The sequence below is a fragment of the Notamacropus eugenii genome, chromosome 1, assembly GCF_028372415.1.
Source record: "Notamacropus eugenii isolate mMacEug1 chromosome 1, mMacEug1.pri_v2, whole genome shotgun sequence".
In the NCBI taxonomy this organism is placed as follows: domain Eukaryota; kingdom Metazoa; phylum Chordata; class Mammalia; order Diprotodontia; family Macropodidae; genus Notamacropus; species Notamacropus eugenii.
In genome coordinates this window covers 182418584-182648626 of record NC_092872.1, presented here as the reverse complement: position 1 = coordinate 182648626, position 230043 = coordinate 182418584, and the positions used below count along the sequence as shown (strand labels likewise).

General features: G+C 36.7%; 1 protein-coding gene and 1 long non-coding RNA gene across 9 annotated transcripts; one reads left to right on the top strand and one right to left on the bottom strand.

The window, feature by feature from the left end:
• Positions 1-5704: 5704 nt before the first annotated feature.
• Positions 5705-215489, bottom strand: LOC140512388 (uncharacterized). 5 transcript variants are annotated; one of them, XR_011969759.1, is made up of 5 exons: positions 215216-215489; positions 214586-214682; positions 167013-167178; positions 29298-29351; positions 5705-6508 (listed from the first exon to the last, which is right to left on the bottom strand). It is a non-coding gene; the product is annotated as an uncharacterized lncRNA (long non-coding RNA). The 5 variants fall into 5 exon arrangements; XR_011969760.1 differs by lacking the exon at positions 5705-6508 and adding an exon at positions 10706-11033; XR_011969758.1 differs by lacking the exon at positions 5705-6508 and adding an exon at positions 23462-23629.
• LOC140512357 (cilia- and flagella-associated protein 43-like) lies at positions 7126-200324 on the top strand. 4 transcript variants are annotated; one of them, XM_072621506.1, is made up of 39 exons: positions 7129-8065; positions 9165-9418; positions 12202-12298; positions 16202-16369; positions 32922-33069; positions 46516-46660; positions 51692-51751; positions 53974-54044; positions 55704-55835; positions 65554-65670; positions 77237-77317; positions 79088-79236; positions 89683-89786; positions 90456-90596; positions 91634-91806; positions 101241-101387; positions 109358-109488; positions 109785-109911; positions 111024-111116; positions 114185-114262; positions 114926-115051; positions 128894-128998; positions 145338-145454; positions 146785-147015; positions 148152-148358; positions 151759-151848; positions 152200-152280; positions 154686-154811; positions 166338-166457; positions 169696-169803; positions 170859-170945; positions 171675-171763; positions 177021-177225; positions 178951-179063; positions 188302-188461; positions 194908-195072; positions 197041-197121; positions 199473-199626; positions 199846-200324. In XM_072621506.1, the coding sequence occupies exons 1-39, from the start codon at positions 8007-8009 to the stop codon at positions 200010-200012; spliced, it is 5007 nt and encodes a 1668-aa protein (XP_072477607.1). In that variant the 5' UTR covers positions 7129-8006; the 3' UTR covers positions 200013-200324. The 4 variants fall into 4 exon arrangements, with proteins under 4 accessions (XP_072477613.1, XP_072477607.1, XP_072477617.1 ...); XM_072621516.1 differs by having other exon boundaries at positions 7130-8065; positions 32922-33124; XM_072621508.1 differs by lacking the exon at positions 9165-9418 and having other exon boundaries at positions 7130-8065.
• Positions 215490-230043: the final 14554 nt, after the last annotated feature.

Here is a 230043-nt window from a genome sequence, read left to right as displayed (position 1 = left end):
AGCAAAATGGGATACTGTACGAAAATGGATGTTTCATTTTGAACCCACAGAAAGCTTCTTCACAATGGTAAGAAGTAGAAAAGTAGTTTGTAGGGGCACAAGGGCTGAATTTGGAGTTTGGGGATCTGGCTACAATTCTGGTTCTACTATGCATTCTCTGGTGAGCTTAAGTCACTTAGCTTTGCTGTTTCTCAGTTTCCTCATCCATATAAGTAACCCTTATATGAAAGGGCTGGACTATAGGAGGAATGCTTAGCTAGAGATCCACATACCCCTATGCCCACTCCTCATAGGTTTATGGATAGATTTCTGGGAGTTTGTGAATTTGCGTGGGGAAAAATTACATCAATATTTTTACCATGCACCAACTGAAATTTAACATTTATTAAATCACTTTAATACATGGTTCTGAGAAATAGTATTAAAGTTTTATCAGATTGTGACCAAATGAGGTTCAGGACACAAAAGGAAAAAACAACCCTTGGACAAATGATTGAGGCTATGAAGTACCATTACCCCCATTTCACAAGAATCACAGTGACCTAGGTCAGTGGACTTTGACCATACCTTTCTCTTTGTTTTCCGACATGAGGTTCAGTGTTCTTTACATTCTACCATACAGCTGCTCTTAAAAAAGAAGGAGCTGAGGTGACAAGTGACCCAGTCCAGGGCCCAAATGGTATCACATGGCCACAGGAACTGGCCATGACAATATATTATGTGGCCATAGGAACTGAAGGTGTTTAGCTTAGCTGTCTTCAAAGAATTGAAAGACTGAACTATTATCTTGTGGAAAGGCAATTTGATACTTTGTGTGGTTCCAGAGGTCAGAACTAGGACCAAGTAGCTGAAGTTACATGGACACAGATTTTTGACTCAACATAAGGAAGACAATTAAATTCCATCAGCATTAATAACGGCCAGCTCTAGACTCTGAACTAGAGAAGGAGGGCTATGTTGGGGCCCATCATCCCTACTTTCCTTCATCAGACTCAGAAACACAGGTGCTCTGCCCCTCTCCTCATGCGAAAGTGATCAGACCAAGGTTATTTCTAGTGGCTTCTGACACAAAGGCCTTATTAAATGCCTACTATGTACTAGGCACTGTGTGATTAGATCTGGGGATACAACATCAATATGAAAACGCTCCCTGTCCCCAAGGGACTTAAAATTTACTGGAGGAAACAATGCGGCCACAGAAATAAATGTAAGGTAATTTGGAGGAGTAAATGTAGCAATGAGAGGAATCAGGAAAGGTTTCACAAAGAAGGTGGTGCCTGAGATGAACCTTGAAGGAAGTTAAGGTTTGAATCAATGAACATGAGAAAGGAGTGGGTGCTAGGATTTGGGGATAACCTGGACAAAGGCATGGAGGTGAGATGGAAGCCTCTGGCACTAGCGGCTCTCCATGCATTAAAATTAAGAAGGTTTTGCCAGTGACCTTGGTCTAAAATAACTATCTCCCATGAACCTATGACTTAATCCATCACCCTTGAATAAAAGACTTGATTTAGGGAATGATCTTAATTTCCAGTTTGTTGAGGACAAAATCTAGAGAGATAGTCCTTTTATCTATAGTTGACCTGTCCAAAAAAGAAAATGTTTTTAATTTGGAGGAAACAGATCTTCTCCAATTTTGTGTCAACATTAGCACTCTGTGTGTCCTTTGGTAATTCAAAGCCTAATACTGAAAGCCATTTATTTTTATTTTTGCTGCGTAATTCCTTCATTGTTTATGATGGTGACAAAATGTGAGTATATGTAGTTTATGGGTAAGAGTAGGCTTCTGATTAGAAAGGAGTCAGAATCTCTGGTAATGGCTTTCAGTTAAATAAAATGTCTGACAGGTTTTAGCTAAACTCAAAGTGCATAATTTTTCCTTCCAATATGAAAGATAGAATAGCCAGTTTGGAGAACAGTAGGTAGGAAAATTTGGAATAGAGTAAATGATGGGTTATCAATAACTTAAAAAGTTTGGAAACAGGGGCTGAAGTCAGGCTGAATGGTCACAAAGGGCAAGTTACAGAATTTGTACTTTATCCTACTGGCCAAAGGAGTCACTGATGATTCTTGAATGTAGAATTGACACAGTCAGACCTATGTTTCAGGAAAATTCTTTTGGCATCTGTATAGAGGATGGATTAGAGAGATGAGAGACTGGAGAGAAGAAAGCAATTCGATAATTATGTTAGCATTCCAGACAAAACAATGTCAACAGGGAAACCTTGGGGAAAAGAGGGTTAGGAAGGTAATAGATCTGTTTTAGACATGTTTTAATCAGATTCACTGCCTCAAAAGACAGGTGCAGAAGTCAAATGACCACCAAGCATTTCTTTTATTTAAGAAGTATTTGTTGAAATCTGGGGCAACTAGGTGGTGCAGTGGAGAGAGTACCAGTGCAGGCGTCAGGAGGACCTGAGTTCAAATCTCACCTCAGACACTTGGCACTCACTAGCTATGTGACCTTGGACAAGTCACTTCACCCCAATTGTCTCATCTTGGGTCATCTCCAGTCATCCTGATGAATATCTGGTCACTGGATTCCGATGGCTCTGGAGGAGAGACGTGAGGCTGGTGACCTGCACAGCACAGCCTCCCTCACTCAAAACAAAGTCAAGTGCAAGTCATGTCATTATTTCTCTGATGGCATGGTTTTCTTCAGCAACAAAGAATGAACACACACATTTGTTGAAATAATTTAGCAGTGATATAAGTTCCCTGTCTTGGTTAAGAAACTAGATGCAGTCAACTTTAAATTCCTTTTGACTCTTATTCTCCTTATATTGGGTTATTCTTGAAGAAAAAAATTTCTGCCACCTCAAATGCAATTGAATCTATTGTATAAAATGGTATATTCTTAGATGCTTAAAAATTGCTTAAGTTTTCTAGTGATTGTGGTAGTTGTAGTCTGCTGTAAGAGTTGTAGTCTGGAAAAATCTCTATAAAAATCCTCCACAGATTTTATATCCTAGAAAGAGTTTCCTTCTACCTAGCGTTTCTTCTCTCCTACATTATCCCTTTTCTGTAAGATTCTCTGTATCTGTAATTTTTAAGTTCTCCAACTTAGAAATGTTCAGTTTCCTAACTAATTAGGGCCTCTCTATGACCTCAGGAATGAGAAAGAAATCAGACCCTCTCAGCAGGCATCTTTGTAAAATACCTGATCCTCTTCATACTTCCTGAGCTTTCCTGATGCTTGGAGTAAAGATGGACTCAGGAGACGTAGCCATAAAACTGGTGAATGTCATGTCATGGATCCTGAAAACAGTCTCTCAAAAATTGTTGTGGGCTCCCTGTCCCTGCCATGGCCTGAAGACCATCATGACAGAGGTTGTCGTGCCATCCCTGGTCATCTCTCCCCTGTCCCACTTTGGAAGTGTCAGTCTTGGCCCTGATGTAGGGCATCATTGGGCTGCTGTAGTTTTTACTACCTACAGGCCCTCCTGTTAAGCATCCGTATTTGTTGCAGTAGTTGTGGGGTGTCAGATTGTTACCTAATTATTTTGGAGGAGGTGGGTGCTGCTCTAGTATCTTCCATTGCTGCCTCCTCCCTCACTGCTCCATGTTCTTCTTGGTGTCTTGTTAATCCAAATCGTTTCCCATAAACCCACCAAGAAAAACAGTTCATTGCTTCCAACACTGATGGCTGATGCCCATGCAAAATCTTAGCAGTAGACTTCAATGGTAGGTTTTATTTCTCTATTTAATTTAACACCAGGGCACCCGTTCTGAGGTGAGCAAAGAGATGAGGTGAGAATTTTTACCTTTTCTTTGAAACAGCATTCTTTAGGAGACAGAACCAAAATAGTTTATGTTGAATGGTGCTTTAGGGTTACAAAAAACTATATGTGAGTGTTACTTTGTAAAAAGCTCTGTAAATTAGTAGACCAGTTATCTTTACTTTATAAATGAAGAAACTGAGGCTCACTGGGGTTGAGTGGTTTGCCCAGTGTCATCCAGCTAGTGCATGGCAGAGTCAGAACCAAACTTAGATCTTCATCTTAGCGTAGTGATGAGTTTTAAGGTTTAGAGTTTAAATAGGCATTACTCAATTTATGTCATGTTGTATTTATCTTTCTCCCTGTATTGTGATTTCAAAAGGGGTTCGGATTCGTCCAATTATGTATGATTGAGGAAATTTATGGTTCAGATTCGCACCAACAATAAGACACATTTGAGAAGAAGAAGCTGGATATTTTATTGATTTACAGAAAAGGCAAATGCATGAAAAGTTTAGAGCTACAGCAGAAATAATTAATATAGCCTAATACTAATATAATTATAGCAATATTAATATAGATATAAGAGGAAATAGAAAAACATCACCAATTCGGGGAGCACCAAAGCCTGAATTTCATCAGCTGGGGAATCCCGGGATACAGCATTCAGGGTCCGAATTGGGAGCAAAGAGGTCCCAGGCAGAGCGTCCTCTCCATGGGTGAGATTCCGAGGACTTGCACTAAGCAAGGGGAGTTTATAGGGACCTAGACAAAGAAGGCTTTTTGCCAATGGCTCCACACACTGTTCCAAGCTGGTCAGGCACATGGCCATGGGAATGCAGGTGTTTGTTCGTCAAGGACATATCATACGGGGCCACAAGATATAAGCTAATTAATTCATATACTGGGAGGACTAGCCAGATCCTCCAAGTATTATCTATGTGTTCCGGGAGTGGCTAGTTCCCAAAACATTAAGGCATGGCCAACTCGCGCATGTTATGTTCCTTGAGAGGTCACCAAAAGGACAGAGTGAACTTACTTTATTCAAGGGATATGAAATATTCCTTCACTCCCCTTTACCAGAGGCTACAATTGAGGACAAGTTCTTACATGGTCCCAGATCAGCTTTTGTCTTTTTTTTAAGATTCTGGAAGGAGTACTATTATTATGGGACCCAGGTTTTAATACCTAGCAAGAAGACAGGTATATCTCACTTCCTACAAAATGTGTTGCTGAAAAATGATGAATAAAATTTATGTAAATTAAATTTTTTGATGTACTAATAAGAATTCACTAGTGGAAATACTTTTATAAAATAATTTGTTCTAAAAAGCAACAACAAAAAACCCAACCCAAACCTATATTTGCATATATTGTATCTGGTTGATCCTCTAAAACGTAATGCTTGCCAAAACTAGAGTCCTTTTGTGCTTTTGGTTTAATTTTGTATCTTTTTATACATTTATCATTTCATATTTTATGTTGTAGTTATTATGTATATTTCCTAATAGACTGTAAATTTCTTGAATGGTTAATAACCATTGTAACCCTCCTAGACCCTATCACTGTGGATCGTGAGAATGAACTGTATTCTTGATTTCAAGAAGAATGACAAACAGGAATTCACATTCCCCCCCTTACCACCTGCATGTTCACTGAAAATGTATTCTTTTTAACCCCTCCCTGTGCTTACAGTTTTCCTTGGAATGAAAAAGAATAAAAAATTGATCAAAAAATGTTTGAGAGTCCATAAACTATATAACCCATGACCCCAAAATGATCTGGCTCACACAAACTGGGTTTAATCTTAGGACTTAATTCTGATAGCTAGTATTTTTTTTTTTTTTGGCTTGTTATGCTCACACTCAGTTTTCTCTGGAAAATCTCAAAATATAGTTATATCTAGGTTTCCTAGTGGATAACTAACTGGGTCCCCAGATCCCATATAAGCATTTAAAATTAAAACCATTTTTTAATAGGGTAGAGAAGGACCTTTATTTTGCCCTACAGAAAATGCAGAATGCCAAAAGGACTCACAGGAGCCCATTATAGTTATAGTAAACATATAAAACCTTCATTTTCCTTCACCATAAGATCTCCTCTTGCAAGGGAACTGAACTTGGAACTTCCTTGAGGTTGACACACCAACACTGGTAATGGCACTCTAGTTTGGACTCTGCCCAAAAGGCAGACACCCTTTGCTGAAGAGGTAATCCCCTTTCTGCTGTAAAGGCACTGACTGAATTACTCAGGCTAATAGAGAAGGTCAAAGCACAGGTCGTCTTCTACTCCATTTTATGGTTCTGGTCCTTTATTACTCTCAGGTGTCAGGGGACCACTGGGATAATCCTCTTTATCCAAGATGCACAGGCACATCTTTTTTTTGTGACACGGACCCTTTTGGCAGTGTGATGAAGCCTTAAGGACCCCCCCATCTCAGAATGTTAAGTGCATAACAAAAAATATGTGGCATTACAAAAAATATATAATTATATTGGCAGGCAGTTAGATGGCACAGTAGCCAGACTGCTTTTGGAGTCAAAGCCTGAGTTCAAATCCTACCTTATTAAAAATCTGTGTGATCTCTGGGACCACGGGGAGGTGCACGTGTTAACTGTCCTGTGATTCCCCAAGATATTCCACCACTGCCTCAGCTGCTTCCATCTCTTGAGCCAAGAAGCTTCTGTCACTAGGGCTGAGGCAGAGACGGGGTCGAGGAGTTCTCTTGAGCCACATGAACGAGAGTAAATTCAGCTCTTCACATTTCATCCCAAAGGCACTATTAGTTGCTGGAAGAAGGGGAGAGAGGGATGAGAATTTTGCAAGAGAAAAGACAAAAAAAGGAGAGGGGGTTAAAAGAAGAGCCTCGTCTGATCGCGTTTAAGCAAAGTGGGTGGTGGCTCCTTTTCACAGAGTCCATCCATCCATCTTAAACAATCAAATTCTTGGGGACCCCCTCAATTAACTACTCTTGTCTCTGTAGAATGAATTAGAAAGCGAGGGTGGAGTGAAGACGAATCCACAAAGTCAAAGAGCAAGACTAGGGCACCAGGAATTTCTGGGAGCAAAGGACAGGGAGTGATGAGGAGAGAAGAATCTCGGAGCTCTGAACCTGGTTCCAGGGAAAAATATGCATACACTAGTGCGGAGAGCCGGGGTAGGGGCGAAGGGAGCTGCTGCGAGATATCTGAGGGCTTGGGCTGGCCTTTTGAGGATAGCAGTGACCCTTTGGAGAAAGAATTCTACCTAGGAAAAGCTAATTTTCCTTATCACCTCTTTCCTGGTCCCCCTTCCGTACTCCTCTGGGACAATTCATGGCCAGAGTGACCACTATTTGTGTGTACTATCAGTGGGATAACTTGAGTGCTGAGAAGCTTTTCCATTTTTCCTGCCCCTGAAAGGGCTTCTTAACAAGCCCAGGTGTCGCCGCGAGCTCAGCAAGCTTGAAGATTGTTTTCTTCTCCGCATTAAGGCAGTGCTTTGAATGACTGCCCTTCTGACTTTTCAGCACGTTGCTCCTTTCTGGATACTCCCCCTCCCTTCGCTACTAGTTTGCGCAATGGACCCAACCGGTTGACGGCGAGGTACTGTTGTAACTGTCTTGCCTTGACTCCCATCTCTCCTCCTTTAACACATCCGCTAAGATCCAGCCAAATTGGGCTACCTATAGCTTTTCCCCGTTCATAACTTGAATGCGTAATGCCTGGAGCTCACACCTCACACCGCTCCATCCCCTTCCCGCCCCATCTCCCCTGTCAATGGAGATGTCCAGGTATTCCCCCAATTAGCTTGGGTTTTCCAAAGCCCCTTCATGTTCGTTGTAGTAACTGGAAACAGTTTGTGCCCATTAAGCAAAGAATGGCTAAACAAATTTGGGTCCTTGACTGTAAAAACATACTGCTAGACGTAAGAACTATCTGAAGAATTGAGGGAGAGAGGTGCTTTTTCTCAAATACTTATCCTTTACTCTCTTAGCCGTTATTTCCTGACTCAGACTTCTCTCTGACCCCCATTATTCCTTGTGATCCTGCCTTCTCCTTGATCATCCATTATTGCCCTCCCGTTTGACCCCTGAAGTTCGATTTTCCATTCGTCCCTCTACTGTGACGATCACCCCAGTGACTGGACGAATATAGGCACCAGGGTTACTGTTTCTTGGATACTAATGCAAACAGTCGGCACCGCGTCTGCTGGTAGCGAAGGCAGAAGCGGTTGATGGCTGCATTTTTGTAGAAGGAGATTCACGATTCCTTGGAGTTTCTTTCTTTCTGAACACTTCCAGCTACGATGAGCGGCAAAGACAAAGAGGCATCAGACAAGACGCTGAGCGCAACCCTGTCTGTGAGGTGCTCTGACTTGCCTCCCGCCTTCTCCCAGCTCCATTCTTTATACCTTATGAGGCTTTCTCTCCAACAAAAGTGACTACTCTGTCCTTTGACCTCTGCTGCTCCCTATGACTCTGCCTTTCCACTGCATTATTACCCTTTCATCACTGAGTTTTCGTCCAAATGAGATGCTCATTCCAGTTTCTACTTTCTTTTGCTGATTCCCACTTCTGATCAACTGTCACCAGGGAAGCATGGCTCTGCTCTGTTCCCAGTGACTCCCACCCTCCAATCTTTGACCGCACCACTTAAGATTGTGCATGTAAATAGGCTCAGTGCAAGACAGCTTTTACAATTGTCTCCATTTAACTCTATTGCATGTATTTTTGGTGTATCTAACTCTAGTTCATACATATCTGATTTTTTTTCTACCCAAGCTTTCATTTGTTCCTTTCTTGCTCAATCAAGACAACCCATAACTTAAACATTTAAATGGTTCCCCTACTGCACCGTTTCTGTAAGATATGTTGTATGTGTGCAGCCTAGCACCAGTTCATTCTTATATGAAACTCCTCATTCCTTTCCTTCTGTGAATTCTTGTTTCACTTGTATCATGTTTAACTTTTCATTCTACTTAAGGCAGCAAAGAACGATTCTTTTATCTGCTAACATACATATCTTCCACATTATTAGTATTTTTTTAAAAAAGATACCTGTTTTTGAAAGTACGCTATAAAAGAGGGTGAATAACTGCATATACTTTATAATCAGAACCAAACTTTCTTCTCTCATACTTTCCTCTTTCTTTTCATCTCTAAATACAAATGTTCCTGTCAGTTTTTAGTTTCTCCCAGTGGTGACCAGAGAGGAATTACTTAAGTAATATAAATTCACTTATTATCCAGGCCCATCTTTGAAGACTTGTGTTTAAAATTTTGTAATTCAGGATACAATCTGGATGGGCAGAAAACTTTGGGAAACCTTTTTAAAAAAAAATCAGAAATGTATCATTAGGTGAAGGGAATGGCATAACTGTTTAAAAATATTTTGATGATCCTTTCTTTTTTTTTAAATGATTCAATCTGTATAATTATTGATAGTAATGTATCCTTTCCCAAAGATGGGTGCAGGGATTCCCTGTGAAGAATATTGCATTTATCAACAACACCACAATTTGCTATGCTTGTGGGAATTTTTTAATTTTTATGAATATTGAAAAAGAGAGAAAGACTGTTCTCCAGTGTATGAAAGGAAAAGTGGGTGCTGTGGCAACTAATATTCGTTATGAAGTGGTGGCTTTTTCAGATCGGAAGCTTAAACCCTCCATCTACATATACAACTTCCCTGCACTGACCAAAAGGGCAAAATTAAAAGGTATTATATGAGAATTATTCATTCTGGAATTGAAAAGAAGTGTCATAAAAACTTAACAATCTAAGCTACTCTTTTTGAAGAAATGAAAACTTTCAAAAACATATCCTTAGAGATGCAATCCAGACATTAAGAATTGCTTTAATTACTGAACTGGAGAAGTGTTCAGAATGCCTTTTTCAAAGAGGTGATATTTTATTATGATTTATTGAAAATGTAGTTGAATTGACATTTATGCAGCTATCCAAAATTATGGATAAAAAGAATTAGGTGAAGTTATACAGCATAAAAATGACATATGTATATGCATATATAATATATATACATATATAATATATATACAGAGAGAAAGAGAGAGAGAGAGAAAGAGAGACAAATAGCCCTTCTTCCATCTTCTTTCTCTTTGAAAAAAATGCTTAAGTCTAAAAGGGGTTCAGGAACTTAAAGCCTTAGAGTTACTATTAGTACAATATAGTTAAGATATAATATATCTAATATCTATCTCTTCATCTATCTATCATAGTTCAGGTACAAGGAGGCCTTGGCTTAGGAACCTAACCATAACTTATGACATTGTTCTTTATGGGGAAAAAAATTCATTCCTTACAAATGGCTTATAAAGAAATTTGGAACACAACATATTAAGTTATGACATACCTTATACTGTATTCATCTTTAAAAGAACCAACTAAATAATTTGGCAATAATGCAAGATACTTTTTCAAGCATTTAAGAGCTTATAAATCTTTTTCAACCACTAATCAGGATTGGGATTTGTCTTTAAAATAGTGAAAAATCCATTTTACACAAATAATGTTGTGAACTAGTAGTAAAATTTGTATCATTTTGTTTGAAAAAAGCAGATAATTGTTTATTCACCTGAAGCCAAAACCTATGATCCTCAGGTTCAAAGACTTGTTTCAGCATACTTCCACAAAACAACTCTATTATTTTTTTTCAGATTGAGTAAAACCGAAGTTATCATATTTATCCATGGCAAATGTCTTCTCATCCATTTATATTTAGAAATTTCTAGGCCTTTAAAATGCAAGAAGAAGTGGTTCTATAGGCAATTTGTATTATCAATATGTCGGTCTTCTATTTCATTTATAAGACATTTTAATTGGAAAAATCATCTAAAATATGCTTTAAATTTATTGTAAAATAAATTTATAAACATAAATGCAGCAGCTTTATCCTTCTAGATCAGTATAAGAATGTGAGAACCTTGGTTTAGGAGAACTTGTTTTGAGGCCTCAAAATATCCACCAAATACGAAAGTTTCAGGAGTAAGTTGGTATTATAAAATTTAATTAATCATCTTTGAGGTAAGTGTGGCACAGTGGAGGAAAAAAGGCCCTGGATCAGAGGACCTGGGTCCAAATCTGACCTTTGGTTATTCCAACTTGTGTTGGAATCCTCTAGGCATCTGTTTCTTCTTCTGCAATATTAAGGACTTGGAAGAGAAGATTTCTGAGATCTCTTTCAGTTTTAGATCTGTGACCCTATAGGACAGGTTATCAACAATTACAGAAGGAGGAAAAACTCAAAGCGATAATGGGGAGCATTTCTTCTTATTGATGACTGATGGTCCCTGGTCCTCTGACACAGACACATCCTAAAAGAGTAGAAATAGGGACAAAGGTGCCATCAAGTATATGTCATTAACCTTGTAACATTGACCCATCATAGTCCAATCTCTTTGGCATTTCCTGTGTCCAAGACAAGGGCAGCTTGACAACATGCAGAGCACAAGAGACTCCCTCCTGCCCTTACTCACGAATACAGTAGGAGGGAACAACATTCAAAGATCTGAAAGAAAAGACACCCTATAATACTTGACCCAACTGGCTTTATTTCTGTGCGATAGAGGAAGAGTCCTGTGTTCTCTCTAAGCTTTAGAAGGTTTTTTACAGTAGTATGATGATTACTTACCAAATGGCAGCAGTAGGGCCAAAATGTTTCCTGCTTTATATTTGCAATGTGCAGGAAAAAGAGAGAGAAAGAGAGAGGGGGGGGGGGGGAGAGAGAGAGAGAGAGAGAGAGAGAGAGAGAGAGAGAGAGAGAGAGAGAAGAGGAGAGGGAGAGACAGACAGAGACAGAGAGACAGAGACAGAGAGACAGAGACAGAGAGACAGAGACAGAGAGACAGAGAGAGAGACAGAAAGACAGAACCAGAGCCAGAGACAGGGCCAAGGACAGAGACAGGTAGACAGAGAAACAGACAGACACAGAGAGACAGACAGAGAATGCTTTTCTCCTTTTGCTGAAATGACTGCCTTTCTGGTCCCATAGTTCAATCGTGTCACATTCTTTGCTCTGCTAAATGGTTACTAACTTAAGAAAAAGTTGGTTTAGAAAGCAAAATTTATATTGATATTTTATATGTTGATAAATGATTCAATAGATGAATTTAAAATATATATAATATGTGAGTGTATATAGACATATAATAAATACACACACCAAAACATGTGTATCAAATTGGTAAAAAGAAATATTTTGTCATTTGAAATGATCTTAGTAAATATATTTTATAAGGATTAGTTCTTCACAGACATTTAGAAGAGATAACAATATTTATTTTTTTTGATCATGTGTCTATTTTTTAAAAAATAACTTTTAACATTTTTACTCCTACAGTCATTTCTGAGAAAAGGGGAAAATGTAGGTCAAACATATGATATGAGAGTATTTGATATGGCACAAGAAAATGAGAATTAAAACTTAGAAAAAGGGAAATGATTTGAAGACATACCTAACATGGATCTGATTTTCTGCATTAGGAAATGCTCAGTTGGATTACACTTTACTTGAATTTAGTTACTGTGGAATATACCTGGCTAGTTACTCTGAAATTCCAGAACATGAAGTGACACTTTGGTAAGTTTCAATATCTAGCACATTTTTTTTTTCACTTGGAGAAAACAGTCTTAATGTTTTCCATTGGTGGTTTAAGAAATAGATTTTCTAAGTTAGTAAAAGAGATATAACAAAACTTAATTATTCATAAGAATCTAAAACAATTTTCAGAGAATATTATAAATATTATAATTTAGGTTTTAAAAAGTCAAATACATGGACCTCTTAAAGAACAAAGTTTTCAGAAAGAGTTTTGACTGTTTAATTTAACATGTTGCCATTGAAAGGAACATGGGAGACAGCAGAAGCATCACAAAGCATGAGGAGAATAACAAATTTTAAATTTAGGACTAATAACATTATTATTTTAAAAAATTAGCCCTATTAAGTACAATTTATTGTGTTAAACTCTGGATATAGTAAATCTGAGTAAGACATATCTGATTCCAAAGAACTTAAAGTCTAGAGGAGAGATACAAGATACAGATATATATAGACATATAGATATATATGTGTGTGTGTGTGTGTGTGTGTGTGTGTGTGCGCGCACGCACATCTATGGGTATATGTATGTCCATATATTGTGTATATGTATGTATATGTACATATACATACATACATATAAACATACACACAAACATGCATATATGTAAAAAGATATAGATCTTTAAAATCCAAAGTTCTTTCTATAAGAGTAATGGTCCAGCAACATTATTCAGTTAGTCAATAAGCTTTAAGCAATTACCATGTACCAGGTGCTTTGCCTAGTCTTGGAGATTCAAACAAAAGAAAAAGTCCTTGTCCTCAAGGAACATTTATTCTAGCAGAAGAGAAATGTAAACTAGTTGCATACAAGCTATATCCAAGGTAAATGGAAATCTTCTGCAAGGAAGGCAGTTGATGCCTTTCCATCATCAGCAAGGCAGTAGTGCTCTCCTTTGTAACAGGGAAGCTTGGAAGAGGGGGCAGGTAATTGAATATATGAGTTGTATCTTGTTCATATTAAGTTAAAGATGCCTATAGCACATCCAGTTCAAGATGTCAAAAGGTAGCTGATGATATGAGACTGGTGCAGGAGACAATGAATTTGGATGTACAAATCTAGGAATCAACTGCGTAAAGAGGATAACTGAACCACCCGCCTCTCCACCTCTAGGTTTCCCTGGCTTCCTTTAAGCCTCAGCAAAAATCCCAGTCTTCTACAAGAAACCTTTTCCAATCTTCCTTAATGATAATTCTTTCCCTCTGAAATTATCTCCAAATTATTTGTACTTACCTGTTTGCATGTTGCCTTTCCACACCCATTTAACTATAAGCTCCTGGAAAGAAGGGACTTTTTTTACTTTTCCTTTTATCTTCAGTGTTTAGCCACATAATACACACTTAATAAATGTTTGTTGACTTGAATCTAAGGGAGGTAATGAGGGCACCAAATGAAATAAATAGTAAGGGGAAAGAAGAGAACTCAGGACAGAGCTTTGAGGAATACCTGTATTTGTGATCATCACATTGATGAAGCAGAGGTGGCTAAGCAGACAGGCAGGAGAACCAGGAAAGAAAAGTGTTCCCCAAACCCAGAGATGAGACAGTATCTGGGAAAAGAAATAAGGTCAAATGTTGCAGAGAGGCCAAGAAGTATGAGAAAAGACCATTTGACTTGTCAAATAAGAGATCACTAGCAACTGTGGAGAGGGAAGCTTTAGTTGCCTGTTTAGAAAAGTATGAGAGGAGAGGAAGGGGACATACTGAATGAAGATGACTATCAAACAGTTTAGCCACCAAAGGGAGTTAAGGCAAAAGGAGACAGCTAGTGAGAAGGGAAGGGTCAAGTGAGGTATGTGTTCTGTTTTCTTTAAACATAGAGGAAACATCAGGTGGCTTTTAGATAAGGGGAGCCAGCAGACAGGAAGAGCTTGAAAATAAGACAGGGTGACAGTAAATGCAATAAACTTGAGAAATTGGGAGGGGGTGGAATTGAGGGTATATATAGAAGGAAATAGACTGGAGCGAGGGAGAGAGTGGGGAAGATTCTGAGTGATGTGAGATAAAGAAGAAAAGAAAAGGCGAAACTATTAGTGAATGGCCTCAATTTTTTCTTTGAAATATGAGGTGAAGTTCTAAGCCTACAGGTAGAAGGAATGTGTGCCTTGAGAAACTAGAGGAAAGATGAGATCATTTTAACTACTTCCAGTTAAGATTCAATGACATGAATTTATAATATTAAGTGTTTCAGCCTTCTCCCATACTGAGCAAATTCATGGTTCCCAAGGTCTCTACCTCAGCTGACTTTTGGGTGGTCATAACTAGACCCAGCTGGATATTGTGGTCTTCCTTCTGGCTTGGTGGAATACTGCAAAGCTCCCCACATGTACAATGTATCCTGTACCACTCATTTTATTGTTCAGTTTGCTGGCCTGGCACCAACAGTTCAAAGCCTGCTTTCTCTGACACTGGTAGTTCAGAGCCATTCCAGAGATCTGCAGCATTGATGCTTTCAGGTTGCAGCCCCCAGCAGGCTTTTACTAAGGAGGGGCTTGGACTAAGCTGATTGCTGAGGCAGGAGGAAATTTCCTCAGTCTAAAGCTGGGATCTCTGCTACAAAGAAAGAGGAAGAGTGGGGACCAAGGTATATGAGTGGTTTTGATGTAAGCCTGTGTCTTGTTGTTAGGTGTGCTAGTGCCATATCACTACTAGTAGTGTGGGAGCTAGGGGGAAGGGTGCTGAGTCCACTCAGGGTCTACTCAGAGTATCAATTCCTGCATTTCAAGTTTGTTTGTTTAACTTTGTTTTGGGTCCCTGATGTCCTAGACCATGGAAACAACTGAAGTTGTTTATCTTTGATTCAAAATTTCTCTTTTGGAGTGGTTTGAAAAGTCAAGGGGATTAGAGAAAATATAGAGTCCACCATGTTGCCACTCCTGTGACCCTGAAGTCCATTCAATAGTATGTGAGCAGGAGCAAAGAAAGCAGTTAACATAACTTATTAGGAACAAACATTACTAGACTAAGTTCCGATACAGCAGAAAGATTGGTTTATACATCTTTGTGTCGCTGATAGACACTTGCACTTTGTAAGTATTCAATAAATAATTATTGACCAAATAATGAATAAATCCATCATAAAAATTCTGGAGAATGAAAGGTCATTAGGCATTACTAATACCTTGTTTTAATGGAGAGTCAGTCATATGCCCTTTTTAAAAAAATCTAGACCTATGTGAAAATTATGTACACTGATGCAGCTCCCAGGTATTCATGACACCAAGGCTGACCTATTAACAGTACCATGCTGCTTCTCTTTTCATATATGTGTATATATATTATATGTATACTATATATATATATATACACTACTTAGACATCTAAAAACATAAGCATGATTATATCAATAATTAATCTCTTTACTATGACATTTTGGTCTTGGTGTCTGTTCGGCTGAATTACCTGTTTGGATTACAAGTATTATTCAGATTCTAATAATGAAAACTAATGGGTATGGATTACTCTGGCATTACTTAAGGCACTAAAAATATATTATTTTGGTTTACACACAAAGTAAAATTGTGTATCATATTAAAACATTTATAAGCTTATTAATGTAATGTAATCAATACTAATATACATAGCTAAACAATACTTTTATGATATTTGAGTATAATTTATGTTTTTCTAGGTGGTATACTATTAGAGAACCAGACGTGGGGGGAGAAAGATCTGAATTCAAATCCAGCCTCAGAGACTTAAAAGCTATAAGACCCTGGGCAAGTCACAACTTCAGGAAATAATAATAGTAGCTCCCTCTCAGGATTGTTGAAGGATCAAATGATGTAATAATTGTAAAGTGCCTGGCATATAGGAAGTGCTATATAAATATTAGCTATAATATTATTGTTATTTCATAAAATGATTTTTTATTCTTTTAAGGAATTGGGAAACAAATGTTATTTTATGTAGAAGATCACAACCAGGTATGGAAGTAAGCCAGATGACTTTTAATCCCAAGAACTGGCATCAACTGTGTTTATCCAATAAAACTTTTGTAACTATATGGAATATTGAAAAATGCAACAAGGATCATTATTTTAAACCAAAGTAAGTAACATAAAAATAAAACAAAGGCATTCCTTTGCATCAATTTACAATGAGCACCAATATTGTCAGTGGTTTAAAATTTTATTTAATGATACCCTCCCTTAAAAAGTACCATGCCTATTGAAACTTTTTAAAGAATAAATTTATTGTTTATTTACTTTTAACATTCTTTTTTAATAGTAACTAATTGTGCTCCTTTCTTTTTTAATTAATTAATTCATTTTTAGTTTTCAACATTCATTTCCACAAGATTTTGAGTTCCAAATTTTCTCTCCATCTCTCACTCCCCACCCCAAAACATCATGAATTCTGATTGCCCCTTCCCCCGATCTGCCCTCTCTTCTATCACACCACTCCCTTCCCTTTATCTCCATCTTCTTTATTTTCTTGTAGGGCAAAATAGATTTCTATACCCCTATTACCTGTATTTCTTATTTCCCAGTTGCATGCAGAAACTATTCTCAACATTCGTTCCTAAAACTTTGAGTTCCAACTTCTCTCCCTTCCTCCCTCCCCACCTATCCCCACTAAGAAGGTAAGCAATTCAATATAGGCTATATATTTGTAGTTTTGCTAAAGACTCCAATAATATACTTCCCTCCATCCCATCCTTCCCCCTATTTATTCTATTCTTTCTTTAGACCTTATCTCTCCCCTAAAGTGTTTATTTCTCTTTACTCCCTCCTCCCATTTGCCTTCCCTTCAATAATTCCCCTAGACCCCATTTATCCCCTTTCTCCCCTACTTTCCTGTAGTGTAAGATAGATTTTCATACCAAACTGATTGTGCATGTTATTCCCTCCTTAAGCCAAATGTGATGAGAATAAGCTTCACTTTTTCCCTTTTACCTCCCCCCTTTTTCCCTCCATTGAAAAAGATTTTTTTGCCTCTTTTATGAGAGATAATTTGCCTCATTCCATTTCTCCCTTTCTCCTCCCAATATATTCCTCTCTCACCCCTTAATTTTATTTTTGTAGATATCATCCCTTCCTATTCAACTCACCTTGTGGCCTGTATGTGTGTCTGTATGTGTGTGTTTGTGTATCTGTGTGTGTGTGTGTGCATAATCTCTCCAACTACCCAAATACTGAGAAAAGTTTCAAGAGTTACAAATATTATCTTTCCATGGAGGAATGTAAACAGATCAAATTTAGTAAGTCCTTTCTGATTTCTCTTTCCTGTTTACCTTTTCATGCTTCTCTTGATTCTTGTGTTTGAAAGTCAAACTTTCTATTAAGCTCTGATCTTTTCATCAAAAATGCTTCAAAGTCCTCTATTTCATTGAATGACCATTTTTTCCCTGAAGCATTATACTCTGTTTTGCTGGGTAGGTGATTCTTGGTTTTAATCTTAGTTCTTCTAGACTTCTAGAATATCATATTCCAAGCCCTTCGTTCCCTTAATATAGAAGCCACTAGATCTTGTGTTATCCTGATTGTATTTCCACAAAAATTGATTTGTTTCTTTCTAGCTGCTTGCAATATTTTCTCCTTGACCTGAGAATTCTGGAATTTGGCTACAATATTCCTAAGAGATTTTCTTTTGGTATCTCTTTCAGGAGGTGATCAGTGAATTCTTTCAATATTTATTTTGCCCCCTGGTTCTAGAATATCAGGGCAGTTTTCCTTGATAATTTCATGAAAGATGATATCTAGGCTCTTTTTTTGATCATGGCTTTCAGGTAGTCCCACAATTTTTTATATTGTCTCTCCTGGATCTATTTTTCAGGTCAGTTGTTTTTCCAATGAGATATTTCACATTGTCTTGTATTTTTTCATTCTTTTGGTTTTGTTTTAGAATTTCTTGGTTTCTTATAAAGTCATTAGCTTTCATCTGCTCCATTCTAATTTTTAAAGAACTATTTTCTTCAGTGAGTTTTTGAACCTCCTTTTCCATTTGGCTGCTTTTTAAAGCATTCTTCTCCTCTTTGACGTTTTGGGGCTCTTTTGCCAATTAAGTTAGCCTATTTCTAAAGGTGTTATTTTCTTCGCATTTTTTGGGGTCTCCTTTAGCTTTTCATGATTTTCTTGCTTCACTGTCTTTTCCCAATTTTTCCTCCACCTCTTTTACTTGATTTTCAAAATCCTTTTTGAGTTCTTCCTTGGCCTGAGACCACTGCATATTTATTTTGGAGGCTTTGAATGCAGAAGTCTTAACTATTATGTCTTCCTCTGATAATATGCCTTGTTCTTTCTCATCCAAAAGGATGGAAGAAAATATTTGTTCACCAAGAAAGTAACCTTCTATAGTCTTATTTTTTCCCTTTTTTGGGACATTTTTCCCAGCCAAATACTTGACTTTTGAATTCCTTGTCAAGAGGAGGGTATACTCTGGAGACCTGTAAGTTCCCAGTTCCTCCATGGTGGCACAATCAAGAAAGAGGAGTTGCTCCTCTCCTGAGCTGCTCTCTAGTCTGGCATCAACCACAAGCTTTTCTGCCCAGGATCCTCTCCAAAGATTACACCAGCTCCACCAGCCAGTACTCCTCCTCACCTCAGGACCACCACTCATGGCTGAGATCCAGATCAACCACTCAATTCCCCCAGTGTCTTTTGCCTGAGGGCTCCAAAAATGGATGCTGCCACCTCCTGGGGCCAGGACTAGGGGAGGATCCTGCTCCCACCTCACCCAGGTGAAAGAGCTATCTCACTGACCTTTGAAGCTGTCTTTGGTGTTTGTGGATTGAGGAATGTGGGAATTGCAGCTGCTACTGGTGGTGCCCTGAAGCCTGCTCTGGTCCTGTCTGAGCAATGCCATATGGCCAAGGCTGAGCTGCACTCTGTGGGCTGTGCTACACTTCAAATTCAATAAGATAGACCTTTCCTGTTGGCCTTCCAGGTTGCCTTGGGCTGGAAATCTCTTTCACTCTGTCATTTTGTGTCTTCTCCTGCTCTAGAATTTGTTTAGAGTCATTTTTTACAGCTATTTTATGAGCTATATGGGGAGAGCTTCTATAGGTCCATCCTTCTATTCCACCATTTTGGCTCTGCCCCCTCTTTTAACATTTTTTTAAAAAAAAATGTTGAGGGAGGAGCCAAGATGGCAAAGTAGAAAGACACACATAAGCTAGCTCCAAAACCCACAGCCCATAAAATACCTATGAAGAAGAACTCCCAACAAATTCAGGAGCAGTAGAAGCCACAGAACAATGGAGTGGAAGAGATTTCTGTTCCAGAGAGCCCTGAAAACAGACACCAAAGGTCTGTTGTGCACTGGACCCAGAGCAGAGCCCAGCCCTGCCTTGGCCCCCCAGCACCGAGAGGAGCAGATCCGAGCAGGCTTCGGGGACAGAATCTACAGCAGCCGAGCAGGTACCTCCACCCACAGGTGCCAAAGGTTGGTGAGAGGGTCTCTTTGGCTGGTCAAGAGGGGAGTGGGGTGTCCCCATAATTCAGGCCCCCTCGGGAGGCAGCAGCAGAGGCAGTAGCAGACAGGGGCTCCCAAAGCAGGCAGGAGCTTGGATCCATTGTTGAAGGTCTCTGCATAAACCCCCTGAGGGAACTGAGCCCCGTGAGGTGCCCCTGCCCCCACCTGAGCACCTGAACTTAATCTCACACTGAATAGCAGCCCTGCCCCTGCCCAAAGCCCTGAGGCTGGGAAACAGCATTTGAATCTCAGACCCAAAGCACTAGCTGGGCAGATCTGGAGGCATGGTGGGTGTCGAGAGGACACTCAGAAGTCAAGTAACTGGCTGGGAAAATGCCCAGAAAAGGGGAAAAAAAAGATCATAGAAGGCTACTTTCTTGGTGAACAGGTATCTCCTCCCTTCCTTTCTGAAGAGGAAGAACAAGGCTTACCATCAGGGAAAGACACAGAAGTCAAGGCTTCTGTATCCCAAACATCCAGAATAAATATTCCATGGGCTCAGGCCATGGAAGAGCTCAAACAGGATTTTGAAAATCAAGTTAGAGAGGTGAAGGAAAAACTGGGAAGAGAAATGAGAGAGATGGAAGAAAAGCATAAAAAGCAGGTCAACACCTTGCTAAAGGAGACCCAAAAAAATGCTGAAGAAAATAACACCTTGAAAAATAGGCTAACTCAATTGGCAATAGAGGTTCAAAAAGCCAATGAGGAGAAGAATGCTTTCAAAAGCAGAATTAGCCAAATGGAAAAGGAGGTTCAAAAGCTCACTGAAGAAAATAGTTCTTTCAAAATTAGAATGGAACAGATGGAGGCTAATGACTTTATGAGAAACCAAGAAATCACAAAACAAAACCAAAAGAATGAAAAAAATGGAAGATAATGTGAACTATCTCATTGGAAAAACAACTGACCTGGAAAATAGATCCAGGAGAGACAATTTAAAAATTATGGGACTACCTGAAAGCCATGATCAAAAAAAGAGCCTAGACATCATCTTTCATGAAATTATCAAGGAAAACTGCCCTGAGATTCTAGAACCAGAGGGCAAAATAAGTATTCAAGGAACCCACCAATAACCTCCTGAAAGAGATCCAAAAAGAGAAACTCCTAGGAACACTGTGGCCAAATTCCAGAGTTCCCAGGTCAAGGAGAAAATATTGCAAGCAGCTAGAAAGAAACAATTCAAGTATTCTGGAACTACAATCAGATAACACAAGATCTAGCAGCTTATACATTAAGGGATCGAAAGGAGTGGAATATGATATTCCAGAAGTCAAAGGAACTAGGACTAAAACCAAGAATCACCTACCCAGCAAAACTGAGTATAATACTTCAAGGGAAAAAATGGTCTTTCAATGAAATCAAGGACTTTCAAGCATTCTTGATGAAAAGACCAGAGCTGAAAAGAAAATTTGACTTTCAAACACAAGAATGAAGAGAAGCATGAAAAGGTAAACAGCAAAGAGAAGTCATAAGGGACTTTACTAAAGTTGAACTGTTTACATTCCTAAATGGAAAGACAATATTTGTAACTCTTGAAACTTTTCAGTATCTGGGTGGTTGGTGGGATTACATACACACACACACACACACACATGTGTGTGCATGCACACACAGAGACAGAGAGCACAGAGTGAATGGAATAGGATGGGATCATATCTTTAAAAAAATGAAATTAAGCAGTGAGAGAGAAATATATTGGGAGGAGAAAGGGAGAAATGGAATGGGGCAAATTATCTCTTATAAAAGAGGCAGGCAAAAGACTTTTTAGTGGAGGGAAAAAGAGGGGAGCTGAGAGAAAAACATGAAGTTTACTCTCATCACATTCGAGTAAAGAAAGAAATAAAATGCACACTCGTTTTGGTATGAAAACCTATCTTACAATACAGGTAAGTGGGGGAGAATGGGATAAGCAGAGTGAGAGGGATGATGGAACAGAGGGCAATGGGAGGAGGTAGCAATTTGAAGTCAACACTCTTGGGGAAGGACAGGATCAAAACAGAGAATAGAAGTAATGGGGGGCAGGATAGGATGGAGCGAAATATAGTTAGTCTTATACAACACGACTATTATGGAAGTCATTTGCAAAACTACACAGATATGGTCTATATTGAATTGCTTGCCTTCCCAAAGAGAATGGGTGAGGAGGGAGGGATGAAGAGAAGTTGGAACTCAAAGTTATAGGAACAACTGTGAAGTACTGTTCTTGCTACTAGGAAATAAGAAATACAGGTAATGGGGTACAGAAAGTTATCTGGCCCTACGGGACAAAAGAGAAGATGGGGACAAGGGAAGGGAGGGATGATAGAAGAGAGGGCAGATTGGTGATAGGGGCAATTAGAATGCTCAGTGTTTTGGGGTGGGGGGAGGGGACAAATGGGGAGAAAATTTGGAACTCAAAATTTTGTGAAAATGAATGTTATAAGTTAAATAAATAAATTTTTTTTAAAAAAAGAAAAATAAATGTTGAGTTCTAAATTCTCTTCCTTCTTTCCCCCATTGAGATAGCAAGCAATGATACTAATTACACATGTGAAATCATGCAAAGCGTATTACAATACCAGTCTTGATGCTAAAAAAAAAAAAAAGGAAGAAGTGAAAAAAATTATACTTTAATTTGCACTCAGAGCTCATAAGTTTTCTCTCTGAAGATAGATAGCTTTTTCATGATGAGTCCTTTAGAACGATCTTAGATCATTGTATTGATCAGAGTAGCTAAGTCTTTCTTAATAGAGTATTGTTATAGTATTGCTGATACTGCGTAAAATGTTTCCCTGGATCTGCTCACTCCACTTTGTGGGAGTTCATATAAGTCTTCCCAGGTTTTTTTAAAAATCATCCTAATCATTCTGCTTGTCATTTTTTATAGCGCAATAGTATTCCACCTCAATAATCTTTTACAATTTGGTCAGCCATTCTTCAATTGATGGGCATTCCCTCAAATTCCAATTCTTTGCCACCACAAAAAGCTGCTGCAAATATCATTGTGCATATAGGTCCTTTCCCTCTTCCTTTGTTTTCTGGGGATACGGACCTAGTAGTGGTATTGCTGGATCAAAGGGCATGCACATAATAAATTGTTCTCCATAATGGATGGACCAGTTCACAAGTCCACCAACAGTGCATCAGTGTCCCAATTATTCCACATCCCATTTAACATTTGCCATTCTCCTTTTATATCATGTGAATCAATATGTTAAGTGTGAGGTGGTACCTCAGAGTTGTTTTAATTTGCATTTCTTTAATCAGTAGTGATTTAGAACATTTCTTCATAGGAGTATGTTGGGGTCCCCTAGACCATTACGGGGATCCCTAAACCCGACCCAAGGCTGTTGTCCGGCAAGAGGCCTTGATCTAGTGAGTAATGAATGATGCGGGAGACAAGGTGGTGAGGACTCCGTTTACTCCAGCTAGCTCACATGCATATATAGTCTTAATTACGTGAACATTTCTAAGTCTATACATTGAACCTATCACCTAACACCTTTCCTTATATGGGTGTCTTCTCCACTGGACATCCGGAACTGGACAAAGAACTGCCATGTTGCAAACAAAGACGAGACCCTTCCTCCTGAAATCCATCTAGTTCCACTCCCACTGACAAGCCCCCAGGTTATCTAGGCAGGCTCTCAGTTTGGCGTCCTGCAATGGACAGGGGTCGGCTCTAACTTGTCCCATTACAGGAGTATAAATAGCTTTTGATTTCTTCTTCTGAAAATTGCCTGTTCGTAGCCTTTGACCATTTGTCAACTGGGCAAAAGCTCTTTTTTTTTTTTTTAATAAATTTGACTCAGTTCACTATTTGAGAAATGAGGATTTTATCAGAGCAACTTATTGTAAATTCTCCTCCTTCAGTTTCCTGCTTTCCTTCTAATCTTGGTTTCCCTGGTTTTGTTTCTGCAAAAAAATTGTAATTTCATGTAACAGAAATTGTACATTTTACCTTCCATGATCTTCTCTATCTCCTGTTTGGTCATACATTCTTCCTTTATCCATAGATCTTACAGGTAAAAGTTTCTGTGCTCATGATAATTTACACATGATATTATCCTTTGTGTCTAAATCATACATCCATTTTGACCTTATCTTGGTATATGGTGTAAGATGTTGGTCTATGTTTAGTTTCTGCCAAATTGCTTTCCAGTTTTCCCAGCAATTTTGATCAAATAGTTCTCGTCCCAAAACTTTGATCTTTGGGTTTATCGAACTCTAGATTACTAGGGACATTTGCTATTGTGTGTTATGTATCTAACCTATTGCATTGATACTCCTTTCTATTTAAGTTGCTACCTAAAATCAAGATATCCCTGTCTATAATAGGGATAAATTTGGATCCTCTCCAACAAGATTAGGGGTGAAGCAAGGCTGTCTATTGTTATTCAGTGTTATTCTAGAAATGTTAGTTATAGCAATAAGACAATGCCAGTACCAGATTGTTTTGATTACCATTTTGTAATACAGTATAAAATCTGGTACCTTCTTTCACAATTTTCTCCATGAATTCTTATGATATTCTTGACTTTCTCTTCTTTTTGTCTAATTCCGTAAAATAATTCTTGGGTAGTTTTATTGATATGACACTAAGAAAATTAATTCTAGTAGAGTTGTCATTTTTATTACATTGGCTCAGCCTACCCATAAACAATTACAATTTCTCTAGTTGTTTAGATCTGTCTTTATTTGTGTGAAAAATGTTTTGTATTTGCTTTCATATGGTCCCTGGGTTTCTCTTGAAAGGTAGACTACCAACTGTTGCATATTGTCTACAGTTATTTTAAATGGAATTTCTTTTTCCAACGTTTTCAATTTGGTTTTGCTGCAAATATTTTAGAAAGGCTGATGATTTATGTGAGTTTATTTTTTTATCCTGCAACTTTGATGAAGTTGTTCATTTTTAAACAAATCTTTTAGCTGATTCTTTAGGATTCTCTAAATATACCAACTTAGAGTCTGCAAATGATAGTTCTGTTTCTTCATTGTCTATTTTTATTTCTTTAATTCATTGTCTTGTTGCAATAGCTAGCATTTCTAGTACAATATTCAATAGTAATGGGCAACCTTCATCCCTGATCTTGTTAATGAGGCTTCAAGTTTATCTATATTACAGATAATGGTTACGCTTGATTTTAGACAGATACTAATCCTTTTAAGAAAAGCTCCATTTATTCCTAGGGTTTCTAGTGTTTCTAATAGGAATGAGTGCTGTATTTTGTCAAAAGCTTTTTTTTTTTTTGCATCTACTGAGGTAATTATACCATTGTTGCTTTTGTCATCAATATGGTCAATTATGCTTCTAGTATTCCTAATAGTGAACCAGCCCTGTATTCTTGTTTCATAGTGTATGATCTTTGTGATATATTGCCATAATCTCCTTCCTAGTATTTTATTTAAAAATTTTGCATCATTATTCATTTGTGGCCTATAGTTTTCTTTCTGGCTTTCCTCTTCCTTGTTTAGGTATCAAAGCCATACATGTTTGTGTCATAGAAGGAATCTGGTAGGACTCCTTCTTTACCCATTTTTCCAAATAATTTACATATTATTGAGAATTAATTGTTCTTTAAATGTTTGACACAATTCACTTGTAAATCTATCTGGTGCTGAGAATTTTTTCTTGGGGAGATCCTTTAAAGTTTGTTCAATTTGTTTTTCTTTGCTAGGTCTACATAAATATTCTATTTTCTGTTCTATTAGTTTGTGGAATTTATATCATTGTATATATACATCCATTTCAGTTAGATTGTCAGATTTATTGACATAGAATTGGGCATTATAGCTCCAATAATTGCTTTAATTTTATTTTCATTCACCCTTTTAGTTTTTGATACTGGTAATTTGGTTTTATTTATTTTTATTACTTTTTAATGTTTAACAATCACTGCCATACAATTGAGATTTTATCCCCCCCACACATACCCCCCACTACCCCCCTCCCTCCCCACGACTGCATACAATTCTGTATAGGTTCTACATATACTTTCCTATTGAGTACATTTTCACTATAGTCATGCTATGTAGTCGGACTAAAATAAATGGAAGAAATCATATAACAAATCAAAACATGAAAAACAAAAACATACACATACACAAACATGATCTGCTACATTTTGCGAATGACTTCCATATTTCTTTCTCTGAGTGTGGAAGGCATTTTGCCTTAGAGAACCACCATTGGGATTTTTTTTTTAGATTAATCAATGGTTAATCTATTTTTTTCATAAACCAGTTGCTATTTTTATTAGATCAATAGTTTTTAATTTTCAATTTTATTAATTTCAAGATTTCCATTTTGGTCTTTAATTGCTGGTTTTTAATTTTTCTTTTTTCTATTTTTTAAAAATTGAATACCCAATTCATCACTCAGGTATTTCATAAGTTTATGTAATTATTGTAGCCCATTTAATAAAACAAATTTTTATAATAAATGTTAAACACAAAATAAAAATTACACCATGTAAACACATTCATGTATCTATAAAATCCTTAATATTCTCACATTAATGATGTAATCAAATGTTTTAGTGTGATTCTATGGTATCTTTTTGGTGTAAAATTTCTCACTGATATAGTTGATGACTGTGCTATTCATAAAATTTTTTCAACTGGTGATTGGGATCAATAGTTTTTTTCCTCAGTTAGAGAAGAAAATTCTTTTTCACAAAAATAAGATGTTGCAATTGCATTTTTAATAAACCAGAGATTGTAGCTAAAATAGAATAAAATTTTCAAATTCAAATTTTAGTTTAGCATCATATAAGTCTATTAAGTATTCTAGAACAGATGGAGTAAGAAGAAATGTATCATTAATTTATCCATGGTAAATGAGTGTTTTTCCCATCGATATTTTGAAATATTTAAATCTTTAAAATGAAAAGTGGTCATTCAGGTAACTAATAAACAGGTCTACTTTTCATTTGCAGGAAAAGTATTTTAAAATTAGAGAACATATAAAATATAATTTTGTTAACTTATTATCAGTAACTTTTTAAATTTAATCTTGCAGGATCAGAATGATGATGACTTTGCATTCTTTTATTGGTTACTCATTTTTTTTTCAGAAATGTCTATGAAATATGAAAATGTCAGAGACACATTTTTATTATAAAATGATTCTGATTGATTTGAATTTGGAATCAGGGAAACCTAAGTTTGAATGGCACCTGAAATTTACTGTGTGAACCTGAATAATCACTTAATCTCTGTCAGGCTCATTTCCTTATCTGTAAAATGAGGGTAATGTTGATTCAGTGACACTACCCAACTAGCTGTTCCCCCAAAAAGACACTCCCTCTCTTCACTCCAAGTATTTTCTCTGGTTGTCCCACATTCCGGCAATACTCTCCCTCATCTCTATCTACTCACTTCCTTCAAATCATACCTTCTAGAGGAAGTCTTTCCCAACCCATCTTAATGACTTCCTTTGTTTATTTTCTGTTTATCTTGTATGTAGCTTGTTTCATACCTATTTGTCTGTTTGTCATCTTCCCCATTCTATTGTGAGTTCCTTGAGGTCAGGGGCTGCCCTTTGCCTTTTTTTGCATCCTTTGTGCTTAACACCATGTCTAGCACACAGCAGGCACTTAATACATACCTACTAAGTAAATGACTGACTAGCACCTACCTTAGATCTTTGTGAAAATTAAATTAAATTATACAGAACACTTTGCAAACCTTGAAGTACTATATAAATGTTAGCTCTTCCTAAAATGAGGGTGTGAAGTATGTGGAAAATATGAAGGGGAGGTGACCCAGCAATTTTTCCTTTTATCTCAAACATTCTTGAAGAACCAAGCCATGAAAAAAAAATCGTTTTCCAAAATAAAATACAAGTGTTCTATGTTTTGCCCCCACAAAGTCATGAGATTTTACAAAGAGCCATGCTTTTAATGGAATGTTTATCTTCTTTTTACTGATGCTTTGCTTTAACAGCACATTATTTTCCAAATATGCTCTTCCACCTCCTCTTAACTATAAGCCATCCCCTTTAACAAAGATTAAAACATAAAGAAATTTATTTAGCAAAACCAACACATCAACGGAGTTTGTTGGTATATGTAATATTCCAGTTTCTTTATAGATACTCCCCCTATGCAGCAAAATGAATGTTAGGCTGTGAAGTACATTTTCTCAACTCTTCTCTGAGACCAAGATTGGTCATTACAGCTTTCTAGCATTCAGTTCATATAAGTTTTCTCATGTTTTTCTGAATTTTTCATATTAATTTCTTTCTTATTGTGTAGCAATTTCCTCCTGAATTCATATACCATGGGTATTTTAGCCATTGCACAATCAATGGGCTCAAATTTACTTTGTTTCTTTACACAAAGAAATTTCCCCCAAAAAATTCTCCTATGAATATTTTGGCATAAAAGTTTCTGTCTTTGCCATCCTTGGGATATAAACCTGTGGTGGTGGGATCTCTGGGTCATTTAAATCATTTTTGACTATGTCATTATGGACATTTTAGACACTATGGACATTTTAGTTACTTTTAAATCAAAATTCCAAATTGCTTTTCATAATGTTTGGCTAGTTCATAATTCTAATTAAATTGTACTAATGTGTCTCTCTTTCCACTGCTTCCTTCAACCTTGATTATTTACATATTTTGTCATTTTCCAACTTGGGGTATCTGAGATTGAACCTTAAGCTTTTTAATGTTTGTTCAGTTTTTCAGTCATGTCTGACTCCTCCTGACCTCATTTGGGGTTTTCTTGGTAAAGATACTGGAGTGATTTGCCATTTCTTTTTCCAGGTCATTTTTATAGATGATAAACTGATGCAAACAGAGTTAGAGACTTGCCTGGGATCACAGTTAAGAAGAGTCTGAGGTCAGATTTGAATTCAGGAAAATAAGTCTCTCTAGCTGTAGACATGGCACTATCCACTGCACCACCTAGATGCCCCTATTTTATGTATATTTCTTTTGTTATTAGTGATTTGAGACATTCTTTCATATGACAGTTAACAGTTTGGAAATTTTTTTTTGAGAACTGCTTATTCATTTCCTTTGACTACTTATGGAGGAAAATCTTTTTGCATCTATCTGTCTAGATATAAATAAATAGTAGATGCTTATAAGTTTTGGATATCAGACCTTTATCAGAAATATTTGATACAAATATTTTTTCCAATTGACCACATAACTTTTCTAGTAGTATTCTAGTAGTATTAGTATTATTCTTGCAAAACTTTAAAGTTTAATGCAATAAAGTTTGTCCATTTTTGCGATTGTCTCTAACCTTTATTAGAAAGTTAAGAATTTGTCTACACATTGCTGTTAAAGGTGCTCAGTCTGGTTCTTTTCTAATTCTTTTGAGATATGATTGACACTATTCAGGCCGTATTGCCATTTTGAGTTTGTTGTAGGACATGGTGGAAGATGTTCTAAACCTAATTTCTGGAAGTCAGATTGCTTTCCATTTCTTTACCATCAACCATCATCTTGGGGTTTATTGCATAATGGTCACTGAGTTCAGTGATATCAAATTCTTTCCTGCATGGTCTGTTTCATTTAAAATTCTGCCATTTGGGTTCTTTTAGTTCAAATAATTATTTGACTTACCCTGAAAAACTTCTTTAAGCTCCCTTTGACTTACAGGATGACATTCTGTGGTCTCTGAAAATGAAAGGGCCAAATGGAGAAAATTGAAAGGAGATAGTGCCATTTTTCACTTCCTTTTTTTGTTCTGCATTCCTGTCTTCCCTAAAATATCATTAATGCTGACTTCAAAAAGTATTCCTAAATCCACGTATTTTGTAAGAAATAATTTCACATTGATGATTTGAGAACTGAACATCATCAATGTGAAATTATTTCTTAGCAGACAATTTGATTCAATTCAACAAGCTTTTATGTGCCGGGCTACTATGGCCACTGTTTGCCAGGCACTGAGCACATTGCCGGGGATCAAAGATAAAAAAAACAGTACTTGTCCTTAAGAAGCTTGAGTCTTATTGAGGGGAGAGGAGAAGTTAATCATCATTTCTTTGGATATAACATAATTTGCTGTGTGTGCAGTCAGATCTAAGAACAAAAGTAAAAATCAAGATAAATCTAGAAGTAAGGTTGAAGTTAAGAAGACATTGCAAATAATATGAGTAGCTTTAGCATGAGCAATTCAAATAAACCGTTAATACAGGAAAATGAGAAATGAATGACAACAATGTCGATATTATCACTTTTTTTCCTGCAAAAACTTAGTCAATAAAAGTAATCATCATGAGAAGCCTGAAAGAACCCAGAAACTACCATAGTCAAACACCTGATCTTTTTGCCAGATGTAGAAAGATGGTAGCAACAACTGCACCAATTTATAAAATAATTTCATTGAAAAAGCATGGTGGTAGACAACAAAAGGTTGCTTGTAAAGTTGATTTTTTTTTTAAAAGGAAAAATAGTGGAAGTGAAAGTAAGTCTACAGAAAGCTTGGCACAAGACCCAATTAAGCTATATCACCTTAAGAGCGTTGATAGGCAAAACTAGATGGAAAAGAATAAATATGTGGGAAATGGAAGAAATTTTTCATTTTTTATACAATGATTCATTTTTATTATTCTTGAAAGAGGAACAATTATATTTAGACCCTAACATTTTAGTTAGTGATATCTATATAAGGAAGTTGAAAAGACAGTGAAGAAAATGAAATTAAGAATCAAACAAGTACATTCTTAGAAAATTCATCTTGGATGCAATGGAATTTTGGAAGCACCGACAGTTCAGTTTATATGGTTATGTGATATTTCAAGGAGGGAAAAATATCAAAAGACTATTTTAAAAAGATGGTAATATTAACCAAAAAGGGAACTGAGAAAATATCAACTGGCCATGCTCTACTTCCTTATCTTTGTGTTCTACCCACATACCAAGGATAATATCTGATGAATATATGAAGAGAAAATAGGGATGTTTTCATGAAAGTTTATCTACAGCAGACTATATTTTTCCATACATGTATATGGATTAAAAAGTCCTGAAAATTAAAGGTTATTAATGTACATTGTTAATAAACAATTTTTAAACATTTGCCTCAGAAGTCTCTTTTCTTTAATAAGGAGTCTCCTGTATTTATTTTATAATCATGTAAGAATACTTGGTAGAGATCTGTGTTCCATACCCTTGTGATTATTAATTCTATGGAAACCACAAAATAGGAAAATGTGTGTTCACCAAAGTTATTTGCCAGTGTTATAGGGGATGTGATGAGTCAATAAGCCTAACAGCTTTTCAGCAGGAGACATGTTTTTCCATCTGTAGAAATTTATCTGCCTGCCTCCCTCTCCCCTTGCTTCTCCTTCCTGTACCAAAGGAAGGTAATTTGGATGGCCAAAAGATGCCCAGTTGACTTGGGTTTTACTGCCTAGTTCCCTTCCCTTCCCTTCCCTTCCTTTCCCTTCCCTTCCCTTCCCTTCCCTTCCTTCCCTTTCCTTCCCCGTCTTGTCTTTTCCTTTCCCAAAACCATAAACCTACTGCACTCTGAAGCTAGGAAGCCAATGGACCCCTACCTAAGGGTTCTTTTGGACCCTCCTGGCTTTAGAGTGATTATCAGTAATAACTGTGACTGTTTCCTTCCCAGCCTGATGTCTTTCTTTTTCTTGGCCTCATTAAAGGGACCATGCCCTGGCTAATTCTTAAACAAACCTATTGAATGAATGAGCATTACCTCACCCTAAGTGAGTACCTGCAAAGACCTTGGCCTAAAGGGGTCAAGGTCTCCCAGTGCATCCTGGGTCATCTCCAGTCATCCTGATGAATATCTGGTCACTGAATTCAGATGGCTTTGGAAAAGTAAGACTGGTGACCTTGCACAGCCCTCCCTCCCTCAAAACAAAGTCAAGTTCAAGTCATGTTATCATTTCTCTGATGGTGTGGTCTTCTTCAGCAATGAAGGATGAACACAAGGGGATGTGATAAGTCAATAAGGCTAACACCTTTTCAGCAAGAGACATGTTTCTCCATCTGTAGAAATGCATGATATATAATGTGAAAATAAGTAAAAGTGAATTTTATGATTTCATTTCAGCAGAAAGTTTTCATTATTAACCCATTTTTCTCTTTACATGGTTTTGCTTAATACTATCAAAACTTAATTTTAATTTCTTAATCATATCTAAATGTTTCTGTGTTTTTATGAGTATAAGGAGTAACAAAAAAGTTAGTTTAGAGTGTAGGAAGGGGAATAAAGTAGAAATCTGCAAATGTAAGTTGTGGTCAAGTAGAAGAGCTCTACATGCCAAATAGAATAGTCTGTGTCTGACTGAGATAATAGGGACCACAGGAGTTTACTGAGTAGGTGAAGACCTGTACTTTGGGAAGTGTAGAGAAGATGGATTAGAGGAGGGGAAAGATTAGAAGGAGATCAAGTAGGAGGCTATTGTGAGAATTCAGGTAAGAGATGATGAGGACCTGAGCTTGGGTGATTTTTATTTGAGAGAATGAAGAGAATATATAGTAGAGAAGCTGCAGAAATAACAAGACTAGATTTACCAACTGCTTTTATAATGTGGGGTGAGTAAAGGTGGGGAATACTACAGGAGGTTATAATCCTGGATGATTGGGTGGTGGAAATTGAACACTGGGGGAAAGATACTTTAACAAGTTTCTTAAATGCCAATAAAAATCCATCCATGCCTTTGCCAGTTGAAGGGGTCCCTTGATCACTGGGTGATTGCTACAGGGTTCGCCCTCTGAAGGGTGCCTGGTAAGTGATATGTTGATCTGGGAAGTAGCTATGGGTATACTGTGTGAATGTGGGCAGGTTTTCCCAGTGGCACCTGTAGAGCTACTGTTACAGGGGTCTTCGTTGAGGTGGGATTTCTTTGAAGGTTTTGTCCTAGAAAGAGAAGTGGAAAGTTGGGTAATTTGTACAGATCTGGGACTGAGGATGAGGGGGTGTTTGGGGTTAATGAGGCCATGACAGCATTCCCTTGAGGTTATTCCACAGTCTCTCAGAGGATTCAAACCCTTATTTTACAAACTTCTGATTTAGGTAATGTATGTTATGATTTTGAAAATTCTTCTATGCATAATTTACAATCATAATGTATAGTTTTACAACTCATTTAGAAAGAAACAGGATTTTTAAAAAATCCTGTTTTTATGAGAAATATTTCAATATTAGGTTACATGAATGATTATTTCCTATTAATGATATTCCTGATTATTTTCTGTTTCTTTCTGTTTCTTTAGGTCAGTAAATCTTCCTACTGAGGATGGGACTTTTATAAAAGAATTCGCAGGGTTGTTCTCCGAAGGGCTCAAAGATCCTTTCTATGGACCCATATTACCACTTGCTGCAGTTGCTGGGCTAGTTGGCATAGAAGCAGAAAACTTCAGGGTAACTGCCAGCACACTCTTTTCTCAATAATCCAATCCATACTATTCTATTAAAGGTAACTGTGCACTGAACCTAGGAAGCTGGGTTCTAACACAACAGTTATGTGGATCATTAGTAAAACACATGAAATAACTGTTCAAATATGACATTCAAATAACTGTCATTAACTCTTTAGATGCAATTCAATCTATCTCAGCACGTATTTGTGAAGTCCCTCTTGTGTGTGTAGAGCACTGGGCAAGGAATAGGAGAGAAATAAGCTATGATCTCATGGAGAAGAGTTGTCTAATCTGTTTATTCTTTCTCTTAGATCATTCTATACAATGGAAATAAAAATAGTCATCTAACTTATAGGTCTGTTCTGAGGCTCAAATCGTACAGTGGATAACAAAGGTCTTTGAAAACTATAAATCACAATGTAAATGCCAGTCAATATTTGTTATTTACTAATATGCGGTATAGGAACAGATCTTTAACTTTCTCTAGCTGCTGAGGTTTCATTGAGAGCACAGTTTATTAGGCATGAAGTTTTATCAAAGAAACTTCATGCATATTATAATATTGGACTTATTTTTAATAACTAGTTGAACACATTTTAAATATTTATCTTTTGGGAATGTAGGCTTAACTGCTATGCAAATACCACTTTAAAGTATGTCTCTTAGGTCTACAAAAATAACCATCTTTTTTGCCTTCATATGGTCTACTGAGGTTTTTTTTCTGGGTTTTTAGTTCATGCTTCTTAATTGTGTATGTGGTGCAATCTAACACCTCACATCCACTTTCTCATTCTTGAGAAGACTTCTATGATCCTGATTTATGCCCCTAGATGTGCAATTTCTGTCCTTCTGGCACCTCATGTTTTTGCTTACAGTTCCCAACATCTCTATCTTTATCACCTCCTCTTAGAGCCATTCCTCACAATAATATATGACAAAAAATGAATAGAGAAAATAATGGGGTCACAAATCTAACCAACATATCAGAAAAGTGTGATATACACAGTATTCTAAGCCCACTCTTCCTTACTTCTTCAAAGGAAATTTTTTTTATATCTCTTCTTTGGGACCAAGTTTCTTCTTTACAATTTTGCAATGTTCAGTTTTGATTGTTTTGGGTTTTTTTTATTATTTAAATTTATCTATTTAAGTTTTCAACATCCATTTCCTCAAAATTTTGGGTTCCAAATTTTCTCCCCATTTCTCCCCTCCCAACGCCAAGCATTCTAATTGCCCCTATCATCAATCTGTCCTCCCTTCTAACATCCCTCCCATCCCTTATCCCCATCTTCTCTTTTGTCCTGTAGGGCAAGATAATTTTCTATACCCTATTACCTGTATTTCTTATTTCCTAGTTGCAAGAACAATACTCAACAGTTGTTCCTAAAACTTTGAGTTCCAACTTCTCTTCATCCCTCCCTCCCCACCCATTCTCTTTGGGAAAGCAAGCAATTCAATATAAACCATATCTGTGTAGTTTTGCAAATGACTTTCATAATAGTCGTGTTGTGTAAGACTAACTATATTTCCCTCCATCCTATCCTGCTCCCCATTTCTTCTGTTCTCTCTTTTGATCCTGTCCCTCCCCAAGAGTGTTGACTTCTAATTGTTCCCTCCTCCCACTGCCCTCCCTTCCATCATCCCTCTCACTCTGCTTATCCCCTTCTCCCCCACTTTCCTGTATTGTAAGATAGGTTTTCATACCAAAGAGTGTGCATTTTATTCCTTTAGTCAAATGTGATGAGAGTAAGCTTCATGTTTTTTCTCTCACCTCCCCTCTTTTTCCCTCCACTGAAAAGTCTTTGACTTGCCTCTTTTATGAGAGATAATTTGCCCCATTCCATTTCTCCCTTTCTCCTCCCAATATATTTCTCTCTCACCACTTAATTTCATTTTTTAAAGATATGATCCCATCCTATTCAATTCACCCTGTGCTCTGTCTCTCTGTCTCTCTGTCTCTCTGTCTCTCTCTCTCTCTCTCTCTGTGTGTGTGTGTGTGTGTGTGTGTGTGTGTAATCCCACCAACTACCCAGATACTGAAAAAAGTTTCAAGAGTTACAAATATTGTCTTTCCATGTAGGAATGTAAACAGTTCAACTTTAGTAAGTCTCTTATCATTTCTCTTTTCTGTTTACCTTTTCATGTTTCTCTTGATTCTTGTGTTTGAAGGTCAAATTTTCTTTTCAGCTCTGGTCTTTTCATCAACCATGCTTGAAAGTCCTCAATTTCATTGAATCACCAATTTTTCCCCTGAAGTATTATACTCAGTTTTGCTGGGTAGGTGATTCTTGGTTTTAGTCCTAGTTCCTTTGACTTCTGGAATATCCTATTCCACGCCCTTCAATCCCTTAATGTAGAAGCTGCTGTGCCCCCCTGATTGTTTTGTTGTTGTTGACTTTTCATGTACGTTGTTGTAGTACATTATATGTATATTATTTTCTTTCTAAGTTTGCTCACTTCATTTTGCATCAGTTCACTTAAGTCTTTTGAAGCTTCTCTGTATTCATCATGTTAATTTTTTATAGCATGGTAATATTCCATCACAAAATGTACCACAATTTGTTTAACTATTCCTCAGTTAGTGGGCATCTATCTACTTTGCTCTCAGTTTTCTATTACCACAAAAATGTGGCTATAAATATTTTGAGCTATATATTCTTTTTTTATTGATTCCCTTTAGATATTTCATGAGCAGTGGAATCTCATGGGTCCAAAAGCATGAACATTTTAACTACTTCTTTGCATAATTCCAAATTGCTTTCCAGAATAGCTATACTAATTTAAACTTCCACCAACAATGCATTAGTGTACCAATTCTTCCACAGATTTGTATCTCTCTTATAATGAGTGACAGAGAATTCTTTTATATGACTGCTAATAATTTGCAATTTTACTTTTTAGAGCTGTTTATTTATATGCTTTGACCATGAATCTTTTAGGGTATGGCTTTTTGTCATACATACATATGTATGTATATATATACTTAGGTAATTTATTTTTAACATTTAAAGAATTTTCAAGTTCCACATTCTCTTCCACTCCCTCAACCCTTCCGCCACCCATTGAGAAGGCAAGCAATATGATATCAATTATACATGTGAAATCATGCAAAATATATTAGTCATGTTGCCAAAAAAAGTGAAAAAAATATACTTCAATTTGCACTCAGAGTTCATCATTTCTCTCTCTGGAACTGCATAACATTTTCATTGAGTCATTTGGAATTGTCTTGGAAATCCTTTATTTCATTGAATGTCCATTTCCTTGCTGAAATATTATGTTCAATTTTGCTGGGTCATTGATCCTTGGTTTGTAGTCCCAACTCCTTTGCATTATGGTGCCAGAAGGACAGAACTTGCACATCAAGGAGCATAAATCAGGATCATAGAAGTCTCCTCAAGAATGAGAAAGGCGAATGTGAGGTGTTAGATTGCACCATATACACAATTAAGAAGCATGACCTAAAACCCCAGTATGCTATATGAAAGCAAATCTATCATAGTTGATCACTGGTACAATATTGCTTAGGGTTCATCTCCAATTGTCTTGATCTATATCTTGCCACTGGACCAAGATGGTTCTGGAGGAGAAAGTGAGGCTGGTAACTTTGCACAACTTTCCCTCATTTAAATCCAATTCACTTGCAAGTCATGACATCATCTTCCTGATGTCATGATTCTCTTCAAGAATGAAGGACAGATGACAGCAGCAACAATATTGTGCAATGACTTCCTGGTCCTGCTCACTTCACTCTCTATGAATTTTTACAGGTATGCTAAGGTTTTTATTTTATCAAGTTCAGAGAGGGGGTGGTTGAAGTTCCCCACTAGTATAGTTTTGCTGTCTATTTCCTCCTGTAACTCCCTTAACTTCTCCTCTAAAAATTTGGATGCTATACCACTTGGAGCATATATGTTTAGTAATGATATTGCTTCATTGTCTATGGTGCCTTTTAGTAGAATATAGTTTCCTTTCTTACCTCTTTTGATTAGATCTATTTCTGCTTTTGCTTTGTCTGAGATTAGGATTTCTACCTCTTCTTTTTTTTACATCAGCTGAAGCACAATATATTCTGCTCCAACCTTTTACTTTTACCCTGTGTGTATCCCCCTGTTTCAAATGTGTTTCTTGTAAACAACATATTGTTGGATTATGGTTTTTAATTCATTCTGCTATCCATCTGCATTTTATGGGAGAGGTTATCCCATTCACATTCATGGTTATAATTACTATCTGTGTCATTCCCTCCATCCTCTTTCCCCACATTTATGCTTTCATTCTCCCTTCCCCTCCACAATAGAGTTTTAATTTTTGACCACCTCCTCCCTCAGTCTTCCCTCCCTTGTTTCAGCCCCCCTCCCTTTTACTCACCTTTTCCCTTACCACTTTTTCCCTTTCTTTTATTCTCTCCTCCTTTTTCTTTTCCCTTTCCCCTCCTACTGACTATAGAACTAGTTGTATTTCTATACGTAACTGAGTTTGTTGTTCCCTCCTGGAACCGAATCAGGTGAAAGTAAATCTCAAACAATGCTCATCTTCCTTCCCTCTTTCCCTCTACTGTAATATATTTTTGTGCCTCTTCCTATGATGTAATTTACCTTTTTCTGCCTCCTCCTTTTCACATCTCCTGTTACAATCCCTTTGCACCCTTAAATTACATTTTTGTCATCACATCATTTAATCTATACCCACTCCCTCTACCTATGTGTATCCCTTTTTATATATCATAATATACAATTCTCAAGATTAACAAATATAATCTTCCCTTATAGGGATGTAAACAGTTTGCTCATATTGGATAACAAGGTTTTACCCCTGTTTACCTTTTTATGCCTCACTTGAGACTTGTGTTTGAAGATTGAATTTTCTATTGAGCTTTGGCCTTTTCATCAGAAAGGTCTAGAAATCCTTTATTTCATTGAATGTCTATCTCCTTGCTGAAATATTATGCTCAATTTTGCAGGGTAATTGATCCTTGGTTGTAGTCCCAACTCCTTTGCATTATGGACTATCATATTCCAATCCCTTTGACCTTTTAATGTAGAAGCTGCAAGGTTCTGTGTGATCCTGAACTGTAGCTCCTCGATATTTGAATTGTTTCTTTCTGGCTGCCTACAGTATTTTCTCATTCACTTGATAGTTCTGGAATTTGGAAACGATATTCCTTGGTGATTTTAATTTGGGATCCCTTTTGGGAGGTGAACAGTGGATTCTTTCAATAACTATTTTGCCCTCTGGATCTAGTACTCCTGGGCAATTTTCCTTGATGATTTCTTGGAAGATATTATCCAGGCTCTTTTTTCATTATGGCTTTTGGGTAGGCCAATGATTTCTTTCCTGGATCTATTTTCCAAGTCAGTTGTTTTTCCAATTAGATATTTTACATTTTCTTCTACTTTTTCATTCTTTAGACTCTGTTTCACTGATTCTTGATGTCTCATAGAGTCATTAGTTTCTACTTGCCCAACTCCAATTTTTATGAAATTGTTTTCTTCAGTTAACTTTTGCATCTCCTTTTCCATCTGACCAATTGTTCCTTTTAAGGAGTTATTTTCTCCAGTTAGTTTTGGTACTTCTTTTTCCATTTGTCCAATTTTTCTAGTTAGGTTTTGGGCTTCTTTTTCCATTAGTCTACTTTTCCTTTTAAATTCTTCAGTAATTTCTTTTTCCATATTTTTAAAATCATTGGCCAGTGTTTCCTCTATTTCCCTAATTTGGATTTTCAAATCCATTTTGAGCTCTTCCAAGAATGGCCTTTGGGCTTGAGACCAATTCATATTGCCTTCTGAAGTCTCAGATGGGAGTACAGTCTCAATGCTGCCCTTTTTGGTATTTGTGTTTTGGTCCTTGTCTCCATAGAAAGATTCTATGGTCTTATCTTTTCTGATTTGCTTGATTGCCCTTTTCCTAGCTTTTACAGTGGATCTCTGCTTCTGGGGTACAGGGGACTCTGTCCCACCATTCTTGTGTTTAGAACTTGAGACTTTGTGTATTTTCTAGTTCTTTCAGCTAGAGGCTAGAATGCTGCAGCTTACCTGGTGCTGAGCTGGTTGATGTGCCAAAGCAGAGGACAGATGAAGTCAGAGTTTCCTCAGTGTTACCCTGGAGCTAACTGCGTTAAGTGTTGGGGAGGGGGGACCTAACCACAGTAGATCTCCTCTCCTGAGCACAGGCAGGTTCAATGTTTGGTGAGTTAGTGTTTGTACTACTGTCTTCCCTATTCCCCTGGCTGTGCTGAGACACACCTGGGGTCATGGTGTTGATGATTGCGGGCTCCATCTTCCTGGGGATCAGGATCTCCTCCTAGTTTGCTGACATGGGGTTCTCTGAGACAGCTCCAGTCCTGCACTGGTCCCCTTCAGCCACAGCAAGAGGGACCCCTTTTGCAATTTTCCTAGCCTTAAGGGGTAAGAGACCGTTTGCCCCTTCTGCTGATTCCACTGTTCCAGGATTTTTCCAGGGGAAATATTTTCTGGATTTTTCAAGGTCAACAAGGGTAGAGCATTTACCAGTGACTCCACCATCTTGACTCCCAGAAATTCAAATTGGTGCCTTACAGACATTTAATCTGTAGATTGATAGTCTCAGGAGCAGCTGCTGCAGTTACCTGGGGCTCCCACTCTCTCTCACTCAGTTCCACTGGACTCCTATCCTGGACTGATATGCCCAAGATTCCAGTGTGGCCATTGCCTCAGACTGCCTGGAGCTTCCCACTCAGCTCTGTCATGGCAGCTACCATGTTGGTACAGCCTGTGCACTATGCATTCCAGCCCCATGCAACAGATCTTTCCCTTGAACCTTCCAGTCTGTCCTGGGCTGGAAATCAGCCACAGTCTGTTTCCTGTTGGATTCTGCCACTCCAAAATCTGTTCAGATTCTCTTTTTAGAGGTATCTGAAGGAGTTTGTCTTAGAGCTTAGGTGAGTAGTTGCTCTCACTCTGCCATCTTCTGCCAAGGTTTTTCTAAAACCATTTCCCTCACCATTTCTTATAGCACAGTAGTATTCCTCATAATCATAGACCACAACTTGATTAGTCATCCCCTAGTTGATAGGTATCCCATCAATTTTCAATTCTTTGCTACCACCAAAAGAGCTGCTATAAATACCCTTTTTCATATGTGTGTGTTTGTGTTGTGTGTGTGTGTGTGTGTGTCTGCTTTTCCCTCTTTTGTTGATTTCCTTGGGAACAGATCTAGTAGTAGTTTTGGCATAGTTTCAAATTGTTTTCCAGAGTGGCTAGACCAGTTGAGAAGTCCACTAACAGCACATCAGTGTTCCTACTATTCCATTCATCTAGCATTTATCATTCTCCTTTTCTGTCATATTAACCTATATGATGTTCATTTCTCTAATTGGTATTGAGGGGCATCTAGGTGGTGCAGTGGATAGAGTACTTGGCCTAGAGTCAGGAAAATCTGAGTTCAAATCTATCCTCAGGTACTTGCTAGTTGTGTGACTCTGAGAAAGTCTCTTAATCCTTATTTGTCTCAGTTTCTCATTTATAAAATGGGGATACACTGGAGAAAGAAATGACAAAAAATTCCAATATCTTTGCCAAGAAAATGCCTTACTCAAAAATCCATGAGGTCGTGTAGTGTACAATATGAGTGAATGACTGAGTAATAATAGCAATAATCAGTATTGATTTAGAGCATTTTTTCATTTGCCTACAGGTAGCTTTGATTTCTTCTAAAAATTGCCTGATCACTGCTTTCAACCATTCATCAGTTGGGCAAGGGCTCTTATTTTCATAAATTTGAAACAGTTTACCATGTATTTGAGAAACAAAGATTCTGTCAGAGAAACTTGCTATAAATTCTCCTTCCCCAATTTTCTGCTTTCCTTCTAATCTTGGTAGCTGTTTTTGTTTCTGTAAAACTTTTTAAAAATTTAATGTAATTAATTAATCCAATTAATCACCCATGATCCTCCCTATCTCTTGTTTGGTCATAAATTCTTCCTTTATTCATACATCTGACAGGTAAAAATTTTCATGAACCTCTAACTTGCTTATGATATCATCCTTTATGTCTAAATCATGCATCCATTTTGACCTTCTCTTGGTATATAGTGTGATTTGTTGGTCTATACTTAGTTTCTGCCCACCTGCTTTCCAATTTTCCCAGCAATTTTTGTCAAATAGTCAGTTCTTGTCCAATATCTTGGATCTTTGGATTTATCAAACTCTAGATTCCTATATTTACTACTATGTATTGCTACTATGTATTTAGTACCTAGTCTTTTGCACTGATATGCCATTCTATTTGTTAGCCAATACCAGATTGTTTTGATGATTACCATTTTGTAATATAGTTTGAAATTTGGTACCTACCTTCACATTTTCCCCACCAATTCCTTTGATGTTCTTGACCTCTTATTCTTCTTTTTTCTAGCTCCATAAAATAATTCTTGGATAGTTTGATTGATATGACACTAATTAATTCTAGTAGAACTGTCATTTTTATTATATTGTCCCCACCTACTTACAAACAATTAACATTTCTTTTATTGTTTACATTTGTTTTTATTTGCGTGAAAAATGCTTTTTATTTGCTTTCATATAGTCCCTGGGTTTATCTTGATAGACAGACTCCCAATTACTGTATATTGTCTGCAATTATTTTAAGTGGAATTTCTTTTTCTAACTCTTTCAGCTTGGTTTTTTTGCTAATATTTAGAAAGGGTGATGATATATGTAGGTTCATTTTCTATTCTGCAAAGTTGCTAAAGTTCATTTTTCCAACAAGTCTTTTAGTTGAGTCTCGAAGTATACCATCCTATAGTCTGCAAATAATGATAGTTTTGTTTTCTCCCGCTTATTTTTATTCCTTCAATTTATTGTCTTATTGATATAATTAGCATTTCTGGTTCAATATTGAATAGTAATAGATATCTTTGATTCACCCCTGTTCTTACTGAAGAAGCTAGTTGATCCCTATTACTCTTGGTTTTAGATAGATAGTACTCATCATTTTAAGAGAATTCCCATTTATTCCTATGGTTTCTAGTGTTCCTAATAGGAATGAGTATTTTATTTTGTTAAAAGCTTTTTATTCATGAATTATTATATGATTGTTGTTGGTTTTGTTATTGATATGGTCAATTATACTTCAAGTTTTCTTACTATTGAACCAGCCCTGATTCTAGATATAATCCTACATGGTCATAGTCTATGATCCTTGTGATAATTGCTGTAATCTCCTTCCTAGTATTTTACTTTAAAATTTTGCAACAATGTTCATTAGGGAAATTGGCTATAGTTTTCTTGCTCTTTTTGCTCTTCCTGGTTTAGGTATCAAAACCATGTTTGTATCATAGAAGGAATTCGGTAGGACTCCTTTAACTATTTTCCCAAACAGTTTATATAGTATTGGAATTGATTTGCTTTAAATGTTTGGTACAACTCATTTCTAAATCCATCTGTTCCTGGGTTTTTTTTCTTGAGGAATTCCTTTTTCTAAGGTAGGGTTATTTAGGTATTCTCTTTCCTCCTCTGTTAATCTGGGCAATTTATATTTTTCTAAATATTCATTCATTTCACCTAGATTGTCAGATTTATTGGCAGAGAATTGGGCATTATATCTCCTAATAATTGCTTTGATTTCATCTTCATTCATCCTTTTCATTTTTTATTGGTCTCTTGATTTGCTTCTTTCTTGTAAAAAAAATAAAATTAACCAATGGTTCATCTATTTTACTGCATTTTTTTATTAAAAATTCCTAGTTTTATTCATTAGTTCAATGGGTTTAAAAAAAAAAATTTTCAGTTTTCAAAATTTCTCTTGGTTTCCTGGATTTCTATTTGGCATTTGCTGCGTATTTTAAATATATTACTTTTCTTTCTTTCTTCTTGATCTTTTCTTTCTCTTTTTTATTTATATGAGCCATTTAGAGATTTAAAAAATTTCCCTTACTGCTGTTTTGGCTGCATCCCACAAATTTGGATATGTTTTCTCACCGTTGTCACTGTTCTCACTGTTGATTGTTTCTGTGGTTTGTTCCCTGACCCACTTATTTTTTGGACCGGATTATTTAGTTTCTCATTGATTTTTAATAAAACCTTTTCAAGGTCATTTAGTGAATGTAATTTTTATTGCATTATGGCCTTAAAAGAATGCACTTAATATGCCTGCTCTTCTGCATTTTTTGAGGTTTTTATTCCTCAATACATTGTCAATGTTCTGGAGGTGTCATGTATAACTGAGAAAAAATATATACTCTTTACTATTTCCAATCAATTTTCGCCAGTGGGTGATCATATCTAACATTTGTAAAATTTGATTTGTCTCCGTAACATCTTTCTTATTTATTAATTTCTCATTATATTCACCTATTTCTGGTTCCTGTATTAGTGTAATTATATTGTGTTTCCTCCTATAACTCATTTAACTTTTCTTTTAAGAATTTGGATGCCATTTGATACATATATGTTTAGTATTGATATTACTTTATTGTGCATGGTACCTTTAGCAAAATGCAGTTTCTCTGCTTATTTCTTTTAATTAAATCTATTTCTGGTTTTACTTTGTCTAAGATTGTTACATCTGCCTTTGTTTAACCTCACCTGAAGCAAAAAGATTCTCCTCCAGCTCCTTATTTTAACTCTATGTGTGTCATTCTATTTCAGATCTGTTTCTTGTAAACAACATATTGTTGGATATTCATTTCTAATCCATTCTGCTATCCACTTCTGTTTTATTGGAATTCATTCATTCTCATTCACAGTTATGATTTTACCAGTTATTTCATTACATATTCTTTTCTTGATGATTGCATTATTTAACTTTATTTTCATTTCCACATCCCAGTGATTATGAACCTCTATTAAAACTACACAAATTCCATTCCCCATCCTCTAGGGCCAGTTCCATTCTCTTTAACCCTAACCACTCCAATGCCCCTTCTTTGGTGCTCTCTGAAATGCTTGATCCATTATGAAACTTGCTTTCATTTAAATCTTTTCCTTTCTTACTTGCTCTATCTTCTGGAACTCACTTAAACCTGATTCCTCCCTGATGACACAGAACCCCTAGTCATCCTCTTCTGTACCAACTTTACTTTCATGAATACCTCCCAAGTCGCTGGTCATGGTAGGAATATTGGAATGTTCTTTGCTCTTCAACTGCTACTTCAAAATTCTCCCTCTTCCACCATTATTTAATAACCTCTCCTCCTCTGAGGTCCATTCAATCCACATTTCAATCAAGATTCTGGCAATTGCTATCTACCGATTAGCAAGTCACTATACTCAATGAGTTCAGTGCCTAGCTCAAGCTCTTTCCTCACCAACTTCTGCTATCATGCTAGGGACCTTCAACACACACACACACACACACGCGCACACACACACACACACACACACACACACACACACACATATTCTCCCTCAAATACTCTAACTTCCCAGTTCTTCGATTTCTTATTTCTCATTACCTACTTTTCCACTCCATTCCAGCTACATATAGAGATGGTTATACCCTTGACATTTTGCCAACAAGAATTCCACTTCCAAATTCATGAGTGCTGAAATTTCCTTATTGGACTTTTATTGTTCCATCCTTCCCTCAGTCTTATGATTCCTAACTCTGTTTCTAGTCCTCATTCTGACCTCAATCTCTCTACCTCTCAGTTCTTTCCCAGGCTATCACTCCTGTACTTTTCTACACTCTCCTCCTTTCCCCATCTTGATGCCCTAGTGCATCAGTTCTACATTATTTTCTACTTTTGAATCCCTTGCTCCTTTACCTTACCTCTAACAATTTTTTGCCAAGCCCCAACCTTGGATTACTCTCATCATTCATTGAATTCATTCTTATTTATGTACTGCTCAATAAACCTGAAGAAAACATCAGACCATGCTGACTAGGTTTGCTACAAATTTGTTATGTAATCTCTACAATACCCTCATGGCATCAAGGCAATCCTTTTACATCTCCCTAATTGATTCATTTTCCCACTCACTGCAGCAGCTTTTCCAAACATTTTTATTCCTCTGCAAGCTTCCAATAGTTCCCCCTCCCATTTTTTAAGCTGAGAACTTTGCCTTATGACATTTTTTGTCCTGTGGTTACAGATGTAATTATTTTACATTTGGTGCATAATTCATCTTGTTAGTCACAGAACCCCCTCAGTGAAATTCTTAATAAGGATGGAGCATCACATGAAAGCTCAAGTAAATTCTCAGTTTTACATCTAAGACAGAGTTACCCAATTAGTTTTGCAGAATGTTAGAGTCAGAGAGGACCTTAAAGTTTTCAACCTAATGTTGTAAATTCAGAGGTTGAGACTTAGAAAAGGGAAATGATTTATGCAAAGATCTAACTAGTACAGAGGCAGAACTGGAATTTGTATTTCCAAATTTAGAGGATATTAATGTTTTCCATTATATTATATTACCTATAATATTCCTGTAACAGAGAAGAGGATAATGGCTCTCTCCTGTGTCTGAATGCTGCAATACTATAGACAATGTATGGATATTATCATTGTTTCTATGCAATAATGATAACAGTTCAGATACCTGAGCTTCTTCTGAACCCCCAAGGGCATAATCACAGATAGTAATTATTACATGACCCTTTGACAATTTTTCATGAAATAAAAATAATTCAGGATACATTGATGAATTTACAGAAACCAAAGGCCACTAGCATCAACTAACTAATTCTCTGATAGAATTTGGAATTCATATAACTTCAGTATGAAGTCTAGAAGGATTCTTTCTCCACAACAACACATAGGTCATGTGTTTATGCAACATGCAACCAGAGAGACAGGATAAAACTGGATGTTTAACAATGGTGATCTCAGGCTAAGAATTTTTTTAGATTTGAAGGTAAACTTGAACCAAAAAGAGTCAGAAGACAAGGGGTTGTGAGTATATCTGTAAGTAGATACTTGTGTTTTTTATTAGGAGGAAATTTAAGGCAGGAGAGGTAGAGATGGGTAGATCTCTCTAAAAGATAGATCTAGTGAGGGGAAAGTGTGTGGAGGAAGTTTTTGAAGTGAATTTGAAAACAGAACCATAACTAGGGTAGGGTAATCAGAGTTTCAAGGTGCTGAAATTGCGAGGATATGGACATGCTTCCTCCCTCACTCCAAGCAGCATATGCCAAGGGCCAGAGTTGCAGCCCTTGGAGGTAGGAAATATACCCTCTTTTGCCTGGCCTCAGGCTTGGTGATAGTATTTCTACGACAGGGTATATTTTCTACCCCCAAGGACTTTATATCTGGCCCCTAGTATATGTTGCCCCCATCTTCTCCAGAAGTAGCAATCTGGTGCACACTTATTTTCTCAGGAAATTGCTACTGAGATTGAGTTCTCTCCTCCATTTCTTAACTTCTTCCTCTTTTCCAAGGTGCAAAAATTCTAGAAGCAGTTATGTTTATAAGCCTATAATATATTTAGCAATCTTTACAAAGAGGGTTTTTAATGTTTTATTGAAGCCTAAAGGTCATTTTCGTCCCTTGCTTCATCCTACTGCACACTGTTGGAACTCAACAAATGAGCTCTATGTTTGCTGCGAAGAGGGTCATATTCTATTGATTAATGGAGAAAGTCTGCTTGTCACTATTCTGTCACCAACAGAAGGTAAGAAATGGCTTTGCTAAACCTTTTTAGACATACATATTTGAAAACCAGTTCTTAATACACCCAAAGCTTAGCACACTCCTTGACATATATTAGGTGGTTAATATGCTTGTTGACTTGACTTGTAGACTTTAAAGTTCAAATTTTTGTTCCTTGTATACTTGTGTCATATTCTTCCACTAAAGCAATAATAACAACACCAACAACACACTGTCTCATGTTAAATCTTGTCTTTAAATCTCTCTCTCAGACTCCGTGCAGGCATTTATCTCCTATGATCAGACACTTTTGATGAAGATAACCCCCTGCTGATGAGGAAGGGGGAGCACAGAGAAGTTCCCTGCCTTGACTCCATGAATGTGCCCTGTCCCCTCTCTAAGAGGGGACTGTCTAAGAGAAACAATGAAAAAGATGAAGAGAGAACTCAGGATCTGGGTTCTTTCTCCATAACTGGTTTTTTTCTCCACTTTTTTAACCCTTGCCCTTTTACAAAAGACACTCAGTCTCTCTCCTGTTTACTCCACAAAAGAATAGATGGAGAAAAGGCACTAACGGAATCCATACCAAATGGTAAAGATACTGTCTCTACTAGTCTTCATCAGATTTTCCTGACCTCTTCATATACAAATAGGGCATTTGAGGTCCAACTACCTATAGTTTCATCAAGTGTGAAGGGACTCAATTAATGAGCAGTCCTTTGTGTTACACAAATATTCTTTGATGTTACTATGTGTGTATGATGATTCTTAGAATATCATTCTCTGAAGAATATTTTAAGTGATTCAAAAGATAATGGTGGATATAAATATGCTACAGGAAATTACCAATGATGACTTGTGTGCAATAAATAGTGTAAAAAGAAATGTTCACACTGGGAGCTAGAGGTAGCAGATGGATAGCTGAAGTCCTGCACAGATGCATATCCAAAGGAAAGCCTTCAGCATACTGAATGGATTTATGGAAGAACAAAGACAAGAATCATGATGAGGACCTACAGATGAGTTGTGATATGAACCTTATGAAACAGAGAGAAACTCCTGTTCATCAATAGACATTTATTTAGGATACACCAAAAGCAAAGCATAGGAGAAACAAAGATAGGAATGCAAGGTCTTTCATGGACCTTGCTTTCTATTGTAGGGTGAACATCCACATAAATACATACAAACAAGATAACTTGAGGAAGGAAACAGGACAACAACTAGGGGTTGGAATGGAGAGTAGGGAAATCTGGATTATGAACCTGGAAGTTTATATTTTGTTCTACAGACCATGGAAGATTTTTGAGTAAGGAAGTGATGTGATCAGATTTATGTCATAGGAATATTATTTGTCAGTTTTGTGAAGGATAGATTGGAGAGAGGAAAGACTGGAATCAGAAACATTAACTAGGAGGCCATTGCAAGAGTTTAGGCAAGGTTATAAGGGTCTGAACTTGGACAGTGGCATGATGAATGGAAAGATTGTGCAGGTAGACTTGAAAAGATTTGGTAACTGACTTGATATCATGGTGAGAGAGAAGAAAGAGTCAAGAGTGAGTTTGAGGATGTAAACCTGAGTAAATGGAAGGATAGTGTTGATCTCAACAGAAACAAATAAGTTTAGAGGAAGAAGAAGAAGAAGAAGACAATAAACTCTGTTTTAGACATTTTGCAAGATGCCTATGGAACATCCAGATAGAGATGTCCAAATGTCAGTTGTTGATGCTAGGATGGAGTTTAGGTGAAATACTATAAAGATTTGGGAGTAAACTGGATAAAAATAATAACTGAGCCACAATCACTGATGAGATCACCAAGAGGGAGAATACACTGAGAAAAATAAAGTTAGCCTAGGATAGAACCTTGGTGGACACCTTCATTTAAGAACTAGGAAATAGATGGTTAATCAGCAAAGGAATCTGAGAAATAGCAGGCATGTAGATAGACAGAAAAGTAGGGGTGAACATGAAGGGTGATTGACAGCATCAAAGCTGCACTGAGATCATAGAGGGTAAGGACTGAAAAAAGTCTATGAGGCTTAGCAATTAAAAGACTCGTGACCCAAAGGGCAATGGTAAGATACATGTAGATCTTACTATTTTGTACCCAGTTATTTTTATGGTATCTCTCCCATTAGACTGTGACCTCCTTGAGAGCAAGGACTTTCATGTGCCTTTCTCTGTATCCTTAGCCCTTACCACAATTCCACATATTAGACACTTAACAAATGCTTACTGACTATTTAAATGACTGACTAGCCATGACATCTTTAAGAAGATGAAATGGACTGATTATGTATCAAGAGTAAAGGATAACATAAATAATTCAAGTGCCATTATGGAATCCATGAAATATAAAAGGAACCAGAAGAAGGTTATCTGATTTGAGCAAATTCTCAGTGGAAGACTAATGGAAAGACACAGACAATAATTACTCAAGATCAAAAGGCATGGGTAGATTGTGATATAACCTGGTTGAGGTTTAAACATAGGTTGCAACAGTATTACACAAGAGAATACTTCGTGAGGTCAAGTGCATTTTAAATAGAATCAACAAACTAGATGGAGAGCATCTGTAGCCTGAATCATTGTAGAGTTTCTGAAAAGGGTTCATATGGCATTTTAGAAAGTGTATGCGTGTGTGTGTGTGTGTGTGTGTGTGTGTGTGTGTGTGTGTATGATAGGAGAGGGAAACCTCCTACCCATGTACCTTTACAACATATAATCACTGTTTCCAAGACAAAGCAAGCTGTGGCAGCAGCAACTACATGGATCTCTTCCTATTGGTCCTTGCATTCAGTTTAGTTAGCTTCTCAGAACTCCCTCTTTACCATTTCCCTCAGTCTAACTTTACAACTGCTTCTGTTTGTCCTCCCAACCCATTGCTCCAGTCCACCTGCACTCAGATTATATCAATGTTTATTTTAAGAAGAAGTTTCAGGGTTGCTTATCTGTAGCATGAGCATCCCGAAAAACTGTCTTGGCAGTTGGACTAACCAGGTTAGGGAAAACCAGGGGATGTCAAACCAATCAGTGAGTTAGGGGATATCTACCCAATGCATGTGAAGATTTCTCCCAGCAGAATGGGTGGGTTAGAACAATTTGTTCTAATGACCATGATGGTGGCTAAAGTATGCACTGTGGAGAGCTGAGGTCTTGGTCACACATCAACACCACCACAGTCATCCACTGCATTCCAGGTCATTCCTAATCATCTCGCCTTTTTGTCATGCCGCTGGACTTTGATGACTGGAAGAGACAGTGAAGCTGATGACTTTTTATAACTCTGCCTCACTTAAATCCAATTCATGGACAAGTCAAGACATCGCTCATGTCACTATTTCTTTTTGAAAATGAAGGATGAACTTCTCTAACAACTGGGTACCTGAACTATGCTTTTGCATCTTCATAACCTCTAGACAAAAATGCTTCTGTTCACCCAGATGTGCAGTCCCTGAGTTCCAAGGCATAACTATCTTTCTGGCTGCTCCATTCTCAGTCAGCACCAGGATAATCTGAAGGATAAAACCATCTGAGAAACTGAGCTTTTGTCAGTTCACTAAGTTTTTCAGATTTCTGGCTCAAACCAGATTGTTTATGAAGCTATACCACCCAAAGTTTAAGACGATCCAAGTCATAGCACTTTTACAGAATCATTGATTGTCAGGATGCACTACTTACTGGGTGGCAATGTATTCTTGATGAACTCTTTGGAAGATTTAATTTGTAAACTCTGGGCAGGTTTTAGATGATCTTTTGCCAGTGCAAACTGATAGCCACTACTTCTATTATCCTTATCAAGGATGGCATTAGGGGCAGATATTGTAGCATAAGCAGTGTCTACCTGTCACCCAAATATCATCTGTGGCTCCAAGAAGCTACAGCTAGCACAGTGGCCACACCCTAGTAAACCATCTCAGCAGAAGGACTAAACCAGGTTGAGGGTAACTGACAAACATCAAACCCTTCAGTGAATTAAGCAGATGTTTACCACCAGCATGTGAAGACTTCTCCCAGCAGAATGGGTGGATGAGAACAACTTGTTCTAATAACCATTCTAATGACAGCAGATGCTACGAAGTGCTTAGAGCTTGGTCAAACATCAACAACACAAAGGTCATCCACTGTGTCCCAGGCCACTGCCAGATGTCCTGACTTTTGTCTTGTATTGGACTTTGATGACTTTGAAAGAGAGAGTGAAACTGACAACTTTATTCAACTCTGACTCACTTAAATCCAATTCACAGGCTACTCAGGATATCACTCATGTTGCCATAGCTTCTCTTCTAAAATGAAGGGCTCTGTCAAGTCAAAACTCCTGGATGCAGGGAAGTTCCCTCAAAGTAGTGATGGAGCTCACAGCCCAGCTGTAGCATGTTAAACAAGAAGGGAGAAAGGATGGATGCATGACTATCCTTATCCTCAGTACAAATTATCTGTATTGCTGAGCATCCTATGCCTTATCTTTTCACCCAGTTTAGTTGACTTTTCAAAAAATCTACATCATCTTCTTTTTGATAGATTTGTCCCTGACTGCTTTCCTATTGCTTCTGTTTATTTTCCCAGAGCATCCCACCAGAGCTTATTTTAACTATCAGCCTCATCTCTTATACCAACTAGGCAAACCAACTTGCTCTACATAGCCTAAAAGTTGCAATATGTTAGCATTAATTTATACTGAACATAGTAAACCTTTCCATGCCCTTCAGATTCAAATGTTCCCCTCTTGCTAAAATGTTGTATTTCCCTGAGGAGACAATTGAATTCTATTCCATAACCATTTATTAAATACTTCTTTTGTGCAAGAAAAGGGCAACTTGGCATGGAGGTCAGAGCTGGTTTCCTAGTAAAGAAGATCTACATTCAAGTCCTGCCTCTCTCATATACTGATTGTCTGACTTTGGGAAAATGATCTTCCCTCTCGATGTTTCAGACAACTTAAGACTTAAGTGGGTGTGGATTAGCAATAGGAGAGAGAAACAGTTCTTTTTAAGTATAAAGTACTATGCTGTGCATTATAATTGAGATTTTAAAATTTTTTCCCCATAAAGTATTTGAAGAGGTTTTACCTCCATGCAGGATGGTTTGTGAAGAGACCTTAGGAGAAGAAGGTAAGCATTTTAAAAAATAAAGCAAATTAATAGTATAGGATAAGTCTTTACTTACAATGACTTTTAATGTAAAGTATCTGATAAGCCTCCTTTAAGAGAAGTGTCTTTTCTGCAATGTGGAACCATCTTTGCGTGACTCAAGACCTTCTTCTCTAAAGGAAAAGTCTTGTTTCCAATAATAGATCTTTTAGGAATTTTTATTCCACTTAGCTCTGTGGTTTCTTGATAACCTATGGAAATGCTGTCAATAAGGATAGTCAGACAACTGGGCTGTTACTGAAGAAAGTTGAATAACTTTTTGAAAACATAACTCGGGCTCAGATTTTTGGGGAAAGGAAGTAAATCTTCCATGATTTATTTTGCCTAATTCCTCCTGATTAGTTTCCCTTTAGGACTTGTATATTTATAGTATGTAAATTTAAGATCAAAATCCATGTTCATAATTTTATATCACTTTGGAGATAGCTAAACCAACTGAGGTGCTGTTTATTTGAGTGAGGACATTCTTCATGGTCATAGCCACTATCTTAACCAAAACATTTCATAGTCATAAAATAATAGAATTTGATAGGTGGAAGGGATCTCCCTCATCAACCATCTAACCCAATGCATTACACCTGAAGCATCAATCATGCAGCCCATAACACTCCCCAGTGTGACTTGAACCAGATTAAAATGTAATTGGGAAATATCTAACAAATTAAATAAAAACACAATAAAACATAGATAATGCTAACACTTGATTTTCTAAGTCAGTATGCAACCTGTAGGCATCAGTTAGTTGTCCCCTTTCTATCTGAGCTTGACATTGAATTATACCTCTTACAAATGGCTGTGTGACCATGGGGAAATAATTTAAGCTCTCTGTTTCCTCGTCTGTAAAACGAGAATAATGATAATGCTTAAGAGTACTTACCTCACAGGATTGTTGTGATAATCAAATAATGTATGTAAAGAGCTTGGCAAAGTTTAAAGGACTACATAATTGTTGGTAATGATTATCAGCATTACTGTCATTCTCAGACTGAGCCAACCACAAAGTCAGAAATGCCTGGGATCAAGTCTGTTCTCTGATGTATTTACTGGCTGTGTTACACTCAGAAAGTCACTACCTTTCAGGGCCCTAGGCAACTCTCAAATATCACAGGTTGAGGATTTGCATGAGTAGAAGGAGTTTCCTCACTGGAATCTCCCTATACCGTGGATATCACAGGTCCCCGCAAATAAGCCTTCTTGTACAGATGTAGGCTAGGTTGTGAGGTTTAGGATCCAAAGCCCTCCTTGGCAAGCATTATGAATTTCCTGAGGGAAAAGCAGAAAAATGCCTTTGTGTCTGGCATATTGTACTATTTCTTCCTTGGCCAATTTCCTCCAAAGCCATCAGAATCCCAGTGCTGTTTTTTGGGGGGAATCTGTTTTTGTCCCCAAAAGACATCCTACTATGAATTACTTACCTACTTGCCCCAATCCTCTCAAATTATTTTAATCCTTGGGCAATGTAATAGCATTAGAATTTATTAATTAATTTTTCTGTAGCTCTGAAAATGTGCTCTTCACTTGCTTCATATGCACATTCCAGATCTTCTGCCTCTAAGTGCTTAGAACACAGAAGTCCACGTAGTCCATGTCTTTTGAATCATTTTTACAGTGATTGTTGATCAGCTCACTGAATGACTGACAGAGCTAGTACCTGAAAACTGTCCATGCTGAATGGTTTAAATTCAGGCCTGTCTCAAAGGTCTCTTAAGTTTCTTTCCTCCACCTTAAAGAAGCTATGGTTCTGTCATTTTTGTTACATTAAAAAATTAGGTAGAAAAGTTGGTGTTCATTGGTGGCTAATTTTAATTGCTGGCCAAAATAGAATCATAACTCACTTCACATGGCAAAGTGAATCGGTACTCTACTAGTTAGTGCAAGTATTATTTTATAGGTGAGGAAACTGAATCTCCGAAAGGTTAAATGATTTTTCAACTATACCATAACTAGTCAAGGGTTTTAGAACAAATTTTAACATAGGAGTGTCTGGAAAATAGGGCTATTTATGCATATTTAGAAAGTACTTTAGAAATGAAAAGACCTAACATGTGCTTCATAAATTTCATAACCCTGGATGAAAGTTTTTAGAGAAAAAGAAAAATGATGTAGCACTGATATAAAATTGGTCAATTCTACTTTAACATTTCTATGAACTAATACTTTGTTTTGTTTTCTCAAAAATGAAGAAAGCCTTTCTAAAACCAACAGAATCAGCACCATGGCAATTCATAAAGAAGGACTGTTTGTTTCTGGAAATGTAAGCTTTTTCTTCTCTAATATTTTCCACTTCTGTCATTTGTCTTTTAAGAGTGAAAGTTAATTTTTAAAAATCCAGTCTTCTTGGGGGCTAAGGTGAGAAAGGTGAAGGGAAATACAGAAAAGAAACCTCAGATGATCGCATTTTAAATGCAGCCCTAGAGAAATTTTCTTATGGATTTCTGCCAAAGCAACATAATTGCACATCTGTCATCCTTTAACGTTCTCAGGGCGTTGGATGTGGAAATTTCAGTAATTCTGCTATAGAGTTAGAGTGGGAAGGGGATCTGAGAGATCATCTAGTTCATTTGATAGGAAACAGGAATAAGATGGGGTATGACTTACCCAAAGTCACCTAGGTAGGTAGTAAATGCCAGAAACAGAATGTAAACCCAGTCATCTCTTGAGCTTGGTCTATTTCTGCATTTATTCCCAACTGCTGTGATAGGACTTTCCAATTTATAGCTGTAGAAATTGTTGCAAAAATGAAAAAGAACCAAACCATTTAGTACCAGAATTAGTGCCAGGCTTAATCTCTGACTGATCAGCAACCTGGGTTAGAATAGATTTACAGGGTCACATATTTTGTCTCTACTTGGGCCAGAACTCTTCTCTATTCCTTAGCCACAGATTATAACTATAACCCAGCAAGAGTCAACCCTTTGGCACACATACACACGCACACACACATGCACACGCACACGCACACATGCACACACACACATAAATATGAAGGAATAAATCAAAAGAAAAGTAGGCATCGCCTCCATTTGGTGCTTTAAAAAACAAAAACACAACTTTTGAAGACTTAGCCTATACATTCTTTTGCCAAAAAAAAAAAAAAGTAGCTTGGAGAAGCTCTGCTTCTCCCCTTTGCAGGCTGTTTTAATAATGTAGTTCCTCCTTCAAAGCTGCCATTTCAACCTCCTTATAAAATAAAGAGTGACAGCTAAGGGGAAAGTTGTCATACAGTGATTTGTTTTAGGCCCATGTCTTCTGAGACAGCCTTAAATTCAAAAACCTTAAATTAGTATGATGTTAACCTCAAGAGGGTCTAATTAAGGCAATATAGATTAATTGTCCAACTCCAGTTTAACTATTGGAAAAACAGCTTCAAAATCTTCTGTAGGTCAATCAGCAGCATTATCTTTATATGCCAAAAGTCAATTAAATTCATCTAAATCTGTCCATAGTATTTATTTATGATTTACTATATGCTCAGCTCTGTGAAGAAATATTGGGCCCTTAAGGAACATGGGGAGACAAAACTAGAACTTCCCAAATATTAGTACAAAACAATAGAGGTAATGTGAGTACAAATAAGACATCTCTATAAGACAGGGAAGAAAATAAAATTCAATTATTTTAAAGCAAATATATTATATATAATTAGAAGTCTTGTACAGACAAAAAATAAAATAGGAATTCAGAGAACAGAAAGATCAATATAGACTGGGAGATTTGAGGAAAGCTTTCTGGAGGGGATGAGAAGTAAGCTGAATTAATCCTTCAGAAATGGATAGAATTTGGTTAAGGTGGGAAGGAAGGTTGCACCTCCTGAAACGGATTGTGATTACAGCCAAGCCCTTGGCTTGACTAAGTTAGTAGGGAAAGTTCATTATGCAAGGATGCCCTTATTTTCTTATTTTTTTATACCTAGGAAGGCATTTTGCGTTCTATTGCTATCAAGGAAACCAGCTACACTGTAAAGGACCACATCAATTTACAAGCCTCTGTGAAGAATATTCTATTTTCTCCTGATTACACACGAATACTACTCCAAACAGAAAATGTACGTCAAATGATGAATTCCTGTCATAAAATGCTAACATCATGTATCATGGAACATGTTCTTTTGAAGTACTTATTATAATCATATGTGAATATGTGAAGGATCTATTAATTTATTCATTTAGATAATTCCCAGGTTAGGAAATCCCTCCACTAAGGCAGATTATAACCCATCTATGACTAGATTAGTTCTCTGGGTTTGTCCAAAGAACTGAGAGTTTCGGCCATTTACCAGTTTCACATAGTTCATAGATGTCAGTAAGAGGATTTGAACTTAGGTCTTCTTGACTCCAAAGTCAGCACTCTATGCCTCATGTCATATGAATGGAGGCTGGAGAGCCAGGGACCTTCTCTTCCTTCTCCCTTCCCCTTTTAGCTTTCTTTTGTGTATAATTTTCCTTAATTAGGTTGTTAGCTCCTTACAACTTTTTTTGCATCTCCAGGGCTTACGGCAGTACCTAGCACATAACTGGCACTTAAATGTTTGTTGACTGACTGACGTCACGCTGCCTGTCTCTCATTATACTTTACCAATATCACGTGTTCGTTCTCCCAGGCTGATATCAATGTTCTTGGGTCACTTTTGTATGCAAGCTTGATTCCATAGTCATTTCCACGCTTGTTCCTTTTATCTTCCATTGTTTTTACTTTACTAATCAAAGCCCTGGCTCACCCTCAACATTTACCTTCTTTTTTCAAGCTGCTGAGTGCAGCCACAGGAAGTCACAAAACCACGCGTATAGGAACAACCATGTTTTCTTATCTCCACTGGGTCTACTCTAATGCACAAAAATCCTTTCATTCATCTTTAAGGGACTCCTTTTTTACATTCCCCATGGCTGTTCAAAATCTTCTTTCTCTTCAAACCCCAAGTCCATCGTTTTTTACTCCTAGCAGTTGAATTGACCTTCTGCCCTATGGAGAAAACCGAGGCTGTTCATCTGAATTCCATGCTTCTTTTTCTCCTCATCCATCTTTTGTTCCTGTCTTTGAGAGGATAAGGTAGCTTTCCTCCTTGCCAGGATAATCTCTCCACTTTGCCTTGATCTCTTCTCTTCAAGGATCTTGTTTTGCTAATCAATTTTTTGTTGGAATCACCTACAGCCATGCTGAGACCTCCACTATCTGAATATCAATTTGACAACTATATGGAGGATGGATTGGAAAGGGACAGACTTGGAGCAGAGACGCCAATTAGGAAACTACTGTAATAGTTTAGGTGAGAAATTATGAAGGCCTGAAGTAGGATGATGGCTGAGAAAGATGAAAGAATAGGACAGGTGCGAGATATATTGTGGAGGTAAAACTGACAATAGTTAATGGAGGTGAAGGAGAGGAAAGAGTTGAGGATGATCTGAGGATGTATAAACCTGAGTGACTAGAAGGATGGTGGTATCCTTCACAGAAATAGGAAAATTTTGAAGAGGAGAGGATTTGGGGAAATAGATAAGTTCTCTTTTGAACATATTCAGTTTTAGATGCCTACAGGTCATCCAATTAAAGACATCTAAAAGGTAGTTGGTAATGTGGGACTGTAGTTCAATAGAGATTCAGGCTGAATACGAAGATTGGACCATTAGATCACAATTAAATCGGTGGAAGTCAACGGGATCACCAAGAAGGATGTTTAAGAGAAGACCCAGGACAGAGCCCTAACCTTAACTTCTGATCTAACTTTATATTGAATCATAGATATAGACTTAGAAACGGAATGCCAAAGCCATCAGTTGTAGCCTGAGTCTGGCTCAAAACATGTCCTGGTAGTTTAGTTTCCATACTGGAACAATGTGAGATATGCATGCATTATTTAACAGTGAACAAAAAAAAAGCTTTACGCAGCCAAAACAGTAACAAGGATTATGCAACAAGGATAGGCACTGAAGATACCTCAAACTGATTTAGCTGAGCAAAAGCTCCCTTGTCAAGTATCAGAGTATCCCTGGAATTTTGTGGCAGCTCCATACTCAAGCACTGAGAAACAACAGTCTGAGTCTTTAGTTTCCTGAGTCACACAAGCCTCAAAGTAAATCTAAGTACCTTTTAAGGAAGAATTAGACCTGTAGGGAGAGGGGTTAGGATATTGCTCCTTCCCTACCATCCATTCCATTCAGCTGAATTCCAAGGTGATGAAGTGACTTGCTCAGATACCACAAAGGTGGCTATTGTTTTCTCTCTACGACTCATAACTCTGATATCTTTCTTTTTGAACACAAACTTCCATCCTTCAGTATTTCCTCTGCCTTACTCCTACAGGTATTCTTCATTTTCACTTAGACTTTCAAGAGTTCTTATCCTTTCTCTCTCAGTCTATCACTTCTGTTTGGGCCTCATTTTCCTCCTTTTACAATCTTGACCCCATAGTTAACTGGTTAAGTTATATACTACCTTGCTCTTGAGTGCCATGTGCTCCTGTCTTATTATCATTTGTGTCTTGTCAAACCCCAACCCTCACTTACACCCTCTATCATTTCACCTTCTCTGCACCTACTCATGTGCTGCCGAGCACGTCTGGAGGAATGTCATAACCATGCTGGTAGGATCCACTACAAACATGTTATTTAATCTCATCAAGACCCTCATGGTTGTACAACAATTCTTTTATTTATTCCTAATCACCTCTTGCCTGCACTGACAATGGATATATAATGCATAAGTTGTAGTAGTAGATCCTATGATCAATTTCTCTGTTCTAGGATGAACATACAGCTGACATTTGTGCAGTCTTTTGGCTCCCATCTATTATTAACATTGTTCTTACTTTAAATGTTCTGGAAAAATTCTTTAAATGAACCCAGAGTCAGACTCAAGTCCAAATCATCCATAGACACTTCCTACATATGTGACTTTTGGCAAGTCAATTAACTTTTGCCTCAGTTTCTTCAACTGTGAAATCATATTGCCTGCCTCAGGGTTGTTGAGGGACTCAAACGAGATAATTGTGTAAAGCTGTTATTAGTATGGTGCCTGTCACTGTTAGATCCTTATTCCCTGCCCTTGACTACACTGGTTGTTCCAAATCTTTTACAGCCTCTTCCACCTTGTCTCTCAGCAGAGGGTCTCACCTTTTACTTGCAAACAGAAGCCATCTGTTATGGACTGTCTCTTTCTCTTATTCTATACCTCAAAGCTGCTCAATCTTATCTCCCATTCTTTCGTCCTTTGCTCTAGTTTCTAATGAAGAGGCATCCCCTCTCCTTGCTCAGGCCAACACTCTATTTGTGTTCTTGATCTCAGACTCTTTGGACTTCTCCATGAATTTGTTCCTGCAATCAGTGCCCCTCTTTCTCTCTTCTTAAACCTCTGCCTATCTATGGTCTCCTTCCCTGATGCCTATAAATACATCCCAGGTCTTCCCCATACTTAAAAACCTTCATTGGACTCTCCAGCTGTTATTATAGCCAGCTTTCATAGCCAGCCTCCTGGAGAAAGCCATCAACTCCCTTATGCTTCTTGTCTGCATTTCCTTTCCTCCCGTTCACTTATTTTTTTGTGAGTAAACATTTTAGTAATAGCTTTAATAATAAAAGCAGTCACAAAACAGATGGCATTCTCCTTGGTGGCACCAAATACCAAACATTACTATTTATAAATGTTTAATTCCAAAACCAGAAGAAAAAAGAAAAAATACATCTAGGAATGAAATCTCAAATAGTATAACATTTATTATAACTAATACATAAACTTCTCCTTAAAACTAGTCACTATTAAGCCTAATTCGGATTTCATTCAAGTAATAAAACAAGTAATAATGATCATAAAATTACAACAACAAATGTGATGTTAAAAAATTAAGATGAGAAATAAACCTTGGTAACATTATTATTATGAGTTCTCGAAGAGTATTAGGGGAAAAAAAGATCCCAGGATGAAATTCCCACAATGGAACTTGATTAAAATCTCTAAGGCAGATTTATGCCTGATTTCATAATGATTCTGCACTTAGAATGGTGGTTATGAAATAGCTCCTGCTTAAGCCCCTAGTTATAGAGAGCAAAGCTCTCTAAGGATGAACTGGGGATTTACCTCTCTGTCCTGTACTAGGCGGTAGCTAGGTGGCGCCATAGAACACAGAGCACCAGGCCTGAAGTCAGGAAGACTCAAATCTGACTTCAGACACTAAGGGTGAGAGCTCCGACAAGTCATTTAAACTTGTTTGCCTCAGTTTCCTCCTCTGTAAAATGAGTTGAAGAAGGAAATGGTAAACCACTCCAGTATCTTTGCCAAGAAAATTCCAAGTGGGGTCACAAAGAGTCGGATACGACTGAAAAGTGACTGAACAATCACCTGTTGTACTAGGAAGGTTCTCTCTCTCTCACTCTCTTCTGTGTGGTTCTTATTGGGCCCTGATGTGACAAACAGAACCAGAAATATAAGGACAGGGTTGACCACAGGTGCTGAAGAAAAGTTATGAATAAAATATACTTATGAAAAATGTTTATGAAAAACATTGATGAAAAAGATAAAATCTGGCAAATGTTTTGTTAACAAAGCAAATTTAAGGAAGGAACAAATGGAAATAAGGCTGTGGTAGGGCAAAGCCCCAAGCTGTTTCTCTCTCTCCGAGGGATTGTTTCTCTTCACTCCTGTAACTGGGCAAGCAAGCATCAAAAATGGAAAACACACAGTGACAATCACCTCCCAACTTGTTCGTTCAGATGGAGGTCATCTCTCATGGTCTTATAGAAGGGAACTGCAGGTGTGGCAGGCTCTAGTTGCTGCTTTGATCTCATGCAGCTGCCATGGGATGAGTTCTTCAATCACTTCTAAATCCCTTTTTCATTCAGCTTCCATCCTTACCATTCAAATGAATCTGCAGTGATCTTTTCTCAGAACACATCCTTCTCAGTTTCTCTGAAGAATCTGATACCCCCTTTCCTCTCAGAAATCTTTTCTCAGTTTTTGTGCTACTGATTTCTCCTGGTTCCTCTACCTACATGAACATTCCTTCTCATTCTCCTTTGCAATCATCTGCCCTCTAGGAGTGGGTGTTCTACAAAGCCAAGTCCTTAGCTGTGTTTTCTTCTCTCTCCATACTTTTTCTCTTAATGATCTCATCAACTCCTATTAGCTCAATTGTCACCTCTATACAGTTGAGCCCCAGAGCTGTATATTTTGCTCTAATTTTGTTCCTGAATTTCAATCTCACATTGCCAACTGTGAGGCATTTCAGTTTGTATGTCCTGTATGCGTCTCAAGCTAAACATGTCCACAATGTGAAAGATTAGCCTCCTACTTAAACTTGTCCCCTCTTCTAAACTTCCCTATTTCTTTTGCCAGCACCATGTTCTTGCAGTAACTGAAGTTTGCCACCTGAGTCATCCTTGACTTCTGCTTCTCCCTCACCACTCACATGGGATCAACTCTTATTGATTTTACCTCCAGGACACCTCTTTCATCTGTCCCCTTCTCTCCACTTGCATGGCTACTGCCCTATTTCAGGACTTGATTACTTGTTGCCTGGATTCAACCACACTAGATTCCCAGTTGAATTCCAGTTTCTCTCTTTCTCCACATAGATGAAAAAAAAACTTTCCCGAAGCACAAGCCTGACCCTGCCACTTCTCTGTTCAAAAACCTTCAGTGACTCCCTCCATTTCCTCTAAGATAAAAAGAGGAGCCTTCTATTTGGCATTTATGGCCCTCTCAATCTTGCTCCACAGTCAATCATTCTTATCATGATGGTGTGGCATAAATCCTTTGTTCTACGTTCCAGCTAGATCAGCCTACTTGCTATTCTGAAAACAGCATTTCATCTTTCCCTTCTGTGCTTTTGCAAAGGTTGCCCCTATTCTTGGAACATACTCCCTCCTGTCTTCTATCTTGTAGAATCCACAGCTTGCTTGGGGTCTCAGCTCATGTCTGTCTCCTATGGGAGACCTACTCTGATTCTTCCAATGGCTACTGCTCTCTCCTTCCTCAAATTATTGTGTAAACCCTTGTTTACATGTGTTCTTGTGCAAATACATGTTTAAATGTGTAGTGGCTACTTTCCCATTCTGTTACAGGTTGTTTCCTAGGATAACTACCCTCAGGTTTAAGGCATTCTCTCTGACTGCACTACTAAAACTAGAGCTCAAGAGACCCAGATGTTGCATTTACCTTTTACAGTGAGCCAGTTGATACAATGGTATCAAAGCAAAGGCATTTACTGAAATATTGTGGCATGAAAATAATAATAAACACTTCCTATGAACTTGAGGTATACTCTCCCACATCTACCCACAGCATCAGTGGGAAGAATGGACCCAGAAAGGGTGGGCACAGATTTAGGGTACACTAGCCAAGAGGCACAAACAAGGAACATATGTGTCCAAGGCACTTCACCTCTTAGATGCTCCAGGACCCCACTATCCTTTCTCTTCTCTTTTCTCTGATTGGCAGGCTCTGTTGGGCACTCAAGCCTTGCTTCTTTCTGAAGCTTCATCTTTTGGGTTATCTTTTTACAGGGCAAGTAGTTTTGCATCTCCCAGCTGCCTGCTAGACATCTCTACCTGAATGTCCCATTAGTACCTCTAACTCAACAAATCTAAATTGTACTCATCATCTGTTCAGTTAAATTTCCCTTTTCCCCTATTTCTTTCAATGGTACTATCACCTTTGCAGTCCCTCACACTTCAGGATCATCTTTAAATCTTTCTTCTCCCTTCTATCTCACACATCCATTTGCCAAAATCCTTCAGCTTTATTACATGTCCTCCTTGCATTTTGTGCTCCCGTCAGAGTAGACTCTCCTGATTCTGACCTCCTGGCTCACAGCTCTTGTCTCTTCTCATGGCCTATTCCTCACACCTGGAATGTACCCCCTCATCATTCCCAACTGCTGAAATCCTCTTTATTCAAGAACTAGAATAGGTGCCATCTCCTCCAAGAAGCCTTCCCTAATTGTTCCTGACATTTCTAATTGTGTGCTACTGACATCTCTCTCCTTTGTTGTTTTTGCATTGTCATATATATAATATACTTATTTTCAGTCATGTCACATTCACACAGTAAATTTCAGAAGCTCCTGGAAGAAACGTTACTGTTTTTCATCTTTCTGTTGTTAGTACTGAGCTCAAAGGCTAGAATGCTGTACACATTTCATAAGTGTTTTAACTAAATGAAATTAATAGATTGATCCAAGAATGGGAAAATATAGCGACAAGTTGAAAAGACCTGAGGGATTTGAATGAGTACAAGCTCAGTATGAATTAGTAGTTGCTAACGAGGCTAATGAAAACTTTCTTAAGTTACATTAATAGAAGTATTAGATTCTAACCCTAACCCTAAATGCAATCACTGTTTAGACCACATCTGAATTATTATATTCCGTTTCACATGCCATACTTAAAGAATGGTACTGACAACCAGAGATTTTTTAAAGTTGTCATAAGAAGGATTATAGGAGCTTCATGTATTTAGCTTTGAGAAGAAACTAAAGGAGATATTACAGTTGTTTTGAAGGTCTATCATATAGAAGAGGAGTCAGGCTTGTTCTGTATTGCATCAGAGGACAGAAACATAATGACTTGGAGGTGAATTTTAATCATGTAAGAAATTTTAATAACTTCTGTGTTCTAGCAATGGATTAATTATAAACAATACTTGTTAAGCAATTTAAAGTTTGCAAATAATTTTGCATATATTATGTCCTTTGGGCCTCACAACTGTGTGAGGCATTATGGATATTATCATTTGGATATGTTTTATTCTTATGGTATTAACTATCTTGTAGCTGGGGAAATGGAGGCCTATAGAAGTCATGAGTTGCTTATTGTCACATAACTAAGTAAATGCCAGAGATCAGATAGGAGTCCAATACACTGTCCAATGTAGCATACCACCATCTTGGAAAGAACTTATAATTTGGTTTACTCAAGCAGAAACTGAAGTTATCATATGTTAGGGATGCAGTCGATGAGATCTCAACATTGGGTAGAGGATTGGAGAAGATGACCTCCAAGTTCCCTTTAAACTATTCCGTGAGCTACTCCCTACTGAATGATTTTTCTCTCTTCCTTTCTCCCACAAAATGCAGAAAACTTTTAAGGATGATAATCTGCAACAAAACTTTGCATTAACCCTGATTTTTTTCCTGTGAGTGCGAGTTACTGACCTCATTTGGAAGATCTGATATTATAGTTAAATGAACAGAATTGATTTCTGAACTCCACTACTGACTTGTCTGACCCTGGCCAAGCTACCTTACACATCCATATGCTCTGAGGTGCCTACTTGTTGAACCAGTTACCTAGATTAGAACACTATTCATTGGGTAGATAGCACTTTAGGGACAGATAGCATCACTGAACGTAGCCAGATTACAGACAAATAAACACCACAAGATCTTATCAAATTACCAACAATAACAGCCAAGCACAAGGGGCTCAAAAATACCAGTGAGTTTTAATGCATACTAAACTGAATCTTAGCAACTCAGGGAAGACTCTTCAGTATGAACCACCAGCTTTAACTCCACAGGGACTCTAGGGTTACTTGAACGTTTATTCGTTACTAGTAACACATCCACCAGTAACATCCAATGTGGGGGATATGTTATGACTATTCAAGATCCAGAGCAAGAACCTCAGGTGAAAGGTGTTGAAATATAGCCTGCCTTGGAATGGAAAAAACTCTATTTGGAATTATTCAGATATCCTTTGGTAATTGCCATGAATTGCCTTTTCCTGTGTCCCATTTCTTCTAAATAGAATAGGGAGAGCCAACTAGTTGCCAAGAACCTTTTCTTCCCTCACCCTTCATTCAACACCTCCTCTATCTCAAATGAGGTAGAATAACCCTGTGACATGAGATCTTGATATTATTGTACTTTAGATCTTGAATGAATTTTCTTGCCATGGGTTCACTTCAATTTCATTAGTCACAAAGCCATGGTTTTTTTAGTTTTGAAGCCTACCTAAAAAGGTTTTTTTTTCCCTTTTGGTCCAGAAGAGTCTTCACCTTAGTTTTCTATTTCCTAAAATAAATATCATTTTCTAAAAGAAGTATTATCATGAATATATATTTGAAAGACCAGCAACTCAAATGGTATAGATAATTCTTCCACTGATACAGATCATAGCCTCTTTGTGTACTATGAATTGATATAGCTGAAAAATAAATAGTATGGTGTAAAACCCTTTAGTGATGAGCTTAAGTAGGCTGGTGCTCAGGTAACCATTTCTGTGTTTAAATTTAGAGGCTTTCGGGCTCGGTAGAATGCATAAGAGTTTACATTTCACTTTCATAGCTTCATGAACCTTCACATTATAAAACACATCAGAGTAGAATTGTTATAAAGATCAAATGAGATAATGTATAGAGATGTGCAAAACTTAAAATGTTATGTAAATGTTAATCACTGCTGCTCATTTTATCAGCATTTTATTTTTAAATTTTATTTTTTATTTTAATTTTATTTTTTATTTTATTTTATTTTTAAAAAGAGGAAATTAAATTAAATTCATGGTTAAATTTGGTCAGCTGGTCCATCAGAACACCAGAAGTCTCCAGACTTGGCTCTGTGATTGTAACTGCTTTTGTGCATGTTTTACACATAGCTCTTTCAGAGGTGAATTAATTCTTTTAGCAGTTGAATTTGGAATCTGTAAAATAATTCATGAATTCTTCTTCAAAGGGTTATTTCAAGGTTCTAAAAAGAAAAGCCAAGAAGTTATATTTTCTCAGGAACTTGCAGCAAACAGATTGTTTTCAAATGATTTTTAAATTGTGTTTGACAGGGATCTGTTTTTTGCTATACTCTTGAGGATAAAGCAAAAATTGAAACAATCTTGGATGCATCTGGTGGCACCATACAGGCAATTGACTTTGTCACACTTGGAAACCAGTATTGCATGGTGAGAGTTTTCTCTGTTCTATTTAGAGATGTATTGGCATTGACATTTCTGAACTGTGAATACCTAGCTCTATACAATTTAAATATGTACCAATACTGGTAAAAGCATTAATTTAATTTCATTACATTTTTTGGTACAAAATTGTACCAAATTCACTTCACTTCCTCCTGCTACTCCAAGAAGAAAACCCAAGAAAAACAAAACCTGTTACAAACATATACAGTCAAGCAAAACAAATTGCTGCATTGGCCATGTAAAAGAAATGGAAAAAAGCCTATAATACTCAGACGGTACTCAAAGAGTCGATCAACCCTCCATCTGGAAGTGGGTAGCATGTTTCATCATGAGTTCTTTGGAATTGTCTTTGTTCATTGTGTTAATCAGAGTTCCCAAGCTTTTCAAAGTTGATTGTCTTCACGTGTTATTACTGCATAAATTGTTCTAGTTCTGCTTAGTTCACTTTGTAGCCATTCATACAGTGCTCAGATTTTTCTTGAAAGCATCCCTTTCTTCATCCTCTACCCAATCGACAGACAACCTTTTGTTTTTCAGTTCTTTAACACAATATAAAGAGATGCTATAAATATTTTTGTACATACGTGTTGGTCCTTTTTTCCTAGTTCTTTGGTCTCTTTGGGATATAGATGGAGTAGTGAAATCTGTAGGTTAAAGGGTGTGCTTAGTCTAACACCTTCTTTGGCATAATTTCAAAGTGTTTTCCAAGTGGCTAAACACATTCGCAGTTCTGTGAACAGTGCATTAACATACTTGTCTTCCTATAGTGCCTGCAATATTGTCCTTTTCCCTTTTTGTCATCTTTGCCAGTCTAATGGATGTGAGGTAGTGCCTCAGAGTTGTTTTAATTTGCACTTTATCTAATTGTTAGTGATTTAAAGCATTTTTCCTTGTTGCTGTGAATAGCTTTGATTTTCTTTCTTTCTCCTCAAAACTGGCTGTTCATCCCTTGACTATTTATTATTTAGGGGCAGCTAGGTAGTGCAGGGGATAGAGCACCAATGCAGGAGTCAGGAGGACCTGAGTTCAAATTTCACCTCAGACACTTGACACTCACTAGCTGTGTGACCTTGGACAAGTCACTTAACCCCAACAGCCTCATTCTGGGTCCTCTCCAGTCATCCTGATGAATACCTGGTCACTGGATTCAGATGACTCTGGAGGAAAAGTGAGGCTGGTGACCTGCACAGCCCTCCCTCCCTCAAAACAAAGTCAAGTACTAGTTACCATTTCTCTGATGACATGGTCTTCTTCAGCAATGAAGGACGAACACACACATTTACCAATTAAGGAATGACTTATATTCTTATAAATTTAAATAGTTTTAATGTATTTTAGAACTGAGGTCTTGGTAGTTCCAAGGATCATCAGATTGTATGATCATTAGAGAAATTGGCTGAAAAGATTTCCTGCCTCCCATTTCCTCTTCTAGTTTGAACTTCCTTTGCTCTTTTGCTTGTGCACAAACTTTTAAATTTTATGTAATCAAAATTTTCTACTTTACCTCCTGTGAACTTCTCTGTCTCTTGTTTGGTCTTTAGCTCTTCCACTCTCCATAGATGTGATAGATAATTTCTTCCATGTGTCTCTAATTTGCTCATGATGTTGCCCTTGATGTCTGAATAAGGTACCTATATGAAGCTTGTCTTAGAAAATGTTGTGACATGTTGGTTTACACCTAGCCTCTGCCAGACTATTTTCCAGGTTTCCCAGCAGTTTTTGTCAAGTACTGAGTTCTTGATTCAATAACTGGGATCTTTGGATTTATCAAACACTAAGTTACTGTGCTTGTTTCTTTCTGCATATTGAACTAATCTGTTCCACTGATCCCTATTTATTTCCCAGTATTAAATTGTTTTGATGATTACAGTTTTGTAGTATAGTTTAATATTTTCTTTTGACTTTCCACCCCCACCCCCAATTAATTCCCTTGATATCCTTGACATATTGTTCCTCCAGATGAATTTTGTTGTTATTTTTCCTAGCCCTATAAAGTAATCTTTTGGTAGTTTGATTGTTATAGAACAGGATAAATAAATTAATTTAGATATTATTGCCATTTTATTATATTGACTCAGTCTACTTATGAACAGCTAATATTTTGTCAATTATTTGTATCTATCTTTATTTGTGTTTTGTATTTAAAGATGTATTTCAGTTTGGTAACTGTTTATACAGTTCTTATGCGTGTCTTGGCAGGTAGATTTCCAAGTATTCTGTGCTGTCTATAGTTATTTTAAATGTAATTTCTCTATCTCTTCCTGCTGTATTGTTTTGATGATATATAGAAATGGTGATTTGTGTAATTTTATTTTATATCCTACAAGTTTGCTACAGTCATTAATTGTTTCAATAGCATATTATGAGACTCTCTTGAGCCCTCTAAATAAACCATCATATGTAAAAAGTGTTCATTTTGTTTCTTCTTTGTTATGCTTATTCCCTCAATATCTTTTTCTCTTATTGTCTTTACATTTCTAGTACTATACTGAGTAGCAATAGTGAGATCCTTGGGCATCCTTGCCATGTTCTTAATCATATTGGAAAGATTCTTGTTTATACCCATTACAGATAATTTTTCTCTTGGTTTACTCATCATATCAAGAAAAATTCTGTTTATTCTTAAGCTTTCGAGAGCTGCTGTCATTTTTGAAAAAAAGAATGGATGTTGTATCCAGTCAAAAGTTTTTAGACATCTGTTGATATAGGCATATGATTTTGTTGTTTTTGTTAAAATGTTTAATTGAATTCATAGTTTTCTAAATATTGAACCAGTCTGCTTTCCTGGTATAAATACAGCCTAGTCATAGTATATTATCTTTGTGACATGTTGCTGAGTCTTTTTCCTAATATTTATCAAAATATTTTTTATTAATATTCATGAGGGAAATTGGTCTATAGCTTTCTTTGTTGGTGTTGATACCTCTGTATTAATTATTTTAATACCTCTGTATTAGGTATTGAGATCATATTTGCGTAATAGAAGAATTTCATAGGACCCTTTCTTTTCCTGTTTTTTCAGTTTATGTAGTATTGGGGTTAACTTTTTCAAATGTTTTGGAGAATTTTCTTTATTTCCAATTTATTTATTTATTTTTATTTTTCAATATTCATTTCCACAAAATTTTGAGTTCCAAATTTTCTCCCCATCTCTCTCTTTCCCCCACTCCATAACACCTTACATTCTGATTACCCCTTCCTTCAATATGCCCTCCCTTCTATCACTCCTCTCCCTTCCTTATCCCCATCTTCTCTCTTTTCTTGTAGGACAAGATAGATTTCTATACCCCATTACTTGTATTTCTTATTTCTCAGTTTTATGCAAAAACAATTCTCAATATTTGTTCCTAAAACTTTGAATTCCAACTTCTCTCCCTTTCTCCCTCTTCACCCATCCCCACTGAGAAGGCAAACAATTCAATATAGGCTATATATGTGTAGCTTTGCAAAAGACTTCTATAATAGGCATGTTGTATAAGACTGACTATATTTCCCTCCATCCTATCCTGCCCCCCATTTATTCTATTCTCTCTTTTGACCTTGTGCCTCCCCAAAAGTGTTTATTTCTAATTACTCCCTCCTCCAATTTGCCCTCCCTTCTCTCATACCCCCACGCCACTTGTCCTCTTCTCCCCTAGTTTCTTGTAGTGTAAGATAGATTTTCATACCAAATTGAGTCAGCATGTTATTCCCTCTTTAAGTCATACGTGAAAAGCTTCACTTTTCCCCTCTCACCTCCTCCCTTTTCTCTTCTATTGAAAAAGCTTTTTCTTGCCTCTTTTATGAGATAATTTGCCCCATTCCATTTCTCCCTTTCTCCTCCCAATATATTCCTCTCTCACCATTTACTTTTATTTTTAGATATCATCCCTTCCTATTCAACTCACCCTGCACTCTCTGTCTATCTGTCTATCTGTCTATCTATCTATCTATCTATCTATCTATCTATCTATCTATCTATCTATTTATCTATCTATAATATGTATGTGTGTGTATAATCCCTCCAACTACCCAAATACTGAGAAAAGTCTCAAGAGTTACAAATATTATCTTTCCATGTAGGAAAGTAAACAGTTCAACTTTAGAAAGTCCCTTATGATTTTTCTTTCCTGTTTGCCTTTTCATGCTTCTCTTGATCCTTGCATTTGAAAGTCAGATTTTCTATTCAGTTCTGATCTTTTCATCAAGAATGCTTGAAAGTCCTGTATTTCACTGAATGACATTTTTTCCCCTGAAGTATTACACTCAGTTTTGATTCTTGGTTTTAATCCTAGTTCCTTTACTTCTAGAATATCATATTCCAAGCCCTTCAATCCCTTAATGTAGAAGCTTCTAGATCTTGTGATAATCCTGATTGTACTTCCACAATACTCAAATTGTTTCTTTCTAGTTGTTTGCAGTATTTCCTCCTTGACCTGGAAACTCTGGAATTTGGCTACGATATTGCTAGGAGTTTATCTTTCTGGATCTCTTTTAGGAGGTGATTGGTGGACTTTTTCAATATTTATTTTGCCCTCTGGTTCTAGAATATCAGAGCAGTTTTCCTTGATAATTTCATGAAAGATGATGTCTAGGTTCTTCTTTTGATCATGGCTTTCAGGTAGTTCAATAATTTTTAAATTGTCTCTCCTGGATCTATTTTCCAGCTCAGTTGTTTTTCCAGTGAGATATTTCACATTATCTTCCATTTTTTCATTCTTTTGGTTTTGTTTTGTGATTTCTTGGTTTCTCATAAAATCATTAGCTTCCATCTGCTCCATTCTAATTTTTAAAGAACTATTTTCTTCAGTGAGCTTTAGAACCTCCTTTTCCATTTGGTTAATTCTGCTTTTTAAACCATTCTTCTCCTCACTGGCTTTTTCGACCTCTTTTGCCAATTGGGTTAGCTTATTTTCAAAGGTGTTATTTTCTCCAGCATTTTTTGGGTCTCCTTTAGCATGCTGTTGATTTGCTTTTGATTATTTTCTTGCTTTGTTCTCGTTTCTCTTCCCAATTTTTCCTCCATTTCTCTTACTTGATTTCCAAAATCCTTTTTGAGCTCTTCCATGGCCTGAGACCATTGCATATTTATTTCTGAGGTTTTGGATGCAGAAGCTTTGACTTCCTCTGATCTTAAGCATATTTTTTCCTCATCCAAAAGGATAGAAGGAAATACCTGTTCACTGAGAAAGTAACCTATAGTCTTATTTTTTTCCCTTTTTTGTACTTTTTCCCAGCCAGTTACTTGACTTTTGAGTCCTTTGTCAAGAGGAGGGTATACTCTGGGGACCTGTAAGTTCTCAGTTACTCCAAGGTGGCACAATCAAGGGAGAAGAGTTTACTCCTCTCCTGGCCTGTGTACTGGTCTGGGAGCAACAAGAAACTTTTCTGCCCAGAATCTAGGAGTAGAATTCCCTCTCCACAACTACCTTGTCTCTCAGGCCTGAGTTTACTTACCCCAGGAGCTTTAGGCAGGGGCAGGGCTTCCACTCAGGGTTGAGATTCAGATCAGTGGCTCAATTCTCCCAGGGGATCCAGGAGGAGGACTCCAAAAATGGATACTGCTGCTTCAGTGGCAGCAGCCCTGGGTCCAGACCATGCTCCCTTCTGGGTGAAGGAGTTTTGTCACTGACCTTTGAAGCTGTCTGTGGTGTCTGTGGGCTAAGCAATCTGGGAATTGCTATTGCTGTGGCTCCCTGAAGCCTGTTCTGAGTCCTGTCTCTGCTGCACTGCGTGGCCCACACTGGGCTGTGCTCTACTCCATGCCTGGTGTGATAGACCTTTCCTATCAGCCCTCTAGGCTGTCTTGGGCTGGAAATCTCTTTCACTCTGTCATTCTGTGACTTCTGCTGCTCTAGGATTTGTTTAGAGTAATTTTTTACAGGTATTTTATGGGTTATGTGGGGGAGCTTCTACAGGTCCATCTTTCTACTCTGCCATCTTGGCCCTGCCCCCAAGAATTTTCTTATAAACCCACATGGTCCCAGGATTTTTTCTTTGCACATTCATTTATGACTTGTTTATTTTTTTCTAATAGAGGGTAATTTTAAAACTCCATTTCCTGTTCTATTGATCTAGGCAATTTACACTTTTTGCAAATGTTCATCCATTTCATGATGTCTCATTGTTTTCATTTTCTTTTATCATTTAATCATAAAATTATCATTTTTTTGATTTATACTTTGACCCCTTCAACCTTTAGGGTTTAGTTATTTAGGTTCCATTTTTAAATCTTTACTTTAATGGCAATTTTAAAAGTTTGATCTCATTGCAATGATAAATGTGCTTAATGTGCACAAGTGTAAGCAGAAGGAAAGTAGTAAGAGCCTGAAGATTTTGGTGGTCAAGCTAACTTCAAATAGTTTCATAACCTATAGCAATGATACTCCAAAGGGAGCAATATCATTACAATGTAAAGACTGTAATGTTATTTCAGCCCCCTGAAAAGGAAAAAAAAATCTTACTGGTTTTTTCCTCATAGAACACCCCTATACTATCTTCCCAAATAGTCATTTAAATGCATTATTTGTGAGAGTTAAACATTCAGCAAACAAGTCAATTTTATTGATCCCTGAGACACATATCAGATTTTTAAAAATAGAAAGCAAAATTATTAAAGCATATCACATGAAAAAGTGAAAAAACATGCTCTGACATTTGTTTCATTCTATTCAAACATGTAGGCTCTGGATGGATTTTGTTGTTGTTAAGTCATTTTTCAGTTGTGTTTGACTGTCTGTGACTCTATTTGGGGTTTTCTTGGCAGAGATACTATAGTGGTTTGTCATTTTTTTTCTCCAGCTTAATTTCATGGATTGGAAACTGAGCCAAACAGGTGTAAGTGACTTGCACAGGGTTACACAGCTAGTAAGTGTCTGAGACCAGATTTGAACTCACAAAATGAGTCTTCCTAACTCTTGGCCTAGGATTTTATTCACTCTACCACCTAGTTACCCCAGATGTATTTTAGGCAATGGATTATTCCCTTCATTGGCTCTGATATTAAAGTGGTGGTCAACTCAACAAACTTACTTTGTTATTCCAATGCTCTACCTACAAGTTCATAAAGAAATTGTGATATAGGTGGTATGAAGCCAAGATTGGAGATTAGAGGAGACAATCCAGCTGAACTCTCTTAACATTCCCCTCCAAACAACTTTAAAATAATGCATCAAATTTTGGAGTAGCAGAACCAACAAGAGTTGAAGATGAGACATGTTTTTCTGGCCTAAGGAAACTTAAGAGGTCTGAAGGAGAAGTCTGTGACACAAGGGTAAAAGCCTAGTATGTACACAAGTGCAGCAAACAAGAGGCAGCAACCATGGCTATAGCACCAGTAGAAGCTTTGACAACTCTCACCCCAGAGAAGGTCAGGGTGTAGGACAACTGGACAGAAAGAGATTACAGAGGACCCATTGCTGGCACTGGGTTCAGCTAGTGCTGACTGACAACTCTACTTCTTATATGCAGTTCTGGATCACAGTCCCAGGGTGAAAAGGAGCACAAGGGAGAAAGGGCCTTGGTCACAGTTCCAGGGCCAAGAAATGGCAGGGGAACAGGATACCTACTCATAGTTCCAGGGTCAAAAGCAGTGCTAGTGCTTATAGCTGCGGGGAATCAAGGGGCCCTTACTGGGTAAAGAAAAAAATCAGGACAGCATTCACCACACTATCACACTGCCTTGGAAACACCAAAAACTTGCAGACTCTTAGAACTAGCTCTGAAAACAATAGTATAAAAAGCCTGAAGCTTGGGACAGTGCCATCTCACTCCCCAGGTGAGCAGTGTCCAATTTTAACTAGTGTTTAAAGTCAAGAAATAGGCTGATAAAAATCAACAAACAACAGCAACAACAAAAACTTCACCATAAAAAGCTACTGTGGTAGCAGGAAAATAAGAGGACATATACTCAGAAGACAACATGGAAACAGTTACAATCAAAGCCTCAAAGAAAAATGATAATTGAACTGGAACTCAACATAAATTCCTGGAAAAGTTCAAGAAAGAAATGAGTAGTAGAGGAAAACTGGGGAAAGAAATGAGAGTGATACAACAAAATTATGAAAAGTGAATTAGCAACTTGGTAAAAGAGGCACCAAAAATTGAAAAAAGTAACCATAAAAAATTGAATTGGCCCAAAAGAGGCAAAAAAATTCACCCAAGAAAAAACTCCTTAAAAGCAGAATAGACCAAATAGAAAAAGAAATACAAAAGTTCCCTAAGAAAACAATTCTTTAATAATTAGTATTAGGCAACTGAAAGTTAATTATTCCATGAGACATCAAGAAACATTTTTTAAAAAGTCGAAAGGATGAAAAAAAATGAGGAAAATGTGAAACACCTCATTGAAAAAACAACTGACATGGAGAACAGATTGAGGAGAGATAATTTAAGAATTATTGGACTAGCAGAAAGTCTTGATAAAAAAAAAGTTGAGATACTATATTTCAAGATATTGAGAAGGAAAACTACCTGAACAAGCAGGTAAAACAGAAATGGAAAGAATCCACCAATCACCTACTGAAAGAGATCTCAAAATGAAAATGCCTATGAATATTATAGTCAAATTTCAGAGCTCCCAGGTCAAGGAGAAAATATTACAAGCATCTAGAAAAAAAATAATTCCAATATCATGGAACCACAGTCAGTACAACACAAGATTTAGCAGCTTCCATGTTAACGGAGTGGTGGAAGGCTTGGAATATGATATTTTGGAAGGCAAAGGAGCTAGGATAAAGGCCAAGAATGAGTTACCCAGAAAAACTGAGTATAATCCTTCAGGGCAGAAAATGGATATTTAATGAAATAGAGAACTTTCAAGCATTCCTGATGATAAGAACAGAGCTGAATAGAAAATCTGACATTTAAGCAGATACTCAAGAGAAGCATAAAAATATGAACATGAAAGAAAAATAATAAAGGACTCAAAAATGCTTAACCGCTTACATTCCTGTATGGGAAGATGAGTCATGTAACTCCTAAGAACTTTATCACTATTAGAGCAGCTAAAAGGAGTTTATATAGACAGAGGGTATGGATGTAAATCAATTTTGTTGGAATGATTTCTAAAAAAAAATGAAAAGGTGAGAAAGAGGGATGCAACTGTAAGAAGAGGGAAGGTAGAAGTAGGAAGGGGAATTTTTTCTCACATAAAAGAGGTATATAAGGAAGAGCTTTTACAATGCAAGGGAAAATGTGAGGTGAGGTGGAGAGCAATGCTTGACTCTCACTCTCATCAGAAATTGTTGAAAAAGGGAAGAAAAAATATATATACTCAGTTATGTATAGAAATTTATTTTACTCAAAAAGGAAACTAAGAGGAGAAGGGGATAAGAGAAAGGGAGAAAGAATAAAAAAAGGTAGGGCAAATTAAGGGAGACAGTGGTTAGAAGTAAAATAGACCTTTGAGCCAGCATCAAGATAGAGGGGAAGAAATAAAAGAAGTGGAATGGAGGGAAGTACACAGTGATCATAATTGTGAATCAGAATGAAATGAACTTACCCATAAAAACAGAAGTAGATAGCAGAGTGGATCAGATATCAGAATCCACCAGTATGTTGTGTATAAGAGACACAGTTGAAACAAAAAGACACAGTTAAAATAAAGGGCTGGAGAAGAATCTAATATGCTTCAGCTGAAGTAAAAAAAAGGAAGTGGTAGAAATCATGATCTCAGACAAAGCAAAAGCAAAAATAGACCTAATTAAAAGAGATAATCAGTGAAACTACATTTTGCTTAAAAGGTACCAAAGACAGTGAAATCATATCAAAAATTTTATAGCAAGTTTCTCTGATAAGGTCCTCATTTCTCAAATAAGTAGAAAACTGAGCCAAATCTTTAAAAATAAGGACCACTCCCCAACTGACAAAGGATATAACAGGCATTTTTCATAAGAAGAAATCAAAGTTATTTATGATTTGTATGCTCTATATAACTATTGATTAGAGAAATGCAAATTAAAACAACTCTGAGGTACCAACTCACACCTATCAGAAATGACAGATGCTGGAAGGGATGGGGCAAATAGGTACATTAATAAACTGCTGGAATACAGTAGTTAACTGGTCTACCCATTCTGAGGAACAATTTGGAATGAGGTCCAAAGAACTCTGAAACTATACTCTTTGACACAGCAATACCACTACTAGATCTGTACCCAAAAGACAGAAGAGAAAAAAGAAAAAGGATGTATATGCACAAAAACATTTATAGTAGTTGTTGTTATGGTGGCAAAGAATTGGAAATTGAGGGAATGTTCATTAATTGGGGAGTGGCTGAACAAGCTGGGGCGTATGATTGTGATGCAATGCTATCATGCCATATAACAAATCACTAGGGAAGTGGTTTCAGAAAAACCTGGGAAGACCTACATGAACTGATACAAAGTGAAGTGAGAAGAATTGGGAGATCATTGTGCACAGTAACAGCAATGTTATAATATTGATCAACTGTGAAAGACTGGGCTATTTGACTATACTGCTCCAATGATCCAAGATAAGCCCAAAGGACTCATAATGAAAAATTGTTTTCTTCCTCCAGAGAGAGAACTGATGAACCGTGAGTACAAATTGAAGTATAATTTTCTCACTTCATTTTTTTTTTTTTTTTGCAATTTGACTAATGTGGAAATATGTTTTCCATGATTTCATATATACAATTAATATCAGATTGCTTGCCTTTTTAGGGGTGGAGGTGAAGAAGAGAATTTGAAATTCAACATTTAAAAAGAAAATAATGCTTAAAAAAATAAATAACAAATTAGGGGAAAAAAACATTTTTGGTGCAGTAGAACAAGCATTGACCTGAAATCCAATCTACGTTCAACTACTTGCTGCCTGTATGACTTATAGCAAATAACTTTGTTTTTCTTTGCCCAGGTTTTCTCATCTCTGTAAATGAGATGATGGAAGACAGGGGTTTACTAGAGTAATTCTAAGGTCCCTTCCAGCTCTAAATCCTATAAAACAATAGAGTTTTGAATTTCAAATTAATTTCATTTCAGAAAGAAAACCCTAGTCCATTCTCAAGAATTCCCAAGCCAATAAAATTCTATTCAAAGTCTTAATGACAAGGTGATACATAATTAATCCTCCTTTTCAGCACATTAGCCAAACACTCATTTCTCAGCTTCTCCATTCCCAGCCAGAACACAAATCTCATGAAATTCAATGTGTTTTAAGCACTAATTCTATGACAGGACACAAATATAAGGACAACTATGGTGAATTTTCTAGAATCCCATGCAAATACATCAGGTAGAATTACTTCTAGTCAATTTTATTAGTTAATGTTCATATTAAAAACAACACAGATCATCTTTATTTAGTATTTAGTTTATCATTAAAAATAATACTCAAGTAATATTCAGTGCATCTTTAAATTACAAATGTTGAAATTGACATTTTTGTCCTGACCCAAGTCATTCCTTTGTATGAATGTCACTTATATCACATCTCAAGTTAAACCAGTAGAGGCTGACCTGCCTTCATAAAATATGGACAAATATCATTTTCATAGAAAGCATTTCTATATTGATAACTGTACTTTTTTATTATTGCATGTTTCTTACAGTCAATAACCATTTTAGGAGAATTTTATATTTGGTCGATAGAAGATGGAAGTCCTGTCAGTAGATTATGCCTTAAGACAGAGGTATGTGTATGTACATACATATGTAAAAAGCAGGTATTTTTCATGTTAAATGCTATGGCAACCTACCTTTTCATTTCCACATGAGCTAACCCTTAGTTCTAGTGCTAACTTTGCTGCTATATTAACTTGGTCAAGTGAATTATTTTTTCTGGTCCTAAGTTTCCTCATATATGAACTGAGGGGATTGGACTAAATGAACTCTAAAATTCCTTATTCAAGACAATAGTAATCACAAGGTATTGTCAAAAAGTAATTAAAATGATTCTACAAACCTTGCTTAAGTCACTTTCTTTACTGCAGTGAGGCTATTTATTATGTGTGATTTCATTGGTCTATAATAATTATGCTAAATCTTCCTCTGATCCAAGTAAATTCATACTTCCCTTGCAACTGTCAAAATTCAGTATGTGAATGACTTATCTACAGAGTTAAACCCTATAATATTTTCTAAAATACATCTAGGAGGGAAATAATCCAGGTAGGAAAGGGTAAGTTATCGCAACTGAACCACAACTTTTTCCCACTACGCATAATTTCTTAGGTGGTTATCTGATCTCCTCAGTCACCTTGGCCTAGGTGAAGACAAGTCTTGTTTTTCCTTAGCTCAACTGAGATAAGGGTAGTTTTTTAAAAAATGACAAAAATTATATAACTGGGGGCATGTAAATAAAAACAATTACAAAGGGCAATAAACAGATGAGTTTATAGAGCATACAATCCTTATCCTTAACAAGCTATGGTATAGCTTTTAGGGTTCTGTTATTAATCCTTATTTCATGTCTGCCTTCACTGCTCTAACGCAGAAAGGGATCAGCAACCATTTAAAGAGAACAAAGGATATCAAATTGTCCCCTAGCAGCTAGATGTCATACTGTTTGTCACAAGTGTGTGGTACTGTCTATTCCCTAGAAGAATTAAGCAGAGAACTAGGGCTGTTAGGAACATGAAAATTTGTGTTAAGCAATGCTTCAGTTGTGATTGCAGATTCTTTCCCTCAGTGATAATCTCTCACAACTAAGAATTCTGAATAGGTCAAAATGAATAATTGATTTTAAGTACTTCATTTTACATAATTATTATTCATAGTATGATTAATCTAACTTTAATAATGATTTTATAGCTAAAAGTAAGTCATGTAATTTATAATTTATACCTCATAAACTCGTAATATATTAACGGATACATTTTCTCGACAAGGTTACGTTCTGTTAAAGATTAAATGTTTCTAGTTTCTGTTAAAGATTAAATGTTCCTATGTATCCTAAGGGATTCAATTAGCTTCATCTATTGGTAATAATAATAGTAATGGCAATAATGGCTGATATTGATATCATGCATAAGATTATCAAGTGCTTTAATATTTTAGGTGATCTTCCTATTTTCCATATGAGAGGCAGTGTGTTGTAGTGTATGCAGAGCCAAAAAGGCCTGAGTTCAAGCCTGCCTCTGGCACATCTTGGCTATATGACCTTGGACAAGTTATTTAACCTCTCAATGCTCCAAGAAACTCTTGAGATAGTGAAGGTGCATTGGTAGAGGGAATCTCCTCATCTGAGTTTATATATTATACCAACAAAATCAAAGGTCCAATCCCAGTCCCTATCCTGGTATTACATATATATTTATAATTTATTTTAGAACCTGGTGCTGTTTTATTTGTTCACCTATTTAGCCTTCGAAAATCCTGGGGGAGGGGAAGGGGTTGTGGGGAAGAGTTCTAATGTGAGTCTTTTATGCCAAAGCTAAAATTTGGGCATTTATTTTGACTAGGTAAGTGATATGGCTTGCTGCCCCTCCTCCCTTTCAGTGGCTGTGGGGACCACTGCAGGATATATGCTGTTCCTTGACATTTCTGATGTCAAATCCCCTCGACTTATTCACAAAATCCTCCTGACTACATCTTCTATACAGCATATACAGTAAGTAAAACCTGGAATAGATGCTATTTGTGATACCTTGTATGATATGTTAGCTGGGAATACCATCAATCAATATTTCTGAGGTCCTAGCTAGCATAAAGACAGTAGGCTTTTTTCTTTTTTAACTATTGGTTGAATTATTAGATAATTATTTTATCCCCTTTTAATGTGGAAATGAATAACTGTTTTTGTTTATTGACATTTCACTTCTTTGCTTTTATTATTTTAAATTTTTAGAGATTTCAAAATATTTTAAAATCTTTTATTTTATGATTTTATCAGGGATTGGGTGTAGGGCACCATGATTTAATAATATAGCTTCATTTGGAAATTGTTGATATAAATCTTATATGATGGATTTTTATTTCAAATTAACTGTGTTGACATAGTGTACTTCATTCATGTCATTTTCTGTAACTGAAACATTAACTATAGGTTAACGTTTCATCATGGGATTGAAATAACAGAATTAGGGAGTAGGAAATGACCTAGTTCAATCCATCCTCAAAATGGATCCCCACTAGAACAGACTTGACAAATGGTTGACAAATACACATGTAGCCTCCTCTTGAAAACTTTCAAAGGGGGAATCCACCATCTTTTGAAGTAGCCCATTTCCTCTATGGTTGGGCAGCTAGGTGATGCAGTGGATAGAGCACTAGTGCAGGAGTCAGGAGGACCTGAGTTCAAATCTCACTTCAGACACTTGACACTCACTAGCTGTATGACCTTGGGCAAGTCACTTAACCCCAATTGCCTCATCCTGGGTCATCTCCAGTCATCCTTATGAATATCTGGTCACTGGATTCAGATGGTTCTAGAGGAGAAGTGAGGTTGGTGACCTGCACAGCCCTCCCTCACTCAAAAAAACAAAGTCAAGTGCAAGCCATGTCGTTATTTCTCTGATGGCATGGTCTTCTTCAGCAATGAAGGACAAGCACACACACATTCTCCCTTTGGTTAGCCCTAATTGTTAGGAAATATTTTCCCAGCATCAAGCTTAAATCTTCGTCTTTGTAATTTCTTCCCATCGCTCCTAGTTCTCTTTTCTAGGTCCACACAGAAGAAATACAATCTCTCCTCCACTTGATAGCCCTTCAAATACTTGAAGAAGCACCTCCTGAAGTAATCTCCTATGTAGAATTTGAGTCCTTGGGATTATCCACATCCTTTCTCTGAACCCTATTAAATCTTCTTTCCCAGAATCTAGGGTGCATGACAATACCTTGACTGGGCAAAATATCTGTTTTAAGGGACTGATACATTTATTATACTCTTGGACATAATTTGTAAGTTGTCCATGACATTCATATGTTTTAATTTTTGACCGCTACCTTCCTCAGTCTTCCCTCCCTTTTTTCAACCCCCTTCCCTTTTACTCCCTTTTTCCCTTACTACTTCTTCCTTCCCTTTTAGCCTCTCTTCCTTTTCCTTTCCCATTTCCCCTCCTACTGCCTAAAGAGCTAGTTAGATTTCTATACATAACTAAGTTTGTTGTTCCTCCTTGAACCAAATCAGATAAGAGTGAATCTCAAACAAAGTTCATCTCCCTTCCCTCTTCCCCTCTACTATGTTTTTGTGCCTCTTCTGTGATGTAATTTACCTTTTTCTGCCTCCCCCTTTTCACATCTCCTATTATAACCCTTAAATCATATTTTCATCATTGCATCATTTAATTTATACCACTCCCTCTATCTATGTATAACCCTTTTACGTATCATAATAGATATACAATTCTCAAGATTAACAGGTATCATCTTCCCTTATAAGGATGTAAACAGTTTGCCCATATTGAATAACAATTTTTTCCCCTGTTTACCTTTTTATGCCTCTCTTGAGACCTGTGTTTGAGCTCTGGCCTTTTCATCAGGAAGGTCTGGAAATCCCTTATTTTATTGAATGATTGAATATCCATCTCTTTGCCTGATATATTATATTCAATTTTGCTGGGTAATGAATCCTTGGTTGTAGTCCCAGCTCCTTTGCCTTATGAAATATCATATTGCAATCCCTCCAATCTTTTAATGTAGAAGTTGCAAGGTCCTGTGTAATCCTGATTGTAGTGCTTCAATATTTGAATTGTTTCTTTCTGACTACCTGCCATATTTCCTCCTTAACTTGATAGTTCTGGAATTTGGCAATGATATTTCTTGGTGTTTTCAGTTTAGGATCCCTTTCAGGAGGTGAATGGTAGATTCTTTTGATGACTATTTTGCCCTCTGCATCTAGGACCTCTGGGAAGTTTTCCTTGATGATTTCTTGGAAGATATTTTTCAAACTCTTTTTTCATCATGGCTTTTTGGTAGACTAATAATTCTTAAATTTTCTCTCCTGGATCTATTTTCCAAGTCAGTTGTTTTTCCAATGAGATATTTTACATTTTCTTCTATCTTTTCATTCTTTAGATTCTGTTTGACTGATTCTTGATGTCTCATACAGTCATTAACTTCTACTTGCCCAATTCTAATTTTTAACAAATTGTTTTCTTCAGTTAACTATTGCATCTCCTTTTTCCTCTGTTCACTTGTTCCTTTTGAGAAGTTATTTTGTCCAGTTAGTTTTTGCACTTCCTTTTCCATTTGTCCAATTTTCCCAGTTAGATTTTTTTGGCTCCTTTGAAAAAGGTTTTGTGCTTCCTTTTCCATTTGTCCAATTTTAAATTCTTCCATTATTTATTTATTCATATTTTTAAAATCATTGGCCAGTTTTTCTTCTACTTCCCTAATTTGACTTTTAAAATCCTTCTTGAGATCTTCCAAAAATGCTCTTTGGGCTTGAAATCAGTTCATATTGCCTTCTGAAGTTTCAGATGGGAGTACAGTCTCAATGCTGACCTCTTTGGTATTCATGTTTTGGTCCTTGTCCCCATAGAAAGATTCTATGGTCTTATCTTTTCTGATTTGCTTCTTGCTCCTGGTGATCACCTGGTTTTGAAAGTGGGTCTCTGCTTCTGGGGCACAGTGGGCTCTGTCCTATAGTTCTTGTGCTTATAACTTTAGGCTTTGTGTGTTGTGGCCTCTGGTTCTTTCAGCTAGAAGCTAGAATACTGTAGCTTACCTGGTGCTGAGCTGGTTGGTGTGCCAAAGCAAAGGCCAGGTGAAGCCTTTCCAAGTTTTCCCAGAATTACCCTGGAGTTACCTGTATTAAGTGTGGGATAGGGGTTGTCTGGCCACAGGAGGTCTCCTCACCTGAGTACATGCAAGCTCAGTGGTTGGTGAACCCTATTTGCTCCAATGTCTTCCCTATTTCCCTGACTCTACTGAGGCAGGTCTGGGGTCCTGTGTTGATGATTACAGACTCCACCTCCTGGGGCTCAGGAACTCCTCTCAGTTTGCTGAGGTTGGGCTGTCTGGGGCAGCTCCAGTCCTGCACTGGTGGCCTTCAGCCACAGCAAGAGGGACCCCCTTTGTGATTTTTCTAGCCTCACAGTTAAGAGACTGTTTACTCCTTCAACTGATCTTACTGTTCCCAGATTTTTCCTGGGAAAATATTTTCTGGGTTTTTCAAGGTGAGCAAGGGGAGGGGAGGGTAGAGCATTTACTGATCACTCTGCCATCTTGGCTCCCGGAAGTTCAAGTAGATGACTTACAGACATATAATCTGCAGGCTGATATTCTCAGGAACAGCTGTTGCAGTTACCTGGGGTTCTGTGGTTCTCTTTTGCTGAGTTCCACTGGACTTTCATCCTGGCCTGATATGTTTAAGATTCTGCAATGCTACTGCTGCTTCAGATGGCCTGGGGATTCTTATTCAGCTTTGCTATGGTGTGGTCTACACTGGTACAACCTGTGTGTTGTGTGCTCCTCCAGCCCCATGCAACAGATCCTTCCTGTCAATCTTCCAGTCTATCCTGGGTTGGAAATCTACCACTCTCTGTCTCCTGTTGGACTCTGCCACTCTAAAATTTGTTCTCTTTTTAGAGGTATCTGAAGGAGTTTGTCTTAGAGTTTAGGTGAGTAGTTGCTCTCACTCTGCTATCTTGGCTCCGCCCCCATGACATTTATATGTCATGTCTTGGTCATTATAAAGGAAGCAGCCATTAGCTTGAAGCAAGGCTCCTCCTTTGTAGTGTGAAATCTCTGACCTGACCTCTGACTGCAGTGATCTTTTATTTCTGAAGTCAAGAGTAGGGATATGGAATCCCCTTTCTGAAAAGTTGCCATCAAGGATGTCTATTGTTCCCAGTATCATAACTCATTCTTCTATTACATCCTGGTCACTCTGGGATTAAGCAGTTATTTATTTACAAAGGGAAAGAGAATTATAAATTCAGACATGATAAACTGAATAAAGTAGTGCCTAGTTAAGAAGTCATCATTATTCTCTAGGACTCTGAAACAAAATCTTCTGACCCAATCTTAGAATTCCTTCATCTTTTTCAAACTTGATTTATAAAATATTACCCAGGTGAATTGACTCCTCCCTTTTCTAAGAAACTAACAGCCTCATCTTTTCTTTCACCATTCCCAATACCCCTTTGACTTTAAAACATAACAAAAATTGTGTCTGGTGTAGAGGAAAGGACATGAGTTTTGGAGTGAGGGAACTAAATCTAAGCCTACCGCAATGACCAGATGTGTGACCAGGGAAAATCACTTGACTTCTCTGAACTTAATTGTCATGCAGCATGACAGAAGATTAGATTTGAAGTACAAGAAATATGGGTCTTATTGGTCTCAGATGCTTACTTGGTGTAAGACCAATGAAAAATCACAGAGCTTCATAGTGCTTCCTCATCTGTAACTGTCTTTGTATAACCGACTTCAAATGGTTGTTGTGAAGAATATATTTTTGAAAACCCTAAGAGGCTATACAGATTTCAATTCTTATTATTAAGGTATACATGGAAATTATTATAGTCACTACTGCCATCATTATGATGTTTATTTCCACAGGGAAATCTGAATTAATAGGGCATTTCAAGAAAGGTCAGTTCACAGAATTTTCTCTGACTCTTTCAAAGGTTAGGCAGAACAAGTACCTGAAATCTGTTTCTTGAAAGTACTTGTTAATTACATTTTGTCCTCTCAGACAAGCTAATATGGTTGTCAAAGAAATAGAAAGATTATGATAGTTTTCCCATCACCTCAAAAACATTATGAAATAGCACCTTGAAGGTTCACAAATATAAATCCCTCCATAACAGTTACATATTTTATTTAAGGAAATGCTTAAAATTGCCATCTAAAAGAGAGGCTGATGATGAAAATGTATTATCCTCTTAGACTTACTGTATTTTTTCAGAATTATTTGTAAAAGTCCATTTTGATTTCTACTCATATGGAAGATGGATTAGATGTATTCTATGTGGCCTCAGAGGGCATGGAACTATCACCAATGAATAGAAGATATAGAAAGATTTCAGGAGACTCCACAAAGCCCTATTCCAACGCCTGTTTATGGCAAGAAAGTAATCCCGGCCTCTTGAAGGCTATGCCAATAAAGCACACACTTTGGCAAATTCCTGATGGTTGTTAGTGATGGCCCCAGAAAAAGACTAGTCTATTTTCTGAGGATGAACCTATCTGATTACAAAATTAGGTTGTCTGGCCATCCGCAATTTAATTCTTTGGCCATGGTAATCTATGCAATGAATAAAAATGCAAAAATTGCCCTCAGGCCTGTAGAGACTCCTTGCTTTTCTACAATGACAGTTGGAAGTGCAGCAAAAAGGGATCACAGTCTACATTTTTTTTTAAGATAACCTGTGAATTTAGGTAGCTTAACTCTTTACTAATTACTGGAATAACCAAATTATATCATTCTCGACACTCTCATGGTAAACAAATTGGAACAAAGAAGAAGAAACAATATTCAAATGGTAGGTTGACTCACAAGTTCTCATTGGAGAGAGACAAATGAAGGAGTTGGTGGAATTGGTTTTACAGCATAAACAAAATCAACAAGAAACATCATTTCATAGATTATTAGTTTGTCTTACGTTGCAGGATTCGTGCTAAGTATTTACAGAAAAGACTCCTATGAAAATCACTTTTGCTTATGCATCGATATTTGCTCTAGAGAATGAAGAGGTAAAGAAGTCCCACAAACTTGATAAGACTCTCCAAATGAAATGAATATATACTTTGCTTCTCAATGACTTCAATGAAAAGATGGGAAGAAATGAGGATGGCATATCACATGCTGGAAAACATAGAGTAGGAATAAGGAATAAGAGAGGCCAAATGATTGTAGTCTCCATGAAAGTTTCATACTTATACGTGATGAATAACCTCTTGGTTTTTTAACCTACTCAATTCCTGTGATCTACTCCTCTGTGACATCTCAGTCACATACAAAGATCATTGTACACTTGATCTTGCCAATGCCTACAAATGCACCACTTCTATGCAAGAAGCCTGAAATCACCTTATCTGACTTTCCACCACTCCCTCTGCCTTTCCTTGTCTTCCCTTTTTGCGCATACCATGAGGAGTCCCTCGACCCCTCAGTTCTTCCCCAATCATTCTCCCCTGCACTTGCCACTCTCTCTTGTTTTCCTTGTCTTGATCTCTTGGTGAATCAGTTCAACTCTACCTATCCTCTTCTCATTTTTCCCCTTTGCATGTTTTTTTTTTTAGTTTTTCAACATTCACTTTTATAAGAATTTGAGTTTCAAATTTTTTCTCCCTCCCTCCCTCCTAACTACCCTCTCCAAGAAGGCATGCAATCTGATATAAGCTATACATGTACAATCATATTAAACATATTTCCACATTAGTCATATTGTGAAAGAAGAATCAGAACAAAAGGGGAAAACCGCAAGGAAGAGGAAGAAAAAAAAAGTAAAAACAGTGTGCTTTGATATGCATTTAGTCTCCATAGTTCTTTCTCTGGATGTGAGCATTTTCCATCATGAAACTTTTGGGATTTTTGGATTGTCTTAGATCGCTGTATTGCTGAGAAGCTAAGTCTCTCAATGTTGGTCATTTCACAATGTTGCTGTTACTATGTACAATGTTCTCTTGGTTCTGCTCACTTCACTAAGTATCAGGTCACATAAGTCTTTCCAGGTTTTTCTAAATTCTGCCTGCTCATCATTTCTTGTAGCACATAGTATTTATTACATTCATATACCCAACTTGTTCAGTCATTCCCCAACTGATGGGTATCCCCTCAATTGCCAATTCTTTGCCACCACAAAAAGAGCTGTTAAAATTATTATTGTACATGTGGGTCCTTTTCCCTTTTTTATGATTTTGTTGATATACAGACCTAGTAGTGATATTACTGGATCAAAGGGTATGCCCAATTTGGTTGCCCTTTGGGCATAGTTCCAAATTGTTCTCCAGAATGGTTGGATCAGTTCACAACTCCACCAACAGTGCATTATTGTTCCAATTTTTCTACATCTTCTCCAACATTTACCATATTCCTGTTTTTTCATATTAGCCAGTCTGATAGGTATGAGGTGGTACCTCAGAGTTGTTTTAATTTGCATTTCTCTAATCAACAGTGATTTAGAGCTCTTGTTTATATGACTATAGATAGCTTTAATTTCTTCACCTGGAAATTGCCTATTCATATCCTTTGACCATTTATCAATTGGGGAATAACTTGTATTCTTATAAATTTGACATAGTTCTCTATATATTTTAGAAAACTGTCCTCTTAAGTTCCTTGCCCCCTTATCATTTCACCAATGGATCCTGGCAAGCCTCTGCCTTGAATCACTTCCACCATCCTCCACCTTCTCTCCTACCCATATGGAAACAAAACTGGAGAAAACCACACAATCATTCTGATTGAGACCACTACACATTTATGTTATACAACCCCAACTGGGCCCTGATTGTTTTCTGCTAGGCAATCCTTTTGTGCCTCCCTTATCAACTCACTATTGCAGTGATTCAAACCTTTTCATTCCTCCTCAAAGCTCTGATGGCTTCCCCTGCCCCCACCCTCTCAACTGTGAAGCTTGCCTCATATTTTACATGACCATTTGCATTGATTTTCTTCTTCTCTTCCTCATCTCATATCATTCATATGCCTTCTGCCACTATCTTCTCTTTTGGTCCATCTCACATGAAGAGGTGATCTTACTCATTACCAAGGCTAATCTCCCTACCTGCACAACTGATCCCATTCTATCTCATTTCCTCTAATATGTTGCCTCTCTGTCATCCCCACTCTTTCACATATTTTCAGTCTCTATTGGTTCCTTTCTTACTTTCCACAAACATGCTCATGTCTCCCCCATCCTCAAAAAACCCTCACATGACCTATCCATCCTGCTAACTATGATAGCATATCTCTTCTACTCTTTGTAGCTAAATTCCTTGAAAAAACCATCTACTGTATTTGCCTCCACTTTCTCTGTGTCTTAACCTCTTACAACATGACTTCCAGCCTCATCATTCCACCAAAACTGCTCTCTCCAAAGTTTTCAATGATTGCCAAATCCAATTGCCTTTGATAGTCTTCATTCTCATTGATCTCTGACATTGCCTTTGACATTGCAGAGTACCCTATTTTCTTCAATACTCTTTTCTTTTGGTTTTTGGCACACCATTCTCCCTTTGTTCTCCTTATTTGACCTTTCCTTTTCATCTTCCTTTTCTTGATCCTCATCTAGATCACACTCTTTAACCATATGTGTCCCCCAGGGATCTAAACTGGGCCCTCTTCTTTTCTTCTTCTGTACTATCTCTGTTGGTGATCTCATCAGCTCTCATGGATTTAATTACCATCCCTATGCTGATGAATCTCAGATCTTCCTATCCTGCCTAACCTCCCTGCTGGCTTTCACTCTCACCTCTCCACCTGACTTTCAGACATTTCCAACTGTATGTACAATAAATGTCTTAAATTCAACTTGTCCAAAATGAAACTTATTATCTTTCCCCCAAAACCTCCTCACCTCCTAACTTTCCTATCACTGTCAAGCACAAAGCCATCCTCCTAGTTCCTCAGGATTGTAGACTAGGCATCATCCTCTCCTCCTCACTATCTCTTAACCCACCCCACCCCCACCATTCATTCTGTTACCAACGTCTGTCAGTTTCACCTCTGCAACATCTCTCAAATACACTTCCTTCTCTCTTCTGATACTGTTGCCATGCTGGAGCAGGCCCTTATCACCTCCCACCTTGACTATTGAATTAGCCTGCTCTTGGGTCAGCCTGCTTCATGTCTCTCCTCACTCTAATCCATCCTCCATTCAGCCACTAGTGAGTTTCCTAAAGTGCAAGTCTAATCATGTCACCTCCTCCTGCACTTTAGGAAGCCTATTTGAGAGATGTTGCAAACATGAAATTGACAGACCTTGGCAACGGAAATAATATTAAATAAGAGGCATTATGATCTGTTTTTACACTGCACCCTAAGGATCATAGGACCTTTCCATGTGACTTACAGCTGAAAACTTCCATATGTGTTCCCTCCCCCACTAGAAAGTGGGCCCCTTGAGGGCAAGGACTAGTTTAGCTTTTTATGTATATCACTAGAACTTAATTCAGTGCGTAGCTTAGCACATAGGGAGCTCTTAGTAAATACCTCATCAATCTATACATAAAGAATCTATATATGTGTACAAACATATATACATATCTACGTGCATACATACATACACAGATAGATTCTATAAAATGAGCAATTGGTCCCAGAATTAAGCAAGGAAAGAAAAGTGGGTAGTTTTAACTCTGAAAAAAATTTAAACTCCTTTAATCACTCCCAAACTTCTCACTGAAACAAAGGTCCATCTTTTTAATACTAATTTTCCTACAGTGATATTTTTTTAATACTGATTTTCTTCCAGTATTTCTTCAAGTTGTGAAACACTGCAATCTCTGAAGCAATGAAGAGTTATGTGATCAGTCAGTCAATACACAAATACTTATTATGCACTTACTAGGTGCCAGACTCTGGGCTAAGCACAGGAAAGTGAACTGCGTAGAAGAAATGGAGTAAATGACATCACCAGAGGAAGGGATGACTGAAAAAGAAATTAGTCTGCCCATGTGATGAGAGGAAACAATAACTGATGGACAATCAGTGAGCTCCACCAATGTTGTATTGATATCAAAAGAAAATGCAAATGTCTCCCAAAATGTTGGGCGATTTCCTCGAGGTAGAGTTATGGAAAGACAGGGACAAAGAACTGGACAATCTAGTTGAGCTTGAATGCATTGTCATGTGTATGACTGTAGCAACATCTACGTTAATAAGATGACATATCCATTTGAGAATAAGGAAGGACTTCTTAACAGTCTGAACTCTAAGAAATGCAATGTGCCGGAGAGTCAAGGATGTGAATTAGGAGTCAGAAGACTTTAGTTTAGATTCCAGATAACCTCTGTCACTTTGAGCAAATCATTTAATCTCTCTGGGCCTTAGGCTCCTCATCTGTAAAATGGGAAAGGGTTAACTGGATAACCTCTTAAGTCCTTTTCACATATTCTCTTATGATAAAAAACTACAATATAATTCTATTTACGTTTTTTCTAGTTATGACCAGCATGGTACATTTTTGATAATTGGAACATCTGATGGACTTATTTTCTTGTTAAGTTCCAAACCCTCAGAAATATTCAGGATTATTGGATTTACAGGTACAGATTTACGCACAGAGATAGTATTTATTAATTTATATATTTTTAGTGTCTTTCCTCCAAAGGGTCAAAGTTTGGAGAATGAATGAACTATGAGTGTAACAACTATGATGGTGAAGTTTACAAAACTTATCACAATATATTTAGAAATAAGAGTTTTGCAAACACAGAATGTCTTCTTGGTTTCAAATGATGAGCTATGTTCATTCATTCTTGAATACTATAATATAAATATCCGACTTTTAATGAAGATCTCTACTTCATGTTTTCACTGCACATACATTCTTTATTTGTTCCCTACACAAATCATTGAAATCATATTAAGCTTCATGTATGATGAAAGTAGAAATAATTTTCATTCATATATATGAAAACTTCTTTTATACCCTTAATGCCACTGTCTTCAAAATGTGAAATGCAAAAAATACTATAAATCTAGAGTCTTAGAGGCTTGCTAAAAGAATATGCTGTTTTATGAGTAAAATGTCTACTTTGGATTGTAGAGTTCACTCTATAAATAAAATCCCATTGGTCCCACCCAGAAAGTTCAGATACAGAAATTTAATCATGGAGTAGCTTATAATTAGATGTTTTAATATGAATAAGCAAATTTCTTAAAATGATCATCAGTGACAATTTCTATGTATGTCTGCTAATGTCTATTTTCAGAGGTACATGGTAACATTTTACAAATTTCTACAGTTTGTGTTTGGGGAACTAACACAATTCTAGTAACGGTCCTTGAAGCATCTTCAGAAAATGAAAGAAGCAAGCTAGAAATGTTCACTCTGACTGATGAAATCTTAGCAGGTAATAAATGAGGACAATAATAAGAGCTACTATTATTAAATGTAATAATTATTAAAGTACTAAGAATTACCAAATTATCATGTATTACTAATTCATGGTAAGTATACTATTACTAATTTCCTCCTGAGTCTTTTTCTTTTCAGAGCATTGGAAAAGTTTGCAGAACTTAAACCACTGCTAAATTGTTTGATTATTTTATGTTATTTTTTTGCTTCATATCTTCAAATATACTTTAAGTTCAGTTAGATTGTTGGCTAGTTATTTTAATAACAAGCAGCTTCCCCAACAAAAAGAGGTGTATAAAAATAAATTCTACAAATCAATTTAATGTAGATGTAAGAGAAGTCAATAGCTATAAACAGAACATGTCTTTCTGTAGGTGGTGTATTGTAAGACAGCCAAAACTACCAGAATGCTTTTGTATTTATTTTATGTCTCTTTGTACACCCATGAATTACTTTATTCTACGTATCTATTGAACTATTGAGTTTTCTAAGTCCTAAGAATATAAACCATCTATCCAATGGCATACAACTTGTTAACACTGGAGTTTACAAAGGATCAACCTGCATCAGTTGGTACAACACATTTTGTTTCATCCACAAGGCAAAGAAAATAGGGATAGTAGGATGGAATTTTTATTTCAAAGGAAAGTGATAATATCTGCTTGTAATTATTTGTATTTAAGGTACATTTACATAGACAGGAAAAAGGACTTATCAAATATATTTCCTTGTCAACTGATGCACCTGGTCCTTCTAGAGTTAATATTGGAGAAGTAAAAAATATATAAATAATTCCAAAAGACTCAGATTTATTTCACCAATTAGTGTTGCTTAACGGATCAGAATTTAAGAACACCTCAAAGGATGGAACAATTTTTCATGCCATCTGATGTGCCTGGTCCTTCTAGTGTTAAATGATCTTTTCAAATATTTTTGTTTTTCATAAATAGCACATTACTTATCTTTATTGGTTTTAAAATTTAAATTCTGAATATATCTAAAGAGATTTATTTTCTTCCCCATTTCTTGTAGATGCTGCCCAATATGCTGATGAAAGAGGGAGACTGAAAAATGAATTATTTGCAAGGACTTTGTATGAAATAGATCTTCCCTTATCGTCTGCTATCCTGGATTACGAGTGTGAAAAAATATATGGCTTTTGTAGCCATGTGCCATATATCTGTACCTATGGTATTCCTAAACAGGTATTCCTCTATTGCCATTAATATAGTAAAATGTAAATATATCATTTTCCTTAGTAATTAAGTCAAATAGAATATATGGATTAGATTGCATTTTCTTGGCTCATCCAGAAGATTTTAATCAACACGTTGTTTGCTGATGTTAGATTCATACTAGCCTCCCTTGGAGCCTATCATAAAATGTTCCATGAACACAACAGTTAATAAGCATTTCGATTTCATGAACACTTGTGGAGATAGCAAGATCAGTATGATAACCATTCTATGTGTAACTGAGGTAGGGCAGTGGTCATGGGAAATGAGTAGATTAAAGTTAGGGAAGTTAGGATATTTGAGGGAGTATCAGTATATTTGTAAAAGTCTCCTAGTATAAGGGCAGAAGTTGGGGTGACCTATGAAAGAGGTACTGAACTCATTGAGGAAGAGATATCCTGGAATCGATAGATAACAGCTGCCATAATCTTGACTGGGTGATCAATTTTTTGTCTCTTTTATTTAGTATTTTTCCCCAGTTACTTGGAAAAACAATTTTTAACATTCATTTTTAAAACAATGAATTCCAAATTCTCCTCCTTCTTCTCTCCTTACCCCCACCCCCACTGAGAAGGAAAGCAATTCAATATAGATTATGTATGTGTAGTCATGCAAAACATGTCCATAACATTCATGTTGTAAAAGAAAAGATAGACAAAAAACTCAAGAAAAATAAAGTAAAAATAAAAGTATTCTTCAATCTGTATTCATACACCATCAGTTCTGTCTGGGGATGTATAGCATTTTTTATCATAAGTCCTTGAGAGAGGGGGCGGAGCCAAGATGGCGGAGTAGAAAGATAGATGTGCTCTAGCTCTCCTCCTTGTAGCCCATAAATTACCTGTAAAAAATGACTCTAAACAAATTCTAGAGCAGTAGAAGTCACAAAATGACAGAATGAAAAAGATTTCTAACCCAAGACAGCCTGGAAGGCTAACAGGAAACGTCTATCAAGCCGAGTTCAGAGTGGAATGCAGCCCAGCCTTGGCACTGCCATGCGACAGGGACAGGACTGGAGCAGGCTGGGGTGTGGAATCCTGGACAGCAGCTGTAGTTCCCAGATTCCTCAACCCACCAATGCCAAGGGCAGTTTCAAAGGTCAGTGAGAAAGCTCTTTCACCTGGGTGAGAGGGGAACGCGGTCTGGCCCCAGCCCCAGAGTGGAGACAGTCACTGTGGTAGCAGTGTCCATTTTAGGAGCCCTTGGCCTAAAGACCCTGATGGAATCGATGGGCTGATCTGGGTCTCAACCCTGAGTGGCAGTCCTGTGGTGAGGAAGAGCTCTGGCTGGAATGGTTTAGCTGGTGGAGACTCTGGAGAGGGAATTCTACTCACAGATCCTGGGCAGAAAAGCTTGTAATTGCTCCCAGACTAGAGCGCAGGCTGGGAGAGAAGTAAACTCCTCTCCCTTGATTGTGCCACCTTGGAGGGACTGAGAACTTACAGGTCTGTAGAGTACACCCTCCACTCGACAAAGGACTAAAAAGTCAAGTAACTGGCTAGGAAAATGCCTTAAAAAGGGGAAAAAATAAGACTACAGAAGTAGTCTTTCTTGGTGAACAGGTATTATTTTCCATCCTTTCAGATGAGGAAGAACAAAGCATACCATTGGAGGAAGACATAAAAGTCAAGGCTTCTGCATCCAAACCTCCCAAAAAAACATGCAATGGTCTCAGGCCATGGAAAAGTTCAAAAAAGGATTTTGAAAATCAAGTAAGAGAGGTGAAGGAAAAATTGGGAAGAGAAAAGAGAGCAATGCAAGAAAATCATGAAAAGTGAGTCAACAGTTAGATAAAGAAGACCCCAAAATATGCTGAAGAAAATAACACGTTTAAAAATAAGCTAACCCAAATGGCAAAAGAGGTCTAAAAAGTCAATGAGGAGAAGAATGCTTTAAAAAACAGAATTTGCCAAATGGAAAAAGAGGTTCAAAAGCTCACTGAAGAAAAGAGTTCTTTAAAAATTAGAATGGAAGAGATGGAAGCTAATGACTTTATGAGAAACCAAGAGATTACAAAACAAAACCAAAAGAATGAAAAAATAGAAGACAATGTGAAATATCTTATTGGAAAAACAACGGACCTGGAGGAGAGACAATTTAAAAATTATGGGACTATCTGAAAGCCATGATCCAGAAAAAGAACCTAGACATCATCTTTCATGAAATTATCAAGGAAAACTGCCCTGATATTCTGGAACCAGAGGTAAAATAAATATTGAAAGAATCCACCTCCTGAAAGTATCCAAAAAGAAAAACTCCTAAGAATATTGTAGCCAAATTTCAGAGTTCCCAGGTCAAGGAGAAAATATTGCAAGCATTCAGAAAGAAACAATTTGAGTATTGTGGAAAGACATAAGTCCTTGAGAATTGTCTTGGATCATTGTGTTGCTGAGAGCTAAGTCATTCACAGCTGATCATCTTACAATATTACTGTTACTTTGTATACGGTACATTTCACTTCACATCAGCCCATGCAAGTCTTTCCAGTTTTTTTCTGAAAGCATCCTGCTCATCATTTCTTATAGTACAATAGTATTTCATCATAATCACATATCACACCTTGCTCAGCCATTTCCAATTGATGGGCATGGATGCTTAATTTGTGATAAGAAGAGTCTGGAAACAGCAATGGGGAGCAAGGAGTATTCTGAGTCTCCCACTACAACGAATGAGTTGAGGTGTATGAATTAAAGTGTAACTGCAAGGGATGCAATATCATTAAGAAGGAGCCATATTTCAATGAGAACCAGAGGCTGGAATGAGAAAGGAAAATGTTTAAGATAAAAATACGTTTGTTAATTATGGAACAGACTTTCCAGAGAGTGAAGTGGAATGGGTAGGTAGATCTAAAGTGGACCTTCAAGAGGCTCCAATAAAGGATGTGGGAATGAGAGAACAGGCAGTAGTAGATTATTGAAGTTTGTTTGACAACAGCCAGGGATTCATACTCATTGGGATGAAGGAGACAATACATCCTAACATGATATCATTGGAGTCAGTAGTGAATAAGCCAAGTTTCTTATATTAAACATAAGAAAAATAAGAGTGTAGGTTAGCACGTATGAGTAAATTACTTTTCTTTTTTCTTCCTTTTCTTGTTTCCTATACCTACATAAACAATAGAAATGTTTTATATGTTTTACAATGGTGGTCAAAGTGTTAACAAATGAGAAAAAATCACTGGGGTATTTTAGTGGACTGAAAGCTCAAGATAGTTCAATAATATGATGTGGCAGTCCCCCAAAGCCAGTGCTATCCTATGCAGCATGAAAAGAGGCATAATGTTCACAACAAAGATGATGGTTTTAGTGTACTTTGCCCTGGAATACTGCATTCAGTTCTTCGTGGCATATTTTAGGAAGTGCATGAAAAATAGGAGTGAATTTAGAGGGTAATCAGGATGGTGAGGAGACTGGAAACCGTGAAATGTGATGTTCATTTGAAGAGTACTTAGGGAGATATGATTGTCACTAAGAATTTCAGGGCTTTCATTAATAAAATAGAGAACTGAGTTAAATTTATAAGAATACAAGTCATTCCCCATTTGATAAATGGTCAAAGGATATCCAAATGAAGAAATTAAAACTATCTATAGTCATATGAAAAAATGTTCTAGATCACTGTTGATTAGAGAAATGCAAATCAAAACAACTCTGAGGTACTACCTCAAATGTATCAGATTGGCTGATATGACAAAACAGGATCATGGAAAATGTTGGAAAAGCTGTAGGAAAATTGGAATGCTAATGTACACTTTTGGTAGAGTTGTGAACTGATCCAACCATTCTAGAGAACAATTTGGAATTATGCCCAAAGGGCAACCAAATTGTGCCTACCCTTTGATCCAGCAATAGCACTACCACATTTGTATCTCAACAAAATCATAAAAAATGGAAAAGAACTCACATGTACAAAAATATTTATAACAGCTCTTTTTGTGGTGTCAAAGAATTGGAAATTGAAGGAATGCCCATCAAGTGGGGAATAACTGAACAAGTTATGGTATATGAATATAATGGAATACTATTGTTCCATAAGAATAATGAGCAGGTGGACTTCAGAAAAACCCTGGAAAGATTTATATGACCAAATGCCGAGTGAGGGGGGAAGAACAAAGAGAATGTTGTACACAGTAACAGTAATACATATGTATAATGACCAACTTTGATAGACTTAGCTGTTCTCAGCAATACAATGATCTAGGACAATTCCAAAAGACTCATGATGGAAAATGCTATCCACATCCAGGGAAAGAACTGTGGAGTCAGAATGCAGATCAAAGCATAATATTTTCACTTTTTTTGGTTTTTCTTTCTCATGGTCTTTCCCTTTTGTTCTGATTCTTCCTTCACAATATGACTAATGTGGAAATATGTTTAATATGATTGTACATATATAGCCTGTATCAGATTGTATGCTGCCTTAGGAAGGGAGTAGCAGGGAAATGTAGAACTTGAAATCTTATAAAAGTGAATGATAAAAACTAAAAGTTATTTAATTAAAAATTATTTAAGGACTTGTCTATGGAAGAAATGCTAAACTTGAAGAAATACTAGACTTGTCTCATTTGGTCTCAGAGAGAACTAGTAACAGTGCATTGCAGCAGAAAGAGTTCTAGATTTGGAGTTAGAGGATATGTTTAAATTCTATCTCTATCACACTTGCCATTGTGTGGTGTTTTCATTGAGTCATTTTCAGTCAAGTCTGACTGACTCTTTCTGATCCCTTTTGGGTTTTCTTGGCAAAGATACTGGAGTGGTTTTGGCATTTTCTTCTTCAGCTCTTTTTACTGATGAGAAAACTAAGGGGAAAAAGGTTAAATGACTTTCCCAGGGTCACACAGCTAGTAGCTGAGGTCAGATTTGAATTCGGAAATATGACCTGACTTCAGCCCCAGTGCTCTATCCACTCTGCCACCTAACTGCCCTTTGCTATCTATGTAACCTTGAGAAAATCACTCAGACTCTCTAGACCTGTTTCTTCATTTGTAAAATGAGAGGGTTAAACCAAATGATCTATAGGGTCTCTGAAAGTGGTCGATTTAAGCTTGATTCAAGAAAAAACTTCCTAACAATTGGAGCTGTTCAAAAGTGAGATAAACTGTTCAAGAAATAGTGGGTTCTCCCTCTTCAAGAAGAGATATAATATATGACCATTCATCAGTACCCTTGGGCTTTTTGTTCAGGTAAGGGTTGGATTAGATGGCCTCTTAGGTGCCCTCCAGCTTTGTAATTCTATAATGTTGTGATTATTGTTCTAAAGGTTCATACTTTTTCCTTGCCTTGGGAATGTCAATCAGCACCTTAAGGATGCATTGTCTTAATTAACAGTTCAGTGATCTTTTTTCCTCTAATCCTAAATGTGTACTCTAAAAGGAAATCATTCATCTTTCTTTTTAAAAATTCTTATTGTATAAATTATTCTTCTGATTCTGTTAATTTCACTCTGCATCAGTTCCACACAAGTATTTCTAAGTTTCTGTAAACCCATCCCTTTCAACATTTCTTACTACCAAGAGAGAAAAAAGAAGAAAGAAACTGTTCAAGAATGGTAAGGGATTTTCACTTTAGAAGGAAAGAGGGAGAGTGACAGGCAGGTTTGTAATTTATTCCTTTTTATTATTTTATTTCACCTTCCTCCTAATTCCTTAGTATACCTTTTTAATCCCCAGCTGTCTTGGATGAATTACAGAAAAGATGATTTGCTTACTTTTGATTCCCTCTGGGGTTTGCTGAAAACTGGATGGAAGAGAAGGGGAAAAGAAACCCCTTAGAAGGGACTTTAAGATTCTCCCGTGGATTCCAAGATATGTGTGTGGTGGAAAGAAAGGAATGAGGAATTATTTCACAAGGCTATATAAACATGAGAAAGGTATCATGATGTAGTGATGAGAGCTTTGGACTTGGAATCAAGAAAATTTAGGTTCAAATTCTATCTCAGACATCTACTAGCTCTGTCACAATTTTCTGGGCTTCAGTTTCATCCTTTCTAAAATGAAGGAGTAGACTTTGATGTCCTTCATGGTCCCTTCTGACTCTATAGCTATGATCCTAGGATCCCACTACTAGAAGTGTGTATGTCCATCCTTTGTTGCCAAAGAAGACCATGCCATTAGAGAAATAATGACATGACTTGCACTTGAATTTGTTCTTTTTTTTTTGAGTGAGGGAAGGCTGTGCAGGTCACCAGCCTTACTTCTCCTCCAGAGCCATCTGAATCCAGTGACCAGATATTCATCAAGATGACTGGAGAGGACCCAGAATGAGGCAATTGGGGTTAAGTGACTTGCCCAAGGTCACACAACTAGTGAGTGTCAAGTGTCTGAGGTGAGGTTTGAACTCAGGTCCTCCTGACTTCTGCACTGGTTCTCTATCCACTGCACCACCTATCTACCCCCTAGGATCTCACAACTATCCCTACTATCAAATGAACCAACAACCTTTTAAGAAGTAACTGTGCTAGGCAATGGGCTAGGTGCTACAGATAAAAGTCAAACTATCCTTGTCTTGAAGGAGTTGACATTCTATTGAAGAGATGCTATATGGACAAAATGGGGACAAATGGGATGGGTAAGCTCAGTAGCAGCTTAGGGAAGGTATACTTAGAGATGGAGAGGATGAGGGAGTGCATTTCAGATGAGGGAGTGGGAGATTAGTGCAAAGGTAACAGGGATTGGGATGGCCAAAAGTTAAGAGAGAGGATCATAGTGGATAACTTTTACTGGCAAATTGCACTTGGAACATAAAATTGCAAACCAAGTAAAGTTTGTCTTTGCTGTCCTTTTACCTTGATCTCCCATTTTCCTCCCCCTTTCTACTCTCCCAATTCTTGTCCAGCTTCCCAAAGTCTTTAACTAATGGGACCAACCTAGTTGGAACCTCAGAAATGCCTCTAACCCTGTATCTTTCTCTCCACTCCTCCCTTCCAAAATAAAAACCCACACCACCTTATATTCCAGTAAGAGTGGATCTCAAGAGAGAATATGATTAATATAAAGTTCTACCTTTTTAGGGTTGAGAAGGGGGAAAAGAGGAGAGGTGGCTCAAAGTGGCATTTGGAAGAAAATGTATGTACCTTTATAATTTACAGTTGAAAATTAAACATTTAGGCTAAAAAACAGAAGGGTAGACAAGTGGAAAATGCTAGATACTCAAGACGCAGTAGGCAAGGAATATGGCAACCTTCTGTTTGATAAACCCAAGGACCCCAGCTTCTGGGATAAGAACTCAGTGTTCTACAAAAATTGCTGGGAAAACTGAATAACAGTGTGGTGGAAACTAGGCACAGACCCATACCTGACACGGTACACAAGAATAAAGTCCAAATGGGTACACGATCTAGGCATAAAGATTGATACCATGGAAAATCTGGAGGAGCAAGGAATAGTGTATTTATTAGATTTATGGAGAAGGGAAGAATTTTTTACTAAAGTAAGAGATAGAAAGCATTATGAAGTGCAAGATGAATAATTTTGATTACATTAAACTGAAAAGTTTTTGCATAACCAAACCATTAATAATGCGACCAAAATTCGGAGGGATGTAGTAAATTGGGAGAGAATTTTTATAGCTAATCTTGGGGATAAAGGTCTAATTTCTAGAATATACAGAGAACTGAGTCAAATATACAACAATACAAGTCATTCCCCAATTGATAAATGATCAAAGGATATGAACAGGTAATTTTCAGAGGAAGAAATTAAAGATATCTATAATCATATGAAAAAATGCTCTAAATCACTTTTGATTAGAGAGATGCAAATCAAAACAACTCTGAAGTACCACATCACACCTATTAGATTGGCAAACATGACAGAACAGGAAAATGATAAATGTTGGAGAGGATGTGGGAGAGTTGGAACACTAATTCATTGTTGGTGGAGCTGTGAGCTCATCCAACCATTCTGGAGAGCAATTTGGAACTATGCCCAAAGGGCTACAAAAATGTGCACATCCTTTGACCCAGCAATGTTGCTTCTAGGACTGTATTCCCAAGAGATCATAAAAATGGGAAAGGGTCCCACATGTACAAAAATATTTATAGCAGCACTCTTTGTAGTTGCCAAAAACTGGAAATCAAGGGGATGCCCATCAATTGGGGAATGACTGAAAAAATTATAGTATATGAATGTAATGGAGTACTATTGTACCATAAGAAATGATGAACAAGAAGACTTCAGAGAGGCCTGAAAAGACTTATATGATTTCCACCCCTGAGCGAAAGGAACAGAACCAGGAGAACTTTGTGCACAGCAACGACCATAGTATGCAAGAGTTTTTTCTGGTAGACTTGGATCTTCATAGCAATGCAAAGACATAAAAAAAAATTCCCAATGGTCTTCTAAGGCAAAATGCCTTCCACATACAGAGAAAGAACTATGGAATTCAATCTCAGAATATAGCAGATCATTTTTGTGTGTGTGTATGTGTATTATGTCTTGATTTGTTATATAATTTCTCCCATTTATTTTAGTTCATCTACACAGCATGGCTATAGTGAAAATGTATTCAGTAGGAATGTATATGTAGATCCTATGTAGAATTGTATGCCATCTTGGGGAAGGAGGGGGTGGGGAGCGATAAGCGGGGGGGAGGGGGAAATCTAAGTTTTATGGTAGTGATTGTAGAACATTAAAGATAAAAAATTAAAAATATTCATTTAAGTAAAAAAAATAAAGCAAAATAAAATAAAAAAAGAAAATTAAACATGTATGACATAAAAGAGACATTAATACAAATAGATTTGTAGTGACTGAAATGTTTAGAGAGATTTTTCTTTTTCTTTTTAGCCAGGTGCCCACATCCAGAAGAACAGCCTTCTCTCCCCTATACTGGGGAGCCTGCTGAGACTTTGTTAATCCTTACTTTAGAGAGTGAAAGCTGAAATCTCGTTTTCACCATATATTGATGATATAACTGGGCTTACAGTAATAGAGTCTGAAAAAGTTCTGCTTGTAAAAACTCATCAGATGAACCACTTTGTGAACAATGTGGATGTGGGGGGTGGTTCTATCAGCAGATGCTTAAATTCATCAAGAGCTATTTGAATGTCTTCATTTTCTGCCTTTTATCAGTCCTTGATAAAGTAGGGGATAAATCTGATAGATTCTGACAGAATATGCCACAGACAGGCAATAAAACTGCTTCCGTTGGGAAAATTCTCCTCAAAAGGAAGACTCAAATACTTAAGAAACGAGAAAAAAATAAAGTTGAAAAAAGGAGCAATAAATAAAACCCATTAGGTGACACAAACACATGTACTTGCTTATTTTCAATCTATAATATGTATTTTTTTTTACGATATCAATAATCAAGTTGCCAACACGCTGTGGTTTGTTATTATTAGCAATAAGAATTATTTTCATAACTTTGAATACAGTTTCATATTTTCTTCTTGGTTTACAGGGTAGTGAAGACATAGTTCTTAAACTACAGAACAAAATGCCAAGCAAACATTATGGAACTGGAATGCTGTATCTGTCATATCATGGCCAGTGGCTGGCATCAACAGGCAAAGATGGAATACTGAGCATCCGTGATAGAAACAGTTTGGTAAATATTAATATCAGTATGAAGCCTTCAGTGTCACATTGGGAAATAGGAATGGATTTAGACTAAGAAGCAGATACTCTTAAGAATTTTGGCAAAGAAAATATTGGCTTTTATAACTTCCTGATCTTTGACTTATACTGTATTGTGGATTTTCAAATTTATTGATGCCTTATATTCCAAAACAATACATTGAATCTTTTTAAAATAATTTTTCTTGATATTTTCTGTTTCTTATATCACCATAGTATCCGATGTGTCTTTCTCCCTTCCCCTCCCAGAGAGCCATCTCATATGACAAATCATATTTTTAGAGAAGAAAAAGAGGGGGGAAAAGTCAGCACAGCTGATTGATACATTAAAAAAGTCCAGAAATGTGCTGGGAGCATTTTCTCATACTTCTTCATTTGAATCCAACTTTATCTTTACAATTTTGTCACATTTACTTTTGATTTTTTGAGATGCAGTTGTTCTTTGCATTTACACTGTTGTAGTTGTGCGTACAGTTTTCTTGGCTCTGTTTACTTCACTCTGTATCACTTCATGTAGATATTTCATGCTTCTCTGTATTCATCACACACATTTCTCATAGCATAGTAATATTCCATTCTATCTATAGACCACAACTTGTTTAGCCATTCCGAAATTGATGAGCATGTCTTACTTTATTCAGTTTCAATTTTAGCTATCACAAAAAGAGCTAGCATAAATGATTTGGAGTATAGGAGGACTTTTTTCTTATCAATGTCTTTCTTTGGTTATAAGCACAGTAAGAGAGTCTCTGGTTCAAAGGGTATGGACATTTTAGTAACTTTATTTGTATAATTCCAAGTTGCTTTCCAAAACGGCTCAGTTCTTCTTTTGAGAACTGTTCATACCCTTTGACCTATTATCTGTTGGGGAATGGCTATTAATTATATGCACATGTATATGTAGAAATTTATATAACTTGGATACCAAGTCCTTAATGGAGAAATTTGATACAACGATTTTTTTTTCTGATTTGACTATTTCTTGTCTGTGCAGAAGTTTTTCAGTTTGAAGGTACCTCTTTTGTTGTAAACACAATATTATGTTCCGTCAGGAACTTCTTAAAAGTAACTGAATCTTTTTAAAAATCTTTTTTAAGGTGGCCCTTTATCCACTGACTTTTTTCCTTCACCCCAAATCCCTCATCTTCCTTGATATTCTCTCTTCCTCTTCTCTCCTTCCATTAATCCTGTTCTTTAGTTTTAATTTTTCTTTTCTTTTCTTTTTTTGCATCCATTTCCAAAAAGGATTTCTTTTTCTCTCTTCATTATTTATTTTCTCCATCTGTTTACTCTAGTTCCTCATTCTCAGGTTCATGTCTTCTAGAATTATCTGGTCTCCCTCTTTTCTCTGTATTCTTCATGCTATTGAAGCTTACAACACCTATCCTAGGTCCCCTTTCAAGGTACTTTCTGCCATTGTCTTGTAGGATTCTCCCCAATAGATTCCTCTTTTCCATGGTTCTTCATTTTCAGAACAATATCAATTATTACTGTTGTTGTTATAAATAATAACAGCAGATAATATTTATATAGATTTTACTATGTGTCAGGCATTGTGTTAAAGTTCTTTACAATTATTATCTCCTTTTATCCTCACAACTCTGAAGGGTAAGTGTTATTATTACCCTCATTTTAGAGATTAAAAAACAATGGAGACAAACGAGTAGAGGTTAAGTGACTTGCTCAAAGACACACAGCTAGTGTTTGAGTTCAGATTTGAATTTAAGTCTTTCTGACTCCAGGCCTGGCACTCTACTATGCCCCCTAATATTGCCCCATAGTAGGGCCCCTCCTTCCTTATGTCCATGATTACACAGTCCACCATTGACCTATATCCTCTCTTTCCAACCCTTTTTCCCCTATATTTGCCTAGAAATATCCCTGTGTTCATGCTTTTCCGCTCCTCTAGGTTCCAGTTGCCCCCCAGAGCTTCTAACTCTCTCCATTCCCCTGGAGAAATAGAATGTTCAAGTACCAAATCTCACAGATCTTATCTCCCTTCACTGCTCATCTCTTTTCACTTACAGGTATATTCAGCAGTAGAACCCTCTCTCACCTTAAAGTAAGACTTCCTTCCTTGCCTCCTCTTTTTCAATCTTTCCCCTCTCCTATACCCCTGAGGGTTCTTCTCTTTCTAAGACCACAGATGTTACCTTCCTCTCATTGCTAGCCCTTGATTTGACCCCAGTGCATCTTTCACTCCTCTCTATCCCTCTACTTTCCTACCCCCGTTCATATGCCCTCTGTTCACACTTCACTGTCACCTCTACCAGATTTCTGCCTTCATCTGTCTCCTTGTGAACAAGTAAGAAGGGTCTTACAGATCTCTCTATTGCCCCTTTGTTGCTATTGCTGTCCTTGTCTGATGTATTTACTCTATAAATTGTGTATATAAATTCCCTCCCCCCAATTTTTTCTTTCCTTCTAATCTTCGCTACATTTATTTTATTTGTACAAAATTGTTTAATATAATCAAAATTATCTATTTTATAATCTCAATGTTCTCTGTGATTTGTTTATTCATATGTTCTCCAATTCATAAGCCTGGTAGGTAACATGATTCTTTCTACTGATTTACTTATTCTATCTCCCTTTATATGTAGGTCATGTATCCATTTTGATCTTGTTTTGGTAACTGATGTATGATATTGCTTTAAACCCTAGTTTCTACCAGACTGTTTTCCAGTTTCCCCAACAATTTTTGTTTACCAAATAGTGAACTTTTATCCCAAAGCCTAAATCTTTACATTTGTCAAACACAAGGTTACTATATTTACTGGTGTGTATTATATGTCTACTCTCTTCCACTAATTCATCTTTCAGTTTCTTAGCTAGTATCAAATAGTTTTGATAATTACTGTCTTACAAAATACAGTTTAAGATCTGATATCTTAAACCTCCTTCCTTTAAATTTCTTTTCATTAATTCTTGACTTTTTATTCTTCAAAATGTATTTTGTTATTTTTTTTTATAGTTTAAAATAATTTTTTGATAATTTATTTGGGATGGAATTGAAAAGACTGACCTAGGTAGAATTGTCATTTGTAATATTGTCTCTACTCACGGACAAACAATTAATATTTCTCCAGCTATTTAAATCTGACTTTGCATATTAAAAGAGTGTTTTATAATTATGTTCATGTAGTTCCTGGGTTTATCTTGGCAAGTATATTCTCAAGTATTTTTATTATAAATGGGGCATCTCTTACTATCTCTTATTTCAGGGTTTTTTTAGTGATGTACAGAAATGCTGATGATTTATATGGCTTTATTTTATATAATGCTACTTTGCTAAAATTATTCATTGTTTCAACTAGTTTTTAGTTGAATCTCTAGGATTCCAAGTATATCATAATGTCGTCAAAAAGAGATAGTTTTATTTCCTCATTGCCCATTCTGATTCCTTCAATTTCTTTTTCTTCTCTCACTGTTATTGCTAGCATTTCTAAACCAATATTGAATGATATTGGTAATAATGAGCATCCTTGTTTCACTCCCAATCTTAACGGGAAGGCTTCTAGCTTATCCCCATTACAAATAATGCTTGCTGATGGTTTTAGGTAAATGTTTCTTATCATGTTAAGGAAAAATCCATTCAAACCTATACTTTCTAGGGTTTTTAATAGAAATGCATGTTATATTTTGTCAAAAGATTTTTCTGTATCTATTGATTTAATAGTACTATTTTTGTTACTTTTCTTATTGATATAATCAGTTACATTAATAGTTTTCCTTATATCAAACCTGTATTCCTGGTACAAATTCCACTTAGTTACAATGTACAATCTTTGTGATATATTGTTATAGTCTCCTAGGTAGTATTTGATTTGGGATATTTGTATTCCGTGTTCATTAGTTAAAATTGGCCTCTAATTTTCTTTCTCTGATTTTGCTTTTCATGATTTAGATGTTAGTATTACTTATTCTATAAGAAGGAATCTGGTAGGACTCCTTTGCCACTTATCTCAAATAATATATTTATTAGTGGAATTAGTTGATCTTTAAATGTTTGATAGAATTCACTTGTAAATCCATCTGGTCTTGATGCTTTTTTTTTAAGAAGCTCATTTATGGCCTATTCAATTTCTTTTGCTAAAATAGGTTTATTTATTCTATTTCCTCTTTCTTTTAATCTAGGCATTTTATTTTTTGGACATATTTTTCCATTTCATTTAAGCTGTTGAGTTTATTGACATATTGACATATAAAATAACTTCTAATAATTATTTTAATTTCATCTTCATTAGTGGGTATTTACCTTTTTCATTTTTGATACTATTAATTTGGTTTTTTTCTCTTTTTAAAAAAAGTCATATTAATCAATGGTTTGTCTGTTTCGTTATATTTTTTATAAAACCAACTCCTCATTTTACTTATTAATTCAATAGTTTTCTTACATTAAGTTTTACTAATCTCACCTTTCATTTCTAGGATTTCTTCTTCTGCAAGGCTACTGAGGTTAGGTGACTTGCCCAGGGTCACACAGTTAGTAAATGTCAAGCGTTTGAACTCAGGTCTTCCCAACTCAAGAGTCAGTGCTCTATCCAATATGCCACCGAGGTGCCCCAATTTTTGGGATTTCTAATGTGGTGTTTAATTCAGGATTTTTAATTTGTTCTTTTTCTAGTGTTTAAATTGCCTATCTGACTTATTGATTTGTTTTTTCTTTTATTGAAGTAAGTATTCAGAGATATAAATTTTCCTATAATTATTGCTTTTGCTACATCCCATAGGTTTGGGTATGTTGTCTCATTATCAATTCTCTTTAAAATTATTTATTGTTTCTATGACTTGTTCTTTAACCCACTCACTTTTTAAGATAAGATTATTTAGTTTGCAATTACTTTTTAGTTTGTATTTTCATGGTTCCTTATTAAATATAATTTTTATGGCATTATGATCTGAAAAGGATGCATTTAATACTCCTACTTTTCTGAATTTAACTATACAGTTTTTGTGCTATAACATATGGTTAGGTTTTTAAAAGTACTGCGTATTTTCTTTTAATGTTCTTGTTTTTTGCTTCTTTTCCCCTTGTCCTTCAGTTCTATTGTTTCTTTGATTAGGCTTCCCGCTGCAGATTCAAGATTTTCTATTCTGTTCATTATTTTTTGTTGTGCAGGATATAAATTCTACTCTTGTGATTCTCTTTTAAATCACTTAGGAACAGTATGTTATTCCATGTTCTCTTCAAATTCAAAAGTTTTCTATATCAAGTGTTGGATAATTTCCTTTGTTTTTTAGTATTTATTCATGTATACCTCAATTCGTTTACTGGATCTGAAGGACATATTTCCTTCTCATTACTGTTATGTTCAAGATCTTTGAGATTTCTTATTCCTGAGATTTTTGGCACTTGCAGTCTTTTTTTTCCTCCCTTCTTTTCTTGTCATGCATTTCCTGACTCTCTCTCCTATTATTGTGATTTCCTTGGGGACTAGACCTCAAAGTATCTCATCATCTTCCCATACTAGGCATTTCATGATTCACTAGTCTACACTCTGTGTAGTGAGAAGTAGCCCCAGCTAGATGCAGTGCTCTTCCTTCAGGTGTGATAGAGTACTGCACATTCCATCCCATGCAGTATCATGGCCTAGTGATTTCTCCCACTCCCTCTGTTTCTCAGTTTTGTTCTCTGGCCCAGCACAAGTTGTTCAGACCCTGTTTCCCCTAACACAGGCACAGCCTGCTTTCCCCAGTGTCAGTGCTTCTGGGTGGTAGCTCCTCAGCAGGCATGCGTTTCTGAAGGGCTGTTGCAAAGTTGGTTTTCCAGGCCCAAGTAAACTTCCTCAGCCTAGAACTAATGTCTCTGGAAAAATGTCCAGGGGAGCAAGATCCAGAAGAGGGTTTTGATACAAGCCTGTGTCATGTCCTTGGGTCTGCTCATGGAGCTTTGCTGCTACTAGCATGGGAAAAGGAGGAGGAGTGCCAAGTGAGCTCAGGGTCAGTTAGTGCCAATTCAAGTCTTTGGAGGATTTCTTTTTAACCTTCTTTTAGATTCTGAGTGTCTTAGAAATAGCTGAAGATGCTTTATTTTTGCTGCACAAAAAAGTCATGAGGATTGGGAAAAATGTTTAGTGTGCCATCTTGTTGCTCACATGACCTGGAAGTCTCTGAGTCTTGTATTATTTTCCCAAAACCAGACACTTCAACTACTACCAATCTACTAAACTCCCTAGAAGGAGAAAAGCACAGTCTCTGCTAGGATTCCATTCCCTACTTATGGACTTTACTTTTAGCAAACTTTTTTTTCATACTCTCAGAAAATTCAGTACTAAAACGTAATCTGTCCCTATTTTCAAGATAGAAAATAAAAAATAAGTCCTTATTTTAAAAGGTTAGGGATCTCTATTCTAAGCTGTTTAAACTTTTAGAGTAAAATTATTATAGTTCATGTTTCTGTAGTACATTGTGGCTTACAAAGTACTTTTCTCATATCAACCTAAGAGGTAGAGCAAGTATTATTATACCTATTTTACAGATGAGAAATCAGGTTGGGATACTCTACACGATGTGCCCAAGTCTCATTTCAACAGATGAGCACTTTTAAGCACTTCCAATATGTAAGGTGGCATGCTAGCTGCGGACAATGTAAGGGTAGGCATGACATAATCCTGCCCTCAAGGAACTTACAGGTACACAAATAATTATGCTATAAAGATGAATTAAAAGGAAATATCCAGATAAACTATGAATATAAACTATGAGAAGAATAAGTTTGTTTTCATCTGGCATCAAGATGATCAAAAGAGATTTCATGGAAGAATTAACATATGAGTTGGACCTTGAAAGTAGAGGAACTTCAACAGATAGAAGGGTCTGTGTGAACAATAAATAAAAATATGGAAATGAGAGAAAGAGGGGTAAGATCAAGAGACAGTCAGTTTGTCTTGAACATGGAATACATGAAGGGGAAGAGTAAGAGAAAGGATGAATTGTGGCAGGTTTTCAATGGTTTACATTTTATTCTGCAAACAATAAGGATCCCCTAAGAAATTTCAAGCAGAGAAGTGGCATGATCCTATTGGTGCCTTGGGTCAATTACCTGAGCAATGGTGGTGAGGACTCAGATTTGAGGCAGCAAGGTTGGTTAAGAATGTATTACAATACATTAGTCAAAAGGAAATGAGGACCTGCATTAGGGTAATTGCAGTGGCAGTAGAAAGGTAAAGAGTATCTATGAGAGATATTTTAGAGCAGAATGGTTTGGACGATTGAGTGGAGAGAGAGAGAAGAGTCAAAGATGGTCTCAAGGTTATAAGCTGAGATGATGTCTGATGATGGTGATGTCTTTGATATAAATGGAAAAGCTACACAGAGATGCAAAAGACTTGAGGGGAGACAGATTATGTTTGGAGATGTTGAATTTGAAGTCTTGATGTAGTATCTATCAAGTAGTCAGAAATGTGGAACTGGTACTCTGGGGAGTGGATAGGAATGGAGGCGTAGACTTTTTCTATATAGTGGTTGTAACTAAAGCCAAAGAGTAGATGGGATCATTGAAGAAGACAGCGATCTATAAAGAGGAGAGAGAAGAGAGCCAAGGAAAATGAATTAGTGGCAGAAGAAAACATAAACTTGATTCTTATGATTCCAAGACCACTATAATTTCCAATATGTTAAATTGCTTTTCTAATTTCAATATAGCTTAACAGAGCACTGAGTTGGGAAACAAAGATCCTGAGTTTAAGTCCTCTTTTGTTCACTGACACAGGATAATTTTGAATCAGTCACTCATGCCTCTTTTTTTACATATGCTTTGAACTATACATTTTCTAAAACCTACATTTGATTTTTGTTACTGATAATATTTACTTATTAAAATGTTATTAATCATTTATTATGTTAATAACTGATTTACCTCAAAATAAAAGCATGTATGATCTGATTTAGTAAAACATTCAACAAAACAACACCCTTTATTGTTCCTTAACTATTCAGGAACCATTTGCCCGAACACGAAGTCATTCTTATCAGGGAAAAGGAATTCAGTCAATCATATTTTCACTAGATGGCCAATCTATACTAGTGAATGGTAAAGAAGATGGTGCCCTTGTTTGCCTGAAATGGAAGTAAGTACAAGCTGAGAAGATATCATTTTAACTTTTATTGAAGTGAAAGAAAACAGAAAAGGATACAGAAGCAAATGGAATATTTTTGTTATTTTGCCAAAGTCAATATGATAGCTTTTATTAAGTTGTAAATAATATTTTATAATTTGCATAAATACTGGAGGTAAAGTAAAATTATTTGCATATTTTTAATTCATTAGAAAATTTTGTTGAAGAAAAAATATATAAAAGGTAAACTTTGCTTTAGACATCATTTTGTAAAACACATGTATTGTTCATTCTGTTTCAACCCACAGGAGTTTAGGAGGACTTCTAATTCAACATGCTACTGAATATTTTCAGGTCTTTGCACCATATTTGAATAACAACATTTTTGAGCAAAATATACCTCTATACTACATGGAAGATGTCCAGCTCTGTCCAGTTGAGTCTCTAAATAGATTTTTTAAAAATAAAAATCTCACAATTCCATAATAATCCATTTTTAGTATTGTAATTTAAGTAACTGTGATTTTGAGTTCCTTTATTCATGATTTAGTAATCTAACAAGGATACAAGATCCTTCTTCCGTTGTACCTGTTGAGATGGTGTTTTTAGCCCTTCTTACACCTATAAAAAGTTCTAAATCTGAACAGAAATTATGATAAAGAGGAAATATTTTAAATTCATACTTATTAAAAAATATTAAGATAATGAAAAATTATATGAGTATTGGATTTAAAATATCTCTTCATGTAGACCACATATGTTACTTTGGAAGAACATGGCCAGAAGCCCACCAGAATAGAACTGAGAACATGATTGTTTGCTTCTAATTATTATATAATACATCTTGCTTCTTGCTTCCTAACTTAAATGACAGAGTCTTCAGAAACATCTATAGCTTTAACTGTAGCTTATAACATGTGGGAAGAGTCAAATTTTTTATACAAAGTTAAAGCATAATTTTCTATTCTTTCAACCCCTTTATCTACTACTCCCAACCCATAAATCTGTAGAATATAGGATAGAACACAACTGTGGAGATGACCATCATTAAAAGCGTATATTAGATTATTCATCACATGTAGCATTATGCCCATTATTTATACTACCAGTTTGACCTCAGAAAGGTTATTTAATCTCTCTCTGAACTTCAGTTCCCTCATCTTTGACATGAGAATGTGGACTAGATAGGTTTGAAGGTACTTCCATCTGTGGTTCTATGATCCTATGATGAGAGTTGTACAAAAACTTAAGTTGCCCTTTATGATGTTAATCTTTCTCTCATTCATGATACAGATATTAATGATGTACAAATAAATTAATATACTTTGACATTAGGTGTGACCAAAATTTTAAGTGTATTTGATCTACTTACTGAAAATCTACTCAAATGAATTTCATGTCAGAAAGAATCAAATTATTGTCTGTCTCTAAAATAATTAGATAAAGTTTACAGCATATAGTTTTAGGATAATTCTTAAATAATGGGACAGAGAATTTGATGGACTACAGAGTTCAGTTTAATAGAAACGCTTATCCTTTCTTCTCAGACATATTGCAAAAAGAAGCCATTTTCACAAGTTGACTATGAAGACAGTGTCCGTGAAGGTCAAATTAGTTGGCTACAAATGAAAAATCAAGAGGTATTATATGAGTGTGTACATATGTAAATATATATTATAGAATATGTATTAATAGTTTTATAGTTAATGCCAAAAATCAAGACAAATAATTTATGTATCCTAGGCAAAGTTTCAAAATGATGCTTCCTATATATCACTGTTCACTAGGAGCATTGTATCTTTAATATTTAATAGTCTTCCTCTTGATCACTGCTACTCTTGTGATGAAAGTTGAAAAATTTCAATATTCTTGTTAATGGCTCCTTCCAAGGTATCAGCTTTCTCAACTGCCATGACATAGCATAGTCACTCTTGGTGGGATCATAACTTGAATTGCACCAGCACCCATATTTGTCACCTGTATGATCTTGAATTCAGAGATTTCCCTCTTTGTTCAGTCTCCTTTTCTTTTATCTTTCACTCTGCCTTATTCTTCCTATACCAATTCTTCATCCTAATTGTGACCTGCAATGTATGCCTTTCTGCTCCTCTAATCCATCATCACTTCACTTTCTTCCTTTCACTCTCTTGATCCTACAGTTGATCATTTTAACTATATACCCTCCTCAGCCCTGGTATACCTTGCATTCTGCAAGTCAAGTGAACAAGCAAAGTGACTATTTAGTGAGCACTCTCCTAAGTCCTAGGAATACAAAGAAAGATTTAAAAAATCAGTGTCTGCTCTCAAAGGAAACTAATGAGTTCTCAGACAAGTAAAAGAACCAGGAGAAACTAGAGTCCTAAAAACCTAAAGAAGATAGTATCAGAAAAGATGTTGACTGATAGAGTCAAAGACTGAAGAGAGATCAAAAAGGATTGAGAAAAAGCTGTTAGATTAGATAATAGAGATAACTGGAAACTTAGTAGACAGCAATTTCAGTTGAATGTTGACATGGGAAAAAAAAGACTGCAGAGAATTATGGGAAAGTAAGAAAAAAGAAAGTAGAAGAATTGATCATAGATCATCTCCTCCATCTCACCCATGACTCCTTCATCCTCAAAAAACCCTCACTTAATATATCCATACCCACTAGCTATTGTATATCTCTCCTCACAAAAAAGATCAGAAATAGTGGGCCTGAATGGATCAAGTGGGTGTTTTCTGAGGATGGGGAAGATGGAGGAGATGGGGGAGACCATCAATAACTTTACCTCATGTTTCACTGAAAAATTGAGGCCATTTACTGAGAGCTAACTCTTATTCCCTCCTCATCTCATGTCATTCAGATGCCTTCCACCATTATTACCTCCTTCATCCATTTCACATTGAGAAATGTCCTTTATCTTTGCCACAGCTAACCTATCTACATGGACAATTGATCCTATTTCATCCTGTTCTCAAGCAGTCTGTACCCTTTATATGTCACTCTCAGTCTCTCACTACTCTTCAACCTCTCCCTGTCTAGTGATTGCCTCTCTACTGCCTACAAACTCACTAGTCTTTCTTCTCTCCCCTCACCCCCATCTAGAGTTCAACCCAAATTTTTTAATAGATAAGGAAACTGAGGGCCAGAAAGATCATATAGCAAGAGGTAAAGTAAGGATTTGAAATTAAGCCTTGTGACTCTAAATTCAGTAATCTTGCCACTATAACAGACCCTCAGTTTTGCCTTCTAATATTCTTCAATTCAAGTTATTAATGATTTATGTCAATTTCAAGTATGTGTATTGCTTCCTTCAGAATCCACATGGAAAGCACAGACTAGAATGAAACTAGAATGAATGTTGTTATAGTTTCTTATTTTCACCTGCAATTTCTAATCGAATTCATTAGCATGTGTTCCTTTTTCTAAGAGCTGCTTTTAAAAATATGCTTTGCAGTTATTTTTCATTATTCTTGCTTTGTAAATTGTGTTTGTGACATGATATATTGTCAGATCCAATAGTTGTTTTTCCTCAGCCCTTATCCTTCCCTTTATGATTCTTTGGCACTGCTGACCATTCTCCCTCTCTCAACACTCTTCTATGTATTTTTCAGATGCCACATCTATCTTCTTCCTCTTACTTGTCTCAATTTATTCTTTATCTTCTTTGCTAATTCATCATCCATACTCCTAAATATTGAGTGTTCCCCTCTGCTCCCTTTTCAAATTGGATATTCCAGAAGCCCTTTAAACTTAACATATCCAAAACAGAACTCATTATCTTCCCTCTGCCCCCAAACCCCTCTTTCTTCCAAACATCCTTATTTCTGCTGAAGGAGCTACAATTCTTCCAGTCTTTCAGTTATGTAACTTCATCATTATCCTCACCTCCTCACTCTTCCTTACTACATTTGGCCAATTAGTTTCCAAAATTTGTCATTTCTCCATAATGTTACTTGTATATGACCCCTTTTCTTTACTCACACAGCTACAACCTTAATTCAAATCCTCTCCATCTCAACTGGATCATTGCAATGGCTTTATAACTGGTCTCCTTGTGTCACACTAGTCCACTCTACTCTAGTCCATCCTCCACACAGATGCCAAAGGCTATCCTAAATGCTGATCTATGTCACTTCCCTACTCAATAAATTCTAGTGGCTTCTTATTGCCTCTAAGATAAAATACACAAAGTCTTCTGTTTAGCTTTTAAAGCCCTTCACACATTGGCCCCAACCTATCTTTCTAGTCTGATCACTTCCCACTCCCTACTTTACAGTCTAGTTCAACTGGCCTTCTCACTGTTCTCTAGCCAAAGCCCTCCATCTCATGTTTCTGTCTCTCCACATTGGCTGTCCCCTATACCTGGAATGCATTCACCTTCAACTCTAAGAATCTCTCTTTTCTTTCAAGATGTAGATCAAGCACCACTTTCTACATGAAACTTTTTCTGATTCCTTCTACCCCAATTACTAGTGCCCTCCCTCCCTACTTTGTATTTAGTTGTATGTATTCCATTTATATGTATTCTGTACAGATATCTATACATACATACATACATACATACATACATATATACGTACTTGTTGTATCCCCCTATTAGGACATAAATTCCTTGTGAGTAGGGATTATTTAATTCTTTGTATCCCTGACCTCCAGTGTAGTAGTTGGTAATAGTAAATGCATGCTTAATAAATCCTTTTTATTGATTGATTGATGTTTTAGGCCACCAAAAGAGAGATCAAAGAGTTTAGTGAAAAAAAGAGGGAATTAAAAGAAGGAATCAAAAGTTTGACTGGAACTGTAAGTGTTATGATTCATACTCTAATAAAATATGCCTATAGTCTCAACTGATATTTCCTGCTTAGTTGTATATAGGTATGATGTGTCAGGCATGTGTGTTACTCAGCTATTTTCCATTCTATGTTTGCAAGCTCAGTTTTCTACTGTGTTTTTGGAAGTGAGTTACCATACACTCAGCCCAGAGCCTAACACACTGGGTGCTCCATCAATAGCAATGATAAAGGGGAAAAGGAACAAAATATATAGGGAACTGAAAAGGTTAGACCATTTTTACTAAAGTGTTTAGAGGAATTCTCTAGAACAAATACATTAAACCATACGATCCTCTTCAATGTTTCTCCATTAGAATAGGTTCTGAAATAAAGAAGCTAAACAATACATTTTCTTTTTTTAAAAAAAATCAATACACTACACATGGAAATCTAGCAAAATTTCAAAATTATTTGGCCATAAAACTGAATATGTCTATTTATAAGTAGATGTGTTTCATCTACTTATGAATGATAACAATAAGAAGTTAGAATTCAACTAATCTTAATGGTTAGATCCTAGCAATAAGAAATGGCACTGGTATTGACTTTTGTTCAATGAAACTTGGGGGGAACACCCTTCAAAGCTAATATTATTTACTTCTTCCCCATTATTTTCTAACATTAAATTCAGATTCAGGCTATGATGAAAGAAAATGAGTTGGCACCTGAGATGGCACAGCTAGATCAACAGGAATTCAGTCTGGATGTTGAAGAAATACAGAGGCTTAATGATGAAGGTGAAGAAGAACTGGAAAGGGTATGTGAGAATTTACTTGAAGTAGCATTGTTTATATTCACAGAAATAAAAAGGAAAGAAGGGGCAAAATGAGAACTTTTCCAGAATACTTAGAAAAAGCTTATGTATGTCTCGGATGTAAAACTAATAAATTGCTTCATTCATGTAACCAATATTTGCTAAGCACTTATTATGTGTATAATACTGTATAAGGTGTAAGAGGAGTTACAAAAGAGATTAAAGTATTCTCTGCGTCTTTGAGGGTATATCAGAACCAGATGGTGGCAAAACAAAGCAGGAATTCATGACAATTTCATCCTTCAAAAGGTAGAGAGACATATAGGGGAAAAATTATTTTTTAGATTTGACTGTCATTAACAGAGAGGAATTCATTTTTGGGATAAAAATGGTGGAAACTTTGGGAGGAAGTGACCATTTGATCTTAGAATGCACAGTACAGGAGAGGGAAGTTGTACATAGTCTGACATATATTCTAGATTGTTGGAGAGCAAATTTCAAAGCTTGAAAACATAGAGTAAGGACTGATAGGACCCCCATGGACTAAAATACTATAGGGTACATCAGCCTAGAAGGAATGGGATACTTTCAAGGATGAAATTTCAGAATAAAACGGGGAAATGATTCTGATGAGGAGGGGGAAATGGATTTTTCTGAAGAGACCTATGGGGATGCACAGAGAAATCATAAATCATATTTTAAAGATATGTAGAGAAAATGGAAGCAAAGGAAGTTAACAAATTTTCTTGTAATTGAATTTTTAAATTTCCCTATTATAATAATGATGATAATAACTAGCATTTATATAGTGTTTTAAAGGTTGCAAAGTGCTTCATATATGTCATCTCAGTTGATTCTTACAAGAACCATGTGAGGTAGGTGCTATTATTATGCCTTTTACAGATAAGAAAACTGAGGCTAAGGAAGGCCAAGAAACATGCCTAAGGTCTAACAGTTAATAATAGCCTGAAGCAGGATTCAAATTCAGGGCTTCCTGACTTCAAGTTCAACTCCCTATCAAATTCTGCTTTTAATGGTTCTACTTTGTAAATTCCACTGTAATTTTACAGTACATATTATTTCCATGAGCCCATATTGTACAACGGAAAGTACATTGTACTTGGAGTCAAAAGGCCACAGTAGAAAAATTAATATGAGTGTAGCAAAGAAAAGTGGTACCAAGATGGCAAAGTGGTAAGAACCAGAGGCAGAGTGCATCTCTATAATGTCTTCTAAATGCACGAGACTGAATCCTGACAGGAAAATCCATAAAAAGTCACAACGAGTCCTTTCTCTGGCCTAGGCTGACAGAGGAAGAAAGACATGGAGGTCTGTAGACACTGGGGAATGTGTAGTGTTGAGATCATGCCACATGCCCAGTTCTCCAGTGTTCAGGGAGAGTCTGTGTGCACAAGGGCAGGAGCAGGTTTCAGACCCACACAGAGAATGTAAGAATGTAAGGTATTCTTTCTTACATACCTTTCATTTCTTTTCCATTTTTCCTCAATAACTCTCATTTCATTTATAAAAACATAAGAATAGATATTTCTAGCCTCTTCTTCCCACCTCTTCCCCCCACCTTCTCAAAAAGAGACTTTAGGGGAGCTAAGCGAAGATGGCAGAATGAGAGCAACTACCCACCTTAGTTTGCAGAAAAATTCCTTCAGATAGCTCTAAAAAGAGAATCTGATCAAATTTTGGAGGTGCAGAGTCCAATAAGAGACAGACTGTGGCAGATTCACAGACCAGGACAGACTGGAAGGTTGATGGGAAGGATCTGTTCTATGGGGGTGAAGGAGAGCATACAGAAAGAGCACAGTGCATCCTTCTGAGGCAGGGCTGAACAGAAAAGCTCCGGGATGGTCTGTGGCAGCAGCAGCACTGCAGAATAGTAGCCCAGGGCAGGAGTCCAGCAGAGTCCACCAAGTGAGAGCCATGGTGCCCCAGGTATCAGCAGTAGCTGCTTCTGAGACTATCAGCCTGCAGATTAAATGTTTCTAAATCACCTACTTGGAACTTCCAGGAGCCAAAATGGTGCAGTGATTGGTAAATACTCTCTCCCCCTCCTATTGTTGATCTTGAAAGAACCATAAAATATTTCCTCAGAAAAAGCCTGGATCAGTGGGATCAGCAGAAGGGGCAAACAGTTTCCTAGCAAGCAAGGTTAGGAAAATCACTAAGGAGTATTCTTCTTACTGTGGCAGAGGACCAGAGCTGTCTCAGGCAGCCCCACCTCAGAGATCCAGGAGGAGATCCAGAGCTCCAGGGAAGTAGAGCCTCACAACCACCAACACAAGGACCCCAGGTGTGCCTCAGCACTCCAGGGGAAACATGAAGACAATAGGGCAGCCAGGATCACCAACCACTGAACTTGCCTTTGCTCTAACTCAGTTGAGGAGATCTCTGTGACTAGACCACCCCACACTTAACAAGCTAGCTGCAGGACTAATCTGGGGAAACACAATAAGAAAGAATTCAGATGGCCGCTGCTTTCTCACACCAGTCAGCTCAGCACCAGGACCAATGAACAAACATCAGAGGTCAGTATTGAGACTGTACTCCCATCTGTAACTTCATAAGGGGTTATGAACTGCTTGCATGCACAAAGAGCACTCTTGGAAGAGCTGAAGAAGGAAATAGAAGAAAAACTTGCCAATGATTTTATTTTTAATAATTAATTTTATTTATTTTCAGTGTTCTACAATCACTACCACATAATTTAGATTACTATTTTTCCCTCTCTCCTCTCTACCTTCCCCCTCCCTCCCAAAGACAGCACACAATTTTGTATAAGTTCTACATATACATTCCTTTTAAATACATTTTCACTAGAGTCATGCTGTGTTGAAGAATTAAAATGAGTGGGAGAAATCACCTAACAAACCAAAACGCAATACACACACACACACACACACACACACATACACACACACACACACAAATGATCTGCTACATTCCTCAATTGAATTCCACAGTTCTTTCTCTGGATGTGGAAGGCATTTTGCCTTAGAAGATTATTGGAAATTTTTTTTTTTAATCCTTGCATTGCAATGAAGTTCCAAATCTACTAGAAAAAACTCTCACACACTGTGGATGTTACTATGCACAAAGTTCTCCTGGTTCTGCTCCTTTCACTCAGCATCAGATCATATAAGTCTTTCCAGGCCTCTCTGAAGTCTTCCTGTTTATCATTTCTTATAGCACAATAGTATTCCATTACATTTATATACCATAATTTATTCAGCCATTCCCCAATTGATGGGCAGCCCCTTGATTTCTAGTCTTTGGTCACCATAAAGAAGGCAGCTAGAAATATTTTTGTACATGTGGGACCCTTTCCCATTTTTATGATCTCTTGGGGATATAGTCTTACAAACACTATTGCTGGGTCAAAGGGTATGCACATTTTTGTAGCCCTTTGGCCATAGTTCCAAATTGCTCTCCAGAATGGTTGGATCAGCTCACAGCTCCACCAACAGTGTATCAGTGTTCAAACTCTCTCACATCCTCGCCAACATTTATCATCTTTCTGTTCTATCATGTTTTACCAAATCATTTTAAAAGGATGAAAAAAGAATTCACTGAAGAGAACACCTCATTAAAAAGGAAAATTAAACAAAAGGAAAAAGAAGAACAAAAAATTACCAGAGAAAATAATTCCTTAAAAGGAATAATTGGACAGATGGAAAAGGAGATGCAAAAGTTAACTGAAGAAAACAATATGATAAAAATTAGAATTCGGCAAGTAGAAGCTAATGACTGTATGAGACATCAAGAATCAGTCAAACAAAATCTAAAGAATGAAAAGATAGAAGAAAATGTAAAATATCTAACTGTAAAAACAACTGACCTGGAAAATAGATCCAGGAGAGAAAATTTAAGAATTATTGGCCTACCAGGAAGCCATGATGAAAAAAAGAAGCTGGACAATATCTTTCAAGAAATCATCAAGGAAAATTGCCCAGAAGTGCTAGATCAAGAGGGCAAAATAGCCATCAAAAGAATCCACGTTCCCCTCCTAAAAGGGATCCCAAACTAAAAACACCAAGAAATATTGTTGCCAAATTCCAGAACTGTCAAATGAAGGAGAAAATATTACAGGCAGCCAGAAAGAAACAATTCAAATATCAAGGAGCTACAGTCAGGATCACACAGCACCCTGCAGCTTCTACATTATAAGACTGAAGGAATTGGAATATGATATTCCATAAGGCAAAGGAAATGGGACTACAAGAAAGGATCAATTACCCAGCAAAGTTCAGCATAACATTTCAGGAAAGGACATGAAGATTCAATGAAAAAAAGGATTTCCAGACCTTGCTGATAAAAAGACCAGAACACAATAGAAAATTCATCTTCAAATGCAGGTCTCAAGAGAGGCATAAAAAGGTAAACAGGGGAAAAGAAAAACTTGTTACTGAATTTGGACAGACTGTTTACCTCTCTATAAGGAAGATGATACTTGTTAATCCTGAGAATTGTATATCTATTATGAAATATAAAAGGGATATACATAGATAGAGGGAGCAGGTATAAAGTAAATGATGTGATAATAAAAATGCGATATAAGCATGCGAAGGAATTATAACAGGAGATGTGAAAAGGAGGAAGCAGAAAATGGTAAATTATATCACAGGAAGAACTACAAAATTATATTGCAGTAGACTGAAAGAGGGGAGGGAGATGAGGATTGTTTAAGAGGTACTTTCATCTGATTTGGTTCAAAGAGGGAATGACAAAATTAAGTATTTAAATCTAAATAGCTCTAGAGGCAGTAGGAGGGAAAGGGGGAAAGAAAGGGAAAAGGAGGCTAAAAGGGAGGCAAGGAGTAATAGGGGTAAAAGGGAGTAAAAGGGAGGGAGGCTGAAAAAAGGAAGGGAAGACTGTGAGAGGTAGTGGTCAAAAATTAAAACTCTGTTGTGGAGGGGAAGGGAGAAGGGAGAACTAAAAGCACAAATGGTGGGAAAGAGGATGGAGGGAAAGACACAGATAGTAATCATAACTGTGAATGTGAATGGGATGAACTCTCCCATAAAATGAAAATGGGTAGCAGAATGGATTAAAAGTTATTATCCAACAATATGTTGTTTACAAGAAATACATATGAAATAGGGGCACACACAGGGCAAAGGCGAAAGATTGGAAGACAATCAGCTGATGTAAGAAAAAGGGGTAGCTAGACAAAGCAAAAGCAGAAACAGCTCTAATCAAAAGAGATAAGGAAAGAAACTATATCTTTCTAAGAGCCACCATAGACAACGAAGCAATATCATTAATAAACATATATGCTCCAAGTGGTATAGCATCCAAATTCTTAGAGGAGAAGTTAAGTGAGTTGAAAGAAGAAATAGACAGCAAAACTCTGCTAGTGGGGAACCTCAACCTCCCCCTCTCTGAACTTGATAAATCTAAATTTAAAATAAACATGAAAGAAGTTAAGGAGGTGAATAAAACTCTGGATAAGGTATATATGATAGATCTCTGGAGAAAACTGAATGGGGATAGAAAGGAATATGCCTTTTTCTCAGTTGTACATGGCACATATGCAAAAATTGACCATTTACTAAGGCATAAAAACCTGACAATCCAGTGCAGAAAGTCAGAGATAGTCAACGCATCCTTCTCAGATCATAATGCAATAAAAATTACATGTAATAAAAGGCCACAGAAAGACAGACCAAAAATTAATTGGAAACTAAATAATCTAATCCTAAAGAATGAGTGGGTTAAACAGGAAATCATAGAAACAATCAACAACTTCATTCAAGAGAATGACAATAATGAGACAACCTACCAAATCTTGTGGGATACTACAAAAGCAGTTCGTAGGTTGTTTTGTATCTTTGAATGCCTACATGAATAAAATAGAGAAAGAGATCAATGAATTGGACATGCAGCTGAAAAGGCTGGAAAAAGAACAGACTGAAAATCCCCAAGTAAATACCAAATTAGAAATACTGAAAACCAAAGGAGAGATTAATAAAATTGAAATTAAGAAAATTATTGAACTAATAAGCAAAACTAAGAGTTGATTTCATGAAAAAAAAAACAATAAAATTGATAAACCTTTGGTCAATTTGATTAAAAAAAGAAGAAAGCCAATTTACCAATATCAAAAATGAAAGGGGTGAACTCACCTCCAATGACAAGGAAATTAAAAAAATAATTAGAAATTACTTTACCCAACTTTATGCCCATAGATTCAACAATCTAAATAAGATGGATGATTATTTTAAAAAATATAAATTGCCCAGATTAACAGAAAAGGAAGTTGAATACTTAAATAACCTCATCTCAGAAAAAGAAATTGAACAAGCCATCAATGAACTCCCTAGGAAAAAATCTCCAGGGCTAGATGGATTTACAAGTGAATTCTATCACATTTAAATAAGAGTTAATTCCAGTACTATACAGACTATTTGGGAAAATTGGGGAAGGAGTCCTCCCAAATTCTTTTTATGATACAAATATGGTTTTGATACCTAAAGAAGAAAGAGCCAAAACAGAGAAAGAAAATTACAGACTCTAATGAATTATACCTCAAATGAATATAGATGCGAAAATTTTAAATAAGATTTTAGCAAAAAGAATACAGCAACTTATCAAGAGAATAATACATTATGATCACATAGGATTCATACCAGAAATGCAGGGCTGGTTCAATATTAGGAAAACTATTAGCATTATTGTTCACATCAACAACAAACCTAACAGAAACCACATGATTAACTCAATAGATGCAGAAAAAGCTTTTGACAAAATACAACATCCATTCCTATTAAAAACACTAGAGAGGATAGGAATAAATGGAACTGTCCATAAAATAATAAGCAGTATCTACCTAAAACCTTCAGCAAGCATTATACACAATGGAGATAAGTTAGATGCATTTCCAATAAGATCAGGGGTAAAACAAGGATGTCCATTATTACCAGTATTATTCAATATGGTACTAGAAATGTTAGCTGTAGCAATAAGAGAAGAAAAAGAAATTGAAGGAATTATAACAGGCAAAGAAGAAACTAAGTTATCACTTTTTGCAGATGATATGATGATATACTTAGAGAATCCCAGAGATTCAAGTAAAAAACTACTTGAAATAATAATCAACTTTGGCAAAGTTGCAGGTTACAAAATAAACCCACATAAATCTTCTGCATTTCTATATATTGCTAACAAAGTCCAACAGCAAGAGACAGAAAGAGAAATTCCATTTAAAGCTAGGGTAGACACTCTAAAATATTTGGGAGTCTATCTACCAAAACGAATCCAGGGACTATATGAACACAATTACAAGACACTTTTCGCACAAATAACGTCAGATATAAGGAAGTGGAAAAACATCAGTTGCTCGTGGGTAGGCTGAGCCAATATAATAAAAATGACAATTCTACCTAAATTAATTTTCTTATTTAGTGCCATACCAATCAAACTATCAGATAATTATTTTCTAGAGGTGGAAAAATAATATCAAAATTCATCTGGAAGAAAAAAAGGTCCAAAATATCAAGGGAACTAATGAAAAGAAATACTAAGGAAAGTGGCCTGCTTCTACCAAATCTCAAATTGTACTATAAAGCAGCAATTATCAAAAGCACTTGGTGCTGGCTAAGAAACAAAAGGGTAGACCAGTGGAATATTCGAGACACAATACTCAATGAATATAGCAATCTACTGTTTGATAAACCCAAGGACCCCAGCTTCTGGGATAAGAATTCACTGTTTGACAAAAATTGATGGGAAAACTGGATAACAGTGTGGCAGAAACTAGGCATAGACCAATGCCTGACACCATACACAAGAATAAAGTACAAATGAGTACATGATCTAGGTATAAAGATTGATACTATAAACAAATTAGTGGAGCAAGGAATAGTGTATTTATCAAATTTATGGAAAACTGAAGAATTTTTGATTAAACAAGAGATAGAAAGCATTATGAAGTGCAAGATGGATAATTTTGATTACATTAAACTGAAAAGTTTTTGCACAACCAAACCCAAAGCAACCAAGATTAGGAGGGAAGCAGAAAACGGGGAAAGAATTTTTGCAACTAGTGTCTGTAACAAAGGCCTCATTTCTAAAATATATAGAGAACTGATTCAACTGTGCAAGAATACAAGTCATTCCCCAATTCATAAATGGTCAAAGGATATGAACAGGCAGTTTTCAGGGGAAAAAATTAAAGATATCTATAATCATATGAAAAAATGCTCTAAATCACTATTGATTAGAGAGATGCAAATCAAAACAACTCTGAGATACCACATGACATCTATCAGATTTGCTAACATGACAAAACAGGAAGATGATAAATGTTGGAGAAGATGTGGAAGAGTTGGGACACTAATTCATTCTTGGTGTACCTGTGAGGTGATCCAACCATTTTGGAGAGCAATTTGGAATTATGCTCAAAGGGCACAAAAATGTCCATACCCTCTGACCCAGCAATACTGCTTCTAGGATTGTATCCCCAAGAGATCATAAACATGGGAAAGGGTCCACATGTACAAAAATATTTATAGCAGTTCTCTTTATAGTGGCCAAAAACAGGAAATCAAAGGGATGTCCATCAATTGGGGAATGGCTGAATAAATTATGGTATATTAGTGTAATGGAATACTATTGTGCTATAAGAAATGATGAACAGCAAGACTTCAAGGAGGCCTGGAAAGACTTATATGATCTGATGCTGAGTAAAAGGAGCAGAACCAGGAGAACTTTGTGCACAGGAACAACCACAGTGTGCGAGGATTTTTTGTGGTAGACTTAGAACTTCATTGCAATGCAAGGACTTAAAAAATTCCCAATGGTCTTTCAAGGCAAAATGCCTTCCACATCCAGAGAAAGAACTATGGAATTCAATTGCAGAATGTAGCAGATCATTTTCTTTTGTATTATGTCTTGGTTTGTTATATGATTTCTCCCGTTCATTTTAATTCTTTTATGCAACATGACTATGGTGAAAATGTATTTAATAGGAATGAATGTGTAGAACCTAAATAAATTTGTATGCCATCTTGGGGAGGTAGTGGGGAGGGAGGGGAAAAAAATCTAAGTTATATGGTAGTGAATGTAAAACACTGAAAATAAATAAAATTTTTTAAAAATCTGGGAAAAAAAGAGATTTTAATTCCTGCAAGGAGGGGAAGTAGGAATTTGGGGCCACTCTGTTCTTCTAAGAGATGGAGTAGTATTGGAATATAATTCTGTCTATTTTCTCCCTTAAGTGTTATTTGTCTAGGGGATGTAATTTTCATCTTACTTCCCATCACTCTTCATCATTGGGGGAAGAAGCAGGACTACAAACTTTATATCCGAGGTTTGACTACCTTCCCACTGGATGCCATTTCCTCAATGAACATACATATAGCAATTAGCCAAGAACACATTTATCTAAGTCAATAGCAAAAGAGAAGTCAGAGAAAGTATGCATATAATATATACCAGACAATACAGAGTGAAAAAGCTATCCCATTGGGAACAAGGTAACTCAACCAAGAGGAGAGTCCCAGCTCCCACCCAATGATAAGTTCCCTTAAGTCTCTAGTGTAATAAGCTAGGGATAGGTACATGATGGAGACTGACAGCTTCTGTCATGTCGGCTTCTTCCCAGAACCTTTTCCTTTACCTGACCAAAGTAGGGCTGGCTTCTTCCATCTTCTCTCTCAAAACTGGAAGCTACACATGTCCAAAGGGGCTGCAAAGTCCAAAGAGACTCTCCAGCTTGAAGAAGATCCAAAGAAAACCAGAAATATGTAACCTTCTCTATACTGCTCCCAATGTACATATGGGTCATTAATCTCTGCTAGTAAAGACAGAGTCCCATATCAATCAGCTTTGGTACTGAGTTTACCTGAAAATAAATAGCTTTTGCACAACAAACAGCAAACCATCCTGAAGAAAGAGATAATGCTCCATTTTGGCTAGAACATAAAATGTAATAACAAAGGATAATTTACAGTAAGTCTAGGAAAATAGGTGAGGACTATGAAAAGCTAAGTAAGAAGGAGACACTAGAGATTTTTTGAGAAAAGTGAATGACATAATCAGACAGTGCTTAGACAGAGTAAGGGTTTAATAATACTTGTTGACTGACTCATACTTTAGGAATACTACTTAGGATGGACTAGAGAAGGAAAAAGCCTGTATACAAGGAGAATAATTAGGAAGCTACTGTAACCAATAACCTAGTCCAAGTAAGAAGGGATGAATGCCGGGAGCAGAGTATTAGCTCTATGAGCAAGATGGATAAAAGATCATTGTGGTAGTAGAATTAATAAGCCTTGGCAACTTTTTGTATATAAGAACTGTAAATTAAGGCAACTGAAAATTCACCTAATGCCCATCAATTTGGCTAAGATAATAAAGGTTAACAAAATTCATTGTGGGTGTGACTGTGGTAAAAAAAAAAAAAAGAAAGAAAGAAAGAAACTTTGTATTGTGTTATTAGTGGAGATGTGAATTGGTCTCAACCTTTTCTGGAAAATAATATAGAATCATACAACAAAAGATATGAAAAAGTGCATACTTTTGAACCAGTTAAGAACTGGGAGCTAACAGGAACATTAATAGGGAAAAAAAACCGATCTTGCAACAATATTCTGAGTGCCACTATTTGTAGTAGCAAAAGCCTGGAATCAAAATAAATATCAAATAACTGTAGTAATAGCTAAATGACTTATGATATAGGAATGTAATAGACTATTATTGTGCCATAAGAAATGATGGAGATGTCATGATGAATTCAAGGAAACAGAGGAAGAATTGTGTTAAATGATTCAGAACCAAGAAAACAGAACCAAAAAGAAAAATTTACACACTGACTGTAACTACTACATGTATCTAAAGACGATAATAGCAACAGTTGTAAGTTATAGACAAAAATAAAGCCAAAAAGCATCACAAAACAAAGATAATGTGGGTAATACTATGTTAAATTCAATATACATCTCTTGGGTGAGAATTAATAATCAATAAATAATAATTTACAGATAGGTACTATTTTTGTAATTAATTATTATTTCTTTTTGTATATTCCTTTTTTTATTCTTTAGCTTCTATATTTGAAGATCTCTACTTGTCATTAAAGTTTAAAGTGAGTGGAGTAAAAGTAAAGATATACTGCTAGCTATAGTTAGGCTCCTAAGAGTCTGGCTTTCTCTATTCTCTGCCTCTTCTAGTTCATCCTTTTTACTTCTGCCAGAATAATATTCCTTAACTATCAAAATGGCAATGCTTTGAAAAATACACATACACGGATACCACTTCAATGGTTTCTCATTTCCTACTGATTAAAGTTAGAGCTTCTTTACTTGGCCTTTCAGGGTCTGTCACTACTCTGCTTCTTCCCCATATGTATCCTCCATGCTCCAGTAAAACATAACTAGTTTCTGCCCCCTGTAGCTCTAGACTTGCCCTTCTCTGTGCCTTGGTTTTTATGCCTCAGATGCCTTCTCTTGCTCTCTTCACCTTGGATTTTTACTTTGCTTTAAACACTAACTCAAATGCCTCCTGTTCCATGAATTCTTCCTCTCGTTGAGTAATGGCCACGTATTAGAGTGTCAAATGTGCTGGACTTGGGGTCAAGAGAACAAAATTCAAATGCTGGTTCTGACAATAGTTTTGTGGCACTGGGCAAGTTATTTATTCTATCTGAACATAAGTTTTCTCATCTGTAAAATGAGAATAATAATACTTGCTATACCTATTTTATAGACTTGTGGAAAGGTATTTTATAATCATTGAAGTATTATATAAATGGTGGGATTATTGGTAACAAACGATACTGTTATATGCTTTGCAATTCTCTAATGCAGTTCTCATGTAATGTTGTATATTTAAGTTGTCTATGCTTGTATATTATCTCTCCATCAGGTTATAAATTTCTTGAAGACAAGGTCTAAATCAGGGATGGAGAAGCTGCAGCCTTGAGGCCACATATGGCCTTTTAGGTCCTTGGGTGCAGCCTTTTGACTGAGTTTTACAGAACAAATTATTTTATTAAGGGAATTCGTTCTCTGAAGTTTGGATTCATCCAAAGGGCCACACTTTACAATTTAGAGGGCCACATGTACCCTTGAGACTGCAGGTTCCCCACCCCAGTCTAAATTTTTCCTAGATTTCATACCTCCCACATCCTACATTCTGCACCAAGGAAGCATCTAAATGTTTGATGAATGATTGCACATGTGGCATATGATAAAATGGGGCAGCTAGGTGGCACAGTGAGTAAAGTGAAAACCTCAAGTCAAGAAGACTCATCTTCCTGAGTTCAAATCTGGTCTCTGACACTTACTAGCTGTGTGACCCTGGAGAAGCCATTTAACCCTGTTTGCCTCAGTTTCCTCATCTGTAAAATGAGCTGTAGAAAGAAATGGCAAACCATTCCAGTATCTCTGCCAAGAAAACCCCAAATGCAGTCACAAAGAGTTAAACATGACTGGAAGATTATTGAGTAACAACAAATACTATAAAATGGAATTTTCAGTTAAGCTCCCTTGTAGATCTAGACCACAAATCATAATCATTTGGGGACTTTTTATTATTTATTCTTTAAGGCATCTAAATCAGTTATTTGAAATCATCAGTTATATGTTACTTATATCACATAATTTTTGTGAGAAAAGTACTTTGCAAAGTATAAAGCAGCACATAAAATGCAAAGAGTTAACAATTCTAAACTTAGGAAGGACTCAGAGCTAACACTACAGGACTCAGCCGACGTGTAGTCTGTTGTCACAAATTATATGTATAAATACATAAATGATATAAATACATATAAATACTCTTGTGTTGGAGTACTGAAAGATCACCAGTGTGAATTCCTTCCATCAGATCCACTGGGGAGTTTTGCATGTAGGCGAGTTTTCATATAGTGGAACTTTTAAGAACCTCTAACAAAGGATTGTCTCGCTGAACACTGAAATATAATGCCTGTGGAAAAGGCATACTCTTCTGAACAGAAAAATATAAAGTATAACATCTCTAACAGCATGCCATAGCAGATAAGAATCTTGAATTCAAGTTACACCTCTTATACATACTGACTTTATGACTTTGGGCAAGTCACTTAATCTCCTGGTGCTCTAAGCAACATTTTAAGAGAGTAAATTGCTAAAAAGATGATTGACTATTGGGACTACATGGGAAGAGGAGTTTCCACATCTGGAATTATTCATACTGCTGAAATAACATGTCCAGTTGATATCCCTACAAGGCCTCAGAAGGTGTTCAAACTATGCCTCTTTAACATTTTATTAATATTAGACTGCCACTAAATTCCTATTCCGTTGACTCCTTATAGCAAGGTCTCTTAAAACCAATGCCAGTGAAGCACAAGGTCAGGGACATTCTATTGAGCTAACAAGTCTACAGGTGTGGACCCAGAGATGCCATCACCTAAGACCCAGCTTAGCTAAGAAAGGACAGCTAGGTGATGCATTAGATAGAGGGCCAGGTCTGAAGTCGGGAAAATTCATCCTCCTGAATTCAAATCTGACCAAAAACACTAACTGCGTGGCTCTGGGAAAGTCACTTAACCCTGTTTTCTTTGCTCTTCATCAATAAAATGAGCTAGAGAAGGAAGTGGCAAACCACTCCAGTATCTTTGCCAAGAAAACCCTGAATGGGGTCACAAAGAGCCAAACACGATTGAAACAACTGAACAAAAAAACAACCAAGTGAAGAATTTCTTGCCTATAGAAACCCTTTAAAAAACTCTTACTTATAGATGGTGATTACTTACAGATCATTTAAAAAATATATTTATATAAATAACTAATAAGATATTCAATTTTATGTGCTAGAACATTTTGAAACATTTTCTTTTTCTTTTGTTTAAAGATAAAAAAGGAAGCAGAAATGGAAAATCTAGCTAAGAAGTATTTATGTCACATTTTGAAAGAAGAATGCTGGAACTCCATGCACGTAAAAGGCCGATCACTTAAGGTGACTAGTCTTAACATGTTATCTTCGTAATCAACACATTTATCTGTATGTACTGTAATCAATACAGTTATCTCAAGTAATAAATTTTCATAGAAGTGAAAAAATGTGACAATTCTTTCCCTGTTGAAAAATATACCCTCCCAAAGTTCAACATTACTTCATCAGAGCATTATATAACTCTTCTACTACTTCTTATGAGTTTCTTTTTCATTGTCTCTTTATTTTTTTAATATGTAATTTATTTATTTTTCAATTCTCAACATTCACTTCCACAAGAATTTGAACTCAAAAGTTTTTCCCCATCTTTCCCCACCCCCACTCCAGGACAGTCAAAACAATTTTTAGTATTCTTTATGAAAGCTTTGAGTTTCATATTCTCTCCCTTCCTCTCTTCCCATCCACCCTCACTGAGAAAACAAGTAATTCAATATAGGTCATACATGTGTAAACAATGCAAAACACTTCCATAATAGTTATGTTATGAAAGACTAACCACATTTCCCTCTGTCCTATCCCGTCCTCCATTTATTCCATTCTCTCCCTTTACCTGTCCTCCTACAACAGTGCTTCTCATTGTCCTTTTCAGCAATTTGCTGTCCCTTCTATTACCTTCCCTCTCCTATCCCCTTCCCCCTTGCCTTCCTGCAGGGTGAAATAGATTTCCATATCCAATTGAGTGTGTGTTATTCCCTCCTTAAGCTAAATCCCATGAGAGTAAGGCTCACTTTCCTTTCATCTCCCCCCCTTCCCCTCCATTGTAAAAGCTCTCTCTTGACTCTTTTATGTGAGATGATTTGTTACATTCTTTCCCTTTCTCTTATTCCTAGTATATTCCATTCAACAGTAAATTTTATTTTTTTTAAGTTTTCTCCTTTCATATTAAACTTACCCTATGCCCTTTGTCTATGTATATACATATATGTGTATATATATATACACATACACACATACATCCATGTACATATACATACCTACATGTATATAATATATATATACACATACATACCCATACATACACACACACACACACACACACACACACATGCACGCACACATATATTCCCTCTAACTATCCTAATACTGAAAAAGACCTCATGAGTTACAAATACATGTAGGAATGTAAACGGTTTAACTGTAATGAGTTCTTTAAGGCATCTTTTTCCTGTTTGCCTTTTTTTAAATTTATTTACTTATTTTTAGTTTCCACAAGATTTTGGGTTCCAAATTTTCTCCCCATCTCTCCCCTCCCCCCACCCCAAGACATCGTGCATCCTGATTACACCTTCCCCAAATCTGCCCTCTCTTCCTTTCCCTTATTCCCATCTCCTCTATTTTCTTGTAGGGCAAGATAGATTTCTGCACCCCATTACCTGTATTTCTTATTTCCCAGTTGCATGTAAAAACAACTTTTAACATTCGTTTTTAAAACTTTTAGTTCCAACTTCGCTCCCTGCCTCCCTCCCCATCCATCCTCACTGAGAAGGCAAGCAATTCAATATAGGTTACACATGTGTAGTTATGCAAAAAATTTCCATAAAAGCCATGTTGTGAAAGACTAACTATATTTCCCTCCATCCTGTCCTGACCCCCATTTATTCTATTCTCTCTTTTGACCTTGTCCCTCACCAAAAGTGTTTACTTCTAATTATGCCCTCCTCCCATTTGCCCTCCCTTCTATCATCCCCCTCACACCTCACTTATCCCCTTCTCCCTTACTTTTCTGTAGTGTAAGATAGATTTTCATAACAAATTGAGTGTTCATGTTATTCCTTCCTTAAGCCAAATATGATGACAATAAGCTTCACTTTTTCCCTCTCACCTTCCCCCTTTCCTCCTCTATTGAAAAAACTTATTCTTCCCTCTTTTATGAGAGATAATTTGCCCCATTCCATTTCTCCCTTTCTCCTCCCAATATATTCCTCTCACTAATTAATTTTATTTTTTTAGATATTATCCCTTCCTATTTCACCCTGTCCCCTCTGTCTATATATATGTATACAGCCCCTCCAACTAAATACTGAGAAAAGTCTCAAGAGTTACAAATATTATCTTCCATGTAGGAATGCAAACAATTCAACGTTAGTAAGTCCCTTATGATTTGTCTTTCCTGTTCACCTCTCCATGCTTCTCTTGATTCTTGTGTTTGAAAGTCAAATTTTCTATTCAGCTCTGGTCTTTTAGTCAAAAATGCTTGAAATGAAAGTCCTCTATTTCACTGAATGACTATTTTTTCCCCTAAAGTATTATACTCAGTTTTGCTGGGTAAGTGATTCTTGATTTTAATCCTAGTTCCTATGATTTCTGGAATATCATATTCTAAGCCCTTCAATCCCTTAATGTAGAATCTGCTAGATCTTGTGTTATCCTGATTGCATTTCCACAATACTCAGGTTGTTTCTTTCTGATAGCTTGCAATATTTTCTCCTTGACTTGGGAACTCTGGAATTTGGCTACAATATTTATAGGAGTTTTTCTTTTCAGATTTCTTTCAGGAGGTGATCTTTGGAGTTTCCCTTCTAATGGTAGGGAGAAAAAACACACAAAAAGGAGCTGAAAATGGGAGGAAAGGGAGGTAGAAGCAAGGTGCCCATATGGGGACAACATGTAGAAGTTTAGAAACCCAGAAAGAAAGTAAGGACAAAAAGAAGAGGACCCTGGGAGGAACTAACAAGTGTGAGCAGGTAGCATAGCAGAGAGATGTTCCAGGTGAAAAGGACATAGGAATAAATAGATGCTCCAGGGTGAGGAAGCCTCAGATGATGAGGGAAGTTCCTGGTTTAAGAGAGCAGCTAAGGCATAGTGATAAAGTCTGGAAACACAGAAGCAGAGTCAAGAAGGAAATGAAATGAAAATGATTATCAAGGAAGCCACAGAGCACTTTGAATGCCAGGATACAAAATCACCATTGCTAACTATGGTCAACTCTCATAAGTTTTGGTTTGTTTTATCTTAACCAGCATACTATTCCTCCATATCTGGGGAGACCATCCACAGCCCCCTTCTGCTCTTATAACTATAAACCATGTACTTTCACTTGTTGCATTTCTCTTTGGATTTAATTTTTCTTTCTCCTGTCACAAACCTGACTAGATAGTAGAGTTAAGTTTATGATTATGAAACAAAACTAAATTTAAAAAAGTAATACAAGGCAAGGTTCTCAGCTGAGAGGGAAGGATGAGGATGGCAAAAATGGCTTGAGGAGTAAAAATGGTTTGGAGGATTCACTGTAGGGAATGTGATAGCCAATCTGGAAAAAGTGAAAGAATTGATACACCCAGTTAAGGCTAAGTTGACTTTGTTTTCCTTTAAGAACAATTTTAAAATTCAATTTTATTTTCTCTCTCCCCCTCACCCCACTTCCCTGTACTGAGAAAGAAAAGTATGCATAGTCAAGAAAAATTAATGCTTTCATTGACCAATCTATACATATACATTTACATATATTACCCATATGTATGCACATATATATGTATCATATCCATGTATATATGCACATACATAACAGAGGTCTCAAAATGTATTGAAGTCTATCATCTCTCATGTGGTAGGGTAGCATCTGCCATGAGTCCTCTGGAATGGTGTTTCATCACTATTTTGACCAAAGTTACTTGTACATTTTGCCTCCTCTTAACCTCTCTGTCTCTTATTTGGTCATGAAATTTTCCCCATCCATAGATTAGATAAGTAATTTCTTTTTTGCTCTTCTTATTTATGATGTTCACCAATTTGGAGCTTGGCTTGATGTTCATCTTTATCCACTTTCTGCCAGACTGCTTTCCAGTTTTCCCCATGGTTTTTGTTTAATAGTTAATTAAGTACTTGCCATAGCAGCTGAATTTATCAAACACTATTGTGCTCATTTGCTTCTCTATATTGTGTACCTAATCTATTCCACTGATCAATCTATTTCTTACCCAGTACCAAACTTTTGTTTGTTTATTAATTATTATTATTAATTGTTTATTAACAATTAGGACTCTATAATATAGTTTCAGTTCTGGTACTGCCAGGTTCCCTTGCTTCCCAGTTTTTAAAAGAATAATTCCCTTCATATTCTTGACCTTTTGTTCCTCCAGATAAATTGTTATTTTTTTCTAGCTGTATGAGGTAATTTTTTGGAATTTTGATTGATATGGCACTGAATAGAGAAATTAGAGTAGTATTATTACTTTTATTATGTTGACTTATATTACCTAATATTTCTCTAATTATTTAGATTAGTCTTTAAAGAGAGCTTTGTAATTGTAATTACATAGTTCCAGTGTGTCTTGGCAGGTAGACGCCTAGGTAATTTATATTATCCATAGTTATTTTAAAGGAATTTCTCTTCCTATAGCTTGCTGCTGCACTTAATACATAGAAATGTGAATGGTTTATACAGGTTTATTTTATATTCTGCAATTTTTCTAAATTTTCTATTTGTTTCAATTAGTTTTTTAGTTGCTTCTCAGTGCTCTCTAAGTAAAACGTCATGTTATTTGGACAAAGTGATCATTTTGTTTCTTCTTTGCCTTACGCTATGCTCATTCCCTTGTTTTCTTTTTCTTTTCTTGCTACTATATTGGACATTTCTAACTACTATGTTCAATAGTAATGGTGATAATACTCATCCTTGCTTTACACCAATCTTAATAGAAAGGCCTCTAGTTTATCCCCATTACAGAAAATGCTAGCTCTTGGTTTTATATAGATGCTATTTATCATGTCAAGGAAAACTTCATTCAAGTACTTTTTGTTTTTAAATAGGAATAGGTGTTGTATTTTGTCAATAGCTTTTTCTGCAACTGTTGATAGAATCATATTATTTTGTTGTTATGATTAATACGGTCAATTATGTTTATAGGTTTCATAATATTGAACCGGCCCTGTCTTCCTGATGTAAATACCATATGCCCAATGTTTGAAAGAATTTGCTTGTTATTCTATCTATTCCTGGCTTCAGTTTTTACTTATTTTTCTAATAGTGACTTGTTCTCTATTTCTTATTCTATTAATTTAAGCATTTTATATTTTTATAAACGCTCATCTAATTAATTTAGGTTGGCAAACTAATTAAGTGGATAAAAACAGCTTTCTAATTTCATTGTGAATTTAATTTTTATTTTTGATACTGGCAATATCAAGTTAGTAAATAGCTTAGCCATTTTATTGGTCATTTTCAAAAACTAGTTTTCTATTTTATTGATTAATTCAAGGATTTTTTCTTTCAATTTTGTTAATATCTCCTTTGATTTTTAGAATTTCTATTTTAGTGTTTATTTGAGTTTTTCATTTGTTGATTTTCTAGTTTTTTTAATGATCAATGCATTGATCTGTTCTTTATCTTTTTTACTGATGAAAGTTTTTAGGTATAAATTTTACATTATATATTTTGGCAGCACTACACAAATTTTGGTATGTTGTCTCACTATCATTATACTTAATGAAATTACTGGTTATTTCTTGAAGGATAAATTCGAGGTCCCCCATTATTATAATTTTGCTGTCTATTTCTCTCTATAATTCATTTGAATTTTTAAATTTATTTATTTTAAGTTTTCAACATTCATTTCCACAAAATTTTGAGTCCCAAATTTTCTCCCCATCTCTCCCCTTCCCCCACCCCAAAACGGTGAGCATTCTAATTACCCCTACCACCAATCTGCCCTCTCTTCTAACATCCCTCTCTTTCCTTATCCTCATCTTCTTTTTTATCCTGCAGGGCAAGATAAATTTATATACCCCATTACCTGTATTTCTTATTTCCCAGTTGTATGCAAGAACAATACTCAACAGTTGTTCCTAAAACTTTTGAGTTCCAACTTATCTTCCTTCCTCCCTCCCCATTCATCCCCATTGAGAAGACAAGCAATTCAATGTAGGTTATATATGTGTAGTTTGGCAAATGACTTCCATAATAGTCATGGTGTGTAAGACTGACTACATATCCCTCTATCCTATCCTGCCCCCATTTCTTCTATTCTCTCTTTTGACCTTGTCCCTTCCCAAGAGTGTTGACTTCTAACTGCTCACTCCTCCTATTGCTCTCCTTTCCATCATCCCCCCACCCTGCTTATCCCCTTCTCCTCCACTTTCCTGTATTGTAAGATAGGTTTTCATACCAAAATGAGTGTGCATTTTATTCATTCCTTGAGCCAAATGTGATGAGAATAACATTCAAGTTTTCTCTTTCACCTCCCCCCCCCTTTTCCCTCCATTGAAAAGTCTTTCTTTTGCCTCTTTTATGAGAGGTAATTTGCCCCATTCCATTTCTCTCTTTCTCCTCCCAATATATTCCTCTCTCACCCCTTAATTTTATTTTCTTAGATATGATCCCTTCCTATTCAACTCACCCTGTGCTCTGTGTGTGTGTGCGTGTGAGTGTGTGTGTATAATCCCACCAACTACCCAGATTCTGAAAAAAGTTTCAAGAGATACAAATATTATCTTTATATGTAGGAATGTAAATGGTTCAACTTTAGTAAGTTCCTTATTATTCTCTTTCCTGTTTACCTTTCCATGCTTCTCTTGATTCTTGTGTTTGAAAGTCACATTTTCCTTTCAGCTCTGGTCTTCTCATCAAGAATGCTTGAAAGTCCTCTATTTCACTGAACGACCATTTCTTCTTCTGAAGTATTATACTCAGTTTTGCTGGGTAGATGATTCTTGGTTTTAATCCTAGTTCCTTTGGCTGCTGGAATGATATATTCCATGCCCTTCAATCCCTTAATGTAAAAGCTGCTAGATCTTCTATTATCCTGATTGTATTTCCACAATACTCAAATTATTTCTTTCTAGCTGTTTGCAATATTTTCTCCTTGACCTGGGAACTCTGGAATCTGGCTACAATGTTCCTAGGAGTTTTTCTTTTTATATATCTTTCAGGAGATGATCTTTGGATTCTTTCAATATTTATTTTATATTTATATTATCAGGGCAGTTTTCCTTGATAATTTCATGAAAGATGATGCCTAGGCTCTTTTTTTGATCATTGCTTTCAGGTAGTCCCAAAATTTTTAAATTGTCTCTCCTGGATCTATTTTCCAGGTCAGTTGTTTTTCCACTGAGATATTTCACATTATCTTCCATTTTTTCATTCTTTTGGTTTTGTTTTGTGATTTCTTGGTTTTGCATAAAATCTCCAGCCTCCATCTGTTCCATTCTAATTTTTAAAGAACTATTTTCTTCAGTGAACTTTTGAACCTCCTTTTCCATTTGACTAATTCTGCTTTTTAAAGCATTCTTCTCCCCACTGGCTTTTTGAGCCTCTTTTGCCAATTGAGTTAGACTATTTTTCAAGGTGTTATTTTCTTCAGCATTTTTTTGGGTCTCCTTTAGCAAGTTGTTGACTCACTTTTCATAATTTTCTTATATCTCTATCATTTCTCTTCCCAATTTTTCCTCCACCTCTCTTACTTGATTTTTAAAATCCTTTTTGAGCTCTTCCATGGCCTGAGACCATTGAATATTTATTTTGAATGTTTGGGATACAGAAGCCTTGACTTTTATGTCTTTCCCTGATGGTAAGCATTGTTCTTCCTCATCCAAAAGGATAGGAGAAGATATCTGTTCACCAAGAAATTAACCTTCCATAGTCTTATTTTTTTCTCCCTTTTTTGGGCATTTTCCCAACAAGTTACTTGGCTTTTGGGTCCTTTGTCAACAGTAAAGTATACTCTGGGGATCTATAAGATCTCAGTTCCTCCAAGGTGGCATCATCAAGCCTGTACACTGGTCTGGGAGCAATCAGAAACTTTTGTGCCCAGAATCTGTGAGTAGTAGAGTTCCCTCTCCACCACTACCTTTTCTCCAGTTCCACATAACCAGCACTGGGGGCTGAGATTCAGAGCAGCTGCTCAGTTCCCCCAGAGGCTTTACAATGAGGCCTTCAACAATAGATGCAGGCTAGTACCTGCCTTGGGAATCCCACCCACAGCTGCCTCTGCTGTCATCACTTGAGTCAGAAGTTATGGGAAAACTCTGCTCCTTTCTTGGCCAGCTGAAAAAAACCCTCTCACTGACCTCTGGTGCCTGTGGGTTGAGGGATCTGGGCTGCCACTGGGGATTCTGTCCCCAATGCCTGCTCGCTCTTGCTCCTCCTAGTGCTGCATGGCCAAGGCTGGGCTGGTCTCTGCTCCATGTCCAGTGTGACAGACCTTTCCAGTCGACCTTTCAGGTCACCCTGAGCTAGAAATCTCCTCCACTCTGTTGTTCTGTGACTTCTGCTGCTCTAGAATTTGTTGAGAGTCTTTATTTACAGATATTTTATGGGCTGTGGGGAAAGAGCTAGTGTATGTGCATCTTTCTACTCCTCCATCTTGGCTCTGGCCCCTCCCCCCCATAATTCATTTAACCATTCTTTTTAAGAATTTAAACATTATGCCATTTGGCGTGTGTGTGTGTGTGTGTGTGTGTGTGTGTGTGTGTTCAGTGTTGATATTTATTCGTTGTCTATGCTACCATTCAGCAAAATATAGTTTCCATGCACTCTCTTTTATCCTGGCATATTTTGCTGTTTCTTAATCTGAGATCATGATTATAACCCCTGCTTTTTTTACTTAAGAATAATAGATCCTGCTCCAGATATTTATTTTAACTCTATGTACATCTTTCTGTTTCAAGTATGTTTCTTGTAAATGATATAGTTGGATTCTGGTTTTTGATCCATGCTATCCTATTTTCTCTTTTTCAATTCACCTCTTATTCTCTCATTTCCCTGCTTTGTAAAGTACATTTTAATACCTAACTTTTAGTTTTTCCCTTCTTTGACTAGTTCAGATGAGAGTGAGGTTCAAGTGTTACCTGCCCCCCTCTACCCCTTCCCCATTTTTAGAGAACTTCATCTGAACAACCCAATTCATAAAATAATATACCCCATCCTTCTTTTCCCTCCCAGCTCCTATCCCTGTACAGTAGTCCTCTTTTGCTCTCATTTCATTCTTTTTTTAATCATCAAAACATTAATCCCAGTCTGTCTAATTAAACTCCCTCTATAATCCCTGATGATGATAGTATTCGAAAGGGATACATATATCATCTCCCCATATTATAATCTTAACAGTTTATTCTTATTTAGTCCCTTATGACTTTTGATTTGTGTTTACCTTTTAATGTTTCTCTTAACCCCTGTATTTGAACTTCAAAGTTCCTACACAGCTTTGAACTTTTCATCAAAAGACCTTGGAAGTCCTGCATTTCTTTAAAGGTTCATTTCTCTCCTATAGCTTTATGCTCAATTTTCCTGGTTAAGTTCTTTGACCTGGAAGCTCTGGATTTGGACTATTATATCCCTAGTTTTCATTTAGGATATGAGCAGTGTATTCTCTATATTTCTACTTTGTCCTTTTTCTTCTAGTTGTAATAAGTCTGGGCAATTTTCCTTTAAGATTTATTAAAATATGAGTTGTTTTGGTCAAGGCTTTCAGATAAGATGTTCCAATGATCCTTAAATGATCTGTACTTGATTTATTTTGCAGGTCACCTGTTTTTTATGAGATAAAAAAATCTTCCATTTTTCAGTCTTTTGACTTTTAAAAATATTTTTATGTACAATATAATACTAAAAAAAACCCTAAAAAAAACCAAATCTGAAACAACTCAAAAAAAGTTGAAGGAACAAAGAAGACAAAAGCTCCAGAACACACCCCCAAAAGTGCATAGAGTTTGGCCTGAACACTAAATCCAAAGTCATGTAAGTAAGCTAGAAGAATGAGCAAATAAAAAATTCTCACCATAAAGAGCTATTGTGAACAACATTTTTAAGACACAAATTCAGGAGAAGAGAATGACACCAAAATACCTAAAATCAAAATATCAAAGGAAAATGCAACTTAGACAAAAGTTCAACTATAATTCATGGAAGAAATAAGCAAGAATTTAAGTGTTTTTGTAAATGAAATAAGAGTGCTAAAAGAAAGAACTGAAAAAGCAATGAGAATAATGTTATCTTGACATAAGAGGTACAAAACCTAACTCAAACAAAACATTTTCTTGAAAATTAAAATGGACTATACAAATCAATGACTTCATAAGGAAAATAAGCTTTATAGTCTTTTTACACCTTTTCCCCTGCCACTGTTTACTCCAGTGACACTGGCTTCCTTGCTATCCCATGAAGAAGACATTTCATCTCTCAGTTCCAGGGATTTTCTCTGACTCTCCCCTTTCCCTGAGATGCTCTTCCTCCTCATTTCTGCCTACTGGCTCCCCTGGTTTCCCAAGTCCCAACTAAAACCCCATCTTTTATGGGAAACTATTCCCAAACACTCTTAATTGCAGTACCTTTCGTGTATTATTTATTTCCTATTTATCTTGAAAATAACTTGTTTTTACATATTTCTTTGCTTGTTGTCTCTCCTATTAGACTGTAAGCTCCTTTTGGATAGGGACTATCTTTTGATTCCTTTTGTATCTACAGTGCTTCGCACAATACCTGGCACATAGTTGGCATTTAACAAATGTCTAGTAGCTATTTATTTTTATTGATGATAAGAAATAGTCTTTTGGCAGATCCTTACCATCTACATCTTATAAGGCAAGGAAGTGTCTCATGAAATTATTTCACATTGTCTGTGAGTATACATGAAAACTAAATCTACCAATTCCTTTGTTCTCCTAGAATCTGTGAACCATTCTTCCATTTAATACCTTTTTTGTGTCTTCTGGATTTTTTATCCCAAGACTCTCAATATTGAAGACCTCATGTACATGTGTCATCACTAGGCAAATCAAAAAATTGTACATGTGCTAGACTGTATAGTCCAATATGCTCACTATGTATAGTCCAAACAGCACTGGACTTTGAATTGGAAGACTGGAACTGACATTAATTATATGAGCATGGACAAGTCACTTAACCCTTTTGAATCTATTTACTTGTCAATGAAATGAAGATCATATTTGTACTGTGTCATAGAGTTGCTGTGAGAAAAAAATGCTTTGCAAACCTTAAAATATTCTATAAATGTGAATTTACTACTAGAAGTTATGATAATAACTTATATTGCTATGTATCAACTATGTCAATACTCATACAGGTGAAATAATTTTTCCATTAAAAAAGCAAATTATCAAAATTTATTATTATGAACCTCTGGATAGTATGTTGAAAGTGAAGGACTAGCCATATTTTCTGATGCCTTTAATCTCTCAAACCTCTCTTAAAAAAAGAATTTATGTGACAAAGATAAAAAAAACAAACTTCAGTTGTCTCCAGGATTTAGGATACCTGAAATCCAAAAGAAAGTAAAAAACAAAGAAACAACCCACAAACTGGCTTGTATAATGCATTCACTAAGCAATGCCCCCTATACCTCATACTATCTGAAGCAAGATTGCACTAGCCTACTCACACAAACTACCAGCAAGACCCAACCCCACACCCTGATCTCCCCTTCCTCTTTCCAATGCATGAAGATCTCAGCTCTAGGTCATGAAAGTCTGCAATACTCTGGACAACAGAAGTTCACTTGGGCCACAGACAACTCCACAGTGAGCAGCATTCTGTACTACAAAAGATCTCTGAAGACCAGAAATAGAGAAAGGGAAAGGGGCAGGACATATGCCTAGGCTTAAAATGGAGCTCAACACCACATCTCACACCCCACCCCACTTCCTTTCCCCAAGCTTCAGAGACCCAGACTACAAAAAATTGACCATGTGCTACCACTAGTGTGGCTGCTCTTTGAACTACTGGTGCCAAGACAGAAAACAGAGGAACAGAGAGGAAACCAGACAGAGTAGAGAGTAGGTAGGTATGTAGGCAGGGGGTGAGGGAGGAAGTTTTTCTGTATATTACTCCAGAAACCTGAGGAAAAGTACTCAGCACCCACCAAAAAGTCATCTGGGGCAGAGATATAGGTTGGTACAATGAATTGCACAGTTGGGAGGAGGCTGAGATGCTTTAAGATTTAGCTCCCCAGGAAACTACCAACAAATGGCAGCATGACTCAGAAAGTGAGTAATAAGGGAAAACAAAGAAGAAAAAATACTGAAATTACCAAAGATATCAGGAGAAAAAAACTCATTGACCTTGAAGATAAGCAGATAAATCAACAGGGAAAAAACAGTAATGGCAGTAGGAAATATATCCTCAAGATCTAATAAACAAGTTCAAGCTTCTATAAATAAATATTGAAAAACAAGGGAAAATGGTCCAACATCTCATGAGACAGAGGGCCCTGAAGAAAGCAAAGAGAACATGGAAAAACAAACACACTGTTCCTGAATTTTTCAAAAGAAAAATGAGAATCATGAGAGCAGAATTTATGACTTGAACAGCAAAAGTAACAAACTATAGAAAACTGAAAATCTGCAATGGCAAGTCCTACTAAAGAAGAAAAAAGAGAAAACAATAGACTGGGAATACAAATATACAAAAGTCAAAGACAACCTAGAAGAAGAGAAACAAAAAGGCAATAACATTTAAAAATATGCTCACTAAAACAATGTACAGAAGTCAAAGATAATCTAGAAGAAGAAAAGCAAAAAAGCAATAATATTAAAAGAAAATATGCTCACAATGCAAGCAAAACATATTGATCACAAAGACAGGGTACATAAACACAACCTAAGGATCATATGTCTCCAGGAAGAACATGACAGGACAAAAGACCTTAACATTGTAATGCAAGAAATAAGAGACCTGCCCAGAACTTCTGAACAAAAAAATAAAATAACTGTTTAAAAAGAAACAACTATTTAAAGATTGTCTGCAGAAAAAAATATCCCAAGACTGAAAACTCCAAGACTGGTGTTAAATTTGACAATTCAGTTCAGAAAGAAAAAGCTCTGCAATCAAACAGGAGAAAGACTTTCATATGTAAAGTAAAGAAATTCAAATGACACAAGACTATTCTATACCCACCAGAGAATGTAGGAAGAGATGAAATAATGCCTTCCAAAGAACAGTGGAGCCCAGGATGCAGTCCAGAGTGACCTACCCTGCAAATATGAGTTTTGTCATATGTGAAAAAAAGATGAATGTTCGATAATGAGCAATCTGAAATATTTTTAGAAAGAAAATCAGACTTGAATAGATGATTTGTTTCTCAAAGATTCCAAGAACAGAAATTCAGGAGGAGTGAATAAATGCAGCAACTGAGGACAGCAACAGAGTAACAGCAGAGAGAGACCAGTAAGAGACTTCTTTCAAAATGTACATAAGGAAATAGGGGTGAAAACAGAAATCCAGTGGAAGTAACCCAAGGGTATCACCAAGTCCTGTGGCCCAAATATGTTCACCCAAAAGTGACTTGGTGATACCTTGCCTACAGCTGAATGAATGGGGTTTGGGGAGGTTTTTTTGCATTTTTTTTTGTTTGTTTGTTTGTTTTGGGAGAACTACCTTACAATATGGGAGTATACATGGAAAGGGTAAAGGAAGCAGGGTGATAGAGAGCAATGTGTGATATGTCTGGGTCAAATTAAGACTCACAATAAGAAAAGGTGACCTTAATAAGAGAAGAATATGTAGGGGAGTGAGTGGGAGGGGTGAAGATTGAAAAAATGTGGAAAGGAAGAAGGTCTTGCTTTGGTGGTAGGAGGGAATTCCAGTGGTGAATGATCCTATTGCATGAAAAGACCTCTCTGTGAAGGGAGATAGAGACCTTGTACTGAGTATGACCTGGAGGATTTGGTCTACTTATCCTACCTTGGAAGGGGGGAAGTTGGAACTCCTGGTAGTAACTGGCACCTAAGAAAATGAAAAGGCATAGATCCAGGGGGAGAGATTTTGAGGCAAATGGGTAATAAAAGTAAGCAGGGAAAGGTATAGATTGGGCTACATAACTAAGGATACAATGGAAGAAGGGGCCCTACCATGGCGCAATGTTCTCCCTTACACCTGTGATACTCAGCATTATTCTGTGGGTGAAACACTATGAAAAAGAGAAATATGGGAGCAAGCTCTTAAGGCAATGACAGAAACTACCCAGAAGAGAAAGCCTAGGATAAACAGCTTGGGAAATGAGAAGCATTAGAAAATTACAGAGGTCATAAATCAGAGAATGAAGGGCTAGAAGATAGAGGATAATGAAGAGAGTGAGAGAAATCCTTTTCTGGGAAAATTTAAAAATAAATTTTAAAAACTAGTAAACAAGACTAGGTGAAGGAGAGGTTAGGACGAGAGGGAAATCTACTTGACTAATTGAGAGGGAAAAGACGGGGGAAGGATTACATAATCAGATAAAAACAACAGATAAAAAATAACTAATAAACAAAACCCCAAATGAAAAGGGATAACAAATAAGAGGAGGGGATCAGGGGTGAGAGGAAGAGAGCCAGTAGAAACACAGCCATCTTTTAAAAGATTGGAGTAAAATTACTGAAGGAACACTGTATCATGTTAACAGGTAATGATGGAGGGGGGAAGGAATCACAACAAACACAAAAATGTATTGGAGATAAATGTAGGAAAAGATAAACTTGCATCTTTTGAGATGATCCTGACTTTAAATATGAATAGTTAATAATCCAATAAAATGAAAAAGAATAACTTACTGGATAAGAACACAAAACCCTATAATCCATTGCTATTTGCAAGAAACACATTCTAAAAACAAAAACACACACAAAATAAAATAGTGTATGGGGAGAAAATTTAATATGCATCAACTGAATCCAAAAAAGCAGGAATTACAATCAAGTTGTCTAACAAAGCAAAAACAAACATTCAAAAATAAATAGATATAAATGGGGAAACTACATTATGCAGAAAGAAATCATAGGTAACAAACCAATACCAATGATAAACTTAGATTCTCCAAAAGTTTTAGCATCCAAATTCATAAAGGAAACATTTGCACTTCAAGAAGACGTAGATAGTAACACAGTGACAGGAGACTTCAATATCCCACTATCAGTTTTGGATAAATATAACAGAAAGGTAAACAAAAGGGAAAGAAGAAACTGAACAAATGTCTGAAGAAATGAGTTAAAAGACTTATGTAATCTTCTAAATGGGACTGAAAAAAATTTCTTGATATTTCTCATATTTTTCAATATAACTTCACACTTTTACATAAATTCACCGCATTCTAGGACACCAAAGTAGATCAAACAAATGTAAAAAGGCAGAAATATGTAATATATCATTTGTACATAAATAATAAAATAATAAGCAATAAAATAGTAATTTGTTCAGGAATCACAAAAAAAAAAAAGACAAACCCAAATGGAGTTAAGAATTAAATCCTAAATAATAAGTGGATCAAAGAACAAATCATAAAAAATAGATATGATGTAAAAGAAAATGATAACGATGAAACAACATGTCAAAATTTCAAGAATATTCCTAAAGCAGTCAACGAGGGAAAATTAATGAACTGAATAAACATTTTTTAAAAATTAGAAAGACAATGTACAAGCAAACCAAAAATAAGCACAAAAGGGTAGATATTTAAAAATAGGAGAGTAATAAATAAATTGGAAACAAAAAACCATGATTAATAGAATGAAAAGCTAGTTCTTTGAAAAGACTAATAAAATTGATAAACTCTTCACTAATCTAATTAAAAAGAAGAGAGCAGAAAATCAGATCAATAACAGATCAAATGAACAAGGTAAAATCACAAGAAGTAAAAATAATGATCATAACATATCATGCATAGTTATAGACTGACAAAATTGAGAATACAAAAAGATGAAGAGGAATAACTTTAAAAACATAAAATATCCAAATTGTCAGAAGACCAAATAGAGATCTTAAATAATCCAGTCTCAGAAAAGTAAACAGATCCAGCTGTAAAGGAACTACCAAATTAAAAAAACTCTTGATCCTAAAAAAGTCATAGGAAAATTCTATCAAACTTTTTTTTAAACTTACTACCCATACTTCACAAATTATTTTCAAAAATCGAGAAAGAAAGGACCCTACTAGACTTCTTTTATGAGACAAATATAAGCCTAATTCCTAAACCAAGTAAAGATGAAACACAGGGAAAAAGCTATAAGCCAATATCATTAATAATGAATATTAACTCAAAAAATATAAAGAAAATACTGTCAAAACAAACTATAATGATTTATCCAAGAAATCATTCACTATGACCAAGAGGGATTTATGCCAGGGATGGAAAGAATGATTCAACATTAGGAAAACAACCAGCATGATTTGCCATAATAGAAACCAAAAACACATGATCGTATCTATAGATGCAGAAAACACTTTTTGCCTAAGTACAACATTCTTTGTACTTTAAAAAAAGAAAAAACTCCTAGAGGCATAGAGGGACTTTTTTTAATATAAAAAAGCATCTTAAAAACACTTAATGTTGCTTATTAGAATTGTAATGTTACTTATTCGATTTTTCACAATTTAACTGAAAACATGTTTAACTCTGTTATTTTTATATTTTTCAAGTCCTTTCATTGTCCTTTGGAGGTTAATAATTTCCCAATGAAAGAACGTGCACCAGAAGAGCTTCAAGAATTGGAGACCGTCTTACAGCAAAGGAAGACTGAAGCAACTGAATATAAAGTATGACTTGGAATATTTCTATATTCTAGTTCTTAATATAGATTTCAATTGAAATTCGATGAAATAGATGTACAGTGGAGAGTTAACCTTAAGAAGACTGGCTGTGTGATCTGGGCCAAGTCATCTAACTTCTCAGATATCTAGCAACTCTTTAAGACTCTTGAGTTGCAGAGGTGACATCTTGTATTGTAGAGAGTTTCCTTACTTGGGAGGTTCCTATACCAATAAAATCATAAGTTCGGTCCATACGATAATGGCTAGTATTTATATAGAGTTTTAAAGTCTGCAAAGTGCTTTAAATATGTTATCTCATTTGATCTTCACAACAGCCCTGGGAGGCAGGCAGTGTTACTATCCCTGTTTTACAGATTAATACACTTAGGCATAGAAAGGTAAAATGACTTGCCAGGTGTCACACAGCTAGTAAGTAGCTAAGGCTGAATTTGAATTAAGGTCTTCTTGACTCCAGGTCCAAAGTGTTAGCTACTGTTGCACTTAGCTGCCATATCCCATCTAATGAATAATATATACTTGGAAAATATTCATGGCTGTCCTTCACATAAAAAGATGAATGAATATAGCACATGAGTCTTTAATTATTTCCATAGTAGTGGTGAGGAACTACCTTTAGTCATACATACTCTCCTTACAATCAGATCAGCGATTATACATTTCCAAGACAATTAATTGGTCAAGTGTGGAATACATTTTGTTACTGTGAAACTGTGTTTCTCTGGACAAAACCCATTGGCCTATACAAGTTAGAATGTATAGCCATGGTCTCATTAAAACTATTCTCTAGTCACCTATTCTACTTGGCATTGCAAAAGAATGAAGTCAGACCTGGAAAAGTAACACATTTTTCAATGTAATATAAGCTACTGAGAGGATGTCAAGCACGTTCCCTGTATAGTTTTCTAAAATACAAAATGAGATTAATATTTAATATCTACTGCTTGACATACATATCAATCACCATGTGAATTCTTATATAAAATACAAACTAACAGGATATATTTTTTCATGTTTAAGTAACAAGACCCACCTTAAGATACTTACATGGACAAGCTATTCTGCCAACCTTGTTCAAAAATAATTTACAATTGAATACAAATTTTACTGTTATCACACATCTGTAGTATACAAGTTAAATCTCTTTCTTAAGGCTTTTAAGATCCACCTGTCATTCTGAATACTGATGCAGAGAGCAGAATTTAATGCCTTAAATTGATTTTTAAATAATTATGTTGTTGACAGGTTGCTATTTAGAGGCATAATTAAGACTTGATAACTACTTAATAATGAACGTTCTCTGTTTTTCCATACAAAGCTGCGGAAGGAAATTGTAGAAGTTCAATCCACAGGTATAACTAAAAAGGATACTGAAGAGGAAGAGGAGGAGGAAGAGGAAGAGGAAGAAAAAGAAAAAAAAGAGAGCAACTTTCCCAATTACTTCCTTGGCAGCCTAAGTTCTGAGTTTGGCACAGACATAAGTATGTTATATAGCCAGTTAGAACTTCACACCAGAGAAGAGAAAGTCAACCAGATTGTACTACTAAAGGTGAATTATTTTTATCTTCCAGATCAGTAAAGCTTTCTTGTAAAGTGCTTTCTTAAGTCCCAGACTTATGATACAAATCAAATTATATCCTTTTACACGTTCATAAATTTTGACACATTCTATGACTCAACTGCCCCTTCCTCAATCATCCTTCCCCTAGGATTATCTCTACTGTGGGTACCTCCCTCCCCTGTGGTACTCTGCTGAGATATGTTAAGAGCATATTATATTAGGGAGGAAAGGAATAAGCATTCCTGTAGTGCTAGGCACTGTGCTAAGCACTTTACAAATATTCTTCTTTGATCTTCGTAACAATCCTGTTAGCTAGAGCTGTTATTATCCCCATTATTACAGTTGAGGAAACTGAGGCAAACAAAAGTTAAGTGAATTGCCTAGAGTCAGTCAGCTAGTAAGTGCCTGAGGCTGGTTGTCCCGACTCCTGGCTCAGTGCTCTATCCATTACACCATCCAGCTGCCTCACATTAGTATCATAAATAATGTTAAACAGGTCTGGGATGCCACTATTACATCTTTGTCCTGAATTCTCTTCTTCCAAAAGACATTTCATCTTAACATTAGACAGAAGACAAACAGGGTCCCAATGGCAAAAGAAAAATTCCAATATAAAGTGGTTTTGTCCTTTTCCCCCTAAATCACAACATCTCATGTAACAGATAATAGACAACACCTAATCTTTGATTAAAGGAAACTTTCAATTAAAAGCCAATCCAAGAGAGAAAAGTTTAGTATGACAGCTATTAATCTTAGAGGAATGGGGAAGCATCTTGAGCTTGAGCTTGACCCTTTGCATTTACACTTGATTCTTTGAATTTCAGAGCTGGAAATTACTCTGGGGATTGTGTGGTCCAATTTTTTAATTTTATAGATGAAGAATGTCCATAGTCCAGAGAATAAAATGTTTTGCTCAAGGTCATGGTTAATAATAGAAAAGAGATCTTCTAACTCTAAATACAGTGCCTTTTCTATAGTATTATACTTAAAGCATTATTTTAGTAAGACTAAGTTGGTAGTGATTTGCAGGATGGATTTAGAGTAGGGGTGGAGCAAAGAATTGTTAAGATGGTGGCATGATACTGACAGTAAAAAAATAACTTATAACATATATGATATTTCAGGACATTATTTATAAAATCAAAACTGAGTTCAATAAAGACTTCGATCTTGTATATCGACAAAAAGAGTTGGAAATCACACGTGTGAATGAAAGAAACACGCATATTCAAGGAATTATTACAGAACTAGATCTTGGGGAAGAAATATGGCAACCAGTATTTGAAGACTGTGAGAAGCCAGAGAGGAATCTAGTTGTAGAAGATCATGAGGTACATTCTTTCCTTACTTTCTACGACTGCTTTCTTGCTTCTCTTTTGTACTTGTCTCCTTGGATTGACTGTTGACAGAGGAGGGAGGAGGGGAGAGGGGGGGGGAGGGAGGAAGGGAGGGAGGGAGGGAGAACCAGTTTCACCTTCAGATGATGCCTTACAGTATATAAATTTTCCTCACAATAATTTTATGCAGCAATTTCACATCATCTACTCATATTAAATAGAAAAATGAGACTCAGAGAAGGTAAGTGTCTTGCTCTCAGTCATTTCAATAATCTAGGGGCTTATGGACCAATGGTTCTTGCTCTTGCTTCTTGAAGAGGACCAAAATGACATCACTATGTTAGAGTGAAGTTACAGGGTGTCCGACTGACTGATCAGACCAATATGAGCCAGAATGCTCTACCACAGGTTGGACACAAATAATCCATGTGAATATTTGGGGAAGATTCTCTAAATTTTTTCGTCTTGCATTCCTTGAGATACTTCAATTCTGCTTTGTTCATAGAGCACAGTGTCTTCTTTGATGCAGATATAGCCATGCTGGGCAGTCCTTTGCCAGTGTCTCCCATATCATACAATCAATCAATTCCAAAATTCTTAAGAGAGACTTTGAGACAGTCCTTGTATCACTTCTGACTATCCTGTAGGTGCTTGCCTTGTGTGAATTCTGAGTAAAATAGTCTTTTAGGCAATTGTGTTTGGCATTCAAACAACATGGCCAGCCCACTGGAATTAATGCATTAGACAAATAGCTCTGTTACCATGACATGTTACCTTACAGAAACAGGCCATTATGAATAGGTGACGGGGTACTTAAATGAGAATGTGCTCTACAGGATATTTATACAGGGATCCAGGAAATGGACAGAAGGGTTACAGCCTTACACTATCTGTCATCAAATTATTTATAATTGCTTCAATTCAAGATGTTTACCAAGATTACATAAAGGTACTGAGATGAATGATATAAATAGGGAGATTCATTGTAACACTGTGACTAGATAGAGGGCAGCTAGGTGATGTAGTAGATAGAGCACGAGTGTAGGAGTCAGGAGGATCTGAGTTCAAATCTCACCTCAGACACTTGACACTCACTTAACCCCAATTGCCTCATCCTGGGTCATCTCCAGTCATCCTGATGAATATCTGGTCACTGGATTCAGATGGCTCCAGAGAAGAAGTGAAGCTGGTGACCTGCACAGCCCTCCCTCACTCAAAACAAAGTCAAGTGCAGGAAGACCAGCATGGTCTTCTTTGGCAACGAAGGACGAACACACACACTAGATAACTGAGGGCTACTTCAGTGTCGGAGTTTGTCTTCAATCTTTCTATCTTCTGATTGGGTTCAGGGTTCATTTCATTATACCATGCTGGTTCTCATTAAATGAAATTAAAATACTATGATCATATTTCTTTAGGAAATGTAAAGTATTGTAATATGCCCAGAAAACTCTACTTGCTCATAGAAATAGAGACTAGACCTGTAATTTCATTTGTATAGGGAACTCCTGTATAAATCTGAGTTTCCATTTCATTTGGGAATTTCCCAAATGAGGAAACTTCCTTTACCAATGCACGTGCAGCATCTTCTATGATACTTAATAGTCTCAAGAGCTGCCTCCCAGTACACTGAGAAATGATGTGGTTCACCTGGGCATGAGGCCAGTATTTGTCAGCAGTCGCATGGAACTCAGTTCTTCCAGGCTACAAAACTGGCTCTACCCACTACACCATGTTGTCTCATACTTGCTTCTATTAAATTAAATTGCTTAATTCTAGCTAAAACATATGTTTAGTAGAAGTATTGACATGAATTCATTTTTGAGCTCAATTCTTTCCTGTAAGTTCAGAAAGATGCCTGAAACATACCTTCTGAAGGAGAGGAGAAAATTTCTCTTGTACTCTCACTTCCATTCATTCACTTTTGTAGCTGCCGCCCAGAAGGATGTAGAATAACAAAGGGAATAAGAAAACCTCGGTTCCAATCCTACCACACTATTGGGCAATTCATGCAACTTTTCTGAGCCTCATTTTCCTCATCTGTAAAATGGGGATAATGCACAAGGTTTTTGTGAGATTCAAGTGAAATAATATTGCTTCAGAAGCTACAAAATACTATATTAACATAAGACATGGTCATTTAAAAACATTACAGTGAATATAATAATTTGTGCCCTACCTAGACCAACATCTCATTTGATATACCAAGACAAGATCAAAATTGGTCATGATAAACAAATTAGGGGATCATAGAATAGTTTATCTGTCAAAGTTATGAATACAGGAAGAATTTATGACCAAATGAGAGATGGGGAGCATGACAAGATGTAAAATGTATAATTTTTATTATTAAATTAAAAATGTTTTGCACAAACAAAACCAATGTAACTATGATTAGAAGGAAACCAGAAAACTGGGGAGGGGGGAGTTTCAACATGTTTCTCTGATAAAAGGTCTCATTTCTCAACTATAGAGAGAACTGAGTCAAAGTTATAAGACCATGAGTCATTCCCCAATTGATAAATGGTCAAAGGAAATGAACAGGCAATTTTCCAATGAAAAATAAAAGTTACCTATAGTCATATGAAAAAAGTGCTCTAAATCATTATAGATTAGAGAAATGGAAATTAAAACAACTCTGAGGTACCACCTCACACTTATCAGATTGGCTAATATTACAGAAAAGGAAAATGACAAATGTTGGAGGGGATGTGGGAAATTTGGGACACTAAAGAACTACTGGTAGAGTTAGGAACTGGCCCAACCATTCTGGAGAGCAATTTGGAACTATCCCAGAAAGGCTATAAAATGGTGCATACCCTTTCACCCAACAATTGATCAGTGACCTGTCTAAAAAGGCTGATTCCACATTAGGCCATGCTTTCATGACATATAGGCTGGAGTGATGTTTTCTTGTATCATAGATAAGTACATAGATACAAAAATACATAGATATATATATATATAGTATTGTATCAATAAAGGGTAATTATCCTCCTTTTACTTGTTTCTTTTACCTGTAGTTATTCCAGGAAAATCTCTAAATATAGCCATGTATAGGTTTCTACAAATGTGTATAATAGGGTCTGTAGCTTCTATACAAGAACTCAAGGTAGCAAATGCAAATCAGGCATGTTACAGCCTTTATTTCTTCTCCACAGAAAATAGGAAAAATAAAAAGGACTTACAGAAGCCCATAAACAGATACAGAGACATATAAAGCACTAACATCACTAATTAGCTCCCCTTAGAAGGAATCTGAACTTGAGGTTGCTATTCAGATAACCCTTTGACATTATGGTGAATCTTTAGCCTTTCCACAAGTTAAATCAATTTTGTTTGAATTTTTTGAGAAACGCAGACAAAAATGAAGTTGAAATTTTTGCCTTTTCAGATTAAAGTTGAGAGAATCCTTACCCCATGGGAAAAAGAACAAGCAGCATTAGCTGAAGCCCTTGAACGGGAAAGACGTCTTTTAAGTCAGGTATCATGTTAAAACTAAATACATACATACATACATACATACATACATACATACATACATACATATACACATTTGTTCTTACATTTATTAGTTGTACTTTTACATTACAAAAATATGTTCCTTCATAATAAATGACAAACATTTAGGGAAGAGTCTAATTACAAACACATACACATACACACACACATGCCCTCTGCCATCACCACCATTACCATTATAGACTCATTTTGCTGCCTGTTCCTGGCATCTTCCCAAAAACATTTTGAATCTGTGCTCTTGGGTGATGCTGATAGAACCTGAACACTTTAACCTCTAGCTACAATTTTCTTTAACATTGGGTTATTTTTCCAGAGGGATGATGCAAGACGTCGAGCTTTGATGGACATGATGGGTGGAGTTCTAGAAGTCAAGAAAGAAGATATTTTGAGGATGGTAATGGTTTTATCTAACACAAGAAAGTAGAAAATGATGAAAGTGAGAAAAATATGAAATTTATCATTTTCCTAGATGAGTCAGAGTTTTAGGAAATTCTTCAAAAGCAAACATTCCTTGGTAGAGACTTCATTTCTCAAATATATAGGGAACTGAGCCAAATTCATATGAGTCATTCCTCAATTGATAAGCGGTCAAAGAATATGAACATGCAGTTTTCAGAAGAAGACATCAAAGGTGTCGATAATCATATAGAATTATCTAAATCTCTGTTGATTAGAGAAATATAAAAATTAAAACAACTCTAAGGCACCACTTCATATCTATCAAATTGACTAACATGACAGAAAAGAAAAATGACAAATGTTGGAGGGGATGTGAAAAGTAGCAATATATTTACTGTTGATGGACTTGTGAACTTATCCAACCATTCTACAGAATTTGCAACTATGCCCAAAGGGTGATTGAACCATGCTTACCATTTACCCCAGCAAGGAGATCAAAGAAAAGGAAAAAGGATCTATTTGTACAAAAACATCTACAGCATATCTTTTTGTAGTGGCAAAGAAGTAGAAACTGAGGAGTTGTCCATCAACTGGAGAATGACTGAACAAGTTGCAGTATATGATTGTGATGGAATATTATTGTGTTGTAAGAAATGATGAAGGAGATGATTTTAGAAAAACTTAGGAAGACTTATATGAACTGATACAAAATGAAGTGAACTGAACCAGGAGATCACTGTATATAGTAAAAGTAATATTGTAATGATGATCAACTGTGAAAGACTTAGCTACTCTAATCAATATGATGATCTGAGACAGTTTCAAAGGGTTCATGATGAAAAATGCTATCCAACTCCAGAAGGAGAACTGATGAACTCTGAGTGCAAATTGAAGTATAATTTTTCACTCTATTTTTCTTGCCTTTTTTTGCAATATAGCTAATATGGAAATAAGTTTTTGCCTGATTTCACCTTTATAATTGCTACAATATTGTTTGTGTTCTCCATGGATGGAAGAGGGACTGGAGGAAGGGAGAGAATTTGGAATTCAATATTTTAAAAAATAAATTGGAGGAGAGAATAAATTGCCTTTTTTAAAAAAAACATTCCTCCCCAATTGATAAATGGTCAAAGGATATGAACAGGCAGTTTTCAGAGGAAGAAATTAAAGCTATCTACAATCATATGAAAAAATGCTCTAAATCACTATTGATTAGAGAGATGCAAATCAAAACATCTCTGAGGTACTATATCACACCTAACAGATTGGCAAACATGACAGAACAGGAAGATGATAAATGTTGGAGAGGATGTGGGAAAGTTGGAACACTAATTCATTGTTGGTGGAGCTATGAGCTGATCCAACCATTCCAGAGAGCAATTTGGAACTATGCCCAAAGGGCTACAAAAATATGCATATCCTTTGACTCAGCAATATCATGTCTAGGATTGTACCTCAAGAGATCATAAAAATGGGAAAGGGTCCCACATGTACAAAAATAGTTATAGCAGCATTCTTTGTGGTGGCCAAAAACTGGAAATCAAGGGGATGCCCATCAATTGGGGAATGACTGAATAAATTACGGTATATGAATGTAATGGAGTACTATTGTGCCATAAGAAATGATGAACAGGAAGACTTCAGAGAGGCCTGGAAAGTCTTAATATGATCTGATGCTGAGTGAAAGGAGCAGAACCAGGAGAACTTTGTGCACAGCAACAAGCACAGTGTGTGAGAGTTTTTTCTGGTAGACTTGGAACTTCATTGCAACGCAAGGACTTAAAAAAATTCCCAATGATCTTTTAAGGCAAAATGCCTTCCACATCCAGAGAAAGAACTATGGAATTCAATCACAGAATGTAGCAGATCATTTTTGTGTGTGTGTATTACGTTTTGGTTTGTTATATGATTTCTCTCATTCATTTTAATTCTTCTACACAGCATGACTATAGTGAAAATATATTTAATAGGAATGTATGTGTAGAACCTATATAAAATTGTATACCATCTCGAGGAGGGAGAGGGGAGGGAGAGGTAGGGAGGGGAAAAGAATCTAAGTTATATGGTAGTGATTGTGGAACACTGAAAATAAATAAAATTAATATTGAAGAAAACATTCCTTTTTTAGGAACTTCAGCTATATTCATTAACCATAAAAGAATATGAAATCTCAGCACTGATTTTCAAACTAATAGAAAAAAAGTTTTTACCAAAAAATTTTAAAAATTCCTTTTGAAACTTGACTTTTTGTCAGTATGACTAAGTTCTGGGCCATTTCACCTGCTTCCCTCAGCAACAGAAATTGGTTTCTTTGCTGTTACCAATTTTTTTCTTACTGCTTTAATGACACTGTCAATGTGCCATGTGAGTGAATTGCATGCTTTTCTTTTTTATCTTTAGGTAATTCCTCAGCCTCCCTGCATGGCTAAAGCTGATGCTATATGGACTGAAGAAGAAAAGAAAATAATCAAAGAATATGAGAAAAAAGTCAAAGATTTAAATGAGGAAAGAGAGAAGTATAAAAAGGTCAGGAGGAAGAGGAAAAAATTAGAAATATATATTTTTTCTTTTTTAAGAGTCTTCCAAATTGCAAATTCTCATGACTTTGGAATGAATTTCATTACTCTAGAGATAGGTGAATAACGTTTAAAATGATTACATTTAACAATTTAGATTATTCACAACAAATTGACGCAAAACTTTCTAGAAAAAGCTAGGAAAATCAAGTAATGCTTTTTTCATTGTACCCATTACTGCTAACAATGAAAAGGTTTAACATAAAACTCCAGAAGCTGGTTACATCAGAAAAAATAGCAAGTATTCATTTTTTTGTGAAAAGTAGTAAAATAATGAAGTATCCAATAGGATATGCTGGCTTGTCAATCCAATGCTGTTGCATATTAGGTGCAGCTTCTCTGAGCCTTATTTGTTCATCCATATTGTCTTTCTTTCTGAGGTTCTAAACCATTATTTTGATGTATTTGACCACAAGATGATGCTTGTAATGAAACTGAAAATAAGCGTTCAGGGCTGCAGTGATGACTGAATAGAGTTAGTGAGAGTCTAAATGCCTCCCATCAAATGGAGGCAGTTAATATGACATATCTAGTGGGTGTTTAGAAGTCCTTGTTTTGGTGGCATTCAGAATAGCCTTGGCTCTTGCAAAATAAAGCCTATGTTTCACTAGTTCACCACTAGTTTCAGGTGTTTATTAACTTGGCATCAATACCTTAAAAGAAACCTTTATACTCAGAATTGTAGTTGTACTTAGGCACATTTGAAGAAAAAGAGTATTTCCTAGTTTTATAGAATAAAAAGCTAGTATACAGACACAGGGAGAACTTTCCAACCTTAGAAACTGAAATATATAGAATCTCACTGAAGGAATACTGTTCTTTTGCATTCTGTGAATCTTTGCTAAATCACAATGCTACTTAAAACCATAAGCAAAAGGACTGAAACCTCTCTGCATGTACCCAAAATTAAGCTGTGGATTTTTCTGAGTTTTATGAAAAATAGAACAAACTTATACTTTGAAATTCAAAAGAAAAAGCAACTATCAGCGCCATCTATTTCTTATTGTCCTTTCTCCTAATGGAGGCATGCGCAGCTTTAAAAAAATCTATCCAGTGTAAACCAATCTCCCTTTGATAGAGGAGATATTTGTAAGTTTACAAAAGATTTTGCAATCATATTTGTTCTTTTTTATAGTATTTTATTTTTTCCCAGTTGCATATCAAGAAAATGTTTAGCTTTCTTTTAAAAAATTTTGAGTTCCAAATTTTTCTCCCTTCCTTCCTCCTCTCCCCTTTTCTAAAAATGGTAGGCAGTTTGATATAATTTATATATGTACTATTATGTTAAAAATATTTCCATATTAGTGGCAGTTGTGAAAGAAGAAACAGATTTTTTAAAACCACAAGAAAGAATAAAGTAAATGAAAAATATGCTTCAATCTGCATTCAGAGTTCATTAATTCTTTATCAGAATATGGATAACATTTTCTTTCATAAGTCCTTTGTACTTATCTTGGATCATTGTGTTGCCAAGAAGAGCTGAGTCATTCATGGTTGATCATCACACAATGTTGCTGATATTGTGTGTATAATGTTTTTCTAGTTTGACTCATTTCGCTTTGCATCGGTTCATACAAATCTTTCCGTATTTTTCTGAAATCTGGTTATTCATCATTTCTTATTGCACAATAGTATTCCATTACATTCATTTCCAATTTGTTCAACCATTCCCCAATTGATGGGTATCCTCTCAATTTCCAATAGTTTTCCACCATGAAAAGGGCTGCTATAAAAATTTTGCACATGTAGGTCCTTTTCCCTTTTTAATGATCTCTTTGGGATACAATTCTAGTAGTGGTATTACTAGATCAAAGGGCATGAACAGTTTTATAGCCCTGTGGGCACAGTTGCAAGAAAGGTTGGATCAGTTCACAACTCCACTGACAATACATCAGTGTTCCAATTTTCCCACATCCTCTCCAACAATTATCATTTTCCTTTTTTGTCATGTTAGCCAGTGTGATAGGTATAAGACAGTACCTCAGAGATGTTTTAATTTACATTTCTCTAATCAAAAATGATTTAGGGCACTTCTTCATATACCTATACATATCTTTGATTTCTTCATCTGAAAACTGCCTGTTCACATCCTTTGGTCATTTGTCAACTGGGGAACAGTTTGTAGTCTTATGAATTTGATTCCATTCTTGATATATTTCAGAAATGAGGCCTTTGTCAGAGACATTGATTATAAAGGTTGTTACTCATCTTTCTACTTCTAATCTTGGTTGCATTGGTTTTGTTTGTATAAAAGCTTTTTAAATTTAATATGATCAAAATTATCTATTTTACATTTTGTAATGCTCCCTATCCTTTGTTTGGTCATGAATTCTTCCTCTCCTCATAGATCTGACAGTTAGACTATTCCTTGTTCTTCCAGATTTGCTTATATTGTCAACCTTTATGTCTAAATCATGAATCCGTTTTGACCTTATCTTGTTACATGGTATGAGATGTTGATCTATACTTAGTTTGTGTCCTATTGTTTTCCAGTTTTCCCAGAAACTTTTATCAAATCATAAGTTCTTCCTTGGTTTGGGGGTTTATCAAACACTAGGTTACTATGATCATTTACTAATCTATTAGACTGATCCACCACTCTATTTCTTAGCCAGTACCAGATAGTTTTGATGATTACAGCTTTATAATATAGTTTGAGATCTGGTATTGCTAGGCCTCCTTCCTTTGTGGGTTTTTTATTAATTCCCTTGATATTCTTGACAATTTGTTCTTCCAGATGAATCTCATCATTATTTTTCTACCTCCATGAAATAATTTTTTGGTAGCTTCTTTGGTATAACACTGAATAGGTAAAACAGTTTAGGCAGAATTGTCATTTTTATTATATTGGCCCAGTCTCCCCATGAGCAATTGATATTTTTCCAATTGTTTAAATCTGACTTGGTGTGAAAAGTGTTTTGTAATTATATTCATATAGTGCTTCAGTTGTCTTGGCAGGTAGACTCATAAGTATTTTATATTGTTAACAGCTATTTTAAATGAAATTTTTCTTTCTGTCTCTTGCTGCTGGGCTTTATTGGTCCTGTGAAGAAGTGTTCATGATTTATGTGGGTTTATTTTATATCCTGAAACTTTGCTAACGTTATTTCAAGTAATTTTATAGTTGATGCTCTAGGGTTCTCTAAGTTTACCATCATCTTATCCACAAAGTGACAATTTTGTTCCCTCATTGCCTATTCTTTCAATTGCTTTTTCTTCTCTTATTGCTATAGTTAACATTTCTAGTGTTAAACTGAATAATAATTCTGATAATGGTCATCCTTGTTTCACTTCTGATCGTATTGGGAAGGCTTGTAGTTTATCTCCATTACAGATAGTACTTGATTTTGCTGTTAGATAGGTACTACTTATCATTTTAAGGAAGACTCCCTTTATTCCTATGCTGTCTAGTTTTTTTAACAGGAATGGGGGATGTATTTTGTCAAAAGCTTTTTCAGCACCTATTGAGATAATTACATGATTTCTGTTGGGTTTTTTATTGATACGGCCAATTATATTGATAGTTTTTCTAATATTGAACCAATGCATTCTTGGTATGAATCCTACCTGGTTGTAGTGTATAATCCCTGTGATATTTGCTATAATTCCCTTGCTGGTATTTTGTTCAAAAATTTTGCATTGATCTCAGAAAAATTGGTCTACAGTTTTCTTTCTCTATTTTAGCTCTTCCTAGTTTAAATATAAGCACCATATTTATGTCATAAAAGGAGTCTTGCAGGACTTCTGCTTCACTTATTTTTCCAAATAGTTTATATAGTTAATAGAATTAATTGTTCTTTAAATATTTGGTAGAATTCACTTGTGAACCCACCTGGTCCTGGAGATTTTTTCCTAGGGAGTTCACTAATGGTTTGTTCAATTTCTTTTTCTAAGATGGGGTTATTTAGGCATTATACTTTCAGATCTGTTAATCTAGATTATTTATATTTTTGTAAATATTCATCCATTTCACTGAGATTGCCAGATTTATTGGCATATAACTGGGTAGAATAGCTCCTAATTATTGCTTTAATCTCTTCATTGCAGGTGATTTCACCCTTTTCATTTTTGATACTTCATATTTGGTTTTCTTTTTTTAATCAAATTAATCAATGGCTTATCTATCTTATTGTTTTTTTTTTCATAAAACCAGCTCCTAGATTTATTAGCTCAATAGTTTTCTTGTTTTCAGTCTTATTAATCTCACCTTTTATGTTTAGGATTTCCAATTTGGTGTTCAGCTGGGAATTTTTAATTTCTTCTTTTTCTAGTTTCCTTTTAGTTGCATGCCCTATTCACTGATCTGTTCTTTTTCCATTTTGATGTTGCAAGAATTTAGAGAAATAAAATTTCCCCTAAGTACGCTTTGGCTGTATCCCATGAATTTTGGCATGTTGTCTGATTGTGCCATTCTCTTTAATGAAATTATTGTTTCTGTGATTTGTTCTTTGTTCCACTTATTCCTTAGGATTAGATGATTAGTTTCCAATTAATTTTTAATCTATATTTCTACTGTCCTGTTGAATGTAATTTTTATTGCATTATGATCCAAAAATTATTTACTATTTTTGCCTTTTCACATTTGATTTTGAGGTCTTTATGACTTACTGCATGGTCAGTTTTTGTGTAGGTGCTATATGCTGCTGAGAAAAAGGTTATTCCTTTCTGTTCCCATTCAGTTTTCTCTAAAGGTCTGTCATACCTAACTTTTCCAATATTCTATTTACCTCCTTAGTTTCTTGCTTATTTTTTGTTTGGATTTATCAAGCTCTGAGAGCAGACAGTTATACTCCCCCACAAGAATAATTTTGCTCTCTGTTTTTTCCTCTAATTCACTTAACTTCTTTAATAATCTGGGTGCAATACCACTCGATGCATATATGTTTAGTACTGATATTGCTTCATTGTCTATGGTACCTTTTAGCAAGATGTAGTTTCCTTCCTCATCTCTTTTAATTAGATCTCTTTTTGCTTTTCCTTTGTCTGAGCAGGATTGCTTCCCCCACTTTTTTTTTTTTTAACTTCAGCCGACACATGATAGATTCTTCTCCAGCCCCTCACCTTTGCTCTGTGTGTGTCTCTCTGTTTCAAATGTGGTTTTGGTAAACAACATATTGAGAATTCTGGTTTTTGATCCACTTTGCTCTACATTTCTGGTTTATGGGAGAGTTCATCCCATTTACAATCCCATTAACAATCACTAACTTTGTATTTTCTTCCATCTTATTCTGTTTATCCTCTCTCCTTTCACCCTTTCCCTCCTCACCAGTGTTTTGTTTCTGTCTACAGCCTCCCCTAATCTGCCCTCCCTTCCGTTAGTACCCCCCACCCCTTACTTGATTTATTCCCCTTCTACTTCCCTGTCAGGTAAGAATTCTATATTCAGTGACCGTGTATATTATTCCTTCTTTGAGCCAATATTGATGAGAGTAAGGTTCAAGCAATGCTCATCAACATCCTCCACTTCTCCCTCCACTGTGATGTCTTCAGCACCATTTCATGTGAAATAATTTACCACATTCTACCTCTCCTTTCCTTCTGCACCTAGTGTACTCCTCTCTCATCCCTTAAATTTTTTTATGTCATTCTCTCAAGTTCACCTTATACCCATACCCTCTGTCTATGTATATTCCTTCTAGATATACTATTAGTGATACAATTTTCAAGAATTATAAGTAACATCTTCCTGTGTAGGGATGTATTTAGTTTAGTTCTATTGAATCTCTTATGTTTTCTTTTCCTTTTTTATCTGTTTGTGCTTCTCGGGTCAAATTTTTGGTTTAATTCTAGTCTTTTCCTTATGAAAGCTTGAAATCTATGTCATTGAATGACCATTTTTTTCCTTTGATCTATTATGCTTAATTTCACCAGGTAAGTGATTCCTGGCTGAAGTCCTAGCTTCTTTGCCTTTCCAGAACAGCATGTCCCATGACTCCCAATTCTTTAATGTTCCAGCTTCCAAATCCTGTATGATCCTGATTATGGCTCCCCAATATTTTAACTGTTTCTTCCTGGTCTCTTCTAGGATTTTTTCCTTGACCTGATAGTTCTGAAATTTGGCTACAATGTTCCTTGGAGTTTGAGATCTCTTTGCTGAAGTGCTTGGTGGATTCTTTCAATGCCTATTTTGCCCTCTGGTTCCTGATATCTGCAGGATAACAGGGCAGCTTTCCTTGATATTTTCTTGAAAGATGCTTTTGATTATGACTTTCAAGTAGTCCAGTGATTCTAATATTATCTCTCTGTAATCTATTTTCCAGGTCAGTTGTTTTTTCCCATTTTACATTTTTTTACATTTCATTTACATTTTACATTTACAATTTACATTTACAGTTTTTTACATTTTATATTTTCTTCCATTTTTTCATTCTTTTCATTTTGTTTGATTGATTCTTGATGTTTCATAGAGTCATTAGCCTCCATTTGCCCAATTCTAACTTTTAAGGAGTTGTTTTTCTCAATTAGCTTTTTTACTTTCTTTTCCATTTGACCAATTGTGCTCTTTGAGTTGTTTTCTTCAGTGGATTTTTGGATCTCCTTTTCCATGTGGTTAATTCTACTTTTCAAGCATTTTCCCAAGCTGTTGACTCTTTTTTCATTCTTCTTTTGCATCACTCTTATTTCTTTCCCCAATTTTCTTCTCCCTGTCTTATATGACTTTTAAGCTCCTTTTTGAGCTCTTCCAAAAGTTCTCTCTGGGCTTGAGACCACTTCCTGTTTTTCTTTGAGGCTTTGCCTATAGATGTTTTGACATTGTTGTCCTCTTCTGAGTTTGTGTCTTGGTCTTCCCTTTCACCATAATAACTTTCTATGGTCAGATTCTTTTCTGTTTTTTTAATCACTTTTTTGCCTTTTATCTTTCTTTTAAATTAGATCTCTGCTCCCCAAAGTGGAAAGGGTTCTGTCTTAGGTTTCTTGTATCAGTGGCAGCAGGCCTTGGTTATTTACCTGATGCTATGCTGATGCTGCCCTGAGGCCCACAGGGAACACTCATATCTGGTGCTGTGTTGAGTGAGGGGATGGTGTGGGGGGGTGGCAAGCACCGCTGGAGGCCATAGGGAACTTACCTGGTGTTGAGCTGAGTTGCTAGTGCTGATGTGTGGCAGGATTTTTCTGCATTTCCCTGGGGCTAAAGTGAAGCCTGTGGAAGACTGGCCCCTTGAAGGATGCCTTTTTTCCCTGAGCAGCGCTGAAGTATGTGGAGGTCTTGCCTATTTTCTCTCTTTGCTTGGAGGGTGCCTATTTTTCCTACCCTATGCTGAAGCACATGAAGGTCCAGGTGCTAGAAGACAGTTGCCTGCCCAGAGCCCCACTCAGTGCCCTATGGAAGCATGGGAGACCTGGCTGCTGGAAGATGCCTGTTTGCCTGGGGCTACACTGAAGTACGTGGTAGTTCTTGGAGCTGGGTTCTGCCAGTTCCCCTTGCTAAGGCACATGGAGGGTCCTGGTATTGGTATTTGCCACCACCAACTCCCATTGGTTTGCTGGGATGTTTCCTGTCCTATACTGTGCTCCCCTTTTACCTGAGTGAAGCTTACCTTTCTTGCTGATCTTTCAAGTCTCTTGGGCTAAAAGACCACTCCACCCTGTCTTTTTGTTCAAGGATTTGTTTTGGGGAGCTATTTTATGATTATTTGGAGCTGAATAAAGGAAAGCTACAGCAATTTGCTGCTTACTATACCATCTTGGCTCCCAGAAGTTGCCATCTGAATTTTCTATTACTGTAGAAGAAATACTAGAGTACAGGTCATTGCTATGGAAAGAAGCCTAGTTAATGCAATCAATCAATCAATCAGTAAGCACTTATCAAGTGCCTACTTTGTTTCAGATAATGTACTTACTAAAGAGTCAAATGAAATAGACCTTGTCTTAAAGGAGTTTATGATCTATTGGAGGAACTTTTATTTTATCAAATGCAATTGCGAATGTGAATTTTTTGGTAGTAAACAAAATTAAAAATATTTATTTTTAAAGTATGATTTTTTAAAAATTAACTTATTTTTAGTTTTCAACATTCACTTCTACAAGATTTTGAGTTCCAAATTTTCTCCCCATCTCTCCCCTCCTCTCACCCCCAAGACAGTATGCGTTCTGATTACCCCTTTCCACCAATATGCTCTCCCTTTTATCACACACCATCCTTCTCTTTTCCCCTTCTCTTCTGCTTTCTTGTAGGGCAAGATAGATTTCTATACTCCATTGCTTGTATGTCTTATTTTCAAGTTGCATGTAAAAACAATTTAACATTCGTTTTTAAAACTCTGAGTTCCAAATTCTCTTTCTTCCTTCTTCCTGACCCACCCCTATTGAGAAAGCAAGCAATTCTATATAGATTATACACGTGTTATATATGAAACACTTCCATAACAGTCACATTATGAAAGATTGGCTATATTTCCCTCCATCTTATCCTGCCCTCCATTTATTCTATTCTCTATTTTGACCCTTTCCCTCCTCAAAAGTGTTTACTTATGATTACTCCCTCCTCTCATTTGCCCTTCCTTCTATCATCCTCACTCTCTTATCCTCTTCCTCCCTACTTTCCCATAGATTAAGATAGATTTTCATACCCAAATGAGATTGCATGTTATTCCATCCTTAAGCCAAATTCAATGAGAGTAAGATTCACTCATTCCCTCTCATTTCCCCTCCTTCCCCTCCATTGTAAAAGGTTTTTCTTGCTTCTTTTATGTTAGATAATTTACTCTGTTCTATTTCTCCCTTTCTCCTCCCAATATATTCCTCTCTCATCCCTTAATTTTATTTTTAGATTATCATCCCTTCATATTCAATTCATCCTGTGCCCTCCATCTATGTATATGTTCCCTCCAACTACCCGAATACTGAGAAAGTTCTCAGGGGTTACAAATATTATCTTTCCATGTAGAAATGTTAATAGTTCAACTTTAGTAAGTCCTTTATGATGTTTTTTCCTGTTTACCTTTTCATGTTTCTCTTGATTCTTGTATTAGAAAGTCAAATTTTCTATTCAGCTCTAGTCTTTTTATCAAGAATGCTTGAAAGTCCTCTATTTCATTGAAGTTACATTTTCCCCTGAAGTATTATACTAAGTTCTGCTGAGTGATTCTTGGTTTTAATACTAGCTCCTTTATTTTCTTCAGCATTTTTAAGTCCCCTTTAGCAAGCAGTTGACTTGCTTTTCATGATTTATTTGCATCACTCTCATTTCTCTTCCCAATTTTTCTTCTACTTCTCTTACTTGATTTTCAAAATCCTTTTTGAGCTCTTCTATGGCCTGAGGCCAATTCACATTTTTCTTGGAGTCTTTGTATGTGGGAGCTTTGACTTTGTTGTCTTCTGGTTGCATGTTTTGATCTTATCACCAAAGTAAGATTCTATAGTCTGACTATTTTTCCAGTGTTTGCTCATTTCCTCAGTCAATTACTTGACTTTTGACCTCTTTGTCAAGGTACCTCTCTGCTTCCAGTTGGAGTAGGGGGTTGGTGGGGTGAGGGGAGGGGCGGGATACTATCACAAGCTTCAGGCGTTTTGTGCAGCTGTTTTCAGAGATGCTTCTAGGGACCTGAAAATTTTCAGCTGTTCCAAGGTTATATGATCAAAGCAGAGGTGTTTACTCTTCTCTTAGTCTGTGCTCTGGCCTGTTAGTGACCTCAAGCACTTTTTTCTGCTTTGGAACCATGAAAATTCCCTCTCCACCACTGCTACAAGCTCCACCAAGCCATCACTCCTCCTTATTTTAGGACTACAATGCAGATCCAAGCAGGGCAAAGTAAAAGAATACTGTCTCAGCACTGGCAAAGAGATCCCTGCAGATCTTTGATCCTCTCTGATCAGCCTCTCAATCCCTCCCACAATCTGTGGGCCTAGAGCTCCAGAAACAACTGCTGCTGCTTGTGACCACTGTGGGCTCTGCTGCCTCAGGGCTGGGGCCAGACTGTCCTACTCTCACACAGGTCCCACAAGGTTTTTCCCACTGACCTTCCAAGTTGTCTTCAGTGTTTTAGGGTTGAGAAATCTGTAAACTGCCACAGTTGTCAGTAATTTAGTCCCCTGAGGCCTGCTCCAGGCCCTGTCTGTGCCAGTGCATCCCCCACTGGACTGTGCTCTGCTCCTAGTCCAGCAGGACAGATGCTTCCTGACAACCTTTCAGGCTATCTTAGGCAGTAGATTTCCTTCACTCTGTCATTCCATGGGGTTCTGCAGCTCCAGAATTTGTTTAGAGTCATTTTTTACAGGTATTTAGAGGAATTTGGTAGAGAGCTCAAGCAAGTCCCTGCTTTTACTCCACCATCTTGGTTCTGACCCTTAAAGTATGATTTTTAAATTACATTTTTCTGACTATACCCATATTTAAAAACATTAGCTGATATGGCCAAATAATTAATTAAGTAGTCAGTCTACTTAATGCTAATGAACCTCTTTTCACCTATCCAGACTGATCCTCAGAAAGCAGATTCATTCTGTTGCCAGGAATATATCCAAAGTCTTTAAATCATGGTTAAGTCTGTCAAAGTTTGTGCTTGGATAGCATAGCCTTGAAGAGCACAGTGTTACCTTCATGCCAGAGGCATTAGAGTAAGGCTGTATGGAGGGGAAAAATGAGCAAAAAAAGAAAAAGGGCTGGTGGTGAGGCAAGAGAGGTAACCATTGTATAGCCTGTATCCTCGAGATGTCAGAAGAAGGAAAAGAAGGCTTTGGGCATGATGGATGGACACTCTGTTGCCAACTTATGGGAGGACATGGATAGTTGCACAGAATAAGTGAGCATGTATGAGCTGCGATCTGCATCACTGCAAGGAATACTCGAATTGATGAGATCACATCCTTTTGAGTAACCACACCTATAAAACCCACCATGATTGGTTTATGGCTCTATAAAAGCAATACTTCTGTTTTTATATCTGTCTTGGATATTTATTCCCTTAATGAGGCCCAGTTCTTTTAGTAGGAGCTGCTAGAGATTTAAAAGATATTTTATTTCTTGTCCTAAAGAAACTTACAAGCTAGATAGAATGACAAAACATTTCAACATGAAACAACTAGAGGATCATTACAAAGCATCTTGTGAATTAATGCAGTATATTTATATGTATAGATGCATATATAACTTTTTCATAAAATCCAAAAAGTTTATTAAAACTGGCTCATTAATAAATGAGTTCAAATAACTTTTTGGCCTTTCTCTGTTTCCCCTTCACTTAGTACATAGTAGACACCTAACAAATACTTGTTGATAACCTGAAAATACAGTAATATATGCAAGCACTTTGCAAATTGTAAAGCTATAAAACTTAATTGTTATATTATTTCTCTAAGGAATAAAACCAGATACTCCAGGGCCAAAGGCTATTGTGCTCACTGATAGTGAATTCCTATGGAGTTCAGTCAGCATTGTAAATGTGAAAGACTGAGCTAAAACTGACTATGACAGGCTCTTATTATCTTTTGACAAACAAACTCCCAAAAGTTAACTTTACTGTTATCTTTATTTTAGTCATTGGATGCTGAATTAAGGAAACTTCAAAACTCTATTCAAGAAACAACACAAACTTTTGATGGTCACTTAAACAGACTCTTTAAAACAAAGGTGAAATGTGATATGGTCATCAACCAGGTAAAGTAAAAGGTCATGAATGTAAGCCTCAAACTAAGGGTAGGAAATCTTGACCCTTGATCATATGTGGTTATGATACACTGACTTAATTCCTTTCACTCAGATTTCTGGGGTAGAGAAATGAGCAATAACTCAATTTTTTAAAAATTAAGCTAAGTGCCTACTCTGTACAAAGCACTGTGCAAGATGCTCAGGACACAAAAGGTATAGCTAAAACAGTCTCTACTCTTAAAGAACTTAAATGTTATTGGCATAAGGCAATGTGTGTGGAGAAGTAAATACTAAGTGATCTGAGAATAGAAAGAGAACTGACAACTAGGGGAAACAGGAAAGAATGTCAATAGCAAGAGCCCCCTGAGCTGAACCTTGAAGGAAACTAGGTATTCTAAAAGGTAAAGGTGAGGAAGGGGGCTTAATTCCAAGCTTAGGGGACAGGTCACACAAAGTCAAAGGAAAGGGAAAGGGAACGCTTAGCTTCAGGAAGCAAATAAGAGGCTGGCTTTGCCAAATCACAGAGTGTGTGGGAGATATAATATGGGATAAGTTTAGAATTACCTGGCAGTCAGGCTATGAATAGCCTTAAGATCCAAGGTAAGGAGTTATAGTTCATCCTGAAGACAAGAGGGACCCATTTTTGAGGAATTAAGTGACATGCTCCAATCTGTACCTTAGGAAGATTATTTTGGCAGTTGTAAAGAAGATGGACGAGAGAGGAGAGCACCTGAAAATAGGAAGAAAAATTAGGAAATTATTATAGTAGTTCAGCAGAATGGGGATGAGTCATGCACCACTATGGTGGCTCTGAGTGGGAAAAAGGGACTTTTTTTTTCTTAAGACTACTAGGGAGGTAGAAATGGCAAGACTGTTTTGAGACAGTCCTCTGGCATAAAAGAGTCCCTCCTGGAAGGATGTAGGGTTCCTCCATTGATCCTTGTGGGTTCATACTGTCATACTCCCCCAGTGTAGGTGCAGTTGTCAATAGATTAAGTCCTTGTGTTGGTACCCAGTTTATGTCTAAAGAAAGGTCCGTGGGCCTGCCAAAGACATAGGGGAAAACAAACCCTTAATGAACTAGGATGCTGAGAATAATATGTAAAAAAAATAGGAACTGGTTTTATTGCAAGCAATGGGGAAGAAGGAGAAGGGGAAAAAAAAGAAAAGGGGACTCACCATACAATTCAGGCATACACACTAACATAGAGCATAACTCATATAGGACAGGTGTGTATTGGGCAGCACAGAGAAATGGGTTTATTCAGCAGAAAAGGAGTGCCCTTGTTGGAAGCCAGGGTGTTTCAGCTAGAGGGGAGGAGATGCTCCAAAGTGCTCTTTCTGAGAATGAAGATCTTATCCTACGATTTTTGGATAGCCTCCCTGGAGCTGGCTAAGTCAGGGCAAAATATTATTTGGGGGACACAGCTATAGCAGCCTTCAAAAATATCATTTCACCTTTTTTCATGACTATGTTCTACAAGCTTATAATCTCCCTAATGGGGAAACTTAAGGGAACCTCAAGACCACAAGGCCTAATCTTATAACAGTAACAGAAACTGAAGAGAGGTCAAATATGATGGGAATTTGAATTGAGACTATGAGATTTAGCAGTTTAAAAATCACTGGTAACATTAGAAAGAGCAATTTTAGTCAAGTGATAAGGGAAAGAAGTCAGATTTTTAATAGGTTGAGAAGTGATGGAGTGTTTAAAAAGTGGAGGTGATGAGAATAGACAACTTTTTAGGAGTTTGTGAAAAAAATATAGTTTGAAGGAAAGACAGGGACAAGTGAAAAACTCGAATGAACTTGCATTTTTAGAAAGAAAAAGGTAACAGGGATAATATATATATGGCAATATATGCCAAAAGGTAGCAGGGATAATATATATATATGGCAATATATGCCAATATATAATGGCAGAGTATGCAAAACATTGCTCTGAGTTCAAATCCTGCCTCAGACACGTAATAGCTGTTTGACCATGGTCAAGTCACGTAACCTGTTTTGTTACCCATTTTGCTGTCTATAAAATGGGGATAACATTATCTACCTTTTAGGGTTGTTTTGAGGATTAAGTGAGCTGTTATATGTAAAGTACTTTGCAAACCTTAAAAGGCTATATAAATGCTAGCTATTATTTGTAGCTACTATCAATAGCAAAGTTGGCCTTGACAAAAAGAAGGGATAAAGTGACTAGGGTAAAAGGAGGAATCATGGAAAATGATGCAGACAAGATTGAGTATGAATAGGGGATGAAAGAAATATCAAGGCAGATGGTCTTGATATTCTCAGTAAAGTGAGAGACAAAGTACTTTACTGAGAAATGCGATTAGGGTGGCAGAGGTTGCTGAGAAGATAGGAGAGGTTTGAAACCAGTAAAATAGCATGCATGATAGATACTGTTAGGAAAAGAAAAAAGGATGGCTTGCTCTGGAGGAATAAAGGGCCAGCTGAAATTAGTTAACGTGAATTTGTTGTGAGTTTAATTGACACAGTTGTTTGACTTTCTCTGGCAGTACTCCACAGCATGGCAATTGGTAGAGGTAAACCAGGGTTAAGGATTGGCAAGATATGTACAGTATTAGGACAAGGAAGTAAAAGATTCAAGTGTGAGGAGTACTATTATGATTTGGCTAATCATCTATAAGATGATGGACAAAAGGTGATAAGGACAAAAGATCAGTTTAGAAAGAATGAGGAAGTGGGAGAGATAGGACATATTTTAACCAAAGAAGAGAATATTAGAAGTCAAGATCATAGATGAAGCACAGTTATGGATGATGATGAAATTCAAAGTATATTCCCACACCCATAGATGTGTCTAACATGGAATGATGTAGAACCTCTGAATGGATAATAAGCTCTGAAGAAGCATAGGCTCCACTGAGGATGCTAACCTTGAACTACGGCTTGAAGATGGGATAGAATTTAGATCCTTGAAAAGGAGCACAGGAAAGTGTTTTCCAAGCACCCCTTTCCTCTTCTTTCATGATATTTCCCTCTAGTTTTCCTTCCCATCCACCATGCCAACTACTCCTAATGTAGAAATCAATTCTATATTGTACTGAGTATAGTTTTATGTGCCTAGTTCCCTATTTTTAAAAACTACTAGAACATTTTGTACTCATTTTTACAACAAATGGTATTTTAATTTTATATGGTCTTCGGTTTATTTCATCTGAAGGTTGAGGGATTTCCTCAAGTAGCAGTGTTAATCTATTTTCCATTGTTAATATTTCCACAGGAGGAATTAAAAATAGCCAGTCTTACTTTCTCTTTACTGCTAGATGAAGAACTACTAACAAGAGAATATGAACTGAACAACTTCCTTGAAAGGAAACAAAAGGAAAAAGTAATCATAACAGTCTTTTTCTTACTGAAATGCCTCCATGATTCATACTCACTTAAATGTTCCAAACCTTTCTCTCTGTGCCTCTTCCCATATACCAGAGTCCAGTATCTCATCTCAAATCATTTATCATCTCTAGTTCCTCATTTATAAAATGAGGGAATTGGGTCTATAATATTTCTTCAGTATCTTCAAACTCTAAATTCTATAATCCACAGCCTTTAAACTTTGCTATGTGCTATGTGACAGCATCCATCTATGTACTAATCTCTACAGTCCTGTGACTGGACCATGTTTTCAATCACTATTAACCAAATGGACCACAAGATTACTTTATACATAATAGTCTGATGTGATATGACATGATACATAATGTGATATAACACAGAAATGAAAAGTCTTATCAACTGCAGTTTACATCTGAAAGCCATGTGTACTCTAAGCGTGACTGTGTTAATAGCTGACAATATACCTTTCTACATAATGCAGATCCTTAAGCTCCCTGACAACTCTAAATTCTAAGATCCAGGTCTAAACAAGAGTCTTTTTCAAACACGACGTCGGGCAAAATAATAATTTTCCAGAATTTTGGCACCCCTTAAATAATAGCTGTCCATGGTGCTTCCTGAGCCTTGTTGTTACCAGAGCAGTTCTTCACCAGCAGACATTTTGTCTATTCATACCACTAACATCCTCAGGCTTTCCTAAGACATTTTGTCTTAGGAATAAGGGCAGGAATTAGACTGACTGGTTGACTCATTGGAATAGGAAAACTTTTGCATTTTCTTTGAAATAAAGATTAGATTTGAACATGTATTTCTACGTGGTACACAAGACCCTTTATAGATTTCTGGCTTTGTTGAACTGTTTAGACAACTGTGAGAATATTTATTTCTGAAAATTATTTTTGGTTAATCTTCCCTCATCAGTGTTAAAGAATGGAAAGCGTACACTCCATTGACACATTTAGGAAACGTCTACTTTTTACTCTTTCCAGAATGTTTAATTGTCTTCAAAATATTTCTTGTTCTGTTCGGCTAATCCTGATTTTGTTATAGAAATTCACTACAGATGAAGTCTACAAAGCTCGTAAAGAACTTGAGACATGCAGAGAAAAATATGACAGCTTCCTTACAGAGGACAAAGTAAGGGTCTTCTATTCCTTACTATTTGTAGAGATTCAACCAACTATCTCTGAATGTCTAGAGTTGGGAGGCACTGAAAGGACGAGAATTTCCTCACAGAATTTCTTTTATGGCAGGTTTTACTTTGATTCTTAAATACGGGCACATCTTACTTTATGCCACTATGCATTCCTCAAAAAGTGTCTGTGAACAGAAGTTTGGGAAATTGCTGCCCTTGTCTTGGCCTCAGGTCCCTCCTCTTTAAAATGAGATTAGACTTAGATCAGTGGTTCCCAATTTTTTTTGTTCTACAAACCCTTTTCAACAAAAATATGTTGTGAACCCAAGAGGTAATTTAGTATATAACTCATTATATTCTGTAATTAGTTTCTGTTTACAGAACCATTAAACTATTTTTAGTGCAAACTCCTTGGACCATTATTGCAAGCTCTCCAGTGGTTTGGAAACCACTATATGGAAACCACTACATTAGATGATTACAAAAGCTCCTTTCAGGTCTAGTTTTATAATTCTATCAAGTAATATTTTAAGGCACTGGGAAGCTCACCAGTTAACAAAAACTTTAGTGACTCCCTTTGCAATATGAATTACACTCTTACACATTTAATTCTAATACATATCTTATATTGTTATGTCTCCAAATGGGACACAACAGAAGTTTGCAGCAGAGATGTCAGTAAACAAAAGGTGTCAAGTTCTAGTTCTAGTGATAGCATGTTTTTTCTATAGGCTCTGGAGCGGGGATTTAAAAAAGAGTTTGCTGAGCTTCATGGTCATCTGATTGACATACTCTACAAACAGTACAAACGCCGACCAAGGTTGATTTCTCTCTTATTTGGACAATGTCTTTTTGTTAATATCAGTTAGTTAGCCAATAAGCATTTGTTAAACAACTGCTGGGTGCCAGGAACCGTGCTAAGCACTGGGGATACAAAAAGAAGCAAAAGATGGTCCCTGACCTAAAGGAACTCACAATCTAATGGTGGAGGCAACAACAACTACATTAGCAACAAAACCAAATATGTACAAATAAGCTATACACAGGATAAACAGAAAGTAATTAAAAGAGGGGGCACTAGAATTAAGAAAGGTTAGGAAAGGCTGCCCACATGAGGGAAGCCTGAGAAGGCACTAACCAGAGATGAGGAAGGAGAGCATTCCAAGTATGGCAGGCAACCAGAGAAATGTCCAGAGCAAGAAATGAAGGGTCTTGTTCACTGAATAGCAAGGAAGTCAATATCACTAGATCAGAAAGTACAAAAGAGGAGAGTAAAGTGTGAGAGCCTGGAAAAGTGGAGGGAGGGTGGTGATATTGTGAAGAAGTTTGAGTGTCAAACAGATTTTGTATTTGATCCTATAAGTGATAGGGAGCCACTAGAGTTGGCTCCAGGAGGATGTAACATGGTCAGACCTGCACCTTAGGAAAATCACTTTGGCAGATAAATGGAGGATGGTTTGGAGTGGTCAAGGTTGGAAAGGTAGATTTGAAAATCATAAGTATTAAAATGATAGTTAAATCCATAGAACTGGTGAGTTCACCAGTTGAAATAGCATAGAAGAAGAAGAGAAGAGGGCCAGGACAAAGCCCTGTGAAACACTCAAGGTTAGTGAGCATGACCCAGATGAGGATCGAGCAAAGGAGACTAAGAAGGAAAAGTAGGATAGGTAGTAGGAGAGCCAAGAGTGGTGTCCCAAAAACCTAGAAAGAAAAGAGTATCAAAGAAAAAAAGGGTCACCAATAGTCAGTGGTTGTAGAATCAAAGAAGAATGAAGACAGAAAAGGCCATTGGATTGGGCCGTTAGGAGATCATAATTAACTTTGGAGAGAGCAGCTTCAGTGCAATAATGAAGTCATAAGTTGGCTTGTAAGGGGTTAAAAAAGAGAGTGAGGGGAAAGAAGGTGAAGGCAGCTATTGTATATGGTCTTCTCAAAGAGTTTAATCACTTAGGGGAAGAAGAGATATAGGGATAATAGCAGTGATGGAAAGGTCAAGTGAAAGTTTTTTGAGAATGATGGAGACATGGGCACATTTGCAGGTAGAAGGACCTACTCGACAGAGAATGAAGATAAGTGATAGGGTGGGGATGACAGAGAGGACAATCTGTTGCACAAAACAGGATGGAATGAGATCACTAGTGCAGGCACAGGTGTTTGCCTTAGTACAGAGTAGGGTCACCTTTTATATGAGACATTAAGTAAAGAAGAAGACAGTGGAAGAAGGCATATAGAAGTAGTCTTCCTCAAATGAAATTAGAAAAAGGGGAGAAGAGGAAACTCTTGGCTAAATGGTCTCATTTTTCCTGTAAAATATGAGACAAGGTTCTTAGCTTAAAGGATGGGAAATCATGGGAGATTTGAGAAGGAATAAAAAGGTTTGGAAGAGTTACTGTGAGGAGTGGGATAGTGAGTTGATAAGAAGGATGATCTAGTAGTACTGGAAGTCCATTTGAGTTTGTGTAACATAAATTTGTAATGAACCCAATTAAGATGGTTGCATAATTTTTTCCACCTTGGTTCAGCAATTCAGCAGTCCATATATAGGACCAAAGGCAGCAGACGGTGGAAGTGACCCAAGGCTGAATGAGGCTCAGTAAGGTACAATGAACAATATGATATAGAAAAGAGAACAGTGTAGGGTTGAACTGGTTAATAAAGAAGTTAAGATGGGGAAAAGAAGAGAGAGTGGCTTTTGTAGAGGTGATAGGCTGGAAGAAAAATGAGGTGTAAAGACTTGGTGGTTATGATTCCGATGAAGAGAAGATGTGAGAAGGGAAAGGAGAAGTAGAAAGTCAATAGATTATGATCAGATAAAGGGATTTCAAAATTCCTGAACCTAGGGATGGTGAATGGCAAGATCAAGGAAAGGTAACGTTTCTTGATTACATTTTTATTTATAAAATAATAAAATTTCAGGATTTCTTTACCTTATAGAAAAATTAGTGCAATATTCTCTGGCTGAAATATTAATACAAGTACCACTTTGGCTGATGGGGTAAGCACATAAAGGAATTTATAGTGTAATACACAGTAAGTAAAGCAATTTGAGATTGGGGCAGATAGGTGGCATTGTGGATAGAGTACTGGGCCTGTAGTCAGGAAGACCCGAATTCAAATCCAGTCTCATGCACTTACTAGCTGCATGACCTTGGGCAAGTCACTTAAATTGTTTGCCTCAGTTTCCTCATCTGCAAAATAGGGATAATAATAGCACCTACCTAGCATTGTTGTGAGGATTAAATGAGACAATAATTATAAAGCTCTTAGCACAGTACCTGGCACAGAATCAGCACTATATAAATGTTAGCTATCATTATTATCACTATTACATTCAGATAAAATATAATAATCTATCATGCATTTTTAAATGGCTAATTTTGTCATTTTTAAATCTTAAGGGTAGAAGTAAAGATGATCATTTTTGTTATCATTAAAAAACTGATTCATTACATATTTATGTATATGGTGCTAATTTGGTGTTCCACTCTGAATGCTAATTTTTCCCTCTTTCAATCAAGTTATATAAGATTCTGTTGCAGATAAAGAAATTGTGAAAGTAATAATCACAAAAGCAAGTCTAAAACAAATTCTGATTTTACATTAAGGAAAGTTGTATTGAATGTATCTGTGACTAATTTCTGTAATTACCTAGTCCAATTATCTTTATTTTTAAATCAAAAGGAATAAGTTTTAATGATATAGGTTTTAGGGGTCTAGAAATTCACTTGTAGTACTACCAATAGATTTACAGTGTGAGTCTTGTCATATAAGATACATACACAAATGCATGCAACACGTCTGAAAAGATATGTTTACCTAGACATATGTGTATCTTGTGATCCTTAGTCTCTCAATAGATTGTTTTCACTATTTTTAAAAATGTATATGGGGAATACTATTCTTTTCGGAGACTCTTCAGGACCTTCCAGTATTCACAGGTTAATAGGCTTGGAGCTGGAAGGAACCTTATATTTATCTGGTATAACCACCTCTGAAAGATTCTTTTTTTCTTCAATTAACTAATGAGGTCAATTTTTTCCTCCTTTGGGAAGAGGAATTGGAAAACTATAAGTGTACACCAAGAAGATGAGTGGCATCAGTCCTCCCACTCCACAAATAGCTCTGTGCAAATATCCCAAATGGATTCACCAGTAAAGTAGCCAACACTGTACTGGGCATAACAAAGGAGGACAGTCAAAATAGCAATCATTCAATCTGCAAGCATTTATGAAGTACTTATTATGTATCAGAAACTGTGATGGGTACCAGGCATACAAAGACAAAAGGGAAATTGTCCCTGATTCAAGGAGTTTCCATTCTATTAGAGGAATCAAGCACATGGATGTTTGGATGGGTAGATAGAGAGACAGACAGATAGGTAGGTAGATATCTCAGTATATACAAATTTACATAAGGGATTGTGTGGCGCACTAGTAGGTAAAAAGTTTGGTATAGAGGAAGGCTCTTAGATAAGGAAAACTAAAGATTCTGACAGGAGAAAAGGAAGGGAGAACATGCCAGGAAAGTGAAGGGTAGAAGACAGTATTAAACTTGCAAACCTGCATGACTGAAAGAAAGGTGGTATCCTCAACAAAAAAGAAAGTTCAGAAAAGAGAAGAAAGATAAGCTCTGCTGAGGACATAGTGAGTTTGAGATATCTAGAGATTGTCCAGCTCAAAATGTTAAGTAATCAGTTTGTGAGGAAGGACTAGAGCACCGGAGTAAAACTCAGGCTGGATATATAGATCTTAGTGTCATCTGCATGGAGATGATAATTAAATCCAGGGGATCAATCTTATAGGTAACTAAATAAGAGCATAGAGAGAGAAAAGGGTCTAGAACAGAGCATTGGGAAATTAGGAAGCAGGGATGATGACTTGGATCAGAAAATCAAACAGGAATGGTACGACAGGTAAGAGAACAAAAAGAAACATGTCATGAAAACCCTAGAAAAGAAAGAATATTCAGGAGGAGAAGATTGTCAAAAGTATCAAACACTGTACAAAGATCACGAAGGATGAGGACCAGGGAAAGGCCATTAGATTTAACCATTAATATAATCATTTACAACTTTGGAAAGAGATGTTTGGTTTGAGTGAGATCAGGGTTGCAAAAGGTAGAGAAATGAGAGGAGGAGAGGGAACTGAGATCGTATTTGAGTATAAAATAGCTTTTTCAAGAAGTTTGGCTGGAAAAGGGAGGAGAGATAGAGAATAAGCTGAGGGAATCTCTTAGGTACCAGTGAGGATTTTTTGAAATGGGAAAGCCTTGGGCATTTCTCTAGGCACATAGAAGGAACCAGTAGAAGAGGAAGAGCCCGAAGGCTAGGAGGACTGGAGTTTGAGATCACTGTAAGGGCAATCTGCCAGAGAAGATGGCAGGAGAAAGCATGCAGAGCACATACAGAATACTGGGTGAGGTGGAAGATTTCTTCTTCAACAGAGATTGACAAGAATGGAGGTGAGGAGGGGCCATGTGAGATGTAGATAAGGGGGAAAGAAAGAAATAATGGTGAATGACCTCAGTTCTCTCCGTAAAGTATAATGTGCTCAGTGACAGCATTTTTCTCAGGCTGAACTCTTACAGAACAGTGCCTCTCACTCTACCCTGACTACTACCCTATTTTAAGTATCAATAAAATGACATGTGTACTCAAAAAAGGGGGTAGAGATCCTTTTCCAAACTACTATGCAGCTAGATTCCTGGGTGCTAATAAAGGGAAAGGACAGGAGATAAGCATTTTATTAAGTAGCTGCTTTGTGCCAAAGCAGGTTGACAAATGTCATTTGCACTCAAAGCCAAAGTAATCTCTGGACCAGCCAAGTTATTGCAACAAAAGCTTCAATGGAAGCAAAGGAGTCTTCTTTGCAATCGCTTGGCTGACCTAGAGACTATTATTCGTCTGTTCTGCAGAGAACTAAGCTCAGAAGGATTGTATTCCTCCCGGTCCTCTGGCAAAAGGAGTTACACCAAACATCTTATTAAAATTACTACTTAATATTGATACTTGTTAACATATGATAATATGGTCTTAACTTATCTTGGAAAATTTCAAGTATGTTTATTGATAATGCTAGGCCGATGAAGCCAAAGCAAGCAGAGGTTGCTAGCCCTTATGGAGAACGGATAGGGAGTGACCAAATTCATCAGGAAAATGTTACCCAATTAATGAAGGCCATGGAAGAGTTGGATGATCCAATGTATATGCCCGAGGGCTTAGAACCTCATATCTGGACACATGTCTGCACTCTAAGAAGAACGAAAATGGAAAGCGAACAAAAAGTAATATTTTATTTTTATCTGTTAATATTAAATATAGACAGTTGGCTGGTTAGACTGAAATACTTTTTTCTCTTTAATGTTTATTATAAGGGAGAAATCAATGGGTGGGTTGAAAAGATACATATACGCATATGTGGGTATGTATATAGATTTAGATATTTAAATGAATGTTGTAAAAACAAAAGGCATCAATTGAAAAATTTTAGAAATCAAATATGGAGTTGAATAAGCTTAGAAGGATTTTTAAAGGATAAACATACTCTATCTTCCTAATAATGTAATAAATGTTGGAAGTATTAGAGTATTATATTGGATATTGAGTCTTAAAGCTTGCCCTGGGAGAGATAACAAACACACTGGATATTAAAGTCAGGATCCAAAAAGGTCTTGACAGTCCTTGACAGCTAGGCAAAATCTAGTAAAATAAAATTTAATCAGCATAAACGTAATCTTAGTCTTAGGATGGAAAAAGAAATAGGCTTCACAGGTACCAGCTGGGAGAAGAGAGGTTAGACAGCAATTCTTCCAATACAGGTCTATGTGTTTTCGTGAACAGTGAGCTAAACATGAGTGGAATGAATGGCCAAAAAACTACTTTGAGAGAGGCATAATTTTCAGAAATAAGAAGATCAAAATAGTGCTGTAGCTATCCTGGTCATACCCCATCTAGAGGACTCAGATCTAGGGATCATATTTGCTAAGCAGGAAAGCATCTTCCTGGGGAAAATTACCACCACCAGAAAGGGTGATGAAGGGTTTTGAGTGAATGACATGAGGATCAACTGACATAACTGTGGATAGCATTCTTCATATATCTGCAGGACTGCTATGAAGAACAGGGATTAGACTTATTCTGTTTGACTCTAGAGGGCAGAACAAGGAATAATGGATAGAAGTCATAGAGAAGCAAATTTAAGCTTGTAAAGAGGAACTTCCTAAAAACTAGGGCTACAAAAAATTGGAATGGACTGTATGAGGAGATTGTGAATTCCCCCTAATTTGATGTATCTGGGCCCTTGAGGTACTGGATGACTGCTTGGCAGGTATGTTGTATAAGGGACTCTTTCAAGTGCAAATTGGACTGCCAGGACACTGAGGTTTCTTTCAACTCTCAAATTCTAGTCTCCTATTATTCTAATTTTCATGGTACTAGAGGACAGAGTAGGTCTAGAGCAATAGAATATCTGTCCCTTCCTTTTGGCAAGTTTCCTCTTTCTTCCCCAAGAAGCAACAAAAAGTAAAAGTATTTAATACAGCACACCAAGCCTTATTCTGTATCTGGGTTGTATTTTTTAATGGGTAAGACATATGAGAAACGTGGTACTTCCCTTTACTTAATAGGCACTGAAAGGACATATCCCCATTTCCATTCCCTCAAAAAATTCCCCCGTATTATCAAATATGGTGCCATTAACATACAATGTAGCATCTTGAAATTCATGTTTCTACTCAACTAACAATTTATTAGAAACCAATCTAAAAATCAGGAGTCAGCAAAAAGGATACTGTTGACATATTTCATTTTCTATAAGGAAGTTTTATACTCTCAGGTACTGGAAGAGAATGTCATGGATTAAGTTCCTTTATATTGCCCACTGACATTACTGGGTAATTGATCTTTGATCAATTGGATTCTTCTTGTGAAAATTATTTTTTTAATCATTTAAATCATTTGTTTTAATTTTTCTCCTCATGATCTAAGAGGTTATGCTTTGGTTTGTTCAGGTAAAGCTAAAAGCCCTTGCTATGCTGGAAATGCAGACCTTTCTCCGGAAAAGAACTGAAGAAGATGAGAAGGTGCAAATGGACATTGAAAAAGTTTTCCAGGAAATCTTCATGTAATATAACTATTAATTCTTTAATTCACATTCATTTAGACCTATCTGAAATCTAATCCAGGATTTTTAAGTCAGGGGAAAGTCTCTAACATAAAGGAGACTGACATCAGCTTACAATGGGTTTATCCTTGAACTACCCTTAATCATTATGGAATTAGTTTCGAAAACTAAAACCTGAGACCCCATTGAAAAAAAAAAAGAAAAATCACATAGTCCAGGTTAAGATTTCTTCACTTGTTCTTCTTTATTTTGTAAGTAGGGAAAGATCTGTTCTTGATAGAAGAAAATAAAACGTCTCTGCCTAGATTTTTTGGCTAACTTACCACTGGCTGATAAAAATAACAATCAATCTGCAAGCACTTATTAATGATCTATTATATGCCTGGCACTGTGCTAGTTCTGAGAAAACAAAGACAAAAATGAAATAGTATCTGCCCTCAAGGGGCTTACATTCCATTGGGGGAGACAAAATATATCTAAAGAAGTCATATCCAAAGAAATATATGGTCATTTTGTGATGATCAGGAAAGGCCTTAAATGGAAAGCTGGTTTTTGTCCTGAACTTTGAAGTAAGCTAGAAATTCTAAGAGGTTAAGGTGAGGAGACAGAGTATACTATTTCATAGGGACAGTCTGTTCAAAGGCATGGAGACAAGAGATAGAATACATCATGTGTGATGCACAGCAAGGCCAGTTTGACTGGACCATAGAGTACATGAAGGAAGTAATATAAAGCTAGAAAGGCAGTCAGATTATAAAGTGTTTAAAATGCCAATCAGAGAAATCCGTATATTATCCTAGAGGTCCAGTGGAATTTACTGAGCAGGACAGTGACACACAGAGAGTGTTAACCCCTCTAAGCCTCTTGCAATTTGATTTCCAATCTCATCACTCAACTGAACATGCTCTCTCCAAAGTTACTAATGTCCTCCTAACCCAATGATCTTTCTTCAGTCTTCCTTTCTCTTGACTTCTCTGCAGTATTTGACAGTGCTGGTCATTCTTTCCTCTTAGGTACTAACTCCTATCTGGTTTTTGTGACAGTACTTTTCTACTTCTCCAGGAATTACTTCTCCAATAACATTACTTTGGCAACTGTATGGAGGATGGAGATGGAAGAGATTTGAGGCAAGACAATCAATTAGGAAGGTATTAGAGAGGACCAGGAGAAAAACAGTAGTCCAGGTTCTGTTCTGAGGTAGCCAAATAGGGAGAAAGAGAATGTTGTTTTTATACACAGGCATTTGTCTCTATAAAAAATAACTGAACTAGAAAACATAATCCAAGACTTACCAGATACCTGCAAATCAAGACCAATATAAAAAGACACATTATTTCAAGATATCTTAAACGAAAACTGATCAGACCTATTATTAATAGAGTACACAGTAAAAGTAGAAAGAATCTCTTGGTCACCTTCTAAAAAAAACAACCCTAAAATGAAAACTGCCAGGAACATCATAGTGGAAATTTAGAACTTTCAGGTTAAATTTTAAAAATACTTTAAATAGCTAGAAAGTGTTAAGGTAACAAACACCCAGGTACAGAAGACTTGACAGCTAGTATTACAAAGGAGAGAAGACAGTGAAATATAATATTCCAAAATGCAAAAGATGAAGGCTTACAACCCAAAATAACTCATCTGGAAAAACTGAGTATAATTCTAAAGGGAAAATGGACACAATAAAACAGAATATTTTCCAAGCATTCTTGATGCAAAAAGCAGAGCTGAGCAGAAACTCTGAAATTCAAACATGAGTCAAATGAAACTAAGAAAGGTTATCAACAGTTGGAAAAGATTATAAGGAAATGTTTATTTTCTAATAGGGAAAAAGAAATAAGTCCCCTCAGAATGCTAATTCTTCAAGAGAATTAAATAAGACAAAGAAAGGGCTGAGAGAAGTTTTGCCTTGTTTTTATGATCTTAGGTAAAGCAAGAAAGGGGAAGAAAACGAATACATTTGGGAACAAAGTAGGAGAAAGGGAGTAAAAAATTATCCTTCCACAAATAACTTTTATTTCCTGTATATAGTTAAGTTGGACCATCTTCTCAGCACTCTGCTAGGGCCATGGCCCAAACCAGCAGGACCAATTCGAGGACCTCACTAAAGAATCCAATCAGTAGATGGGTAGTGTGCACCAGAGTAGCGACTTAACCAGTGCAAGCTTATGAACCACACTTAAGGGGAATTCCTTGCTTCATGGGGAATAGTTGCAATCTCCAATTCCCATCAGGAATGGGGTTCAATGGGTTACCCATGTCTGGCCGCATAGGGTAGACAGACACATGCTGAGGCAGTCAATGTAGCCCAATGTAGTGCATCACAGATCTGTTACTGTTCAATCTACAGTGGCTCAATGCCATTTGTTCCTCTAGGAATGTGTTCAGGGAAGACTAGAACTCTGGTATGAGGGCTGCCAAGCTGTTTTCAGGGCTCCTTTCCACCCATGGTGGCTTCCTGGTTCAACCAACTCTCACTTGTGGCACCAAGATGCTGTAACAGGTGCACTGTCCATACCCTGGTAAACCATTTCAGCAGATGGGCTAATCCAGGTTGAGGATAACTGAGGGGTCTCAAACCCTTCAGTGAGGAAGGGGATGTGTATACACCAAGCAGATGAAGTTCTCCATTGGCAAAATTGACAGATAAGAACAATTTGTTCCAACATTCATGAAAGCAACTGAAGCAGGTGGTGTGGAGTGCTTAGAGCATGGTTAGACAAGAAAGATGCCAAGGTCAACCACTTCATCCTGAGCCATCACCAGTCATCTTGACTTTGTCTTACCACTGGTCTCATTCCTCTGAAACAATGTGGCAGACACCTTCACACAACTCTACCCCCCTTAAACCCAATTTAGGTACAAATCAAAGACATCATCCATACCATTTTACCATTTTTACCTACCTCAAATTCCTGTGGTGACAGGCAAGAGACAAAGCACCAGATGAGGATACACTGGGAGCTGTAGTCACAATCCTGCACACAGATGGCCCAGGTCATAGGATCATCTCACTGGACTCAAGCAGCAGTGGAATTCGGCAGCCCTTGGGTTTCTGAGCACCCTTGAAGGACCACACTGCTCACCTCTTAGCATGAGAAAGGGGTTAGAAAAGGTGCCCTAAAAATTGTCTGCTTCACCCCACCCTGGCCTACTTACCCTGGCAGGCAAGCATCCTGTTCTGAGGTCAAAACACAAAAAAATTACAAAAACATTTGCAAAGATGATTCCATTAACCACAGGTACATGGAACAGTTCTTGTTGCAAGAGAATTTAGCAGGTGTTGCACCCAAATAGCAATCCCAGTGTGAAATAAAACTGGCAAATGAAGGCCAACTTATGGGAGTTAGAGCTGGATACACATTTTTCAGAAGTGGCTTCAGTGAAAGAGAGCAAAAGGGAACATTGTGAAGTTGGCACAGATTTTGCAATCAAAACTAGTCAACAAGCTTGTAAGCCTATCAAAAGGAGTGAACAACAGGCTCATGACAATGTGATTGCCACTTGTACCATGCCACCATCATCAGTGTGTATGCTCCCACCATAATGAACTCGGATAAGAATAAAGAAAAATTTTGTGAATTTCTGGAGATCATTGTTATCAATGTGCCAAAAGAGGACAAGCTTATAATTCTGGGAGACTTTAATGCAAAAGTAGACACAGACCACCAGACATGACAGGGAGTCCTTGGGAGAAATGCAATCAGAAACAGAAATGGCAAAGGTAACTTACTACTGAGGACTTGTGTATCTCATGACATTCTTATCACCAACACTATCTTCTGTTTACCTAAATGCAATAAAACTTTGTGGATGTGCCCTCACAGCAAACATTGACATTTGATAGAATATATGATTGTAAGAAGAGATAAACTGGATGTGAGAGTGAGGAAGACAATCATGTGGTGCAGAGTGCTGGACTGATCATAGACATCCTCTCCAAGCTAAATAATTACTTTCAAGAAAAGTGGCAGCCCCAAAGACTTAATGTCAACAGAATAGAGTGCTTCTCAGTGCTAACTTGGAGAGAAAACTAAGGCAGCATACAGTTGGCAACAGTGGAGCAGAAAAGGAATGGGCAGCTTTGGAAATTTGGTGTACAGCATTGCATTTATTCTTCTGATCCAGAACACTCACAAACATCAAGATTGGTTTGACAAAATTGATAGGGAAATTCAGAAGCTGTAAGATGAAAAATGAGAACTTCACAGGGTTTACCAGTAGGATAGTTCATCTCTAAGAAGGTAATGTTTAACTCCATCACAAGTAAAGTACAACCAAAGATTAGAGAGAGGCAGAATTCTTGGTTCAAAAGGCAGATGAAATCCAGTTTTACACTGATAGTAAAAATCCAAAGCATTTTTATGATGACTTGACAGTTATTCATGGGCCAAAGACCTATGTTGCATCTCAACTACTCAGCCCTGATGGAGTCAGGTTGATTAGTGATAAGGACATGATCTTGGAGAGTTCTTAACAGAATAAATGCTAAAGCCATTGACTATATACTCAGGGTGAAGTCAATCCCTCTGTAGCCAAACTTCCAACTGAAGAGATTTTGAATGTCATTCAGTTCCTCTCTTGTGGACTATGTAGAACCAGCCTGATGCTGATTCTATTCAAGATGAGATTTACAAGGCAGGGAAGGTTCACTGGTCATACAAAACCTTACTGAAATTTTCTGTGTTATATGGCAGGAGGAGGAGGCTATCCCTTAAGAGTTGAAGGATGCCTTCTCTATAATAAAGGAAATAGATTGTCCTGTGACAACCACAGTCTCTCTCTTAGTCATTGCTGGCAAGATTCTTACCAGAGTCCTCCTTAATATCCTTCACCTGGAAGATGGTTATCTACCTGAGAGTCAGTGTGACTTCAGAAAAGGCTGAGGAATGGTTGATATGGTATTTGCTGCCAGATGACTCCAAGAGAAGTGCCAGGAGTAGAAGAGATGTCTGTACACAACATTCGTCAATCTGACTGAGGCCCTTGATACTATTGTTCTTGAGGGCATATGGAAAATTATGGCAAAATTTGGGTGCCCAGAGAAATTTACCAGTATTGTACCTCATTTTCATGATTACATGCTTGCAGGGATTCTGGATAATGATGATCTCATATTTTCCCAGTCACCAATGGAGTGAAGCAAGGCTGTGTGCTTGCTCCCATGCTTTTCAATAGCAATGTTGTCAGTTGCCTTCAAAGAAGACGACAATGGCAACAAGGTCAGCTACCACCCCGATGTTAAATAATTTAACTTGAAAAGGTTACAAGCCAAGACTAAAGTGGAGAGAAAGTTGGTGCATGATTTTTTGTTCATATATGGTTGTGCACTCAATGCAGCCTCTGAGGCTGAGATATAACAAAGTATGGACTGATTCTCTGCTACTTGTGCTAATTTTGGCCTAACAATTAACAGAAAACACAGCTTCTCTACCAGTCAGCACTATACCATCTATATATGGAATCCCTGGTTACAGCAAATAGAGAAGTACAGAATGCTGTGGATAAGTTTATTTGCCTTGGCAGTACACTTTCCAGGGATGTACATAAAGAAGATGAGGTTGACTCAGACATTGAAGGAGCTGGCTCAGTGTTTGGGAGGCTCCAAAGGAAAGTATGGGAGAGAAGAGTAAATATTAGGCTGCCTACTGAATTGAAGGTCTACAGAGCTCTTGTACTGACCTCATTATTGTATGCCTGTCGACCAGGTCGACAGTCAACCAATGTCATGCCAGGAAACTGAATTGAATTCATTTGAATTATCTTAGGAAGGTTGTGAAGATCACCTGAAAGATAGAAATGAAGAACCAGACACTAAGGTCCTTTCTCAGGCTGAACTGCCAACATTCAAACTCTAATGCAGAGAGCACAACTCCAATGAGTTGTTCAAATGCCAAATGTATTTTTGCCTTAAAGACTATTTTATGGATAACTTACACAAAGCAAGAGCTCCCATGGAGGTCTGAAGAAGCAATACAAAGACACTCTTCAGGTTTCTCTGAAGAACTTTAGAATTGTGTGACATGGGAGACACTGTCAAAGGGCTATCCAGCAAGGTGTACCCATATAAAAGCAGGTGCTGTGCTCTGTGAGTGAAGCAGAATTGCAGTAGCTCAAAAGAAATGTGAGATGAGCAAATTTAGAGATATCTCCACTCCAAGTGTTCATGTGGACTATTTGTGCCCCAACTATGATAGAGCCTTCTGAGCCCAAACTGGTCTGACCAACCACAGTTGGACACACTATACTTTGACTCCATCACAGCGATATTATTTTGGTCCTCTTTGAGAATGATGGACGACAACAAACCAAAGAGAAAGACAGTTGACATACTAGTACGTGATTGGGGTACATGAGACAAAGACTATATAAAACTTGGAGAAAGGAGCAGAAGTAGGCATCATATGAATTGAACTTACAGTTTAGTGTAGAAAAATATTAAATTCGACAAGAAAACAGGCAGGAACTGAAAGAAGGTTAGAGGGAATTGAGAAGAGGATAAAATAAAGGAAGGATTAATCACAAGCAAAGCAAATTCAATTAGGGAGAGTAGACAATGAAGGGGGAATTAAAAATTAAGAGTAAAAACCTGTGACTAAGGTCTGGGCAAGAACAGAATTGGAGCAGAAGCAGATACCTTACTAGTGTTGAGCACATTCTTCTTCTCTTCTTTGTAAAGAGGGATGATGGTAGGGGAGAAGTGGGAAAAAAAGTGTAAGATGATAAGATGGAGTAAAATAGACAATTAACAGTCATAATCATGAATGTGAATGGGACCAACTCAATTATAAAAAAGAAGAAAATAACAATGGATTAGAAAACAGAATCCAACAATATACTGTGTACCCGATATACACAAAATTTAAAAAGGAGCTGGAGCAAAATCTACTTATTATGCTTCAGATGATCTAAAAAAAAGCAGATGTAATCATGGTTACATCCAACACAGCAGTAAAAATAGAAATAATTAGAGAAGATAAACAGGAAAACTGCATTACCCTTGTAGGTACCATAGACAACAAATTAATACCAGTACTCAATATAATATGACATAGCATTGAAATACTTAAAAGAAAAATTATAAATTTAAAGGGAGACATAGAAAGTAAAGACTATTATAATTGGAGACCTCAAAATGCCCTTTTCAAGCCTGGATAAATTTAACAAAAAGGTAAACTAGAAAGAAGAACCTGACTAAAATTTTTTTAAGCTGGATGTTGAGAGCAAGGATGGAGTATGGTATCAGGTCCAGGCCAGAACTTAGGTGAAGCCTGTTCTCTGAGACCGTGCCCACTATCATCTGGTATTGCTCTCCATGACCTCTGGATTTTGCTGTAACCGTGAGGTAAAGAGAGAACGTGCAGAGTACAAGGAGATAGGTAAATTCAACATGTCTTCAAGGATAACATTCCTGAGAACAAAGAGCTAGACAAAAAGACTAGGGCTGAGGACAAGCAGCTTGTCACGTATACTTGTGGTTTTTGCCTTTAAAAGTCCTAACCCTCAGATCAATAAACAGAGTTGTCCTATCTTCCCTTGCCTGCCCATGTCTTTCTTCACCACTGCATCACTGAGTTACTTGGGGATGCTGGCCGTCCCCCACAGCTGGATATGGTAAAACTCTGGCAATTATTGAATTGGAATAGAAAGGAGTATATGTATCTTAGCTGTGCAAGGAAGCTTTATAAAAATTGACCAGTTACATATATAAAACACATCCTTTATTGAACACAACACAATTATTGTTCGTCCTTTATTCTCAAAGAGGACCAATAAAGTCACAAGGATGATGTCTTGACTTGAGTGTGAATTGGATTTAAGTGAGGCAGAGATGCACAGTCATCAGCCTTGCTTATCCACGGTCTTCAGAATTCAGGGGCAAGATAAAAGTCAAGATGACTGGCGATGACCCACTATATTATATTCAGTAAAAAGACTTTTAGTAAAGGAATGCAAATTAATTGGAAACTAACAAATAAATTAATCCTTAAAAAACTGGTGATTCAAAGTAAAAAAAATCACAGAAAGAATACCTAATTTTGTCATATTAAATAACAAAAATGAGACAACATACCAAAACTTTTGGGATACAGCCAAAGCAGTCCTAAGGAGAAAATTATTTTAACTAATACTGTTATCAACCAAAAAGAAAAAGAACAGATCAGTGAATTAGGCATGCAATAAAACAACTGATAAAGCAATACCTCAAAAAATCCAACTAAACACCAAAGCAGATATTTTGAAAATAAAAGATGAACAAAACTGAAAACAAAAACACCATTTAGTTTATAAATAAAACTAAGAGCTGGGGGTTTTGGGGGGAGGAGACTAATAAGCTAAATAGCTGATCTGACTTTTCTTAAGGGAGTTTAGCTTTGAAAGGGAAGAGAGACAAAAGATGATATACTGAGATGACAAAGTCTTAGGAGGGACTATTAAGAGTGGGATGACACTTTACAAGGAACTTCGAAGTTTATAAAACATTTTTCTCATAACAATTCTCTGCAGTAAGTAGAGCAATTATTATCATCCCTATTTCACAGATACTAACAATATATATTTACAAAGTACCATAGTAAATGGAAAGCTAGATGCTTATGTTTAATTCAGTGTAGATTACCAAGAGAATTAAAGCCAATCTAAATTTTTTTTAAGATAAAATTATTTAGATCTGGATTATTAATGATAATTGCCTCAACACTCTGCTTCCTTTTTTCTGTGTAGGCATGATTCTAATTGTCATACTAATGTGGGTTCCCAAATTAATTTATTCATGCTTCATTATAGGAAAAACAATTAAATTAGCCAGAATTAGCAATTATCAGGAATATTAAAAAAGAGATGAAGCAAAATTTTCAGTATACTTTATGCCTTATACAATTTTCTCTATTTTTTCTTCAGATTTACCTTACTTTCATGTAATAATACAGTTGGATCGTTAGGGTTTTTTAATCCTAAAGAAAATTCTGTGAACCTATTTTTCTCTATACAATACTTTAACCAGCCTGAGTGTAATTGGAAGAAATATTACAGCTATTTCCATGTAAAACTGATCACTGGGGAAATAGTATATACATACATACATATATACATACATACATATATGCACGCACATGTTTCAGTGTCTAATTTTGCTGGTTAACTGGCTTAGAATAATTTACTTTTTAGATTTTTTAATATATTGAATTAAAATATAAAACACAGCGTACATAACAGCTCTCATTGTTTTCCAATTTAGGTTACAAGACGAGAAAATGAATTTTCAGCTGGATTTGACAATTCAACTCTTGCTTACACAAGGACAAGTAGAAGTGGAGAATTTCCAATTTCTATTAGATTTCAAAGACTCCATTCTCATTAACAGGGTTATAATTGAAGATATAAATGGTATAATCCGGGTAATTATGAATTTTCAGAAAAAAAACACAGTAACTGCCATGCAAAATAAGTATAAAGTATATTTTCCTTGCTTAATACCCACCAATTTTTCTTATTTTAAAAAAAATCTTTATTGATATTTTGTTTGCATGTCATTTCTATTTTTATATTATTTCCTTCCCCTGGATTTAGTGAGGAATCTTTTGTAACAGAGAATAAAAGGAAGAAAAATGTAATAAGACCAGTTTACTACATACTTATCAACCAAATTTAACAAGTATATGCAGTGTTCTTTATTTCTGTAAAGAGGAGGTACATTTTTTTCAATTCTTTTCATTCCTGCCTATCACAATTACACAACATTCAGTTACTGCATTCTTTCCATTAAGATTGTTGGAATCATTGTGTATACAGTATTTCTGTTCTAATTACTCGACTCCACATCATTTCATATTTCTCTGAATTTTCATATTCATTTCCTACAGACTAATAACATTGCTCTCATCTACCACTATTTGTTCAACCAATCGATGGGCATCTACTTTGTTTCCTATCCTTTACTAGCACAAAAAAGACTGCTGTATGTGATTGTATATGGAACCTTTCCATTTTTGAACTCTTGGAGGTTTCAGAGTCAAAAAGTATGGATATTTTCGTTACTTTTTTTTAAAAAAAAATTCCAAATTGCTTTTTAGAATGGCTAGACCAATTCATGGCTCTACTGATAGTATATTAGCCTGCCTTTCTTTTGCTAGACTGTAGAATGGGAGGAAGGGAGTGGTGTGTAGAAGACTGGAAAGGTAAAAAGCTAAGCTGTAAAGAGCTTTAAAGAAAAGATTTTATATATTTGATAAGAGAGTAATAGGTAATAGAGAGCCACTTGAGTTTATTGAGTAGGGAGGTGACACAATCAGATTTATAGTTTAGGAAAATCATTTCAACAGATGTTTTATCCAACATTCCCTAAATTCTGGAGTTGTTGCCCCTGATCTTGAGTTTGAACAGCCTTCAGGAAGAAGAAGAAGCCATCATGAAGGCAACTGAAGAGAACCTATTTCATGAGTGTCTGAGGAGAAGCCATTGGAGTATGACTGCTACTATGAGCCACAGGAGTTGAAGGAGGCTCTTCTGAGTGTACCCCTGAAGTGATAGCTATTTCTCTGCCACCAGCAACTATAATATGGCTTCCCTCTAAGACCACTGTAAGGGTTTCTCTCCCAAAAGCACATTGAAGTTCAAGGTTGGGGGCAAGAACCCAAAAGTAAACCCAAAGTAAATTTCCCTATATTCAAGTAATTATGTGTCTCTCAATACTTTCCAGACAACACCATTTTGGGCAGGGCCAAAATGCAGGTTATATTTATTTCACTCTAGAGAAAATGGGAAACTACTGACATTGGAGTAATGGAGTGATACAGTCAGAAGTGAACTTGAAAAAAAAAACAACACTTAGGCAATTGTTTGGGGGCATGGATTAGAATGGGGAGAGACTTAAGGCAGGGAGAGAACAATTTAGGAAGCTACTGCAATAATCTAAGTGAGAGGTAATGAGGGCCTGACCAAGAGTGATGATTATGAGTGGAGAGAAGGAGGCATTTATGAGAAATGTTCTGGAGATAGAAATTACAAGGTTTTGCAACTGATTTGATATGTGGTATAAGTAAGAATGACTAATTAAGAAGTAATCAGCAAGTGTTTATTAAGTACCTACTATAAACCAGGCTGACAATGAGCTTCCTACCTTCTAATGGGGAAGATACAAATGTATATATGCAACATAAATATAAAGTTAATAAATATACAATTCACTAAGTACTTAAATACATGGTAGTTTGGAAGACAAAGGATGAAGAGTTGGGGACACTCAGGAAAGGCTGACATCATGGTTGCAAATTTAGGCAGCTTGCCTTTAACCACCCTAGGGAAGCTGGAAGAGAAACTGAGGGAGAGGTAAAAATTCTATTTTGGGAATGCTGAATTTGAGATGCCTCCAAGACATCCATTCTCTCCCTATGTTATAATGCACAATTGAAGTCAGAGTATTCATATATATGCTCATTCAATTTAGAAGGTCTTAATTTGGATTTCCTTCTGAATTTTTCCCCTCTTCATTTTCTGAAACATAAAGTTAACTTCATATTGGTCATTTTTATCATTTTTATACAATGTGTTTCTTTGGACACATAATTAAGCCAACTCTGAGAACTTCTTTTTTCTTCCTCTTCAAGAATAATTTGCGAGCTATCCCTCCCATTTAGCTACAATTTCTTTATCTTCTGGTTTCATTTATAGAGAGACTACTGAATGACATAATTTAACATAATGTTCACTCAGGGATCTTACATTTAACAAACCAACTGCTAAGCTGATGTTCTTTCTCCTCCCCCTCACTCTGTCAAGAGCAGCAACAACATTGAGATTTTGTAATTTTCTTTCTTTAATGGATTATCTTGACTAAGAAATTCGTCAGCCTTCTGATTTCTCTATATTTAGCCAAGCCAGTCCCCCAAAAGAAGACAGAATCAGTTGCTGTGGAAAATATTTGAACACTTTCCAGAATAGTAAAGATTTTCAGAGCTTTGCTCTGTTGACATATCCTTCAAGTATTCCTAGCTATCTACTTGCCTCCACAAGGCATCTGGGTAAGGTTGTTTTTAATCCGAGGTGGGTGACCATTGGTGACCCAGGAGATATACTCTAGAAATGCATGAAAGAGGAAAAAGATGGCCATTTCAACTTCATTTTTCCACTAGCCTGAAATGCTATTTTTTCCCTAACAAATTTACCAAAAAATTGTCTTGCTTTCAGTTGTATTGCTTTTTCTCTGATCTTAGTTCTTTCTTGTATTTTCTGTTGATTTGTACCTCTTGTAAGTTCTTATAGCTTCCAGTTATTCATTTTTTTCTCTTTCCATTTTATATGGGCAATTTAAGTACTATGAATTTGCCTCTGTCATAGGTTTTGAAACATAGCATCATCTATTAATTATTTTTTTGTAATTTTCTCTTTCATCCACCCAAATGTTAAATAGTCACTGTTCAGTTCCCTTATACCTCCTTTTCATGAAATCATTATTTACTATTACTTTTATTGCAATGATCCACAATGTGGGACAGTAATTAGAGAATTAGCCTTAGAGCCAAGAAGACCTGTAGTTCCCATTTTCCCTCTGACACATACTGGCTGCGTGACTTTAAGCAAGTTATTCAATATCTTGGTATCCTAGGAAACTTTCTATGACTATAAGGTGCAGAGAAGGTGCTGACCTGTATATAGTTTCCTCATGCAGAAGCTCCCTGCATCAATGAAATTGTAGGTCCAGTTCCAACTCTCTGTTACAATATGGATTGTATATTTAGTGAACAGAATTTCTGCCTTTCTAAGTTTATTCATCGTTTTCTTCAATTTTTGTGTAACACAGGCACTGAGGGAAAAAAAGACAGTCCTTTCTTTCCCATTAAGTTCCCTCTACAAATCTGTTATATCCACCTTGTTCGATACTTTGTGTAATTTTGTTACATATATCATACAGTATTAGCAGGTGCTAAAATTGTTTTCAGTTTCTTCAAGTTGGTTTTTCTTCTATGACTAAGGTTTTCTTTTACAAATTTTGCTACAGAATTATTGTATATGTGCTTAAAGTTGATACATTCTCATTTTATATAGACCAATTTAGTAATAAAATATCTGTGTTAATCATCTTTAACACTTTCTGGCTTGAATTAAGTTTTGGCCTATTTCATTAATACCTCTCCTACTTTCTGTAGTTTGGCCATAGCATAATAATTTTAGAACACACTTTCATTTTGATCATATTTAAGTCTTTCTTAATTGTAATCTAATTTTTCTTAATTTTCCTTTTTTAAATTTTACTCTTCGAGTTTACTTTCTATTTAGTGATTTTTGCATTTTATTGGTAGGTTCGGTTCATTTGCATTTAGAATTGTAATTGTTAGGGTTGTTCTTCAGTCATTCTTTTGAAAGGAAAAATACATTTTCTTATTATTAACCCCAACTTAATAAAACTACTCTAAAGAAAATTCCTCTCATATTAATATTGTTGTCACTTCTGTCATGTCTGATTATTTTGTGACCCCATTTGAGGTCTTGTCAAAGATACTGAAGGATTTTACCATTTCCTTCTCTGGCTCATTTTACAGATGAGGAAACTGAAGTAAACAGGTTTAAAGTAAGTGACTTGCCCAGGGTCACACAGCTAGTAGTAAGTGTCTGAGGCCCAGATATGAACTCAAGAAGATGAGTCTTCCTGACTTCAGGCCCAGCACTCCCTTTATCAAAGAATAGTGTCTATGTTCTCTTTCTTCTTCCTTCCAAACCCCATCTATTTCTCTGAAATATCCTCTTAAAAAACTTTGTGACTTAGCCCCCAATCCAAAAAAAAAAAAAAATGTACTTAGAATTCTTATATGTTTTTAACAACCATTGAACATCGATGATTTTAAATATTTCTCTTTTGGGCTGGGAGGCTTGTTTGTTCTATGAAGACTTCCTTGAAGAAGGTATGTCTCTCTGTAAATCTGCAGAATCTGTTTGCTTCTCAAATATCTTCTCTCTTGCCATGACAAATAATGCCTAATTTTGCTGAGTACATCATTCTGCTTTTGACCACCTCTCTCAGTCTGCCCTCCCTTCTATCAACCCCCTCCCTCTTCTTCCCCTTTACCCTTAACTACTTCCCTCCCTTTAATCTGCCCCCTTTTCTTGAGTACATCATTCTGGGTCCACACTCTATGCTTCTTTGTAATTCTGAATTCCAGTGTCTTAAGTACTCCTTGAAAAGTCTTTTTATATGATCCTGCTGTTTCTTTTTAAGTGGTTTTTAAACTACTTCTAGCAATCTGGATTGTTCTTCCCCTTATAATGTTGAGATAATCATAAAGCGTTGAATCTTGAGTCCTTCCTTGTCATCATCCTGTGGCCATTCTTTACATTTTGCTGCCTGTTCTCTTAATTGTTGAATTTTTTCTTTAATGATTTCATAAATTATTCTGTCTAGGTTTATTTTTTTATTTCTCTTAGACGTAACTAATTCACTGACTGCTATGTCAAGATCTGTCTTCCAGGCCTGTCACTGATTTTGTGATTTTCCAATAACTTAAGACAATTTGGTGGTTTTTAAAAGTTATTCTGCTTTGGGTATAACTTAGTTTTCTGCTGTAGGAAATCTGTTAATTGCTTCTTTGAACTTCCTTAGCTTTTCTATTGTATTTTTCTTATATCTTTTCTTGGTCATGTTCTTAGCATCTTTTAATTTTGCTTGAATCCTTTGTGTGTTTTTTACTTCCTATAATTTCTTCTTTAATTTGAGCTTATGCTTTTTTCAAGTAATACTGATTCTTTCATTTCTTGGAATCTGACATTTGCTAAATGGAAGACTTCCCTCAGGATATCATATAAGATTGCTTTTTTTCATTGCTTCTGATACTTCAGCTTATTCAGCTGTCCTATTGTATTATTAATTCTATCAGCATCCTTTGATCTGCTCATTTTAAATTTTGGCTGGTTTTTTAATTGTGTGTTCTTCAAAGTCATGTTTTTCTTCTCTACAGAATTTCTGCTGATTTTTTGGGGGGAGGGAGTTATCTTTTTATGGCATATGTGAGAAGCCTGGCTCCTTCTTCAACTCTTTCATTCTACCTTCCCTTAACTTGTTTTATAGATGTGCTCCTCTGGGTCAGTCGATTTGGGATGAAATGAAGATATGGTATGCCCTTATGCTTTCAGGAGAGCAAGAACGATTCCAAGACATTAAGATTAATGTTTTCTTTCCTTAAATTATTCTGTCACTCAACTAAAGGCAAGGTTTCATGTGCCTACAGGAAAACTAAATTTAGTCTTACATGAAAATTTTTTCTAAATATATGATGACAACAATTACAGAACTGGTATCCATGACTTGAGGTAGAGTTGATAGAACCATCAAAAGAAGGTCTTCACTACTTCTCATGAAAACTATTCAAGAATTCGCTCCCTGGTCCTACCTGCCCTACCTCTACCTTACCTTGTATTTTCCATTCCTTTTCCTCTATCTTTTTTTCTCAGGCTGTGGTTTAAGAAAGGGTGGGATGATATCCTAAGTTGATCTGGAAAGGAGTAATTTTTTTTTTAATTTTGATCCTGATTAGAGAAACTAAGATACTGTGAGAAATGAGGACTCTCAGGGAAATTTTTCTTATTTTGTATTTCATTTTTTGTATTCCAAATCCAGTATGGGTCTACCATATGACTGAAAACAACAGAACAAGTGTACAGCTATACTATTTCTGAGGGAATGTATTTTGTAATGGTTATTGCATTATAATATTGGTTAGGTCTTTTTTGCTAAAAGAGTTACATTTTTAAAGTTCCACAACATTTTAATAATAGTAAAATCACTTCTATGATCTACAGAAATATATAAATTAAATATTGGCATATGTTTTTGGTTGTTGTTGTTTCTTGCAAGTCCCAAGGCCAAAAGAAAGTTACCAGTATGATAGAAAGTAAAAATATCCACAAAGGAATATTTCAGATTGAATGGGAACATAAGAAAATGGAGATGGAAATGGAAGATTTAAACCAAAAGGCTTGGGATATTCAGATGTTGTTTCTTTCAAGAGCTCGTCAAAAGGTAATTACTCTTTTGAACATATGGTGTTTTTCACCATTCACATGGATCCAGTAGCATTTTACAAAACATCTTCTGATCACATAATTTCATTCTACAAATCCCTAGACTATGGGATACAGATGATAATGTGAATGATTAAATCACTCATAATCTCTATACACACATCTTAATATCTAAAGTAGGCAGAAATATGTCATGGCAAACCATCTTTGAATTCAAATGACACTGACATATATCAATAATCATTAAGTGCCTACCATATGCCAGACCCTGAGATAGGTGGACCCTAAAGATACAAAGAGGGAAGTCAAACAATCTCTGCCTGCAAAGAGCTCACATTCTGTCAGGAGGATCAAGATATAAACACATGGAACTATACAAAAATACATGTCAAATAGATACAGTTCGATGGCACTAATAGCTAGTGAGATCGAAAGGTCTCATAGAGAAGAGGCTGCTTGAGCAGGATCTTGAAGGAAGCTAATGAGCCTAAGAGGCTGAAGTGAGGTGGAAGTGCTTTCTAGCCATGGCAGGACAAGCCAGTACAATGACTTAGAGAAAGGAACTATAGTACTATATATGAAGAACAAGAAAAAGGGAGGTTAAATGTGCCAAAAGAAATATAAAGAAGAGTAATGCATAAGGAGGGTCGGTGTGAAAGGTGGGTTGTGAAAGAATTTAAATGCCATAGAGAATTTGTAATTTATCCTAAAGGTAACAGGGAGCCATTGGAGTTTAGAGAGAAGAAAAATGACATGGTAAGACCTGAACTTCAGGAAAATTGCTCTGGCAGCTCTACAGAAGATAGAAAATTGGGAAAGATTTGGGGTGAAGACCTCATAGATGATAAGCCAGCAAAACAGATAGAACAGAAAAATAAGCAGGAGGAGATCCAGGAGATAACAGCGTCAACAAAACCTCAGAGAGGACATCATATCTGGGAGGAAAGGGTATACAAAAGAGAGGTAAAGGACAGTATCTAGAGAAGGTGCTGGTTTCTAATAAATCTTTTTTAAGCATGTTAGAGTCTTGGGCATGTTTTTAGGTAGCAGAAAATGAACCAGTAGAAAGGGGGAAATGGAGGAAGATGATTGTAGGGGCAGTATGAGGGAGAAGAAAGGAAAGGATCAAGGAAAAAATTATAGGCTTTGTCATGGGCAAAGAGAAGTGGCATCTCATCATCAGAGACTGGAACAAAGGAGGAGAAAATTAGAATAATGCCAAGGCTTTATAAAATGCAAAAAAGAAAAAGAGATCAATCGCCTCTATTTTCTCTGTAGATTATGAGTTAGTTATTATGAGTTTCAACTGAGAGGTGGTAAGGAAGGATACCAACTGCAGAGGGAACAGAAGGTATAGCCATTTGGGGAGAGAATCAAGTAAAAGGGCTAGACCAAGTTGAAATTAGGTAGCACAAATTTGTATTGGACTTGGTTCAGTTCAGATGTGTGACTTCGCCCAGCTCTATTCAACAACATGTGACTGATAAGGAATAAAAAAGGAAAATGTTGGTAATAACACAGGATTGGGGTTTGGCAAAGCATGATCAGTAACAGGACATGGGAGATAAGAATGTAAAAGCAGAAGACAGAGAATAGTTAGACTGATGAACTAAAGGGTATGTATATTGGAAAAAGAATAAATTGAAAACAGAGCAGGGGTGATGACTTGCCAAAGTACTGACTTGTAAAGGGATTAGAGATCACAGTGAGGACAAAGAATGGGTTTGGGAAGAGAGTAAGGCACAGTAAAAGACTGAATGATAAAAATTAATAATATACTAATTATATAACACAGTAACTAGTTAAATTAGTGACTTAGCAGTGATATGTATATATACATATATATATATATATGTATATATATATGTATCAGTGAAAAAAGCGAAACACTAGTGATTTATTACAGGTCAAAATAAAATAATGTGAGGCTTTCATGTATATTAATTTCATCTTTCTTCCCCACTAGTTCTTAAACGAACCGAACTATGATATCCTGATTGGCTACCAGATTGCTATGATGGAGCAGAATATCGCTATTATAGATAAAGTAAGAAACAACCTTGCTCATCATCATGATATAGTTTCAAAGCATTGTCTTATTAGTTTTAGAGAATTGCCTACGGCACTAAGGATTGTAAGTAACCTGCCCAAGGTAACATAATACGTGTAAGAGGTAAGATTTGTCCCCCACCAGGTCTTGACTCTGAGTCCAGCTCTCCATCTACTCTTACACAGTGCAACTCTCTAAGATTGTAAGTGACAGAGGAAATGCCAACCTGCATCAGTAGCAGGAGTTTCTTTATATAGGAGTTTCCTATGTCAATGAAAGCACAGGCTCATAACTTCTAGCCCAGATCCATCTAATATCATAAGTTCTAAACGTTTCAGGTAAGTTTCAAGGTAAAATTAATGGTTTTAATTATTTGAAATTTCTATTCATTTCAACAAATATTTTTTAAACACTTTATGCATAAAGTTCTGTCTTGGGTGCTAGGAAGATAAGAATGGGGGGGGAAAAACCCAAACAGTCCTTCAAAGTCCACTGGGAATAAGGTGGGAGTAGACAATCGAATACATACACAGAAAATGACAAGGTAATTTGACAAGAAAGTACCAACACCTACAAGGAGGAGTAAAGGCTTCATGAAAGAAGAGAAATTAAATGGAGTCTTGAATATAAGTGAGAATTCATAGAGAAGATTTTTTTTTTAAAAGGAGTACATTCTAGGCATGGAAGATAGCTTACACAAATGGATAGAAGTAAGAGATGGAATATCAATTTTGTTAAAGTCAAATTTAGCTAGAATGTAGAGTGTGTGAAAGAACATAATTTGAAGTAGGATTGGAAAGATAGGTTAGCACCAGATTGTAGAGTTCCATAAATGCCAGACTGAGGAGTTTGTATTTTATCTTAGAAGCAGTAAGAAAGTCCTGATGGTTTTTAAGTATGGGAATGATATCATTAGACCTATGCCTAAGGAAGATTATTTTGACAGCTCTTGTAAAGATGGTGGATTGGAGAATGCAGGACTGGAAACAGGACCCCCAAAAGATCAACCTGAATGATGGGGAGGATGGCAGTACGTTCCACAAAAATAGAGAAGTTTGAACCCATGGGAGTGCATGAGAAGACCAAAATAGAAATATAGAAGAAAAAAAAGATAAGAAGATCCAGGCCAGAGCCTTGGGGGACACCTGAGCTTAGGAGGCAGTGTTATCAGCAGCAGGAAAGAGTCACTCAATGGAAAAAGGTTGAAGATAATAGGGGGGAGGAATAAATTATGGGGAAAACTACTAGAAATGGCAGAGGACAAAGAAATCAAGGTCACAAGGTCACAAAGAAAAGGGTTAACCTTGGCAAGAAGAGCTCCATTTTCCTTGAGAAAAGGAGGAGATGAAAGATAAATAAGTAGAGGGGTTTTGAAATACAGATTAGGACAGAAGGACTTGGCAAATAAGGTTGATTTTCTTAGTTACTCCATTAGGGGCTGAAGAAAAGAGAAGGTTTAAAACCAAGTGAAAATGTGAAAATCAATCAGACAAATAAAAGTGATAGCAGTGAGGGCCCAACTGAGAACACCATGAATTTCCAGGAATATTACATAACATCTACCAGCAGGGTTCAGGAAAAATAGCAGAAAAAGAGGATGCTGGGTGGCACATCAGTTTGAACATTGGCAAGGAATTAAAAGCAGAAGAGAACTGCAGAATAATAAAGGGCTGAGGAAGTGGAAACCATGAAGAGCTGAACTGGTTACTGTGGTCAAGAACAGACATCAAGCCAGAGTAGGGTTGATGAAATGGGAGAAGAGACAGGAAAGAAAGGAGTAAAGTCCACAGGAAGGATGAAGAAGATGTTTGAGAGGAGTCGAGGCAAATGGAGGGACTGAAAAACAGGAGATTAAGATCAGAAAAAGAATCTCAGAAATCTATAATCATAGTTCATTACCAACCCAAGACACACAGTAATAGGCTATCCTCTAGCCAGCTATCTGCAACATATCGCACAGTGTAACATCTTGCACCTGTAAATTATATCTTCAGAGATTAAGAATTTGGTAGCACTAGTTTGCTATTTATAAAACATCAACTAGTTATCTGTTTAATTAAATATACGTAGTCTCTTCTATGTATATTGCACAGTAAATTCTATTTTTGATAATGAGTTATAAAATTCATTACAACAAATTCACTTTGAGTTGACAAAAGTCATGTCTATTTGTGTGTGTGTATGGTTCTTTAGCTATAGTCATACAAAAGGTGTTGGTTCTTGTTAATATTATCAATGATAATTCATACATCTAGGAACTGTTCATTATTAATAGCATCCTTAATAAAGTAATAAGTTCCAATGCCCTTTTCTCATCAATATTTTTTGGGAAATTATATAATTGCCAGGCTCACAAAAGAGAGGTGGAAGCCTTCAAAAAACTACTCAAGCAACTAGGAAAGTTTATCACTCAAAGAGATTTAGCAAATTATACTCTAAGTTGTGAACTAAAAGAAGAGTTGGTGACCGTCAGTGAAAGAAGACAAATCTGTAAATCACTTGGTAAGCCAAATTACCTTTCTACAGTTAAAAAGTTGGCAGGAAACTGCATTATCAGAAAGTTTTATTACTGCAGCACACAGAGTTCTTAGCATTTAAAATGTTTTCCCTAGTTTAATGGTTTTGTTAAACCATTTGAGATAAATTAGGTTTTTTTCAATACTTCAGACAGTGATTCCACTAATTTTCTGGAGATTTTTTTTAATTTCTTTTTATAAATAGGATCCAAGCTGACTTGTGAAAAGATTGCCAGGGAACGATATGACACTGTGTTGCAACAACGAAAGCTAACAGATATTTCAAGAAGCCAGGCTGAACAGATTGCAATTTTGCAGGCAGAAGTAGAAAGACTAAGAATGAAAACATTTCCTGCACTTGTTCATATGTAGAAATGATGATGGAAAACATGAAGACATCACATATTTTAAAATCTGTTCTCATTTTCTTAAAATTTCTTTTCTCTAGTGACAGAAAAATTAAATTCTCTTAATTTACTGTCTCCTGCCTCCATCCCTTAAGTGAAACTCTTTGGTCCCTCCCAGAAAGTTGTAGAAATAGAAGTTTTGTCCTGTACAAATAAAAGTGTTATATCCTTGAATGTGTCCTTTTTTTAAAGACATGAACAAAATTTCTATTCTGTTGTATTAATTTACCCACAGATTTGACATTGGTTTTTAAAAATAAAGCATTTAATATATGTGGACCCTCTTCCCTCTCTGTCGGTGACTTCATCAGCTTCCATGGATTTAATTATCATATATATACTTATGACTTCCAGATCGGAAAATTCAATGTTAGTCTCTCTCCTGAGCTCTACTCTCATATCGCCAGCTGCCTATTGAACATTTCTAACTAAACATTTCTGAAATCTCAAAAACTCAGCATTCCCCCACCCCCCAAAAAAACCCTACCCTTCCTTCTCAATTTTCCTCTTTCTGTTGAGAACACAACCATCCTTCCAGTCACCCAACTTGGCAACCTCAGTGCATCATTCTCAACTATTCACTCTCATTCCACATATAAAGCCGTTACCAAGTCTTGTCAGTTCTCACACAGTCACCACCCTAGTTCAGGCTCTCACAATCTCTCCTCCTGCCTACTGCAATAGCCTCTCACATGATCTCCCTGTTTTATCCCTCCTCACTTCAATCCATCCTTCCAAAAGCTGACCAAGTAATTTTCTTAAAATTCAGGCAGATCTGTCATTCTCCTCCTCAAATTTCAGTAGCTCTATATTACCTTTAGATCAAGTAATAATAACCACCTTTTGGTCCTGCAGACAAAGTCCTGGGTACTCAGGACACTGCTTATAGACTAAGTAGTTTACGCAGCACTCCCCAAGTTCTTGGGGTCCTGTCCCTGACCTTGGGCTTGAACAAAGTGGTTAGGAAGGAAACCATTTGTCACGTGGCTCAAAAAGTGCTACCACCACTGCCTAGAATCGCCAAGCAACTATCATTTCTAATTTTTACAAAGCTCTAGTCAGGTCCTCATATGACTTTTAGTTATACATGTTCAGATCTGAAAGGGGAAAACTACTAGAGTTTCACTATTTCTCATTCCAATATTTTTTTCTTTTAATATTTAATATGCTATGATATTTGGTAAAATCAGTAAGTATTGAATTAATTATCTATGGTGCTCGTAAGCATGATGTAATAATTTTCCTGTTTACCTTTTTTATCATGTCTATTTTTTACTAAAACTTTATCTGAAATCATGATTACCACCCCCTTTTTATTTTCAATTCAGGGAAACATAAGAGATTTTGTTCTAGTCTCTTTTTTTTAACTCTATGTGAATCTATAAGGAATACATTGTTGGATTCTGTTTCCTAATACATTCTGCTATCCTCTTTCATTTTCTGGATTGAGTTTATACCATTGAGATTCATGGCTATAATCGTCCATTGTGTATTTCATTCCATCCTGTCCTCTTGTAGTATTTTCTCTCTTTGCTCTCATGGTAGCTCAGTGACACAGCTGTTGGGCCTGGAGTCAGGAAGACTCAAGTTCCAAATTGACATCAGACACTTACTAGCTGGGTGATCCTAACCAGGTCACTTAACCCCTATTTGCCTCAGTTTCCTCAACTACAAAATGGGGATAATAAGAGCACCTACATCATAGCAGCATTGTAAGGATTTTAGTGGGTGAAAGATGAAATGACTGAGGAAACAAAAAAGATAAGGCTTCCAAGCATATCAATTTATTAAGCAATGCATGCCAATAGATCAAAAAACCAAGAATATGGATTTTTAATTTCATCACTGTGCTGCTAACTCAAGCCCTGATATCACTTCACTCAGCCTCCTCTCCCCTTTCAATTGAAAGGCTGGATGGTAAGGTACCCTCCCAATGCCTTCTTTTAGAGAGCGCAAACATTGCCCTTGCAGCTCACTACATTCTTCATCTGCTGCCCTGACTTGCTTCAACTCTACAGAACAAGATGTCTCCACAGCAAGTACCCCTGGGTTTGTCACTCTGCGCTCCCTGCCCCTGCTTTCCTGCTATTGCCCTCCTTTACACTGTAAGCTCCTTGATTTTTTTTATTCCTTGCATTTCCAGGGCTTAGCACAGTACCTGGCACATAATGAGCAACTGAATACATATGTACTGGACTGGATAACACTGATGAGTAATGGTGGCTGGTAATTCCCTTCTAAAGGAGCTGTCTATAAGCCTGGCATTAACAACAGGGGCATATGTTTGCAGTCTAACAGAAGCAAACTTCCAAAGCATGATGGAGTATTTCCCAAGATTCTCGATTCATATAGAGAGCAAATTACCCTACCCAGAATGAACCTAAAAAGCATTGATTGGGATTATGAAGGCTTGGAGAAAGACAGGGACAATGGTGCTATTTTCATCACTGATGTCACTGACAATGAAGATGGAATACCAATGGTGAAAGACAAATATTTAAGTGAATAGATGGTTAAAAAGTTGGCACCTGAGAAGAGAGTTATTATTTCTCTGACACAGATTAAAACATAGGAATGGTAAATTGTTGACCAGGTTTAGAATCTACTTATTATGAGCTGGTAAAGCTACACTGGCCTAGACATGTCACAATTGGAAAGATGGTACTTGTAGGTGCTCTCAGAATAACTTCCCTTATAACACAACCTCAAAACAGCAAGAAACATACTAAATCTATAATAATTTAAATAGCAACAGAAAGAAAAGAAGCAAATACCTCTACATTAGGTAAATCCTCCTGGAATAATCACAGATTACTGAACTCCCACTCACTTATAACTACTCTGAGCCTGCCCACAGGCCTACTGTAAATTACCTATTAAGCCTGTGTTTAAAGAGTTAGCATTAGTGACTTCTAAACCGTCTCATCATGGCAGTGATTCAGTCTGATCTGCCCATATGTTGTAACAGGCAAAAAAATTTTTTTCCTCTGCTACACAGAATGGTGGCAGAGGGTAATTGGGGGAGGGAGAGTAGGTAGGAAATATGGAAGAGGTTGGGAAGATATTGTGAACAGAATTAAATGGAAAGAAAGGGAATTCTGTGCCTGAGGGGAAAGGGACTAAAAACTGAGATGGGATTCTCTGCTGCTGAAGTTTATACCTAGCAGGCATAAACCTTCAATAGAACCTTACCATCACCTGTAAATCGTGAAGGCTTAGGCTACCTAGCTCCAAGGTCTACGTAGTATCTCAAGTGAAATTTGACAAAAGGGTAAACTGAGGCAAATATACACACAAGATAACACTTATTAATAGGGGCATACTACCCGCTGTCTCCACTCATGTCAAAGATCCAGAGCCTAAGGACAGTTCCCCTTTTATAAGGTTTGAGGAGTGCAGGACCAAGAACAGAACAGGGTAGATGACTGAGGGCAGCACGACTGATTACAAAATTGAGGCACAGGGAGCATTAGAATTGGTTGGAAACTTGGTAATGGGGGGGTTGCAATGATCCCCCCATTCTTCTCCCATACACTAAGAAGTGTTTGAGTCCAGGTGTGAGATAGCAGTCCAGACTTTTGGACAGCAAACCAGATGTACCTGAAGGCCAGCTTGGTGGAGTAAAGGTATCAGGCCCAACTCCCTTTCTTTCAGAGACATTCCCCAAGGTTAGCAAAATTCCTCAAGGTAAGAAGAGCTGGATTTTTAAACTTAACCCATTACAGGCTGGCTGAACTGTGAACTAAGTTCAGAGACAAAGAACTATGACTTAAACAGCTACGGGACAAAAACAGTTATAGGACAAAATCTAGTACTTGTAAATAGAATCCAAAAGAAAATGTTTCAGGATTGATCTTAATCTTTCACAACCCTCTTTGTATCTCTCATAGGTCATTTATCTATAATTTGATCTTTAAAGATCCTTAATGTAATCATTATCAACGGTAAGAACATACTAACAAAATTTTTCTGGTAGAAGTACAAAACAGTCTTTAACACAGCAGTTGAAGCAAAATTGAAAAAATGATTGATTAATCACAACACAAGCCACAGTAAAACTATCTAAAACCATAGACTAGACTTTGAAGGGAGATTTACATATCTCAAGGCAACTATGAAAATTCAGCAACCATAGCTACTTGAGAATCTAAAAGCCAAAATAATACAATGATGGTCATCCACATTGACCGGCTTCCAGTCTCCTCCCAGTAACCTACTCCCAATATCCATTTTATCAGCACGTTTCATCTTGAATCTCAGATGTCTCATGTAGATCTCTGGTCTGGGAATTGGCCTTATCCCTCAAGGGCTGCTCTGAAGGGCTCTCTTCTTTAAGAGATTTGCTTCTCTGGCATCACTTCCATATCACTTGTAGAAATTCTTGGATGTTCTCACTAAAAGCTATTACAAAATGTCTCAAAACAATTTAGTACAACCTTTTCAACATTTCTTCTCTAATAATTAGTTAAAACTAGATCAAATCTTCTAGTTCTGATAATACTAAATTAGGAAGCTACAATTCACTTGAAACTGCAGAGATTTTAGTTCTGATATATCCTTTGCTCTATCTTTTTTTTTAATTTTCTTTTGTTTCTATCCTTTCTAAACCTTGTACCTGATATAAATGCTGCTAACAACAAACTGAAGGAAGAATCTTAAAAAAAATATGAGAATCTGACTTGAAAATGAGTCCTTCTACTTAAAGATTTCATATTTATCACAGTAGAAATATATAAACTAAGGCTGAGTACTTTTCTAAATTAGCATTAACTTCATTATCATTTAATTCTACCACGTAAATTAGCAAACTGTTACATTGATTTAAGAAATTCAAATGCAAACTGAAAAAGCGAAATATTTTAAAATACCACAGAAGGCATAACTCTTAAAACCTTTTGAATTACATGTATTTATCTGATCTAGCCTACAATAGAAGTTAGCAAGATATTGAATTTGGCTCCTAGTAGCAAAAGCACTAAGACATATGAGAAATACTTTTTGCAGAATAAGTAAAGAATTCTCATTCATCCCATAGAATTAGTACAATGTATGTTTGAAGAGCCTGATAAAGACAGTAAAAACATCCCCTAGTCAATAAGACATTAACAGGCTAGAAAGGCTGGATTGGCGATATAAAGAAAGTGAAAATAAAATGTTCTCATGTACAAGGCAATTAAAGACAGATATGAGTTTTTGCTATATCTTGAAGGCAAAAGACTGATGAATTTGCTACACACAGAAGTGAAAAGGGCAATGTTAATAAAGGCAAGGACTAATCCTCTCTGACCCAAAGGTCTTTTTGTCAAATGTGTTGGACCCTGGATTATAAGAGAGGAAAACAGAAGTTGTAATCATTATGAATGGCAGTTAGCATAAGTGGTAAAAAGAATCTCAGACTTACCTTATTAATATCTCCTTCCCTTCCTTACTCCCACAACCATATATAGGGAGCAATGCTCCCTATATATGGGAAATAAGTATGGAAAGACTTTCAATATTAAGAAATTTTCATCAGCAAGGCAATGAGCCCATAGAATGGTTAATGAGGATATGGCCTAATAGAGAAACAATTTAGAGTATTTGTCACTTGTAGAATCCCATCTGCTGGGAGAGCTTCCAGTTAATTTACTCTTGCAAAAAAAGTCAGTTGAATCATTTGAAGATTCTACATGAGGACTGCCCTTTACCACTTTTTAGGATGCTAACATAGAGAGTTGTGCATACATGGCTCCAGTAAGATGAATTTCTGATGGAGGAAAACAGGAGAGAGGATGGTTTTAGTGACGTACATTTATACTCTCTCTGCCATTCTAACTCAACCTGTTTTAGGTATAATGAGTTCTTGGTTTCTGGGTGAGACATAACTTGAATGACTTCAGGCTTTCTATGGGCCTTTCTCACCAGACCACCACACAGGCCTGGGCAGATCAACTGGCAATGTTGGAATAAAAGATGAAGGCAGTTCCAGCTGCTGTCTGGGTATATAAGGCTATTCACACAAATAGGTGTTCTAATTATGATGGGAACAGACATGATGCCCACCACTATGTTAGACAGGAAGAGAGCTATTGTACTCTTTTCTCTAAGTAACTATTGGTGTAGCTTTTGAAACACTGGATGGACAAGAGTGATCATTGACCTACAGGTATACAGAGACATTTGGAATTAGGATAGTAAGGGTTCTTTTGCTCTGCCAAAATTTAGGACATCCCTGAAAGCAGCTTCTACTCCATCTAATTGGTCTTCTATCCAGCTCAATCTTGCAGAGCTACCCAATTCTTTATATCCAGATTTGAAAGACTTTTGGATGAGTTTCCCTAGGGAAAGAGACAAGGTTCCCCAAGATTCAGTTTGTTTTAAATGCAGGAATATATGGAAACAAGAGACTACATGCCAAAGTTATTGTATCTTCAAAAGGGTAGAGGTGGGGGAGCTGACAGATACTGCCAGTTTATTTGTATACCAAGGGTCTCTCAGTGGTGACATAGCCATTGTTGCGGAGTTCTTGGTGGAGAAACTTCTGAGGAAAAGAGCACTCTTGCACAGGTGAAGGTGGGTGGAAAAATTCCATTTGGCTTTCAGCTGTGGTGGCAGACCAGGGATAGTGATGTCTGTGGGTGTGATGGTTAGTGCCTGTAGAGGAGTTTACATTTCCATGCTGACTATTGTGAATAGGACTAAATAAAATCTAAACCATCCTGTTAATATTAAGCAATATTAATAAATATAATATACATATATACTATATATTACATGTATTATATAATAAATATAAATATATCATAAATAAATAATAATTAAATAAATATTAATAATAATAACTTTGGTCTGATGAGGGGCACAAACACAATGTGTTTGCACAACAATCTTGTGAGTCCTCATTGCCCCATCAATCTTCCACCAAAAAAATACATAAAATTCCTACCACAAAAATAAAAAAAAAAAATTGAAGAAACAAATGACTTTTTTATAGGCCAAAGTACTGATCCTGAAGGCAGACTGCGTAGAATAATTAAAAAGATCACAGATATCAAAAAAAAATTTTAACCCATGAATTTAAAATACTCAGTACCAGAAGTAATACAAGGAAATTACTCATCATCCTCCGACTCCTCAAAGTCATCAACATAGAGAAATATCTAGCTTAAGTCTCCTAGGTATGCAGTGGTTAAACTTCAGAATTTTTTGGCCAAAAAAACAAATATTTCAAACAATCAAGAGAAAAGCTCTAGTTTAGGAAAAAAATCAATTCAAATAGCCCTTAGCCCTTATATACAAGGAATACTTACATACATGCCCTTTCTCCTTGTATACTTCTTTTATTCCTCATAAGGCATAATTTCATCCACAAGAAATCAATAAGAGTTTAGAATTACATGCCAAGAAGCAAAGGAGATCAGGATGAACCTCAAAGATATATATCCAGAAAATTCAAGCCTAATCAATCAATCAACAATCATTTATTAAATGCCTATAATGTGTCAGGCACTGTGCTAGCTGAGAATACAAATAAAAGGTATGAAAAAATATCTACTTGCAAAGGGCTTACATTCTAATGGGGAGATAACAAAGATATATTCAAATATGTGTGGAATAAATATAAAAAGTATACATACAAATACAGGCAAAGTAGTTCAATACAAGGAGGTTTAAGGAGAAGAACACTAGTACTTGAGGGGATCAGGAAAGGCTTCGTGCAGGTCATCCGTGAACCACATCTTAAAGAAATTCTGTGAGGAAGAGGTGAGGACAGAGTACATGCAAGTGTTGAGGGAGAGCCAATGGAAAGACAAAAAAAAGGGAATTTGTGAGAAGGCCAGTTTGGTGGTCTATTGAGTGAAAAAAGGAGAATAATATACAATGGAAAGATAGTTTGAAACTTGATTGTAAAGTGCTTTAAAAAGCCAATGAGGGGAGTTCCTAATTTATCCTAGAGGCAAGAAGAAACCACTGGAGTTTCCTGAGCAGGGAAATCACATGGTCATATTTGTGCTTTAACAATATCCCTTTGGCAGCAATTTGGAGGATGGATTGGAGCAGGGGAAAAAGCTGAAACAAAGACATTATCAAAGAACAAAAGGTCAGAAGAGAAGAAAGAGCTGAATTAATATTCCATGAATTAAAACTCAAACTAAAAACTCATGTTCCCTGACAATCAAATTAAATATTCTGAGGGTAGGGGAAGCAGGGGAAATAACACAAAGAGGTTATTCAAGTAGGGAGAGAGGAGTCAAGAGGGGAGCTGGAGATGTAGTTCCACCTGGCCTGAGTGTGAGCAAGAAAGGAATAGTAACGTTACTTTAATTTCTATAAATATGGAAAACTGTGGGTCAAGAGGCTAGGATAAAAGCTGTGGAAGAAATGTTGATCTAATACTAGCAGAAGTGAGTGGTTGCCACTGAAGCAACATTTACACAAGAGTGGTGAGGAAAAAGAGGAAGAATTGCCAGAGGCTTTGTAATAAGTTTTATAGAAGGTGAACGGCAGCTTTAGGAGACCACCTTCTCAGAGCCAGGATCAGACTTCCCAAGAAAGCATCACATCCCAGGAAAAGGATCATAAGGGTCCCTGAGGTGGTCAGCAATCAGGGTAGACAAGTAAGATAAGTTGGCTTCAACTTATTATTCAACTTCAACTGGGCCTTTGTTGCAGGAAAATAATACTTTTATTCTTCTGATTCCGTATCTTATTCCTCACAAAACTTTTCCAAACATTCTCTCAAGAATTTCACCTTTCCCTTTCTCCAATGTGTTAGCCAAGCACCCCACTTCTTAATTTACTTGGAAAATTGAGGCCATTTAACATGAGCTATCTTTTCTCCTTGTCTCTTCTGCTGAGGGCCAAGGTGGAGTGAAGGTAAAGTCCAGGTCAAAGTTTCTCTGAAGTCCACTTTACAATCTGTGCTCACAAACATCTGTTATGGCTCTCCATGACCTCTTGCTTTGTTGTAGACATGGGAACCCAGAGAATGTGCAAAGTACAAGGACCTTGAGTGAAGAGACAGGATAACTACCCTGGGAAACAGAGACTAGATTGGGATGTCTAAAAAGTAAACTAAAAACATCCTCATGGGAATCACCTTGCTTGCTTGCCTGTAAGGGTCTGTATAAACCCCTGGCCTCAGTTAATAAATGGGAATTGTCCTTTACTTTCCCTGACTGACCCATTCTTTTCTTCATCACCGCTTCACTGAACCACTTGGGGACGCTGGCCGTGTCCCCACACTCTTCATCTCAGAACCCGTAGACATCTAGAACAGCTTTAGGCTAGATAAAAGGAAACATTGAACAGCTACAACCATCTCAAAATGGGACGGATTGAAAAGTGGGAGGCAGGGAAGGAAGTAGGTTCCCCTTAACATGAAGTCTCCAAGCAGTCTTTATGACCATTGGAGTCTGAGGGGGAGGGGAGTAGAACGTCCTAACACCTAATTCATCCCATATACTTAAGGAATGCTAATATTCCTGCTAAGTGAATTACATAGATAATGGAAGTCTACCCTACCTCTGATTACCAAAGCTTTGCCTCTTTTAACTTTTTTGGGTGAAAATCTTTCTAAAATACATTGCCCATCCATTACCTCATGCTGTATAGAAGTGGTATGATAGAAGGAACATCGAAATTGGAGTTATCAGTTCTTGAATTGAAGCCTTGGCCTCTTACTAGTCCTGTGATTTGGTTGTTATCCCTTGTTTTTGAAGAGGACCAAAGTGTCATCACCATAATAAAGTTAAGTTTCAGTGTGTCTGATTGTGGCTGATCAGACCAATATGAGCTCAGAATGCTCTACCACAGATAGTCCATGTGAATATTTGGAGTGGATACTTCAAATTTGCTCATCCTACGTTTACTTTGTGCTATCTCAATTCTGCTTTGCTCATAGAGCGCAGCACCCTTTCTGATGTGGGCACACCATGGTCCTGTGCCAGTGTCTCCCATATTGCACAGTCAAATCCAAAGTTCTTGAGAGAGACCATGAGAGTGTCCTTGTATCACTTCTTCTGATCACCATGTGATTGCCTGCCCCATGTGAGTTCTCCATAAGATAATCTTTGTGGCAAGCATACATTTTGCGTTTGAACAACATGGCCAGCCCATTAGAGTTGCACTCTCTGAAGCATAGTTTGAATATTTAGCAGGTCAGCTCAAACAAGGACTTCATTGTCTGGTACCTTATCCTGCCAGGTGATTCTCAGAATCTTCCTAAGACAGTTCAAATGGAAGCGATTCAGTTTCCTGGTATGGTGCTGGTAGACTATCCATGTTTCACAGGCATACAACAATGAGGTCAGCAGAGGTAGACCTTCAGTTTGGTAGTCAGTCTAATAACTCTTCTCTTCAAACTTTTCTTTGGAACCTTCCAAAGAGAAGGGGGTGTTGGTGAATGATTCTGCTAGCTCTGGCAATGCGTGCATCAACCTCATAGTCAGTGTGTACATCCCTGAAAAGTACACTACCAAGGTAAGTGAACTTATCCACAGCATCCAAAACTTCTCCATTTATTGTAACTGATTGTTCCACATATGGATGGTGTGGTGGTGGCTGATGGAGCACCTGTGTTTTCTTGGTGCTAATTATTAGGCCAAAATTAGCACAGGCAACAGAGAATTGATCCATACTTTGTTGCATCTCTGCTTCAGAAGCTGCATTGAATTCACAATCCTCTGCAAACAGAAAATCATTCACCAACACCCCCTCCTCTTTGGAAAAGAACTTACCATCAGTATGGTAGTTCACCTTGATGCAGTGTTCATCTTCATTGAAAACATTTGTCAGCATGACTGAAAACATCATGCTAAAAAGCATGGGAGCAAGCACACAGCCCTGTTTCACTCCATTGGTGATTGGGGAGGCACAAAGCATTGTCCACTGTCCAGAACTTTGGCAAACTTGCCATTATGAAATTGACATACAATGCTGATGAACTTCTCTGGGCAACCAAATTTGACATAATTTTCTATAAGCCCTCACAGCTAACAGTGTCAAAGGCCTTAGTCAGATCTACATATGTTGCATACCCTGGCATTTCTCACAGAGTTTTAGGGCAGCAAACACCATATCAACTGTTCCTCTGCCCTTTCTGAAGCCACACTGGCTCTCAGGTATACAACCATCTTCCAGGAGAAGGATCAGCCTATTAAGGAGGATTCTAGCAAGAATTTTGCCAGGAATGACTAAGAGAGAGATCCCCCTGTGATTGTCCCAGGACAATCTATTCCCTTTACCTTTATAGAGATGGACAATGGAGGCATCCTTGAACTCCTGGGGGATAACCTCCTCTTGCCATATAACCTGGAAAATTTCAGTCAGCTTTTGTATGAGCAGTGGTCCCCCTACCTTGTAAATCTCAGCTGGAATAGAATTAGCACCAGGAGGTGATTTAAAGGCATATTTCTTAATCTCTCTAGGGTTGATTTCTCTAAAATGGAAATAATACCTATAAACATATATATATGCATATATGTATATGTATATGTACACACATGTATAGGTTATACTTATAGGTAGCAATGTCATGGTTTAGATGTAATAAAAGCAATTTACAAGACATCATATAAATGTGAGCTATTGTTAAACAGCAATGTTTTTGTGTTCTTTATCTTCATACCTATCACTAAGAGACTATTCACCAGTTCCCTTCTGTTTTTAATCTGCCTTGGGTTAGGAAACTAAATAACCAAGTTTTTTAAGAATTTTGTGTTACTAAGAGCAAAATGGCTCTGAGTGAAGAACTAAGGGACTCTCTTGAACGGCTTTAGTCTTGAGACTTTAATATAGGTACAAGTATTCAAAAGTCTTTTTCATTTTCTATAGAGTTTCCATTTTCCACCACCACCACCACCTGTGCTCCAGAGAGCTGAAATTTCCAAAAAGTCTGGCATCCTAAGAAATAGACTAATACCATCCTTCAGTGTTACAAATTTTATCTTTACCTTTTTCTTGTAATGTACATTAAAATATGTTTTTACAAACATTTGAAACTTATCTGAGTTGTATATTTTGGCTAATTATAGTCTTGGAACAAACTCTTCTTGTGAACTTGCTTTCCCAATTTCTTATTTATCAACTTTATTATTACCTTGTGAAACCATTTAGATGAAAGTACATGGTAAACTACTGATTCTAATACACTTGCCTCCAAAGTATTAATATCCTATAGGCAGCATTTTTAAATACAGATTTTCAAAAGTTTTTCCATGGTTTTACAGTTTTCAGGAAACCTTCATTTCTATGTGAAACACCACTACTTGACAAACGTACTGTCTATGTTCTGGTATCCTCTAGTTATGTCCATTAATCTAGGAAAGCCCATTATAGGGTTACACAGAGCAAGAAGACCTACACCAGGGATGGGGAACCTTCTTGGGTCAAAGAAAAAGAAAATATTGCAAGCAGACAGAAAGAGTTCAGATACTGAGGAGCCATGAGATCACGCAAGATATAACAGCCATGACTCTCTGTTTATACTCAAACATGGGGAGATGTCCTCTCTGAATCATCTGGGATCACAGAGGGAGTCTAATAAGAAAGAAGGTCTGGGAGTGGTTCCTTTATATCTTAATGATCTTAAAAGAAGACTGGAAATGAAAGAGAAAAGGAATATACTGGAGGCAGTGGCAAGGAGGAGGGATGGAGGAGTTAGGGAAAATTTTCTCACATAATGACAGTGCATAATTAGACTTCTATACAAACAAGGAGGAAGGAGTGCAGGGAGCAGGTGACACTTCAACCTCACTCTCATCTAAACTGGTCAAAGGAGGAGAGAATACATATACACACATAGAGATGGGTACAGAAAAATATTTCACTCAACAGGGAAACAGGAAGCAAAGGAAAGAAGGGAGAAGAGGAAACTAGAGGAAGATGAAGGGAGAGATTAGTCTTAAAATCTAAGGATGTACAAAAATATCTATAGTTCTTAGAAATTAGAATAAAGGAATATTGGTGGGGGAGAGGAACGGGGGCAAGGTTCTTATGCCAGGAATAATTTTCTTGGGAAAATGTCAATAGAATTTGTCCCTGAAAGAAAGCACTTGAACAAGACTGTCCAGATATGGGAGATGGTGCAAGAAAGGACACAGACGACAGGGACAACAACTGGGCCAAAGAGGAACGTACAGTCTTACAGGAACAGAGTTTGTAAGAAACACTCAGAGGTGCTGGGTTCAAATCCTACCTCTACTGTATACTACCTACATAATCTTGAAAAGTCACTTCACCTCCCTGGGCCTAACTTTCTTCACCAACATGTGTATGTACAGTTATCCCTTATACACTGCAACTTTCCCCATTATGATTTTGATATATTCAGATCAGCATAAGAAATAAAATGGGAATTTGAGGGGAGCTTTGAGGAAGCCACAGACAACCACAAAGGCCAGCAGATGACACAGAAATAGTTTAGAAACTCAAAAATGCATAAAATGTATGTATAGTATTATATAATATCAACATATTTTATCTTTTAATGCCATAATAATTGAGACTTCTGCTCTGGAATGAACAGAAGGCCAAAAAATTTTAAGTGGATTTTCCAGATTGCGGGGATGTCACATCCCTAACCCCTGGGCTATGGAAGGGATAACTACATAACAGTTTCAAGTCAAGCCTGGAGCATGTTGCATACTGAGTATGGTCAACACCAGATTAGTATCAAGGAAATACAAAGCAAAAGAACGGAGTAAGGAGCTTTGGAGAGGGGAGATATTCATGATTGCTTCTTCCAGGAGACTTATGGTACCAAACTATCTTTAGGACCAACTCCAGACATGAAGTATGAGAATGACACTTTGGAAGCAACAGACCAGCAAGGAAAGCAGACTTCTCAACATGTCCCCAGAGATTTAGGAGAATTTTCCCTTGGTTGATGTTGAGCCTCTATTGGCTGAACTAAGATCTTACCTCTTATCTAAAGAGATCATTTACTCTGTGTATTTTCGGGAATATTCTAATCTGTGTGACTTCTCTGTTTACTATTTGCTTAGATAAATAGATCCATTCACTATTTCTAATGGTCTTTTGTATAGCTAGAATGTGTTAGGAAGGAGCCAAACCAACCTCTCCTCTTTTTAAAGGAGAGTAGCCAAGGAGGATTCTTTTTGAAATTTTGAACCTACAATACCCCTAGATCAGCAATATTTAAGGGACAGATATAACTCTGAACTAGTACCCCTCTCTGAAACTGGACAAAGGAAAATCCAGCTCATAGCAATTCTGGAGGACGTCTGCCCCTCCCCCTCATCTGTGGCTCTCCTCTCCTCAGGAGTGATGCAGACTTCATATGTTTAGATCACCTACATGGACATATATAGTTTACTGGACAGCACACACATTAGAAGGGAAGTTGCTTAAGGATGGAAAGGTAGGCGGGAGCCAGAAGATGAACCTTGAAAGCCAAGATTATTAGACTTCTATGCTTTGATTCCATAGGCACTGGGAAGATACTTTAGGTTTTTCAAGCTATAACTTTTTTATACAGTCAATATACTTGGGCACAAGGAATTGGTCCACCATAAAATCCAATGGAGATTTTCATACCTGCTTGCCTGAACTCAGAAGTCTCACAGGCCTTGGTAAAGAGGCTGGTAAAAACTGCAGATTTCTGATGGGATTTCCCTCTTAAAAATAACGTTTGCTATGGAAAACAAAGCAAAATACACCATCATTTAGTTAAAAACAAATTTAGCCCTATTATTATAAACTGGGAACCAGCATAAAGTAGTAGAAAGGTGACCTGGGTGGGACACAGGAAAACCTGTTCAAACCCAGGCTCCGACACCAGTTGTCTGTGTGACCTTAGGCAAGTCCCTTAATCCTTCAATGCTATAGGCAACTGTCTAAAAGGTGCAAGAGTCAGCAGTGATAGGGGAAGGTCCTCTCCGGGACAAGGGAAAATACAATTTCAGTCCCTTTTGGTTGTTCAGTTGTGTCCGACTATCCCTGACCCCATTTGGGGTTTTCTCGGCAGATACTGGAGTGATTTGCCATTTCCTTCTCCAGCTCATTTTCCAGATAAGAAAACTGAGGCAAGCAGGACTAAGTGACTTGCCCAAGGTCACGCTGCTGCTAAGTGTCTGAGGCCACACTGTAACTAGTGAGTCTTCCTCACTCCAGGCACTGTATCCATTGAAGCTACCCTATTTATTACAAACTACAAATTCTCCCTACCCCAGAGACAGAGCAGAAGAGGACATGATGTCCCCAGGTTCCTACGTCCTGAGGCTTTGTGAAGGCGGTTACGGCAGGCAGCCTTGGACTTCTGGCCAGACTCAGACCAGGGCTAGACTGCCGGGCTGCGCATTCCCACTACGGACCTCGGCACCAGAGCTAAAGAGATGGTGCTGCGGAGGAGCGCGAGTCCGACCCGAGGGGAAGCCGCCCTGCCCGCTATCTCTGCTTTCCTGGGCTCGAGACTGAGGAAGCCGGTGAGCCCGCTCTGGGGTGACGGTTAAGGATCCACGCAAGGGTGGCATGGCGTGCGCGTGGGCAGGATGGCGTGCGCGTGGGCAGGATGGGGTGCCCGTGGGCAGGATGGCGTGCGTGTGGGCAGGATGGGGTGCCCGTGGGCAGGATGGGGTGCCCGTGGGCGCGCTTCACCATTGACATCAAAGCACAGTGACCTTGCCGCAGGTGTGCGCGTGCGAACGTATGTGTGCTCTCACGCAGGCTCCCGGCCTTCCGTGGGGAGAACGGTGTTTTCAGAGCCTCTCACCACCCTTAAGCTCCAGATCCTTTTTGAAAATAAACACCTAGTTGGTATCTGTACCTCTAGTCTGTTTCCACTCCAGCCCATTACCCAAAGTGATTTTCCTTCTTCTTTTATCTCTTTTCAATTAGCAAAAATGTGTCCTCTTTCCTTCCTCAAGAGAATGAACGAAAAAAGAGTAATCCCCTTGCAAACATATATAGTCTGGCAAAACAAATGTCTACACTGGCCTTGATAGATAGATGTGCCCACGTGTATATGTATATATAAATAGGTGTACATATACTCATATGTATAGTATAAGTGTATATACCTAAAACATATACACATAATATAAGAATGATCTGTGTGTGTGTGTGTGTGTGTACAGAGGTATGTACACAACTTATGTCAGTATGACCAAATCTTTTGATAATGTCAGTTGTGAGGACTTGTGGAAGATCATGGCAAAATTTGGTTGGGGGTGAAGTTATCAGGGTTGTATGCCAGTGCCAGGACAACAGGCTTATATGGGTTCTGGATTCTGGATAGTGCCCTCACACTTTTCCCAGTCACAAATACAGTGAAGCAGAGCTGTGTACATGCTCTAAGGTTTTTTAGCAAGATGTTTTCAGCAATGTTGTCAGACTCCTTCAAAGAAGACAAAAATGGAATCGAGATCAGCTACCAGACTGATTGATAGCAAATTATTTAACTTGAAAAGGCTACAAGCCAAGACTAAAGTGGAGGGAGGGTTAGTGTATGACTTTTTGTTTGCAGATGATTGATTGTGCATTCAATGCAGCCTCTGAGGCTGAGATGCAACAAAGTATGGATCATTCCTCTGCTGCCTGTTATTTGACAACACCAAGAAAAGAGGTTCTCTACTAGCCAGCATCACACCACCCATATGTGGAACCATAGTTACAGCAAATGGAAAAATATTGACTGCTGTGAATAAGTTCACTTACCTTGGCAGTATACTTTCTAGGGATGTACACATAGATGATGAGGTGAACACAGGAGGAAGATTCTGAAGATCACCGGGCAAGATAGGGTACTGGGCACCAAGATCCTTTCTTGAGCAGAACGGCCAAGCATTCAAATGCAGTTGCGGAGAGTGCAACTCCAATGGGCTGACCACTTTGTTCAAATGCCAAACATATGTTTGCTCTAAGACTATTTTACAGAGAACTCACACCAGGCAAGTACTCATATGAAAGTCAGAAGAAGCAACACAAGGACACTCTCAAGTTCTCTCTGAAGAACTTTGGAATTGATTGTGAGAAATGAAAGACACTAGCATAGGACTGCCCAGTGTGGAGTCCCTGCATCAAAGAAGGTACGGTGTTCTATGAATGAGGCAGAATTGCAGAAGCTCAAAAGAAACTTGAAATGCACAAATTTAGAGACATCTCTGTTCCAAACATTACAGTTTATTTGTGCCCAACCTGTGGTAGAAACTTCCAAGTTCATATTGGTCTGATCAGTCACAGTCAGACACACTGTACCTTGTTTCCAAAATAGTGATGTCATGTTGAACCTCAATTACAAAGGACAACAACCAACATGTATATAGTATATATTGTGAACATGTACGTATATGCCTTCATATGTATACACATATGTAACATCTATAGTATTGTACATGTGTGTACATATATACATATTTGTGTAACATACTGATTTATGCCTCTCTGTTGCTACATGCAATGAACATATATACTGTAGATGTATAAACACACATATGTCTCATTCTCATATGTGTATATATCTATAGTATATGTGTATGCAAACACATGTACTATATGTGTATGCATATACATAGGTCTCATTCTTTTATTTCTCTTTCAAGGAGTGGGCAGCATGTTTAATCATGCTCTAGAATCATGATTGCCCCAGGTTCCTCCAAAACTCTCCCCTTCATCATTTCTGACAGCATTATAGTATTCTATCACATTTATATACCATAACTTGTTCAAACATTCCTCAGTTCAGCTCTGAAAATAAGACCTCTTCAGTACTATCTGATCCTGAGCCCCCTCCTTCCTTCTAGTTGGAGAGAGAAGAGGTTGGACATCAGAGAACTTCTCCCTGATCCTGCATTTAAGAAAGGTACTGAGGGCAATCTTCTTATCATTTCCCATAGTGGTTGCAGGACTTCAGTGCCTCTGAACTATGTACCCTTTCTCCATCTTTCCTGCCTCCACTTTTCAGCTTCTTTTTGTGTGTTGTCTACCCCCATTAGAGTATAAACTCCTTGAGGTCAGTGACTACCTTTTTCCTTTCTTTGTATTCTCAACATTTAATACATAGTAGAGTCTTTACAAATGCCTATTTACTATTGATTATTGAAAATTGGTGAGCAGTCCCTTACATTCCAATTCTTTGCCACTTCAAAAAAAGCCATAAATATTTTTGTATTTCCTTAGCATTGATTTTGCTTAGGACTCTCCCTTCATCTACCACCCTTCTAATTTCCCCTTCTCCCATGTCTTCTTTCGAAAACTTCCTGTTTCCTTGTTGAGTGAAATGCATTCGTGGGTATGTATGTTTTCTTCCCTCTTTTGACCAGAAGTGTGACCACAAGAGTGAAGTTCAAGTGTCAGCTGCTCCTCCACCCCTTCCTCCTTTTCTACTTGCACATCCTGCTTATATGAAATAACTTTCACCACCGCAGGGCATTACTCTTCCTCTTCCTTTCCACTCTTCTTTTAAGGTCATAGAAATACAACATAATACAACAAATAAGACTTTTCTCCTTGCATGAAACACAAGCTAGGACCTCTAACAGCTTCTCACCTCTGAGCACTGGCCCCTCCTCAGTCTGCCCTAGATCTGTCACCTGGAACTGACCAGTAGATAATAAAACTGGAATGCTACCCACCAGTACTCTTGACAGATTGCATTCCCAGTGTCCATAACTTTCTCTGAATCTCTGTACTGACCTAGTCTGTAAAAGTCACTCACTGTGACTTTTTCTTGGATTTCTTCCTCCAGAAAATTTTCTAGATCCCTTTGGGGAAGGGCACACTGTGCTTCTCCATCATCATGGTACCACCTCATCAGAATAATTTTCCTGAAGCACAGATCTGACTAAGCCATTCCTCTACTCAAGAAGGCTGGTGGCTCTTTATTGCCTTAAATACAACATACAAATTCCTTTGCTTGACATTGAAAATGTTTCACGACCTGGGAGGAAAGAAGCACTTATATTGTGTCTACTGTACACCAGACACTGTCAAGCACTTTACAAATCTCATTCAGTCTGTATAACAATCTTGGGAGGTAAGGGATGTTATTATTCCTATTTTATAAGTGAGGAAACTAAGGAAAACAGAGATTAAATGATTTGCCCAAGTTCACACAGTTAGAAGGTATCTGAGACTGGATTTGGACTCCGGTCTTCCTGACTTCAGACCTCGTACTGTAAACTCTGTGTCACCTTTCCAGAGTGATTTCATATTATTCACACACACACACACACACACACACACACACACACACACACTCCCGTGTGGTTTTTTAGGAAAAACTGTATTTTGGGAGTAAGAGAGAGCCACTCATTGTTCTAAAGATTCTGTTTCTTATTCGCTGTGTTGAAGAGCTATGCGAACTTAACATCAAACTTCAAGATTCTAACCATCCTAGAATTAGGAAAGTAACCTCACTTTAAAGTCTAACTTCCAGAATAGAATGGATCTTACAAAAGGATTGGAGCCAAAAGGGTTCTTAGAGGGTTAGAGATCAGCTAGTCCAACCCCCTTATCCTAACTTACAGGTGAAGAAAATAAAGCCTTGAAAATTTAAGTGACTTGTTGAAGGTCATGTAAGAACTAAACGGTAGAATGAACATTTAATCACAAGTTCCTCTTCTATGTGAGCACAGGCAAGAATCTGAACAGTAGAATTGAAGTCAGAGTCATGAGTTCAAATTTAGCTCTGCCTTTTACTACCTATGTCACCTTAAGCAAGTCAATCACTCTGGACCTCAGTTTCCTCCTCGGTAAAGTAAAAAATTGAGACGATAACCTCTAAGATCCCTTTCAGTACTAAATCAATAGAGAACTTATGACTAAAAGAGATGGAATAGAATATTAGTGCTAAGCTGAAAGGGATCATATAGATGATAGAATCAGAAAATTTGAGTATTCGAATGCACTTCAGTGACCAGTTCAGCCCACAAAGACAAAGAATCTCCACTGTAATATACCCAGCAATGACTCTACACACACACACACACACACACACACACACACACACATACTCAATATATATATACATACATGTGCATGTATATATAGTCCATTTCACAGAAGAATTAAAAAGGGAAATGACTACAAGTGAGAGGCAATTTGGCATAATGAAAAGAGTACAGGGTTTAGAGTTAGGAAAACATTATTTAAAGCCCAAATCTAAAATTTACTTGCTATGTGATCATGGGCAAGTAATTTCAATTCTCTGAGACTCAGTTTCATAGGATAATAGCCTTTGAGCTAAAAGGTTCCAGAAGCTATCCAGACTGACCCTTTAATTTTACAAAGGAGGAAATGCTTCAAAGTATCCTTTTCAGATCTAGACAAATCTAACAAAAAAGTAAATGAGAAAGAAGTTAAACACATGAATAGAATTTTAGAAAAAGTTAGATTTCTGTTGGTTACTGAATGGGAATATAAAGGAACATGGCTATTTCTCAGCTATGCATATCATCTTTACCAAAAAATGTATTGATATAAAAAAACTAAAAACAAATACAGAAAAAACAAAATGCAGAAAACAAAATAAACACATCCTTTGTTGACTATATACTGCAATAAAAACTATATTCAAAAAGAGTTCTTTGAAGAAAGGATTAAAATTAGAAATTTAGTAAATTAATCCTAAAGAACTGATGAGTCAAAGAATTATTTCATTATTGAAACAATTATAGAATTAAAGAAGACATTATAAAAACCATAGTAGAAACAATAGAAAATTTCATCAAAGAAAATGACAATAATAACACAATATACTTAAACTTCAGGGGTGCTACTAAGGCAGTCTTGAGAGGATATTCATTTTATCAGCAAGAATGGGAAATAGCACATCAATGAACTGGAAATGCAAATTTTAAAAAGCTAGAAAAACAACTAAGCAAAAAATTCCAACTTAACACCAAATGAGAAATTCTGAAAATGAAGGAAGAGATTAACAAAAGTAAAAGCAAAAAAAGCTCCATTGAATAGACAAAATAAAAGTAGGAGCTGTTTTTTCCCCAGTAATAAAATATATAAACAACTCCTTTGATTTTTTTTAAAAGAAGGGAAAACCAAAATGACAATATCAAAATTGAAAAAGTAAAAATAACTAAAATTGAAGATGAATAAATAGTAACTATTTTGTCAGATTATATGACAACAAAACTGATACCTTAGATGAAATGAATATTTAAAAATATAAACAATGTATCCCTAGGCTTCTAAGTGTTTTTTTAAATGGAAATGGTTGTAAAGCTTTTTCTATAGCTATTGATATAATCACATGGCTTTTATGACTTTTATTATTAATGTCTGTTATGTTTGCGCCTTTTCTTATATTATATTTTTACATATGGTCACGGTGATAACTTGCTTACTATACCATGCATATTTGTTACAAAGGTTTTGGCTTTCTTTTTTTGGTGGAGGGAATGGGGAGGGAAAGGGAGTCAGTCTAACAATGAATTATCAGAAAAAGGGAGGGAAGGGAAGGGAAGAAGAAAAAATTTCATTAAAGCACTTAAAAAAAAAGACCATAAAAGGGAAGCCAGACAGAAATACAGATCAGCAGAATAATTTTGAAAGTTGCTGTATACACTTAGAAGAAAAAGTAAGCTATACTTAAATGAGATTGACAGTTTGGTGTACAATCCTTTTCTATTCTATTTTGTACATGAAAATTATCATTTTGTTTGGTGTCTGTTAAGTTCATATTTTTTTTAATTTAGTGAATTGAAGCAACCAAAATTACTGTGTTTTGAAGTTCTGTATGTTAAAAATATATATATAATTGTTCATGGGACAGCAACATCCCTAGTCCATGCCAATAAACATATATACTTCCCATCTTAATAATGATGCATTATTGCTATGCAACACAGAAGAGAAAACATTCAGCTTATTGGACTTGCAGACTTAGAGCTCAACTGGGTGGGGATCTGAGTTGACAAAGTTGAATAATTCTTGAGTCATGTGTAAGTTAAGATGTTAAGGGAACAGTGTTTTCATTCCCAAAGCAAATGGCCACAGAAGTTCCCATTTCTATGTAAACCTTTTGACTATATTTTTTTGCTGTCATCTAGCCCTTTAATGACTCTTTGGTTCATTTGGTATTTAAGGCAAAAAAAAGAGAATGATATTGATCCTTTTACTGCAAATTCTGTACCAATTAATTTTTTGGTCTCTGTGAGAAAAAGAGGGAGCTAGGACCCCAAAGTTAAGTGGCTTTGACCATAAAGCAGTGAAGATATACATGCAGGGCTTTAGTAGCAAAACATCAAGGGTAACTAATCCTATGTGGGCAGCTAAATGGTGCAGTGTATTGAAAGCTGAGCCTGGAGTCAGGAAGATCTGAGTTAAAATCTGGTCCCAGACACTTACTAGCTGTGTGACCCTGAGCAAATCACTTCATCTTCATCTCGGTTTCTCATCTGTAAAAAGGGGACACATGGGAGAAGGAAAAGGCAAATAACTCAAGTATCTCTGCCAAGAAAACCCAATGGGGTCACAAAAAGTCAGACAAGACAGAACAGCAATTCATTCTATTAGGCAGAAATAAATGCCTGTTTTTCTTTTCCCTTGGAGGAGTCTATCACCTAGCAACTTTCTTGTCTATTTCCTTCTTTCCTCCATCCTCAATCCTGCCCTTCAGAAGTACCTGATTTTAGCAGGGGACCCAAGGTCTTGGGGAACCAAGTTTAGTTGTAAACTTGCTCCCACTCAAACCTGGTATTTTAAACTTTTGAAGTCCACATGATTATCATTACAGATTGTACTCCCGTTAAATCATTAGCTGATTTCACAATTACCGTATGAAAAATTAGATTTTTGTCCCCACTAGTCAAACTCCTGAATCTGTGATACAGATCTGATTCACCCACTGAGCCCACAGATTCAACTGACTGAGTTTTTGCATTTATTTCTCCCTTGACTCATCCACTGACATCAGTTGTTCTCACTGAACAAACAGTGTGATTTATCCTGACACACAAGCACAATGCAAACTCTGCATATTTTTCTAGCCTGGAGCAGAAAGGTGGATTGTTTTTATGTTCTCCAAAAGCTAGCTGCTCCAAAACCCTTCACATTATAGCCTGGGCCTAAGGCTGTGTTTTTGCTGGCTGCACCCGGGAAAATAGCATTTTGTTCCAAACAAGTGTTCTAACATGCTTGTTATTGTGTGAGTTGGTATATAAAAACTTCAATTTGTTGGCCAAATTTTTAAAGCTTTTCAGAAAATGTACCTGGAAAAACCTGTATTTTCACAAAGATCTGTATATATGGACCTACTTCTCCACATTACTAAAACTGAGTGTTGTCTTTCTAAAGGTTACAACCTTTTTTCCTGCATCTGAGTGCAGGATTCTCTAATTACCCTCACCTATGAAGAAAGAAAAGGACCATTTCTTAGGAACAAATGAACTGAGATTATATTATTTATAAAACTGAGATTTTCAGAGATCTTGCCAGATAGAAGATCGCTCTTCCCTATTCCTTTCCCACTTTTGTGACACATTCCAGAAGTGGGAAGAATTAATGAGAGGCACCATGTTATGGTGGCTGGATTATTGGACCTGAAATCAAGATTTGGTTTCACATATTGCCTTAAACACTTGTTAGTTGTGTGACCCTGGGCAGATCACTTAACCTCTCATCAGGAAAAGTTAGAGGGTAGGAGCTCTTGGTAGCCAGAATCTATAGTTTTCATAGTATGCTTGCATAAAATATTTTGGGCATATTTCCATGTGTTGGTAGGCTGAAATGTATGAAATGGCTTTGTATATAACATTTCATAGGAACTAGACTTGTGATTTAATTGGTTTAAGGAACTATAATAGATTGAAAGTAAGGCAGACAGGTTGAATGACTTGCTCAGGGTCACAACAACTAGCAAGTGTCTGAGGTTGAATTTGAATCAAGAAGAGCAGTCTTCATAACTCCAGTCCCACACCTCTATCCACTGTACCACCTCGCTGTTTAATGGCATAAAAGCTGGAAAGTAGAACCAGAAAACTTGAATTCAAGTCCTGTGTCTGTAAATCTGGGCAAGTCACCTTACTTCTAAAAGCTCTAGGCAACACTAAAAAGGTACCAAAGTGCACCAAAGTGCTTGAATTTAACTCAAGCTCTCCTGGCTCTAAGGTCAGCTTTTAAGCTATTAGGTACTTAAGTAGTGCAGCAAATAAAGCTCTGGAAATAGTCAGGAGGGTATGAATTCAAATTTAGCCTTAGATGCTTACTAGTTCTGTGACCCTGGGCAAGTCAATTCATCTCTGTCTGCCTTAGTTTCAGCTACAAAATGGAGATAATTAGCAGCACCTGCCTTGCACAATTGCTGTGAAGAGCCAATAAAATATTTGTAAAAACACTTAATACTCTGCCTGGTACATCATAATGGGTGCTGTTTAAACTTCTATTCCCTTCTCTTTCCCTTCCATTATACTCCACTGCTTCTCAACATTTTTATAGGAGAGAAAAAACCATTAGTAGACAGGGGCAGGCAAAGACTCCCAACTGTAGAGAGAGAAACTTATTTAATAGAATTCTAATGATAATAGTAATTCATATCAACCTAAGTCAGTCTTTGTGGGGTTTTTTTTTATTTTTCTTACACACAAAGCTATCTAGGTGGATTAGCATTAGGACACTATGTTATTTAACAAGGAGTGGCAAAATTCTTTTCCTTCATGTCTATGATCATTGCTCGTACAAAGATGACATAGACCTAAATACCTTCATGAAAAGCAGTGTAAAAGATGATAGAAAAGCATAATGAATAGTTCTTACAAGTTTCTTTACTTATGACCCTACTAGGGAATTAGGGTTTGGGTTTTTTTTTTTTTTGGTTGAACTTGACAATTTCCTAAAGTTATGTTGGCACACATCAAATGATAGAGAAATGAGATGTTTATTTAAAGATTTAAGGACATAAAGGTGCTCTCTTCTGATCTCTCCTAAATTCCACTGCTTGGGAACTAACTATCTGTTCTCAAAATCATCATGACTTAATTAATTGATTAACTTCTTCTGTCTAGAGCAGCTAATGATCATGTGGTGGAGCAGAGAGCATACTGAATTTGGAGTCAAAGTACCTGGCGCTAATCATGGCTCTGCCAGTAACTACCTATATGACCTGGAACAAGTCATTTAGACTCTGGACCTCAGTTTCCCCCTTTGTAAAATGAGAAGGTTGAGCTAAATTCTCTTTGAGATTTCTATCAAGGACCTCATCTTTGAGGTGATACTGTGATAACCATAATGAATTAGCTCCATTTGATAGTGTATGTATACACAATCAGAAGAGAATTTATTATATTCTCCATACTTGCTTCATATAATAATTCCGGCTGTGCCACTAATGCATACTTATGCACAAACTACAATAACATTTTCTGAGGAACTAGACTTGTAATTTCATTGGTATTGATTGTTTCCTTTCTTAATTGTATTTTTTACCCTTGAACTTAGCAATCATCAACAAACAGAAGCATTTCCATTTACAAAGAACAAAATAGTAGATTGCATATGAAACTATTAAATTCTGTTCCAATTTTTTTAACCATACATATTCAATTTCATAAGATAGTAATAAAATTGCTGTTTGTATCTCCTTCTGTGCTTTTCTTTTCCTTCGGTGCATATTTTTTATGCTTTGTCAATGCTCTTTTTGTATCACAATCACTTCCCAGAAATTCATGCCTCACCTCTCATTCACACACTCAAACTTCAATTAGATGTTATTCTCAAACCTCTTCTCATGGATTCTACTGAAATACCAGGTCATATTCCATCTTGCAGACCTGCCCATGGAAAGAAGAGTCATTGAGCAATCCCTAACAGATGTCTGTATTCTACAAATTCTACATATAAATATATAAATATTTTCACTTGTGTTTACAATATCAAGGCTCTCTTCTATACGCAGTGCCGTAACTAGCAATTCTGGCCTTTGAGATAAGCAGCACAAAAAGTGCCCTCAAAATGAATCAGTTTTTAAAGATAAATTCATTTGAGGAAAGAGGGAAGTCCCAGGAATGTGGGACACAAGACACAATAGAGGATGAGACACAGGATACCTTGTGACCACAACTGGCAAGTCTGCCTCACGGAAAGGAAAAGGTACAGACAGTTCACTTGAGGTAGAGCTTCGGCAAAGAGTAAGTCTACCAGAGGTTTCCTACTCTAATTCTTGATAACAGGGTACTAAACTCAGGTATTTCTCCCTGCTGAAGGAGTATAAATGTAGATGGTGCTCTAGGCTCCAGAACAAAACCTGTCACCGAGCCCTAATTACTGCTCTGCCTGCAAGGGCCTCTTGAAGACATGTTACCAAAGCATCTCTTTTGCGGGTAGACTTTTGAATCTCTTTAGTCCATATAAGAAAGGGGATTTGAATCACAATTCCAAAATGAGGAAGACTCTTGCCACAGGGCATCATTTCTAGCCACAGTCAGATTGCGTCAGTGGGTGGGACAGTCATAGTAGGGAGATGAGGGGAAGGTTGCTGTTTGGTCATGAAGGAGCCCTTCCATAAACATGACCTAGAAACAAAATTTTAGCTCAGGATGTTAAACAAGAGCTTCAATGGCTCCCCTTACCTAACTAAACCTCCTGTATGTCCTCCTCCTACGGCAGAATTAGGAGACCTGGATTTTATCAAATTCAGAAAAAAGTACAGAAGCAAGAGTACTTATGACTCATTATCATTAGTGGGTAGATCTCATAAGAACAGAATGACTCAAGTTATAATGATGAAAGGGCAATAAAAATGTGAAAAATACTGCTTAGGGTCACATTACTTAAAAATAATGATATTTTACATTCATATACATAATGATGGTTCACATTTATATAGCCCTTTACAGTTTACAAAGTGAATTCATACAGAGCAACCTTGTGAGTTAATCGGTGAAGATTTTATTACTTCATTTTGCAGATGAAAAAACTGAGACTGAAATAATTAGAGATCAGAGGACTAGAAAATGGAGGCAGAATCCAAGTATGGATTCAGTTCTGGGTCTTCTGATTCTGAATTCCAATATTCTTTCTAATAAATCAAAGTCTCTTATTAAGAATTTCTCAGATTCTTTACATAAAGACCTTTGGAGAAAAGGCATTCTAAGTATTTCCCTGGGCATTATCATCATTGTCATCATCATCATCATCATCACCATTGGGATAGGGATGAGACCTGTGATTTCACTGGTATAGGGAACTCCCAGACTAGGAAACTCCCTCTACCAATGCAGGTTGGCACTTTTTCTGCACCTTATAGTCTTAGAGAATTGCCTGGAACACTGAGCAGTTAAGTGACTTGCACAAGATCACAAAACTAGTGTGTGTTAGATGCAGGATTTGAATATATGTCTGCCTGACTTCAAGGCTTGCTTCCTATCTACTATAGAACACTGCCTTTAATTTTATAAATAATGATGATAATAATAGCTAACATACATAGTGCTTTAAGGTTGGGATAGCATTTTACTAATATCTCATTTGATCCTCATTAAAAATAAAAAAACTTGTGAGGTAGATAATTGTTATTATCCTCATTGTACAGATGAAGAAACTAAGGCTGAGCATAGAACCAATCCTGTAATCAATTACCTTGAACTTCTGAAGACAGGTAATATCATGATAATTTTATAGCTCCTAGAACTCAATTATTCCTATCTAGAGTCCCTGAAAAGAAACAAATTAGCCTTCTGCCCCAGCTTCCAATAAGTCACCAAATTATTTTTGAGTACATTCTACTTGCAATGCTTTTGCTAGCCTATGCAGAAGATTAAAAGACAATTGAACAAAATATAGTCTCTGACCTTGTTGACCTGAAAACTTGTTGAAGAAAAGGCAACATGGCTAAATGCATACATTTTATGATTTAATTAATTAATTGATCAATTCCCCATAAAGAAAACAGTTACATAATGCACTATGGAGCCAGAAATGTTCTGGCTACCCAGTGCAGAAATCTTCTGGCTTATATACATTTTGCCATGAGAAAGGAACTCTCCTAATTGAGCAAATCGTAAATTCAGTAAGACAGGACAATTAACAAAGCAATGTTGGTCAGGCCTTGGGATTCCAGGCTGGATAAACATATGTCTCGGTGATAAGGAAATCCCACCACTAGTGAGTGGCAGGCTTCCTGCCCTAAACAGATAACTGACACAGGAAAGGGTAAACAAAGTTCAATAGAAATTACGACCTAAGATGTCTGTGCTTTCCTCACCACCAACACACCACAACACAGCACATGTCCATAAATATCAAGATATGGAAAACGTCCCATTATTCAAGATAGTGTCTTAGGTTAAAGGTCTCTTAAGGAATGTAGAGTCAGCCTTGGCTGGCTTTGTTGACATAGGAGAGGCATTCTCTGAGTTTGCTTCAGAGAGAACAAAGAGATTATTCAAAAATTTTATATTAAACATTATCATTCCCTCCTTTTGGTCAAAGGCAAGCCGAAGGCTTCGCCTGTAGACCAACAAAGATATGATAAAAACCTCTAAATAACCAGCAGTGTGAGAGTTTACTCTTCATGCAAGTCTGGTCCAGGCTCTTGGGAAAGTTGTCTATGTCTGATGGCATCTTCTTCAGGCCTCTTCAAAACTGGAGGGCATGATCCACTCAGGAGCAGGAGCAACAGAGGTGACAGATGGATCCAAGAGTCTATACAGAAAACTTGACAGGGTCTCCCAGAAAACATGGTTTGATAATTGAAATGAGACAATACAACATAGTTAACATGGCTAAAGACACTTAGCAATAGTTCAGTCTCCCAGCCATGCAGGGCTAGGTTCAAACAACACAGTGAAGTTTTTTACAGTTCACAAATTGCATTTTTACATTGTCAGGTACAGATTAAAACTTAGATGGCTCACAATAGCCTAGTTTTGAAAGGGAGATTTATATGTCACCAATATAAACAAGAAAATTAAACATGAACCATACAAATCAATGCAATTATTATTTCAAAGTTAATTAAGTTCCTTGTATCCCAGTAATCCATTCTTAATTTTCATTTAACTTTGAATCCCAGATTTCTCATGTAGTTACCTGATACCTAGATATCTTTCCTTTGACAATAGGTTTTATTCTTGGGATAGTTCAAAAAGAGAATTCTGCTTTTCTGGTTAAGATCTAGAAGTCCCAGATACTTCAGACAATATAAATTAGTACAATCACTTAAAATTTGTTCTCCACTGTTGAAATTTCAGAAAATTTCGGTTCACATTATTTGCTGTTTCTGTCTTTACCTAAATCTTGTACCTGGAATAAGAATCTTTTAAAATGTGAGGGTTCAACTATATAATGAACTCATCTGCCTTTTAAATTATTGGACAGATATTTTAATGGAGAATATATAATTTCATTTACTTTACTACTATCCTATACAAATTTTATGCAAAAATCCAAATTTGAGATCTTATTATCAAAAGCATGACAAATTTTAGAAGTCAATCATATCCATTTGCATATGATTCTTAGAGGAATCAGGCTGATCCTGTTGTTTTTCCTCAAAATTTGTTACTCTATTTAATTAGACATCTATCACATTACATCTTTGTCATATTACCTGATCTAATCATTTCCTTGATGTTATCTCTATATTATATTTATTTATTTGGCCAGGAATATAGGTTAAAGTTGTAAGCTATTCATTCCTGCACCCCATTATAATAACTCAGAGATGCTCCAATTTCCATTTATTATTTGATAGACTTAATATTGTACTTTCAGAACTTCTTGATTATAAAGATTTGCTATAAAAGAAAAAGAGGGACAATGTTAACAGAAGGAAAGAATCTCCTTAGTTCTAGTTGATTCCAGGAATAAGCCATTATCTGACATGTAGTCATGAGGTTACAAGGTGCTGAAAGCAGGGCTTAGAGGTAATCAGGTGGGGAATTTCCTTTATCAGAAAGGAAATAGAACATTTGGAAAATAAAGTTAGGAAGATCCTACCTAGGCCGTGTCCAAGGTCGTCTTCAAAACCTTTCCAAGCATCCACCATTAGCCTACAGCACATGTCAATTGGCTTTATGATAACTTAGACAAGTATTCCTGTAATC

Excerpts from the sequence above, each read along its gene's own strand:
- LOC140512357 (XM_072621506.1), top strand. The coding sequence starts at position 8,007 with ATGAGCGGCAAAGACAAAGAGGCATCAGACAAGACGCTGAGCGCAACC. Across the intron at positions 51,752-53,973 it reads AGAGACCTTAGGAGAAGAAG|AAAGCCTTTCTAAAACCAAC; the intron begins GTAAGCATTTTA and ends TCAAAAATGAAG. Across the intron at positions 54,045-55,703 it reads GACTGTTTGTTTCTGGAAAT|GAAGGCATTTTGCGTTCTAT; the intron begins GTAAGCTTTTTC and ends TTTTATACCTAG.